The sequence below is a fragment of the Pleurodeles waltl genome, chromosome 1_1 (assembly GCF_031143425.1).
Source record: "Pleurodeles waltl isolate 20211129_DDA chromosome 1_1, aPleWal1.hap1.20221129, whole genome shotgun sequence".
NCBI lineage: Eukaryota > Metazoa > Chordata > Amphibia > Caudata > Salamandridae > Pleurodeles > Pleurodeles waltl.
The window spans coordinates 779,271,074-779,559,431 of NC_090436.1; the positions used below are offsets into that span (position 1 = coordinate 779,271,074).

The 288,358-nt window shown below is 46.8% G+C and overlaps 1 protein-coding gene across 5 annotated transcripts; it reads right to left on the bottom strand.

Annotated features, from left to right (window-relative positions):
* Positions 1 to 39,398: 39,398 nt before the first annotated feature.
* HABP4 (hyaluronan binding protein 4) lies at positions 39,399 to 178,892 on the bottom strand. 5 transcript variants are annotated; one of them, XM_069227806.1, is made up of 8 exons: positions 178,300 to 178,792; positions 165,705 to 165,858; positions 146,651 to 146,812; positions 146,446 to 146,517; positions 140,942 to 141,025; positions 140,700 to 140,865; positions 129,052 to 129,237; positions 39,399 to 39,942 (listed from the first exon to the last, which is right to left on the bottom strand). In XM_069227806.1, exons 1-8 carry the CDS (start codon positions 178,562 to 178,564, stop codon positions 39,874 to 39,876), a joined length of 1,158 nt encoding a protein of 385 aa, XP_069083907.1. In that variant the 5' UTR covers positions 178,565 to 178,792; the 3' UTR covers positions 39,399 to 39,873. The 5 variants fall into 5 exon arrangements, with proteins under 5 accessions (XP_069083907.1, XP_069083915.1, XP_069083924.1 ...); XM_069227814.1 differs by having other exon boundaries at positions 165,705 to 165,855; positions 178,300 to 178,698; XM_069227823.1 differs by lacking the exon at positions 146,446 to 146,517 and having other exon boundaries at positions 178,300 to 178,892.
* Positions 178,893 to 288,358: the final 109,466 nt, after the last annotated feature.

A 288,358-nucleotide genomic window follows, 5' to 3' on the forward strand; every position in this document is an offset into this window, starting at 1 on the left:
TCCTGACGGTACTATTGAATCGATTGCAGATGTAAATGCGTTCGAAAACAATACCGACGGTATGAGAAAGTGAATATAAAGTTTCCGGATCTAAAGTCTTGGAGCGAGAGGGAACACGTCCGAATCAGACGGCAGAAAGAAAACACAGAGGAGTCATTTGAAAAAATACTTCCTCGAAGAAAAACAACTTGTAACTCTCCGAGCCCAACACTAGATGGCAGGATATGCACAGCATGTGAATCTGAAGATTCACATGCTGTGCATTATTCCTGCCATCTAGTGTTGGGGTCGGAATGTTACAAGTTGTTTTTCTTTGAACAAGTGTTTTCGAGTCACGAGATCGAGTGACTCCTCCTCTTCGGTTCCATTGCGCATGGGCATCAACCCAATCTTAGATTGGTTTCCCGCAAAGGGTGAGGTAGGAGTGGTAGAACGAGATTAGTAAAGATGTCCATGCAATGGAATCAATATGTATGTACATAGTTTGTGATAAAGGAATGTTTATTTACATATTACATATATACAATTCTAATTGCAACATAACCCCTTCTGTGCCGCGGACGTAATGGTTACGTCCAGCGGCACAGTGCTCCTGTGCGAGGACGTAACCATTACGTCCTCGGCACAGAGCCCGGAGGGAGCGCTAGCGCTCCCTCCGTGGGGTTGCCCCCCAACCCCCCCAAGGCGGGGATGGAAGGGGAAGACCTTCCCCTTCCACCCCCAACCCCCGTGGACCTCATTACCCACTGCCAGTCGCACTGGAAGCCATTTGCTTCCAGTGCGATCACAGGAGAAACAGGTAAGTTTCTCCTCCGGCGGGTGGGGGGTTTGGGCCAAAGAAGCACCGGGGGAAAGGAAAGGTTTTTAATTTCCCCCGGTGTCTCTTTGAGCATTCCTGCTGCCCGATCGCATTGCGATCGAGCAGCAGGAATGCCCACTAGACACCAGGGATTTTTTATTTTGATTTAAATGTTTGTGTGTGGGAGCAGCCCCTTGGGCAAGGGTCGCTCCCTTTTGGGGGCATGTTTATGTTGGCCATCCAGTAGACCCCAGTTTTTTTTTTTTGTTTTTACAATTTTTAAAATGTTTGTATTTGGGAGCGGCCCCTTGGGCAAGGGACACTCCCTTTTGGGGGCATGTTTATTGTGGCTATTTCTGCCCCCCTTGGGGGCAGATCGGTCTATTTTTAGGCCGATCTGCCCCCAAGGGGGGCAGAATCCACTAGACACCAGGGATTTCTTTTGTTCTAGAAAATGTTTACATGTTTGGGAACAGCCCCTTGGGCAAGGGTCGCTCCCTTTTGGGGGCATGTTTATTGTGGCCATTTCTGCGCCCCTTGGGGGCAAATCAGAATATTATTTTTAGGCTGATCTGCCCCCAAGGGGGGCAGAAGCCACTTAGACACCAGGGATAGTGTGTGTGTTAGTGGAGGGGGGCAACCCCTTGGGCAAGGGTCGGCACGTGTACCAAGGCCATTTCTGCCCCCCTTGGGGATGGATCAGCCTATTATTTTAAGGCTCATCTGCCCCCAAGGGGAGCAGAAACCACTAGAACGCCAGGGATTTTTTATATGTTTATTTATGTGGGGGGGGGGGGGGGCATCCCCTTGGGCAAGGGGCACCCCCCCCAAAGGGGGGTTGGGGGGCATTGAACTGTTGGCCATTTCTGCCCCCTTGTGGGCAGATGGGCCTATTTTTTTTTAGGCCCATCTGCCCCCCAAGGGGGGCAGAAGCCACTTAGACACCAGGGATAGTGCGTGTGTGTGTTAGTGGAGGGGAGATTTTTTCAAATATGTTTATTTATTTGGGGGCGTCCTCTTGGGCAAGGGGGGCATTGAACTGTTGGCCATTTCTGTCCCCCTTGGGGGCAGATGGGCTAGAAGCCACGTAGGCACCAGGGATAGTGTGTGTGTGGTTTGTTTTTTGTTTGGGGTGGGCCATTGGGGACACACCACTAAAGGTATTTTCTGCCCTCCTAGGGGCAGATAGGCCTATTTTTTCAGTAGGCCCATCTGCCCCTATGGCAGAATCCACTTAGGCACCAATTTCTAAATGCTTGATGGTGGGATGTTTGTCAACTGACGAAGTATTTGCATTTGTGATAAAAAAAAATCCTCCTTTTTGTTCTAGTTCAAAGCTTTTGCTTTCTTTGCTGTGGCTCCTTGCGGTTTTGGCGGTGGTTGACCTGCGGTTTGCATAGTTGCATGTTTTAGGTAAGTAAAAACAATTTACTCCAAAGGAGTATTGTTGCCATGCATGAATGACATGTTTGTAGGTTCTGTACTAAATGCAGGTTTGTGTGAAATTGTCCTTAGATTTGTGCACAATGATATTTGTGTTGTCTTATTTCTAATTTGCTTTTCTTTCTTTCTTTTTAGTGGGATATCATTGTTTATTGCTGTGTCTGTGCAGAGTAGTTGCTGGTGATTCAAGCTTTTTCAGGCAAGTGAGCGGTATAGTTTTTGAGTTTATAACTCTTACTAATAAAGCTACACTTTATTACTTATCTTACACAGTGCTGGTTGTTGGTGGTGCATTTGTCCAGTTAATTTTAGTAGGAAAGATCATGGCTAGCCGCAGGATGACCGCTCAGCAGGTGGTTGGTATGCTTTTTGAGTCATTGTCTGATCATGATTATGAGACGGACTCTGCATCTGAGGCAGAGGAGGAAGTGAGGGATTCTGGCAGTGAAGTTTCTGTTGGAGAGGAATCTTCTGATGAGGAAGCCACACTCAGTGCAGATGAAGGGCCTGTTTCAGAGGAGGACACTGATGTGCCATTAGTGCAGCAACCTTGGGCTGAAAGGTTTCCCGTTCGAAGAACTGAACTCTGGGTTGCCCCAAACATGGAGCAGCCAGAGTTGCCTGCCTTTACTGGTCTCCCGGGGTGTAGAGTCAATACTGAGAACTTTTTGCCTGCCAATTTCTTTGAGTTATTTGTGGATGATGTGTTTTTGGAAGAGATTGTTGAGCAGACTAATCTGTATGCGGAGCAGTATTTGAGGGACAACGCTGCTAGACTTAGGCCGCACTCTAGAGCTGCCCAGTGGATTTCCACAAATTTGGAGGAGATGAAAAGGTTTTTAGGGTTGACTCTTTTGATGGGGTTGATAAGGAAGCAGTCACTGGCTTCTTATTGGTCTACTAGTCCCTTGATGGCAACAGCTATATTTCCTGCAACAATGAGTCGTAACCGGTATTTGCTTCTTCTTAGGATGCTGCATTTTATTGACAATGCATTAGCCTTGCCACGAGATCACCCTGATTCTGACCGTCTTTTTAAGATTAGGCCTGTCCTTGATCATTTTGTAGATCGGTTTTCAGAGGTCTATGTTCTAGGCAAAGAAATAGCTGTGGACGAGTCTTTGGTCCTCTTCAAGAGTCATTTGGTTTTTAGGCAGTACATTCCTAGCAAGAGGGCACGATTTGGAATTAAATTGTATATGCTGTCTAAAAGTAGTACAGGATATGTGTATAATTTCCGTGTCTACACTGGTAGGGATTCTACTATTGACCCCCCCCCCCCCCCGGTTCTCCTCCCACTTTTGGAGTTACTGAGAAAATTGTGTAGGAACTCGGTAGACTGTTCAACAAAGGTCACCATTTGTATGTAGATAACTTTTACACTGGAGTGCAGTTCAAGTAATTGTTTAGAGTGGACACTGTTGCTTGTGGCACAATTTGTTGTAACCGGAAAGGCTATCCAAGGGAGCTTGTCTGTAAAAAAAAAAAAAAAAAAAAAAAACTTGAGGGACAGTGCAGTGCCTTGCGGAATGATGAGCTGCTAGCTTTGAAGTTTTCAGACAGGAGGGATGTCTACATGCTAAGTACCATCCATGACGAGAGTACTTCCCCCGTGACTGTTGGGGGCCAGGTTGCTGAAGTGCACAAACCTGTGTACATTTTAGATTATAATAAGCACATGGGAGGTGTAGATAGAGTTGATCAGAGGTTGGAACCTTATACTGCTATTCGTAAGTCTTACGTTTGGTATAACAAGTTAGCAATTCACCTCTTCCACTTAGCAACTTTTAATGCTTTTATTGTGTTTAAGGATAGGTCTCCAGAGTCAAAGATGACATTTGTGAAATTTCAGGAGTCAGTGAGGAGCCTTATTGTGGTGGAACAGGCCAGAGTTCCTAGAGAAGCAGTGGTGGAGGATGTGGCTAGATTGAAAGATCTCCACTTTGCTGAGCACATTCCTCCCACACCCACAAAAGACTTTCCAGCTAAGAAATGTAGAGTGGGTATTCGAAGAGGTATCCGGAGGGAGACTCGAAAGTACTGCCCAGATTGTCCTTCAAAGCCTGGGCTGTGTGTGGGTGGTGGTTTTAAGAATTACCACACCCAGAAGAATTACTGGGAACAACCATGAGTGTAAACTCATGTCTATTTTGTATTTTCATGCGTTCAGTTTCATGGTTAGCATTTCTGTCATGTACTTAGTTAGAGCTTTTGTAGTTTTGTAATTATTTCTAATTAGTTAGGGGTTTCTTTGTTTAAAACAAAAAAAGTGATGCCATTGTGTGTGGAGTGGGGCTTGGCTGAGGGTGTACATATTGTACATATTGACTTGCTGTTGGCTACTGCAACACACTGCCAGCCAAACACCAGTCCACACACTCCCATTAGCAGGTGTGATTGTTGTAGCAGGCATGTGGGCGTATGTAAGTGATGGGCCCTTGAGTGGTGCTGTCTGTCGACGTGAGTGTTGTAATGTGCTGGGCCCGTGGCTGGCGGTGTGAATGGTCTTGTCCGTGTCATGTACGAAAAGTGTGTGAATGGACTGTAAAGCGATTGGTGCCTTGCCGTGGCTTTACAGCTCACGAGCTGTGAGTCATTGGTTCAGTTTTTTGGCCTTTCAGTTATTAACAGTGCATTTCTTTTTTTGTGTGAAATCTCTTGTTAATAAAATTTGATCCACTGAACCATCACTCACCCTCGTGCCAAATCCAACCAGTATGTGTGGTAAAAATGACAAAACCTGCTCCGCTGTAATCCGTCGTCGCAGCACACCTGTGACACGCTAGGTGCCTCGGGTGGGACCACGATGATGAAGCATGCCACCAACTTGGTTGGTGGGTGAGGGGTCTTCTTCACATTACCTAAGTGCGTTTCTTTTCACAATTTTAGTGTTTGGCACATCACAGACGTATGTGGACACATCAAAGTGATATATTACAAAACTACCTGTGTTTGGGGTGGAGGGGGCACCTATGTTTTTGGTCCTGGGTGCGGCCTTTATCTAGTGAAACCTACCAAACCCAGACATTTTTTTAAACTAGACTCCCCAAGGAGTCCAGGGAGGTGTGGCTTGCGTGGATCCCCCAACATTTTCTTACCCAGACTCCTCTGCAAACCTCAAAATTTGCTTAAAAAAGCATCTTTTTCTGACTTTCGTTTGTATGATCACCGCTCCAGCACAAAATTCCTACTCCCCAGCGTTCCCCTCAGTCTCCCAAGTAAAAGGACACCTCACTTGTGTGGGTCCCCAAAGCAGAGTCAGCCTAAAGATGTATAAAAGAAAAGTATGTCCTTATCAACTCGCTGTGCTATCCCCTCTATCTCTACAAGTTTTTGGCCTTATTCTGTTGCAGGCACCTGGCCCACCCACACAAGTGAGGTATCATTTTTACCGGAAGACTTGGGGGAACGCTGGGTGGAAGGAAATTTGTGGCTCCTCTCAGATTCCAGAACTATCTGTCACTGAAATGTGAGGAAAATGTGTTTTTGTAGCCAAAGTTTGAGGTTTGCAAAGGATTCTGGTAACAGAACCCACAAGTCACCCCATCTTGGATTCCCCTAGGTCTCTAGTTTTCAAAAATGCACAGGTTTGGTAGGTTTCCCTAGGTGCCGGCTGAGCTAGAGGCCAAAATCTACAGGTAGGCACTTTGCAAAAAACGCCTCAGTTTTCTGTCAAAAAATGGGATGTGTCCACGTTGTGTTTTGGGGCATTTCCTGTCGCAGGCGCTAGGCCTACCCACACAAGTGAGGTATCATTTTTAATCGGGAGACGTGGGGGAACATATAATAGCAAAACAAGTGTTATTGCCCCTGGTCTTTCTCTACATTTTTTCCTTCCAAATATAAGAGTGTGTAAAAAAGACGTCCATTTGAGAAATGCCCTGTAATTCACATGCTAGTATGGGCACCCCGGAATTGAGATGTGCAAATAACCACTGCTCCTCAACACCTTATCTTGTGCCCATTTTGGAAATACAAAGGTTTTCTTGATAGCTATTTTTTATATTTCAGCAAATGAATTTCTGCATACCCGGTATAGAATGAAAACCCACTGCAGGGTGCAGCTCATTTATTGGCTCTGGGTACCTAGAGTTCTTGATGAACCTACAAGTCCTATATATCCCCCGCAACCAGAAGAGTCCAGCAGACGTAACGGTATATTGCTTTCAAAAATCTGACATTGCAGGAAAAAGTTAGAGTAAAACATGGAGAAAATGTTCAGTTTTTTTCACCGCAATTTTTTTTTGTTTGTTTTTTCAGATGTTATTTTCTGTAGGAAACCCTTGTAGGAGCTACACAAATTACCCCTTGCTGAATTCAGAATTTTGCCTAATTTATAGAAATGTTTCGGTTTCTGGGATCCAGCACTGGTTTCACACCCATTTCTGTCACTGACTGGAAGGAGGCTGAAAGCACAAAATAAAATCGTAAAAATGGGGTATGTCCCAGTAAAATACCAAAATTGTATTGAAAAATTGGGTTTTCTGATTCAAGTCTGCCTGTTCCTGGAAGCTGGTGATTTTAGCACCACAAACCCTTTGTTGATGCCATGTTCAGGGGAAAAAACCACAAGCCTTCTTCTGCAGCCCCTTTTTCCCATTTTTTGGCAAAAAAATGATTTTTTCACTGTATTTTGGCTAATTTCTTGGCCTCATTCTGGGGAACCCACAAAGTCTGGGTACCTCTAGAATCCCTAGGATGTAGGAAAAAAAGGACGCAATTTGGCGTGGGTAGCTTATGTGAACAAAAAGTTACGAGGGCCTAAGCGCGAACTGCCCCAAATAGCCAAAAAAAAGCTCGGCACAGGAGGGGGAAAAGGCCCGGCAGCGCAGGGGTTAAACGGCTAGAGGCTACCGGGGAGGTGGTAGGGTGCATGTGAATCTGCATGCCACAAACAGATGTACACTGGGTAAGTGACATTTTCCGTTCAATGGCATGGGAAGCTGCAGATACACATGCTGTGCATAGACTACAAAGCAGTAATCCTCCCAAAAGCGGTGGTCAGCCTGTAGGAGTTGAAGTTGTTTGAAATAATGTTCTTAGTACAGCCTGTCCTACTGTGACTTGTGTTGCCAACACATCTACACAGTAGTGTTTGGTAAACGTATGAGGTGTAGACCAAGTTGCTGCTTTACAAATCTGTCATTGGTATGTGAAAGGCCATTGTTGCTCCTTTCTTCCAAGTGGAGTGTGCCTTTGGTGTAATGAGTAGCTCGCTTTTAGGAAACAAGTTTGTATGCATTTGACTATCCATCTGGCTATGCCCTGTTTGGATATAGGGTTACCAGCATGGGCTTTTTGGAAAGCGACAAACAATTGCTTAGTTTTACGAAATGGTTTTGTTCGGTCTATATAGTACATTAGTGCTCTTTATGTCTAATGTATGCAGTGCTCTTTCTGCTACGGCGTCTCGCTGTGGGAAGAAGACTGGGAGCTCCACCGTTTGGTTTAAATGAAACGGTGAGATGACTTTTGGCAGAAATGTTGGATTTTTGCGGAGAACTATTTTATTTTTGTGTACTTGTATTAAAGGGTTCTTCAATAGTGAACGCTTATATTTCACTAACTCTTCGTAGTGAAGTGATGGCTACTAGAAATGCTACCTTCCAAATTAAGAATTGGATTTGGCAAGAATGCATGGGTTCAAAAGGTGGACCCATGAGTTGTGCAAGTACAATATTAAGATTCCACGAGGGTACTGGGGTTCTTGGAGGTATGATCCTTTTTAGTCCTTCCATAAAGGCTTTAATAACTGGTATTCTAAATAGTGATTGTGTGTTTAATCTGCAAGCAAGCAGAGATTGCAGTGAGATTAATTTTGATGGAAGAAATGCGAGATTTTCTTTTTGTAGATGTAGTAAATAACCCACAATGTCTTGTATGAAGGCATCTAACGGTGTAATTTTGTTTGCTTGGCAGTAGAAAACAAACCTTTTCCATTTATTAGCATAGCAATGCCTGGTGGTAGGTTTTCTTGCATGTTTAATGACTTCCATACACTCATTTGGAAGATTTAGAACACTTGAAGACTTCAGGAGCCAGATTGCTAGGTTGAGCGTTGCTGGATTGGGGTGCCTGATCTGTTGTTGGTGTTGTGTTAACAGATCTGGTCTGTTTGGGAGTTTGATGTGAGGTACTACAGAAAGGTCCAACAGTGTGGTGTACCACGGTTGGCATGCCCACGTTGGTGCTATGAGTATTAGTTTGAGTTTGTTGACTAGAAAAGGAATGAGTGGGAGAGGGGGAAAAGCGTAAGCAAATATCCCTGACCAATTGATCCATAGAGCATTGCCCTTGGACTGAGGGTCTGGGTACCCGGACGTGAAGTTTTGGCATTTTCTGGCAGACAAATCTATGTCTGGTGTCCCCCACTGGTGAAAATATTCTTGTAGTATCTGGGGATGTATTTCCCACTCGTAAGTTTGCTGGTGATCTCGACTGAGATTGTCCGCTAATTGATTGCGAGTGCCTGGAATATATCGCGCTATTAAGCGAATGTTGTTGTGAATTGCCCAATGCCAAACCTTTTGTGCTAGGAGGCATATCTGTGATGAGTGTGTTCCCCCTTGTTTGTTTAGGTAGTACATTGTTGTTATATTGTCTGTTTTGATGAGAATGTGTTTGTGAGCTAGAAGAGGTTGAAATGCTTTTAGTGCTAGGAAGACTGCTAGCAGCTCTAAGTGATTTATGTGTAGTTGTTTCTGTTGACTGTCCCATTGTCCTTATATATTGTGATTATTGAGGTGTGCTCCCCACCCAATCATTGATGCATCTGTTGTGAGAATGGCGTGAGGCACAGGGTCTTGAAAAGGCTGCCCTTTGTTTAAATTTACAGGGTTCCACCATTGAAGCGAATAGTGTGTTTGGCGGTCTATCAACACTAGATCTTGGAGTTGACCCTGTGCTTGCGTCCATTGTTTTGTAAGGCACTGCTGTAAGGGCCGCATGTGTAGCCGCGCGTTTGGGACAATTGCAATGCATGATGCCATCATGCCTAGGAGTTTCATTACAAATCTGACTGTGTAGTGCTGATTTGGTTGTATCTTTGGTACCATGGTTTGGAATGACTGTACCCTTTGTGGGCTTGGAGTGGCAATAGCTCTTTGAGTGTTGCTCCCAAGTATTGTTGTAGTTGGGATGGTTGCAAGTGTGATTTTTGGTAATTTATAGAGAACCCTAGTGTGTGTAGGGTATCTATTACATACAGCGTGTGATTTTGACACTGCTGTTGAGTGTTGGCTTTTATTAGCCTATCATCGAGATATGGGAACACGTGCATGTGTTGTCTCCTTATGTGGGCCGTTACTACTGCGAGGCATTTTGGAAATACTCTGGGGGCTGTTATCCCAAAAGGTAAAACTTTGAATTGGTAATGTTTTCCCTGTATGACAAACGGAGGCATTTTCTGAGAGATGGATGGATGGGTTTATGAAAATACGCATCTTTTAGATCCAGTGTTGACATGTATTCTTCCTGTTTTAGTAAGGGGACTACATCTTGTAGTGTGACCATGTGAAAGTGTTCTGATTTGATGAATAGGTTGAGAGTCCGGAGATCTAAAATTGGTCTTAGTGTTTTGTCCTTTTTGGGAATAAAGAAATATAGGGAATAAACCCGTTCCTTTTTGTTGGTGAGGTACTAGTTCTATGGCTTGTTTTGTTAATAGTGCCTGCACCTCGGTTTGTAACATTTCTAAATGTTGCGACAACAGTTTGTGCGCTCTTGGGGGAATATCAGGAGGAAAATGTGTGAATTCTATACAGTAACCATGTTGGATAATTGATAAGACCCATGTGTCCGTGGTTATGTCTGACCAAGGTTTGTGGTAAAATCTCAGTCTTCCTCCCACAGGTGATGTGTGTTGGGGGAAGTTGACGGGCAATCACTGCTTGTTATTAGTGGCCTGCTTAATGGGCTGAAATTTCCCCCTTGACCTTGGGAATTGTCCCCTGAAGGACCTGCGAAACCCCCCCCCCCCTCTCTGATGGTGGGCTTGGTAGGTGGGTTTTGTCTGAGAGGTGGATGCTTCTAAAGGCAGTTGTCTGAAGCCCCACCCCACCTATATTGCGGTTTCCTGAATGTCCCTCTAGATTGGGACGAGTAGAGCACGCCCATGGCTTTGGCCGTATCAGGGTCCTTCATTTTTCCTCGATGGCTGTGTCCACTTGTGGTCCAAACAGTTGTTGATTGAATGGAATGTTAAGTACTGCCTGTTGTATCTCTGGTTTGAACCCGGAGGATCTTAGCCAAGCGTGTCGTCTTATTGTGACTGCCGTGTTCACTGTTCTTGCGGCAGTGTCAGCAGAATCTGATGCTGAACATATCCAATTGTTCTATATGGCCTGTCCGTCTACCAATTGGTGAGCCCGTTTTTGGTATTCCTTGGGGAGATGTGGGATATCATCGCTCATCTCGTCCCAATGAGCTTGGTCATATCGTGCGAGGGCTTGAGAATTTGTTATGCGCCACTGATTGGCAGCTTGTGACGCTACTCTTTCCTGCCGCAAACTTTCTACTCCTTATCTGGAGGTGGTGCGTCTCCAGATGACTGCGAGTTGGCTCTCTTTCTCACAGCTCCAACCACTACAGAGTCTGGGGCAACTGCTGTGTAATGAACACTGGGTCTGACGGTGGTGGCTTATATTTCTTTTCGACCCGTGGTGTAATGGCTCTTCCTTTCACAGGCTCCTGGAAGACTTGTTGGGCATGTTGAAGCATTCCTGGAAGCATAGGCAGCATTTGGTAGGAAGCATGCGTGGAGACCAAGGTATTAAAGAGAAAATCGTCCTCTGATGGCTGAGTGCATGCTTAGATTATGGAATGCAGCAGCCCTTGCCAAGACTTGGGTGTATGAGGTGCTATCCTCTGGTGGAGAGGGTTTAGAAGGGTAGCACTCAGGGCTATTGTCCAACACAGGGGGATCACAGAGGTACCAGGGGTCTGCATCCTCTTGCAACTGCAGTGTGTGTGGGTGACTGCAGTGGGCGTGGCAAGAGGTGACACTGTTCTTTGTGGTGAATGTGGAGGAAAAAGTTCTGGTGAAAAATGGCGAGTGGACGATTTTTCCCTGGGCACTTTAGCCTCTGGCTGTTCAGTCTCTGATCGTCCCTGGAAAGCCAGTTTTCTTTTTGAGAGGAGGGGCAGTTTGGATCTTCCCAGTATCCTTATGGATCTGTATCCTTCCCTGTGTTTCGTCAAACTCTTCCATTTGAACTTCCTCCTTGTAGGAAGTTGGCTCTGTATGTGCTATTTCAAAGTAAGGAATAGCATGCACAGAGTCCAAGGGTTCCCCTTAGAGGTAAAATAGTGGTAAAAAGAGATAATACTAATGCTCTATTTTGTGGTAGTGTGGTCGAGCAGTAGGCTTATCCAAGGAGTAGTGTTAAGCATTTGTTGTACATACACAGACAATAAATGAGGTACACACACTCAGAGACAAATCCAGCCAATAGGTTTTGTTATAGAAAAATATCTTTTCTTAGTTTATTTTAAGAACCACAGGTTCAAATTTAACATGTAATATCTTGTTTGAAAGGTATTGCAGGTAAGTACATTAGGAACTTTGAATCATTTCAATTGCATGTATACTTTTCAAGTTATTCACAAATAGTTACTTTAAAAGTGGACACAGTGCAATTTTCACAGTTCCTGGGGGAGGTAAGTTTTTGTTAGTTTTACCAGGTAAGTAAGACACTTACAGGGTTCAGTTCTTGGTCCAAGGTAGCCCACTGTTGGGGGTTCAGAGCAACCCCAAAGTTACCACACCAGCAGGTCAGGGCCGGTCAGGTGCAGAGTTCAAAGTGGTGCCCAAAACGCATAGGCTTCAATGGAGAGAAGGGGGTGCCCCGGTTCCAGTCTGCCAGCAGGTAAGTACCCGCGTCTTCGGAGGGCAGACCAGGGGGGTTTTGTAGGGCACCGGGGGGGACACAAGCCCACACAGAAATTTCACCCTCAGCGGCGCGGGGGCGGCCGGGTGCAGTGTTAGAACAAGCGTCGGGTTCGCAATGGAAGTCAATGAGAGATCAAGGGATCTCTTCAGCGCTGCAGGCAGGCAAGGGGGGGCTTCCTCGGGGAAACCTCCACTTGGGCAAGGGAGAGGGACTCCTGGGGGTCACTTCTGCAGTGAAAGTCCGGTCCTTCAGGTCCTGGGGGCTGCGGGTGCAGGGTCTTTTCCAGGCGTCGGGACTTAGGTTTCAGAGAGTCGCGGTCAGGGGAAGCCTCGGGATTCCCTCTGCAGGCGGCGCTGTGGGGGCTCAGGGGGGACAGGTTTTGGTACTCACAGTCGTAGAGTAGTCCGGGGGTCCTCCCTGAGGTGTTGGTTCTCCACCAGCCGAGTCAGGGTCGCCGGGTGCAGTGTTGCAAGTCTCACGCTTCTTGCGGGGAGATTGCAGGGGTCTTTAAAGCTGCTCCTTTGGATAAAGTTGCAGTCTTTTTGGAGCAGGTCCGCTGTCCTCGGGAGTTTCTTGTCGTCGAAGTAGGGCAGTCCTCAGAGGATTCAGAGGTCGCTGGTCCCTTTGGAAGGCGTCGCTGGAGCAGAGTTCTTTGGAAGGCAGGAGACAGGCCGGTGAGTTTCTGGAGCCAAGGCAGTTGTTGTCTTCTGGTCTTCCTCTGCAGGGGTTTTCAGCTAGGCAGTCCTTCTTCTTGTAGTTGCAGGAATCTAATTTTCTAGGGTTCAGGGTAGCCCTTAAATACTAAATTTAAGGGCGTGTTTAGGTCTGGGGGGTTAGTAGCCAATGGCTACTAGCCCTGAGGGTGGGTACACCCTCTTTGTGTCTCCTCCCAAGGGGAGGGGGTCACAATCCTAACCCTATTGGGGGAATCCTCCATCTGCAAGATGGAGGATTTCTAAAAGTTAGAGTCACCTCAGCTCAGGACACCTTAGGGGCTGTCCTGACTGGCCAGTGACTCCTCCTTGTTATTCTCATTATTTTCTCCGGCCTTGCCGCCAAAAGTGGGGGCCGGGGCCGGAGGGGGCGGGCAACTCCACTAGCTGGAGTGTCCTGCGGTGCTGTGACAAAGGGGTGAGCCTTTGAGGCTCACCGCCAGGTGTTACAGCTCCTGCCTGGGGGAGGTGTTAGCATCTCCACCCAGTGCAGGCTTTGTTACTGGCCTCAGAGTGACAAAGGCACTCTCCCCATGGGGCCAGCAACATGTCTCTAGTGTGGCAGGCTGCAGGAACTAGTCAGCCTACACAGATAGTCGGTTAAGTTTCAGGGGGCACCTCTAAGGTGCCCTCTGGGGTGTATTTTGTAATAAAATGTACACTGGCATCAGTGTGCATTTATTGTGCTGAGAAGTTTGATACCAAACTTCCCAGTTTTCAGTGTAGCCATTATGGTGCTGTGGAGTTCGTGTAAAACAGACTCCCAGACCATATACTCTTATGGCTACCCTGCACTTACAATGTCTAAGGTTTTGCTTAGACACTGTAGGGGTACAGTGCTCATGCACTGGTACCCTCACCTATGGTATAGTGCACCCTGCCTTGGGGCTGTAAGGCCTGCTAGAGGGGTGTCTTACCTATACTGCATAGGCAGTGAGAGGCTGGCATGGCACCCTGAGGGGAGTGCCATGTCCACTTACTCATTTTGTTCTCACTAGCACACACAGGCTTGTAAGCAGGGTGTCTGTGCTGAGTGAGGGGTCTCTAGGGTGGCATAATACATGCTGCAGCCCTTAGAGACCTTCCCTGGCATCAGGGCCCTTGGTACCAGAGGTACCAGTTACAAGGGACTTATCTGGATGCCAGGGTGTGCCAATTGTGGAAACAATGGTACATTTTAGGTGAAAGAACACTGGTGCTGGGGCCTGGTTAGCAGGGTCCCAGCACACTTCTCAGTCAGGTCAGCATCAGTATCAGGCAAAAAGTGGGGGGTAACTGCAACAGGGAGCCATTTCTTTACACTCCTCAAATCTGTGTCTCTCCTTTAGTTGTTTAGATAGTCCATGTTCCTCGTTGTACAAGGCTTTTTTCGGCTCCGAAGCCTTTTTTTTTTTTCGGCACCGAAATGCCCATGCTGATGGAAGGCCACGGCTCCGAAAGACTTTTGAGGCTCCGTCGACTCGACAAGTTGTTGTCGAGTTTGAGGACTGGTTCTCGGCTCGAGTCCAAAGACTTTGGCACGATTGTGGCCTTTTTCAGTGCCAAAGGTGTTGCTTGGTCACCGCTTTGTTTTTTATGGGTGGAGCCATGGCCTTCAGGCAGTGGCGTCCCCGATGCCTTATGCTTCTTGGGCTGACTGTGGGCTTGGCTCGGGGGAGGCGTACTCACATGTTGGCCTCTGTAGGTGGTCGGTCTGTGAAGTCGTCCGAGTCCGAACCTTGGATGGAGATAGCCATCTCCTCTTCTTCGACGTGCTCTTAACTTTGATGCTATTTGCATCCACTCGCCCTCCGATCCCTCGAGGTCTTCTTCGATCAAAAGGACTTGCAGGCCTCGCAAGTATCTTCCCTGTGCTCCGGTGACAAAAACAGATTACAAACCCGATGTTGGTCTGTATAGGGATACTTGGCGTGGAACTGTGGGCAGAAACGGAAGGGGGTCCGGTCCATTAGGCTTTGATGTCTTCGGTGGTCAGGCCGACCAGGCCCCAGCTGGGCGTGGAAGCCCCGAAGGGCCACTGAAGTTGTATCTCTGTGGTGATGCAAGATGTTTCCCGATAGCAAACCATACCAACGCTTTTCAGTGAATTTTAGTCTTTTTCTGATTCGAATAACGGATCGAAGAGGAACACGTCTGAACCCGATGGCGAAAAAAAAAAAAAAACAATCTAAGATGGAGTTGATGCACATGCGCAATGGAGCCGAAAGGGAGTCACCACTCGGTCCTGTGACTCGAAAAGACTTCTTCGAAGAAAAACAACTTGTAACACTCCGAGCCCAACACTAGATGGCAGGAACAGTGCACAGCAAGTGTATCTGCAGCTACAATTGCCATCAAACATTATATGGAAAATGTCACTTACCCAGTGTACATATGTTCGTGGCATGAGACGCTGCAGATTCACATACTGTGCATTATCCTGCCAACTAGTGTTGGGCTCGGAGTGTTACAAGTTGTTTTTCTTCGAAGAAGTCTTTTCGAGTCACGAGACCGAGGGACTCCTCCCTTTCGGCTCCATTGCGCATGGGCGTCGACTCCATCTTAGATTGTTTTCCCCGCAGAGGGTGAGGTAGGAGTTGTGAATATACTGAAAGTGCCCATGCAATCGATTAAGTATGTATGTACATAATGTGTATTAAAATAGTATTTATTTACAAATTTACAATTTTCATTCAACTTATAACGGCTACAGGCTCCCGGGGAGGTGGGAGGGCGCATGTGAATCTGCAGCGTCTCATGCCACGAACAGATGTACACTGGGTAAGTGACATTTTCAGTTCGATGGCATGTGTAGCTGCAGATACACATGCTGTGCATAGACTAATAAGCAGTAATCTCCCCAAAAGCGGTGGCTTAGCCTGTAGGAGTTGAAGTTGTTTAAAATAATGTTCGTAATACAGCCTGTCCTACTGTGGCTTGTTGTGTTGTTAACACATCTACACAGTAATGTTTTATGAATGTATGAGGCGCAGACCATGTGGCTGCCTTACAAATTTCTGTCATAGGTATATTTCCTAGAAAAGCCATTGTGGCGCCTTTTTTCCTAGTGGAATGCACTCTTGGTGTAATAGGTAGATCTCTTTTTGCTTTAATATAGCAAGTTTGAATACATTTAACTATCCATCTGGCGATGCCTTGTTTGGATATAGGATTACCTGCACAAGGTTTTTGGAAGACTGAAAACTATTGTTTTGTTTTACGAAATTGTTTTGTTCTGTCAATGTAATACATTAGTACTCTTTTTATGTCTAATGTATGTCATGCTCTTTCGGCTACTGAGTCTGGTTTCGGAAAGAAGACTGGGAGTTCCACAGTTTGGTTTAGGTGGAATGGTGATATGACTTTTGGTAAGAATTTCGGATTTGTACGGAGAACCACTTTATGTTTATGTATTTGTATAAAGGGTTCTTGAATAGTAAATGCTTGTATCTCACTTACTCTTCTAAGTGATGTGATGGCTACTAGAAAGGCTACTTTCCAAGTCAGATATTGCATTTCACAAGAATGCATGGGTTCAAAGGGTGGGACCATGAGTCATGTTAATACAATATTAAGGTTGCACAAAGGTACTGGTGGTGTCCTTGGGGGTATGATTCTTTTTAGTCCCTCCATAAATGCTTTAATGACTGGGATTCTAAAAAGCGATGTTGTATGAGTAATCTGCAGATATTGCAGTGAGATGTATTTTAATGGAAGAGAATGCTAGATTAGACGTTTGTAAGTGTAATAAGTAACTTACTATGTCCTTTGTGGAGGCATGTAGTGGTTGGATCTGGTTAGTGTGGCAATAGCAAACAAATCTTTTCCATTTGTTTGTGTAACAATGCCTTGCTGTTGGTTTTCTTGCTTGTTTAATGACCTCCATACACTCTTGTGTAAGATTTAAATGTCCGAATTCTAAGACTTCAGGAGCCAGATCGCTAGATTGAGCGATGCTGGATCGTTTGTGTTGTGTTAACAGATCTGGTATATTTGGTAGTTTGATGTGAGGTACTACTGATAAGTGCAACAGTGTTGTGTACCACGGTTGGCGAGCCCAGGTTGGTGCAATGAGTATTAGTTTTAGTTTGTTTTGACTTAGTTTGTTGACCAGATAAGGAATGGGTGGGAGAGGGGGGGAAAGTGTAAGCAAATATCCCTGACCAACTCATCCATAGTGCATTGCCCTTGGATGGAGGGTGTGGGTACCTGGACAAGAAGTTTTGGCACTTTGTATTTTCTTTTGTTGCGAATAGGTCTATGCTTGGTGTTCCCCAGCGGTGGAAGTGATCCTGTAGGATCTGGGGATGAATTTCCCATTCGTGAGTTTGCTGGTGGTCTCAACAGATTGTCGGCTAACTGATTCTGAATGCCTGGTATGTATTGTGCTATGAGGCGAATGTGATTGTGAATTGCCCAATGCCAAATTCTTTGTGCTAAGAGACAGTTGTGACGAGTGTGCGTCCCCTTGTTTGTTGAGAGAATACATTGTCGTCATGTTGTCAGTTTTGACAAGGATGCGTTTGTGGGCTACCAGTGGTTGAAATGCTTTTAATGCTAGAAACACCGCTAGCAGTTCCAAATGATTTATGTGAAGTTGTTTTTGCTGATTGTCCCATTGGCCCTGTATGCTGTGCTTGTTGAGGTGTGCTCCCCACCCTATCATGGAAGCATCTGTTGGGATAACAGCTTGAGGCACTGGGTCTTGGAATGGCCGCCCTTTGTTTAAATTTATAGGGTTCCACCATTGAAGCGAGAAGTGTGTTTGGCGGTCTATCAACACTAGATATTGAAGCTGACCCTGTGCTTGTGTCCATTGTTTTGCTAGGCACTGTTGCAAGGGCCTCATGTGTAACCTTGCATTTAGGACAATAGCTATGCATGAAGACATCATGCCTAGAAGTTTCATTACAAACCTTACTGGGTAGTATTGGTTTGACTGTATGCTTGATGTTACATTTTGGAACGCTTGGACCCTTTGTGGACTTGGAGTGGCAATTGCTCTTTGTGTGCTGAGTGTTGCTCCCAAGTATTGTTGTATTTGGGATGGTTGTGGATTTGATTTCTGGTCATTTATATAGAGAACCCTAATTTGTGTAGAGTTTCTATGACGTATTGCGTGTGAAGAAGACATTGTTGTTGAGTGTTGGTTTTTATTAGCCAGTCGTCCAAATATGGGAATACGTGCATGTGCGGTCTCCTTATGTGAGCGGCTACTACTGCTAGGCATTTTGTGAATAGTCTTGGGGCGGTTGTTTTCCCAAACGGTAGCACTTTGAATTGATAGTGTACGCCTTTTATTACAAACCTTAAGTATTTTCTGTGAGAAGGATGGAGGGGTATGTGGAAATACGCATCCTTGAGATCCAATGTTGACATGTAGTCCTCCTTTTTTAGTAAGGGAACCACGTCTTGAAGTGTTACCATGTGAAAGTGGTCTGATTTGACAAAGAGATTCAGTGTTCTAAGATAGGTCTTAACGTTTTGTCCTTTTTTGGAATTAGGAAATATAGTGAGTAGACGCCTGTTCCTTTCTGATTGCTTGGTTTTGCAATAGTGCTTGGACTTCTATTTGTAATAGGTCTAAGTGTTTGGACAAATTGTGTGCTCTTGGTGGCACATCTGGCGGGAATTTTGTAAATTCTATGCAATAACCATGTTGGATAATTGATTGGACACATTACCACAGACGCATGGGTCCTGTTTTGATAATGTGGTTAGCATCACCAGTGGGGGGAGAAGTGTTGGGGTTTTGTGACAATGAAGTCACTGTTTGGTCTGGCTTGGTTGCCTGGAACTTTCCCCTTCCTCTTGGGAATTGTCCTCTATAGGAACCACGAAACCCTCCCCTTTGATATTGTGCTTAATAGGTGGGTCTGGTTTGAGAGGTGGAAGGCTCTGATGTTTGCTGTTGAAAACCTCCTCTGAATCGTAGATTCCTTAAAGGTGCCTCTGACTTGTGGGGAGTAGAGCTCGCCCATGGCTTAGGCCGTGTCCGTGTCCTTTAACATTTCAATTGTTGTGTCCACTTCCGGCCCAAACAATTGTTCTTGGTTAAATGGCATGTTCAACACCGCTTGTTGGATCTCTGGCTTGAATCCAGAGCTTCTTAACCATGCATGCCTGCGAATGGTTACCGCCGTGTTGACCGTTCGTGCTGCCGTGTCTGCAGAGTCTAGTGCGGACCTTATATGGTTGTTGGGATATGGCCTGTCCTTCCACAACCTGTTGGGCACGTTTCTGGTGTTCTTTGGGCAAGTGCTGTATGATGTGTTGCATCTCGTCCCAGAGTGCCCTGTCGTAGCGAGCAAGTAGGGCTTGCAAATTAGCAATTCACCATTGATTGGCTGCTTGTGCTGCCACTCGTTTGCCCGCTACGTCAAACTTTCTGCTCGGTCAGGCGGTGGAGCGTCTGACGAGAGTTTGCTCTCTTTCTTGCTGCTCCTACAACCACTGAGTCCGGTGTAAGTTGTTGTGTTATGAACACAGGATCCGTTGGGGGAGGCTTGTACTTCTCAACCCTAGGCGTGATAGCCCTTCCTTTAACTGGCTCCTGGAATACTTGTTTTGCGTGTTTGAGCATACCCGGGAGCACTGGCAGACTGATAGGAAGCGTGGGTGGATGCTAAGGTGTTAAACAGGAAATCATCCTCTATTGGCTCTGAATGCATTGCTACGTTTGTGGACCACGTCATGTGGAACGTAGCTGCCCTGGATAGTACCTGCGTATATGCAGTACTGTTCTCTGGAGGTGATGGCTTTGTTGGATAACAATCCGGACTGTTATCCGATACTGGTGCATCATATAAGTCCCATGCATCAGCATCATCCTGTGTCATCCCTGTATATGTGGTGTGTGGGTGACTGCACTGCGGGTCTTCCCACTGAAGACAGTTGTGGAGAGTGCGGTGGGGACGGTTGTAGTGAAAACCTTGGTGGTGGGGGATTTGTCTCTAACCACCTTTGCCTTAAGCTGCATTTCTGTCTCTGGAAATGCAAATTTCCTTTTAGACTTGATTGGAGGTAGAGTTTGTATTTTTCCAGTCTCTTCCGGGATATGCAACCTCCTTTGTGTATGGTCCGGTTCGTCCATACTTAATTCCTGCTCAAATCTATGCCTTTCCTTCATTTGGCTGGAAAGTCCTTGCTCTTCTGTGTAAGAGCTTCTTTTCGGCTGCGAAGTCGCATTTTTTTGGTACAGAGGTTTCAGATAGTCTTTCTTTTCCGATGATATTTTTCCTCACTTTGGGTGAGTCGAACTCTCGGTGTCAAGAGCGTTCAGTGCCGGAATCTCGACCGGAGTCGGAAGTCTTCGGCAAATCCCTGGCCGTTTTCAGTGCCGATGTTTGGTCACCTTCTTTTCGATGGGTTAAGCCATGGCCTGTTGGCGGTGGCGTCCCATTGGCCTTAAAGATCTTTGCGTGAGTTTTGGATGGGGCAGGTTTACTCACTGTTTGCTGCACCGTCGAGGCTCGGTCACTTTCGGATTCGTCAGAGTCCGATCCCTGGATGGAAATGCTTTCCTCTTCTCAGACGACGAGTTGCTCTCGGTGTCGACGCCATTTGCAGTCTCCTTGCTCGTCGATCTCTTGGGGTCTTTTTGGATCGAAACGCTCAACAAGCCTCGCAAGTATCCTCCCTGTGTTCCAGTAATAAACAGATTACAGACCAGGTGCTAGTCTGTATAGGGATACTTTGAACGACACTTCAGACAGAAGTGGAAGGGGGTCCTGTCCATTAGTCTTAGACGACAGGTGTGGTCGGGCCGACCAGGCCCCGTTGAAGAACAGAAGCCCCGAAGGGCCACCGGAGCGCTCTTGATGTCAGTGCCGATACAATAACACAAACCCGGTACCAAACGATAATACCGTTGAATTTGATAATTTAGCTAACTTTCCCGATTCGAAATACGGAGCGAAGAGGAACATGTCCGAACCCAATGGCGGAAAGAAAACAATCTAAGATGGAGTCTACGCCCATGCGCAATGGTGCCGAAAGGGAGGAGTCACTCTGTCTTGTGACTCGAAAAGACTTCTTCGAAGAAAAACAACTTTTAACACGCCGAGCCCAACACTAGATGGCAGGATAATGCACAGCATGTGTATCTGCAGCTACACATGCCACCGAACACACACATATATATATATATATATATATCGATATATGGAAAATGTCACTTACCCAGTGTACATCTGTTCGGGGCATTAGTCGCTGCAGATTCACATGCTGTGCACAGTCCGCCATCTGGTGTTGGGCTCGGAGTGTTACAAGTTGTTTTTCTTCGAAGAAGTCTTTTCGAGTCACGAGACCAAGGGACTCCTCCCATTTCGACTCCATTGCGCATGGGCGTCGACTCCATCTTAGATTGTTTTGCCCGCAGAGGGTGAGGTAGGAGTTGTGTATGCTAGTAATAGTGCCCATGCAATGGAGTGAATGCGTATGTACATAATAAAGTTTTAAGTAATATATTTACAAATGTTTAAGATCTACTTCTAAACGGCTACAGGCTCCCGGGGAGGCGGGTGGGCGCATGTGAATCTGCAGCGACTAATGCCACGAACAGATGTACACTGGGTAAGTGACATTTTCTGTTCGATGGCATGTGTAGCTGCAGATACACATGCTGTGCATAGACTAGTAAGCAGTTATCTCCCCAAAAGCGGTGGTTCAGCCTGTAGGAGTTGAAGTAGTTTGAAATAATGTTCTTAATACAGCTTGACCTACTGTTGCTTGTTGTGCAGTTAGCACATCTACACAGTAGTGCTTGGTAAATGTATGAGGCGTAGACCATGTTGCTGCCTTACATATTTCGTTCATTGGAATATTTCCTAGAAAGGCCATGGTAGCACCTTTCTTTCTGGTTGAGTGTGCCTTTGGTGTAATAGGCAGTTCTCTTTTAGCTTTAAGATAGCAGGTTTGAATGCACTTAACTATCCATCTAGCAATGCCTTGTTTTGAAATTGGATTTCCTGTATGAGGTTTTTGAAAGGCGATAAATAATTGTTTTGTCTTTCGAATTAGTTTTGTTCTGTCAATGTAGTACATTAGTGCTCTTTTGATATCTAATGTATGTAGTGCTCTTTCAGCTACCGAATCAGGCTGTGAGAAGAACACTGGTAATTCTACTGTTTGATTTAGGTGGAACGGTGAGATTACTTTTGGTAAAAATTTAGGATTGGTCCGTAGAACAACTTTATTTTTGTGTATTTGAATAAATGGTTCTTGAATGGTAAATGCTTGAATCTCACTCACTCTTCTTAGAGATGTGATGGCAATTAAAAATGCAACTTTCCACGTTAAGTATTGCATTTCACAAGAGTGCATGGGCTCAAAAGGTGGACCCATGAGTCGTGTTAGGGCAATGTTGAGGTTCCATGAAAGAACTGGTGGTGTTCTTGGTGGTATAATTCTCTTTAGGCCTTCCATAAACGCCTTTATGACTGGTATCCTAAACAATGAAATTGAGTGCGTAATTTGTAGGTAAGCAGAAATTGCCGTAAGATGTATTTTAATGGAAGAGAAAGCTAGGTTAGATTTCTGCAAATGTAGTAAGTATCCTACTATTTCTTTTGCAGATGCGTGTAAAGGTTGAATTTGATTATTATGGCAGTAATAAACAAATCTTTTCCACTTATTTGCATAGCAGTGTCTAGTGGTAGGTTTTCTAGCTTGTTTTATGACCTCCATACATTCCTATGTGAGGTCTAAGTGCCCGAATTCTAGGATTTCAGGAGCCAAATTACTAGATTCAACGATGCTGGATTTGGATGTCGGATCTGTTGTTTGTGTTGTGTTAACAGATCTGGTCTGTTGGGTAGTTTGACATGAGGTACTACTGAAAGGTCTAGTAGTGTTGTGTACCAAGGTTGCCTTGCCCATGTTGGTGCTATTAGTATGAGTTTGTTTTGACTCAACCTGTTTACTAGACATGGAAGGGGAGGGAGAAAAAGCGTACGCAAATATCCCTGACCAGTTCATCCATAGAGCATTGCCTTGGGATTGATCTTGTGGGTACCTGGATGCGAAGTTTTGGCATTTTGAGTTTTTTTTTGTTGAAAATAGATCTATTTGAGGTGTTCCCCAAATTTGAAAGTAATTGTTTAGTATTTGGGGGTGAATTTCCCATTCGTGGGTTTGTTGGTGATCTCGAGAGATTGTCTGCCAACTGGTTCTGAATCCCTGGAATAAATTGTGCTATTAGGCGAATGTTGTTGTGAATCGCCCAATGCCATATTTTTTGTGTTAGGAGGCACAACTGTGTCGAGTGTGTCCCTCCTTGTTTGTTTAGATAATACATTGTCGTCATGTTGTCCCTTTTGACAAGAATGTATTTTTGGGTTATGGGTTGAAATGCTTTCAGCGCTAGAAATACTGCTAACAGTTCTAAGTGATTTATGTGAAACTGCCTCTGATGTATGTCCCATTGTCCTTGGATGCTGTGTTGATTGAGGTGTGCTCCCCACCCTGTCATGGAAGCATCCGTCGTTATGACGTATTGTGGCACTGGGTCTTGGAAAGGCCGCCCTCGGTTTAAATTTGAACTGTTCCACCATAGAAGCGAGAGGTATTTTTGGCAGTCTATCAACACCAGATCTAGAAGTTGACCCTGTGCTTGTGACCATTGTGATGCTAGGCACTGTTGTAAGGGCCGCATGTGCAATCTTGCGTTTGGGACAATGGCTATGCATGAAGACATCATGCCTAGGAGTTTCATTACCATTTTGACTTGTATCTTTTGTGTTGGATACATGGCCTGTATTACCTTGTGAAATGTTTGAACCCTTTGTGGACTTGGAGTGGCAATCCCTTTTGCTGTGTTGATTGTCGCTCCTAAGTATTGCTGTGTTTGACACGGCAAAAGGTGTGACTTCGCGTAATTGATCGAGAAACCTAGCCTGTGAAGGGTCTGTATGATGTAGTTTGTGTGCTGTGAACATTGTCTTAACGTGTTGGTTTTGATTAACGTACGGGAACACATGTATTTGCTGCCTTCTGATATGTGCAGCTACTACTGCCAGGCACTTTGTAAAAACTCTTGGCGCAGTTGTTATTCCGAATGGCAACACTTTGAATTGGTATTTCCTGTGTGAAGGATGTATTGGTATATGGAAATACGCATCTTTTAGGTCTAATGTTGTCATGTAATCTTGCTGTTTGAGCAGTGGGATTGTGTCTTGTAGCGTGACCATGTGAAAGTGGTCTGATTTGATGTAGGTATTTAGTGTTCTGAGATCTAGTATTGGTCTCAGAGTTTTGTCCTTTTTGGGTATTAGAAAGTACAGTGAGTAAACTCATGTGTTCTTTTGTAGATTTGGCACTAATTCTATTGCGTCCTTTTGTAGCAATGCTTGAACTTCTAGTCCTAGAAGATCTATATGTTGTTTTGACATTGTGTGTTTTCGGTGGGATGTTTGGAGGGAATTGGTGAAATTCTATGCAATAACCATGCTGGATAATTGCTAAGACCCAGGTGTCTGTTGTTATTTCCTCCCAAAGTTTGTAAAATTGGCTTAGTATTCCCCCCCACAGGTGTTATGTGATGGGGTTGTGTGACTTGTGAGTCACTGTTTATTTTGAGGAGTTTTGGGGCCTTGGAATTTCTCGATTTCTTGGGAATTGGCCCCCTCTATATTGCCCCCGAAAACCTCCCCTCTGATATTGACCCTGGTAAGTAGGCCTTGTTTGTGAGGTTGTGGTTTCTGTGGGTTGACCTCGAAACCCTCCCCTAAAAGGTGTTTTTCAAAATGTGCCTCTGCTCTGCGGGGAGTAGAGTGCGCCCATGGCTTTGGCTGTATCAGTGTCTTTTTTGAGTTTCTCAATGGCAGTGTCTACCTCCGGACCAAACAATTGCTGTTCATTAAATGGCATATTGAGCACAGCTTGTTGGATTTCCGGCTTGAACCCTGAAGTGCGCAGCCATGCGTGCCTTCGTATCGTGATTGCAGTGTTTATTGTCCTTGCAGCTGTATCTGCTGCATCCATGGAAGACCGTATCTGATTATTTGAGATACTTTGTCCTTCTACCACCTGTTGCGCTCTTTTTTGGAACTCCTTGGGTAAGTGTTCGATGAGATGTTGCATTTCATCCCTGTAAGGAAATGCCTCCTTGGCATGGTTACCCCCTGACTTTTTGCCTTTGCTGATGCTATGTTTTGAATTGAAAGTGTGCTGAGGCCTGCTAACCAGGCCCCAGCACCAGTGTTCTTTCCCTAACCTGTACTTTTGATTCCCCAATTGGCACACCCTGGCATCCAGATAAGTCCCTTGTAAGTGGTACCCCTGGTACCAAGGGCCCTGATGCCAAGGAAGGTCTCGAAGGGCTGCAGCATGTCTTATGCCACCCTGGAGACCCCTCACTCAGCACAGACACACTGCTTGCCAGCTTGTGTGTGCTGGTGAGAACAAAACGAGTAAGTCGACATGGCACTCCCCTCAGGGTGCCATGCCAGCCTCTCACTGCCTATGCAGATATAGATAAGTCACCCCTCTAGTAGGCCTTACAGCCCTAAGGCAGGGTGCACTATACCATAGGTGAGGGCACCAGTGCATGAGCACTGTGCCCCTACAGTGTCTAAGCAATACCTTAGACATTGTAAGTGCAGGGTAGCCATAAGAGTATATGGTCTGGGAGTCTGTTTTACACGAACTCTACAGCACCATAATGGCTACACTGAAAACTGGGAAGTTTGGTATCAAACTTCTCAGCACAATAAATGCACACTGATGCCAGTGTACATTTTATTGTAAACTACACCCCAGAGGGCACCTTAGAGGTGCCCCCTGAAACCTTAACCGACTATCTGTGTAGGCTGACTGGTTCCAGCAGCCTGCCACACTAGAGACATGTTGCTGGCCCCATGGGGAGAGTGCCTTTGTCACTCTGAGGCCAGTAACAAAGCCTGCACTGGGTGGAGATGCTAACACCTCCCCCAGGCAGGAGCTGTAACACCTGGCGGTGAGCCTCAAAGGCTCACACCTTTGTCACAGCACCGCAGGACACTCCAGCTAGTGGAGTTGCCCGTCCCCTCCGGCCACGGCCCCCACTTTTGGCGGCAAGGCCGGAGGAAACAAAGAAAACAAGGAGGAGTCACTGGCCAGTCAGGACAGCCCCTAAGGTGTCCTGAGCTGAGGTGACTAACTTTTAGAAATCCTCCATCTTGCAGATGGAGGATTCCCCCAATAGGATTAGGGATGTGACCCCCTCCCCTTGGGAGGAGGCACAAAGAGGGTGTACCCACCCTCAGGGCTAGTAGCCATTGGCTACTAACCCCCCAGACCTAAACACGCCCTTAAATTTAGTATTTAAGGGCTCCCCTGAACATAAAACTTTAGATTCCTGCAACTTACCTGAAGAAGAAGACTGCTGAGCTGAAAAACCCCTGCAGAGGAAGAACAGAAGACACCAACTGCTTTGGCCCCAGTCCTACCAGCCTGTCTCCTGCCTTCCAAAAGAAACCTGCTCCAGCGACGCTTTCCAAGGGACCAGCGACCTCTGAGGACTGCCCTACTTCAAGAAAGACAAGAAACTCCCGAGGACAGCGGCACTGCTCCAAAAGAACTGCAACTTTGTTTCAAGGAGCAGATTTAAAGACCCCTGCAACTCCCCGCAAGAAGCGTGAGACTTGCAACACTGCACCCGGCGACCCCGACTCGACTGGTGGAGAAACAACGCTTCAGGGAGGTCCCTCCGGCGACTCTACGACTGAGTAACCAAAGTTGTCCCCCCTGAGCCCCCACAGCGACGCCTGCAGAGGGAATCCCGAGGCTCCCCCTGACGGCGACTGCCTGAACTCCATTTCCCGACGGCTGGAAAAGACTCTGCACCCGCAGCCCCCAGCACCTAAAGAAACGGAACTCCTGTGCAGGAGTGACCCCCAGGAGGCCCTCTCCCTTGCCCAGGTGGTGGCTACCCCGAGGAGCCGCCCCCCCCCCCCCTTGCCTGCCTGCAACACTGAAGAGATCCCTTGATCTCTCATTGAAAACCATTACAAACCCGACGCGTGTTTGCACACTGTACCCGGCCGCCTCCGCGCTGCTGAGGGTGTACTTTTTGTGTTGACCTGTGTCCCCCCCCCCCCCCGGTGCCCTACAAAACCCCCCTGGTCTGTCCTCCGAAGACGCAGGTACTTACCTGCTGGTAGACTGGAACCGGGGCACCCCCTTCTCTCCATTGAAGCCTATGCGTTTTGGGCACCTCTTTGACCTCTGCACCTGACCGGCCCCGAGCTGCTGGTGTGGTAACTTTGGGGTTGCTCTGAACCCCCAACGGTGGGCTACCTTGGACCAAAAACTGAAACCTGTAAGTGACTTACTTACCTGTTAAAACTAACATTACTTTACCTCCCCCAGGAACTGTAAAAATTGCACTGTGTCCACTTTTAAAACAGCTTATTGTGTTTTATGTGAAAAGTATACATGCTAATGAAATGATTCAAAGTTCCTAAAGTACTTACCTGCAATACCTTTCAAATGAGATATTACATGTAAAATTTGAACCTGTGGTTCTTAAAATAAACTAAGAAAATATATTTTTCTATAACAAAACCTATTGGCTGGATTTGTCTCCGAGTGTGTGTTCCTCATTTATTGCCTGTGTGTATGTACAACAAATGCTTAACACTACTCCTTTGATAAGCCTACTGCTCGACCACACTACCACAAAATAGAGCATTAGTATTATCTCTTTTTGCCACTATCTTACCTCTAAGGGGAACCTTGGACTCTGTGCAGGCTATTCCTTACTTTGAAATAGCACATACAGAGCCAACTTCCTACAATCCCAATGAGCTCTGTCGTATCTTGCCAAAAGTGCTTGTGAATTGGCAATACGCCATTGATTTGCTGCTTGTGCTGCAACCCTTTTTCCCGCCGCATCAAATTTGCAGCTCTCTTTGTCTGGAGGTGGTGCGTCGCCTGAGGTATGAGAGTTGGCTCTCTTACGAGCTGCCCCGACAACTACTGAGTCTGGTGTTAGTTGTGTTGTAATATAGATTGGATCTGTTGGCAGTGGCTTGTACTTTTTCTCCACCCTTGGAGTTATGGCTCTGCCTTTAACTGGATCCTGAAATATTTGTTTTGAATGTCTTAGCATTCCTGGGAGCATGGGAAGGCTTTGGTACTGGCTATGGGTGGAGGATAGGGTGTTAAACAGAAAGTCATCCTCAATTGGTTCAGAATGTAAGATGACGTTGTGAAATTCGGCTGCCCTTGCGACCACCTGTGTCTAGGATGTACTGTCCTCAGGTGGTGACGGTTTTGTGGGGTAGGAGTCTGGGCTGTTGTCAGACACTGGAGCATCGTAAAGGTCCCATGCATCGGGATCCTCCTGACTCATTGTAGTATGAGCTGGTGAGTGCATCAGTGGTGGAGTTGTTGCTGGTGATGCATGTGTTGATGGTGGTGGAGACAGTGGCGGGGTTGTTTTCCTTGCCACTTTTGCCTGTGGTTGCTTGTCCTTTTGTTGAAAGGCAAGTTTCCTTTTTATTTTGATTGGGGGGGGGGGGGGGGGGAAGAGTGGTTATCTTCCCTGTGTACTCATGAATATGCAGCCTTCTTTGCGTGTAGTCAGGCTCTACAGCTTGAAGCTCCTCTCCAAAACTATGCAATTGGGAGGTTAATCCTTGTTCCTTTGTATAGGAACTCGTTTTCGGCTCCGAGGCTGGATGTTTCGGAACCGAAACCTTTTCGGAAGTCTTTTTAGGCTCCGAAGAAACTTTCTTTGTTTTCAGCGTGGTGTCTCGGTGCCGAAATTCTTCGGTGCCGCTGTCTCTGTGCCGAAGTTTCTCGGAGCCGCTGTCTCGGCTCAGAGGTTGCTGTGTGGCAGTATCTCGACCGGAGTCGGATGACTTAGACACCAGCATGCCCTTTTTCGGTGCCTTGGATCGGTCACCTAGTTTTCGGGTTAAGCCATGGCCTGTTGGCGGTGGCGTCCCCTGGGCTTTTGTGGACTTCTCATGAGTCTTGATTTTCGACGTCTTACTCACGGTTTGGTGTGTTTCTTCGGCGTAGAGTTCTTCAGAATCCGACTCGCGGATGGAGAAAGCTTCTTCTTCCTCCTCGAAACGTTCTTGACCTGTTGGCGTGGACGCCATTTGTAATCTCCTGGCTCTTCGGTCTCTCAGCGTCTTCCTCGACCGAAACGCTCGACAGGCTTCACAAGTATCCTCCTTGTGCTCGGGGGCAAGCACAGGTTACAGACCAGATGCTGATCCGTATACGGATACTTGTTATGGCATGTTGGGCAGAAGCGGAATGGGGTCCGTTCCATCAGCCTTGAAGTCGCACGTGGCCGGGCCGACCAGGCCCCGACGGGAGAATCGAAAACCCCGAAGGGCCACCGGAGCTCTTCAAAATTCGGTGTCGAATTGTTCTAACTAACCCGATACCGAACGCAAACAATAGACGATTTTTCCGAGATTCTAACTAACTTTCCGACCCGAAACACGGAGCGAAAAGGAACACGTCCGAACCCGATGGCAGAAAAAAACCAATCTAAGATGGAGTCGACACCCATGCGCAATGGAGTCGAAATGGGAGAAGTCCCTCGGTCTCGTGACTCGAAAAGACTTCTTCGAAGAAAAACAACTTGTAACACTCCGAGCCCAACACCAGATGGCGGACTGTGCACAGCATGTGTATCTGCAGCTACACATGCCATCGACATATATATATATGAAAAATAATATACACATACATCTATACAACCACATATCCAAGTGCAATCAGAAAGGTGGGTGTGACTGAGGTAATCCACAGGTAGCTTTTGTATCCACCAGAAAAAGGCATTACCGAAGGTAAGTAACTGCTCTTCTGAGGGATACAAACTACCTGTGGATTCCTCACCTTATGAATAGATTCCCAAAGCAGTACTGCACTCGGAGATGGGTGCCCGCCTGATTACACCAAGAAATCCTGCAACACAGATCGTGCAAAATGGCTGTACCTCCGAACTTCAGAGTTCAAGCCGTAAAGCTTTGCGAAAGTATTGAGGGACGCCCAAGTTGCTGCCTTGCAAATATCAACCACTGGAACCCCCCGCAACCCCCCCCCCCTTGCCAGGGCCAAAGTAGCAGACTTAGCCCTAAGGATAACCCACCTGGAGAGAGGTCTTTTATGGACTGCTCTGCCCTTCCTCTGTCCAACGTACCCCACAAACAGCTGATCTTCCAGGCGAAAGTCCTTCGTCGTTTCAATGTAAAAACGAAGCACCCTTTTAGGGTCCAAGCGGTGAAGCCTTTCTTCCTCCTTCGAGGGGTGAGGGGGGGGGGGTAAAAAGATGGATCGTAATAGTCTGCCCTATATGAAAAGGAGTGACAACTTTTGGCAGGAAAGCTGCCCTGGTTTTCAACACCACTTTATCTGGGAAAGACAAGGTAAAAGGGGATTTAACAGGAAGAGCTTGGAGCTCACTAACTCACCTAGCCAAGGTTATGGCAACAAGAAAAACGGTCTTAAGCACTAAAAACCTTAACAGGCAAGAGTGCATGGGCTCAAAAGGGGACCCCATTAAAAAGGTTAAAACAAGATTTAGGTCCCACTGAGGAACATGAAAAGGAGTGGGAGGAATTTTCTTAAGTAAACCCTTAAGAAACCTAACTGCAGTAGGTGATTTAAACAATGAGGGCGGACGGAGTGGCTAAATAACCCTTAACCGTAGCCACTGCACAACCCTTCTTTGCTAAGTCCAAAGCAAATAATAAAATATCAAAAAGGTGGGCCTTCAACGGGTCAATTTGCTTTTCTCCACCTCCAAGCCACGAATTTTGCCCACCTGCCGGCATAAACTGACTTAGTTGAGTGCCGCCTGGCCAACAGAATCACATCCACTACATCTGGTGGCAGAGAAAAGGAACTCCAGTTGCCCCATTCAATCTCCAGGCATGAAGGTGCAGGCTCTGGAGGTGGGGGTGTAGATCCTGCCCCTGCGACAGGAGGTCTGCCCTGAGAGGTAGACGGAGCGGAGGGCACAGCGATAGTTGGAGAAGGTCCGTGTACCGCACCCTTCTCGGCCAATCCGGGGCTATTAAAATAACCTGAGCCTGATCTTGGCACGCATGTTGAGCAACCCGGCCAGATAATTTGCTACAAGCAAATCCAATGATCCTGAAGCCAGGACCAGAGACGCAGAGAAGATACGACCCTACTCCTCCCTGCTTGTTTATATACCACATAGCAGTAGTGTTGTCCGTCAGGACCTGACCTGACGGACCGCGAAGGGATGGGAGGAAGGCCTTGAGACCCAAGCGTATCACCCGCAATTCCAACAGCTTGATATGAAAAGTCCGTTCTACTGGAGACCAACGACCCATGATCTCCAGGTCCCCCCAAATGAGCTCCCCCACCCTAGAGTGGAAGCATCAGTCATGACCGTGGCCACCGGTGGCAGCAGTGAAAACGGCCTTCCTTGCGAAAGTTTGCCGTTCACAGCCCGCTGCAGCGTCTCTGGAGATCGTGATCGACTCAGATCCCCTTTGTGTTGAAACCACAGAGGCACCATTGGCGAGCGCTCATGTGCCAACATGCATGAGTGACCAACAGAATGCAAGATGCGAACAGACCGAGCAGGCGCAAGACCTTGAGGACTGGAACAACCGCTCCATTTTGAAACATTGGAATCAATGCCTGAATATTCTGGATCCGCTGAGGTGGAGGATAGGCCCGATTCAATGTTGTGTCCAGTACTGCCCCTATGAACTGGAGGCAGTGAGGGCTCCAGGTGAAATTTGGGTACATTGATCGAAAAACCCAGCCTGAACAACAACTGAATTGTCATCCTCAAGTGACTCACAAGCGCTGGAGACTTGGCTTTGATCAACCAATCATCCAGGTAAAGGAATACCGATAGCCCTTTCCTTGAGACTTGCTGCCACCACTGCCATCACCTTTGTGAAGACTCGAGTGCTGAAGTAAAACCAAACGGAAGGACTGCAAACTGATAGTGTTGCGACCCCTCCACAAACTGGAGATACTTCCTGTGCGACTTGAGTATAGGGATATGAAAATACGCATCCTGCAAGTCAACAGACCCCATCCAATCCTCTTTAGTGCAGGTACTTCTGGCGTTGAACAGTCACCATTTTGAATTTCTCCTGTATGAGGAACCAATTCAAAATCCTCAGGTCTAGAATCAGTCTCAAAACAATCATCCTTCTTGGGGGATCAGGAAGTATCTTGAACAACCTTGACCCCTTTCCTGCTCTGGAAAGAACTCCACCACACCTTTTGACATTAGGGTCTGAACCTCCTGCTATAACAGGAGATGGTCTTCTGAACAAAACATGGTCCGGGGAGGGATGGGAGGAGGAAACTCCTGAAAATGGAGAGCATATCCTTTTCTTACAATATTTAGAACCCATGAGTCCGATGTAACCAACTTCCACTCGTGGAGAAAAAGACGTAATCTTCCCCCTACAGGAGAAGTATGGTTGATAAAGGGGAGAAAACTAGGGCTGCTTCCCTTGCTGTTGTCCTCCAGAGGAAGGAGGATGACACAGGGTGCTGCTGGGTGATCCCTCGTGTTCTAACCCTCCCCCACCCTCTAAAAGACCGATATGGGAGGCTGTTAGGCTGCTGGACCAAGGACTGGGGTCTCCCTCGATAAACTGCCCCACATCCAAACCCCCTGACCCTCCAAAAGGACTTAAAAGGGGTAGCAGAGGAGGCTTGCAATCCTAAAGACTTCACTGTGGCCCTTCTATCTTTAAAGCGCTCTAGGGCAGAGTCCGCTTTATCTCCAAACTGTTTTCCCCCCCCCATCAAAGGGCAAATCCAACAAGGTGGTCTGTACATCTGAAGAAAACCCAGAGGACCTCAACCAAGCGTGCCTCCTGGTAGCAAAAGATGTACCCATTGCCCTGGCCACAGAGTCCGTAGAGTCCAGGCCAGACTGAATTATTTCGCCGCAGCCTGTGCATCAGACAGGAGATTCCCAAATGGTCTCTGTACATCCTGCGGCAGGTCAGGAACCATGGCCTTCGGAGTCCATGAGGGCGTGGACATATTTACCCAGCACATAGGTAGCATTTGCAGCCTTGAGAGCCATGCTGCAAGACGAAAAGGTCTTTGCGGATTGCTCCATCCGCTTGGATTCCCTGTCAGATGGAATTACAGGGAAGGAGCCCAGAACAGATTGTGTAGATAGAGCAAGAGTCCTGGACCTCTTCGGGGTAGGTAGTCGTGATAAAAACTCCAGATCACCAGGCACCACTATCTCCTTGCCACAGCTCTATTCACAGCAGGCGACAATACAGGCTTCCTCCAAAGTTCTAATATGGGTTCTGTAAGAGCCTCGTTGAATGGAAGCAAAGGGTCTGCAGAAGCCGAAGAAGGATGCAGAGAGTCATTATGGCGCAGTTTATGCTTCTTAGAAGAAGCATGGGAAGAGGATCTTCGATGGCTCCTATGACCCTTCTTCACCTTGGCCAAAAAGTTTAGCCTCCCTTTCCTTTAAAGCCTTAGGATTCATGCTCTGGCAAGACACTCAGACAACATGCGACCCCCCACACTGTGCATGGATTGAAACTGGACTTCCTAGGGGGAGACATTGTAACTACAAAGTGCAACAAGATGAAACCTCCCACAGAAGCGAGAGCTAGGAGAAAATCGTTAGCATCGACGGCACGGAAAAAAGGGAACTAACATCAGCACGCCGGCGAGGACCTCTTATTGGCACGGTGACGTCAGACGAGTCGTATGGAGCCGTGCAACTGTGACATCCTGGTTGACGTGGAGAGCTGGGAAGAAGATTCTCGTTGGATGCTGGTGCAAGGGTGAATTCAGAAGGTGAGGAATCCACAGGGAGTTTGTATCCATCAGAACGGTCATTCTCTATTATTGGAGCTTCTTAACTTCTCTCTGCAGAATGGTCTCATGCCTTTGAGATGGAAGCATGCCATGGTTCTTCCTCAGTTATAAAAGCCCAATCTAGATGCTTCAAATATGACACATTTTCAGCCCATTTCTTTGGTAATTGTCTTCTCCAAAATACTCTGTGGGGGGGGGGGGGGGGGGGGGGGGGGAGGCCAACATCCACCTCATAATACAGTCTGCCCTGTTGGGCGTCAATGAACATACAAGACAACACCTAGATGGTGTCACTGCTGCACCCATTCTACTTGATTTGAGTGCGGCTTTTGACAGGGTATCCCACTTTATCCTGGTAGATAGACTGGAGACTCTTGGCCTGAAAGGTTCAACTTTAAGTTGGCTTATCTAACAGATCGTGTGTTCCAGGTTTTCGACCAACAAAATCTAAACCTTAAGAGTTCCAAGGCTCAGTACTGAGCCCATTAGACTTCAACATCTACGTTCGTCCCTTAGCAGACCTCCGAAGGTCGAGCTCGCAAGTGCTCCGACATGTTGTAATCCGTGGGCTTTTAACTATGCCCACTGCATGCCCATCATTCACTCATTCATAGACTTGCCTTTCAAAAAATCCTTTATGATTGTCATTACAGCGGTGCATGCTCCATGGCCCACCTGTATCTGGTGTTAGTCATTAGGCAGAGGGGCCAATCTTTCTATACATCTTCATGCTAGAAGGTCAGCTTCCCATTGTGGCAAGGTGCATGCCTCAATGTTACGGCATTGGTAGCTATGTTCCCTTAACGTTAGGATTTATTTTCTGCAAGATCGCTCGCCTGCGATCAGAGTAATGTCAGGGCTTAATTCCTGGGCTTGCGCTTCTTGCGCACACAATCTTGCCCTGTGTTCTGCCTAACTATTATATAGGGACTTCAAGCCCCAGCTTCCTTGCGGCAGCCATCTTGGGCAAGACACTACTATTTAAGCGGCCCGCCCAGTTCTCAGTGAGCACTATTTTGGAATCCTTGCAGAGAGCGGGTGCTCAGGTTCTGGGCTCCTTGATTTTGTATGCAAACGTGCGGTTTCTGTTTATGAAGCCGCCTTGTGTTTCGCTAGATTGACATCTAAGGCGGTAAGAAGGATGGTGGTTTTTGGCTTCCACCATCATTTCTCTTGTTATTTTGAAAGCGCTCATTCCAGTTTCTTCATTGCATGTACACCAAACAGTAATTTCTTGTTACATAGTAAGCGCTCATAAGCCAGAGTAAAACTACATAGCTACCATTTATTTCTGTGTTACATGAATCGTTCACAAATTGCAGAACCAAATTTAAGATACATTGTATTAAACCGCTCACTAGTGGCAAAGTGAAAACAAGATACATTGTGCTGCACTCGATTCAAAGTTGTTAGACTCCTTAAGAGGGGGAAAAAAAAAGACCTCTAACAATGATTTTAAATCGGGAGACAGAAAGTGCAAGACATATTGCATAAAGAGATAAAACCTGGCATTCGTGTTCTCTTGTTGGCCATTTGATTCTTGTTTCCACAGGTCTCCCTCTCTGCTGTTCCCTTCCCTTCGTCTGGCCACTCAAACTCTGTCATTATAGCAAGTAGAGTTAGAGGTGACAGGCCTACTGATCACGTGTAAACCCTGAGGATTGGCCTCGCTGACAATCATTGGTAAATACTTTACGTTTGGCCCTCCTTGGGGCAGTTTTGTTACCGCCTTTGCTAGCGACCCTGTTACATGGATAGCTGCACTTTTGCTGATACGTTTGACTGTGAGCGCACGTTTCTCCTTGTGCGTCTCATTCACGCTCATGGCAGCCATAGCACTTTGAGTCTGCTCGCTTATGTCAACTGTTTTACTTTTCATTTTCAATTTGAGTAGAAAAAAGACCAGTTAGGAATTTACAAAGCTAATAGCTCTAACTCGAGCAAATGCAAGCCCAATTGCTTTGCAAATGCTAGTTTCATATACCGATGACACTTAAATTATTTTCTTGCAGTAAGCCCAGAACCATGACCCGTCAATTTAGAACCTTAGCTTGACGAAAAGTTAAAGTTGAATGAATAGAAACTCCCTTAGACTCAATGGGGATAAGACTGTGGTCATGGTTCTGAGTATGAGCCCTGCTCTACGGGGTGCCAGTGGTTGGCTTCTTTAGGGCAGACTTTTCTTGCCACATAAATTGAAAATGAAAAGTAGAACAGGTTCACATATGCAAGCTGATGGCTGCCATGAGCGCAAAGCAGACACAAGAGGAAACAGAAGTTTGCTTGCAGTGAAATGTATCAGCAAAAGTGCAAATACCCATATAACAGGGTGGATGTCATGCAAAGCGGTCGACTACTGCCCAGCGAGATCACCCTCCCTACGAAATGGAGAAAAAAAAAAAGAAGTCCAGATACCATATGTAAAACATCGAGCCTTGTATGCTTCAGAAGTTGGCCGGTGTGCTTGAGGAGTACTAAACACGAGAAAAAGCATGACATAAGTACGCCTTTCACTAATTAAATCAAGCTAATTTTAAAAGGCACGCCCACAAACCAACCAAACCGATGGGCTTGACATAGGCATGTGTAAGGAAATGCCTCCTTGGCATGGTTGCCCCCTGACTTTTTGCCTTTGCTGATGCTAGGTTTACAATTGAAAGTGTGCTGAGGCCTGCTAACCAGGCCCCAGCACCAGTGTTCTTTCCCTAACCTGTACTTTTGTATCCACAATTGGCAGACCCTGGCATCCAGATAAGTCCCTTGTAACTGGTACTTCTAGTACCAAGGGCCCTGATGCCAAGGAAGGTCTCTAAGGGCTGCAGCATGTCTTATGCCACCCTGGAGACCTCTCACTCAGCACAGACACACTGCTTGCCAGCTTGTGTGTGCTAGTGAGAACAAAACGAGTAAGTCGACATGGCACTCCCCTCAGGGTGCCATGCCAGCCTCTCACTGCCTATGCAGTATAGGTAAGACACCCCTCTAGCAGGCCTTACAGCCCTAAGGCAGGGTGCACTATACCATAGGTGAGGGTACCAGTGCATGAGCATGGTACCCCTACAGTGTCTAAACAAAACCTTAGACATTGTAAGTGCAGGGTAGCCATAAGAGTATATGGTCTGGGAGTCTGTCAAACACGAACTCCACAGCACCATAATGGCTACACTGAAAACTGGGAAGTTTGGTATCAAACTTCTCAGCACAATAAATGCACACTGATGCCAGTGTACATTTTATTGCAAAATACACCCCAGAGGGCACCTTAGAGGTGCCCCCTGAAACTTAACCGACTGTCTGTGTAGGCTGACTAGTTCCAGCAGCCTGCCACACTAGAGACATGTTGCTGGCCCCATGGGGAGAGTGCCTTTGTCACTCTGAGGCCAGTAACAAAGCCTGCACTGGGTGGAGATGCTAACACCTCCCCCAGGCAGGAGCTGTGACACCTGGCGGTGAGCCTCAAAGGCTCACCCCTTTGTCACAGCCCAGCAGGGCACTCCAGCTTAGTGGAGTTGCCCGCCCCCTCCGGCCACGGCCCCCACTTTTGGCGGCAAGGCTGGAGGGAACAAAGAAAGCAACAAGGAGGAGTCACTGGCCAGTCAGGACAGCCCCTAAGGTGTCCTGAGCTGAGGTGACTAACTTTTAGAAATCCTCCATCTTGCAGATGGAGGATTCCCCCAATAGGGTTAGGATTGTGACCCCCTCCCCTTGGGAGGAGGCACAAAGAGGGTGTACCCACCCTCAGGGCTAGTAGCCATTGGCTACTAACCCCCCAGACCTAAACACGCCCTTAAATTTAGTATTTAAGGGCTACCCTGAACCCTAGAAAATTAGATTCCTGCAAACTACAAGAAGGACTGCCTAGCTGAAAACCCCTGCAGAGGAAGACCAGAAGACGACAACTGCCTTGGCTCCAGAAACTCACCGGCCTGTCTCCTGCCTTCCAAAGAACTCTGCTCCAGCGACGCCTTCCAAGGGACCAGCGACCTCTGAATCCTCGGAGGACTGCCCTGCTTCGAAAAAGACAAGAAACTCCCGAGGACAGCGGACCTGCTCCAAAAAGACTGCAACTTTGTTTCGAGGAGCAGCTTTAAAGACCCTGCAATCTCCCCGCAAGAAGCGTGAGACTTGCAACACTGCACCCGGCGACCCCGACTCGGCTGGTGGAGAACCAACACCTCAGGGAGGACCCCCGGACTACTCTCCGACTGTGAGTACCAAAACCTGTCCCCCCTGAGCCCCCACAGCGCCGCCTGCAGAGGGAATCCCGAGGCTTCCCCTGACCGCGACTCTCTGAAACCTAAGTCCCGACGCCTGGAAGAGACCCTGCACCCGCAGCCCCCAGGACCGGACTTTCACTGGAGAAGTGACCCCCAGGAGTCCCTCTCCCTTGCCCAAGTGGAGGTTTCCCCGAGGAAGCCCCCCCTTGCCTGCCTGCAGCGCTGAAGAGATCCGTTGATCTCTCAGACTAACATTGCAAACCCGACGCTCGTTTCTACACTGCACCCGGCCGCCCCCGCGCTGCTGAGGGTGAAATTTCTGTGTGGGCTTGTGTCCCCCCCGGTGCCCTACAAAACCCCCCTGGTCTGCCCTCCGAAGACGCGGGTACTTACCTGCAAGCAGACCGGACCCGGGGCACCCCCTTCTCTCCATTGCAGCCTATGCGTTTTGGGCACCACTTTGAACTCTGCACCTGACCGGCCCTGAGCTGCTGGTGTGGTGACTTTGGGGTTGCTCTGAACCCCCAACGGTGGGCTACCTTGGACCAAGAACTGAACCCTGTAAGTGTCTTACTTACCTGGTAAAATTAACAAAAACTTACCTCCCCCAGGAACTGTGAAAATTGCACTAAGTGTCCACTTTTAAAGTAGCTATTTGTGAATAACTTAAAGTATACATGCAATTGAAATGATTCAAAGTTCCTAATGTACTTACCTGCAATACCTTTCAAACAAGATATTACATGTTAAATTTGAACCTGTGGTTCTTAAAATAAACTAAGAAAAGATATTTTTCTATAACAAAACCTATTGGCTGGATTTGTCTGAGTGTGTGTGCCTCATTTATTGTCTATGTGTATGTACAACAAATGCTTAACACTACTCCTTGGATAAGCCTACTGCTCGACCACACTACCAGAAAATAGAGCATTAGTATTATCTATTTTTACCACTATTTTACCTCTAAGGGGAACCCTTGGACTCTGTGCATGCTATTCCTTACTTTGAAATAGCACATACAGAGCCAACTTCCTACAGCATGGTTAAAAGAGATTACATCAGGGACAGAGCGCTTTGTGCTTGACCCTAAAAAATGGACTCGAGATAGTGGACAAGTACTGGTGCACTGGAATACTACCACTCCCCCTCTGGTCAACACACAGGTTAAACTTGCATCAATTAAAGCAAGTGTCAGAGCCAACCACTACATGATAGTGTAACGCACAGCATCTGGAATCTGGTAATGCTGCAAAACCTGCACGGTCTATTGGTCTGGTGCAACTCCTAGACTACTGTACATAACAAAAAAAAAAGAAAATCCAACATTTCAGTATAGATTTAGAGATGTCCCAGACTTGCATGGCACAGATGTCTAGCTTGACCTTACAAAAAAGCCTGACTATACATTTCTGCACTCCAATGTCGTAAAGTACATTGAACAGTTGAAAGTCTTGTATTTGGTACGACATCACAGACAACACTGCGCATGCAAACTATAAAGTCACCCAATCCTTCTCACTTGGCATAGCGTGTGTGGTTATTGAAAAAGGTAAACTTTAAAGCGGTTAGATATGTTTATTTGTTCAATTCTGAATAATGCAGTAGAATTGCATAAAATTCAATGGAACATTGTTGATTTAACAATGAAGCAGGGAACGTTTTGTAACTTTCAGCTTTCTGGTACACTGTCCAAACAGAACAGTAATCTACAGCTTGCATGAATTCCTTGTGGTAAAGTAGAAATCAATAACCTTTATATACATATTGAACCTCTTGCTCTTAACTTTGCTGGAGTAACCACTTAACCCTTTACACACTTGTCCAGACATTGAAACACCTTTAGTGTTCTCAAAATGCACCTTATTATTTAGCCCCAGATCCATGAAAGCACAATCAACTGACATTACAAGGAAAAGTGTACATCATATTTTACTACTTGGTCGCTCCCACTTCTACCACCATAAACATGAACAGTTGACTTAAAGACCAAGCTATTTCCAGATGATGTAGATTAAGGCACTGTTTCCGCTTTAAGCCAAAGCAGGAAAATCCTCTGGGTCATCAGGGTTAGGAGCCAAGCTGAGGACAGGAACTTCCGTCTAAATGGAGGAGAGAGAAAAAAAAAAAAAAAAGTGTTAACCCCTGACTGCATTCAAAGCTCGACTCCGCTCAAACACTCATGTACAAAGAGCTGCATCTAATAAATAAAATTACACTGCAGGGAGGAACAACTCATGCACAGCTAGCCAGCGTGCTGAAACCCATCAGACAGCACAGGTCTGCCTCGAAGAATGGTGTATACACCACTGGAAAATACGCACTTTATGGTCATAAATTACTGTGCTGTGTGAAAAAAGTACCGACTCAAAAAATGTATCATAATTTATGTCCGAGTCATGCTTTGGATTTCTTGGTCAGGGTGCAAATCCGGTCACTTTAATTCAGAAGTTTCACTTCTTTGGGCTTTTTACTGTGACATAGGGTGGATGGGTTCTTAAGTCCTTTCGTCTGAAGCCTTCCCATTAGATCAGGAAGCTGTGCTCTAAACTGTGTATTCTGCTTACAAGTCACATTGCAAGAGAAATGTAAATGCAGGAATTAAAAATGGAGCAATTAGTTTACTTCCACAATTGCTCTCAGACCTCCTTACCAATTAACTCAATTCCACCTGTCAGGATTGAACAGGTTCTAAAGACCTTGTGCAACAATTTTACTATCTAGTACGTAATAGCCTGCTTCAAATCAACCATAACAGTTTCCCAGTAAAAGGGCTGGCAGCGAAAGGAGCTGCAGGCATAGTATTTTAAACATTACCTACCCTTTTTAAATCCCTAGTACAGGGGATGTCATAATTCATATGTGGATATGGATGGTCTCCCGCAGTGGGCTTGCAGTTATTTGGACTAGTAAAGGTCCGCAGAATGTGACAAAAGCAGCCTTGGCTCCACTCAAGTGTGCATAGGTATTTTCAAGATAAAAAAAAAAAAAAAAAAAAATCTTAAGAGTAGCAATACCCATGTACCGCTAAATTATGTCCCTTGTAATGAGACCTGAGAACACCTTGCCTGAATTACTCACTTACTCAAAGTAGGTTGAATAAACGTCCCTGGTCCAAAGTATGCAACAAAAACAAAAAAAAGAAAATTAACAAACGTTACAAAGCAAATCTTTGGCTTGAAAGGGGAGACACTGCAAGAAAACAGGATTTACTCACCAGAACGGAATGGCCTACACGTTCAGGAGGGAGAAAGGGGTATATGGGGGTGGAGGTCTGGTGCACATGTATTTCTTTACAGATCAGATGGACAGGGATTAATCACCTTAAGCAAGGCCAGGGTCTTGTAGAGGTTCTTCCCTTCGATCAAAGTGGGTTCAAGAGAACCAGACCAGCTGTAATCCCAGGTTCCTACACCAGGGGAAGAGGAAACCCATATGTTCAGCCACAGCTCCCATGTTCAGGCCAAACTTGCTCAGTCTGTCATCCACTTACAAGATTCAGTGGTATCAAGATAGTGAGGAGCCCTGGTGGGTAAAAGGATGGGTACATTGAAGATAATGTACTAAACTGAGATCGTTAAGGGATAGTGAAAGGAATTCCTATTCTACTTGTCATAGCACCTGAAAGGGCTTGTTTAGACCTCCCCTCGAAAGATCACCAGTCTGCTGGTTCTGTCCTGACCGTTTTATGCAGATTCCTTGAGATTAATTGCTTCTTTTCACCTACCCAAAGTGGTGATTTTTTAACCTTTATTTTCTCCTTAGTCTTTCTCTCCTGGCTCTGACAGATTCTTCCATCTTGGACGTCTGCATTAAGGGGTGTGATTTTAAGATGTAGACAGTGATGTTTCTGATGAAGAGGAACTGGTCAGCCTTTCAAGACCAAAATCAAGTATTTTAACTAGAAAAGTCCACAATGCAAACTGGCATATCAGGTGTGGCATACCAATGGCAACAGACGGCTCAATCGACTGCAGAGTACTCAAAGGATTAGAGGGGGCTAGGGTTAGGCTCCTGTGTCTGTATTTTTTCAGTAACTTCCCTGTTGAGATTTGGGACATGAATTTGATGAGTGACTTGTTTTACGTCACCTTGGGATATTGCCTAGATTTTAAGACTTCCATTTATATTCAAAACATCACACATAGCCCTCTTTATTTGAACGAGGAAAGCATATTTCATGCAGTGGCATTGGTACAGCACAAATTTTACTAGGAGTCAATCAGCATAGTTAGATGGGCTTTGGAGCCCGCTACGTTGACACTGGGGTAGGTAAACTTTAATCGTGAAGGTTTAGATGCTGGTGCCATGCAGGAGGAATTCTGTGCAGCTAGGCTTCAGATAATACTTACAGAAACGAGAGCAGAGCTGAAATGGGTTTAGTTTGGAGTCAGTCATGAGCTGGAGAAGTGTTGTCTGTATACTGTTGTCATTTATCAAAGAGGGGTCAGGTAGAAATTGCAGATGCAGAAGGGATGAATTTATGTAGTACTCAGCGAAGTGATTGTTTTAGAGAAAGATTCCCGTCTATTTGAGATAATGGCAGTTGGTGAGAAAGAAGAGCCATGGAGGACGGAGCAACCCATGAATGCTTCCAGTGACTAAGCTTAGTAGTCAACTGCGTCAAAGGCAGCAGAGGTCGACCGGTTATCAGCCGGCAGTGGTTTCATGTTGGAGGGTGTCAGCTGAAGGGTGGCAGTCTCCATGCTGCAGGATGACAAGAAGCTAGACTAGTAGCATCATTATTTGTGTTCGGAATCTAATTGAAAAGAGACTGCTTTATCAATGTCCCTTTCCCCAATTAAAGACGGTGACTGGCAAGATCTAGGTAGAGTGCATTGTTTTTCCACAGCAAAACAGACGATCCCCGCTTTGAGTTTGTCTGGAAAGGTCTGACTGAGAAAGGCAATGATGGAGGCAAGATAACAGTTCATGTCTATGGAGAGATTTCACAGGGAATGAAGGCACACACTCTTTTTAGTAGGTGACCTGGACTGTGTCAGATATTAGCATTTACAATGCTTTCAAAGGCTGGCCAATCTAGTCATAATGACTAGGAAGCATAGTGGATGTTTGTTAGGTGCGCATATAGGTTCCGATTTTATGGCATCAGTGAAGTCGTGCATCACTCATCTGAGGGAGTGAGTTGATACAATGCTTAACATCTTTAAGGAATGCCTTGGTTGCGCTAGTTGCTTTGATTGTAGTTAGATATCTAACAGCCTGTGTGCGGAGTGGTTTATTTTGAGCTACAGAAGGTTATTTTGGGACATTGGTATGTCTCCAATTCTTGTCTTCATGTGGAAAAACTCTAGTCATTGGGCTTAGAGATTGAATTACTTTGTGGATCTACATGTGCCACTGAATACAATTCTCCAAACCGTCAAAGTATGTGGTATATGTTAGGGAATACACTGGCATCTGCTGTATGTTGCTCAAGCTGCCCAGCATCACAATAGTACACAGAAAAATATAATTGTCCTCATTGAAAATTATCACAGAAGATTCTTGTTGCAAGGAAACCATTACGGTTTGAAAACCACGACAAATGATAAATTCATACCATTTTCTTGAAACGTCACCATAACAGAACATCCTGGGAGTTGAGGTATAGGTTCTATTGCTGGAATCTATGCTCACGTTTTAGTTCTAATTTAAATAGTTTTCCACAATAAGCTATAAAACTTCTGCTTGAGGGAACTCGGAAAAGAAGGTCTAACCAGAAACAAAATTGTAAGCACACTACAAGTCCAAAAGTAACTATTTAAACCAGTTATACATATGGATTGTTCGCCAGAACATGTGTACAAGGAGGAGAAGACTAAGGAGAAATACACAATTCGTGTTCTAGCTCAAGGACGAAAGGGCTTAACTATACAAGTCTATTGGACACATACTTATGGTAAATATGAGGGTTCACAAAGACATGCTTTAAAATTGAGCCTGTCTTAAAAGGAAGTAACACAGGTTATTGTTCAAGTACCAGCATCTCGGTTTTTAGGAATACGTCCGAACCCGACAGCGGAAAAAAAAATAATCTAAGATGGAGTCGACGCCCATGCGCAATGGAGCCGAAGAGGGAGGAGTCCTTCGGTCCCGTGACCAAAAAAGACTTCTTCGAAGAAAAACAACTTATAATACTCCGAGCCCAACACCAGGCAGCGGACTGTGCCAAACATGTGTATCTGCAGCAACATATGCCATCGAACATATATATATATTTTTTAATTTAAGTGGTATTAAATACAGCTTTAGGACAACTGAAAATTAGAGCGATTTATATCAATGGCTTACTAAAGGTGTGTGCTCTATATTTGGCAGGTTGTTTTACACTTCAAATATTTGAGGACGTAACTCCAGTCTATATATTACATTGTCCTGGATTGAAACTGAAGAACAAAAAGAAAGAAAACAAATAACTTCAGAAAGGAAATTACAAGGAGCTAAATCAGACTCACTGAACTTGAGGCACCCTTCTCTATAGATGTGAAGGGACCGTTGCCTTTTTATAAGATGTGCATTTATAGAACACTAGGTTATGAAAATTATTTTTTTTCTTAACACCCCTGGTGTGCAGTGACCTGCGTGCATTACTGGAATACCATAAAAAATAAAATACAAAAAAATTATGAACTGGTCAATTCCACTGAAAAGTGGAATTATGGGGAAATAGTCAGATTTGTCCTCTCCAAAGCAACACTCTAAATTGGGCAAAGTTGCAAATGAAGAATGCTGGAAAGAGACTGAATTTGCAATATCATTCAAGCCTCACAAGTATATCTGTATGTGTATTTTGATCTTTGTTACTGCTAAGCATTAACATATGCTGCGATGTTGCATCATACGGTGTCCTTCAAACTCAGAGGGATCTTGGTTTCGATAAAGCGCACACTCGCCCAAAAAGTGGATATCTTGGTCCTAGTCTACAGACAGTTGCTAAGACATGAGACCAGAAGTAAGTCAAAAGCAACACAGGAGTTTTGATCAGTTTGCAGGACCTATCCAGCTCAGATGAGGCAAACAGGAAGGAGGAACAGTTCCAGGCTGTGGTTATAGTCAAAGAAAATAGGTAGCCACCTCCTTCGCACGCTCTAGAATCTAGAAGTGACAAGATTACCCAATACAGATTTTAAAGATGGTAGGAAAGAATTTAATTTCTTTATGTGCAAATGAAGATTCGTATACCTCGTCCACACGCAAACAGGACATCTACAGATGGGCATCCAGCATTTTTTTAAGCCAAGATTCGGCAGAAGCGTGGCATTCCTAATGAATGGAATGGTCACAGCAAAGTAACCCACAAAATCATTAAGAACAAGCAGGCGTTAGTCTATAAGCCTTGAAAAAAAAAAAAAAACATTCAAAAGGATGCCAACGTTATATGTTTAAGAGGCTGGAACATGGGCTACAGGTAGATTTTGTCGCCCCCGTCCCCACCCAAAAAAGACCCACCACACCGCAGCTATTATGTTGGCATTTAACTATTAGGAAACTGATTTCATCCAATTATCTAGGACACTCGCACTCCATAATCTGGAGTTGAAAGTAAGAATTTCCCTAAAGGTGCAGCATAAAATGGGTATTGGTCATCATAGGTATAGCCTGAGCATGCCAAGGGTTCAAATTAAGATAACAAAATGTACAATAAAGTAAGATTCTGGTTGGGGGCCCGTGATACCCTGCAAGAAATCTACTTGAAGGTCACACAATATGGATCTGAAACAGTCTGTGCTTGCTAAGATCTGTCTAGATCTTTACGGACAATATTTTCAGTCCAGCACTTTTGAGCGATAACCCAACACTGGTGTTGTGGTTCTGTTTTTCTTTCATTGAACCCATTACACTAACCCTTGAAACAATCTGCTGCCAAAAAACTTCTGAACTGAAGACAGTGCTCATAATGGCTTAGAGTGAGGTATCCACCTTACTGCTCACCTCTATAAAAAGGAAAAAGCAATCTCAAAGGAAGGTAGTTAACCCAATGCTTGCACGACAAACTGCAGAATAGGACTCATCTAATGCCACTGAGATGTCCTACACAATTAAAGCAGCTTCATCACCCGTGTCAAATGACAAACAGTTACAACTATTATTAAAAACAGTTTTGGTGTCAGTGGAAGAAAAAAACCTAGTCTGATACGGGTCGAACATTTTTTGATACCCCTACAAATCTTAAAAACTGAGTTAACGTCTGATTTTGGCTGGTAAGGTTAGTGAGATTGGACTGTAGTTTCGAGATGTTTGGTTCAGCATTGGGGTTTTTCAGTTGGTGAACAAGAGGTTTTTCCCAGAAGAGGAAGCATGAAGAGCTGGAACCAATTTTAGATGGCACACATTCTTTAGAACCTAAAGGGAAAGCGGAAAGTGGAAAGTGAGAGGGCAATTACAACACAGGCATTTTGGCCACTCGAAAGGCTCTTTATGTGCTATTTCAAAGTAAGGAATAGCATGCACAGAGTCCAAGGGTTCCCCTTCTAGGTAAAATAGTGGTAAAAATAGATAATACTAATGCTCTATTTTGTGGTAGTGTGGTCGAGCAGTAGGCTTATCCAAGGAGTAGTGTTAAGCATTTGTTGTACATAGACAATAAATGAGGTACACACACTCGGAGACAAATCCAGCCAATAGGTTTTGAATAGAAAAATCTCTTTTCTTAGTTTATTTTAAGAACCACAGGTTCAAATTTAACATGTAATATCTTGTTTGAAAGGTATTGCAGGTAAGTACATTAGGAACTTTGAATCATTTCAATTGCATGTATACTTTTCAAGTTATTCACAAATAGCTATTTTAAAAGTGGACACAGTGCAATTTTCACAGTTCCTGGGGGAGGTAAGTTTTTGTTAGTTTTACCAGGTAAGTAAGACACTTACAGGGTTCAGTTCTTGGTCCAAGGTAGCCCACCGTTGGGGGTTCAGAGCAACCCCAAAGTTACCACACCAGCAGCTCAGGGCCGGTCAGGTGCAGAGTTCAAAGTGGTGCCCAAAACGCATAGGCTAGAATGGAGAGAAGGGGGTGCCCCGGTTCCGGTCTGCTTGCAGGTAAGTACCCGCGTCTTCGGAGGGCAGACCAGGGGGGTTTTTGTAGGGCACCGGGGGGGGGGGGGGGGGGACACAAGCCCACACAGAAATTTCACCCTCAGCGGCACGGGGCGGCCGGGTGCAGTGTTAGAACAAGCGTCGGGTTCGCAATGTTAGTCAATGAGAGATCAAGGGATCTCTTCAGCGCTGCAGGCAGGCAAGGGGGGGCTTCCTCGGGGAAACCTCCACTTGGGCAAGGGAGAGGGACTCCTGGGGGTCACTTCTGCAGTGAAAGTCCGGTCCTTCAGGTCCTGGGGCTGCGGGTGCAGGGTCTTTTCCAGGCGTCGGGACTTAGGTTTCAGAGAGTCGCGGTCAGGGGAAGCCTCGGGATTCCCTCTGCAGGCGGCGCTGTGGGGGCTCAGGGAGGACAGGTTTTGGTACTCAGTCGTAGAGTAGTCCGGGGGTCCTCCCTGAGGTGTTGGTTCTCCACCAGCCGAGTCGGGGTCGCCGGGTGCAGTGTTGCAAGTCTCACGCTTCTTGCGGGGAGTTGCAGGGTTCTTTAAAGCTGCTTCTTGAAACAAAGTTGCAGTCTTTTTGGAGCAGGTCCGCTGTCCTCGGGAGTTTCTTGTCGTCGTCGAAGCAGGGCAGTCCTCAGAGGTCGCTGGTCCCTTTGGAAGGCGTCGCTGGAGCAGAGTTCTTTGGAAGGCAGGAGACAGGCCGGTGAGTTTCTGGAGCCAAGGCAGTTGTTGTCTTCTGGTCTTCCTCTGCAGGGGTTTTCAGCTGGGCAGTCCTTGTTGTTGCAGGAATCTCATTTTCTAGTGTAAGGAAATGCCTCCTTGGCATGGTTGCCCCCTGACTTTTTGCCTTTGCTGATGCTATGTTTACAATTGAAAGTGTGTTGAGGCCTGCTAACCAGGCCCCAGCACCAGTGTTCTTTCCCTAACCTGTACTTTTGTATCCACAATTGGCAGACCCTGGCACCCAGATAAGTCCCTTGTAACTGGTACTTCTAGTACCAAGGGCCCTGATGCCTGCTAGAGGGGTGACTGACCTATACTTGCATAGGCAGTGAGAGGCTGGCATGGCACCCTGAGGGGAGTGCCATGTCGACTTACTCGTTTTGTTCTCACTAGCACATACAAGCTGGTAAGCAGTGTGTTTGTGCTGAGTGAGAGGTCTCCAGGGTGGCATAAGTCATGCTGCAGCCCTTAGAGACCTTCCTTGGCATCAGGGCCCTTGGTACTAGAAGTACCAGTTACAAGGGACTTATCTGGATGCCAGGGTCTACCAATTGTGGATACAAAAGTACAGGTTAGGGAAAGAACACTGGTGCTGGGGCCTGGTTAGCAGGCCTCAGCACACTTTCAATTGTAAACATAGCATCAGCAAAGGCAAAAAGTCAGGGGGCAACCATGCCAAGGAGGCATTTCCTTACACCAGCTCTAAGGTGAGTGAAATGTTGCGCAAGTTTGGTCTGATTTCTTTCATTCTAAAACTGAAGTCTGAGCAGCCTATATGGGGGGGGGGGGGGGGGGGGGAAGGGGACACAAGCTTCTAAATCTGTAAAGCTACTGAAGGTGGCGAAAAGCTTTGGTAGGCACATGGACAGTTTCTGTCCAGAGTCTGATAACGAGCAATGGCCTGTAAGAGAATTTATAGATGTAAAGATGTAATATAAAAGCATCAGGTTGGGCACAACAGGTAGCAAAGCAATTGTGCTCCAGCTTCTTGAAGCATAGTATTTTATACCAGGATGTTAATCTCGTGTGTTTAGAAGAATGAAAATATTTAAGCAAGCTGATTTAGTTAAGCTGTTCAAATGGGACTACTGAATCAGAAGCCAAATCTATATTGGCATTAGAAATTGGAACTACACAGTCTTCCCTACAAAGCCAAACCTCAATCTAGAGTGAAAAAAAAAAAAAAAGAGATTGTAAAGCTAGGTTCCCAAAAGGAAATAACTGGCGATATGAAAGCCCGTGGAATACTGGCTATATGAAAGGCCTCACTGAATGATATCCAGCCTGCAAGACTAAGTCCCTCAGGGGAAATAGTTTGTTCTCTCGCTCTTTGTAAAGACAAAGCAAAGCTGCAAGTGAATCCCAGGTACACCCCTGCCAAGATTTGAGAGCCATACCTCAAAACAGCCTGATGTGGCTTTGGACTTCGTGGCTGCTTGGTGTCGGACTTTACAGGGAGAAGAAAAAAAAATCCAGTTTGAAGCTCACAAGACCTCACCAACCCACACTTGGGCACATTTGGGATGTCTTCAAACCACAGGGTCAAGGTTACCTTATGAGCCTTTTCGTACTGTAGCCTCATTAAGCCAAAGATTATCCAGATGAGTGAACTGGCTGGTTTTCTAAGACCTTCAATATTTAAATGACGTAATGGGAGTCATTCATGGGTGCCTGCTGTGGAAAAAAGCCTTTTGTGAGCTATACCAGTGACCAAAAGGACTAATGAAGCCATTCCAATGAGTGGTCTTCAGATAATCAAGCCGTCTGATGTTATGGTCTGGTGTTGTTCCACTTGCCAAGTGCCAACAAAGGGTCCAAATCAGGCTCAGATGCTTTTGATTGCTTCATAGATTTCTATCGTAAGGATAGCAAACACGCCAAATGCAAGTCACTGGTCCTTAAAAATTTAGGAAAGGACTGACTCAGCAAGATTTAAATGACACCTGCCTGATCGTGAATCAGTGGGGGTCCGGAGCCTTTGCCAAATGCCTACAGCAAAATCAAGACACTATCTAGGGACTAAGCTCTATTTACCCAGGGGCTAATAAAATAGCACAAATGCTTCTAAAATTGCGCTTTGAGAACAGAAGTGGACAAGGTTGAGACAATCTGCTGTTACACAGCCCATTCAAATCTCAAGCTGCAACGTTTTACTTTTCCACAGAAAACAGGGGCAAGAGAAAATTGATGCAACCGGTATCAAGGAAGTTCCCTCAGAAGATTCCAGACCGAGAAAGTGGCTGCGCTGAAACAAAATTCATCTGCAATCTGTTTGGTACACCAGTAGAGTGAAAGCATTAGAGGTCTTTGACAAAATCTGACCGTTACTCACTCAAGGGGATCCGTCGGACGAGTGCCTAAAATGGGAAATCACTTAGATACACTGAGATGCTGGATTCATTCCAGACAGTACCAAATGCAACACCTAATGCAGAACCTAGAGAGGCAGAGCAGAAAGTGGAGGCGACCTAGACTAAAACACCAAATGCAAAGCCTTTGACGCTAGGTTGCGATCCAATGTCAACTGAATATGCATTAATTGGGAGAGGAAGAACTTCTATGGACCACTACTGCCTTTGTAATAGTCCCCTGTTTGGCGATCAGGCTGCATAGTCATTTGCTTTGCACACGTCAGGTGAGGTGAAGCAAAAGGAAAACAAATGTAAGTGAATGTGCCCCAACAATGTGCCCACCACAACCCTGACTGCTGGGTGCAGACAGTGTTTCATTATGGACTTTAGTAATGAAACAGTCAGATTGAACATTAACTGAAGACACTGTAGAGTTGGGTGTGATTCATCCGCCATTTGAGACTAGTTTCAATTGAGGGAGTCAGCCCAATTGTAGGCTAGCAGGTTTTCCACTATTCAAGAAACTATGTTGATAAGCCTAATGTCAGAACATCTGGGCTTCTGTTGACAAAATACACAATTTTGTCCTTCCCAGTTTATGTAAATCACAAATGATGTATTGTTTGCCTGGTTCCAAAGTGGTGATCCCATGACCCTAGGTAGGAATGATTTCAATCCCTGCATGATGGCTTCAAAATAAACTCCATTTATATGTAGTCTTAACTCTTGTGACCATCTGGAATGTGTGGGCATTCCCAAGGACCCCAGCCTCACAGATTCAGTCAAAACATGCTGTCTTGAAATGAAGACCCATCACTATATTCTCCCTTTGGGTCCACAACGGAATTGCAAAAGCCACATCTCTACTGGACAAACCTGCCCTTTTAAGCTGTGGACGGTACAGTTCCTCTAGAAGTCAGCTCATCCTTCAGTGGAGAAACAAAATGAGGTACAGGAGGACATTATCTCTAGTAAACACGTGCAGGGACAAAATACTGTCACTTGGCCGGTGAGGGAAAGACAGGCACCAAAATGGCACTTAGGAATTGTATACACCTGTGAGGGATAACAGTTTTTTTTCTTCAAAAAGCTAATGTATTAAAGTCGGGAAATACCTGGTAACCGTATCTGAGATAAGCACATGTATGGCTCCATTGGTGGCCTAAAAGTCTAAACTGTGGACTTCGCTTTGGTTATGGCAAATAGCAACTTGAAAGTACTCCACCTTCTTGCAAAGTAATGAAAATGTCACTTACCCAGTGTACATCTGTTCGTGGCATCAGTCGCTGAAGATTCACATGTTGTGCATAGCCCGCCATCTGGTGTTGGGTCGGAGTGTTACAAGTTGTTTTTCTTCGAAGAAGTCTTTCGAGTCACGGGACCGAGGGACTCCTCCTCTTTGTCTCCATTGCACATGGGCGTCGACTCCATCCTCGATTGTTTTCCCCGCAGAGGGTGAGGTAGGAGTTGTTTGTTAGTAATAGTGCCCATGCAATGGAGTGAATAAGTATGTACCTATTTAAGATTTAATATATTTACAAATGTACAAAGTTGAAGCTAACTTCCAAACGGCTACAGGCTCCCGGGGAGGTGGGTGGGCACATGTGAATCTTCAGCGACTGATGCCACGAACCGATGTACACTGGGTAAGTGACATTTTCAGTTCGATGGCATCTGTCGCTGTAGATACACATGTTGTGCATAGACTAGTAAGCAGTTATCTCCCCAAAAGCGGTGGCTCAGCCTGTAGGAGTGGAAGTAGTCTGAAATAAGGTTCTTAGTACGGCTTGACCTACTGTGGCTTGTGCGGATAGCACGTCTACACAGTAGTGCTTGGTAAATGTGTGAGGCGTAGACCATGTGGCTGCCTTACATATTTCGTGCATTGGAATATTCCCTAGGAAGGCCATGGTAGCGCCTTTCTTTCTGGTTGAGTGTGCCCTTGGTGTAATGGGCAGTTGTCTTTTTGCTTTAAGGTAGCAGATTTGGATGCACTTAACTATCCATCTGGCTATACCCTGTTTCGATATTGGGTTTCCTGCGTGAGGTTTTTGAAATGCAATAAACAGTTGTTTAGTTTTTCTGATGTTTTTAGTTCTGTCGATGTAGTACATTAGTGCTCTTTTGACGTCTAATGTATGTAGTGCCCTTTCAGCTATGGAATCTGGCTGTGGGAAGAACACTGGTAGCTCTACTGTTTGATTTAGGTGGAACGGTGAAATAACCTTTGGCAAAAATTTAGGATTGGTCCTTAGGACTACTTTATTTTTGTGTAGTTGGATAAAAGGTTCTTGTATTGTAAACGCCTGAATTTCGCTTACTCTTCTTAGAGATGTGATTGCGAGGAGAAATGCAACTTTCCAGGTTAGGAATTGTATTTCTCAAGAATGCATAGGTTCAAAGGGTGGACCCATGAGTCTTGTTAAGACGATGAAGGAACCGGTGGTGTCCTTGGTGGTATAATTCTTTTGAGGCCTTCCATAAACGCTTTAATGACAGGTATCCTAAATAGTGAAGTTGAATGGGTAATCTGCAGGTATGCAGATATTGCTGCGAGGTGTATTTTAATGGAAGAGAAGGCCAGGTTCGATTTTTGTAAGTGTAGTAAGTAATCCACTACATCCTTTGGAGATGCGTGTAATGGTTGAATTTGATTATGATGGCAGTAGCAAACAAACCTTTTCCATTTGCTTGCATAGCAGTGTCTAGTGGATGGTCTTCTAGCTTGCTTTATGACTTCCATACATTCTTGTGTGAGGTTTAAGTGTCCGAATTCTAGGATTTCAGGAGCCAGATTGCTAGATTCAGCGATGCTGGGTTTGGATGCCTGATCTGTTGTTTGTGTTGCGTTAACAGATCTGGCCTGTTGGGCAACTTGACGTGGGGTACTACTGATAGGTCTAGCAGTGTTGTGTACCATGGTTGCCTTGCCCATGTTGGTGCTATCAGTATGAGTTTGAGTTTGTTTTGACTCAATTTGTTTACTAGATATGGAAGGAGAGGGAGAGGGGGAAAGCGTACGCAAATATCCCTGACCAGTTCATCCATAGGGCATTGCCTTGAGACTGCCTGTGTGGGTATCTGGATGCGAAGTTTTGGCATTTTGCGTTCTCCTTTGTTGCAAATAAGTCTATTTGAGGTGTTCCCCAACGTTTGAAGTAAGTGTTTAGAATTTGGGGGTGAATTTCCCACTCGTGGACCTGTTGGTGATCGAGAGAGATTGTCTGCAAGTTGATTCTGGATCCCAGGAATAAACTGTGCTATTAGGCGAATGTGGTTGTGAATTGCCCATTGCCATATTTTTTGTGCCAGAAGGCACAGCTGTGTCGTGTGTCCCCCCCGTTTGTTTAGATAATACATTGTTGTCATGTTGTCCGTTTTGACAAGAATGTATTTGTGAGTTAGGATTGGTTGAAATGCTTGGTAAACTGCTAGTAGTTAGAGGTGATTTATATGCAGCTTTCTTTGATGTACGTCCCATTGTCCTTGTATGCTGTGTTGATTGAGGTGTGCTCCCCACCCTGTCATGGAAGCATCAGTTATCACGTATTGTGGCACTGGGTCTTGGAAAGGCCACCCTTTGTTTAAATTTATATTGTTCCACCATAGAAGCGAGAGGTATGTTAGGCGGTCTATCAACACCAGATCTAGAAGCTGACCCTGTGCTTGTGACCATTGTGATGCTAGGCACTGTTGTAAGGGCCGCATGTGCAACCTTGCGTTTGGGACAATGGCTATGCATGAGGACATCATGCCTAGGAGTTGTAATATCTTCGCCTGTATTCTTTGTGTTGGCGTTGTATAATCTTTTGGAAATTTTGAACCCTTTGTGGACTTGGAGTGGCTATTCCCCTCGTTGTGTCTATTGTCGCTCCTAGGTATTGTTGTACCTTGCACGGCAGAATGTGTGATTTCGCATAGTTGATGGTGAAACCGAGTTTGTAGAGGGTTTGTATGACCTGATCTGTGTGGTTTGAGCACTTCGTCAGTGAGTCGGTCTTGATTAGCCAGTCGTCTAGATACGGGAATACGTGTATTTGCTGCCTTCTGATGTGTGCAGCCACTACTGCTAGGCATTTTGTGAAGACTCTTGGTGCAGTTGTTAAACCGAACAGCAATACTTTGAATTGGTAATGTATTCCTTTGAATACGAACCTTAGGTATTTTCTGTGCGACGGATGTATTGGTATGTGGAAATACGCGTCTTTGAGATCTAAGGTTGTCATGTAATCTTGTTGCTTTAGCAATGGTAACACTTCCTGTAGCGTGACCATGTGAAAGTGTTCTGAGGTCTAGGATTGGTCTCAGTGTTTTGTCCTTCTTTGGTATTAGAAAGTACAGTGAGTAAACCCCTGTATTTGTTTGTGTATCTGGTACCAGTTCTATTGCGTTCTTTTGCAGTAATGCTTGAACTTCTATTTCTAGGAGGTCCGAATGTTGTTTGGATATATTCTGTGTTTTTGGTGGTATGTTTGGAGGGATTTGTAGAAATTCTATGCAATAACCATGTTGGATAATTGCTAAGACCCAAGTGTCTGTTGTTATTTTCTCCCACGCTTGGTAATACTGACTTATTCTTCCCCCCACTGGTGTTGTGTGGAGGGGATGAGTGACGTGTGAGTCACTGTTTGGTTGTAGGTGTTTTGGGGCCTTGAAATTTTCCCCTGCTTCTAGGGAATCGTCCTCCTCTGTATTGGCCCCGAAAGCCTCCCCTTTGGTACTGTCCCTGGTAGGTGGACGGTGTTGAATGTGAGGTACTGGCTTGTGTGGCTTGACCCCGAAACCCCCCTCTAAAGGTTGTCTTGCGGAAGGTGTTGAAAGGGCCTCTGCGGTGAGCAGAGCGCGCCCATGGCTTTTGCCGTGTCAGTGTCCTTTTTTAGCTTCTCAATTGCCGTGTCCACTTCAGGTCCGAACAATTGTTGCTCATTGAATGGCATATTGAGCACCGCCTGCTGTATCTCTGGTTTAAAACCAGATGTTCGTAGCCACGCGTGCCTTCGTATGGTTACTGCTGTGTTAATTGTTCTTGCTGCTGTGTCCGCTGCGTCCATAGAGGAGCGTATCTGGTTACTGGAGATGTTTTGGCCCTCAACCACGTTTCGCCCTCTTTTGTAGTTCTGTGGGTAGATGCTCAATGAGGTGTTGCATCTCGTCCCAGTGGGCTCTGTCATATCGCGCTAGGAGCGCTTGAGAGTTAGTGATGCGCCACTGGTTTGCAGCCTGTACTGCGACCCTTTTACCGGCTGCATCGAACTTGCGGCTCTCCTTATCTGGGGGTGGTGCATCGCCCGATGTGAGAGTTTGCTCTCTTGAGAGCTGCCCCTACCACAACCGAATCTGGTGGCAGTTGTGAGGTGATGAAAGCTGGGTCTGTGGGAGGTGCTTTATATTTATTTTCCACCCTCGGTGTTATTGCCCTACTCTTGACAGGCTCTTTGAATATGTCCTTTGCGTGCCTTAGCATTCCTGGGAGCATAGGCAGGCTTTGGTAGGTGCTATGTGTGGAAGAGAGGGTGTTGAAGAGGAAGTCATCCGACAGGCTCCGAGTGTAGAGACACGTTGTGGAACTCTGCTGCTCTAGCCACCACTTGTGAATATGCTGTGCTGTCTTCTGGTGGTGAGGGCTTTGTAGGATACGCCTCTGGACTGTTGTCCGACACTGGGGCGTCGTATAAGTCCCAAGCATCTTGGTCCTGGTCACCTTGGCTTAAGGTGGTGTGAGCCGGTGAATGTAACTGAGTCTGTGCCGGTGAATGAAAATGTCACTTACCCAGTGTACATCTGTTCGTGGCATCAGTCGCTGAGATTCACATGGTATGCATGAGCTCGCCATCTGGTGTTGGGTCGGAGTGTTACAAGTTGTTTTTCTTCGAAGAAGTGTTTTCGAGTCACGGGACCGAGTGACTCCACCTTCTGTGCTCATTGCGCATGGGCGTCGACTCCATCTTCGATTGTTTTCCCCGCAGAGGGTGAGGTAGGAGTTGTACTATAGTAATAGTGCCCGCGCAATGAAAAATGTAAGTATGTACCTATTAAAGGATTAGGTAATATATATACAAATGTACAAAATTGAAGGTAACTTCTGAACTGCTACAGGCTTCCGGGGAGGTGGGTGGGTCCATGTGAATCTCAGCGACTGATGCCACGAACAGATGTACACTGGGTAAGTGACATTTTCAGTTCGATGGCATCTGTCGCTGTAGATACACATGGTATGCATAGACTAGTAAGCAGTTAGTTCCCCATAAGCGGTGGTTTAGCCTGTAGGAGTAGAAGTTGTCTGAAATAGAGTTCTTAATACAGCTTGACCTACTGTAGCTTGTTGTGCGGATAGCACATCTATACAGTAGTGTTTGGTGAATGTGTGAGGCGTAGACCAAGTGGCTGCCTTACATATTTCTTGCATTGGGATGTTTCCTAAAAAGGCCATTGAAGCACCTTTTTTCCTTGTTGAATGTGCCCTGGGAGTAATGGGCAGTTGTCTTTTTGCTTTAAGGTAGCAGATTTGGATGCATTTAACTATCCATCTGGCTATACCTTGTTTTGATATTGGGTTACCTGCATGAGGTTTTTGGAATGCAATAAATAGCTGTTTAGTTTTTCTGATGTTCTTCGTTCTGTCAATGTAGTACATTAATGCTCTTTTGACATCTAATGTATGTAGTGCTCTTTCAGCCACAGAATCTGGCTGTGGGAAGAATACTGGTAATTCTACCGTTTGATTTAGATGGAATGGAGAAATAACTTTTGGTAAAAATTTTGGATTAGGTCGTAGGACGACCTTATTTTTATGTATTTGTATAAAAGGCTCTTGTGTTGTGAACGCTTGAATTTCACTTACTCTTCTTAGAGATGTAATGGCGATGAGAAAGGCAACTTTCCAGGTGAGGAATTGTATTCCGCAAGAGTGCATGGGTTCGAAGGGTGGGCCCATGAGTCTTGTTAGAACCACGTTTAGGTTCCATGAAGGAACAGGTGGTGTTCTTGGTGGTATAATTCTTTTAAGCCCTTCTATGAATGCTTTGATAACTGGTATCCTATACAAGGAAGTTGAATATGTAGTTTGCAGGTATGCAGATATTGCTGCAAGGTGTATTTTAATAGAAGAGAAGGCTAGCTTTGCTTTTTGTAAATGGAGCAAGTAATTTACTATATGTTTTGGAGTTGCCTCTAGTGGTTGTATCTGATTATGATGGCAGTACCAAACAAATCTTTTCCACTTACTTGCGTAGCAGTGTCTAGTGGATGGCCTTCTGGCCTGCTTTATGACTTCCATACACTCTTGGCTAAGTTGTAAGTGTCCGAATTCTAGGATTTCAGGAGCCAGATTGCTAGATTCAGCGATGCTGGGTCCGGGTGTCTGATCTGTTGGTTGTGTTGCGTTAACAGATCTGGTTTGTTGGGCAGTTTGATGTGTGGTACTACAGACAGATCTAGCAGTGTTGTGTACCAGGGTTGTCTTGCCCACGTTGGTGCTATTAAAATGAGTTTGAGTTTGTTTTGACTCAATTTGTTTACTAGGTAAGGAAGGAGAGGGAGAGGAGGAAAAGCGTAAGCAAATATTCCTGACCAGTTCATCCATAGGGCATTGCCTTGGGATTGCTTGTGTGGGTATCTGGACGCGAAGTTTTGGCATTTTGCGTTCTCTTTTGTTGCAAATAAGTCTATTTGTGGTGTTCCCCAGAGTGTGAAGTAGGTGTTCAGAATTTGTGGGTGGATTTCCCATTCGTGGACTTGCTGGTGATCTCGAGAGAGATTGTCTGCCAGCTGATTCTGGATCCCCGGAATAAACTGTGCTATTAGACCAATTTGATGGTGGATTGCCCACTTCCATATTTTTTGAGCTAACAAGCTTAACTGCGTTGAATGTGTTCCTCCTTGTTTGTTTAGATAATACATCGTTGTCATGTTGTCTGTTTTGACAAGGATGTATTTGTGGGTTATGATTGGTTGGAAAGCTTTTAGTGCTTGAAAAACTGCTAATAATTCTAGATGATTTATATGCAGTTTTGTTTGATGTATGTTCCATTGTCCTCTTATGTTGTGTTGATTGAGATGTGCTCCCCACCCTGTCATGGAAGCATCTGTTGTTATTACGTACTGTGGCACTGGGTCTTGGAAAGGCCGCCCTATGTTTAAATTTATACTGTTCCACCATAGAAGCGATAGGTAAGTTTGGCGGTCTAGCAACACCAGATCTAGAAGGTGACCCTGTGCTTGAGACCACTGTGAGGCTAGGCACTGTTGTAAGGGCCTCATGTGCAGTCTTGCGTTTGGGACAATGGCTATGCATGAGGACATCATGCCTAGGAGCTGTAGTATTGTTCTTGCTTGTATTGTTTGGTTTGGAGACATGTGTTGAATGACCCTGTTGAAATTGTGGATCCTTTGTGGAGTTGGCGTTGCTACTCCTTTTGTCGTGTCTATTATGGCTCCTAGATATTGCTGTACTTTGCTTGGCAGAATGTTTGATTTTGCAAAGTTGACGGTGAACCCTAAATTGTAGAGGGTTTGTATGACTTGATTTGTGTGGTTTGAGCATTGTGTGAGCGAACTGGTTTTGATTAGCCAGTCGTCTAGATACGGGAACACATGTATTTGCTGCCTTCTGATGTGTGCAGCGACTACTGCTAGGCACTTTGTGAATACTCTTGGAGCGGTTGTTAAACCAAAAGGCAATACTTTGAATTGGTAATGTATTCCTTTGAATACAAACCTTAGATATTTCCTGTGTGATTGATGGATTGGTATATGGAAATATGCGTCCTTGAGGTCTAGGGTTGTCATGTAGTCGTGTTTTCTGAGCAATGGTAACACTTCTTGTAGTGTGACCATGTGAAAGTGGTCTGATTTGATGAATGTGTTTACTACCCTGAGGTCTAGAATTGGTCTCAGTGTTTCGTCCTTTTTTGGTATCAAGAAGTACAGTGAATAAACTCCTGTGTTTATTTGTGTGCTTGGTACTAATTCTATTGCATTTTTTTGCAGTAGTGCTTGAACTTCTATCTCTAGAAGTTGTGAATGGTATTTTGATAAATTTTGTGATTTTGGTGGTATGTCTGGAGGGAATTGCATGAATTCTATGCAATAACCATGTTGGATAATTGCTAGGACCCATGTATCTGTAGTTATTTTGTCCCATGCTTCGTAATATTGATGTATCCTCCCCCCCACTGGTGTTGTGTGGGAGGGGTGAGTGACGTGTGAGTCACTGCTTGTTGGTAGTGGTTTTGGGGCTTTGAAATCTTCCTCTATTCCTAGGAAATTGCCCCCCTCTATACTGGCCCCGAAAACCTCCCCTGTACTGTCCCTGGTAGGTGGGCGGTGCGGACTGTGAGGTGCTAGCTTGTGTGGCCTGACCCCGAAACCCTCCTCTAAAAGGTGTTTTGCGGAAGGTGTTATAAGATCCTCTGCTCTGCGGGGAGTAGAGTGCGCCCATGGCCTTGGCAGTGTCAGTGTCCTTCTTGAGCTTTTCTATAGCTGTGTCGACCTCCGGACCGAACAGAAGTTTCTCGTTTACTGGCATGTTAAGCACTGCCTGCTGAATTTCTGGCTTGAATCCAGACGTTCTGAGCCATGCGTGCCTACGGATGGTAACCGACGTATTAATGGTTCTTGCGGCCGTGTCTGCTGCATCCATGGAGGAGCGTATTTGATTGTTGGAAATGTTTTGACCCTCCTCAACAACCTGTTTTGCTCTTTTTTGCAGATCTTTTGGGAGATGTTCAATGAGATGCTGCATCTCATCCCAGTGGGCTCTGTCGTATCGCGCTAGCAGCGCTTGTGAATTTGCGATGCGCCACTGGTTTGCTGCTTGGACAGCAACCCTCTTCCCGGCTGCATCGAACTTCCTACTTTCTTTATCTGGGGGAGGTGCATCCCCAGAAGTGTGTGAGTTTGCCCGTTTTCTGGCAGCCCCTACCACCACAGAGTCTGGTGGCAGCTGAGAGGTGATGAAGACAGGGTCCGTAGGAGGCGCCTTATACTTTTTGTCCACCCTAGGCGTCACTGCCCTACTTTTAACTGGCTCCTTGAAAATGTCCTTTGCATGGCGTAGCATGCCTGGGAGCATCGGCAGGCTTTGGTAGGAGCTGTGGGTTGAGGAGAGGGTGTTAAATAAAAAATCATCCTCTACTTGTTCCGAGTGTAGTTCCACATTATGGAATAGAGCTGCTCTAGCCACCACTTGTGAGTAGGCTGTGCTGTCTTCCGGTGGTGATGGCCTAGTTGGGTATGTGTCTGGGCTGTTATCAGACACTGGTGCGTCGTACAAGTCCCACGCATCCTGATCTTGGTCGTCGTGGCTCATGGCGGTGTGAGCTGGCGAATGTGACGGGGTGTAAGTTGGCGAAGCCGGAGTTACAGGTGGAGGCGAGGGAGGAGGTGTTACCTTTTGTGTTGTTTCTTGCTGAGGAGTAAACTGAAGCGTTCTCTTTCGTTTGACAGGTGGAAGGGTACTGATCTTCCCAGTCCCCTGCTGAATAAAGATACGCTTTTGCGTGTGATCCACGTCAGTGGATTGCAGTTCTTGTTCAAATCTATGTTTCTTCATTTGAGAAGACATAGAATGCTCTTCGGTATAGGAGCCAGAAACAGGGTCTGATGTCGCTTTTTTCGGCTCCGAAAGCCCTGTCGATTGTTTTTTCGGCTCCGAGGTAACCTTCCTCTTTTTCTGTGCCGAAAATTCTTGGCCTCTATGGTCTTCGGCGCCACTGTCTCGGCGTCGATCGGTGTCGACACCGAACTCTCGGTGTCGATGCTTCTGTTTAGCACTCTCTCGGTCTCGAGGAGGCTGCGTGCCGGTGTCTCGACCGGAGTCGGACGATCTCGACACTGAATGGGCCTTTTTCGGTGCCGATTGTTGGTCACCGAGAATTTGGGTGGAGCCATGGCCGGTTGGCAGTGGCGTCCCCTGGGCCTTCTTTCCTTTTTTAAGGTTTGATCTCGACGTCTTACTCACAGTTCTTGTAGAGTGTAGCTCGTCGGAGTCTGAATCCTGGATGGAAAAGGATTCCTCCTGTTCCTCTTCTGTCTCGAACTGTCGACGCTCTTTTGGCGTGGACGCCATCTGCAGTCTTCTCGCTCGACGGTCGCGCAGAGTTTTTCGGGACCGGAACGCCCGACAGGCCTCACAGGATTCTTCGCTGTGCTCGGGTGACAGGCACAGATTACAGACCGAGTGTAGGTCCGTATAAGGATATTTGTTGTGGCATTCGGGGCAGAATCGAAACGGGGTCCGTTCCATCGGCGTTGTCCTCCACGCGGTCGGGCCGACTAGGCCCCGACGGGGTGCCGAAATCTACCCCGAAGGGCACCGAAGCGCTTCGATGTTCAACGCGTCGTCGTATGTGTCTATCTCTAACCGGATCGCAACGATACCGTCGAAAATCTTCCGTCTTCAGCTATCTTTCCGTTCCGAAACTCGGAGCGACAGGAACACGTCCGAACCCGATGGCGGAAAGAAAACAATCGAAGATGGAGTCGACGCCCATGCGCAATGAGCACAGAAGGTGGAGTCACTCGGTCCCGTGACTCGAAAACACTTCTTCGAAGAAAAACAACTTGTAACACTCCGACCCAACACCAGATGGCGAGCTCATGCATACCATGTGTATCTACAGCGACAGATGCCATCGAACATGTGAGCTACAGGTGGAGGAGAGGGTGGCGGACTTACCTTCACCAGTTTTGTTTGTGGTGCTTGTTCTTGTTTGAATTCAAGTCTCCTCTTCCTCCTAATAGGGGGAAGGGTGCTTATTTTCCCTGTTCCACTCTGTATAAAAATCTGTTTTTGAGTGTGGTCCACCTCGGTGGATTGTAATTCCTCCTCGAATCTATGCTTTCGCATTTGAGAGGACAGTGATTGTTCCTCTGAATAGGAACCGGTAGTTGGCTCGGTTGCGGGTCGTTTTGGCACCGAAACTATGTCCACGCTCTTTTTCGGCTCCGAGGCGACTTCTCTTTTTCGGAGTCGAACCCTCTCGGCGCCGATCCTCCTCGGTGCCGCTGTCTCTGCGTCGAGCAGCTTCGGCTCCGCTATCTCGGCGTCGATCTTTGCCGGCAGCACTCTCGGTCCCGAGATGGCTGGGTGCCTGTGTCTCGACCCGAGTCGGACGATCTCGGCACTATTTCGGCCTTCTTCGGTGCCGATGGACGGTCACCGATTTTATGGGTTGAGCCATGGCCTGATGGCAGTGGCGTCCCCTGGGCCTTGTCAGTTTTCTTATGTGCTATCTTCGACGTCTTACTCACTGTTTCATGGTCGTCGAATTCGTCAGAGTCAGATTCATGGATCGAGAAGGCTTCTACTTCTTGTTCCTCGAATTCTCGGTGTCCTGTCGGCGTGGACGCCATTTGCAGTCTTCTGGCTCGGCGGTCACGGAGCATTTTTCGGGACCGGAACGCACGACAGGCCTCACAAGTTTCTTCCATGTGCTCGGGCGACAGGCACAGGTTACAGACCGAATGTTGGTCTGTATATGGGTATTTGTTGTGGCATTTAGGACAGAATCGGAACGGGGTCCGTTCCATCAGCGTCGATGTCACACGCGGTCGGGCCGACCAGGCCCCGACGGGGGATCGAAAACTACCCCGAAGGGCAACGGAGATGTTATCGTATCGATTCGATGTCAATGCTATCTAATCCGATCCCGAACGCAACAATACCAACGTAATTTTCCGATTTTAAGCTAACTTTCCGTTCCGAAACCCGGAGCGAAAGGAACACGTCCGAACCCGATGGCGGAAAGAAAACAATCGAAGATGGAGTCGACGCCCATGCGCAATGGAGACAAAGAGGAGGAGTCCCTCGGTCCCGTGACTCGAAAGACTTCTTCGAAGAAAAACAACTTGTAACACTCCGACCCAACACCAGATGGCGGGCTATGCACAACATGTGTATCTACAGCGACAGATGCCATCGAACCAGGTAGTTACTAGGTTTGATACACATGTGGCTGTAAGCATCCTGCAGATCCAAATCAATTCCATGAGGAGTTGAAGGTTCCCATGTAGCATACCCATGAGAAACAACTGTTTGAGATATTTGTTCAGGCGACTGTCTAAGTCCAGATGACACTTAATGGAGAATGAAAATGTCACTTACCCAGTGTACATCTGTTCGTGGCATCAGTCGCTGAGATTCACATGGTCTGCATAGCTCGCCATCTGGTGTTGGGTCGGAGTGTTACAAGTTGTTTTTCTTCGAAGAAGTGTTCGAGTCACTGGACCGAGTGGCTCCTCCTTCTGTGCTCATTGCGCATGGGCGTCGACTCCATCTTCGATTGTTTTCCCCGCAGAGGGTGAGGTAGGAGTTGTACTATAGTAATAGTGCCCGCGCAATGAAATGTGTAAGTATGTACCTATTAAAGGTTTAAATAATATATATATACAAATGTACAAAATTGAAGGTAACTTCTGAACTGCTACAGGCTTCCGGGGAAGTGGGTGGGCCCATGTGAATCTCAGCGACTGATGCCACGAACAGATGTACACTGGGTAAGTGACATTTTCAGTTCGATGGCATCTGTCGCTGTAGATACACATGGTCTGCATAGACTAGTAAGCAGTTATTTCCCCATAAGCGGTGGTTTAGCCTGTAGGAGTAGAAGTTGTCTGAAATAGAGTTCTTAATACAGCTTGACCTACTGCAGCTTGTTGTGCGGATAGCACATCTATACAGTAGTGTTTGGTGAATGTGTGAGGCGTAGACCATGTGGCTGCCTTACATATTTCATGCATTGGGATGTTTCCTAAAAAGGCCATTGAAGCACTTTTTCCTTGTTGAATGTGCCCTGGGAGTAATGGGCAGTTGTCTTTTTGCTTTAAGGTAGCAGATTTGGATGCATTTAACAATCCATCTGGCTATACCTTGTTTTGATATTGGGTTACCTGCATGAGGTTTTTGGAATGCAATAAATAGCTGTTTAGTCTTTCTGATGTTCTTTGTTCTGTCAATGTAGTACATTAATGCTCTTTTGACATCTAGTGTATGTAGTGCTCTTTCAGCCACAGAATCTGGCTGTGGGAAAAAAACTGGTAGTTCTACCGTTTGATTTAGATGGAACGGTGAAATAACTTTTGGTAAAAAATTTGGATTAGGTCGTAGGACGACCTTATTTTTATGTATTTGTATAAAAGGTTCCTGTGTTGTGAACGCTTGAATTTCACTTACTCTTCTCAGAGATGTAATGGCGATGAGAAAGGCAACTTTCCAGGTTAGGAATTTTATTCCGCAAGAGTGCATGGGTTCGAAAGGTGGGCCCATGAGTCTTGTTGGGACTACGTTTAGGTTCCATGAAGGAACAGGTGGTGTTCTTGGTGGTATAATTCTTTTAAGACCTTCTATGAATGCTTTGATGACTGGTATCCTATACAAGGAAGTTGAATAGGTAGTCTGCAAGTATGCAGATATTGCTGCAAGGTGTATTTTAATAGAAGAGAAGGCTAGCTTTGCTTTTTGTAAATGGAGCAAGTAATTTACTATATGTTTTGGAGTTGCGTCTAGTGGTTGTATCTGATTATGATGGCAGTAACAAACAAATCTTTTCCACTTACTTGCGTAGCAGTGTCTAGTGGATGGCCTTCTGGCCTGCTTTATGACCTCCATACACTCTTGGCTAAGTTGTAAGTGTCCGAATTCTAGGATTTCAGGAGCCAGATTGCTAGATTCAGCGATGCTGGATCTGGGTGTCTGATCTGTTGGTTGTGTTGCGTTAACAGATCTGGTTTGTTCGGCAGTTTGATGTGGGGTACTACAGAAAGATCTAGCAGTGTTGTGTACCAGGGTTGTCTTGCCCACGTTCGTGCTATTAAAATGAGTTTGAGTTTGTTTTGACTCAATTTGTTTACTAGATAAGGGAGGAGAGGGAGAGGAGGAAAAGCGTAAGCAAATATTCCTGACCAGTTCATCCATAGGGCATTGCCTTGGGATTGCTTGTGAGGGTATCTGGACGCGAAGTTTTGGCATTTTGCGTTCTCTTTTGTTGCAAATAAGTCTATTTGAGGTGTTCCCCAGAGTGTGAAGTAGGTGTTCAGAATTTGTGGGTGGATTTCCCATTCGTGGACTTGCTGGTGATCGAGACAGATTGTCTGCCAGTTGATTCTGGATCCCTGGAATAAACTGTGCTATGAGGCGAATTTGATGGTGGATTGCCCACTTCCATATGTTTTGAGCTAATAAGCTTAACTGCGTTGAATGTGTTCCTCCTTGTTTGTTTAGATAATACATCGTTGTCATGTTGTCTGTTTTGACAAGGATGTATTTGTGGGTTATGATTGGTTGGAAAGCTTTTAGTGCTTGAAAAACTGCTAATAATTCTAGATGATTTATATGCAGTTTTGTTTGATGTATGTTCCATTGTCCTCTTATGTTGTGTTGATTGAGATGTGCTCCCCACCCTGTCATGGAAGCATCTGTTATTACGTACTGATGCACTGGGTCTTGGAAAGGCCGCCCTTTGTTTAAATTTATACTGTTCCACCATAGAAGCGAGAGGTAAGTTTGGCGGTCTATTAACACCAGATCTAGAAGGTGACCCTGTGCTTGAGACCACTGTGAGGCTAGGCACTGTTGTAAGGGCCTCATGTGCAGTCTTGCGTTTGGGACAATGGCTATGCATGAGGACATCATGCCTAGGAGCTGTAGTATTGTTCTTGCTTGTATTGTTTGATTTGGAGACATGTGTTGAATGACTCTGTTGAAATTGTGAATTCTTTGTGGAGTTGGCGTTGCTACTCCTTTTGTCGTGTCTATTATGGCTCCTAGATATTGCTGTACTTTGCTTGGCTGAACGTTGGATTTTGCAAAGTTGACGGTGAACCCTAGTTTGTAGAGGGTTTGTATGACTTGATTTGTGTGGTTTGAGCATTGTGTGAGCGAACTGGTTTTGATTAGCCAGTCGTCTAGATACGGGAATACATGTGTAGGAAGTTGGCTCTGTATGTGCTATTTCAAAGTAAGGAATAGCATGCACAGAGTCCAAGGGTTCCCCTTAGAGGTAAAATAGTGGTAAAAATAGATAATACTAATGCTCTATTTTGTGGTAGTGTGGTCGAGCAGTAGGCTTATCCAAGGAGTAGTGTTAAGCATTTGTTGTACATACACAAGACAATAAATGAGGTACACACACTCAGAGACAAATCCAGCCAATAGGTTTTTGTATAGAAAAATATCTTTTCTTAGTTTATTTTAAGAACCACAGGTTCAAATTCTACATGTAATAGCTCATTCGAAAGGTATTGCAGGTAAGTACTTTAGGAACTTCAAATCATCAAAATTGCATGTATACTTTTCAAGTTATTCACAAATAGCTGTTTTAAAAGTGGACACTTAGTGCAATTTTCACAGTTCCTAGGGGAGGTAAGTATTTGTTAGTTTTACCAGGTAAGTAAGACACTTACAGGGTTCAGTTCTTGGTCCAAGGTAGCCCACCGTTGGGGGTTCAGAGCAACCCCAAAGTCACCACACCAGCAGCTCAGGGCCGGTCAGGTGCAGAGTTCAAAGTGGTGCCCAAAACACATAGGCTAGAATGGAGAGAAGGGGGTGCCCCGGTTCCGGTCGGCTTGCAGGTAAGTACCCGCGTCTTCGGAGGGCAGACCAGGGGGGGTTTTGTAGGGCACCGGGGGGGACACAAGTCCACACAGAAATTTCACCCTCAGCAGCGCGGGGGCAGCCGGGTGCAGTGTAGAAACAAGCGTCGGGTTTGTAATGGAAGTCAATGGGAGATCTAGGGATCTCTTCAGCGCTGCAGGCAGGCAAGGGGGGGGTTCCTCGGGGAAACCTCCACTTGGGCAAGGGAGAGGGACTCCTGGGGGTCACTCCTCCAGTGAAAGTCCGGTCCTTCAGGTCCTGGGGGCTGCGGGTGCAGGGTCTCTCCCAGGCGTCGGGACTTTAGGTTCAAAGAGTCGCGGTCAGGGGAAGCCTCGGGATTCCCTCTGCAGGCGGCGCTGTGGGGGCTCAGGGGGGACAGGTTTTGGTACTCACAGTATCAGAGTAGTCCTGGGGTCCCTCCTGAGGTGTTGGATCGCCACCAGCCGAGTCGGGGTCGCCGGGTGCAGTGTTGCAAGTCTCACGCCTTTTGCGGGGAGCTTGCAGGGTTCTTTAAAGCTGCTGGAAACAAAGTTGCAGCTTTTCTTGGAGCAGGTCCGCTGTCCTCGGGAGTTTCTTGTCTTTTCGAAGCAGGGGCAGTCCTCAGAGGATGTCGAGGTCGCTGGTCCCTTCGGAAGGCGTCGCTGGAGCAGGATCTTTGGAAGGCAGGAGACAGGCCGGTGAGTTTCTGGAGCCAAGGCAGTTGTCGTCTTCTGGTCTTCCGCTGCAGGGGTTTTCAGCTGGGCAGTCCTTCTTCTTGTTGCAGGAATCTAATTTTCTAGGGTTCAGGGTAGCCCTTAAATACTAAATTTAAGGGCGTGTTTAGGTCTGGGGGGTTAGTAGCCAATGGCTACTAGCCCTGAGGGTGGGTACACCCTCTTTGTGCCTCCTCCCAAGGGGAGGGGGTCACAATCCTAACCCTATTGGGGGAATCCTCCATCTGCAAGATGGAGGATTTCTAAAAGTTAGAGTCACCTCAGCTCAGGACACCTTAGGGGCTGTCCTGACTGGCCAGTGACTCCTCCTTGTTATTCTCATTATTTTCTCCGGCCTTGCCGCCAAAAGTGGGGCCTGGCCGGAGGGGGCGGGCAACTCCACTAGCTGGAGTGTCCTGCTGGGCTGGCACAAAGGAGGTGAGCCTTTGAGGCTCACCGCCAGGTGTGACAATTCCTGCCTGGGAGAGGTGTTAGCATCTCCACCCAGTGCAGGCTTTGTTACTGGCCTCAGAGTGACAAAGGCACTCTCCCCATGGGGCCAGCAACATGTCTCGGTTTGTGGCAGGCTGCTAAAACTAGTCAGCCTACACAGATAGTCGGTTAAGTTTCAGGGGGCACCTCTAAGGTGCCCTCTGTGGTGTATTTTACAATAAAATGTACACTGGCATCAGTGTGCATTTATTGTGCTGAGAAGTTTGATACCAAACTTCCCAGTTTTCAGTGTAGCCATTATGGTGCTGTGGAGTTCGTGTTTGACAGGCTCCCAGACCATATACTCTTATGGCCACCCTGCACTTACAATGTCTAAGGTTTTATTTAGACACTGTAGGGGTACCATGCTCATGCACTGGTACCCTCACCTATGGTATAGTGCACCCTGCCTTAGGGCTGTAAGGCCTGCTAGAGGGGTGTCTTACCTATACTGCATAGGCAGTGAGAGGCTGGCATGGCACCCTGAGGGGAGTGCCATGTCGACTTACTCGTTTTGTCCTCACTAGCACACACAAGCTGGCAAGCAGTGTGTCTGTGCAGAGTGAGAGGTCTCCAGGGTGGCATAAGACATGCTGCAGCCCTTAGAGACCTTCCTTGGCATCAGGGCCCTTGGTACTAGAAGTACCAGTTACAAGGGACTTATCTGGATGCCAGGGTCTGCCAATTGTGGATACAAAAGTACAGGTTAGGGAAAGAACACTGGTGCTGGGGCCTGGTTAGCAGGCCTCAGCACACTTTCAATTGTAAACATAGCATCAGCAAAGGCAAAAAGTCAGGGGGCAACCATGCCAAGGAGGCATTTCCTTACACAACCCCCCCCCAAACGAAAGAGGATGAGACTAACCTTTCCCAAGAGAGTCTTCATTTTCTAAGTGGAAGAACCTGGAAAGGCCATCTGCATTGGCATGGGCAGTCCCAGGTCTGTGTTCCACTATAAAGTCCATTCCCTGTAGGGAGATGGACCACCTCAACAGTTTAGGATTTTCACCTTTCATTTGCATCAGCCATTTGAGAGGTCTGTGGTCAGTTTGAACTAGGAAGTGAGTCCCAAAGAGGTATGGTCTCAGCTTCTTCAGGGACCAAACCACAGCAAAGGCCTCCCTCTCAATGGCACTCCAACGCTGCTCCCTGGGGAGTAACCTCCTGCTAATGAAAGCAACAGGCTGGTCAAGGCCATCATCATTTGTTTGGGACAAAACTGCCCCTATCCCATGTTCAGAGGCATCAGTCTGCACAATGAACTGCTTAGAATAATCTGGAGCTTTGAGAACTGGTGCTGAGCACATTGCTTGTTTCAGGGTGTCAAAGGCCTGTTGGCAGTCCACAGTCCAGTTCACTTTCTTGGGCATTTTCTTGGAGGTGAGCTCAGTGAGGGCTGTCACAATGGATCCATATCCCTTCACAAACCTCCTGTAGTACCCAGTCAAGCCAAGGAATGCCCTGACTTGAGTCTGGGTTTTTGGAGCTACCCAGTCCAGAATGGTCTGGATCTTGGGTTGGAGTGGCTGAACTTGGCCTCCACCTACAAGGTGTCCCAAGTAAACCACAGTTCCCTGCCCTATCTGGCATTTGGATGCCTTGATAGAGAGGCCTGCAGATTGCAGAGCCTTCAAAACCTTCCTCAGGTGGACCAGGTGATCCTGCCAGGTGGAGCTAAAGACAGCAATATCATCAAGATAAGCTGTGCTAAAGGACTCCAAGCCAGCAAGGACTTGATTCACCAACCTTTGGAAGGTGGCAGGGGCATTCTTTAAACCAAAGGGCATAACAGTAAACTGATAATGCCCATCAGGTGTGGAGAATGCTGTCTTTTCTTTTGCTCCAGGTGCCATTTTTATTTGCCAGTACCCTGCTGTCAAGTCAAAGGTACTTAGAAATTTGGCAGCACCTAATTTATCAATGAGCTCATCAGCTCTTGGAATTGGATGGGCATCTGTCTTGGTGACAGAGTTGAGCCCTCTGTAGTCCACACAAAACCTCATCTCTTTCTTTCCATCTTTGGTGTGAGGTTTGGGGACTAAGACCACTGGGCTAGCCCAGGGGCTGTCAGAGCGCTCAATCACTCCCAATTCCAGCATCTTGTGGACTTCCATCTTGATGCTTTCCTTAACATGGTCAGACTGTCTGAAGATTTTGTTCTTGACAGGCATGCTGTCTCCTGTGTCCACATCATGGGTACACAGGTGTGTCTGACCAGGGGTTAGGGAGAAAAGCTCAGGAAACTGTTGTAGGACTCTCCTACAATCAGCCTGCTGTTGGCCAGAGAGGGTGTCTGAGTAGATCACTCCATCTACTGTGCCATCTTTTGGGTCTGATGACAGAAGATCAGGGAGAGGTTCACTCTCTGCCTCCTGATCCTCATCTGTTACCATTAACAGATTCACATCAGCCCTGTCATGGAAGAGCTTAAGGCGGTTCACATGGATCACCCTCTTGGGGCTCCTGCTTGTGCCCAGGTCCACCAGGTAGGTGACCTGACTCTTCCTCTCTAGCACTGGGTAAGGGCCACTCCATTTGTCCTGGAGTGCCCTGGGAGCCACAGGCTCCAGAACCCAGACTTTCTGCCCTGGTTGGAACTCAACCAGTGCAGCCTTTTGGTCATACCAAAACTTCTGGAGTTGTTGGCTGGCCTCAAGGTTTTTGGTTGCCTTTTCCATGTACTCTGCCATTCTAGAGCGAAGGCCAAGTACATAGTCCACTATGTCCTGTTTAGGCTCATGGAGAGGTCTCTCCCAGCCTTCTTTAACAAGGGCAAGTGGTCCCCTTACAGGATGACCAAACAGAAGTTCAAAGGGTGAGAACCCTACTCCCTTCTGTGGTACCTCCCTGTAAGCGAAAAGCAGACATGGCAGGAGGACATCCCATCTCCTTTTGAGTTTTTCTGGGAGCCCCATGATCATGCCCTTTAATGTCTTGTTGAATCTCTCAACTAAGCCATTAGTTTGTGGATGGTAAGGTGTAGTGAATTTATAAGTCACTCCACACTCATTCCACATGTGCTTTAGGTATGCTGACATGAAGTTGGTACCTCTGTCAGACACCACCTCCTTAGGGAAACCCACTCTGGTAAAGATACCAATGAGGGCCTTGGCTACTGCAGGGGCAGTAGTCGACCTAAGGGGAATAGCTTCAGGATACCTGGTAGCATGATCCACTACTACCAGGATATACATATTTCCTGAGGCTGTGGGAGGTTCTAGTGGACCAACTATGTCCACACCCACTCTTTCAAAGGGCACCCCCACCACTGGAAGTGGAATGAGGGGGGCCTTTGGATGCCCACCTGTCTTACCACTGGCTTGACAGGTGGGGCAGGAGAGGCAAAACTCCTTAACCATGTTGGACATATTGGGCCAGTAGAAGTGGTTGACTAACCTCTCCCACGTCTTGGTTTGTCCCAAATGTCCAGCAAGGGGAATGTCATGGGCCAATGTTAGGATGAACTCTCTGAACAGCTGAGGCACTACCACTCTCCTAGTGGCACCAGGTTTGGGGTCTCTGGCCTCAGTGTACAGGAGCCCATCTTCCCAATAGACCCTATGTGTTCCATTTTTCTTGCCTTTGGACTCTTCAGCAGCTTGCTGCCTAAGGCCTTCAAGAGAGGGACAGGTTTCTTGTCCCTTACACAGCTCCTCCCTTGAGGGTCCCCCTGGGCCTAAGAGCTCAACCTGATAAGGTTCAAGCTCCAAAGGCTCAGTTCCCTCAGAGGGCAGAACTTCTTCCTGAGAAGAGAGGTTCCCTTTCTTTTGCTGTGTTGCAGTTGGTTTCCCAACTGACTTTCCTGTTCTCTTGGTAGGCTGGGCCATTTTTCCAGACTCCAGCTCTACTTTTTCACCCTGTGCCTTGCATTGTGCTCTTGTTTTCACACACACCAGTTCAGGGATACCCAGCATTGCTGCATGGGTTTTTAGCTCTACCTCAGCCCATGCTGAGGACTCCAGGTCATTTCCAAGCAGACAGTCCACTGGGATATTTGAGGAGACCACCACCTGCTTCAGGCCATTGACCCCTCCCCATTCTAAAGTAACCATTGCCATGGGATGTACTTTTCTCTGATTGTCAGCGTTGGTGACTGTGTAAGTTTTTCCAGTCAGGTATTGGCCAGGGGAAACCAGTTTCTCTGTCACCATGGTGACACTGGCACCTGTATCCCTCAGGCCCTCTACACTTGTCCCATTAATAAAGAGCTGCTGCCTGTATTTTTGCATGTTAGGCGGCCAGGCAGCTAGTGTGGCTAAATCCACCCCACCCTCAGAGACTAGAGTAGCTTCAGTGTGGACCCTGATTTGCTCTGGGCACACTGTTGATCCCACTTGGAGACTAGCCATTCCAGTGTTACCTGGATGGGAGTTTGGAGTGGAACTTTTCTTGGGACAGGCCTTGTCTCCAGTTTGGTGTCCATGCTGTTTACAGCTATGACACCAGGCCTTTTTGGGATCAAAGTTTTTACCCTTGTACCCATTGTTTTGTGAAGAGGCTCTGGGCCCACCCTCCTGTGCAGGTTTTTGGGGGCCTGTAGAAGACTCTTTACTATTTTTAGTTTTGGTTGTCTCATCACCCTTCTGCTGGGGAGTCTTTGTGACCCCTTTCTTTTGGTCACCCCCTGTTGAAGTCTTGGACACCCTTGTCTTGACCCAATGGTCCGCCTTCTTTCCCAATTCTTGGGGAGAAATTGGTCCTAGGTCTACCAGATGCTGATGCAGTTTATCATTGAAACAATTACTTAACAGGTGTTCTTTCACAAATAAATTGTACAGCCCATCATAATTATTTACACCACTGCCTTGAATCCAACCATCTAGTGTTTTCACTGAGTAGTCAACAAAGTCAACCCAGGTCTGGCTCGAGGATTTTTGAGCCCCCCTGAACCTAATCCTGTACTCCTCAGTGGAGAATCCAAAGCCCTCAATCAGGGTACCCTTCATGAGGTCATAAGATTCTGCATCTTTTCCAGAGAGTGTGAGGAGTCTATCCCTACACTTTCCAGTGAACATTTCCCAAAGGAGAGCACCCCAGTGAGATCTGTTCACTTTTCTGGTTACACAAGCCCTCTCAAAAGCTGTGAACCATTTGGTGATGTCATCACCATCTTCATATTTAGTTACAATCCCTTTGGGGATTTTCAACATGTCAGGAGAATCTCTGACCCTATTTATGTTGCTGCCACCATTGATGGGTCCTAGGCCCATCTCTTGTCTTTCCCTCTCTATGGCTAGGATCTGTCTTTCCAAAGCCAATCTTTTGGCCATCCTGGCTAACTGGATGTCCTCTTCACTGGAGTTATCCTCAGTGATTTCAGAGTTGTTGGTCCCTCCTGTGAGGGACCCAGCATCTCTGACTATTATTTGTGGAGTCAGGGCTTGAGAAGCCCTGCTCTCCCTAAGTAGGACTGGAGGGGGGGAATTTCCCTCCAAGTCACTATCTTCATCCTCTGAGTTGCCATCCTCAGAGGGGTTGGCCTTTTCAAACTCTGCCAAAAGCTCCTGGAGCTGTACTTTGGTAGGTTTGGGGCCCATTGCTATTTTCTTTAGTTTACAGAGTGACCTTAGCTCTCTCATCTGTAGATGGAGGTAAGGTGTGGTGTCGAGTTCCACCACATTCACATCTGTGCTAGACATTATGCTTCTAAAAGTTGGAATACTTTTTAAGAAACTAAAACTGGTTCTAGAATCTAATTCAAACTTTTACAAACTTTTAAACTCTAAAAGAAATGCTAAACAGGATCTAACACAAGGCCCTAGCAGGTCTTTTAAGAATTTAGAAAACTTTTCAAATTGCAAAAATCAATTTCTAATGACAATTTTGGAATTTGTCGTGTGATCAGGTATTGGCTGAGTAGTCCAGCAAATGCAAAGTCTTGTACCCCACCGCTGATCCACCAATGTAGGAAGTTGGCTCTGTATGTGCTATTTCAAAGTAAGGAATAGCATGCACAGAGTCCAAGGGTTCCCCTTAGAGGTAAAATAGTGGTAAAAATAGATAATACTAATGCTCTATTTTGTGGTAGTGTGGTCGAGCAGTAGGCTTATCCAAGGAGTAGTGTTAAGCATTTGTTGTACATACACAAGACAATAAATGAGGTACACACACTCAGAGACAAATCCAGCCAATAGGTTTTTGTATAGAAAAATATCTTTTCTTAGTTTATTTTAAGAACCACAGGTTCAAATTCTACATGTAATAGCTCATTCGAAAGGTATTGCAGGTAAGTACTTTAGGAACTTCAAATCATCAAAATTGCATGTATACTTTTCAAGTTATTCACAAATAGCTGTTTTAAAAGTGGACACTTAGTGCAATTTTCACAGTTCCTAGGGGAGGTAAGTATTTGTTAGTTTTACCAGGTAAGTAAGACACTTACAGGGTTCAGTTCTTGGTCCAAGGTAGCCCACCGTTGGGGGTTCAGAGCAACCCCAAAGTCACCACACCAGCAGCTCAGGGCCGGTCAGGTGCAGAGTTCAAAGTGGTGCCCAAAACACATAGGCTAGAATGGAGAGAAGGGGGTGCCCCGGTTCCGGTCGGCTTGCAGGTAAGTACCCGCGTCTTCGGAGGGCAGACCAGGGGGGGTTTTGTAGGGCACCGGGGGGGACACAAGTCCACACAGAAATTTCACCCTCAGCAGCGCGGGGGCGGCCGGGTGCAGTGTAGAAACAAGCGTCGGGTTTGTAATGGAAGTCAATGGGAGATCTAGGGATCTCTTCAGCGCTGCAGGCAGGCAAGGGGGGGGTTCCTCGGGGAAACCTCCACTTGGGCAAGGGAGAGGGACTCCTGGGGGTCACTCCTCCAGTGAAAGTCCGGTCCTTCAGGTCCTGGGGGCTGCGGGTGCAGGGTCTCTCCCAGGCGTCGGGACTTTAGGTTCAAAGAGTCGCGGTCAGGGGAAGCCTCGGGATTCCCTCTGCAGGCGGCGCTGTGGGGGCTCAGGGGGGACAGGTTTTGGTACTCACAGTATCAGAGTAGTCCTGGGGTCCCTCCTGAGGTGTTGGATCGCCACCAGCCGAGTCGGGGTCGCCGGGTGCAGTGTTGCAAGTCTCACGCCTTTTGCGGGGAGCTTGCAGGGTTCTTTAAAGCTGCTGGAAACAAAGTTGCAGCTTTTCTTGGAGCAGGTCCGCTGTCCTCGGGAGTTTCTTGTCTTTTCGAAGCAGGGGCAGTCCTCAGAGGATGTCGAGGTCGCTGGTCCCTTCGGAAGGCGTCGCTGGAGCAGGATCTTTGGAAGGCAGGAGACAGGCCGGTGAGTTTCTGGAGCCAAGGCAGTTGTCGTCTTCTGGTCTTCCGCTGCAGGGGTTTTCAGCTGGGCAGTCCTTCTTCTTGTTGCAGGAATCTAATTTTCTAGGGTTCAGGGTAGCCCTTAAATACTAAATTTAAGGGCGTGTTTAGGTCTGGGGGGTTAGTAGCCAATGGCTACTAGCCCTGAGGGTGGGTACACCCTCTTTGTGCCTCCTCCCAAGGGGAGGGGGTCACAATCCTAACCCTATTGGGGGAATCCTCCATCTGCAAGATGGAGGATTTCTAAAAGTTAGAGTCACCTCAGCTCAGGACACCTTAGGGGCTGTCCTGACTGGCCAGTGACTCCTCCTTGTTATTCTCATTATTTTCTCCGGCCTTGCCGCCAAAAGTGGGGCCTGGCCGGAGGGGGCGGGCAACTCCACTAGCTGGAGTGTCCTGCTGGGCTGGCACAAAGGAGGTGAGCCTTTGAGGCTCACCGCCAGGTGTGACAATTCCTGCCTGGGAGAGGTGTTAGCATCTCCACCCAGTGCAGGCTTTGTTACTGGCCTCAGAGTGACAAAGGCACTCTCCCCATGGGGCCAGCAACATGTCTCGGTTTGTGGCAGGCTGCTAAAACTAGTCAGCCTACACAGATAGTCGGTTAAGTTTCAGGGGGCACCTCTAAGGTGCCCTCTGTGGTGTATTTTACAATAAAATGTACACTGGCATCAGTGTGCATTTATTGTGCTGAGAAGTTTGATACCAAACTTCCCAGTTTTCAGTGTAGCCATTATGGTGCTGTGGAGTTCGTGTTTGACAGGCTCCCAGACCATATACTCTTATGGCCACCCTGCACTTACAATGTCTAAGGTTTTATTTAGACACTGTAGGGGTACCATGCTCATGCACTGGTACCCTCACCTATGGTATAGTGCACCCTGCCTTAGGGCTGTAAGGCCTGCTAGAGGGGTGTCTTACCTATACTGCATAGGCAGTGAGAGGCTGGCATGGCACCCTGAGGGGAGTGCCATGTCGACTTACTCGTTTTGTCCTCACTAGCACACACAAGCTGGCAAGCAGTGTGTCTGTGCAGAGTGAGAGGTCTCCAGGGTGGCATAAGACATGCTGCAGCCCTTAGAGACCTTCCTTGGCATCAGGGCCCTTGGTACTAGAAGTACCAGTTACAAGGGACTTATCTGGATGCCAGGGTCTGCCAATTGTGGATACAAAAGTACAGGTTAGGGAAAGAACACTGGTGCTGGGGCCTGGTTAGCAGGCCTCAGCACACTTTCAATTGTAAACATAGCATCAGCAAAGGCAAAAAGTCAGGGGGCAACCATGCCAAGGAGGCATTTCCTTACAACATGTATATGCTGCCTTCTGATGTGTGCAGCGACTACTGCTAGGCATTTTGTGAATACCCTTGGAGCGGTTGTTAAACCGAAAGGCAATACTTTGAATTGGTAATGTATTCCTTTGAATACAAACCTTAGATATTTTCTGTGTGATTGATGTATTGGTATATGGAAATATGAGTCTTTGAGGTCTAGGGTTGTCATGTAGTTGTGTTTTTTGAGCAATGGTAACACTTCTTGTAGTGTGACCATGTGAAAGTGGTCTGATTTGATGAATGTGTTTACTACTCTGAGGTCTAGAATTGGTCTCAGTGTTTTGTCCTTTTTTGGTATCAAGAAGTACAGTGAATAAACTCCTGTGTTTATTTGTGTGCTTGGTACTAATTCTATTGCATTTTTTTGCAGTAGTGCTTGAACTTCTATCTCTAGAAGCTGTGAATGGTGTTTTGACAAATTTTGCGATTTTGGTGGTATGTCTGGAGGGAATTGCAGGAATTGTATGCAATAACCATGTTGGATAATTGCTAGAACCCATGTGTCTGTAGTTATTTCCTCCCATGCTTCGTAATATTGACTTATCCTTCCCCCCCCCCCCACTGGTGTTGTGTGTGTGTGTGTGTGTGTGTGTGTGAGTGACGTGTGAGTCACTGCTTGTTGGTAGTGGTTTTGGGGCTTTGAAATCTTCCTCTATTCCTAGGGAATTGCCCTCTATACTGGCCCCGAAAACCTCCCCTGTACTGTCCCTGGTAGGTGGACGGTGCGGACTGAGGTACTGGCTTGTGTGGCCTGACCCCGAAACCCTCCTCTAAAAGGTGTTTTGCGGAAGGTGGTATAAGATCCTCTGCTCTGCGGGGAGTAGAGTGCGCCCATGGCCTTGGCAGTGTCAGTGTCCTTTTTGAGCTTTTCTATGGCTGTGTCGACCTCCGGACCGAACAGAAGTTTTTCGTTTACTGGCATGTTAAGTACTGCCTGCTGAATTTCTGGCTTGAATCCAGACGTTCTGAGCCATGCGTGCCTATGGATGGTAACCGACGTATTAATGGTCCTTGCGGCTGTGTCTGCTGCATCCATAGAGGAGCGTATTTGATTGTTGGAAATGTTTTGACCCTCTTCAACAACCTGTTTTGCTCTTTTTTGTAGATCTTTTGGGAGATGTTCAATGAGATGCTGCATCTCATCCCAGTGGGCTCTGTCGTATCGCGCTAGCAGCGCTTGTGAGTTTGCGATGCGCCACTGGTTTGCTGCCTGGACAGCGACCCTCTTCCCGGCTGCATCGAACTTTCTGCTTTCTTTACCCCAGAAGTGTGTGAATTTGCCCGTTTTCTGGCAGCCCTTACCACCTCAGAATCTGGTGGCAGCTGAGAGGTGATGAATACAGGGTCCGTAGGAGGCGCCTTATACTTTTTGTCCACTCTAGACGTTACTGCCCTACTTTTAACTGGCTCCTTGAGGATCTCCTTTGCATGGCGTAGCATGCCTGGGAGCATAGGCAGGCTTTGGTAGGAGCTGTGGGTGGAGGAGAGGGTGTTAAATAAAAAGTCATCCTCTACTTGTTCAGAGTGTAGTTCCACATTATGGAACTGAGCTGCTCTAGCCACCACTTGTGAATAGGCTGTGCTGTCCTCAGGTGGTGATGGCCTAGTTGGGTATGTGTCTGGGCTGTTATCAGACACTGGTGCATCGTACAAGTCCCACGCGTCATGATCTTGGTCGTCGTGGCTCATGGCGGTGTGAGCTGGCGAATGTGACGGGGTGTAAGTTGGCGAAGCCGGAGTTACAGGTGGAGGTGAGGGAGGAGGTGTTACCGTCTTTGCTGTTTGTTGCTGAGGAGCATCTCGTGCTACAAACTGAAGTGTTCTCTTTCTTTTGACAGGTGGAAGGGTACTGATCTTCCCTGTCCCCTGCTGAATAAAGATACGCTTTTGCGTGTGATCCACTTCAGTGGATTGCAGTTCTTGTTCGAATCTGTGTCTTTTCATTTGTGAAGACATAGAAAGTTCTTCAGTATAGGAGCCTGAAACTGGGTCTGTTGGTGCTTTTTTCGGCTCCGAAAACCCTGTTTTGTTTTTTCGGCTCCGAGGTAACCTTCCTCTTCTTTTGTGCCGAAAAATCTTGGCCTCTATGGTCTTCGGCGCCACTGTCTCGGCGTCGATCCGTGTCGACACCGAACTCTCGGTGTCGATGCTTCTGTTTAGCACTCTCTCGGTCCCGAGGAGGCTGCGTGCCGGTGTCTCGACCGGAGTCGGACGATCTCGACACTGAATGGGCCTTTTTCGGTGCCGATTGTTGGTCACCGTGAAGTTGGGTGGAGCCATGGCCGGTTGGCAGTGGCGTCCCCTGGGCCTTATTGCCTTTTTTACATTTCTGACCTCGACGTCTTACTCACAGTTTTTGTATGGTCGAGTTCGTCGGAGTCTGAATTCTGGATGGAAAAGGATTCCTCCTGTTCCTCTTCTGTCTCGAACTGTCGATGCTCCTTTGGCGTGGACGCCATCTGCAGTCTTCTCGCTCGACGGTCGCGCAGAGTTTTTCGGGACCGGAACGCCCGACAGGCCTCACAGGATTCTTCGCTGTGCTCGGGTGACAGGCACAGGTTACAGACTGAGTGTTGGTCCGTATAGGGATATTTGTTGTGGCATTCAGGGCAGAATCGAAATGGGGTCCGTTCCATCGGCGTGGTTCTCCACGCGGTCGGGCCGACTAGGCCCCGACGGTGTGCCGAAATCTACCCCGAAGGGCACCAAAGCGCTTCGATGTTCAATGCGTTGTCGTCTGTGTTTATCTCGAACCGGATCGCAACGATACCGTCGAAAATCTTCCGTTATCAGCTATCTCTCCGTTCCGAAACTCGGAGCGACAGGAACACGTCCGAACCCGATGGCGGAAAGAAAACAATCGAAGATGGAGTCGACGCCCATGCGCAATGAGCACAGAAGGAGGAGCCACTCGGTCCAGTGACTCGAAAACACTTCTTCGAAGAAAAACAACTTGTAACACTCCGACCCAACACCAGATGGCGAGCTATGCAGACCATGTGTATCTACAGCGACAGATGCCATCGAACATATTGATTACATACTCTAGAAATTAAAGCAATACCGATTTAGGACTGATTTTGCATAATGTTAATGCATTGCCCTGCATATGGCTAAACTGCACCAGGGAGAGGACTTATTGATCTGTAGTACTGGAACTTCACACATGAAACAAGGCAAAGATTCCTCTATTCGGGTGGGCAGTAAAAAAAAAAAAAAAAAAAAAAAAAAAAAAAAAGAGTTAGCGGAGTCTTTGTGCAGCAGGCAAGAGTCTACGCTGGGGTACTATTCACAAAAAATATATATTTATTATTAAGGTGCAGTTCCATTGTTGGTGTCTGCACAATTTACATCCACAATAGGAACGACCCTGCACAGCTTGTTTTGGATGTATGAAGTGGTATACAAATAAATATGCCTCCATGCTGGCAACAGGGAATTCAAATGTTCTACTAGGGAGTGGAATCTTGTTAGATTATATAGTAGTGAGATTGCACGTGGCTGAGCTCAAGACATCCGACATCACAACAGTCTCATTCATGACAGACTGCATGCTAAAGAATTGTGGACACTAATCTTTTCTCCCTCATCTGTGTATATCCTTTGTGCAGAGGATCCCCAGGGCATGAGTGGTTGACAAGAGCAACAATGCTATGGAGAAGGTGGTTACTGTGGTGGGAGATTCTGGGGTGTTGGCTGCCCTGAAAATCCGATGTAACGTTCGTTGGAGGTTCTTCACCAAGCTTGGTGCCTGTGGCATGGGTGATCAATGCTATTCCTTCTTATAACCATAGATCAAAACAGTGATGGATGGTGGTATTACAATCCTCACCGCACCCATGTATGGGCTTACACATTTTTTTCAGAAACGACTACTTTGCAAAAATGCTGCAAGCAAAACTTGATTTTATTACTAAGTGTGACTGAGACAAGTAATGATATCCCAACTCACCCATAAAGTATCGAAACACAGCAGTGAATGCTCTTGAATAACTGACTTCTGGTACTCCTGTCTGGGCATCCTTGTCCACAAAAGCAAGTTGCACTTCTGTCTATTTTGCAGCCAAAGACAGAAATTCTGTGCAGGTGGCGAGGTGCAGTCTTTAGTCTGAGGCATGCAGTAGTGTTCAGGTAGTTGAGGATACATGCTGATACCAAGATGTTGCACACCATTCGAGGGCCTGTGTGTCATCCTGTCAAAGACCGCTCAAATATCACAACAGAAGTGCTACTCATACTTCGAAGTACTATATCAGCCCTAGTTTGATAATCATCAAGTAGTGCTATTGTTTAAAGTTTTTCCCTGGAGTCTGGGGCACTACCATGCCATATTCACAAGTGCTGCAATTAATATACGGCCCAAAATGATGCAGACTGTGTCCCGGGGTTAGGATACAGTGATACACGTGTGCCTAAAGATCAGTTCTTTAGAGTATAGCTATGTGTCTTTGAACAGCGTCAAACATAAAACCAGCACTACACGATCATTCCGGGCAGTATACTTGGCATGGGAAATTTAAGATTCCACACAGGTATTTGTTCTGCAGTCGAGCCGTTTGCTACATGAAAGATGTGGCCAGATTTATCAACCTGTCCCCTTCACAGGTCATTGAACACCCGAACAGCAGGAAAAACCTTTCAATATAGGTGCACTAAGATCAGCGAAAGACACGGATCTACAATGCAACATCACTTTACCTGATTGATCATCTTCAAACAGGCTGCTTTGATTTTGAAGCAATTACATTTTCTCCCTGTACGAGTTGTCTGTTCAGCTATAAGTAGAAATCGTGTTAATTCTGATGTCTTCCTATCTCAAATCTATAATTTCTCTATTCACTCTTCCCGCCTCTTTGGTTCTGCTGTTGTCTTACCCACTGCACAGGCAAACAACCAACTGCACAGGCACGCGTCTCCGGCACCAACACATTTTACTGCTCATTCATCGGGACACACCCTGCATACACCCTCCACCCCCCCCCCCCCCCCAAACACAACTGCTCTAACCAGAAACACTTCCTGGATAGATACCCCCACAGCCTCTTGCACAGATACACTGCATGCACATATACTGTATACACCCCATTGCATATACACACTGCCAGCAGACACCCACCTGCCTCCATATACACTCCAAAAGACTAACACCAAACCCTTCTAGACAGAGGGAAACCTCCTCGCAGCAAGATCTACTCAATGCACACTGTTGTCAAGAACAGACTGTTCACATACACCACCTCTATAAACATGCATATCCAGCAGAACAATGTGCAAATTTTTAAGCAGCAAACCAAAGCCTCCAGCAGGCCTAACTTCCAGAAATCAGCCCCCCAGATAATTGAGGTAGTTGCCTTGAGGCAAAATGATGCGGTTCCACAAAGTGCATTTATGAATGTGGACTTGCCTGCCTGAATGTGGATGAAGATATGGGAAAGAGGGGAAGGATCGTTCAGCCCCTCTCTGAAAGGGGTAGACTGACCAACTCAATACAGCAAATGCTGGACGAGCTAGGCAACAACGATTTAGGGTCCCAGCATCTGCCGATTGATGGCAGGCACCTTCCTGGTAGACCGTTTCTGTACGTTTTGTTCTCATTCGTCTTAATCAACATCTTTAAAAAGGTACAACCATTTTTATTAAGATGCACTGAGCTTTAACTCCTCCCTCCCATATACCCTACTGATAAACATCGCTGCCTCACAGATACTTCTACAAATATTTTTCATAGTGTGTACGGATTGGGGGGTGGTTTCTCACCCTGTTCACTCAAAGCACCAGAGCCTGCCACTGCCATTCCATGGTGGGATTTTAAACAGCAGCAGATACAGGTTGTTCAGATTGAGAATCTGAAGATCTGCCAGGCCAGAACTTATGAGCCAAAAAATGGGCAAAATAATTAATGCGTCATTCAGAGCCTAGCACGCATTGACAGTCTGACTCTGAAAGGTCGGCATAACATGTTCCTAATTTGGGAATAACTGGAGCAGAGGCAGCAGCCTGCCAAAAAATCCAGAGAGATTACTAAACAGACAACGACGCATTTTCCAGGCTAAGGAAGGCCATTCAACCAACATAAGAAATCTGCCATCTAAAGAGCTTGCAGAAGTAGAACTGTTGCAAGCTGCTGCAGGAACGTCTAGGACGATTGGTCAGGATCCATACGAGACTCTCAGGATGAACACGGACTATGCAAATGAGTTGTGATTACTTTGCAGGTACATTTATTTTATGTGATGAACACTGAAAATGTGGTACGTAATTGGCCATTCTAGACCTACGTTAGACATACTCGTTAGCTGGGCTGTTTATAGCCCTGTTTTGTAACAGCAATTTTCTACAAATTGTCATTCTTGACTAGTGCAGAGTACTGTTGGAGATGACCGACAACTGTAGCCTTTATACTGCATTTTCAGCACTGTTAAAGATTACCCAAAATGAAGGAAATGAATTGCTACCCATCCCTCCCCCCAAACAAACTTGATTGAGGCCCAAATACATGGACCGTGTAATATTTATCAACCAACCCGAGGATTTTCCAATGTTTTCCCACTAATGGAATAATAGAGGCATAGGTAGTCAGATCTTCTGGGGGTTGCTTCTGGGTCAGTGTGCAGCAGATCTTTATGTAGAGTACTTGCCAATTCAATAGAGTCCTCTTCTACACGGCCTTCCTTTCTTCGCCCCATATAAAGTGGACAGTCAAATCTGTTCTTTGGTACAACCAATGTAAAAGATTAAAGAGCCTTCGGGGTCTAGCCGAGGTAGCTTCTCCCTTTGAGGGAGAAAAGTAAAGAACGAAGGCAGTCACTGATTGCCCAATGCAAGTCACAACTTTTGGCAAGAATGTCATACTCCTGATCACATAAAAAAAAAAACATATATATATATATTTTTTTTATAAATAAACTAAAACAAAAAAGGTGGTGTGACCATTAATGGGGTCACTGCAAGGCCTTGCTGGACACAAAAAATAATAATATCCAACTACTTTGCTTGTAAGGGATCAATCTTGAGCACCACAAACTTGTCCAAGCACGAGAAATAAATTGATTGCATGGAAGGGAGCCTGAAAGAACAGATTGCATTTCACCTGCAGACTGAGTTGGAGGTAGTCAACTGCCATTGCTCAATCTCCATTCGCACAGGTGTAAATGGTGCCAGCTAGGGTAGAGGATCCATATCTATTGCTGCAACAGAAGAGACTACTGAATTGGTAGTCTGATCACAGGACAGATGCTCATGCCAAGCCGTTCCAGGTGACACTCTCCTGAACCAAGGCAGAGCCACTAGGATGACTTGGGAACAGCAGTGTTTTTTAAAAAATCTCTCTCAGAACTATGGCAAGAGGGAGCGGCGTAAGGCATACAAGAGTCCTATGTTCCATTCAAGTTATAATTAATCCAAGTGTTCTTGGGGAACGTCAACTAGCGAAACAGTTAATATTGCATATTAGACTGTGGTGAAAAGATGTAGCTAAGGATACCACTGCTGGAAGCCCTGCAACACCTTTGTATCTAAATTGCACTTGTCTGATCTGGCAGATCCTGCCAGTTCAACTCATCTGTTATGGCATTCTGCCACTGGATCAATTGAGCACTACTTCTGCAGATCGAGAGCAATCTCCTCCTAATTCTGGAGGAGTCATATTTCCTTGGTGCTGGGCTCTGGAACTTAAGATTTAATTGCAAAACTCACTCATGCCACCTGGTATAGCAGACAATGGGAGTGCAGGAGCCTAACAGGATAAGAGGTTCGGGAAGCTCTCGCCATACCCAGGATCTAGGTGGAAATACCTGCATCCTAGTCCAAATTTCCCCAATTACTGTGGTGGACAGAATGTCTGCAACTGCACTGTGTCTAAATACCTCCAATGAAGGAGGTAGGTACAACTGCCTTGTTGATATTGAACCTGAACGATGTCAGGAGGTTTGCAGTCGTCTGTGACGGACTGTGGTAAGCCAGCCTTCAACAAACAGTTGCTGAGGTAAGAGAAGACTGGTATCCTCGACCTCCGAAGACAGCCTGTGGCCACAGTCACCACTTTTGTCAACACCCGAGGGGGACGGATGTCCAAAGAAGGAAGTCCAAACTAAACATGGGGGGAGAATTTGAATGTTCAACAGCAGAAAAAATTAATGTCTCAAAAGGAATGGTTTGACAGCTGTACTGGTGGGGAGCCTGTCTTTTCAGAGGCTTGGTGTAAAAGCACTTATTGAACGGGAGTGTAATATTGCCAGGTGACAGACCCAGGCAGCATGCCATGAGCTCTAGCTTCCTTAAAGCACTCCAAAACAGAATCTGTCTTTTCATCGAAAAGGCAGTCATCCAAAGGGATATTCATGAGAAGCTTGTATTCAGCCAGAAAATCATGTGTACAACATCCAAACATTGGCGAAGTACAACACTGGTGCCAACTGCCCTTCCCAGACAATGTCTAGGGCAGTGCTAATAACATGTTGATACACTGGAATAGAGTGGAAGATTGTACAGTAGTCGGCGTGGGCACTTAAGCAAGTTCCAAGGGGTCAGATGAACCAAGGAAGGATCTGCTTCGGATACCCAGACTGGGGCACTTTCGGTTCCTCGCACTAGAAGGTGCTCCAGAGAGCAAGAAGCACACCAAAAACCTGCAGCATGGCTTCTTTAATGGCATCCGGCTGCTGGAGCATTGCTGATGGCCAAGGGAAGTCTGGGTGTACATTGAGATCAGCTGAGAGACTGCTTCCTGACCAGAGCGGGAGGGTGAACGATACATCAGGACACCCTTGCGCCTTCTCTTGTGTTGGCATGAGTGGCGTACTGGGGTTGAGTTTTGCAATGTTTTGTTTGCGCTTGGACTTACCAGAAGACTGAAGGTGCAGCTGACTAGATGCAGGAACATCCTCTGGAGTGGTAAAGAGTCCAAGTCCATGGCTTAGAATGGGACTTTCAAAGTTGCAACTTCATGTTTTGTGTCAGTGTTGCCTTCCAGTTCTGGATCGCCTTCAGGTGCATAAGGAGCACATTTAACTGTACGACCGAGTTGTGGCCAAAATCCAGAGCCACTATGTAGATGTTTTTCCAACACTAAGACACCTCTTTTTTTAGATCCGTTTTTGGAGGGCGAGGGGGCTGCTAACACTGAGCTGTAAGGGTCAAGCCATTTTCAAAGCCCAAGAGAAAATTATTTGTGTGTGCTATATTCACGGATCTTGTATAATGCCTGATATGGTGTGTAACGTTTTTGGACAATATGTGCTCTTCATTTAATCCTAAAGCGCAGTGGACCAGCAACAGTTTACAAGAATATTTTGTAGTTTATTCAGGGTTCTTGATCAAGAAACTTACCAGAAGGCATCACAAATATCACATTCTAAGATACTGTGGACCTGCATGGATATGGAATTTCGAGTTTTGTTCTTGGAGCAATCTTTTGCATTTTAAAGAACACTGGAACCATTGCACAGACCTCACCCAAAAAAGGCTCAATGACAACTTTGAGGAGGTATCTGCATACCCTGTTCCCAAATCAAGTTTTGCAAAAGTGGTGCTAATTAAGCACATGAGTGTATTTTGTTTATACTATATTTATCACATACACTACCTTTACTACCCTTTAATGTTAGTACAGGAGACAATGCCTGCAGTCTTATGGGGGGTTGGTGCCTTATTTTCAGGCTTTATAATACAGTACAACATGGCTCTACATAAAAATAAAAATACTTACCTGTAACAATGGTTTTGCAGCTTGGAGCTCTTGATGCACATGACGTGCATATTCCACCATCTGGTGATTGGAGCCAGTCTGTCTCTAGACAAAACACACTTTGCAGTAAAGGGCTTCCGATTGAGGAGTGTAAAACGCTGAAGTAGTGTTCCTGGACTGAGGTGATTTGGCATATTATTTGAAGTCAATGGAAATTTGTTGTCAGAAAGACCTGATATTTTAGTTGCAACAGCTTCCCATAAGGAGTAATCATTACTTTAGAATGTAGATATCGATCATACAACTCATTTATTAAATATTATCTTTGCATAGTGAATGTGTGACCTTGTGCACACAAAACTACTGCCGTTTGGTCTTAGATCAGTAAGAAGATAAGGCAGGGCACTTGCTGGTAGAGTATCTCAGTTAGGCAATAGGGTATGAGTGATTATATGGATTGTTTCCCCTTTGTTACAGTAGAGCGAGTTTGATCTTCTGCACTGGTAAACCTTACTGTCACTACTTTATTTTGTTCATTCCTGTGCGTTTGCAACAGAAAAGCAATACAGTTTTTGGCTTTAATTCTGCTGTTTGATAGACTAAACACTGTATGAAGCGAAGTGATCTTTATGTGGAGTATGGTATATTTGGCGTTTCTGAAGAACTGAAGCTTCCTAATGTTCATATGTATTTTAGTGCATTTGTTGGGGATTTATTTTGTAACTATTTATATTTTTAATGATCCCCCTCTTTCACTGTCCTTCACTGGGGAGGTGAGAGGATCACATGTGAATCTAGAAGAGCTTCAGGCTGCAAAACCATTGGTTACAGGTAACTAACTTGTTTCTTTTGCAAAAAACACTCTTCTAGAGTCACATGCTGTGCATAGACTATGTAGTATTATTTACTCATTGGGGAGGACGGAGTGAAGAATAAATAGGGGCAAATAAGTTTTCCATATTAGAACTGTGCTTGTATGTGTATACAATTGTAATTCTAAGTGTATTTATGTAGTGCTTACGACACCGGACAAGGCATTGAAGAGCTTTTATTGCAAAGTACCACACTACTCCAGAACCCAAAATTAGTAGTTAGTACAACAGTTTATGGAACGTGATCAGCGAGGACTAGTAGCTGCTGTGTCACTGACCTAAAGAGGATGTTTGTATATGTACTTAATTAGCATGAAATAAACTTTATATTTAGTTCCATTTCTGTGCTCTCAATAGGCTTTAACTATTTGTAGAAGGACGATTTCACCGTTACCAACCACGCGTATGTTCTATTCCACTTTGGACTGTTTTAGTAAGTAAGAGTTAAAATGGCATTGTACACCTACATGATTTTGAAAGTTGCGTGCTGTGTGTGCGTGTTGGGACAACTATACATTTTGTTATGACTACTTGACAAAAACTGCAGTCGGTCGATCACCACTTATGGGAGTCTTCTGCTGAAGTGGTTAACCTGCACTGGGTGCCATTCTCCCTTGAATAATCATAAGATGGTGCCTTTATAAAGGCCTTCTTGAAGTTTGTCTTGCTGCCTAAGACAAATTAGATGTGGACTGATTCTCAGTCATTTTGTGTAATGTGTCCCTCCAGCTGGAGGTTGTGATGTGGTTCCTAACATACTTGGTCGTCTGATGAGGACGTCTCATAGATTTCTTTTACACAGACTATCATCCTTGTAAATCGAGCTGTGGGGTACTTTCACCTGACATGTATGGCCGCTTTTAGCCACAGTGTTCATCCATAAAGGAGTATCAGTGCGGAGAGACAGGAAGAAAGAAGAAAATAAAAGTCTTAAGTGTTGGCCCATTTTTGCGTTTTAATGCAACCCAGGAGAGGTTGCATTTTGGCTTCATGGCCTGTTACTCTGTTGCCTTGGTGTAGGACTGCTGTGGAGTATACCTCAGCACAGGACACTCTTTGCTGTAAAGGGTTTATTATCTTTGTGAGATAGCAACATTGTTATTTAAGTAGTGTAGGTAACATTCATTTTTTTTATAACTTTGCTCTGATGAGGCCTGATGATGAGCAATTGGTGTATATTTGAACCTTTGAATGTCTGTTATAAATATCCATGTAGGAATGCAACCCCAAGCACTTTTGGGCTTTGCTCTGTCTGGAAGGTACTCTCATCCCTGCTGCGTACAAGCAGAAGTCAGAAAAACAGTGTTAGTGCTGTGCCCTCCCACAAGAGCATAGGGTTGCGACAACACATCCAGGTATGAAAACAGTGTCCCAAGGTTAAAACCTTCAGCAAAATTGTATGTAAACCCTGGAGACCAAAGTTCTATTTTAAACAAAAATTACCACCCCTTCTGTTCTGTTTAGATATAATGAAAGCAATGTAAAGAGGTATCGTGAATAGGTATCGTGAATAGGTATTTCAAGGGGAATGGCGAATAATGCTAGTGAAATATTCTGAAGACGTTAAAAAAAAAAAAAACCCACACAAAATTAGTCTTAAAATTGTGAAATGATGTAGCTGTACGATTTTTCTAATTAACTGCTACAGAAAGAATTGCACTATTGCAGGTTAATGTTGTCAAGGGTCCATGCTGGCGGAGTTTAAAAAAAAAAATTGAACTGCTTTATGACAATGTAGAGATGTGTATGCAGACCCTCCCATTACCTTTTCTGCATGTATAGCACGTTTTAAGCACGGTTGTGTGCTCAAGATTTGGTTTACTATACGGGCCATAAAATTTATCCCGATGCAAGTGCTTGGAGGTTTTATGTAGTGTGACCTCAGCGTCCCCTGAAGGGAAACTTATCCCAGTCGTTTGAAATAACCTCCTACCTTATATTATTTTTATTTGTTTTAATATAAACATTGCAAAATCTCTTTGTAACTCAAACGTTCTGTAGTAATGCAGAACTTCTGACCCACAATTGTGGTTAGCCTTATTTAAGGTTGTGCAAGTCCTCGTCACCTACTTTGACTTTAAGAACTTGATTATTGCTCAAACTGATATTGCTCATTTATAAACACAATGGAGTTAATATTCTGAAGATTAAAGTAGAACTGAGTTGAGGGCTCAGAATGTTTTGTGGAGACTTACTAATTTCTCCGTTTTGCCACTGCCCAAGAGCCCAGGGTGGTGAGTTTTAAGGGCTTTCCTAGCTGGCTCAGAGGTCCCCTCGTCAGACCCAATTTTCTCTTTTTTTAAAGGAAGAAGCGGTGTAACTTTCAGATAAGGAAATGTCTTTGCAGCTTGGATTTCTGTAACCACAAAAGAAGCCTCGCTTCTCCATCTAAGGGTCTTGGAAGAGAAAGCTTAGCATACCTTACAGTCCTTAGGTTTGTGGTCCAGATGGAGGCAGTATAGGCAGCTTTTATATTGATCAGCCACGTGTAGTCTTCTTCCCACAGGTTTTGCAGGATCTGAAGTTTTTTTTTTTTTTTTTTTTTTTTTAGAGTAATAAGCAACATTGATTTTTTTTTTTTTTAAGCTGAAGTACGGAGAACTGAGCAGAGCTCAGGGAGACTCCGTTCACACGACGTGCGGTCGAAAAATCTGGGACTGGAGTTTCTATGTGGAGGGTTCTAGAGGGTGCCGTTGCCAGATTGGCTGGACTTGGGCCCTTTCTAATGATGCAAATATGCTATAAAAGTGAAGGCACTTTAACAATTTCTATGGAAAGTTTCTTTAAACTGCTATTTTAAGGTTCTGTGGGACTCCCACTTCAGAGATAATTCAAACATGTGAATCTATGAAAAATTCAATACTAGAGAATCTGAAGTTATCTAGGGCTTTCACATATCCTTCGGTATCATACAGTTATCTACACCACAGCATGAGATCAGCTTGAAATCAAGCTAGGTTAATCTTTCATACTGTCTCCTACAGCAGTGGTTCCCAATCTTTTGGCTTCTGTGGATCCCACTTCACTGAATTACTGGAACCTGGGCACGCCACTGAATTACTGGAACCTGGGCACGCCACTGAATTACTGGAACCTGGGCACGCCACTGAATTACTGGAACCTGGGCACGCCACTGAATTACTGGAACCTGGGCACGCCACTGAATTACTGGAACCTGGGCACGCCACTGAATTACTGGAACCTGGGCACGCCACTGAATTACTGGAACCTGGGGAATCCCCCACCGAGTCATTACAGGCAGCCAAGGACCCAGGCCTAAACTCGGTTGATGACTTGAACCACAAAACAATACACAAAAAAAATAGACAAACATTCCATCAAACACATACACCTACAAAAACACATTGTTTTGCAAAGAAATGAAAAACAAATTGTAATAGGAAGGATGGAGCTTTCCTAAGTTCAACTGAAGCCACACATTCTATATTCTGTCTGATGTACCTACACTGCTCCCACAATTCAGAGCATACCAATCTAATTTTTTGCGGCCAATTTGGAAATCCTTGACATTCAGTACATTTTAAAAATTTTAACTGTTCATTTGGCCACTTTGCTTAGAAAATTGATATTAACAGATAGTGTATTTAAATAGTCACGGAACCCGAGGAGGCTTAGCCGACCCCAGGTGTCCCTGGATGTAGGAAGTTGGCTCTGTATGTGCTATTTCAAAGTAAGGAATAGCATGCACAGAGTCCAAGGGTTCCCCTTAGAGGTAAAATAGTGGTAAAAATAGATAATACTAATGCTCTATTTTGTGGTAGTGTGGTCGAGCAGTAGGCTTATCCAAGGAGTAGTGTTAAGCATTTGTTGTACATACACATAGACAATAAATGAGGTACACACACTCAGAGACAAATCCAGCCAATAGGTTTTTATATAGAAAAATATCTTTTCTTAGTTTATTTTAAGAACCACAGGTTCAAATTCTACATGTAATATCTCATTCGAAAGGTATTGCAGGTAAGTACTTTAGGAACTTCAAATCATCAAAATTGCATGTATACTTTTCAAGTTATTGACAAATAGCTGTTTTAAAAGTGGACACTTAGTGCAATTTTCACAGTTCCTAGGGGAGGTAAGTTTTGATTAGTTTTACCAGGTAAGTAAGACACTTACAGGGTTCAGTTCTTGGTCCAAGGTAGCCCACCGTTGGGGGTTCAGAGCAACCCCAAAGTCACCACACCAGCAGCTCAGGGCCGGTCAGGTGCAGAGTTCAAAGTGGTGCCCAAAACACATAGGCTAGAATGGAGAGAAGGGGGTGCCCCGGTTCCGGTCTGCTTGCAGGTAAGTACCCGCGTCTTCGGAGGGCAGACCAGGGGGGTTTTGTAGGGCACCGGGGGGGACACGAGTCCACACAGAAATTTCACCCTCAGCGGCGCGGGGGCGGCCGGGTGCAGTGTAGAAACAAGCGTCGGGTTCGCAATGTTAGTCTACGAGAGATCTCGGGATCTCTTCAGCGCTGCAGGCAGGCAAGGGGGGGTTCCTCGGGGAAACCTCCACTTGGGCAAGGGAGAGGGACTCCTGGGGGTCACTTCTCCAGTGAAAGTCCGGTCCTTCAGGTCCTGGGGGCTGCGGGTGCAGGGTCTCTCCCAGGCGTCGGGACTTTAGGTTCAAAGAGTCGCGGTCAGGGGAAGCCTCGGGATTCCCTCTGCAGGCGGCGCTGTGGGGGCTCAGGGGGGACAGGTTTTGGTACTCACAGAATCAGAGTAGTCCTGGGGTCCCTCCTGAGGTGTCGGATCGCCACCAGCCGAGTCGGGGTCGCCGGGTGCAGTGTTGCAAGTCTCACGCTTCTTGCGGGGAGCTTGCAGGGTTCTTTAAAGTTGCTGGAAACAAAGTTGCAGCTTTTCTTGGAGCAGGTCCGCTGTCCTCGGGAGTTTCTTGTCTTTTCGAAGCAGGGGCAGTCCTCAGAGGATGTCGAGGTCGCTGGTCCCTTCGGAAGGCGTCGCTGGAGCAGGATCTTTGGAAGGCAGGAGACAGGCCGGTGAGTTTCTGGAGCCAAGGCAGTTGTCGTCTTCTGGTCTTCCGCTGCAGGGGTTTTCAGCTGGGCAGTCCTTCTTGTTGCAGGAATCTAATCTTCTAGGGTTCAGGGTAGCCCTTAAATACTAAATTTAAGGGCGTGTTTAGGTCTGGGGGGTTAGTAGCCAATGGCTACTAGCCCTGAGGGTGGGTACACCCTCTTTGTGCCTCCTCCCAAGGGGAGGGGGTCACAATCCTAACCCTATTGGGGGAATCCTCCATCTGCAAGATGGAGGATTTCTAAAAGTTAGAGTCACCTCAGCTCAGGACACCTTAGGGGCTGTCCTGACTGGCCAGTGACTCCTTGTTATTCTCATTATTTTCTCCGGCCTTGCCGCCAAAAGTGGGGCCTGGCCGGAGGGGGCGGGCAACTCCACTAGCTGGAGTGTCCTGCTGGGTTGGCACAAAGGAGGTGAGCCTTTGAGGCTCACCGCCAGGTGTGACAATTCCTGCCTGGGAGAGGTGTTAGCATCTCCACCCAGTGCAGGCTTTGTTACTGGCCTCAGAGTGACAAAGGCACTCTCCCCATGGGGCCAGCAACATGTCTCGGTTTGTGGCAGGCTGCTAGAACTAGTCAGCCTACACAGATAGTCGGTTAAGTTTCAGGGGGCACCTCTAAGGTGCCCTCTGTGGTGTATTTTACAATAAAATGTACACTGGCATCAGTGTGCATTTATTGTGCTGAGAAGTTTGATACCAAACTTCCCAGTTTTCAGTGTAGCCATTATGGTGCTGTGGAGTTCGTGTTTGACAGACTCCCAGACCATATACTCTTATGGCTACCCTGCACTTACAATGTCTAAGGTTTTGTTTAGACACTGTAGGGGTACCATGCTCATGCACTGGTACCCTCACCTATGGTATAGTGCACCCTGCCTTAGGGCTGTAAGGCCTGCTAGAGGGGTGTCTTACCTATACTGCATAGGCAGTGAGAGGCTGGCATGGCACCCTGAGGGGAGTGCCATGTCGACTTACTCGTTTTGTCCTCACTAGCACACACAAGCTGGCAAGCAGTGTGTCTGTGCTGAGTGAGAGGTCTCCAGGGTGGCATAAGACATGCTGCATCCCTTAGAGACCTTCCTTGGCATCAGGGCCCTTGGTACTAGAAGTACCAGTTACAAGGGACTTATCTGGATGCCAGGGTCTGCCAATTGTGGATACAAAAGTACAGGTTAGGGAAAGAACACTGGTGCTGGGGCCTGGTTAGCAGGCCTCAGCACACTTTCAATTGTAAACATAGCATCAGCAAAGGCAAAAAGTCAGGGGGCAACCATGCCAAGGAGGCATTTCCTTACACAACCCCCCCCCAAACGAAAGAGGATGAGACTAACCTTTCCCAAGAGAGTCTTCATTTTCTAAGTGGAAGAACCTGGAAAGGCCATCTGCATTGGCATGGGCAGTCCCAGGTCTGTGTTCCACTATAAAGTCCATTCCCTGTAGGGAGATGGACCACCTCAACAGTTTTGGATTTTCACCTTTCATTTGCATCAGCCATTTGAGAGGTCTGTGGTCGGTTTGAACTAGGAAGTGAGTCCCAAAGAGGTATGGTCTCAGCTTCTTCAGGGACCAAACCACAGCAAAGGCCTCCCTCTCAATGGCACTCCAACGCTGCTCCCTGGGGAGTAACCTCCTGCTAATGAAAGCAACAGGCTGGTCAAGGCCATCATCATTTGTTTGGGACAAAACTGCCCCTATCCCATGTTCAGAGGCATCAGTCTGCACAATGAACTGCTTAGAATAATCTGGAGCTTTGAGAACTGGTGCTGAGCACATTGCCTGTTTCAGGGTGTCAAAGGCCTGTTGGCAGTCCACAGTCCAGTTCACTTTCTTGGGCATTTTCTTGGAGGTGAGCTCAGTGAGGGCTGTCACAATGGATCCATATCCCTTCACAAACCTCCTGTAGTACCCAGTCAAGCCAAGGAATGCCCTGACTTGAGTCTGGGTTTTTGGAGCTACCCAGTCCAGAATAGTCTGGATCTTGGGTTGGAGTGGCTGAACTTGGCCTCCACCTACAAGGTGTCCCAAGTAAACCACAGTTCCCTGCCCTATCTGGCATTTGGATGCTTTGATAGAGAGGCCTGCAGATTGCAGAGCCTTCAAAACCTTCCTCAGGTGGACCAGGTGATCCTGCCAGGTGGAGCTAAAGACAGCAATATCATCAAGATAAGCTGTGCTAAAGGACTCCAAGCCAGCAAGGACTTGATTCACCAACCTTTGGAAGGTGGCAGGGGCATTCTTTAAACCAAAGGGCATAACAGTAAACTGATAATGCCCATCAGGTGTGGAGAATGCTGTCTTTTCTTTTGCTCCAGGTGCCATTTTTATTTGCCAGTACCCTGCTGTCAAGTCAAAGGTACTTAGAAATTTGGCAGCACCTAATTTATCAATGAGCTCATCAGCTCTTGGAATTGGATGAGCATCTGTCTTGGTGACAGAATTGAGCCCTCTGTAGTCCACACAAAACCTCATCTCTTTCTTTCCATCTGTGGTGTGAGGTTTGGGGACTAAGACCACTGGGCTAGCCCAGGGGCTGTCAGAGCGCTCAATGACTCCCAATTCCAGCATCTTGTGGACTTCCACCTTGATGCTTTCCTTAACATGGTCAGACTGTCTAAAGATTTTGTTCTTGACAGGCATGCTGTCTCCTGTGTCCACATCATGGGTACACAGGTGTCTGACCAGGGGTTAAGGAGAAGAGTTCAGGAAACTGTTGTAGGACTCTCCTACAATCAGCTTGCTGTTGGCCAGAGAGGGTGTCTGAGTAGATCACTCCATCTACTGTACCATCTTTTGGGTCTGATGACAGAAGATCAGGGAGAGGTTCACTCTCTGCCTCCTGATCCTCATCTGTTACCATCAACAGATTGACATCAGCCCTGTCGTGGAAGAGCTTAAGGCGGTTTACATGGATCACCCTTTTGGGGCTCCTGCTTGTGCCCAGGTCCACCAAGTAGGTGACCTGACTCTTCCTCTCTAGTACTGGGTAAGGGCCACTCCATTTGTCCTGGAGTGCCCTGGGAGCCACAGGCTCCAGAACCCAGACTTTCTGCCCTGGTTGGAACTCAACCAGTGCAGCCTTTTGGTCATACCAAAACTTCTGGAGCTGTTGGCTGGCCTCAAGGTTTTTGGTTGCCTTTTCCATGTACTCTGCCATTCTAGAGCGAAGGCCAAGTACATAGTCCACTATGTCCTGTTTAGGCTCATGGAGAGGTCTCTCCCAGCCTTCTTTAACAAGGGCAAGTGGTCCCCTTACAGGATGACCAAACAGAAGTTCAAAGGGTGAGAACCCTACTCCCTTCTGTGGTACCTCCCTGTAAGCGAAAAGCAGACATGGCAGGAGGACATCCCATCTCCTTTTGAGTTTTTCTGGGAGCCCCATGATCATGCCTTTTAATGTCTTGTTGAATCTCTCAACTAAGCCATTAGTTTGTGGATGGTATGGTGTAGTGAATTTATAAGTCACTCCACACTCATTCCACATGTGCTTTAGGTATGCTGACATGAAGTTGGTACCTCTGTCAGACACCACCTCCTTAGGGAAACCCACTCTGGTAAAGATACCAATGAGGGCCTTGGCTACTGCAGGGGCAGTAGTCGACCTAAGGGGAATAGCTTCAGGATACCTGGTAGCATGATCCACTACTACCAGGATATACATATTTCCTGAGGCTGTGGGAGGTTCCAGTGGACCAACTATGTCCACACCCACTCTTTCAAAGGGCACCCCCACCACTGGAAGTGGAATGAGGGGGGCCTTTGGATGCCCACCTGTCTTACCACTGGCTTGACAGGTGGGGCAGGAGAGGCAAAACTCCTTAACCATGTTGGACATATTGGGCCAGTAGAAGTGGTTGACTAACCTCTCCCACGTCTTGGTTTGTCCCAAATGTCCAGCAAGGGGAATGTCATGGGCCAATGTTAGGATGAACTCTCTGAACAGCTGAGGCACTACCACTCTCCTAGTGGCACCAGGTTTGGGGTCTCTGGCCTCAGTGTACAGGAGCCCATCTTCCCAATAGACCCTATGGGTTCCATTTTTCTTGCCTTTGGACTCTTCAGCAGCTTGCTGCCTAAGGCCTTCAAGAGAGGGACAGGTTTCTTGTCCCTTACACAGCTCTTCCCTTGAGGGTCCCCCTGGGCCTAAGAGCTCAACCTGATAAGGTTCAAGCTCCAAAGGCTCAGTTCCCTCAGAGGGCAGAACTTCTTCCTGAGAAGAGAGGTTCCCTTTCTTTTGCTGTGTTGCAGTTGGTTTCCCAACTGACTTTCCTGTTCTCTTGGTAGGCTGGGCCATTTTTCCAGACTCCAGCTCTACTTTTTCACCCTGTGCCTTGCATTGTGCTCTTGTTTTCACACACACCAGTTCAGGGATACCCAGCATTGCTGCATGGGTTTTTAGCTCTACCTCAGCCCATGCTGAGGACTCCAGGTCATTTCCAAGCAGACAGTCCACTGGGATATTTGAGGAGACCACCACCTGTTTCAGGCCATTGACCCCTCCCCATTCTAAAGTAACCATTGCCATGGGATGTACTTTTCTCTGATTGTCAGCGTTGGTGACTGTGTAAGTTTTTCCAGTCAGGTATTGGCCAGGGGAAACCAGTTTCTCTGTCACCATGGTGACACTGGCACCTGTATCCCTCAGGCCCTCTATTCTAGTCCCATTAATTAAGAGTTGCTGTCTGTATTTTTGCATGTTAGGCGGCCAGACAGCTAGTGTGGCTAAATCCACCCCACCCTCAGAAACTAGAGTAGCTTCAGTGTGGACCCTGATTTGCTCTGGGCACACTGTTGATCCCACTTGGAGACTAGCCATACCAGTGTTACCTGGATGGGAGTTTGGAGTGGAACCTTTCTTGGGACAGGCCTTGTCTCCAGTTTGGTGTCCATGCTGTTTACAGCTATGACACCAGGCCTTTTTGGGATCAAAGTTTTTACCCTTGTACCCATTGTTTTGTGAAGAGGCTCTGGGCCCACCCTCCTGTGCAGGTTTTTGGGGGCCTGTAGAAGACTCTTTACTATTTTTAGTTTTGGTTGTCTCATCACCCTTCTGCTGGGGAGTCTTTGTGACCCCTTTCTTTTGGTCACCCCCTGTTGAAGTCTTGGACACCCTTGTCTTGACCCAATGGTCCGCCTTCTTTCCCAATTCTTGGGGAGAAATTGGTCCTAGGTCTACCAGATGCTGATGCAGTTTATCATTGAAACAATTACTTAACAGGTGTTCTTTCACAAATAAATTGTACAGCCCATCATAATTACTTACACCACTGCCTTGAATCCAACCATCTAGTGTTTTCACTGAGTAGTCAACAAAGTCAACCCAGGTCTGGCTCGAGGATTTTTGAGCCCCCCTGAACCTAATCCTGTACTCCTCAGTGGAGAATCCAAAGCCCTCAATCAGGGTACCCTTCATGAGGTCATAAGATTCTGCGTCTTGTCCAGAGAGTGTGAGGAGTCTATCCCTACACTTTCCTGTGAACATTTCCCAAAGGAGAGCACCCCAGTGAGATCTGTTCACTTTTCTGGTTACACAAGCCCTCTCAAAAGCTGTGAACCATTTGGTGATGTCATCACCATCTTCATATTTAGTTACAATCCCTTTAGGGATTTTCAACATGTCAGGAGAATCTCTGACCCTATTTATGTTGCTGCCACCATTGATGGGTCCTAGGCCCATCTCTTGTCTTTCCCTCTCTATGGCTAGGATCTGTCTTTCCAAAGCCAATCTTTTGGCCATCCTGGCTAACTGGATGTCCTCTTCACTGGAGTTATCCTCAGTGATTTCAGAGTTGTTGGTCCCTCCTGTGAGGGAACCAGCATCTCTGACTATTATTTGTGGAGTCAGGGCTTGAGAAGCCCTGCTCTCCCTAAGTAGGACTGGAGGGGGGGAATTTCCCTCCAAGTCACTATCTTCATCCTCTGAGTTGCCATCCTCAGAGGGGTTGGCCTTTTCAAACTCTGCCAAAAGCTCCTGGAGCTGTACTTTGGTAGGTTTGGGGCCCATTGCTATTTTCTTTAGTTTACAGAGTGACCTTAGCTCTCTCATCTGTAGATGGAGGTAAGGTGTGGTGTCGAGTTCCACCACATTCACATCTGTGCTAGACATTATGCTTCTAAAAGTTGGAATACTTTTTAAGAAACTAAAACTGGTTCTAGAATCTAATTCAAACTTTTACAAACTTTTAAACTCTAAAAGAAATGCTAAACAGGATCTAACACAAGGCCCTAGCAGGTCTTTTAAGAATTTAGAAAACTTTTCAAATTGCAAAAATCAATTTCTAATGACAATTTTGGAATTTGTCGTGTGATCAGGTATTGGCTGAGTAGTCCAGCAAATGCAAAGTCTTGTACCCCACCGCTGATCCACCAATGTAGGAAGTTGGCTCTGTATGTGCTATTTCAAAGTAAGGAATAGCATGCACAGAGTCCAAGGGTTCCCCTTAGAGGTAAAATAGTGGTAAAAATAGATAATACTAATGCTCTATTTTGTGGTAGTGTGGTCGAGCAGTAGGCTTATCCAAGGAGTAGTGTTAAGCATTTGTTGTACATACACATAGACAATAAATGAGGTACACACACTCAGAGACAAATCCAGCCAATAGGTTTTTATATAGAAAAATATCTTTTCTTAGTTTATTTTAAGAACCACAGGTTCAAATTCTACATGTAATATCTCATTCGAAAGGTATTGCAGGTAAGTACTTTAGGAACTTCAAATCATCAAAATTGCATGTATACTTTTCAAGTTATTGACAAATAGCTATTTTAAAAGTGGACACTTAGTGCAATTTTCACAGTTCCTAGGGGAGGTAAGTTTTGATTAGTTTTACCAGGTAAGTAAGACACTTACAGGGTTCAGTTCTTGGTCCAAGGTAGCCCACCGTTGGGGGTTCAGAGCAACCCCAAAGTCACCACACCAGCAGCTCAGGGCCGGTCAGGTGCAGAGTTCAAAGTGGTGCCCAAAACACATAGGCTAGAATGGAGAGAAGGGGGTGCCCCGGTTCCGGTCTGCTTGCAGGTAAGTACCCGCGTCTTCGGAGGGCAGACCAGGGGGGTTTTGTAGGGCACCGGGGGGGACACGAGTCCACACAGAAATTTCACCCTCAGCGGCGCGGGGGCGGCCGGGTGCAGTGTAGAAACAAGCGTCGGGTTCGCAATGTTAGTCTACGAGAGATCTCGGGATCTCTTCAGCGCTGCAGGCAGGCAAGGGGGGGGTTCCTCGGGGAAACCTCCACTTGGGCAAGGGAGAGGGACTCCTGGGGGTCACTTCTCCAGTGAAAGTCCGGTCCTTCAGGTCCTGGGGGCTGCGGGTGCAGGGTCTCTCCCAGGCGTCGGGACTTTAGGTTCAAAGAGTCGCGGTCAGGGGAAGCCTCGGGATTCCCTCTGCAGGCGGCGCTGTGGGGCCTCAGGGGGGACAGGTTTTGGTACTCACAGAATCAGAGTAGTCCTGGGGTCCCTCCTGAGGTGTCGGATCGCCACCAGCCGAGTCGGGGTCGCCGGGTGCAGTGTTGCAAGTCTCACGCTTCTTGCGGGGAGCTTGCAGGGTTCTTTAAAGTTGCTGGAAACAAAGTTGCAGCTTTTCTTGGAGCAGGTCCGCTGTCCTCGGGAGTTTCTTGTCTTTTCGAAGCAGGGGCAGTCCTCAGAGGATGTCGAGGTCGCTGGTCCCTTCGGAAGGCGTCGCTGGAGCAGGATCTTTGGAAGGCAGGAGACAGGCCGGTGAGTTTCTGGAGCCAAGGCAGTTGTCGTCTTCTGGTCTTCCGCTGCAGGGGTTTTCAGCTGGGCAGTCCTTCTTCTTGTTGCAGGAATCTAATCTTCTAGGGTTCAGGGTAGCCCTTAAATACTAAATTTAAGGGCGTGTTTAGGTCTGGGGGGTTAGTAGCCAATGGCTACTAGCCCTGAGGGTGGGTACACCCTCTTTGTGCCTCCTCCCAAGGGGAGGGGGTCACAATCCTAACCCTATTGGGGGAATCCTCCATCTGCAAGATGGAGGATTTCTAAAAGTTAGAGTCACCTCAGCTCAGGACACCTTAGGGGCTGTCCTGACTGGCCAGTGACTCCTTGTTATTCTCATTATTTTCTCCGGCCTTGCCGCCAAAAGTGGGGCCTGGCCGGAGGGGGCGGGCAACTCCACTAGCTGGAGTGTCCTGCTGGGTTGGCACAAAGGAGGTGAGCCTTTGAGGCTCACCGCCAGGTGTGACAATTCCTGCCTGGGAGAGGTGTTAGCATCTCCACCCAGTGCAGGCTTTGTTACTGGCCTCAGAGTGACAAAGGCACTCTCCCCATGGGGCCAGCAACATGTCTCGGTTTGTGGCAGGCTGCTAGAACTAGTCAGCCTACACAGATAGTCGGTTAAGTTTCAGGGGGCACCTCTAAGGTGCCCTCTGTGGTGTATTTTACAATAAAATGTACACTGGCATCAGTGTGCATTTATTGTGCTGAGAAGTTTGATACCAAACTTCCCAGTTTTCAGTGTAGCCATTATGGTGCTGTGGAGTTCGTGTTTGACAGACTCCCAGACCATATACTCTTATGGCTACCCTGCACTTACAATGTCTAAGGTTTTGTTTAGACACTGTAGGGGTACCATGCTCATGCACTGGTACCCTCACCTATGGTATAGTGCACCCTGCCTTAGGGCTGTAAGGCCTGCTAGAGGGGTGTCTTACCTATACTGCATAGGCAGTGAGAGGCTGGCATGGCACCCTGAGGGGAGTGCCATGTCGACTTACTCGTTTTGTCCTCACTAGCACACACAAGCTGGCAAGCAGTGTGTCTGTGCTGAGTGAGAGGTCTCCAGGGTGGCATAAGACATGCTGCATCCCTTAGAGACCTTCCTTGGCATCAGGGCCCTTGGTACTAGAAGTACCAGTTACAAGGGACTTATCTGGATGCCAGGGTCTGCCAATTGTGGATACAAAAGTACAGGTTAGGGAAAGAACACTGGTGCTGGGGCCTGGTTAGCAGGCCTCAGCACACTTTCAATTGTAAACATAGCATCAGCAAAGGCAAAAAGTCAGGGGGCAACCATGCCAAGGAGGCATTTCCTTACACTGGACCACAGGTTGAGAATCACTGTCCTACAGGAACTTAAAACAAAAAATATTATGAAAAACATCTCATTCAAATGGTGGCATGCTGTATCTGGTTGATGGTTAACCCAAATAGCTTATGCATAATGGGGATGCAGGAACCATTTTATTCCAGCTAGGCATCCAATACTTAACTTTTACTGGTGGTGAAAGTTCCCATTGAATAAAGTAGTCGGGTTAACCCTAAACCATCTTTACTCCAATTGGACCTTCAGACTTGTCCAGAAGAACTGGATATGTAAGAGCTCCCAGACACTGTTGAGCACTCCCTTGTGGTACTATCCTACCAAGGAGAGAGACAAAATGCAGATGAATAACATGCCACCATTTGGTTGGTGAGCTGTTTTTATTTATACTACTGTAGGAGACAGTACAAAAGATTACCAGAGCAGGATTTCGGGCTGTTCACATTCAATGGGGTAGAAGAAATAAATTGGGTTATTTTAAGTTGTGAGGGAGGAAAGAGTAAAAGACTGAATGAATTCCCTGCTGAAATGTGTAGGTGGTTTTAGTAAAAGACCAGCAGTACGCTGTATGTATGAGGAGACTAGCCTGATGGGGTGCCGCCTAAGCTATGTATGCTCACGTATGGGCGCAATAATACTGACCTATTAAGAAAGGAAAGCACCGGAGGAACATTCCTTGTATAGGTCATACCCCCCCCAACTAAATACAGAGCTTAACATTTAGGCTAAGGTACCAGCCAACCAGTAAAGTGGACTACTATATCAAGATCAGTCTGAAATTATGCTGCATTAGTCAAAGACACTGCCTGTGTAGATTGCAGTGTTGTCTGGAACGTGCTAAATGAGTCCGGGAACAGTTCTTTTATCGCAGGATGTAAAAAAGGCTGTTGATTCTGTATATGGTACTATGCTCAAAGTTTCTATTGTGGGTGAGACTCCTGTACACTACCTCAAAGGCAAGAATGAAGGTAAACCTACTGTTACTGTCCCCCTTTCCTCTTGTTGTGCAAGATATGACAAGGCTGCCACTTGTCCCAACTGCTACTCGTCAGTTTCAACCACTGCTGTGCTAGGTGAGCAAAGTTCTGCCACTTAGTGGCCTTAGGCAGGCTAGGGATAACAGGATCTGCCTATTTGGGGTTGATTTATAATCATTAGTTGCAGAATCAAATTCATGGATTTGGAGGTTATTTATGCAGTGTTTGGTGGATTCTCAAGGTATAAAAAAAAAAAAAAAAAAAAAAGTTTAAAAGTGGGACCCCTCCCCCATACCAGAGACATGCACGCTCCACATAACCTGGAATGGCGTTGTATAGTAGGGCAACCAGATTACTAATGATGCCATGACCATGTGCTGCAAATAAATTGGTGATCATACAGAGCCGATTTCAGGTGAAAGTGGTCTACTAAAGATTACAGTTCTCGCTTATTATGCACGCTGCTTTGCCTAAAATCATTTCTATACCAATATTTATGGACTGTTCAAAATACCTCAAACTTTGTGGTTGAGTTTTAGACGGTGGGCACACTGCACGTTCTTCACTGCTCTGTGAGAGGCCTGGCTAAAACTTAATGGACCACACTATAAAGGAGCGACACAATGGGGGCACTGCATTTAAAGTAGTTAGAAAATATTACTGGGTATCGCAACTGGTAACAAAGTGGGCATTCCCTCCAAAGTAAGAGGCACCTATGCATTGCTAGACATGAGATGGGTGTTCTAGAGTACAGTGGGAGACCGCCCAATATCCACAGTAGAGGTTCTGTAGGTGCAAAGGAAGGCATGGAAATGCACTGTTTCAGAAGGGGTAATTACTACAGAGGACCCCTCCTGCGATAGTGCTGTGCTTCAGGAGGCAGGGCATTTGTCTTCTTTTCTAAATTTGACCACTATAAATATAGAGGGGATATAGGGGGACAGATGAAATCCTTAGAAACCATGAAAGTGAAGCAGCTTTCTCTACAGAATCCCAACTATACACGTGTGTAATTATATATCTTACCCAGTGTACATCTGTTCGTGGCATGTTCTGCTGCAGATTCACATGCTATGCATATTCTGCCATCTAGTGTTGGGCTCCGAGGGTTACAAGTTGTTTTTCTTCGAAGAAGTAGTCGAGTCACAGGATCAAGTGACTCCTCCTAGGCTCCACTGCGCATGGGCATCGACTCCATTGTTAGATTGTTTGCCCGCAGAGGATAAGATAGGGGGTGATAGAGTATAAAGAAAATAGATGTCCATGCAAATGGAAAATAAATTATATGGAAAATGTCACTTACCCAGTGTACATCTGTTCGTGGCATGAGACGCTGCAGATTCACATGCTGTGCATTATCCTGCCATCTAGTGTTGGGCTCCGAGGGTTACAAGTTGTTTTTCTTCGAAGAAGTCCTTTCGAGTCATGCGATCGAGGGACTCCTCCCCTTTCGGCTCCATTGCGCATGGGCGTCGATTCCATCTTCGATTGTTTTCCCCGCAGAGGGTGAGGTAGGAGTTGTGTATATAGTAATAGTGCCCATGCAATGGAGTAAGTATGTATGTAAATAATGTGTTTAAAAGTGATATATATTTACTAGTTTATTTCTATCAACTTATATTGGCTACAGGCTCCCGGGGAGGTGGGAGGGCACATGTGAATCTGCAGCGTCTCATGTCACGAGCAGATTTACATTGGGTAAGTGACATTTTCTGTTCGATGGCATGTGTAGCTGCAGATACACATGCTGTGCATAGACTACTAAGCAGTTATCTCCCCAAAAGCGGTGGTTTAGCCTGTAGGTGTTGGTTGATTGAAACAATGTCCGTAATACTGCCTGTCCTACTGTGAAATGTTTCGTGAATGTATGAGGCGTAGACCATGTGGCTGCCTTACAGATTTCGGTCATGGGTATATTTCCTAGAAAGGCCATTGTGGTGCCTTTCTTTCTAGTGGAGTGTGCCTTTGGTGTAATAGGCAGGTCTCTTAGCTTTTACATAGCAGGTTTGAATACACTTAACTATCCATCTGGCAATGCCTTGTTTGGATATTGGATTTCCTGCATGAGGTTTTTGAAAAGCTACAAACAATTGTTTTGCGAAATTGTTTGGTTCTTTCAATGTAATACATTAGTGCCCTTTTGATGTCTAATGTATGTAATGCTCTTTCAGCTACAGAGTGATTGTGGAAAAAAAATACTGGGAGTTCCACAATTTGATTTAAGTGGAACAGTGATATAACTTTTGGTAAAAAAATTGCATTTGTGCATAGAACCACTATGTTTGTGTATTTGTATAAAGGGTTTGTAGGAAGTTGGCTCTGTATGTGCTATTTCAAAGTAAGGAATAGCATGCACAGAGTCCAAGGGTTCCCCTTAGAGGTAAAATAGTGGTGAAAAGAGATAATACTAATGCTCTATTTTGTGGTAGTGTGGTCGAGCAGTAGGCTTATCCAAGGAGTAGTGTTAAGCATTTGTTGTACATACACAGACAATAAATGAGGTACACACACTCAGAGACAAATCCAGCCAATAGGTTTTGTTATAGAAAAATCTCTTTTCTTAGTTTATTTTAAGAACCACAGGTTCAAATTTAACATGTAATATCTTGTTTGAAAGGTATTGCAGGTAAGTACATTAGGAACTTTGAATCATTTCAATTGCATGTATACTTTTCAAGTTATTCACAAATAGCCATTTTAAAAGTGGACACTTAGTGCAATTTTCACAGTTCCTGGGGGAGGTAAGTTTTTGTTAGTTTTACCAGGTAAGTAAGACACTTACAGGGTTCAGTTCTTGGTCCAAGGTAGCCCACCGTTGGGGGTTCAGAGCAACCCCAAAGTTACCACACCAGCAGCTCAGGGCCGGTCAGGTGCAGAGTTCAAAGTGGTGCCCAAAACGCATAGGCGCCAATGGAGAGAAGGGGGTGCCCCGGTTCCAGTCTGCCAGCAGGTAAGTACCCGCGTCTTCGGTGGGGCAGACCAGGGGGGGTTTTGTAGGGCACCGGGGGGGGACACAAGCCCACACAGAAATTTCACCCTCAGCGGCGCGGGGGCGGCCGGGTGCAGTGTTAGAACAAGCGCCGGGTTCGCAATGGAAGTCAATGAGAGATCAAGGGATCTCTTCAGCGCTGCAGGCAGGCAAGGGGGGGGTTCCTCGGGGAAACCTCCACTTGGGCAAGGGAGAGGGACTCCTGGGGGTCACTTCTGCAGTGAAAGTCCGGTCCTTCAGGTCCTGGGGGCTGCGGGTGCAGGGTCTTTTCCAGGCGTCGGGACTTAGGTTTCAGAGAGTCGCGGTCAGGGGAAGCCTCGGGATTCCCTCTGCAGGCGGCGCTGTGGGAGCTCAGGGGGGACAGGTTTTGGTACTCACAGTCGTAGAGTAGTCTGGGGGTCCTCCCTGAGGTGTTGGTTCTCCACCAGCCGAGTCGGGGTCGCCGGGTGCAGTGTTGCAAGTCTCACGCTTCTTGCGGGGAGATTGCAGGGTTCTTTAAAGCTGCTCCTTTGGATAAAGTTGCAGTCTTTTTGGAGCAGGTCCGCTGTCCTCGGGAGTTTCTTGTCGTCGTCGAAGCAGGGCAGTCCTCAGAGGAGTCCGAGGTCGCTGGTCCCTTTGGAAGGTGTCGCTGGAGCAGAGTTCTTTGGAAGGCAGGAGACAGGCCGGTGAGTTTCTGGAGCCAAGGCAGTTGTTGTCTTCTGGTCTTCCTCTGCAGGGGTTTTCAGCTAGGCAGTCCTTCTTGTAGTTGCAGGAATCCAGTTTCTAGGTTCAGGGAGAGCCCTTAAATACTAAATTTAAGGGCATGTTTAGGTCTGGGGGGTTAGTAGCCAATGGCTACTAGCCCTGAGGGCGAGTACACCCTCTTTGTGCCTCCTCCCAAGGGGAGGGGGTCACATCCCTAATCCTATTGGGGGAATCCTCCATCTGCAAGATGGAGGATGTAGGAAGTTAGCTCTGTATGTGCTATTTCAAAGTAAGGAATAGCATGCACAGAGTCCAAGGGTTCCCCCTAGAGGTAAAATAGTGGTAAAAATAGATAATACTAATGCTCTATTTTGTGGTAGTGTGGTCGAGCAGTAGGCTTATCCAAGGAGTAGTGTTAAGCATTTGTTGTACATACACATAGACAATAAATGAGGTACACACACTCAGAGACAAATCCAGCCAATAGGTTTTTGTATAGAAAAATATCTTTTCTTAGTTTATTTTAAGAACCACAGGTTCAAATTCTACATGTAATATCTCATTCGAAAGGTATTGCAGGTAAGTACTTTAGGAACTTTAAATCATAAAAATTGCATGTATACTTCAAGTTATTGACAAATAGCGGTTTTAAAAGTGGACACTGAAAATTGCACTCAGTTCCTAGGGGAGGTAAGTATTTGTTAGGTTAACCAGGTAAGTAGGACACTTACAGGGCTTAGTTCTTGGTCCAAAGTAGCCCACCGTTGGGGGTTCAGAGCAACCCCAAAGTTACCACACCAGCAGCTCAGGGCCGGTCAGGTGCAGAGTTCAAAGTGTTGCCCAAAACACATAGGCTAGAATGGAGAGAAGGGGGTGCCCCGGTTCCGGTCTGCTTGCAGGTAAGTACCCACGTCTTCGGAGGGCAGACCAGGGGGGTTTTGTAGGGCACCGGGGGGGGACAAGCCCACACAGAAATTTCACCCTCAGCAGCGCGGGGGCGGCCGGGTGCAGGGTAGAAACAGGCGTCGGGTTCGCAATGTTAGTCTATGAGAGATCTCGGGATCTCTTCAGCGCTGCAGGCAGGCAAGGGGGGGGATTCCTCGGGGAAACCTCCACTTGGGCAAGGGAGAGGGACTCCTGGGGGTCACTTCTCCAGTGAAAGTCCGGTCCTTCAGGTCCTGGGGGCTGCGGGTGCAGGGTCTCTCCCAGGCGTCGGGACTTTGGATTCAAAGAGTCGCGGTCAGGGGGAAGCCTCGGGATTCCCTCTGCAGGCGGCGCTGTGGGGGCTCAGGGGGGACAGGTTTTGGTACTCACAGTATCAGAGTAGTCCTGGGGTCCCTCCTGAGGTGTTGGATCTCCACCAGCCGAGTCGGGGTCGCCGGGTGCAGTGTTGCAAGTCTCACGCTTCTTGCGGGGAGCTTGCAGGGTTCTTTCAAGGCTGCTGGAAACAAAGTTGCAGCCTTTCTTGGAGCAGGTCCGCTGTCCTCGGGAGTTTCTTGTCTTTTCGAAGCAGGGGCAGTCCTCAGAGGATGTCGAGGTCGCTGGTCCCTTTGGAAGGCGTCGCTGGAGCAGGATCTTTGGAAGGCAGGAGACAGGCCGGTGAGTTTCTGGAGCCAAGGCAGTTGTCGTCTTCTGGTCTTCCTCTGCAGGGGTTTTCAGCTAGGCAGTCCTTCTTGTAGTTTGCAGGAATCTAATTTTCTAGGGTTCAGGGTAGCCCTTAAATACTAAATTTAAGGGCGTGTTTAGGTCTGGGGGGTTAGTAGCCAATGGCTACTAGCCCTGAGGGTGGGTACACCCTCTTTGTGCCTCCTCCCAAGGGGAGGGGGTCACAATCCTAACCCTATTGGGGGAATCCTCCATCTGCAAGATGGAGGATTTCTAAAAGTTAGAGTCACCTCAGCTCAGGACACCTTAGGGGCTGTCCTGACTGGCCAGTGACTCCTCCTTGTTGCTTTCTTTGTTCCCTCCAGCCTTGCCGCCAAAAGTGGGGGCCGTGGCCGGAGGGGGCGGGCAACTCCACTAAGCTGGAGTGCCCTGCTGGGCTGTGACAAAGGGGTGAGCCTTTGAGGCTCACCGCCAGGTGTCATAGCTCCTGTCTGGGGGAGGTGTTAGCATCTCCACCCAGTGCAGGCTTTGTTACTGGCCTCAGAGTGACAAAGGCACTCTCCCCATGGGGCCAGCAACATGTCTCTAGTGTGGCAGGCTGCTGGAACCAGTCAGCCTACACAGATAGTTGGTTAAGTTTCAGGGGGCACCTCTAAGGTGCCCTCTGTGGTGTATTTTACAATAAAATGTACACTGGCATCAGTGTGCATTTATTGTGCTGAGAAGTTTGATACCAAACTTCCCAGTTTTCAGTGTAGCCATTATGGTGCTGTGGAGTTCGTGTTTGACAGACTCCCAGACCATATACTCTTATGGCTACCCTGCACTTACAATGTCTAAGGTTTTGCTTAGACACTGTAGGGGCACAGTGCTCATGCACTGGTACCCTCACCTATGGTATAGTGCACCCTGCCTTAGGGCTGTAAGGCCTGCTAGAGGGGTGTCTTACCTATACTGCATAGGCAGTGAGAGGCTGGCATGGCACCCTGAGGGGAGTGCCATGTCGACTTACTCATTTTGTTCTCACTAGCACACACAGGCTTGTAAGCAGTGTGTCTGTGCTGAGTGAGGGGTCTCTAGGGTGGCATAAGACATGCTGCAGCCCTTAGAGACCTTCCTTGGCATCAGGGCCCTTGGTACTAGAAGTACCAGTTACAAGGGACTTATCTGAATGCCAGGGTGTGCCAATTGTGGATACAATGGTACATTTTAGGTGAAGGAACACTGGTGCTGGGGCCTGGTTAGCAGGGTCCCAGCACTCTTCTCAGTCAAGTCAGCATCAGTATCAGGCAAAAAGTGGGGGGTAACTGCAACAGGGAGCCATTTCTTTACAGAGGATTTCTAAAAGTTAGAGTCAACTCAGCTCAGAACACCTTAGGGGCTGTCCTGACTGGCCAGTGACTCCTCCTTGTTGCTTTCTTTGTTCTCTCCAGCCTTGCCGCCAAAAGTGGGGGCCGTGGCCGGAGGGTGCGGGCAACTCCACTAAGCTGGAGTGCCCTGCTGGGCTGTGACAAAGGGGTGAGCCTTTGAGGCTCACCGCCAGGTGTTACAGCTCCTGCCTGGGGGAGGTGTTCGCATCTCCACCCAGTGCAGGCTTTGTTACTGGCCTCAGAGTGACAAAGGCACTCTCCCCATGGGGCCAGCAACATGTCTCTAGTGTGGCAGGCTGCTGGAACCAGTCAGCCTACACAGATAGTCGGTTAGGTTTCAGGGGGCACCTCTAACGTGCCCTCTGAGGTGTATTTTACAATAAAATGTACACTGGCATCAGTGTGCATTTATTGTGCTGAGAAGTTTGATACCAAACTTCCCAGTTTTCAGTGTAGCCATTATGGTGCTGTGGAGTTCGTGTTTGACAGACTCCCAGACCATATACTCTTATGGCTACCCTGCACTTACAAGGTCTAAGGTTTTGCTTAGACACTGTAGGGGCACAGTGCTCATGCACTGGTACCCTCACCTATGGTATAGTGCACCCTGCCTTAGGGCTGTAAGGCCTGCTAGAGGGGTGTCTTACCTATACTGCATAGGCAGTGAGAGGCTGGCATGGAACCCTGAGGGGAGTGCCAATGTCGACTTACTCATTTTGTCCTCACTAGCACACACAAGCTGGTATTAGGGTGTCTGTGCTGAGTGAGGGGTCTCTAGGGTGGCATAATACATGCTGCAGCCCTTAGAGACCTTCCCTGGCATCCGGGCCCTTGGTACCAGAGGTACCAGTTACAAGGGACTTATCTGGATGCCAGGGTGTGCCAATTGTGGAATCAAAAGTACAGGTTAGGGAAAGAACACTGGTGCTGGGGCCTGGTTAGCAGGCCTCAGCACACTTTCAATTCAAAACATAGCATCAGCAAAGGCAAAAAGTCAGGGGGTAACCATGCCAAGGAGGCATTTCCTTACACAACCCCCCCCAAACGAAAGAGGATGAGACTAACCTTTCCCAAGAGAGTCTTCATTTTCTAAGTGGAAGAACCTGGAAAGGCCATCTGCATTGGCATGGGCAGTCCCAGGTCTGTGTTCCACTATAAAGTCCATTCCCTGTAGGGAGATGGACCACCTCAACAGTTTTGGATTTTCACCTTTCATTTGCATCAGCCATCTGAGAGGTCTGTGGTCAGTCTGAACTAGGAAGTGAGTACCAAAGAGGTATGGTCTCAGCTTCTTCAGGGACCAAACCACAGCAAAGGCCTCCCTCTCAATGGCACTCCAACGCTGCTCCCTGGGGAGTAACCTCCTGCTAATGAAAGCAACAGGCTGGTCAAGGCCATCATCATTTGTTTGGGACAAAACTGCCCCTATCCCATGTTCAGAGGCATCTGTTTGCACAATGAACTGCTTGGAGTAATCTGGAGCTTTTAGAACTGGTGCTGTGCACATAGCTTGTTTCAGGGTGTCAAAGGCCTGTTTGCATTCTACAGTCCAGTTTACTTTCTTGGGCATTTTCTTGGAGGTGAGTTCTGTGTGGGCTGTCACAATGGATCCATATCCCTTCACAAACCTCCGGTAGTACCCAGTCAAGCCAAGGAATGCCCTGACTTGAGTCTGGGTTTTTGGAGCTGCCCAGTCCAGAATAGTCTGGATCTTAGGCTGGAGTGGCTGAACTTGGCCTCCACCTACAAGGTGTCCCAAGTAAACCACAGTTCCCTGTCCTATCTGGCATTTGGATGCCTTGATAGAGAGGCCTGCAAATTGCAGAGCCTTCAAAACCTTCTTCAGGTGGACCAGGTGATCCTGCCAGGTGGAGCTGAAGACAGCAATATCATCAAGATAAGCTGCACTAAAGGATTCCAGCCCAGCAAGGACTTGATTCACCAACCTTTGGAAGGAGGCAGGGGCATTCTTTAAACCAAAGGGCATAACAGTGAACTGATAATGCCCATCAGGTGTGGAGAATGCGGTCTTTTCTTTTGCTCCAGGGGCCATTTTGATTTGCCAGTACCCTGCTGTTAAGTCAAAGGTACTTAAGAATTTGGCAGCCCCTAATTTGTCTATTAGCTCATCAGCTCTAGGAATGGGATGAGCATCTGTCTTGGTGACAGAGTTGAGACCTCTGCAGTCCACACAAAACCTCATCTCTCTTTCCTTCTTTGGTGTGAGGTTTGGGGACTAAGACCACTGGGCTAGCCCAGGGGCTGTCAGAGTACTCAATTACTCCCAATTCCAGCATCTTGCGGACTTCCACCTTGATGCTTTCCTTAACTTGGTCAGACTGTCTAAATATTTTGTTTTTGACAGGCATGCTGTCTCCTGTGTCCACATCATGGGTACACAGGTGTGTCTGACCAGGGGTTAGGGAAAAGAGTTCAGCAAACTGCTGCAGGACCTTCCTACAGTCAGACTGCTGTTGGCTAGAGAGGGTGTCTGAGTAGATCACTCCATCTACAGAGCCATCTTTAGGGTCTGATGAGAGGAGATCAGGGAGAGGTTCACTCTCAGCTTCCTGGTCCTCATCTGTCACCATCAACAGATTTACATCAGCCCTGTCATGGAAGAGCTTAAGGCGGTTCACATGGATCACCCTCTTGGGGCTCCTGCTTGTGCCCAGGTCCACCAGGTAGGTGACCCGACTCTTCCTCTCTAGTACTGGGTAAGGGCCACTCCATTTGTCCTGAAGTGCCCTGGGAGCCACAGGCTCCAGAACCCAGACTTTCTGCCCTGGTTGAAATTCAACCAGTGCAGCCTTTTGGTCATACCACAACTTCTGGAGTTGTTGGCTGGCCTCAGGGTTTTTACTTGCCTTTTCCATGTACTCTGCCATTCTTGAGCGAAGGCCAAGTACATAGTCCACTATGTACTGTTTAGGCTCATGAAGAGGTCTCTCACAGCCTTCTTTAACAAGAGCAAGTGGTCCCCTTACAGGGTGGCCAAACAGAAGTTCAAAGGGTGAGAACCCTACTCCCTTCTGAGGCACCTCTCTGTAAGCGAAAAGCAGACATGGCAGGAGGACATCCCATCTCCTTTTGAGTTTTTCTGGGAGCCCCATGATCATGCCCTTTAATGTCTTGTTGAATCTCTCAACAAGGCCATTAGTTTGTGGATGATATGGTGTAGTGAATTTATAAGTCACTCCACACTCATTCCACATGTGTTTTAGGTAAGCTGACATGAAGTTGGTACCTCTGTCAGAAACCACCTCCTTAGGGAAACCCACTCTGGTAAAGATACCAATGAGGGCCTTGGCTACTGCAGGGGCAGTAGTCGACCTAAGGGGAATAGCTTCAGGATACCTAGTAGCATGATCCACTACTACTAGGATGTTCATATTTCCTGAGGCTGTGGGAGGTTCTAGTGGACCAACTATGTCCACACCCACTCTATCAAAGGGGACCCCCACCACTGGAAGTGGAATGAGGGGGGCCTTTGGATGCCCACCTGTCTTACCACTGGCTTGACAGGTGGGGCAGGAGAGGCAAAACGCCTTAACCTTCTGGGCCATATTGGGCCAGTAGAAGTGGTTGACTAACCTCTCCCATGTCTTGGTTTGTCCCAAATGCCCAGCAAGGGGAATATCATGGGCTAAGGTCAGAATAAACTCTCTGAAACCCTGAGGCACTACCACTCTCCTAGTGGCACCAGGTTTGGGATCTCTTGCCTCAGTGTACAGGAGTCCATCTTCCCAATAGACCCTATGTGTTCAATTTTTCTTGCCTTTGGACTCTTCAGCAGCTTGCTGCCTAAGGCCTTCAAGAGAGGGACAGGTTTCTTGTCCCTTACACAACTCTTCCCTTGAGGGTCCCCCTGGGCCCAAGAGCTCAACCTGATAAGGTTCCAGCTCCATAGGCTCAGTTCCCTCAGAGGGCAGAACTTCTTCCTGAGAAGAGAGGTTCTCTTTTTGGTGTTGTGTTGCAGCTGGTTTCCCAGCTGACTTTCCTTGTCTCTTGGTAGGCTGGGCCATTTTTCCAGACTCCAGCTCTACTTTTTCACCCTGTGCCTTGCACTGTGCCCTAGTCTTGACGCACACCAGTTCAGGGATACCCAGCATGGCTGCATGGGTTTTCAGTTCTACCTCAGCCCATGCTGAGGACTCCAGGTCATTTCCAAGCAAACAGTCTACTGGGATATTTGAGGAGACCACCACCTGTTTCAGGCCATTGACCCCTCCCCACTCTAAAGTTACCATAGCCATGGGATGTACTTTAGTTTGATTGTCAGCGTTGGTGACTGGATAAGTTTGTCCAGTCAGGTATTGGCCAGGGGAAACCAGTTTCTCTGTCACCATAGTGACACTGGCACCTGTATCCCTCAGGCCCTCTACACTTGTCCCATTAATTAAGAGCTGCTGCCTGTATTTTTGCATGTTAGGGGGGCCAGGCAGCCAGTGTGGCTAAATCCACCCCACCCTCAGAGACTAATGTAGCTTCAGTGTGACACCCGATTTGCTCTGGGCACACTGTTGATCCCACTTGGAGACTGGCCATTCCAGTTTTAGCTGGATGGGAGTTAGAAGTGGTATCTTTCTTGGGACAGGCCTTGTCTCCAGTTTGGTGTCCAGACTGACTACAGTTTCGACACCAGGCCTTTTTGGGATCAAAGTTTTTACCCTTGTACCCAGGATTGTTTTGTGAAGAGGCTCTGGGCCCACCCTCCTGTGCAGGTTTTTGGGGGCCAGTAGAAGACTCTTTACTATTTTTATTTTTGGCTGTCTCACCACCTTTCCACTGGGGAGGTTTTGTGACCCCTTTCTTTTGGTCACCCCCTGTGGAAGTTTTGGACACCCTAGTCTTGACCCAATGGTCCGCCTTCTCTCCCAATTCTTGGGGAGAAATTGGTCCTAGGTCCACCAGATGCTGATGCAGTTTATCATTGAAACAATTACTTAATAGGTGTTCTTTCACAAATACATTGTACAGCCCATCATAATAATTTACACCATTTCCTTGAATCCAACCATCTAGTGTTTTTACTGAGTAGTCTACTGTAAAGAAATGGCTCCCTGTTGCAGTTACCCCCCCACTTTTTGCCTGATACTGATGCTGACTTGACTGAGAAGTGTGCTGGGACCCTGCTAACCAGGCCCCAGCACCAGTGTTCTTTCACCTAAAATGTACCATTGAGCCCACAATTGGCACACCCTGGCATCCAGATAAGTCCCTTGTAACTGGTACCTCTGGTACCAAGGGCCCTGATGCCAGGGAAGGTCTCTAAGGGCTGCAGCATGTATTATGCCACCCTAGAGACCCCTCACTCAGCACAGACCCACTGCTTACCAGCTTGTGTGTGCTAGTGAGAACAAAACGAGTAAGTCGACATGGCACTCCCCTCAGGGTGCCATGCCAGCCTCTCACTGCCTATGCAAGTATAGGTCAGTCACCCCTCTAGCAGGCCTTACAGCCCTAAGGCAGGGTGCACTATACCATAGGTGAGGGTACCAGTGCATGAGCACTGTGCCCCTACAGTGTCTAAGCAAAACCTTAGACATTGTAAGTGCAGGGTAGCCATAAGAGTATATGGTCTGGGAGTCTGTCAAACACGAACTCCACAGCACCATAATGGCTACACTGAAAACTGAGAAGTTTGGTATCAAACTTCTCAGCACAATAAATGCACACTGATGCCAGTGTACATTTTATTGCAAAATACACCCCAGAGGGCACCTTAGAGGTGCCCCCTGAAACTTAACCGACTATCTGTGTAGGCTGACTAGTTCCAGCAGCCTGCCACACTAGAGACATGTTGCTGGCCCCATGGGGAGAGTGCCTTTGTAACTCTGAGGCCAGTAACAAAGCCTGCACTGGGTGGAGATGCTAACACCTCCCCCAGGCAGGAACTCTAACACCTGGCGGTGAGCCTCAAAGGCTCACCCCTTTGTCACAGCCCAGCAGGGCACTCCAGCTTAGTGGAGTTGCCCGCCCCCTCCGGCCACAGCCCCCACTTTTGGCGGCAAGGCTGGAGGGAACAAAGAAAATAACTAGGAGGAGTCACTGGCCAGTCAGGACAGCCCCTAAGGTGTCCTGAGCTGAGGTGACTAACTTTTAGAAATCCTCCATCTTGCAGATGGAGGATTCCCCCAATAGGATTAGGGATGTGACCCCCTCCCCTTGGGAGGAGGCACAAAGAGGGTGTACTCACCCTCAGGGCTAGTAGCCATTGGCTACTAACCCCCCAGACCTAAACACGCCCTTAAATTTAGTATTTAAGGGCTCTCCCTGAACCTAGAAACTAGATTCCTGCAACAACAAGAAGAAGGACTGCCTAGCTGAAAACCCCTGCAGAGGAAGACCAGAAGACAACAACTGCCTTGGCTCCAGAAACTCACCGGCCTGTCTCCTGCCTTCCAAAGAACTCTGCTCCAGCGACGCCTTCCAAAGGGACCAGCGACCTCTGAATCCTCTGAGGACTGCCCTGCTTCGACGACAAGAAACTCCCGAGGACAGCGGACCTGCTCCAAAAAGACTGCAACTTTATCCAAAGAAGCAGCTTTAAAGAACCCTGCAATCTCCCCGCAAGAAGCGTGAGACTTGCAACACTGCACCCGGCGACCCCGACTCGGCTGGTGGAGAACCAACACCTCAGGGAGGACCCCCGGACTACTCTACGACTGAGTACCAAAACCTGTCCCCCCTGAGCCCCCACAGCGCCGCCTGCAGAGGGAATCCCGAGGCTTCCCCTGACCGCGACTCTCTGAAACCTAAGTCCCGACGCCTGGAAAAGACCTTGCACCCGCAGCCCCCAGGACCTGAAGGACCGGACTTTCACTGCAGAAGTGACCCCCAGGAGTCCCTCTCCCTTGCCCAAGTGGAGGTTTCCCCGAGGAAGCCCCCCCTTGCCTGCAGCGCTGAAGAGATCCCTTGATCTCTCATTGACTTCCATTGCGAACCCGACGCTTGTTCTAACACTGCACCCGGCCGCCCCCGCGCCGCTGAGGGTGAAATTTCTGTGTGGGCTTGTGTCCCCCCTGGTGCCCTACAAAACCCCCCTGGTCTGCCCTCCGAAGACGCGGGTACTTACCTGCAAGCAGACCGGAACCGGGGCACCCCCTTCTCTCCATTGAAGCCTATGCGTTTTGGGCACCACTTTGAACTCTGCACCTGACCGGCCCTGAGCTGCTGGTGTGGTAACTTTGGGGTTGCTCTGAACCCCCAACGGTGGGCTACCTTGGACCAAGAACTGAACCCTGTAAGTGTCGTACTTACCTGGTAAAACTAACAAAAACTTACCTCCCCCAGGAACTGTGAAAATTGCACTAAGTGTCCACTTTTAAAATAGCTATTTGTGAATAACTTGAAGTATACATGCAATTGAAATGATTCAAAGTTCCTAATGTACTTACCTGCAATACCTTTCAAACAAGATATTACATGTTAAATTTGAACCTGTGGTTCTTAAAATAAACTAAGAAAAGATATTTTTCTATAACAAAACCTATTGGCTGGATTTGTCTCCGAGTGTGTGTACCTCATTTATTGTCTATGTGTATGTACAACAAATGCTTAACACTACTCCTCTCCACTGAGGAGTATAGGATTAGATTCAGGGGGGCTCAAAAATCCTCGAGCCAGACCTGGGTTGACTTTGAAATAGCACATACAGAGCCAACTTCTTACATCTACAAAGTAAGGAATAGCATGCACAGAGTCCAAGGGTTCCCCTTAGAGGTAAAATAGTGGTAAAAATAGATAATACTAATGCTCTATTTTGTGGTAGTGTGGTCGAGCAGTAGGCTTATCCAAGGAGTAGTGTTAAGCATTTGTTGTACATACACATAGACAATAAATGAGGTACACACACTCGGAGACAAATCCAGCCAATAGGTTTTGTTATAGAAAAATATCTTTTCTTAGTTTATTTTAAGAACCACAGGTTCAAATTTAACATGTAATATCTTGTTTGAAAGGTATTGCAGGTAAGTACATTAGGAACTTTGAATCATTTCAATTGCATGTATACTTCAAGTTATTCACAAATAGCTATTTTAAAAGTGGACACTTAGTGCAATTTTCACAGTTCCTGGGGGAGGTAAGTTTTTGTTAGTTTTACCAGGTAAGGAAGACACTTACAGGGTTCAGTTCTTGGTCCAAGGTAGCCCACCGTTGGGGGTTCAGAGCAACCCCAAAGTTACCACACCAGCAGCTCAGGGCCGGTCAGGTGCAGAGTTCAAAGTGGTGCCCAAAACGCATAGGCTCCAATGGAGAGAAGGGGGTGCCCCGGTTCCAGTCTGCCAGCAGGTAAGTACCCGCGTCTTCGGGGGGCAGACCAGGGGGGTTTTGTAGGGCAGCGGGGGGGGGGGGGGGGGGGGGACACAAGCCCACACAGAAATTTCACCCACAGCGGCGCGGGGGCGGCCGGATGCAGTGTTAGAACAAGCGTCTGGTTCGCAATGGAAGTCAATGAGAGATCAAGGCATCTCTTCAGCGCTGCAGGCAGGCAAGGGGGGGCTTCCTCGGGGAAACCTCCACTTGGGCAAGGGAGAGGGACTCCTGGGGGTCACTTCTGCAGTGAAAGTCCGGTCCTTCAGGTCCTGGGGGCTGCGGGTGCAGGGTCTTTTCCAGGTGTCGGGACTTAGGTTTCAGAGAGTTGCGGTCAGGGGAAGCCTCGGGATTCCCTCTGCAGGCGGCGCTGTGGGGGCTCAGGGGGGACGGGTTTTGGTACTCACAGTCGTAGAGTAGTCCGGGGGTCCTCCCTGAGGTGTTGGTTCTCCACCAGCCGAGTCGGGGTCGCCGGGTGCAGTGTTGCAAGTCTCACGCTTCTTGCGGGGAGATTGCAGGGTTCTTTAAAGCTGCTCCTTTGGATAAAGTTGCAGTCTTTTTGGAGCAGGTCCGCTGTCCTCGGGAGTTTCTTGTCGTCGTCGAAGCAGGGCAGTCCTCAGAGGAGTCAGAGGTCGCTGGTCCCTTTGGAAGGCGTCGCTGGAGCAGAGTTCTTTGGAAGGCAGGAGACAGGCCGGTGAGTTTCTGGAGCCAAGGCAGTTGTTGTCTTCTGGTCTTCCTCTGCAGGGGTTTTCAGCTAGGCAGTCCTTCTTGTTGCAGGAATCCAGTTTCTAGGTTCAGGGAGAGCCCTTAAATACTAAATTTAAGGGCGTGTTTAGGTCTGGGGGGTTAGTAGCCAATGGCTACTAGCCCTGAGGGTGAGTACACCCTCTTTGTGCCTCCTCCCAAGGGGAGGGGGGTCACATCCCTAATCCTATTGGGGGAATCCTCCATCTGCAAGATGGAGGATTTCTAAAAGTTAGAGTCACCTCAGCTCAGGACACCTTCGGGGCTGTCCTGACTGGCCAGTGACTCCTCCTTGTTGCTTTCTTTGTTCCCTCCAGCCTTGCCGCCAAAAGTGGGGGCCGTGGCCGGAGGGGGCGGGCAACTCCACTAAGCTGGAGTGCCCTGCTGGGCTGTGACAAAGGGGTGAGCCTTTGAGGCTCACCGCCAGGTGTTACAGCTCCTGCCTGGGGGAGGTGTTAGCATCTCCACCCAGTGCAGGCTTTGTTACTGGCCTCAGAGTGACAAAGGCACTCTCCCCATGGGGCCAGCAACATGTCTCTAGTGTGGCAGGCTGCTGGAACCAGTCAGCCTACACAGATAGTCGGTTAAGTTTCAGGGGGCACCTCTAAGGTGCCCTCTGTGGTGTATTTTACAATAAAATGTACACTGGCATCAGTGTGCATTTATTGTGCTGAGAAGTTTGATACCAAACTTCCCAGTTTTCAGTGCAGCCATTATGGTGCTGTGGAGTTCGTGTAAAACAGACTCCCAGACCATATACTCTTATGGCTACCCTGCACTTACAATGTCTAAGGTTTTGCTTAGACACTGTAGGGGCACAGTGCTCATGCACTGGTACCCTCACCTATGGTATAGTGCACCCTGCCTTAGGGCTGTAAGGCCTGCTAGAGGGGTGTCTTACCTATACTGCATAGGCAGTGAGAGGCTGGCATGGCACCCTGAGGGGAGTGCCATGTCGACTTACTCATTTTGTCCTCACTAGCACACACAAGCTGGTAAGCAGGGTGTCTGTGCTGAGTGAGGGGTCTCTAGGGTGGCATAATACATGCTGCAGCCCTTAGACCTTCCCTGGCATCCGGGCCCTTGGTACCAGAGGTACCAGTTACAAGGGACTTATCTGGATGCCAGGGTGTGCCAATTGTGGAATCAAAAGTACAGGTTAGGGAAAGAACACTGGTGCTGGGGCCTGGTTAGCAGGCCTCAGCACACTTTCAATTCAAAACATAGCATCAGCAAAGGCAAAAAGTCAGGGGGTAACCATGCCAAGGAGGCATTTCCTTACAGGGTTCCTGTATGGTAAATGCTTGTATTTCACTTACTCTTATAAGAGATGTGATAGCTATTAGGAAGGCCACTTTCCATGTTAAGTATTGCATCCCACAAGAGTGCATGGGTTCAAATGGTGGACCCATGAGTCGTGTTAATACAATATTGAGATTCCATGAAGGAACTGGTGGTGTTCTTGGAGGAATGATTCTTTTTAGACCCTCCATAAATGCTTTTATGACTGGGATTCATAAGAGTGATGTTGGATGTGTAATCTGCAGATAGGCAGAAATTGCTGAGAGATTTATTTCAATGGATGAAAAAGCTAGCTTGGATTTTTGTAAGTGTAATAAATAGCTTACAATATTTTTTGTTGATGCATGCAGTGGTTGAATTTGATTAGGACAGTAATAAACAAATCTTTTCCATTTATTTGCGTAGCAATGTCTTGTAGTAGGTTTCCTAGCTTGTTTAATGACCTCCATACATTCTTGTGTAAGGTCTAGATGTCCAAATTCTAAGACTTCAGGAGCCAGATTGCTAGATTGAGCGATGCTGGATTCGGGTGTCTGATCTGTTGAGTTAACAGATCTGGTCTGTTTGGTAGCTTGATATGAGGTACTACTGACAGGTCTAGTAGCGTTGTGTACCATGGTTGGCGAGCCCAAGTTGGTGCTACTAGTATTAGTTTGAGTTTGAGTTTTTTTGACTCAATTTGTTTACTAGATACGGAAGGAGTGGTAGAGGCGGAAAAGCGTAAGCAAATATCCCTGACCAACTCATCCATAACGCATTGCCCTTTGAGTGAGGGTGTGGGTACCTGGATGCTAAGTTTTGGCATTTTGTGTTTTCTTTTGTTGCAAATAGGTCTATTTGCAGTGTTCCCCAGTTTTGAAAGTAGGTTTGCAGTATCTGGGGATGAAGTTCCCATTTGTGTATCTGTTGGTGATCGACAGATTTGGATCCAACTGGTTTTGAATTCCTGGGATGTATTGTGCTATTAGGTGAATGTGATTGTGAGTCACCCAATGCCAAATCTTCTGTGCTAAGAGACAGCTCTGATGAGTGTGTCCCTCCCTGTTTGTTTAGTTAATACATTGTCTGTTTTGACAAGAATGTGTTTGTGGGCTATTAACGGTTGAAATGCTTTCAATGCTAGAACTGCTAGTCGTTCTAGTTGATTTATATGAAGTTGTCTTTGTTGAGTGTCCCATTGTCCCTGGATGCTGTGTTGGTTGAGGTGTGCTCCCCACCATACCATGGAAGCATCTGTTGTGATCACGTATTGAGGCACTGGGTCCTGGAAAGGCCGCCCTTGGTTTAAATTTATAGGATTCCACCATTGAAGCGAGGAGTGTGTTTGGCGGTCTATCAACACTAGATCTTTAAGTTGACCCTGTGCTTGTGTCCATTGTGTCGCTTGACACTGTTGTAAGGGCCGCATGTGTAACCTTGCGTTTGGGACAATGGCTATGCATGAAGACATCATGCCTAGAAGTTTCATCACAAACCTTACTTGATACTGTTGATTTGGGTGCATGCTTTGTACTACGTTTTGGAATGCTTGTACCCTTTGTGGACTTTGAGTGGCAATCCCTTTTTTTGTGTTGATTGTCACTCCTAAGTATTGTTGTATTTGACACGGTTGGAAGTGTGATTTTAGGTAGTTTATTGAGAACCCTAGCGTGAAGGGTTTCTATGACGTATTTGGTGTGTTGAAGACACTGTTTGCGAGTGCTGGTTTTGATTAACCAATCGTCTAGGTACGGGAATACGTGTATGTGCTGTTTACGGATATGTGCAGCTACTACGGCAAGGCATTTTGTAAATACCCTTGGTGCTGTTATCCCGAATGGTAACACTTTGAATTGGTAGTGTACTCCTTGGATTACAAACCGTAAGTATTTCCTGTGGGAAGGATGTATGGGTATATGGAAGTAAGCATCCTTGAGGTCTAATGTGGACATGTAGTCGTTGTTGTTTGAGCAAGGGAATCACGTCTTGAAGTGTTACCATGTGAAAATGATCTGATTTGATGTAAAGGTTTAGTGTTCTGAGATCTAAGATGGGTCTCAGTGTTTTGTCCTTTTTTGGTATTAGAAAATACAGGGAATAAACACCTGTTCCTTTCTGATGGTTGGGCACTAGTTCGGTTGCCTCTTTTTGCAATAACGCTTGGACTTCTAGTTGTAATAGATCCAAGTGCTGTTTGGACATGTGTGCTTTTAGAGGCACATTTGGTGGTAATTGTAGGAATTCTATGCAATAACCATGGTGGATAATGGCTAGGACCTACGAGTCTGTAGTTAGGTCTTCCCAATTTTTGTAATAATTTGAGTCTCCCCCCCACTGGTGTTGTGTTGGGGATTTGTGACATTGGAGTCACTGTTTTGTTTGTGGGGTTTTTGGACTTTGGAATTTCCCTCTTGTTTTAGGAAACTGTCCACCCCTATATTGACCCCAAAAACCTCCTCTTTGGTATTGGCCCTGGTATGTGGGTCTGTGAGGTTGAAGGTTGTGCTTTGGGCTTGAAAACCCCCCTCTAAAGGTGTGGCTTCCTAAAGGTGCCTCTGCTCTGTGGGGAGTAAAGCACGCCCATGGCTTTGGCCGTGTCCGTGTCTCTTTAGCTTTTCTATAGCTATATCCACCTCCGGACCAAACAACTGTTGTCCATTAAAAGGCATATTAAGCACAGCCTGCTGTATCTCTTGGCTTAAATCCAGAGTTGCGTAGCCACGCGTGTCTCCGAATAGTGACCGCCGTGTTCACTGTTCTGGTGGCTGTGTCCATAGCCGATCGTATCTGGTTGTTGGAGATACTTTGGCCCTCCTCCACCACTTGTTGTGCACGCTTTTGAAACTCTTTGGGAAGATGTTCAATGAAATGCAGCATTTCGTCCCAATGAGCCCGGTCATATTTTGCCAGTAGAGTTTGGGAATTGGCAATACGCCATTGATTGGCTGCAACCCTTTTTCCTGCTGCATCAAACTTTCGACTTTGTCGGGTGGTGGTGCATCCCCAGAAGAAGTCTGTAAGGAAATGCCTCCTTGCTATGATTACCCCCTGACTTTTTGCCTTTGCTGATGCTAAGTTTTGATTTGAAAGTGTGCTGAGGCCTGCTAACCAGGCCCCAGCACCACTGTTCTTTCCCTAACCTGTACTTTTGTTTCCACAATTGGCACACCCTGGCATCCAAGGGTACCAAGGGCCCTGATGCCAGGGAAGGTCTCTAAGGGCTGCAGCATATCTTATGCCACCCTGGGGACCCCTCACTCAGTACAGACACACTGCTTGTCAGCTTGTGTGTGCTGGTGGGGATAAAAAGACTAAGTCGACATGGCACTCTCCTCAGGGTGCCATGCCAACCTCACACTGCCTACAGGTATAGATAAGTCACCCCTCTAGCAGGCCTTACAGCCCTAAGGCAGGGTGCACTATACCATAGGTGAGGGCATAAGTGCATGAGCACTATGCCCCTATAGTGTCCAAGCCAAACCTTAGACATTGTAAGTGCAGGGTAGCCATAAGAGTATATGGTCTGGGAGTCTGTCAAACACGAACTCCACAGCACCATAATGGCTACACTGAAAACTGGGAAGTTTGGTATCAAACTTCTCAGCACAATAAATGCACACTGATGCCAGTGTACATTTTATTGTAACATACACCCCAGAGGGCACCTTAGAAGTGCCCCCTGAAACCTTAACCGACTACCCGTGTACGCTGACTAGTTTTAGCAGCCTGCCACACTCCAGACATGTTGCTGGCCACATGGCAAGAGTGCCTTTGTCACTGGGTGGAGATGCTTATCACCTCCCCCTACAGGAACTGTAACACCTGGCGGTGAGCCTCAAAGGCTCACCCCCTTTGTTACAGCACCCTCGGGCATTCCAGCTAGTGGAGTTGCCCGCCCCCTCCGGCCACGGCCCCACTTTTGGCGGCAAGGCCGGAGGAGATAATGAGAAAAACAAGGAGAAGTTACTGGCCAGTCAGGACAGCTCCTAAGGCAACCTGAGCTGAGGTGACTGACTTTTCTTGCAGATGGAGGATTCCCCCCCCCAATAGGGATAGGAATGTGCCCCCCTCCCCTCAGGAGGAGGCACAAAAAGGGTGTAGCCACCCTCAGGGCTTGTAGCCATTGGCTACCAGCCCCCAGATCTAAACACCCCTATATTTAGTATTTAGGGGCTCCCCAGAACCTAGGAACTCAGATTCCTGCAACCTAAGAAGAGGACTGCTAAGCTGAAAAACCCTGCAGAGAAGACGGAGACACCAACTGCTTTGGCCCCAGCTCTACCGCCCTGTCTCCCCACTTCTAAAGACACTGCTCCAGTGACGCTTTCCACAGGGACCAGCGACCTCTGAAGCCTCAGAGGACTGCCCTGCATCTAGAAGGACCAAGAACTCCAGAGGACAGCGGCTCTGTTCACCAAAGACTGCAACTTTGAAACAAAGAAGCAACTTTGCAACAACTTGCGTTTCCCGACGGAAGCGTGAGACTTGACACTCTGCACCCGACACCCCCGGCTCGACTTGGAGAACAATCACTTCAGGGAGGACTCCCCAGCGACTGAGAGACCGTGATTAGCCAGAGTTGCCCCCCCCAGGAACACCTGCAGAGGGAATCCCAAGGCTCCCCCTGACCGTGACTGCCTGCTTCTCAGATCCCGACGCCTGGTAAAGACTCTGCACCAGCAGCCCCCAGGACCTGAAGGATCCGAACTCCAGTGCAGGAGTGACCCCCAGGAGGCCCTTTCCCTTGCCCAGGTGGTGGCTACCCCGAGGAGCCCCCCCTCCTTGCATGCATCGCTGAAGAGACCCCTTGGTCTCCCATTGAAACCTATTGAAAACCCGACGCGTCTTTGCACACTGCCGCCCCGCGCTGCTGAGGGTGTACTTTGTGTGGACTTGTGTGTGCCCTACAAAACCCCCCTGGTCTGCCCTCCAAAGACACGGGTACTTACCTGCTGGCAGACTGGAACCGGGGCACCCCCTTCTCCATTGAAGCCTATGCGTTTTGGGCACCACTTTGACCTCTGCACCTGACCGGTCCTGAGCTGCTGGTGTGGTAACTTTGGGGTTGCTCTGAACCCCCAACGGTGGGCTACCTTGGACCAAAACTTGAACCCCGTAGGTGGTTTACTTACCTGCAAAAACAAACTCTTACTCCCCCAGGAACTGTTGAAAATTGCACTAAGTGTCTAGATTTAAAATAGCTATATGTGATTTATGTGAAAAGTATGTATGCTATTTTGATTATTCAAAGTTCCTAAAGTACCTACCTGCAACACCTTTCATTTGAAGTATTACATGTAAAATTTGAACCTGTGGTTCTTAAAATAAACTAAGAAAATATATTTTTCTATACAAAAACCTATTGGCCTGGAATTGTCTAGGAGTGTGTGTTCCTCACTTATTGCTTGTGTATGTACAACAAATGCTTAACACTACTCCTTTGATAAGCCTACTGCTCGACCACACTACCACAAACTAGAGCATTAGTATTATCTCTTTTTGCCACTATCCCACCTCTAAGGGGAACCCTTGGACTCTGTGCATACTATTCCTTACTTTGAAATAGTGCATACAGAGCCAACTTCCTACACACAATCTCTTCTGTAACTACTGACTAACAATATAAAAAACAAATTTTATTCTATAAGTACCACAGATCTTTTAGGACGCCTGAAAAACAGATGGGAAAACGATGCTGGTGCACTGAAAGCTGTGGAATGGGAAGAAGCATGTAAATACCCCCAGAGGTGTTTGGACTGGTCCAATTACAAATCCTGCATCATTTCCAATTTACACATCAAGTACATTCTGCTAGGGTCACACAAGATAAGTGTCTATGGAGCTACAGGTGTGAATGAACCTTCCTACATGCAATATAGGAACAACCTCAGGTGAAGGCATTTCGGAGAAGAGTTGGGGGAATACCCATCTAAGGCGACTGAGAATTCAGTGACCTGAAGGCACAACTGGCATTGGAGGGATCTGGGGTGATAACATTCCACCAAAATATGGAGTAGAAATCCATCAAACATTAAGAAGCAACATTGAGGCTGCAGGGTGCACAGGTAGCACTAGAATTGGATTGTTGTAGTGAAAATATGGGCTGGTCAATGAGGGCCAAAACAGTAGTTTAGGAAAGCAGAGATGCACAAATTTGGGAATGACAGGAAGAAAGCCAGTGACGATAGACAAATGAATAATAAAGCTCACCTTAAGAATAGGTGCACCTGAAATTGTTAGGGCTGACTGAGGAAGTACAGGAAGCAATTAGATGGGAGGCCCCTCAGCATAAGTGACAATGGGATTGATTAAGCTGATAGCAATTTGGTTTCGGATATGTCTGAAATTATAGCTCATGGAAAGCCCTTCAACCCAATGGGCATTGCATGTCAGGCTTCAAGGATCCCCTTTATGAAAGGAAATTTGAAACCTGTGTACACCGAGCAGTTCTACATAGAGGCAGATACAATGACAATAAGGATTGAGACATTCTCAAAGTGCAAGGCAGATGGAATTTCAGAAGGATTTTGACTTTATAGCTCCTGGGCCTCATCCCAGCAAAGACCATTACCAATTTTCCCATAGGAAGGCAGGTCAAGTAATGGCTGACACTGCAAGACTGCTCAAAGAAAGAAACCAGAGAGAAGCAAAGTCAGAGTCCCTCTTCATATCAGACATAAAAGCAGGGTTTGCATTGACCCAGAGAAAGTCACACTGAATTCAAACCACCATTTGAAGGAACACTATCCCACTACTTAGTTACAAAACACTAAAAAAAACAACTGTATATGTAGGGCATTTATAAGGTGAGCACCTTGGTGCAAGGGAATGGAGCGTTGTATGATGGACTCTGGTGAAAGTAGGAAAGGACAGGAAATGGGGCTAGAGTAGATTTATGGTAGAACAGTATTGTAAAGAAATGGCTCCCTGTTGCAGTTACCCCCCACTTTTTGCCTGATACTGATGCTGACTTGACTGAGAAGTGTGCTGGGACCCTGCTAACCAGGCCCCAGCACCAGTGTTCCTTCACCTAAAATGTACCATTGTATCCACAATTGGCACACCCTGGCATTCAGATAAGTCCCTTGTAACTGGTACTTCTAGTACCAAGGGCCCTGATACCAAGGAAGGTCTCTAAGGGCTGCAGCATGTCTTATGCCACCCTAGAGACCCCTCACTCAGCACAGACACACTGCTTACAAGCCTGTGTGTGCTAGTGAGAACAAAATGAGTAAGTCGACATGGCACTCCCCTCAGGGTGCCGTGCCAGCCTCTCACTGCCTATGCAGTATAGGTAAGACACCCCTCTAGCAGGCCTTACAGCCCTAAGGCAGGGTGCACTATACCATAGGTGAGGGTACCAGTGCATGAGCACTGTGCCCCTACAGTGTCTAAACAAAACCTTAGACATTGTAAGTGCAGGGTAGCCATAAGAGTATATGGTCTGGGAGTTTGTCAAACACGAACTCCACAGCACCATAATGGCTACACTGAAAACTGGGAAGTTTGGTATCAAACTTCTCAGCACAATAAATGCACACTGATGCCAGTGTACATTTTATTGTAAAACACACCACAGAGGGCACCTTAGAGGTGCCCCCTGAAACCTAACCGACTATCTGTGTAGGCTGACTAGTTTTAGCAGCCTGCCACAAACCGAGACATGTTGCTGGCCCCATGGGGAGAGTGCCTTTGTCACTCTGAGGCCAGTAACAAAGCCTGCACTGGGTGGAGATGCTAACACCTCTCCCAGGCAGGAATTGTCACACCTGGCGGTGAGCCTCAAAGGCTCACCTCCTTTGTGCCAACCCAGCAGGACACTCCAGCTAGTGGAGTTGCCCGCCCCCTCCGGCCAGGCCCCACTTTTGGCGGCAAGGCCGGAGAAAATAATGAGAATAACAAGGAGGAGTCACTGGCCAGTCAGGACAGCCCCTAAGGTGTCCTGAGCTGAGGTGACTCTAACTTTTAGAAATCCTCCATCTTGCAGATGGAGGATTCCCCCAATAGGGTTAGGATTGTGACCCCCTCCCCTTGGGAGGAGGCACAAAGAGGGTGTACCCACCCTCAGGGCTAGTAGCCATTGGCTACTAACCCCCCAGACCTAAACACGCCCTTAAATTTAGTATTTAAGGGCTACCCTGAACCCTAGAAAATTAGATTCCTGCAACAAGAAGAAGGACTGCCCAGCTGAAAACCCCTGCAGCGGAAGACCAGAAGACGACAACTGCCTTGGCTCCAGAAACTCACCGGCCTGTCTCCTGCCTTCCAAAGATCCTGCTCCAGCGACGCCTTCCAAAGGGACCAGCGACCTCGACATCCTCTGAGGACTGCCCCTGCTTCGAAAAGACAAGAAACTCCCGAGGACAGCGGACCTGCTCCAAGAAAAGCTGCAACTTTGTTTCCAGCAGCTTTAAAGAACCCTGCAAGCTCCCCGCAAGAAGCGTGAGACTTGCAACACTGCACCCGGCGACCCCGACTCGGCTGGTGGAGATCCGACGCCTCAGGAGGGACCCCAGGACTACTCTGATACTGTGAGTACCAAAACCTGTCCCCCCTGAGCCCCCACAGCGCCGCCTGCAGAGGGAATCCCGAGGCTTCCCCTGACCGCGACTCTTTGAACCTAAAGTCCCGACGCCTGGGAGAGACCCTGCACCCGCAGCCCCCAGGACCTGAAGGACCGGACTTTCACTGGAGAAGTGACCCCCAGGAGTCCCTCTCCCTTGCCCAAGTGGAGGTTTCCCCGAGGAACCCCCCCCCTTGCCTGCCGGCAGCGCTGAAGAGATCCCGAGATCTCTCATAGACTAACATTGCGAACCCGACGCTTGTTTCTACACTGCACCCGGCCGCCCCCGCGCCGCTGAGGGTGAAATTTCTGTGTGGACTTGTGTCCCCCCCGGTGCCCTACAAAACCCCCCTGGTCTGCCCTCCGAAGACGCGGGTACTTACCTGCAAGCAGACCGGAACCGGGGCACCCCCTTCTCTCCATTCTAGCCTATGTGTTTTGGGCACCACTTTGAACTCTGCACCTGACCGGCCCTGAGCTGCTGGTGTGGTGACTTTGGGGTTGCTCTGAACCCCCAACGGTGGGCTACCTTGGACCAAGAACTGAACCCTGTAAGTGTCTTACTTACCTGGTAAAACTAATCAAAACTTACCTCCCCTAGGAACTGTCAAAATTGCACTGTGTCCACTTTTAAAACAGCTATTTGTGAATAACTTGAAAAGTATACATGCAATTTTGATGATTTGAAGTTCCTAAAGTACTTACCTGCAATATCTTTCGAATGAGATATTACATGTAGAATTTGAACCTGTGGTTCTTAAAATAAACTAAGAAAAGATATTTTTCTATATAAAAACCTATTGGCTGGATTTGTCTCTGAGTGTGTGTACCTCATTTATTGTCTAGGTGTATGTACAACGAATGCTTAACACTACTCCTTGGATAAGCCTACTGCTCGACCACACTACCACAAAATAGAGCATTAGTATTATCTATTTTTACCACTATTTTACCTCTAAGGGGAACCCTTGGACTCTGTGCATGCTATTCCTTACTTTGAAATAGCACATACAGAGCCAACTTCCTACAAGTATCAAATAAAGGGACTAACATTTCAGAAGCAATATGGATTAAAAAACAAAATGGATTCATAAAAATATGAGAAACAGATGGAAGAGCTGAGCCCTGTGTTTAGGGGATCGCCTAGAGTTTAAAGAACTGAGTTATTGACTTACTTGGCGGCACACGGACTGTCAAATTGCCTGGCTACCTTAAAGCAAGATAGTAGCATTACCCCAGTGATGTAGTAGGTTTTTTAAAAACATTTGTTTTGCCTCAAGCTAAAAGGCAGGGAAAAAGGATGGGAAGCAATACTGCTGTATGCATTTTTAAACCAAGGTTAGCCGAGAATATAGCTAGATTAAGGAACAAATAAATGAGTCTCTTATAGCCATTTATTTTAAACTGACACCTTTACTCTTACAAAATATAACTACTCTGTTAATTAATGAAGTTCATAATGGATTAGGTGAATCTGCCACTTCTGAGCATAGTTTAATAGGTGAGGAGATTACATCCATGCCAATGTAAACTTACATGTATGACTTCAGGTATAAATGCTTCTGGCTTTTTGATACGGCCTCTGCCTCCTCCCCTTGCACCACCTCTATTGCCACGACCAGGACGAGAGAGACTTCCAAAATTTATATCAAGCTGAGAGGTAATGTCGTTAGTAGGCCTACGAAAATAGTGATGTTCGTCATCTTCATCTTCCTTTAGACCCTAAGAAAAAAATATACATACATACCACATTAAAAAGCTTCAAAGGAGCCTTCTTCAAATTTAAAAAAACAACTTAATCTTTGGAACTACACAGTGAACAGGTCATACGTGCAATGTACAGTTTAGTCCAATCGTGAAAAAAATTATTCTGCTCAGCAAGGCACATAATTACCTAGTGTTACTTTCATCCTTTTGCTCATAATCTTGAGGGAAGTGACTTAAATTGAGGCGATTAACCACTTTGCCACTAACATGTTTCCCTCTTGGTGTAGATCCCATTTTTTTAATTTGTGGCAGTTTGTTCTTCAAGCTTCATAACTATCCCAGACATGATAAAATCCAAACATAGCCTCCCTCCTCCAAATACCAATATTTGAGATGATCACGGTACTCAGCAGTTTGATTTTAGAAACATGGAATGAATGTGCTGTGCAAGAACAAGCCACTTTTAGAAAAAAGTGGCAACAAAAAGGTTTGCTGTACCAAGATAATCTTTTTGCCAGCTTTTGAAACCAGCAAAGTAGGACGAAAACCCTCCTTTTACTACACGGTTTCCAATTTTCTAAGTATGTGTCACATGGGGTCAGAAACTCATCTCTCAGCAGCAGGCTGAGACAGACCAGTCAGTCCTGCACTGAACAATTGGGTAAAATACAGGGGCATCTCTAAGATGCCATCTGTGTGCATTTTTTTAATAAATCCAACACTGGCATCAGTGTGGGTTTAATATTCTGAGAAGTTTGATACCAAACTTCCCAGTATTCAGTGTAGCCATTATGGTGCTGTGGAGTTCGTTTTTGACAGACTCCCAGACCATATACTCTTATGGCTACCCTGCACTTACAATGTCTAAGGTTTTGCTTAGACACTTTAGGGGCATAGTGCTCATGCACCTATGCCCTCACCTGTGGTATAGTGCATCCTGCCTTAGGGCTGTAAGGCCTGTTAGAGGGGAGACTTACCTATGACATAGGCAGTGTGAGGCTGGCATGGCACCCTGAGGGGAGTGCCATGTCGACTTAGTCATTTTCTCCCCACCAGCACACACAAGCTGGCCAGCAGTGTCTGTGCTGAGTGAGGGGTCCCTAGGGTGGCATAAGACATGCTGCAGCCCTTAGAGACCTTCCCTGGCATCAGGGCCCTTGGTACCAGGGGTACCAGTTACAAGGGACTTACCTGGGTGCCAGGGTTGTGCCAATTGTGGAAACAATGGTACATTTTAGGTGAAAGAACACTGGTGCTGGGGCCTGGTTAGCAGGGTCCCAGCACACTTCTCAGTCAAGTCAGCATCAGTATCAGGTAAAAAGTGGGGGGTAACTGCAACAGGGAGCCATTTCTTTACACTACCCAAATGCAATTAGTGAGAAAAGGATAAAACCCAGGCGTGAACCCAGAAATGTATAAACGTCGCTAAATTCAGAATATTTCGTTTTCAAAGGGGGCATTTGTATAGATTATGCAAGCTTTTACCCACACAAAAACTGCTCTTAGATATACAAATGTGAAGTTTAGAAAGGGGGGAGAAGAAGTGAGGTGGGAGAAAGGGAAGGTCTGAAACAGTTTTATGTTAATTTTTGCACTGAAGGCAGGCCTATTGCTCACAATGGTTTAGTTTATCACCTTTTCTATACTTCATAATGAACACGTGTGAAGGAAAACTATGCATTTTTTAAATGTACTAAAAAAAATCAGAGCTTAGAAATCTGGGCTATTTACATCATTCTAAATTTTGGATTACATAGTGCCAGAATATTCGGACGGTGTTTTCAAATTTTGTGCACAGTAATTTACGATTGTAAACCACAAATAGAGAAATTCAATATAGAACAAATGTCCCATAATTTGTGAGTGCGCCTGTCTGCCTGGAAAGATCCAGAAAAATAAAAATAAACATTTTTAAAAAAATCTGCTTTGCAGTAACATTTAGTCTTGGATTGTGAGTAGTTACTATTTGGACCTGGAGTTAACTGGTACATCGTGAAGCCTACCAATTTCAGAAATGTCTGAAAACTAGACATGTAGGGAGTCTAGATCCGACTACATTTGCACCCAGAATGTTTACAAATGTTAAACAGTCTAAACACAGAATTCAAATTTGTTAGAAAATTCTGGACCAACAAGTGTCCTACCACTCAGCGTTCCTAATTTTTGTTATGGAAAAACAGTACACTACTTGCGTGGGAGGACCCATCACCCAGGACAAGTAAGGGTCAGAAACAAAATGTGGAAACTTTACTTATTCAATGCTGTTACGTTGATTCATGAGAAGTGGTTAGTTTCAATATTTAAGCTGGTGGTTCGCCAGCATGCATGAATCTGTCACCCCAGACATTTCTGAAAACCCAGACATCTAGGAGACCACAGCAGTGTACCCTGCATGAATCTAAACATGCTTTCTTACTCAGAAAGTCATGCAAAAGTCTATTCAATGCCCCAAAACCCCCACTTTCTTCAGTTTCCACAGGGGACTGCAGCAGTATTTGGGAATGGCCAACTAGTCAGCAACCTACAAACACACCAATCATCGGCTTTACTGAAAAGCAGCAAGGCATGCTCGCCCAAAGTGCTGTGGCTCTCTGGATGTTGTCCTACAACCATATGCCGAATAAATCCCAAATTTGCTCTCACTTTCCAAGGAGGATTGTCAATATTTAGGCATGGTGTCAGCCATCACTCAGGGAAACCTACCGTCCCTCGGCGTTCAGAAATCCAAGTAAACCCAGTTGCCCAAGTGGATCCCACTAGGTTTCCCTACCCAGGAAGGACTTCAAATAGCAACATGTAGCTGGTGGGCTGGGAATAGAAAGAACTAAACTCCCATGACAGAAAACTCCATCACTTCCAGACACCACTAAAAGTCGTACCATCCAGCATTCATTCTGATGAATACCCCACATGTGGGTGATCCGGTTACACCAGAAAGTTTGGGTAAAACTTCACTGTGTAGTGTCAGTGTTGCATTGTGTTGTCATGCACGAAAAATAAAAGAAATAAACAAAAGTTGGTTTTCCCCCCTCCAGAGGTGGGGTATGAAGAAATCCCTCAGAGCACCAGATGAACTACCAGCACCTGGTAGTAGGATGTGCTGGACATGTCCTCTGCACAGAGGTAGTGCGTAGGACAGGCCTAGCACATCCTTGTACCTAAGAGGTTAATAAGTAAGCTTCTTTAGCCAGGTACAAAGAGTATTTGTAGGACCAGTTCAGACCATGTCCAAAATGTAAAAGCACAAATCAAATTATAGCCTTCATGGTCTCTGGTCAATATACATGCTTTTGTCAAAGTCAAAACATAGTGGAGGACCACCTATATCATTAGTAGCAATCAGTCTTATTTAAATCCATTTACACAGTTAATTGAAAGATTAAAGCATGATTAACTGTCTTCAACTTAGTGGAGTCAATTATTAAAATGTGACCTTTAGAAAGGAAGGAAAGGAACAGGTTACTTACCCTGTAAGCATGTTTGTGGCATGTAGTGCAGTAGATTCACAAGCTTTGCATACTCCTACCATCTATAGTGGAGTCCGGATTTGTACAGGTTGTTTTTCTGCGAAGAAAGTCTTTAGAGTCATGAGGTAGTGTGACAGCGCTTTCTTGGTGATACTGTGCATTGGCATAGACCACTGTTAAAACTGTTTTCCAGTAGAAGGGTGTGAACAGTGTTGTGTAAATGAGAAGTCTTTAAGAAAGTACAGTAAACTGCAATGGCCACAGGTGTCCAGGGAGGAGGGTGGCCGCATGTGAATCTACAGCACCACATGCCATAAAGATACTTGCAGGCTAAGCTGTGGGTAACTGGCCATCTATGTAGTGTACCAATGTAAGGTGACACTATGCAGATAGTCCAGGCAACCCTTATTGGTTTACAGGGATTAAATGTAATCACAAATGCTCTCTTGTGGTAGGGTGGGTGAGCAGTTTAGGCTCACAGAATAGTGCATTTGTTGAACACCGTAAATGAGACTCAAGAAGAAACTCAAAACCAATGTTTAGAAAAAATTAATAGAATGTTTCAACACCAGAAACATTTCAAAGCTAAGTACTGTTGCATTGTATAAATTTTTGCATTTAACAAGTTCACTCAAACGCGCTTTTACGGGCAATTACTTTCTATGGACTAATTACTTTTACTGCAAATGGGTCCTTTCAGTCAGTTCTCAGGGGTCCCCTTTAGGTTGCAAGGTGCTAGAGGGGCAAAAATCACTAGTAAACCCAGCAATACAGTTTTACCTGCCCTGGAGCATCCAGGTGCTGAGTTTCTGCATAGGTCCGGTGGCTTGCACGCTGCAAGGTGTGTGGGGTACCCGGAAAAGTCTATAAAGGGCTTGGGGACAAGCCTGGGCACTCTGAATGGGTGTGGGGGCTCCTAAATACTAAATTTAGGGGAGTGTAGAGTAGTAGCCAATGGGCTACTTGCCATACAGGGGTAAGTGGGAGTGGGTATAACCCTGTCCCAGAATTCCTAGCTGCGCTATAACAAGATGGTGGAATCCTTCCCAAGTATCCACTTCAGGTAGCCCACCTTCAGGGTGTGACTAGCCCAAAGGTGGGACACGCCTACTGAATAATCTACCAGTCCTGGAGCCAAATGGGCCTCACAGCAGACAGTAGAAACTCCAAGATCTGGGGAAATCACATGTCAAAGGTGGCAGGGCCTTTTAAATCCCTGGCATGCAGATTCACTAGCCATCCTGCTGGAGTAAGTGATAAAACCTCTCACTGGAGCAGACATTGTTTAACCTCAGAGCGCATGCGCTCACCTCGGAGTCAGAATCGTCTGGTGGCAGGCTGGCCAATAGTTAGCCAGCACACTAAAGGACATGTAGGTTTTAGAGGACACCTCTAATATGCTCTGGGTGCATGTCATAAATCCAAGACTGGCATCAGTCTGGATTTATTATGCTTAAGTGTTTGATACCAAACATTCTCTAGGTTTCAGTAAAGCCATTATGTAGCTGGGTAACTCGCAATGAGTCTCCAGTACATACCATAAGATGGCTTCCCAGTGCACTTGCAAAATTTAAGTAATCAAACTAGACATTACAGGGTCATATCATTACAGGGTATCTGCGTGTACAGAGATATGTCTACACATCAAAAATAATAGCCCCTACCTTAAGGCACCAAGGCCTGCTGTAGGGGTGACTTGTATACTTTAATGCAGTGAGTGGGGCAAGGCACGCAATGTGTGTCTTGTTGTGTTCTCTCATGGCTTACACCATGACAACCATTCCGCAGTGGCAGGCTGTATACGGTTTTAGGGGGTGGGGAGGTGGGTGGTACCTTAGGGTAGCACAATACATGCTGCAGCTCTTAAGGACCCTCTGTAATACCCAGGCCCTAGTGGTACTAGAATGGGTGCCAATTGTACACCATTTTACTTCGTTTTAGGGAAAGAGCACTGGGACTAGGGACTGGTTTAGCAGGAAGCTAGTCCACCTCAATAGAAAAATCCTCAGTAGCAGTGAGCAAAAGTGGGGTGCCCATGATTAAAAAGGGGCACTTTCCTCCCCCCACAAAAAGGGAACAAGACTAACTTTTCCCAAGAGAGTCTTCACTGTAAGTGGAAAAGAAAACGGAAAAGACCATCTGCACTGGCATAGTCAGTCTCATGTCTGTGTTCTACTGTGAAGTCCATAACCTGTAGGGAGATGGACCACCGCAAAAGTTTAGGATTTCCCACCCTTCATTTGCATCAACCATCAAAGGCATGTGGTCAGTTTGAACAATGAAGCGAGTATGAAACAAGTAGGGTCTCAACTGCTTCCAGGACCAGACCACAGCAAAGGCTTCCCTCTCAGTGTAACTCCAACACTGTTCCCTGGGAAGTACACTCCTGCTAATAAGAGCAACAGGTTGGTCCTGGCCATCATGGGTGGTCTGGGATAGGGCTGCTCCTGTCCCATGCTCAGAGGCATATTTCTGCACAATGAACTGCTCTGCATAATCTGGAGCTTTGATAATGGGTGCTGAACACAGTGCATCTTTCAGTGTCAAAAGGCTTTTGGAAACTCACTGTCCAGTTTACATTTTCAGGTTGTTTATTGGAGGAGAGTTCTGCGAGGGGTGCCACAATAGTGCCATACGTCTTCACAAACCTCCTGTAGTACCTAGTCAAGCCAAGGAATGCCCCGACTTAAGTCGGAGTTGTTGGCTCCCAGTCCAAAAGTGTCTGGATCTTGGGTTTTAAGGGTTGCACCTGGCCTCCACCTAGAAGGTGGTGTAAGTACACAACAGTGCCCTGCCCTGTCTGGCACTTGCTTGTCTGGAAAGGGAGGCCTGCCTGCTGCAGAGCATCCAATACCTTTCCAAGGTGGATCAGGTGATCCTGTGAAGTTATAAAGTGCAATAGGCTGCACTAAGACTCCAGCCCAGCAAGGACTTTATCCCTCAACTGTTGGAAGGTGGCAGGAGCATTCTTTAATCCAAATGGCATTACAGTTAATTGGTTATGTCCATCTGAGGTAGAGCATGCATTTTCTTTGGCTCCTGGGGGTCAAAACCAACCAGTACGGAAGGAAAAAGGAAAAAGTACTGAGAAATTTGGCTGCATCCATCCACTGAAACAAGTTAATGAGCCCTTGGAATGAGATGTGCATTTGACTTCGTGACCGCAATGAGCCCCCAAACTCATTCCATGGGAGGTAAACCTTAGCTCTGGTTTACCTTCCATGGAATGAGGTTTGGGGACCAAGACCAATGGGCTAGCCCAGGGACAGAGGGCTGAGTCACCCAAAATTCCAGCAACTTGATGACCTTAACTCTGAAGCTTTCTCTGACTTGAGACCGTAGATTTTGCTTTTGACAGGCACACTGTTTTCAGTGTCCACATCTTGGGTACACCAGGCACCGTGACAAGGGGGTCAAAGAAGAGCTCAGCATACTACCCTAGGACTTGCCAGCAAACTGTTTGCTTTTGGGCAGTGAGGGTGTCTGCAAAGACAACTCCCTCAGACCCATCTGCAGGGTTGTGGGAGAGAAGGTCAGGGAGAGGTTCACTCTTCTTCCTGAACATCAATGACCATCAGCATAGCCACATCAGCCCTGCCACAGTAGGGTTTAAGGTGGTTCACATGGATGACCCTATAAGGCCTCCTGAAGTGCCAAGGTCCACCAGGCAGGTGACCTCCCCTTTTCGTTCAAAGGTAGGGTAGGGTCCCCTCCATTTGTCCTGGATGGCCCTAGGAGCCACAGGCTCCAACAATCATACCTTCTGTCCTGGCTAGTACTCCACCAGTGCAGCCTTCTGGTCAACCCACTGTTTCTGGAGCTCTTGGCTTGCCTCAAGGTTTTTGTTGGCTTTTTCCACGTACTCAGCCATGCACATAGTCCACTAGGTCTTGTTTGGTTTCTTTGAGAGGCATCTCCCAACATTCCCTCACTTGACTCAGTGGTCCCTTAACAGGATGGGGAAACAAAAGTTCAAAAGGACTAAAGCCCACTCCATTTTGGCACCTCCGTAGGCAAAAAGTAGGTATGGCAAAAGGACATCCATACCCTAAGTTTCAAGGAGCCCCATGATCATACCTTTGGTGGTCTTGTTGAGTCTGTTTCAGACCATTTATTTGAGGGTGGTATCTGGTAGTGAACTTCTAAGTCGTAGCACATTCCTTTCCCATGGCTTTTAGGTAAGCAGACATTAAGTCTGTACTTCTGTCTGAAACCACCTACTTAGGTAAGCCCACTCAAGTAAAAATACTGAGGAGTGCCCTGGCAATTGCAGGGGCAGTGGCAGCCCTACAGAGAATTGCCTCAGGGTACCTGGTGGCATGATCCATGGCAATAGTATAAATCTGTTCCCTGATGGGGTCTGAGGGTGAAGGGGACCAACAATGTCAATCCCTACCCTTTCAAAGGGAAACCAGAGTGGAATTAAGGAGGCCTCTGGTTTGCTACCCGTCATGCCACTGGCTGGACGTGTGACACTGAAGCTGCAAAACTCCCTTACCTTCTGGGACATGCCTGGCCAGTAGACGTTGTTGACCAACCTACTTCAGGTTTGTGACTGACCGAGATACCCACCTGGGGGATGTTATGGGCAATGAGAGAAAGAAGTCCCTGTACTGCTGAGGCACTACTACTCTGACCAGGTTTGAGGAATCTGGTCTCAGTGTAAAGGACTCCATTGTTCCAATAGGTCCTGCGGGAACCACCCTTCAGCAAATGCAAAGTCTCCTATCCCACCACTGTAGGAAGCTGGCTACCTATGTAGTGTACTGAATGCAAGGAGACACTATGCAAATAGTGCAGACAACCCTTTAGTTTACAAAGGTAAAGAGTAATAATCCCAAATGCTTCTTGCAATAGTGTGAGCAAGCAGTTCAGGCTTATCAGAGGGTAGTGCTAAACATTTGTTCAACAGAGTCAGTAAATGAGATACACTCTCAGGAAGAAACTTGAAACCGATGTTTAGAAAAATCCCCCTTTTCTTTTACAGAATGGTTTAACACCAGAAAAACTTCAAAGATAAGTCATTTTGCAATATATCCATTTTTGCAAGTAAGAACTTCACTCTAACACGCTTTTACCCATTAAAGGACTTTCTTTGGACAAAGTACTTACTGCAAAGGGGTCCTTGGGAGTCCATTTTGGATTATAGGGTGCTAGAGGAGCAAGATCACTAGAAACACAAGCAATAATTTTTTTGCCTGCCCTGAAGCATAAGAGTGCAGAGGTGCTAGATGAGTCAGGAGCTTTCCGCACTGGACTGTTTGTATATGGGACACGGGGGGTGAACAATACAAAGGGGGATTTTGGGGGCAAATCCGGGGTGCTGCCAACACCATGTGGCGGAATATATGCCTTCAGACGCATGAGCCTTTATTAAAAAAATAAATTAATAAAAAAATTAAAAAAATGTGAGAAGTCCGATCCCTGGCTGCATGACCCATTGGGAATTATCAACTGATACACTCAAAGGAAGAGATGGTTTGTGTTGTGTAAAAGTACTTCATAGTAAGTCAAGGATCAAAAAAGGATTCTCAAACGTGGAATATTTAAAGGATTGATTACCTAGTCAAAACTGGTCTAGGAAAGGGCTATCCCTTAGGTAAGGGACAAACTGCATTGTAAACATTCATTGAAATTAAAGTGATACAATATCCTAGGTAATTCCGCCTTAGTTTAATAAAAAAAATATATATTTTTTTTTTAAAGCGACTTACATTTTTGCTGGTCTAGAAGGATCCGAAGAATTATGTTGAGGGCAAATAGTTTAACATTACATGTTGCACTGGGAGGCGAATAGCAACAGAAATGCAACTTTTATAAGGACAGTGTGCATGATCTCAATCATGTATTTACTTGTACAGGCCTAATCACAGTGTTGTAGGTACCTGTACCCTCCGTTTATGAACTGGACTGTAAAGTTTGAAACTGATGACTACTTTTGTCCTACTGAATTAACATTTTATTGCATTTTCAAATGGCGATTAATGTATGATGACCTATTCTGTATTTGAATTCTTACATAATTGTTTTGCATGCAGATTAAGTTATCAATGAAGTGACTACTAATAAAAAAAAAATTGCATACATGCTGTGTCCTTAAAATTAATTTAAAAAAAAGTGGCAAGGGAGAACACTGTTCAGGTTATTATGTATACTGAATTTGCCATGTTGGGAAAATGAAATATATAGCTTGTTCAAAACTTTTAGGTCTCGCCTACCAGACAGCACAAACAGTCTGGTAGCAAAAGACCCATTGTGGACTTACCAAAAACGTAGTGAGCTTAGAGCCCACACACTGCTTACCAGCAGTTGGCTTTGTCACTCATTTTCTTGTCTTATTTGTTGGCTTGTTTTCCTCTTTCAGTGTACGTCCCCTCCCCAGAAGCATACCTTTTGATTGTCTAAATTGTATCCTTCCACTGTTCACGTTTGGGGAACTAACTTTGTTTAGTTAACTACTCCAGAAGAGTGCATGTGTTTTCAGCTCCCTGTAGTTCCCGCCTGTCCCCCCCCCCCCCCCTCACACTATTGCTCTCTGGTGTGCGGTTTGCTTTTATGCTTCACTCCTGCATGGTGTTGCTCTCAAAATCATGTGCTTCGCCACTTGACCCTGCATTGCTCAAGTGTACGCGTTCCACTTCCTACTCCACCATCCGCTACCCAACCCAGTTTTACTTCTGGCCATTTGCTCCCTCAACCCTGCAGTCATTTCACACTACTTTAATTTCTTTTATTCATCAATCCAACTCTGAGTGTTAAAAAATAAAACAAGCATTTCCAATGCAACAGGTCTCGCGTTTGCTCATGTTAGAGCTGATCGCGTTGTAAACTCCTAACCCGACTTTTCACCTATCGGGCAAAAGTGCATTTATGTACATAACCCGAAAAAGTGAAATTAACTATGTAAAGCGCTAGACTTCTGCCAAGCAAGATCGCGCTCGTAAATTAGAGAAAAAGAAGTCCACGAGCCCGATGGAAAACAGCGAGCCTCGCATGTTTTCTGTACTTGGTTGCTGCGCTCGAGGAGGGCTAGCCACCAGAAAAGGCACTGACGTATGCGTGCCTTCGACTAATGAAAGCAAGCAGATTTTATTAGGCAAGCCCACGAACCAATAAAAAACACTGACGTGAAGTTGACAGGGCTCTGAGCCCTTTTCTAAATACTAAGCGTCTTGCTGCGATACGCATGCAATGCAGGCTCTACCCTAAAAAGGCACTTGCAGTGACTTATCCTCGCATAGGTCATCATGCATGGTGTGCTTACAAAATGACAGCTGTGATTTCGCCCCTTTCTTCTTTTGCCAATGCTGCACAACATCGAAAGGCACTGGCCAAGCCAAAAGTCCCTAAAGCCAAGACTTACTGCCTTTACTGAAGTTTGTTTAAAATTTCTATTTTACATATATGCCAGGACATTCCCAAAGGAATAAAGAGTCACGGCATCCATAAGAATCATGAAACTGTGCAGCATCTTCTCAAAGGGTCACTCTATAAACCTAAGAAGCAATCCAATAACACTAATGCAAAAACAAGGATCCCTACAAGTACAATACAAATACATACAAATAGGGTTGTGCACTCCATACATCTGTATGAGGCTAATAAAGAACTGGATCCTACAAAGTAGGCGTGATCCACATTCTTATTCCACACTTTTTACATTTCTAAGTTTGAATCAGTCTCATTGATCAGCATTAAATAGGCTATATTGCATTAGAATGGTTGCTAATGTGTTACAAATGTGGGTCTTTCGTAGGGAGTTCCTTCTGCCAATTCTAGCATGACTTTACCCCTTCCCACTTTTTGCCAATCACTGCTCTGCTCCCATCCCTCTGGGAAAGGGTCCGAACTGTGTTTTCCACCTCAGATCATTTATTAGTGTTAGCAAGACAACGTCTGTCAGTCCATAACTGACAGCTAAAGGATGGCTGACCACATAAAAGCAGTAATGTAGGACCAATAACTGCAAATACATCAATGGCTTAACAAAACAAATAGAGTCTTACTTACATCCTCTTTGTATTTTGACTTATGAATTACCACAGCTTTGGAAGGAACGGAGGAATCTGGCTTTCGGATGTTGAATTCTGGTTTTGGTCGAACCTGCTCCTGGAGAGATTTCCACTCATCCAATGTCATTTCAGGAGCCGAAACTTCTATAGTTCCTTCAATTACCCTATAGATAGACACACACATTTTACAAACCTAAATTATACAGTAACCAAAATAAAGTGTACAAATTAGGACATTACCTGGCCTCTGTATCACCTTCAACTCCTTCTTGATGCTCTTCAGTCTCTGGGGTTTCTTCCATGGGTGTAGGCTGTTCCATGTCACTACAAACAGAAAAGGTAAACGGCGATCCTAAGTAATATATTGGTTTTGGACCCGGGGGGGGGGGGGGTGTGGGGGGGGGGGGGGGCTGTGTTCAGGAGAAGGAAGAATAATATTAGCCCAACAATGTTGTATGATAGATGTATCTTATCCTTTTCCCAAAATAGTCCACTACAAACCTTCCTGTCAGAGGGTGCCCTGCAGAGCAGAGATGGATTACTAAGTGGTGCCTAGCAGCTTGCATCACAACCAAATTGTAGTTTAGGATGACCGATGAGGCATCAGTTGTCAGGTTCTATATTTTCTGTTCAATCTAGGAACCAGAGCTGAAGCCAATTTCTGCATATTTCCCCACCCTCTTTCCAGGTGCTAATAATCTGGATCGTCTTCACCAAGTCAAGTACTTTTCATGACTTTTGCACTAGTGTGTGCAAACTAACAATATCATCTGGATGCAAGCTGATTTGTAGAAAGATAGGGCCATTTGTTGGGGCGACTCCATCGCACTCAAAAATGGTACCTCGGGGTATTTGAAGATTCCCTCCTTCCTGAACGTCCGCATATGAAGAATCTGTTTTCACAAGCTAAACTGGCTCAGTAGATACGAAATTTGAGGTGGAGGAACTGGTGCTAGAGAACCAAGTTACTGAGAAGCGTGCACAGGGGTGGCTACGCATTAAGGTAGTAAACACAAAGTGTATCATCAACAAGAGTTGTGCCACATGCCCTTAAAAATGTGCCCCAGTGTCAAATGTAGGCATAAATCTACCAAAATAAGGTCCTAAAAGTCTGAGCTTTGCAGTTAATTTAATTGCACTGAATGTTTCATGCAATTTGCAAACTTTAATTAGAACTGGCATGAGGTATATATCTTTATGCAAATTCACACATTTATTCCAGGCTTCCGAGTGCTCAGTGTTAGGAGTCCTGGCCTTTCTGGAAAAACCAGTTAGGCTGCTGCAGCTTCTGACAAAGGAGTGGCTGTTTAGCATCTTTCTCTATCAGGTCAGTCCAGTACAACCAAAGCTCTTCCGGATTCTCAGAGTTTCTCAGCAAATGATTGCTCAAAGAGCTAATACCTTTTACCTCCATGTCATCGCACCACCCATACCCCAGCTTGTTGGTACCACAAAACAGCCAGCCTGAAGCGTTGCAGAAAAAACAAAAAACAAAAACACAAAAAAAACCCTCACCTATGGCAGTCGCTCTGAGAAGATATTAAGCACGAACCTCAAAGACAGAATTCCTCTTTTCCTCCAACTGCTCTACACAACAATTTGTTTCAAACATGGATGACATGAAAGGATTCAACACCTGATGGAAGCGAATAACCCCACTTGTTCGCAAGCTAGACAGAAATCTCTCCTTTAAAGGGCACATATCTTAGAACACACAGCATGGTACCAATGCACCACAGTTAACTTAGTGAAATTCCGCAAATGGTTTTCAGATCAGTCGAAGCACTTACCCATCCCCACAAGTGGATTGTAAATAAACTACTAAAGGTCCTACCATAATCTAAACATGGCTCCTCAAAGGCATTCTTAAACATTGCAGCTCCTCAAGGGACGCAAGATTTTGGCCACATCACTCAAGCACTGGAGGAACTTCACTAATTAGCACTCCACCTTCAAGACCAGTTGCATCACCTACCAGGCCCTCAAACAAAACCCCTGCATACATTGCAGAGAAACTAGCTACCTCAGTCAGACAACTCTCCAAAAGGAGAAGGGCAGCACAAAACTGGAATGAAGAATATGAAAGACCAGAAGATACAAACTTTGAAAGTCTGTGCACCAAAGATTCGGAATAAAACCGCCACAGACATCAGAACTCCTCAAATTGCAACCTGGGAAAAAACATTAAGAATTGTTTACAGAACATTACCACTTCGCCCTTTGGGAACACCAATAAACGTACCTTGGTCGGTCAACTTTCCATTTGGTGCAGTTTCCTAGCTAGGATTCTGCTATAACCACTCCTACACACAGGGCCCATCAATTAATCGTGTGGCTGTATTGAGCTGTATGCAACCCAAACTTCCTGATCACAGCCTCTGTGTCCTCATACATAAATGCCATTTAATGATACTGCAGCATAGATCCCACTGGAGGAAATGAGACCCAACAGTCCATATTTAAGTCACTTACCAGAGTACTGATACACCACAAGCAAGTGAGGTTTCCAGCCAAACTAGAACATCTTCACCAATGATGAATTCAGATAGTAGCTCAGGAACAGACTCTAGGATGGAACTAGTTCAGTAATGGGAACTAAAAGGCTACCTTGGCTCTACAGGTGTAGAACACTCCAACACTCATCTTGGAGGTCAGAATCAAACATTTTCTTTTCCACTGCCGAGTACATATTCATCCCCATACTGTAACCCCTTTCTTTTTTTCTTCCTCCTACCAGGCTCATTCATGATCTGGCTCCAGTCTTCCAGTCTAGGTCTTCAATACTTATCCTGAAATACTTGCCTCATTTTGTATAGCTCAAATAGTCTAGCATTTTGTATAGCTCTAGGGTACCCTAGCACTTTCCTCCAACGCTTTTCTTTAGAACCAGAGCTTAAGAAGGGCTAGATAGTCCTGTACTAGAGGGTCCTGGTGATAGAGGAGATGAGGGGGGTCTCTACTAGGGAGCCACATCTGGTTGAAATGCCAGGATTGTGGCCATTAGCCGAGCTTGAAGAGCTATTTTGTGTTAAGGGGCTCTGCCTACTGGAGAGAATGAGGTTCGGCTAATGCCATATTTCTCAGCTCATAGTCCACCAACTTATGTGCATGTTTAGTCAAGCCTGCCTACATATGTTTTTAGTTCAGCTTATCTAAAAAGACTGGAAACGTTAGCTAACAGTGTCTACTTGGAATGGAAGTCTAGTAATCCCAAAGTTCTGACCAATGTGCAGCCTATTGTTGCTATTACAGGACAGTAAGCTTACTGAGCCACTGAGCTATCTGGCCGAGACCATGGCTGGAAAGGGTCCAAGTTCACCAGATATGTACCTTTAGGTAGATTTAAGGGTAAGGAAAGGGGGAACCCTATTCCAGTCACAGATAGTGAGCAATTCAGCCCTGGGGACACCCAAATTGAAAACTGTACACAAAAGAGTATCTGACCATTATAAGTGACTATCAGTCTTGTCTGACCCTCTTCAGAGATGCAGTTCCACAGTTCATTATCCGCAAAATCCCCTTCACATTACAGAAATCAAAGCCACAACTGAGCTAAATAAAAAGACGTGCATTTAGATCCCCATCAATGGGAAACAAAACCTTCCCATGAGGGACAATGTAGTCGCCCTTCACAAACTCTCGAAAGGCAAGAAGGCTTGAAATCCTCCGTCAAGAAGTTGGCTTCAACCTGTAAGCCCACAAGTAGCATGGGAAAGAGACTGGAAGCATGATGTTTTATTGGCAACTTATCACAGGTAGAGGGAACTGAGCTGCAGAATGAGTTTCCCTTAGAAAGACACTTGAAGGAGCAAGATACAGTTTTTCAAGCAAACACATGATGTGAAGAAAAATGAGATATTAAAGGCAAACCGTTACGTCACCATGCAATTTCAGAAGGTAAGTCAAGCTGCTTGCTTAATCTCTAAGCATAGACCGTGGAGATTTGGTACAAGACCCTCTCTTGGTGCAGAGAAAAGTGGTCCTATCAAAGAGGCATACTGTTTGGGATGATCATCCAAGGAAGCATTGCTTTGGTAATTTCATAGCACAACGTAGGTCTAGACCAGGCAGACGGTGGCTTAGAGTTCTAGATCAGTATCAGGACCAGGTCTGAACAGCCACCAGTGGAGTTTGGGTCATTATTCATTCAGTCTGGACCAGAGAAGCGTCAGATGCTGGAATGGAAGTGTAGGCCTGTGCTGGCAATGAACAAGGAGGAGGCCTAGCAGAGTCAGTCGGTGCTGGGGAAAGACCAGCTGGCTGAAGTGTAAATGGTTGCTTCTGGAGTTCAGAAGGTGCTCCAGAGAGCCAGCATGGACATGAAGCTCTGCAGTAAGATTGACAACGGACCAGGGAACTCTGGGAATTATGTGGCCAGCCTCAAAACAGGTTTGAAGTTTAGACCTCCAATGAGTATAGCCACTGGAATGCAGAATATGTTGCATCTCTTATTCTGGGGTGGTGATGAATCTCAATTGGTTACCTTGCACTTAGAGAAACTTAGACATACCTGAAGACCTGGATAGAGATTGGGACTTGGAGGGGATTGCCATGAGTACCACCTCTTCCCTTGTTATGCAATAGTGTCACTGGCTCACTGATCACCTTCAAAGTAGTGCAACAAATTAACCCTGACGCACCTGAAGTGTCACTGGGACATATGCATCACAAACAGTGGCCATAGATCTGCAAAACATGTTTTCTGCAACACAGTTTAAAAGCCACTATTTGTTTTTTAAGAAGACACTAGCTGATATTTAGCATCACATCATTGACAAAGTTGAGAGCGGAGCACAGAATCTGCAAAGCAATCTGAAAGAAATCAGCTGATTCAACCGCATATGGGTGGTGCCTGTATGCAGCTCAGCACCATGATATCTGGGGCTATGCAAGGCCACTGGACAGCACCATCTGCTGGTGCACTGGGAGTAGTTCCTGTTGGAAATTCAGATAATCTGGCACCTGGGTTTAGTTCAAAGGAGATGAATCCGTCAAAAATGGGGTTAAGGAACAAAGTGGGAGGAAACGCAGAGTAGGGATACACAAGACAAGTGTCAAATCATTATGGGTAAGTAATCTCATACTGCTGTAGTTAAAGGATAGATTCGACCAACAGAAACTAAGAATGCTGCTTTTAAGGAGTTTCAGATGCTGGTATGGGTATTGAAGTTAGGGACCCAATTTATATATGCTGCGCCTAAACAAAAACCTGGAAACCGGTGTAGCAATGAAGGACATTTTAGGATGTTCTATCCCAGTTCTTCTCTCCCCATTCTGTGACTCAGGCAAAAAAGAAACTCAATGAAGGGTTGAAAATGTTTTTCAACTTTGAGGCATCAAAAAGAGCAATGTCTAGTCAATAGAAACCAACATAGCTTCCAGCACTGCCAGTATGGTAAGGGAAACATGGGAACAATGACCATGGTAGACTTTGAAACACCTGGTGGAGATGGCTTTAGTACAAAACCAAGTAAGGTTATTTACTTAACAGAATAAATCACTAGATAGACATAGGAGAGGCAATGATTTCTCTATCTCCAACTGTTAGAGAATAAGAGTTGTCATTAAGTTGGAGGTTCTTCATATTATTGGAAGGGGCTGCATGAACATATAATGCAGGTTACTGTGCTGCGGTTAAAAAAAGGCCAGTATTGGAACACTGGAATAAAACAAGTCCATAAATCTCAGGATGTGCGGTTTCTAGCAACTACGCACATTTATCTACAGACAAGCTTATATTGTACCTCATGTCATCTTTCACTGTGCCCCAGTTGTGAGCTCCACTTCCACCCTTTTTGTCTTCAGCTCTGATCCCTCTAAGGACAGAAAGAACAATTTAGAATCAAAAAGTGTTTTAGTACCCTTGTATAAAACAAATAATTTCAGTAAATGATTCACTATCAACAGAAAATAAAATTCAAGTCCTGCTCAACCTCTAAAATTGCTTACGTTCGGTCACTTCCACTGTGCCTTTCAAATTCTCGTTTTCCTCTTTGGTCCACACCACCATCCCACGTTTTCACAAATCCACCTCTTCCTCTGCCTCGCATTCCTCCCCTTACTCCTCCACGACCTCGCATGGATCTTTCACGGTCTGAACGATCAAATGGTCTAAAGAATGCAAGAAACAAAAAAAAAAAAAAAAAACACAAAACGAAATGAATTGCTTAAAATTATATATATATATATATATATATATATATATATATATATATATATATATATATATATATATATATATATTTTAAAAGCCATTGCCATATACTTACTAAAGAACAAGTGAACACAGTAATATGTTATATGAAAATTCAACAGGCCATCACAGAAATAGCAGGACATGGTTAGAGTACAGCTTTAAGGCACATGTGAAAAGGATTGTGCTTGCATTCATTCAGAAATGCCGGCTGGTTTTGTCCTCACCCTACCCCGTACTACAAAATGATCCATTAGACCCAAGTGGTGGAGCTGGAACAGTACATACCACTACATATCTAGTACAAACTGACTAAGAAGGTTAAAGCTCAGAAAGCCAAGAAAATGTTGCAAATCTCAAAAGAAAATCTGGAAAGTTCCAAAACATTCAGATCTCACTTCTTCAATGTGAGTGTAGTCCATCATTTTCGGAGACTGATCTGTGGGTATGTATGGGCTCTGGACCAACATCACATACTATCAAAGACCATCTCATTTCAAAAGAGGACTAGGTTGTTTTTGATTGCCATACATTAGTCCTCCCAAGGCAACATATACCATACGTTCCACTCCGGGGATCACTGCAAGACACTTCCACCAACAAGTAACGTACTACTATTACTAGGGAAACAAAAAAACAAGTGTTTCTATAGGTGAAGACTATAGTAAACCAAGAACTTTAGGACCAGTACCACGAAAAGCCATGTAGCAAATACATAAGAACTTCAAATAGGATCTATTCTTCACTAGCAAAACGTGACTGGCCAAGACATGCACACATTGATTCCTGGATATATTTACAGTATAAACAATTTTTCTTTTGGATTTATTCTGGTAAACCTTTAGATACTTTTTAGGATACTATTTCCAGTGGTCCTCATTTCGTAATCACTGAAAATGAATTCAAACACAAGCCATTTGTGAGTTCTTAAAAAGGAAATTATATATAGTTTCACATTTATCCAGCTTGCCTGCCTTTACCTTTGAAGACCCTGATAGGCGGTTCCAGATCAGGAAGGTAGCGGACAATCCAGCCAACACAAGAAACGCAACGTCTTAACATATGATCCATTGATGCACTACCATTTAACGGTGATGTTTATGAAGACATGTACCAGCCTCAAATGGATGGCAAGAAGGGCTTAAGCCAGGAAAATGGCTCAAAACTCCAAAAGACTGGTGTGGAGTCTAGATTCTGCTGGCGACCACAAAACTCTGACCACCTCTCCCCGATGACTCAACCCAGCAGAGATGCATCAGTCACCACTGTTGGCGCTGCACAGTGCTTTTTGTTTATTATTTTTGCAAGTTTTCCAGAGAAAAATGTCTTCCCTGTGGACATTATTGAATGTTACTGAAAATTACTAGTTCATTCTCAGTGCAGGTTGGTATATATTGTTTCTTACAAAGAAGGTCACAAGGCCAGGTTCTTCATTAATCTGCTCCTTATTTAATAAGTGCCCTTAAATTAAAAGGCCATGCTAGGACCAAAGGCTAGAATTATTCTTCAGCTCATTTACTGCTACAGACAGGATTCAAAACCAACAATTTCCTCACCACCTAGACTACATGTCCCATGATTTCACACAAAAGGCCGAAGTGCAATTAACACATGTGACCTTCAACGCCATTCAGCGGTCCACTCTAGTACTTCCAGTTCAAGCCTTATCAAACCCTGTGTTTTTGGTAATGTACAGTTAAGTACTTTTTTGGTTTACATTGTGGCTTTTCAATTTACTGAATAAGTGACTGTAAGGTAAAGGAATCGGCCTGGATCTTCCTGTGGAAAATATTTCTGGGTTCAAACACTATCTCCATTGGTTACAAATTCTTAAACATTTCTACACAGCAAAGTTTGTTATTTTTTTTCTTAATGATAGGTGTGGCATCTTGTATCCCGATAGGGAAGAAGCATTGTAGACCCTGTGCAATCCTCAAATCCTTCACAAGTGACATTAACTTCCTGTGCAGAACACCCCCACCCCTCCCCAATTTACATCTGTATTAAACTTGCCTAACCTTAGTCCACAGATGTATTGGCAATTTATGTGCCTGTTGCAGAATTTCCATCCTTCAGTAAAGCCTCTTGAAAAATCTGTTTCACTTGCCAGTGGCCATCACAATTTTGGGGATTTTTTTTGTTTTTTGTTTTTTAATTACTGTAAAAAAAAAAAAAAAAAAAAAAAAAAAAAAAGAAAATAAAGGTACATTCTGCTCGAAGGTACTAATTTAAGAGTACCAACCATGGAAGATGCTCATTAACGAGCTGCTGCCAAATAAGGACTTAACTTTTACAAAACCTGTGTGATACAGTTTTGTAGAGCAATGTAGTTTTGTGAATACTTTCAGTAGTTTCTTCTTTCCTGCGAAAGTTTGAGCTCTCATTCGGGCCTTGTATTTGTTTTTCTAATTCTAATGTGCTATACTGAACTATAAGTCCCAGAAAAACCTTGATTGGAAGAGTTATTCAAACTTGGAACTGTGAAACTTCAGAGCTTTGAAGTATCTTTATCACTTCGTCATGTATGGGATGCACTTACATGTGTTGGAGGGTATACCTAGGGCTACAATTTTAACATTTTAAAAATATTTTGCTGCCAGATGTACCTATCTATGTAATAATAAATGTGTTACACCAGCCATTACAAGCTTTTACTGAATAGCATATTGTATTCTGCGCTTTGTAGTTTTGCTGTGCACAAGGCTTTTATCACTACAAGCATGTACTCAACAATTCTAGTATTCACAGTTCTGCTGGATAAGAAACCAGGACCAACTGCAGTTGTCACACGACATAACCGGTTAAAAAGGCTTTAGCCGGAAAAGTCTGTTGGCTAATTATAATGTCCATAAGCAGTGGGTTTACCTCGACATCCTAATGATTCTACACAGTTTGTTAGCAAGCGTTTAGTAAAACCGGGTGGGATAAGGTGCCAACTACATAAAGTGAAAGCTCATCATATGAACGCACTGCTCTCTCCAAACTATCAGCAGATCAGATTAAATCCACCTTTAACCACCTTAGATGGTTGACTCAAGGACCAACTCCTCTTTAAGCCCGGCACTTTAATATGCAGTTAGCTCTTGTGAATTTAAGTGTGCAGGACTTTGGCTTCTGAATAGCGTAATATGCAGATCCTGACATTTGGCATTAGCAGATCATACAGCCGTATTTTCAACACGTTTAAAGATGGTCTATATGTTGTGGCCAACTGGATGCACCAAAGTGGTCTTAAAAAAAAATAATAATAATAACACACACAAGTTTCACTCTTCCTTTTTTGACAGCAAACCCATAAAATCTATGCAATTCAACAAGTGTTTGGTATCCCTGTCCATCTTTGTGAAAGGACGGAAAACAGCTGTTTGATCTGGACTCATCTTTCCTTTGGATTTGCAGGGTGTTTTAGCACCAGGACACTCGGGACTATGTAGCTGTTTGACCTTTAAGAAAGTTCTTTCGTGGGTTATGCATACTGTACCCCTCAGAATCTCAGTGCTTCACATGGAGGATCTTTTGAGCAGGCTGTGGTGGTTTGGCTGTCCAACTATTTGTAATTCCAAACACTTTGACCCTCTTTCAGAGCCGTTCAGTAGACACTTAAGTACAATCTAGATTTGGGAAGACATGTGAGATGCCTCTGAAGTGGTTAAAGCCTCACAGGTTAGTGCGTCCACGTGTGGAGAATCCCCCTCACCCCCCAATTTGCATGCACAACTAAAGACAGATGAAAGTGCGAAAAAAAGAAGGTTAAGAAACTAGTGAGCTTTATATATGCATACCATATACCGTCTGTGTGTACAAAAAAAGATAGACTCCGTTTTAGTGCAAGCTACGTGTCTTGGAAAGGTTATGCTTATTTTGGTGATTGAGAAGCACACTTGGTTGCGAAAATTCTGCATACTCAATACTAGACCTATTGCTATTCAGTGGCCAAGGACAACACAGTTCCTTCTCGTGCAGTACAACAAAATTGTCTAAAAGTAATTGTCCAGTCATTGGACCAGGTCTTCAGGTAGGTCTATATATTCATCACCACTATTTTAGGGCACCAACATGTTGCTTGATATGGGTTTTCTTCTAGCCTGCATGCCTTAGATAGAAGCCCCTAGGAATTTGGTGGGCTAGAACAATTGCTTGTCACCAATGAGAAAAAGAGCAATTGATTCTTGTCTTTAGGTACACATGCAACTTGTCTTTTTGTATTTACCCTGCGATTACTTTGTCTAGCAAGAGTTACAACTGAACCAGCAGCAGTGAAGGGGACCGAGGACCCACACTGTCTCAGCAACCTTGCAGAGAGAAGAATGTGCTCCAACACATTCACCTTGACAAAACAGGAGGTGGAATGATGGTAGGTTATCTGGTGATATGCACGCAAGTCAACGGTCAATAGCCAAACTACGTATCCCACGGTTCTCATCTTACTGGCCTTATGTAGTACATATTTATCCACAAAGATATTTGTTACACAAATCCACGCATGCATATCTTTCCAAAAGCCTGTGTGCCACCATCTTGGGCGCAAGCCATTTAGAAGCCCAAATCCCTTCATTTGTCAAACTGTTGCTTCAACGCTGACTTTTCACTTGCAGCTACTAGCACTGTGCACAGACTAGTAAAATAGTCAATGCAAATTCCTTTAATAGTACTTTATGGCAGCCCCTTCAGCTGCCCCAATTTCTTACTACTTTCAGTATGTTATCAGTTTCCATATACCACTCCACATCTCTTAAGTTGTACGTCATTTCAGAACTCAGGCCTACAAATTGTCATAATTAAATATTCCTGGCACATTTAAACCTAATGCCCCATAAACAGGCATGTAAAGTTTTCCATGTTACTAGTTTATTTGGAGCACTCTTCCAGTCCTTGTAAACCTTTGATAGTGTCTGTAGGAAGTTGGCTCTGTATGTGCTATTTCAAAGTAAGGAATAGCATGCACAGAGTCCAAGGGTTCCCCTTAGAGGTAAAATAGTGGTAAAAATAGATAATACTAATGCTCTATTTTGTGGTAGTGTGGTCGAGCAGTAGGCTTATCCAAGGAGTAGTGTTAAGCATTTGTTGTACATACACAGACAATAAATGAGGTACACACACTCAGACAAATCCAGCCAATAGGTTTTGTATAGAAAAATCTCTTTTCTTAGTTTATTTTAAGAACCACAGGTTCAAATTCTACATGTAATATCTCATTCGAAAGGTATTGCAGGTAAGTACTTTAGGAACTTTAAATCCTAAAAATTGCATGTATACTTTTCAAGTTATTGACAAATAGCTGTTTTAAAAGTGGACACTTAGTGCAATTTTCACAGTTCCTGGGGGAGGTAAGTTTTTGTTAGTTTTACCAGGTAAGTAAGTCACTTACAGGGTTCAGTTCTTGGTCCAAGGTAGCCCACCGTTGGGGGTTCAGAGCAACCCCAAAGTCACCACACCAGCGGCTCAGGGCCGGTCAGGTGCAGAGTTCAAAGTGGTGCCCAAAACGCATAGGCTAGAATGGAGAGAAGGGGGTGCCCCGGTTCCGGTCTGCTTGCAGGTAAGTACCCGCGTCTTCGGAGGGCAGACCAGGGGGGTTTTGTAGGGCACCGGGGGGGACACAGGCCCACACAGAAATTTCACCCTCAGCAGCGCGGGGGCGGCCGGGTGCAGTGTAGAAACAGGCGTCGGGTTCGCAATGTTAGTCTATGAGAGATCTCGGGATCTCTTCAGCGCTGCAGGCAGGCAAGGGGGGGGGATTCCTCAGGGAAACCTCCACTTGGGTAAGGGAGAGGGACTCCTGGGGGTCACTTCTCCAGTGAAAGTCCGGTCCTTCAGGTCCTGGGGGCTGCGGGTGCAGGGTCTCTCCCAGGCGTCGGGACTTTGGATTCAAAGAGTCGCGGTCAGGGGAAGCCTCGGGATTCCCTCTGCAGGCGGCGCTGTGGGGGCTCAGGGGGGACAGGTTTTGGTACTCACAGTATCAGAGTAGTCCTGGGGTCCCTCCTGAGGTGTTGGATCGCCACCAGCCGAGTCGGGGTCGCCGGGTGCAGTGTTGCAAGTCTCACGCTTCTTGCGGGGAGCTTGCAGGGTTCTTTCAAAGCTGCTGGAAACAAAGTTGCAGCCTTTCTTGGAGCAGGTCCGCGGGAGTTGTCTTTTCGAAGCAGGGGCAGTCCTCAGAGGATGTCGAGGTCGCTGGTCCCTTTGGAAGGCGTCGCTGGAGCAGGATCTTTGGAAGGCAGGAGACAGGCCGGTGAGTTTCTGGAGCCAAGGCAGTTGTCGTCTTCTGGTCTTCCTCTGCAGGGGTTTTCAGCTAGGCAGTCCTTCTTGTAGTTGCAGGAATCTAATTTTCTAGGGTTCAGGGTAGCCCTTAAATACTAAATTTAAGGGCGTGTTTAGGTCTGGGGGGTTAGTAGCCAATGGCTACTAGCCCTGAGGGTGGGTACACCCTCTTTGTGCCTCCTCCCAAGGGGAGGGGGTCACAATCCTAACCCTATTGGGGGAATCCTCCATCTGCAAGATGGAGGATTTCTAAAAGTTAGAGTCACTTCAGCTCAGGACACCTTAGGGGCTGTCCTGACTGGCCAGTGACTCCTCCTTGTTGCTTTCTTTGTACCCTCCAGCCTTGCCGCCAAAAGTGGGGGCCGTGGCCGGAGGGGGCGGGCAACTCCACTAAGCTGGAGTGCCCTGCTGGGCTGTGACAAAGGGGTGAGCCTTTGAGGCTCACCGCCAGGTGTCACAGCTCCTGCCTGGGGGAGGTGTTAGCATCTCCACCCAGTGCAGGCTTTGTTACTGGCCTCAGAGTGACAAAGGCACTCTCCCCATGGGGCCAGCAACATGTCTCTGGTGTGGCAGGCTGCTGGAACTAGTCAGCCTACACAGACAGTCGGTTAAGTTTCAGGGGGCACCTCTAAGGTGCCCTCTGGGGTGTATTTTGCAATAAAATGTACACTGGCATCAGTGTGCATTTATTGTGCTGAGAAGTTTGATACCAAACTTCCCAGTTTTCAGTGTAGCCATTATGGTGCTGTGGAGTTCGTGTTTGACAAACTCCCAGACCATATACTCTTATGGCTACCCTGCACTTACAATGTCTAAGGTTTTGTTTAGACACTGTAGGGGTACCATGCTCATGCACTGGTACCCTCACCTATGGTATAGTGCACCCTGCCTTAGGGCTGTAAGGCCTGCTAGAGGGGTGACTGACCTATACTTGCATAGGCAGTGAGAGGCTGGCATGGCACCCTGAGGGGAGTGCCATGTCGACTTACTCGTTTTGTTCTCACTAGCACACACAAGCTGGCAAGCAGTGTGTCTGTGCTGAGTGAGAGGTCTCCAGGGTGGCATAAGACATGCTGCAGCCCTTAGAGACCTTCCTTGGCATCAGGGCCCTTGGTACTAGAAGTACCAGTTGCAAGGGACTTATCTGGATGCCAGGGTCTGCCAATTGTGGATACAAAAGTACAGGTTAGGGAAAGAACACTGGTGCTGGGGCCTGGTTAGCAGGCCTCAGCACACTTTCAATTGTAAACATAGCATCAGCAAAGGAAAAAAAGTCAGGGGGCAACCATGCCAAGGAGGCATTTCCTTACAGTGTCCCATTCTTTTTTTTCCTGGTAAAGGAAGTGAACATTACCCAATTTGAGGAAATCCAGATTGCCGATTTTTTCATCCCATTAACGCCAGGTTTTCTATGGACCTTAAGTCCTCCCGCACCACACCACTGGTATGTTTAAGCATCAACTAAAGACTTATTTATTCATCATACACACCAATACGTTTATACACCAATTCTTAAAAGCTGAAACGTTTGTCGCTCAGCTCATGTTTGCACTCTGACAATTCATGGCTCAAACAGCATTTACTTTCACCTCAAAATGTTACCAATTTCAGTACAGCTGTCTTGAACTCACCAGGGTTGCCCTATAGCCCCCGCCATTACCCAGAACCTGTACCTAGAAACATTAATGACCCACTCAACAACTGTTCACATTATAAGTCAAATCCACATGAAAGGCTTCCTTCCTATGATCCCCGCTCACAACAGCATTACCCCCCACAACACATTTCTACTCACATGCATTGTTACTGTACGCAGGTCTTCTCCCCTTCCACCACCAAGCCTTCACAGGGTGTGGCTTTTTTTTTTTTTTTTTTTTAAATCGATTGTCCATGGGACAAGTTGCTACTTAAAGCTACTTGTCCTGCAAATAAATCTACTTGTCCCTTTGGTGGCATGTAGTGTGGTGACAAATTATGGCAAAAATCTCAGTATGTAAGAGCTTAGACAATATAGCCTCTCGGTTTAGGCCAGGGATAACTATATAGTAGGGCTTGAAACTGCTGGTGTTAAACACTTGATTACTAGCAATGTCAAGCCCAACTATTGCAATTTCTTTATTTTGCCACCATTCCACAGATCAAAATACTGAGGCTGGAGGATGCCGTAAGCAGTACCTACAGGGCTGAAATGCGTTCAAGTCTGTGCAAACCTACTAACTTGCATGTTAAGGATTTTCACCAGCTCTTCTCTAATATTTTCCCATACTGAGAAAGGTTGGAAATGTACTCCCGACAAGGGCAAAGGTAGAAGTTCTTCCAGGGTTAGGGAAAAAGTGGACGGAGGGAAAGTGAACTTGCAAACACTCAATAGATTTTCACATGAGCAAAACACCACATGTATAGTGGATTGTGCTTAAAAAAAAAAAAAAAAAAAAAAAAAAAAAAATACAAATAAAATATATAGCTCACTAATATTTTCTAGAAGTAAGATTTCCTGGTCTACTTCTGCAAATTCATAAAAGCCACTAAAGCAATGACATACCATGGGTGCCCTTTTGTGACTTTCTTTAAGATTTTGGCCCCTAATTAGGGCTGGTGTTAACCAAGAACATTATTAAAATTCTATTTCTCTATCCATCTATCCTCTGGCTCTGTTAGCGATAGCATTCTGCTCTTCCACAAGGAGCATATTGGCACAATGTTTTTTTCAATACTAGGAACTACTGTGTCAATGTGAGCTATCTGAACCCAAACAAACACTTTTTGCAATGTTTGTTACAATTGGTGCGGGCCTGGCAGCTCCCTCAAAAATAAAGTGTTACAAAAGGAATGTCAAAATAAGACATGCATTGACCAAACTGAAATACTGACAATGTCAGATCGGTTGGCTTTGTCAGTGCTTGTTTACTTTCACATTTCCCTTTATCTTGTTGAAAATGGTTGCACTGATTTTCCATTATGGATATTTTTTTGGAAATACTAGCATGAACACGTTTTAGTAAGTGATGCTTTTTTCTAAACATTATTTTCAAAGCAAAGAATCAAATTTGCTTACAAGCTTCTGCAAACATTTCATCTAATCAAAGAGCACTCTGGGAGCATTATACATAGCCTCATTGTTAAGGTTTTCAAACATGCATACGCTTTTTATTTTACTGGAACCACTGACAGTAGTTCAGTGTGATCTTGCGTTTATTTAGAGCACTCACCCTAATAAAGGCTTAGCATTATTGAACCATAAAAAGTTCAAACAACATTAACATATGGATACAACTATTACCTGAACTGCAGACCGTTCCCTTCCCTGCAAAACTGACAGCCAAGGAGTTTGTGCTGCAGGGTGTTGAGCCTACTTGTCCAAAAGGACAAAATAAACAATATTTGTTGTCCTGGGCATCGGGATACAGGAATTCTGTACCCCTGCCTTCCATTAATTACCACACTACACAATAGTTTAATTAAAATTTAACAATAAGTGTGCCCTCTAATTAGCTAGTTCTACAGCAAGTCTTTTTGGTTACAACACTGAAAACCGCAGATAAGATTCATCTGACTCTCAGATGAAGTGTTAATCACACATGCATTCACATGGCTACTGCTGTGATGTTTGTCAAAAGCGTCACTTTGATTCGATTCCACTGCTTACTGGTGCAGTTTGTTGTAATGAGTAGTATCCCTTCCATTCCTGCTCAGGGCAGCTGCAGCCATGCCCCTGCCTTTTACTTGGCTATACTTCTCTGCTGGCACCATGGACATCTGCCATCAATCTTGATGAGATACTTGCTCTCAGGGTCCTACACAAGCAGGTGAAACGTGGGCACAAACTTGCCAGCACCAAAAGATATTAGCTCTACGTGTGCACACGTACTCTTACTACAACACAGACCTTCCACCACAAGCTAAGGGTTATACATGCACTACTCCAGTCTTGTGCATGCTATTTTTCTGGCCATTATATATACAGACACATCTGCCTCAAGTCCTTGCTTCACTGGGTAGGTGAACATGCCACCGTTTTACTTTCTAAACCACTCTATACACCAGATTGTTCATACCCCTGACACTTCTCGCACCACCAATGTTCCTCGAGCAAACATTTAAATCCATGCAACTTCGCAAGTGCTCCTCCAAATCCAGATAAAAGCATTGGGTTGGTCACTGAAAATCAGAGTACATCAATACTGCCTGACCAACTTGAGGTTACACCTGGTCTATTATAGAAACTGGATTAGGGTCAGCCTTTTAAACCTACACGCCTGTAAAAATAAAATAAAAATTCAGCCTTGGAGTGAACTATATAGCCTGATTCTGTAATAACTGCAAACCAAGACCTGTTTGTGCAGACAATTCAGCTATCAGACTGAGTAAAATGGACCAAAACAAATGAGCTATTAAGTTTGCATTGAGTGAAAAGAAAAAGAAGCTGGTCTGTTGCATACAAAAGAGTCCAACCACAACAAGCATTGGCAAAGCCAATCGGTCTGGCCTTTCACACAGCTACAGTAACACGCAATTAGATATCCTTTGAGTCAGAAGAAACAATGTGAAATCTTTAACAAGACTTCAGTATATTAGACCATAACTAGATGTTCCTCTCAAGTCAGGAGCAAAAGCTTAACAACTGTCATAAAAGATACAATAACCAATGTTACTAAATATCCCTCGAGTAAGATGCAAATGCTTCATATGTCCTCCACAAAGGAGAGGGGGTTTGGATTCAGCATAAAAACAGACATGTTGACTTTAGCTATTCTAATAAGTTGTGCTCGATTTATGAATAGGATACGTAAATATGCTAATGCAAGTGTCTTGATTACTATGGAAGACTTGCAAAAACATAGTATAAATAGGTACTACCAATCAAGTTAAGTCAAGTGCTACCTCCTGAATTGTTGTAAAACAATCTGAGTGGCACTATAGGTCCCAGTAAAATGCCCACTATCTTATGTTGTGGGCAGTGGTAGGAAGAACAAAATGCAAGTCAGTAGATAGAGTCACCTGCTGTTTGGGAAAGAAAGAAAGAAAAAAAACAAAGAAAAAAAAAAACACCTACTAGAGCTAGCTAGTTAGGCCTCACTTTTCCCATAGAAGAAGCATGTTTGGTATTGCTAATAATTTTGGCACAGTTTGATGAATCTTCACAAAATGTTCAAAACTGGTACATGTTAGTTCAGCTGCTGTCTGGAAAGTTCCAGGGTAATCCGTCAAGTGGTGGCCAAAACCCCTTTTGCCTATTCTTGACCATTGGGACTTTGCTATTTTTAGAAAACTGTCACAGCCAGAACGGACTTACACCAGATTTAGCCAAAAAGTGGATCCCTGGTGTAGAAAGAGCACTTTTTAGGTCCGGCCTAAGCAGCAGGTATGTGCTGTCGCTCAACATGCTGTAATCTACTTCTGTGGACTTCATTGGCTATGCAAACGCTTGTTGTAATTGTGTGGATGTGGCTCTTGGCATCAGAGCAAAAACCAAGGCCCTGATGGGTTTCCAGAAAGGAAAGTTGCGCCTGCCGTTTTGTTTGTTGGCTGTGCCACCAGAGAGGAAAATAAAAATCCTATAAGGGGTCAGGATAGAGGTAACCCGACCCCTTATGAAACATGGAGGGGTCTCATTGACAAACAAAATTGCCCAATTTTACTTTTTTGGTCAACCCGCAGATCCCCATGGCACACAGCACAACCCCCAGTGTAAGTCCACAATGGATCGTTGGGTGCAAGTAAGGGGACTGGAGGCAGGGCCTGGCATGCCCAGTCTTGTATGATATTTTTATATTACTTTAAAAAAAAAAAAAGAGAAGGTTACAGGAATTTTATATTGGGGCTCATATTTTAAATGTACAAAACCATATATAAATTCAACAGTTAGAGTTACCTCAAGTAATTGTAACAAGTGCTCTAAGGTAACCTGCGCCGTACACTGCTAATTACTCCACAAATTGTGGCACTTATGACATCTTTGATAACATCATTAATAATATCAACGTAATGTTTGCAGTGCAATTTGACAGTTGGGGCGGGAAACTGTATGGTGGGGCCCAAGTTATAGTTATCTTAGGTCCGAATTATAGTTACTTGAAATAGCCAACTTTAACAGGTGAATTTCTATGGTTTTGTATGTTTATCAATGTGAGCCTATCTATAACATCCCTCTAACCTTTGGTTTTTTCCCCAGTGTATTTCTAGGTTTCTCTTTCAAAAAAAAATTCATGTGCATTACTATAAATTAATCCAGCCACTGCTGTACACAGCCTTCGGCCGTGCGCGGCAGCGGTTGGCTGCAGGGCCTGGCCTCTGGCCCTGCTACAAGGTCCTATAACCACCCAACCCAGTGCTGTACACAGCCCTCAGCTGTGCACAGCAGGGTTTGGCTGCAGGACTGAATCTGCAGCCAGATGAAGATGTCAACTACACTCCCTCCCTCCCTCCCTCCCCCCCCCCCCCCCATCACCCCCACCACCCCCACCACCCCCCCCCCTTTCCACCATCACTAACCACTCAACCCCAGGCTGCACACAGCCTTTGTCTGTGCGTGGCAGGATTTGGCCACAGTCTGAATGGGTGCATGAGGGTTTCAGTGATTCTGAGCAGGTACGTGAGGGTCTGATTGGGTGTGTATGAGAGAAAAGATAGTAATAGGGAGAGATAGTTTTTGATTTTTGGGGGAAATAGACTTTGATGAATGATTTTTAGAACGAAATATTTCTGGACAAACTAAAGAAAAGTATGTCAATTTAAAAAAGTGAGATCACCTTTCAGCTTGAACCTTAATCTTTTGAAGTTTAAAAGAAATTAAAGATGTAAAATGACCACAAGCACACCTGAGTATAACCCTCAACTTTCAGTGTGACAGTCTGACTTTAACCTTTAATTCATAGGTGACTCCTTACCGTGAGTTTCCAAACATATCTAGGACAGTCAACCCACTTATGTGATTGTAAACAAATGTGAATGCTCCATCACTAGGAAGGGACAGTTTGTTTACTGGTGTTTTGACTGCTAACACTGCCAAATGATACTAGGATTTGAACCTTCAGCCTATTAAGGGATAGCACAAAAACCTTGACCATTAGGCCAGAAGTGACCATGTTCTTCTCTGCATCCAAAGGTAACCAACATTCATACTAAGCATTTTGCTAGTCCACCTCTGAAGTCATTGCATGGAGAGACTATTGCAATGACAATCTCTCTCTCGTCCCATTATGGGGCGGAAGTGAGAGTGATAAGACTGCGGGGAACCTTAAAGCCCCTGCGGTCCTACCCAGCTCCCCACATCCTGTGGGAGCCGGCATTCCTCCCGCAAGCAGGGAGGTGCTTTTAATAGCAGCTCCCTGCTTGTGGGATCAATGTTTTCATCTGTCTTTCCTGCTCACATTTGCATGCAGTTAAACAGATAGGAACTCCCCTTTCTGCACTTGCAGAAAGCAGAGGTTGTTTCCTTTTACTTGGTGGGAGCGGTCAGCTTCCACCAAGCAAAAACGAACAGCTATGTCCCGGGGTAGTGGTCCCTAGGGCCATCACTGGCTCCTCAAGGGGGGAAACGCGCCACCTCCCCCTCCAACTGTGAATTTAGCCCCAGGGAGGTGGCGGTCGTCCCCAGGGCTGTGGTCACCTTCCAGCAACTGTGGTGGGGCCAACTCCCTGCAGCGCAAATCCTTTGGCTGTCAGTTTACAGGGAAGGGAAACTGTCTGCAGTAGTTAACATTTGTGTCTATATGATAATACTATCCAAAGTTGTTTTTATAGTTCATTAATGCAAAGCCTTGAATATTAGGGTAAACACTTTAAATGTTTTAAGGTCACAGGGGACAACTGACAATGGCTCCAGAAAAAGAAATGTACACAAACATTTGAAAAGTTGAATAATGAGGCTATGTATAATGCTCCCTGATTAGATGCAAATGTTTGCAGCAGAAGCTTGTAAGCAAGTTTGTTTATTTTCATTCTTTGAAAGCAAAGAATCAAACATTGGCAAGCCAATAGGTCTGACATTGGTGGTCACTTCAGGTCTTTTTACATTACTATTGTTGTGGGATATCCAGGCCTTCATCACGGTAACCAACATGGGCAAAACGCAAAAATGTTTTAGTCTTAAAAAAAATATATAATGTTTCTGGCACTGAACAAAATTACTTTGTGTTGATCTGCTCCTTGTGAAAGAGCAATGGTTATCACTCACAACGAAGGCAGCCAATGGATGGCTAGATAGAGAGATACAAGATGAATAAAAACTAAAAAGTTCCTGGTTAACACCAGACCCAATTAGGGGACAAATTATTAAAGTCATACTGTTCACCCAATTTTATGTATTACACATTTCATGAATTCAGAAGAACTGACTTAAGTAGACCAGGAAATTTTACTCCTAGATAATATTTGTGAACTGTATTTTAGCACAAGCAAATATGCATGTGCAGATTTGCCCATTCCAAAGTATCTTGCGTGTTTACAAGCTCTCTCCCTCCAACCCCCCCCCCCCCCAAACCTTGGAAGAAAGTTTACTTCTGCCCTTGCCAGGAGTAAATATCCAACCTTTCCCAGTATTTGAAAAAAGGATTAGGGAAGAGCCTGTGAAAACCCCAAAAACCATACAAGTTAGTAGGTTTGCACAGACTCAAAAGGTATTTCAACCCTGGAACTTTTGTTTACCGTTACCGCGAGCCCAAGTACTTAGATCTGCAGTAGGGTGGCAGAATTAGGAAATTGCTCAGATTAAAGCCTTTCTACAATATTCGCCCTGACAGATTTATGAAGGAACATGTCATATGGACAAGTAGTTATTTTATTAAAATCCACACCCCTGCCACTCCCAATTGAACCCCCCCCCCCCCCCATCAACTGATAGGCAATATACAAGCTAAGCCAGGTCAAAGCAGACAGGATCTATGGGAACATACCCATAATTTTTGATTTTATACAAACAGTTCCCACTCAAAACGAGCGCTTGAGCAGTAAATGCCAATCTATAGGTTCCTTAGGCTGAAAGTGAAAGAGGGGAGGATGGGGAGCTCCTGTACTGTGAAACAGAGGAGCAGAGACTTAAGGGGGAGATGGTCGTCCTTTTCACCATGCTGCCTGCTATCTGAAGCAAAACTGAGTGTGCAAACCGCTTAATCACCAAATGTAAAGGCTGCTTTGAATCCAGTGTAGGTTTGAACTGACTGAGTCACTTGAAGCTTCATAGTAACAATCATTTTGTCTTTTGGTAAATTAAAGGGTGTTAGCAGCAGAGTTTTGAGTGCAACCTTTTCATGCACATGTCTAAAAATGTTTGCACTTGGCACAGTCAAATTACACATTAAGATATATATTCTGAAAGCACTTGTTTTATCTTAAGGATTAAATCGTTTTGTTGACGACTATTTTATACTGCGATAACTACTTGCATACTATAAAAACTCAAGTCACTCTTCCCCACCACTCCAGTCAAGATTCAATTGTGACTTTCTAGTCATACATCTGCCATGACCTCATGAGGTTTCATAACTTAAGAGTGGATTTCCCACCTATCAGTTTAACTTGCATTTATAGTGTGTTATCTTATATGCAGTTACCTGGAGGTGAAAAGCAAAATTAAGACTATTTTGTTTTTTGGAGCAACTGACCCTGCCCCCACATTCAGACCCTGATCTCCCAATAAACAAGCCTACAATTCCAGACCAGCTTTCTTTACAAGTGCTTGCTAAGACATTTGCACCCTCACACCTTGCAAATACAGCCAGTGACCATCACAGGGTCACACCCAGCAGATTTAAGACCTGTTCTATCTGTAATCTTCCTAGGCAAAGGGTAAAGGCCAACTAAGAATACAAGATGTACCAGTTGCTCAAGAGAATTCGGTTGGGAAACAGTGAAACCCTGTGTAAAGAAATGGCTCCCTGTTGCAGTTACCCCCCACTTTTTGCCTGATGCTGACTTGACTGAGAAGTGTGCTGGGACCCTGCTAACCAGGCCCCAGCACCAGTGATCTTTCACCTAAAATGTACCATTGTATCCACAATTGGCAGACCCTGGCATCCAGATAAGTCCCTTGTAACTGATACTTCTAGTACCAAGGGCCCTGATGCCAAGGAAGGTCTCTAAGGGCTGCAGCATGTCTTATGCCACCCTGGAGACCTCTCACTCAGCACAGACACACTGCTTGCCAGCTTGTGTGTGCTAGTGAGGACAAAACGAGTAAGTCGACATGGCACTCCCCTCAGGGTGCCATGCCAGCCTCTCACTGCCTATGCAGTATAGGTAAGACACCCCTCTAGCAGGCCTTACAGCCCTAAGGCAGGGTGCACTATACCATAGGTGAGGGTACCAGTGCATGAGCATGGTACCCCTACAGTGTCTAAACAAAACCTTAGACATTGTAAGTGCAGGGTAGCCATAAGAGTATATGGTCTGGGAGTCTGTCAAACACTAACTCCACAGCACCATAATGGCTACACTGAAAACTGGGAAGTTTGGTATCAAACTTCTCAGCACAATAAATGCACACTGATGGCAGTGTACATTTTATTGTAAAATACACCACAGAGGGCACCTTAGAGGTGCCCCCTGAAACTTAACCGACTGTCTGTGTAGGCTGACTAGTTCCAGCAGCCTGCCACACCAGAGACATGTTGCTGGCCCCATGGGGAGAGTGCCTTTGTCACTCTGAGGCCAGTAACAAAGCCTGCACTGGGTGGAGATGCTAACACCTCCCCCAGGCAGGAGCTGTGACACCTGGCGGTGAGCCTCAAAGGCTCACCCCTTTGTCACAGCCCAGCAGGGCACTCCAGCTTAGTGGAGTTGCCCGCCCCCTCCGGCCACGGCCCCCACTTTTGGCGGCAAGGCTGGAGGGAACAAAGAAAGCAACAAGGAGGAGTCACTGGCCAGTCAGGACAGCCCCTAAGGTGTCCTGAGCTGAGGTGACTGACTTTTAGAAATCCTCCATCTTGCAGATGGAGGATTCCCCCAATAGGGTTAGGATTGTGACCCCCTCCCCTTGGGAGGAGGCACAAAGAGGGTGTACCCACCCTCAGGGCTAGTAGCCATTGGCTACTAACCCCCCAGACCTAAACACGCCCTTAAATTTAGTATTTAAGGGCTACCCTGAACCCTAGAAAATTAGATTCCTGCAACTACAAGAAGAAGGACTGCCTAGCTGAAAACCCCTGCAGAGGAAGACCAGAAGACGACAACTGCCTTGGCTCCAGAAACTCACCGGCCTGTCTCCTGCCTTCCAAAGATCCTGCTCCAGCGACGCCTTCCAAAGGGACCAGCGACCTCGACATCCTCTGAGGACTGCCCCTGCTTCGAAAAGACAAGAAACTCCCGAGGACAGCGGACCTGCTCCAAGAAAGGCTGCAACTTTGTTTCCAGCAGCCTTGAAAGAACCCTGCAAGCTCCCCGCAAGAAGCGTGAGACTTGCAACACTGCACCCGGCGACCCCGACTCGGCTGGTGGAGATCCAACACCTCAGGAGGGACCCCAGGACTACTCTGATACTGTGAGTACCAAAACCTGTCCCCCCTGAGCCCCGCCTGCAGAGGGAATCCCGAGGCTTCCCCTGACCGCGACTCTTTGAATCCTAAGTCCCGACGCCTGGGAGAGACCCTGCACCCGCAGCCCCCAGGACCGGACTTTCACTGGAGAAGTGACCCCCAGGAGTCCCTCTCCCTTGCCCAAGTGGAGGTTTCCCCGAGGAACCCCCCCCTTGCCTGCCTGCAGCGCTGAAGAGATCCCGAGATCTCTCATAGACTAACATTGCGAACCCGACGCTTGTTTCTACACTGCACCCGGCCGCCCCCGTGCTGCTGAGGGTGAAATTTCTGTGTGGGCTTGTGTCCCCCCCGGTGCCCTACAAAACCCCCCCTGGTCTGCCCTCCGAAGACGCGGGTACTTACCTGCAAGCAGACCGGAACCGGGGCACCCCCTTCTCTCCATTCTAGCCTATGTGTTTTGGGCACCACTTTGAACTCTGCACCTGACCGGCCCTGAGCTGCTGGTGTGGTGTCTTTGGGGTTGCTCTGAACCCCCCAACGGTGGGCTACCTTGGACCAAGAACTAAGCCCTGTAAGTGTCTTACTTACCTGGTTAACCTAACAAATACTTACCTCCCCTAGGAACTGTGAAAAGTGCCCACTTTTAAAACAGCTATTTGTGAATAACTTGAAAAGTATACATGCAATTTTGATGATTTGAAGTTCCTAAAGTACTTACCTGCAATACCTTTCGAATGAGATTACATGTAGAATTTGAACCTGTGGTTCTTAAAATAAACTAAGAAAAGATATTTTTCTATACAAAAACCTATTGGCTGGATTTGTCTCTGAGTGTGTGTACCTCATTTATTGTCTATGGGTATGTACAACAAATGCTTAACACTACTCCTTGGATAAGCCTACTGCTCGACCACACTACCACAAAATAGAGCATTAGTATTATCTATTTTTACCACTATTTTACCTCTAAGGGGAACCCTTGGACTCTGTGCATGCTATTCCTTACTTTGAAATAGCACATACAGAGCCAACTTCCTACACCCGTCTAAAAACAAAAAAAGCCAACGACTGGCAGAGTACTTACTTTTCGACTGCAAATTCCACCGGTCCTTCCATTTCATTGGGTCTGAATTCTCTGAAGGCAGTTCTCCGTTCAGTCCTTTCAACTTTTATCTCGGTTCCCCAGTTTTCATTTTGTCCATCCCAGTCTCCTCTTTTAGGAAAAGGCTTCTGACCTACTGAGAAAAGGGAGGCAATCATATTTTAAACAGTACTTTGATGCTTTCATATCTGAAACATACATCACATTTTTACAACCCATAATTTTTTTTTTTTAAAACAGCATATTATATAAAAGTAGTAAACTAGAAGGCATCCAACACATTACCCAGTTGCAGAGCTACAAAGTAAACATAAAAAGTACAGCAGTGATACTGATTAACAGAAGGGTCCTCACTGCTTAAGCAAATCAAGAATGCTGTCTAGTCCGCAGAGAAGTTGACTGGGCTGCTACTGCTAATCAGAATGGCTATTCTCAGGGATCCTGCAATTATTTCAGATCCATCCACAAAGGCTCCCATAACCTAGAGCAGGTTCTTTCCTATGTTTGACCCCAAGAACTCTATTCAAGAAGGAGATACTAACTAGGCCACTCTCAATGCACCTTGAGATATCCTATCCAGCACCCACAACCCTCCTCAGTATTACACCCTCTTATATAACAACCAGTGCTGGACATAAGACCCAGGACAGGCTGGGCTAAACGACTTATCACAGGGCCCTTTCTTTTTTCCAGATCACCGACTGAGGCTCTCTGGTTCTACAAAATGTGGCAAGTGTGTGCCATGGCAAAGGTAATCTACACATTCAATCAAACATTTGTAAAGCAAGGGGGGGGGGGGGGCTACTACTGCTCGAATAACCAGGTCTTGAGGTGTTCCCTGAAGGTCAGGAGGTCCTGGGGTCTGTCGTAGGTTGGCAGGGACACACTATCATTCAGACTGGCAATTTCATGGGGGGGGGGGGTTTGGTGGAAGAGGGTCAACTAAAGGACTAATGGCCCCACAGCAGTAGGATAACTGATGTCGAGCTCCCAGCCCTACACCCCCGAAATGTTCGGCACACAAATAAGTAAATACACATGCACACACCTACATGTATGCAAATTAATGGGTAAATTCATAATTATACAGCCCCACAAGTATATAGATATGAGTGCACACGTATATCTAAACACGTAAGCAACTGTGCCTCAAACATGAGGAATCTAGAGTGCTGACCCACAATGGTATCAAAGTGCAAATATAGTGCCAGTATTACGAATCTTATAATATGGACCAGATAATATAACAGTGTGGGGAGTACTTAGATATGCCATTAGATTCTGGTATGGTTGAGCATCAATCGTTTTCATGCGTGTTCTGCTATCAGGAGTTATGTTGATGTTCAGAAACAGTGTGTGCCAGGGAGCGGAGTCTAAACAGCTGCGTTGAGAAGCGGGGACAGGTGAGAATACATATGCCCTGCATTCAGTGTGAGAAGAACAAGAATCCTTTCTAGAACAGCAGGACCATCTGCATTTCATCTATGAGTGTTAGGAGTCCTCCATTTCTTTTAATGCACCTAGATTTTTCTTTTTAAAGACACCTTTCTATGCTTATAAGAAACTGGATAAGCTGGAACAAACCACAGCACTTTAAGGGATGAGGTGGGGTGGTGAAGGCAGTGAACAAACAGAGACAAGATTGTGTACATCACTTTGTGGAGCTACACATCTGAATTACAACTTATTTCACATATTAACATGGTCTCATGTCTCAATTTTAGTCCCCCCCCCCCCTTTTCTGTGAGTGTCGACAGCCCCTTTACACTTAGCCCTGTATGCACTAGGGGCTACAGCATAAACCCATCAGTTGAACGCTACAAGTGGACCAATTATATAAATATATACTTTATAGTGACCGATGTTTTCAGACCAAATTCCTGTTCCCGATTTCTGGCTTCAGCATATAACAGAATGCCTATTATAAATCGTATGCTAAAGTAACTTTAGTATACAGTGTCTCTGCTAATGATAATGGCCAATATCAGTGCGCAGCAGGGACTGGATTGTTTCTTAGCACTTAGCTGGACATGAGATCTGTAACTAAAAACCAAAAACATGCGAATGTTACCAATCGCAAACTGACGACGAAAGACTCATGCCACACTGGGAGATTTGAACCAGCAAGTAAACATATACATGGTTGCAGTTCACATACAACCCAATGAGCTGTATTCATCTTCAAAACATTCAATTATGAAGAAAGATTGCAACTGAGCATACATTTCCCTTTGCTCATATTTGAGAATCAGATTTTTTTCAGAAATGAACCACTGTTTATTATGCCTCGTTTCTAGTGGCAATATAGTTTCCATTCAAGAAACTCCTCTTTTCAGTGGCACTGAAAGATCCATGCTGCAAAGCCGACTTCACCAGGTAGAAACTTGGGAGGCAGTTTATGTACCAAAACCCTAGACAGTATGGGGATGGTAGCAGGGCCCTTAGGAACATGTGCATCATTACAAATTGTAATTAAATGGATTCCCCGAGCAATAGTAATGATACTTTAATGAAGTCTTCTACAAGAGCAATCTGTATGAAAGGCAGGCTGCAGATAAAGAATAAAATTATAACATTTGGGATTTGCAGTGTTTAGACCCTGTTTGTGGCACACTGAAGAATGGCTTCCACAGGCAGTCAGTGCTGCCCCTCAGCTAGGATTTACTGTGGCCATAACAGAAGATTACAGTGCTGGCATCACATATTTGTTGCGGTGCATGTTGAAGAGTCTGGCTTTTTTGATTGATAAACAGGGTTAAGATATGTAGTGGGCGTATGTCAAAACTATTCTATTGACACTGCAGTTCCAATTCAGTCAAATGAAATACCAAAAGCATAAAGAGACACACGCCATTCAGTCTTCTACCGCCGGATGGGGTCGGAGCAGGACAGTCAATATTACAAAACGCCTTCCAAAATGTATTGAAGAAAGGAAAGCTGGCACTCTACACTGTTTCAATCCTCAAAATTGTTTATATCCTATTCAGTATCAGCTATTTCATTTCAATTATCAGCTGACATGCTTTAACGTTGCAGCCTTCCTTTTAGCCCAAAAATCAGTAACAATGCCCACCACCCTTAGAAACTATATTTTGCTGTTCTACATAAAAAAATAATAAAAATTAAAAAAAAGTCCAGTATTGAACCAAACACATCATCCATTATTTCAAAATGAAAATAAATTGTTCATACATATGTTTAGATTAAATTAGATTTTGCCCAGTGGCAATTATCTCATCAGGTGGTAGAAGTCATGTGAATTGCAAGAATTCTCGAGTATTCTTTTACCAGATTCCCGCTGCCCCTTGGATTTGGAGCCTTGCTGACTAGACATGGTGAGTGGATTTCACCTGGCATCTTAGGAAACATTGAGTGCGATCAAGTGGATAACAGATGCTGCACTTCAGAAGACCATTTTCAGAAACGAAGGGGCAGGGATTCAGCCTACTTGAAGGTAATTTGTTGGCAGCAGACAATTGATTAATTTTTTTCAGTAGCTGGAGAGCGAAAAGACCCAGATGCACGTTACTCAAATATACGTAATACTATAATTTGAGAAATCAGTGACACGGAATACTGGTTGTGTTTAATGTGAAATACAAGTAACAGCGTTCAGGACTATTTATGCACGAGTTATATTTACAGCACTTGGAGACTGTCAGATATTATAAACATGTGTGAAGTAATCCGTTTGAGATTGGAGGCAGCTCGCAACCTCTGATAAGAACGAGACTGGTTTATCCGTTGCGGTGAATAAGAAGAATGTGGCTACAAACGGAGCTACGAATTTAAAACCGTGGCATCTTGAAAGAATACATTGAGATGTGTTACCACCTATAATTCAGATGACGTGATAAGGACTATAAAAAACAGTAATGGCATTTGATAAGAGAAGACAGAGTGATAGGTCAGTTGGTGAGCTTCTTTCCTAAAAATTACATACAAGAAAAGTAGTTCATTGCAGGACATGCGGGTACACAGCTATACAACTAAAAAGGAGGGTACATTATCTGGAGGTCAGCAGGTATTTTATAGGTGTACCAAGTGCAAGGCCTGTGCATATAGTACCAATCGTGAGACATGACTTCCCCACAGGCAAAGTAGTGAATAATAAAAAATAAAATTATTAATTGTAACTCTGACTTTGTTGCTTATGTTATATCCTGTGCGTGTGGACTCCTGTGGGTAGCAGAATTTTCCCCGTTAAAAAAAAAAACAAAAAAAAAAAACGACATCTTAGAACATATGCGTGCCATCAGAAATTTATTTTAGGCCATTTCTGCCCCCCCCCCCGGGGGCAGATCGGCCCATTAGGCCGATCTAGGCACCAGGGGAAATTTTTTTTGTGTGTTTTTTTTTTTTTTTAGAGATGGGGAGCGTCCCATCAGGCAAGGGTCGCTCCCCTGGGGGGGGCAAATTGTATTTAGGCCATTTCTGCCCCCCTTGGGGGCAGATTGGCCGATTTTAGGTCAATCTGCCCCAAGGGGGCAGAAACCACTAGGCACCTGGGATTTGTTTTTTGGCCCCAATGTCACGCAGGGGGAGCAACCCCGTAGGCAAGGGTCGCTCCCGGGCAGGGGGAGGGGGTCAAATTCGTTTTAGGGCATTTCTGCCCCCCCGCCTCTCCTCCGGGGCCGGCTGAGCTAGAGGCCAAACTCCACAGGTAGGCACTTTGCAAAAAACACCTCTGTTTTCTGTGAGAAAATATGTTGTGTTCACGTTGTGTTTTGGGCCATTTCCTTCCGTGGGCGCTAGGCCTACCCACAGAAGTGAGGTACCATTTTTATCGAGAGACTTAGGAAACGCTGGGTGGAAGGAAATTTGTGGCTCCTCTCAGATTCCAGAACTTTCTGCCACAGAAGTGTGAGGAACATGTGTGTTTTTAACCAAATTGTGAGGTTTGCAAGGGATTCTGGGTAACAGAACATGGTCCGAGTCCCACAAGTCACCCCATCTTGGATTCCCCTAGGTCTCTAGCTTTCAGAAATGCACAGGTTTGGTAGGTTTCCCTAGGTGCTGGCTGAGCTAGAGGCCAGAATCTACAGGTAGGCACTTTGCAAAAAACACCTGTTTTCTGTCAAAAATGGGATGTGTCCACGTTGCGCTTTGGGGCGTTTCCTGTCGCGGGCGCTAGGCCTACCCACACAAGTGAGGTATCATTTTTATCGGGAGACTTGGGGGAACATAGATTAGCAAAACAAGTGTTATTGCCCCTTGTCTTTCTCTACATTTTTTCCTTCCAAATATAGGAGAGTGTGTAAAAAAAGACATCTATTTGAGAAATGCCCTGTAATTCACATGCTAGTATGGTCACCCCGAAATTCAGAGATGTGCAAATAACCACTGCTCCTCAACACCTTATCTTGTGCCCTTTTTGGAAATACAAAGGTTTTCTTGATAGCTATGTTTTACTCTTTATATTTCAGCAAATGAATTGCTGTATACCCGGTATAGAATGAAAACGCACTGCAGGATGCAGCTCATTTATTGGCTCTGGGTTCTTGATGAACCTACAAGTCCTGCAACCAGAGGAGTCCAGCAGACGTAACGGTATATTGCTTTCGATAATCTGACATTGCAGGGAAAAGTTACAGAGTAAAACGTAGAGAAACATTTATGTTTTTTTCACCTCAATTTCAATATTTTTCTTTTTCAGTTATTTTCTGTAGGAATCCCTTGTAGGATCTACACAAATGACCCCCTGCTGAATTCAGAATTTTGTCTACTTTTCAGAAATGTTTAGGTTTCTGGGATCCAGCATTGGTTTCATGCCCATTTCTGTCACTGACTGGAAGGAGGCTGAAAGCACAAAAAATTTGCAAAAATGGGGTATGTCCCAGTAAAATGCCAAAATTGTGTTTTCTGATTCAAGTCTGCCTGTTCCTGAAAGCTGGGAAGCTGCTGAGTTTAGCACCGCAAACCCTTTGATGATGCCACTTTCAGGGGGAAACCACAAGCTTTCTTCTGCAGCCACTTTTTCCAATTTTTTTGAAAAAAACGAAATTCTCCCTGTATTTTGGCCAATTTCTTGGCCTCCTTCAGGGGAACCCACAAAGTCTGGGTACCATTAGAATCCCTAGGATGTTGGGGAAAAAAAGGATGCAAATTTGGCACGGATAGCTTATGTGGACAAAAAGTTATAAAGGCCTAAGCACGAACTACCTCAAATAGCCAAAAAATGGCTCAGCACTGGAGGGGGGGCAGCAGTTAAGAGGTTAAGGGTGGTGGGGCATTGTTATTGAATTTTGAGCTAAGAGGAAGACTGCAACGGTTGAAACGCGTCAGCAACTACTTGAAATGAAATAGCCAGTACTGAATATGAAAAACTATTGAGGTTTGAAATAGTTTGGAGTGAGATAGATCTATATAGTTTGACTTTTCATCCTTGGTGTGGTCTCCCTTAACGTTTTGCCTCTGTTTCCCAGGTTGATGTGTGCTGGACTGTTTTTGAAGCTCTGGGCACTTTACCACTGCTAACCAGTGCTAAAGTGCAAGTGCTCGTATACAAAATATGTATGTAATTGTGTTATCCATGATTGGCATATCTAATTTACTAGTAAGTACCTAGTAAAGTGAACTAGAGGTGCCCAGGGCCTGTAATTCAAATGCTACTAGCGGGCCTGCATCACTGGTTGTGTCACCCACATTAGTAGCTCTGTAAACATGGCTCAGACCTGCCAATGCAGTGTGTGTATGTGCAGTTTTAAACTGTAAATTCGACTTGGCAAGTGTACCCACTTGTTAAGTGTAGACCTTCCCTTTTCTTACATGCAAGACACCCCTAAGGTAGGCCCTAGGTAGCCCCAAGGGCAGGGTGCAGTGTATGGTTAGGGTAGGACATATAAGACACATTACTATATGTCCGGACAGTGAAATATTGTCAAATTAGTTTCACTGTTGCAAGGCCTGTCCCCCTCATAGGTTAACATGGGGACTACCTTTAAATATTAAAGAGTAGATTACCTTTGGGAGGGGATCGAGGTGGAGTTTGGGGTCTCTAAGCTCACAATTTAAAAATACATCTTTTAGTAAAGTTGATTTTAAGATTATGTTTGAAAATGCCACTTTTAGAAAGTGAGCATTTTCTTGCTTAAACCATTCTGCGACTGCCTGTTCGTGGATTCTCTGTCTGGGTCAGTTTGAGAGTTGGGCTGGTTGCACCTCTCATTAGACAGAGACACAAAGGGAGCTAGGGTGTAGTCTCCAATTCCTGATGAACCATCTGTACTAGGGGGGAGGGGCAGAGTGGTCACTCACCTGAAAGGGCGTGCCTGCCCTCACACAATACAGTCTCCAACCCTCTGGTGTGTGTCTGGGGCCTGGCCAAGGCAGGATTTCACAAACATGAGACTTTTCTTTGAAGTAGGCCTACTTCAAAGGGCAAAATGGGTATAAGAAGGGCACTTAAAACCACAGACTTTAGAACACTTCTGGAAACCAAGAGGAACCTCTGCCTGGATAAGAGCTGAGGAAGGCGAGCTGCCCTGCCTGTTCTTTGTGGAGCTAACCTGCAGTTGCTGCTTCTGCCTGTGCTAGAGGACAGAGACTGGACTTTGTGTGCCTTCCTTCTTGTGAAGAAATCTCCGAGGGCTTGAATTAGAGCTTGCCTCCTGTTTGAAGTCTCAGGGACAGAGAAGACTTCTCTGCCAGCACCTGGAGCCTCTGAAGACTCCTACTCTGCCAAGTGGTGCCCATCAGTTCCTGTGGTGCTGAAAGGAGATACTGGCAGGACAAGAGTGAGAAATCCACGCACAGTCTGCTGTGTGGGGAAAAGATCGACAACTCCGCGACATGGCTGAAAAATCAACGCACCGCCGGCTTCATGGCTGAATTAGATGCTCGCCTGTTGTGCGGCTAGAAGATAGACACACGTGGCTGGAGAAACAACGTGCTGTAATCGCTGATGGAGGCTGGTGAGATCGCAACCCATGCGGTGTGGTTTTTCAATGCAAACATTCCTGGGCGTGTAAAAACGACAAGGCCTGCCCGGACCAGAGAGCACTGTTTGGATTGACGCATTGCTCTCCTGCAGAGAGAAAAAAATGACGAACGCTGACCCAACTGAAGGAGAAACTACACAAGGTCTCACTTGTGAGTGAAAAATGCATCGCAAGCCCTTTGAAGCATACTCACCCGTGTCGGGTTATTTTTGACACAGGTATATTTTCACACTAACAGCGTTAGGCTACATGAAGACTCTTTTCTGTTTTTAAATTGATAAATTGACTTGTGGATTTGTTGTTTTGGTTTTGTTTAGATAAATATTTCCTATTTTTCTAAACTTGCGTTGTGTCATTTTGTAGTGTTTTCATTAAGTTACTGTGTGCGTTGGTACAAATACTTTATACCTAGTACTCTGAAGTTACACTTTAATATTTGAAGGCAGCCCCCATGTTAACCCTTGAGAGAGACAGGCCTTGCAACAGTGAGAATTGCATTTGGCAGTATTTCAGTCAGGACATAAAACACGTTAGTATATGTCCTACCTTAAACATACACTGCAGCCTGCCCATGTTGCTACCTAGGTCCTACCTTAGGAGTGTCTTACATGTACAAAAAGGGAAGGTTTAGGCCTGGCAAGTGGGTACACTTGCCAAGTCAAATTGGCAAAACTGCACTCAGACACTGCAGTGGCAGGTCTGAGCCCTGTACTTGGACCTTGCTAATAAATCAAATATGGCAATCATGGGAAGCAAAGTACACATACATTTTACATAGGAGCACTTGCACTTTAGCACTGGATAGCAGTGGTTAAGTGCCCAGAGTAAAAAAAACCAGAGTCCAGCACACATCAACAACCTGGGAAACAGAGGAAAAATGTTAGGAGACCACGCCAAGTCTAACACCCCCCTTTTTCTCAGCCTCCGCTTCACAGATCACCCAAAAAATTAACAGCAGCTGAACTGACCAAAGAAGCATTCAAAATTCTGTGAAGGTTCATCAGGTGGCGCCAAAGTTATTGGCAAACCAAAAAAAATAAAATACTCTTCCTGTAGAAACTAGGACAACTAGAACTACCTGCTGGTTACTGCCATTAGGATAGATCTATTCCAAATGTGTGTTTTTTCCCCATGGGTGGAAAATTGTGACCCAAACACAAATACATATCTACACACACATTAAGGCATAAGTTATAGTTACCGGAAATAACCAACTATAATTGCTGAATTTCTACGGTTTTGTGCCTCTGAAGGTTGAGCCCAACTATAACACCTCTGTAACCTTTGGTTCGTTTTTAGTGAATTTCTAGGGGTTGGTTTTTTAACGTAATTACTTTACGTTAATCCAACCAACTGCAGCCAAACCCCTATAACCACCCAACCCCACGTTACGCGAAGCGCTTCTTTGTTTGGAGGAGATGTGATCATATTCCTGTGCATCAAGAAGTCTCTAAATATCAACGAGTAACATGCTGGGAGGATGGGGGGAGCCTTAAGGCCCCTGTGGTCCCAGCTGTCTCGCCGCCTCCAGCAGAAGCAGACATTGCTCCCACACCGCACAAAGGGAGATGCTGGAAATGCAGCTCCCCAAGCGCTGGAGCAATTCTTTCATCTGTTTCCCTGCCAGCAGACGATGAAAATTCCACTTCTAGCAAGCGGTAGCATTTTGACAGCTCCCGCTTGCTGGAAGCAGTTAGTGCGTGGACCCCAACCTTTATGTTCATTTTAGGCCCAGCGAAGTGACAGTTCCGAGGGCTTCTGAAACACCTAGGAGAGGGGTAGGGGCGTCCCTCTTTCTTTGAAGCTCCGTTGAGGTTGTGGTCCCTAGTCTTAGGATGGGGCAAAAATAAATAGATACACCCCCACCCCCCCTCCAAACCTATATTTTTTTTCCCTGAAACTTTCAAGACAACAACTTAAACGACTGCTGTATTAGTTTGGAAAATTTGTGAAGATTCATTCATTTACCCTAGGTACCTCTAGTGCATTTTACTAGGGACTTACTATGTAAATCAAATATGCCAATCATGGATAAACCAATTACTAATAAATTGTACACGAGAGCACTTGCACTTGAGCACTATATAGCAGTGGTCAAGTGCCCAGGGTATCAAAATCAGCAAGAACAAAAACTACAGCACAGGACCCAAAAACAGGAGGTCACAAGCAAAGGTACAGGGGGAAACCACACCAAGAATTGCCAGGTCTAACAAGTGTATAAGAAAGCTAACATTTTGGAGAACACCCTCTAAATCACACGCTAGTATGGGAACCCACAAATTCAAAGATGTACAAATAACCACTGCTCCTAAACTCCATATCTTGTGCCCAATTCAGAAATACATAGGTTTCCTTGATACCTTTTTTCCCAATCTACCCATTTCACTATATGAACTGCTGTATACAGATGAAAAATCATTGTACGATGCTGCTCAGTAGTTGGCACTGGGTTCTTGAACCTACAAACCCTATATGTCCCCACAACAAGGATCTAGCAGACATATTGGTATATTGCTTTTGTAAGTCAGCCATCAGTACAAAAAAGTTAAATAAAATGTTGTCAAAAATAGTATTTTCCTACTCATTTTGAGTATTTCTTTATTTCTACAGGTATTTTCCTTGGGAAAACCTTGAGGGATCTACACCCAAGATCCCTTGCTGAATTCTGAACACTTTTCAGAAATCTATAGCTTTCCCGGATCACCCATGGTGATCATACTGGTTTCCACCACAAACAGGTATTCGGTTGAGAGCCCTCCCCGCCGCCAGGAATAGAGAGGACCCTGCAATTAAGCTCGAGTTGCTCTGCAGTGAGTAGTAAGCACTAGAGCATATGTATGCTAACAGTCTCAGAGTACTTGCCACTGGTTTCGAGGATGATCTTGAGTGTTTGTTTACGGCACTTAAATAGACTGCATAACTGAGAAGAGAAAAGAAAAAAAAAAGAAAAAAAAAAACACCACTTTGGGGCCAGCACCTGGATACGCAGAGATTCAATTGGAATGGTACGTGGCATGGGAAAGGATCAAGATGTCTACACTGGGAAACATGGATTAGTCATACATTAAATCACATTGATCTTGGTGCAAAACTTAAATTACAAAAATTACAGTTCTTCCACGCATTTGAGAAGTACAAGGAGGCCCTAAACCCTATCACCAACTTTAACCCAGAGAAGCCAAAACAGTCCTTCACATGGCAGGAAAAAAAAAATACATTCTCAATATTGTACAATGCATGGGTGGTCAATTAACAGGCACACTTATTAACATAGGTGTGTTTTAGCAGTCCATCTGTCACCTAAGTTTATTTGCTGGGTGCACTAAGGAGGAGGACTGGATTGAACCCAAAATGGTCGCCAGAGTCTGGCCGTTTAAGCTCGACTAAAACTCAACCAGTTAAAATACTTTCACACAGTCTATTACAGTGATTCCCAAACCTAAGAACCATGACCCAATTTGTTTTTTTGGAACGACGAATGTTTGCGACCCTCACAGCTTTATTAGGCGTGCGGCGAGTGATTTTCTTAGTACGACTAAAGCACTGTATGGGAGTACACTGTCGTTTACACACACACTTTCCATTGAAATCGCCATTTAATTTGTACAGTTCATTTACAATAAGTAGGATTTTATTGTGTTACGAAAATCATTACATCTTACAGTCTTTCCTTTAATACTCCCTTGTCAGAAAACTAGTTTTTCTTAATTGACTGCAAAGTGAAAAGAGCTTGTAAACATCTATCCCTACCTTAAAGTAAACGAAGCAACAATTGTTAGAAGACAGTTATTTGACTACTAGCTTATGTTTCTAGATAATTTAATAACTTAAAGGCATCTTTATGTAGTGCTTGGATTTTTGCATACCACCAAAAATCGGCTCATGCCCCACAGTTGGGGAAACACTGGCCTATTTTCCTGGATATAACAAACAAATGGGATGGGTACAGAATACCTAGCGGCCAAAAACTGTATCGCCAGGCGCTGGCGGACATATATTATTAGCCCCTGAGGTGTCAGAGTGGCTCCATGGCATGGATTATTGTATTGTGCTCTTGCTAAAAGAGAGTCTATAAGAACATGGGTCCCCCCCAAAAAAATATTTTTTGGGGCAATTTAAGGAGAGTGGTTAGACCGCGTCCATGACTCGTTGCCCATAGTAAAACTGTGAATGGTATGATGTGGGGGATTACAATAGGCTGAAAATGATTATCTGACAGAACTTGTAAAACTCCGATTACCCATGTGACAACAAATTGGGTCGATTGGTCTAGTGCCTGTTTTGAAGACAATGAGAAAAAAAAACTAGCAACTCAAGGTTTCACACAGCCCACGCTGAAAGGTCTCCAAACACTGGTTTGCTAAATATATATTATAAAAAATATATAGAAGTACTACAGCGCGATACTTAATACTCAAAGGCATACAGCCGTCACATCGCATTGAACCGTAAAGTGCGGGTCCGGGCGGCATGACATCTAACAGGTGGAGCGCGCACACGTGCTTAAGGCCGCAGGCCTCATCCACATGCGGCAGATCCAGGCACACCGCACACTCAAACAAGAAATGCCTGCAAACTTTACCCCCTTCTAGGTGCTAAACCCCAACCACGGATTCACCGCAAACGGGGAAGCATACCGGGCTGTTGAGGAGCAGCGGGTCCCGGCAGCCTTCGGTCCTTCTGAGTCTCCTTCTTGGGCGGCTGAGGCTGCCGGGCGCCAGGGAGCCCAGGCTTCTTGGCCTCCTCCTTGCGCTTGCGACTGGAGCGCTCTTCCTCTGCTTGCCGCAAGATGTCCAGCGGGTCCGACTCATCGTCCAGCAGCTGCTGGAAGCGATTGGCGACAGCGCAGCCGAAGCCCTCCTGCAGCGCAGCGGAGACCGGGCTGCTCAGAGCGCCCTTCATGGCAGCGGCCGGAGTGCGGAGTGTTGGCGAACCGAACGGCACGCGCTGTTCCAACGGCGGCTGCCGACTGATGCGCGCGGAGAGCAAGGGGCTAAAGGAACACAGCTCCCTGAGAGAAGGGAAGGAACCCAGCCACCCCCCTCGACCCAGATTTTAACACCGCCTCATCCTCTGGAGCCCCGCCCACTTGCTGGATCTGTCATTCTCAACAGCCCGCGCGGCCTCTCTTTGGCCCTCCTCTCAGTGTGTCCTGCCACCAGTGACGGCGTTGTCAATCACGGCTGGCCACGTCCTACCCTACCACTGCGGGTAGTCCAGGCCCCTCCTCGTCTGTGGCGTCACGAATTTCCTCCTACTTTTGGGAGGGCGTGCATCAAGGTCTCACGTGGTATAGACATAAAAGAGAAACATAAGTGTCAAAGCCCGAACATGCACGTGCTTGATAGTCCCTCCCACTCCAACTCCAATACCAATATATGTGTGGCCGTCTGTGAAATAGATCACCACATGTACACATTGTCTCGGCGAGATTTCTGAAACAAGCAATCCTTGTTTTTTATGGTTTTGTGTTTTTTGGCAGCACATTAGGTTGGATCGCGTATTTATTTTATAGTTATAATGCTTCATTTTTCTTGAATACCTTTTGTAATACCAAAATGATTTCACAAAATTGACAAATGTTCAAATAACTTTTAGCATATTAAAGATATTAAAAACTAGTGTCTGTTAAAAAAAGTGGATTTCGAGTGTGTGTCTCACAAATTCGCTGACACAAATAACTAATGGCCGCCGCATTTCATTGCAAGGTTATTAGCGCGAAGGTATTTTTTATGTTGCCGAATTTTAACAAACTTGAAAAAGCCATCACAAAAGAGCATGAATAATGAATGTACAATCGAATCATTAAAGAAAGATTCAAGTTTGCAGCAAGTCAGAAACTCGTTTCAGGATTATCAGAGCGAAGATGATTTTTATGTTGCAGACTTTTAACAAATGTAAAAACCCATCACAAAACAAAGCATAGATAATGTAAACAAGGATAATTAAAAAAACATACAAACTAAAAATAACACTTTGGATTCAAGTTTGCAGAAAGTAAAATCAGAAACTGTTAACAGTCACTGGCTTTGTAATAAGCTCCTTGTAGCACTATTGCCAGAGCTTCTAGGTTTCCAAGGTCCTCGCGTGAATGGCTCAGCCAGTCTTTTTTCTTTGCATTCCCCGATTTGTAGTCCCGATTCAATCGTTGTATAATTAAGACTTCGAATCCCAGAAAGCATTGGAAAAAAAATAACTATATCAGCTAAAAACGAATAGACATGCACTCCCATTACACCTGGGTTATTTGCTGTAGCTTTTGATTGCAAGCTGCAGGTTCTCAGCTAGAAATGGTTTGTAACTTGAGAGCTTTTAATTAAAGTTGTGAAAGTCACATTGTTCACATTCTTTTAGGCTTGAGACCGAAGAGTCAGTTGTCTCACCATGTTTATGCATTGTTGAGTGGAAAAGCTATTAGTCATAGTCGATGTCCCTGTTTTGCAGAAAATACGTCATAACACTGTGTCCGTCAGGCCATTATATGAAGATTTTTCAGCTTTTTCAAATTAGTAGATGATATCATGGGTGTCAGATACTATGAAGTGCATCACCAGGCAAGTAAGGCGCTTTTCATTTTCATACATAGGGGCAGATCGGCCTATTTTTTTTAAGGCCCATCTGCCCTTAATGGGGGCAGAATCCGCTTAGGCACCAGGGATCTTGTGTGTGTGAATGTTTTGTGTGGGGTGCGGCCTCTTTGGCAAGGGTCGCTCCACCAGAGGGGGCACATTACCAATGGCCATTTCTGCCCCCCTTGGGGGTAGATCGGCCTATTTTTTTTGGGATGCCGGTTTTCTTTTTTTCCTTTGTTTTTTTTTTTTTTATTGGGGGGGGGGTCCCATTTGGCAAGGGTCGCCCACCAGAGGGGGCACATTACTGATGGTCATTTCTGTCCCCCTTGGCGGCAGATTGGACTATTTTTTGTAGGCCCATATGTCCCCAAGGGGGGCAGAATCCACTTAGGCACCAGGGAAAATTTCTAAATGCTTGGTGGCGGGTGTTTGTCAACTGGCGAAGTATTTGCATTTGTGATTATAACACTTTTTTCTCCTTTTTGTTCTAGTTCAAAGTTTCTGCTTCCTTTGCTGTGGCTCCTTGCAGTTTTGGCAGTGGTTGACCTGCGGTTTGCATAGTTGCATGTTTTAGGTAAGTAAAACAATTTACTCCAAAGGAGTATTGTTGCCATGCATGAATGACATGTTTGTAGGTGGTGTACTAAATGCAGGTTTGTGTGTGAAATTATCCATAGATTTGTGCACAATGACAATTGTGTTGTCTTATGTCTAATTTGCTGTTCTTTTTTCTTTTTATTGGGGCATCATTGGTGATTGCTGTGTCTGTACAGAGTAGTTGCTGGTGAGTCTAGCTTTTTCAGGCAGATGAGTGGTTTTGTTTTTCAGTACATAGCTCTTCGTGATAAAGCCACACTTTGTTTATTACTTATTTTAGACTTTGCTGGTTGTTGTTGGTACATTTGTCAAGGTACCCTTTTTAGAAAGGATCATGGCTAGCCACAGAGTGACCGCTCAGCAGGTTGTTAGCATGCTTTTTGAGTCGTCTTCTGACCATGATTATGAGACTGACTCTACATTTGAGGCAGAGGAGGAAGTGAGAGATTCTGGCAGTGAGTTTTCTGTCCAAGAGAAATCTTCTGATGAGGAAGCCACTCTGAGTGCAGATGAAGGGCCTGTTTTATAGGAAGACACTGATGTGCCAATAGTGCAGCAGCCTGGGGCTGAAAGGTTTCCCATTGGATGACCTGACACCTGGGTTGCCCCAAACATGGAGCAGCCACAGTTGCCTGCCTTTACTGGTCTCGCAGAGTATAGAGTAAATACGGAAAACGTTTTGCCTGTCAATTTCTTTTAGTTGTTGTAAGGAAATGCCTCCTTGGCATGGTTGCCCCCTGACTTTTTGCCTTTGCTGATGCTATGTTTACAATTGAAAGTGTGCTGAGGCCTGCTAACCAGGCCCCAGCACCAGTGTTCTTTCCCTAACCTGTACTTTTGTATCCACAATTGGCAGACCCTGGCATCCAGATAAGTCCCTTGTAACTGGTACTTCTAGTACCAAGGGCCCTGATGCCAAGGAAGGTCTCTAAGGGCTGCAGCATGTCTTATGCCACCCTGGAGACCTCTCACTCAGCACAGACACACTGCTTGCCAGCTTGTGTGTGCTAGTGAGGACAAAACGAGTAAGTCGACTTGGCACTCCCCTCAGGGTGCCATGCCAGCCTCTCACTGCCTATGCAGTATAGGTAAGCCACCCCTCTAGCAGGCCTTACAGCCCTAAGGCAGGGTGCACTATACCATAGGTGAGGGTACCAGTGCATGAGCATGGTACCCCTACAGTGTCTAAACAAAACCTTAGACATTGTAAGTGCAGGGTAGCCATAAGAGTATATGGTCTGGGAGTCTGTCAAACACGAACTCCACAGCACCATAATGGCTACACTGAAAACTGGGAAGTTTGGTATCAAACTTCTCAGCACAATAAATGCACACTGATGCCAGTGTACATTTTATTGTAAAATACACCCCAGAGGGCACCTTAGAGGTGCCCCCTGAAACTTAACCGACTATCTGTGTAGGCTGACTAGTTTTAGCAGCCTGCCACAAACCGAGACATGTTGCTGGCCCCATGGGGAGAGTGCCTTTGTCACTCTGAGGCCAGTAACAAAGCCTGCACTGGGTGGAGATGCTAACACCTCCCCCAGGCAGGAATTGTCACACCTGGCGGTGAGCCTCAAAGGCTCACCTCCTTTGTGCCAACCCAGCAGGACACTCCAGCTAGTGGAGTTGCCCGCCCCCTCCGGCCAGGCCCCACTTTTGGCGGCAAGGCCGGAGAAAATAATGAGAATAACAAGGAGGAGTCACTGGCCAGTCAGGACAGCCCCTAAGGTGTCCTGAGCTGAGGTGACTCTAACTTTTAGAAATCCTCCATCTTGCAGATGGAGGATTCCCCCAATAGGGTTAGGATTGTGACCCCCTCCCCTTGGGAGGAGGCACAAAGAGGGTGTACCCACCCTCAGGGCTAGTAGCCATTGGCTACTAACCCCCCAGACCTAAACACGCCCTTAAATTTAGTATTTAAGGGCTACCCTGAACCCTAGAAAATTAGATTCCTGCAACTACAAGAAGAAGGACTGCCCAGCTGAAAACCCCTGCAGCGGAAGACCAGAAGACGACAACTGCCTTGGCTCCAGAAACTCACCGGCCTGTCTCCTGCCTTCCAAAGATCCTGCTCCAGCGACGCCTTCCAAAGGGACCAGCGACCTCGACATCCTCTGAGGACTGCCCCTGCTTCGAAAAGACAAGAAACTCCCGAGGACAGCGGACCTGCTCCAAGAAAAGCTGCAACTTTGTTTCCAGCAACTTTAAAGAACCCTGCAAGCTCCCCGCAAGAAGCGTGAGACTTGCAACACTGCACCCGGCGACCCCGACTCGGCTGGTGGCGATCCAACACCTCAGGAGGGACCCCAGGACTACTCTGACACTGTGAGTACCAAAACCTGTCCCCCCTGAGCCCCCACAGCGCCGCCTGCAGAGGGAATCCCGAGGCTTCCCCTGACCGCGACTCTTTGAACCTAAAGTCCCGACGCCTGGGAGAGACCCTGCACCCGCAGCCCCCAGGACCTGAAGGACCGGACTTTCACTGGAGAAGTGACCCCCAGGAGTCCCTCTCCCTTGCCCAAGTGGAGGTTTCCCCGAGGAATCCCCCCCTTGCCTGCCTGCAGCGCTGAAGAGATCCCGAGATCTCTCATAGACTAACATTGAAAACCCGACGCTTGTTTCTACACTGCACCCGGCCGCCCCCGCGCTGCTGAGGGTGAAATTTCTGTGTGGGCTTGTGTCCCCCCCGGTGCCCTACAAAACCCCCCTGGTCTGCCCTCCGAAGACGCGGGTACTTACCTGCAAGCAGACCGGAACCGGGGCACCCCCTTCTCTCCATTCTAGTCTATGTGTTCTGGGCACCACTTTGAACTCTGCACCTGAGCGGCCCTGAGCTGCTGGTGTGGTGACTTTGGGGTTGCTCTGAACCCCCAACGGTGGGCTACCTTGGACCAAGAACTAAGCCCTGTAAGTGTCTTACTTACCTGGTTAACCTAACAAATACTTACCTCCCCTAGGAACTGTGAAAATTGCACTGTGTCCACTTTTAAAACAGCTATTTGTGAATAACTTGAAAAGTATACATGCAATTTTGATGATTTGAAGTTCCTAAAGTACTTACCTGCAATACCTTTCGAATGAGATATTACATGTAGAATTTGAACCTGTGGTTCTTAAAATAAACTAAGAAAAGATATTTTTCTATAACAAAACCTATTGGCTGGATTTGTCTCTGAGTGTGTGTACCTCATTTATTGTCTATGTGTATGTACAACAAATGCTTAACACTACTCCTTGGATAAGCCTATTGCTCGACCACACTACCACAAAATAGAGCATTAGTATTATCTATTTTTACCACTATTTTACCTCTAAGGGGAACCCTTGGACTCTGTGCATGCTATTCCTTACTTTGAAATAGCACATACAGAGCCAACTTCCTACATTGGTGGATCAGCGGTGGGGTACAAGACTTTGCATTTGCTGGACTACTCAGCCAATACCTGATCACACGACAAATTCCAAAATTGTCATTAGAAACTCATTTTTGCAATTTGAAAGTTTTCTAAATTCTTAAAAGTCCTGCTAGGGCCTTGTGTGTTAAGTCCCTGTTTAGCATTGTCTTTTAGAGTTTAAAAGTTTGTTAAAAGTTTGAAATTAGATTCTAGAAACAGTTTTAGATTCTTTAAAAAGTATTCCAACTCTTAGCAGAATAATGTCTGATACAGAGATGCAGGTGGTGGAACTCGACACCACACCTTACCTCCATCTTAAGATGAGGGAGCTAAGGTCTCTCTGTAATATAAAGAAAATAACCATTGGCTCCAGACCTACCAAAATTCAGCTCCAGGAGCTGTTGGCAGAGTTTGAAAAAGCCAACCCCTCTGATGATGACCTCACAGAGGAAGAAATTAGTGACTTGGAGGCCAATGTCCCTCCTCCAGTCCTAAATAGGGAGAACAGGACCCCTCAAGTCCTGTCTCCAACTGTGTTAGTCAGAAATAGTGAGTCCCTCACAGGAGGGTCCCACATTTCTGAAATCACTGAGGATGCTCTCAGTGAAGATGACCTCCTGTTAGCCAGGATGGCCAAAAGATTGGCTTTAGAGAGACAGCTCCTAGCCATAGAAAGGGAAAGACAAGAGATGGGCCTAGGACCCATCAATGGTGGCAGCAATATAAATAGGGTCAGAGATTCTCCTGACATGTTAAAAATCCCCAAAGGGATTGTGACAAAATATGAAGATGGTGATGACATCACCAAATGGTTCACAGCTTTTGAGAGGGCTTGTGTAACCAGAAAAGTGAACAGATCTCACTGGGGTGCTCTCCTTTGGGAAATGTTCACTGGAAAGTGTAGGGATAGACTCCTCACACTCTCTGGAAAAGATGCAGAATCTTATGACCTCATGAAGGGTACCCTGATTGAGGGCTTTGGATTCTCCACTGAGGAGTACAGGATTAGGTTCAGGGGGGCTCAAAAATCCTCGAGCCAGACCTGGGTTGACTTTGTTGACTACTCAGTGAAAACACTAGATGGTTGGATTCAAGGCAGTGGTGTAAGTAATTATGATGGGCTGTACAATTTATTTGTGAAAGAACACCTATTGAGTAATTGTTTCAATGATAAACTGCATCAGCATCTGGTAGACCTAGGACCAATTTCTCCCCAAGAATTGGGAAAGAAGGCGGACCATTGGGTCAAGACAAGGGTGTCCAAGACTTCAACAGGGGGTGACCAAAAGAAAGGGGTCACAAAGACTCCCCAGGGGAAGGGTGATGAGACAGCCAAAACTAAAAATAGTAAAGAGTCTTCTACAGGCCCCCAAAAACCTGCACAGGAGGGTGGGCCCAGAGCCTCTTCACAAAACAATGGGTACAAGGGTAAAAACTTTGATCCCAAAAAGGCCTGGTGTCATAGCTGTAAACAGCATGGACACCAAACTGGAGACAAGGCCTGTCCCAAGAAAGGTTCCACTCCAAACTCCCATCCAGGTAACACTGGTATGGCTAGTCTCCAAGTGGGATCAACAGTGTGCCCAGAGCAAATCAGGGTCCACACTGAAGCTATTCTAGTTTCTGAGGGTGGGGTGGATTTAGCCACACTAGCTGTCTGGCCGCCTAACATGCAAAAATACAGACAGCAACTCTTAATTAATGGGACTAGAATAGAGGGCCTGAGGGATACAGGTGCCAGTGTCACCATGGTGACAGAGAAACTGGTTTCCCCTGGCCAATACCTGACTGGAAAAACTTACACAGTCACCAACGCTGACAATCAGAGAAAAGTACATCCCATGGCAATGGTTACTTTAGAATGGGGAGGGGTCAATGGCCTGAAACAGGTGGTGGTCTCCTCAAATATCCCAGTGGACTGTCTGCTTGGAAATGACCTGGAGTCCTCAGCATGGGCTGAGGTAGAACTAAAAACCCATGCAGCAATGCTGGGTATCCCTGAACTGGTGTGTGTGAAAACAAGAGCACAATGCAAGGCACAGGGTGAACAAGTAGAGCTGGAGTCTGGAAGAATGGCCCAGCCTACCAAGAGAACAGGAAAGTCAGTTGGGAAACCAACTACAACACAGCAAAAGAAAGGGAACCTCTCTTCTCAGGAAGAAGTTCTGCCCTCTGAGGGAACTGAGCCTTTGGAGCTTGAACCTTATCAGGTTGAGCTCTTAGGCCCAGGGGGACCCTCAAGGGAGGAGCTGTGTAAGGGACAAGAAACCTGTCCCTCTCTTGAAGGCCTTAGGCAGCAAGCTGCTGAAGAGTCCAAAGGCAAGAAAAATGGAACGCATAGGGTCTATTGGGAAGATGGACTCCTGTACACTGAGGCCAGAGACCCCAAACCTGGTGCCACTAGGAGAGTGGTAGTGCCTCAGCTGTTCAGGAAGTTCATCCTAACATTGGCCCATGACATTCCCCTTGCTGGACATTTGGGACAAACCAAGACGTGGGAGAGGTTAGTCAACCACTTCTACTGGCCCAATATGTCCAACATGGTTAAGGAGTTTTGCCTCTCCTGCCCCACCTGTCAAGCCAGTGGTAAGACAGGTGGACATCCAAAGACCCCCCTCATTCCACTTCCAGTGGTGGGGGTTCCCTTTGAAAGAGTGGGTGTGGACATAGTTGGTCCACTGGAACCTCCCACAGGCTCAGGAAATATGTATATCCTGGTAGTAGTGGATCATGCTACCAGGTATCCTGAAGCTATTCCCCTTAGGTCGACTACTGCCCCTGCAGTAGCCAAGGCCCTCATTGGTATCTTTACCAGAGTGGGTTTCCCTAAGGAGGTGGTGTCTGACAGAGGTACCAACTTCATGTCAGCATACCTAAAGCACATGTGGAATGAGTGTGGAGTGACTTATAAATTCACTACACCATACCATCCACAAACTAATGGCTTGGTTGAGAGATTCAACAAGACATTAAAAGGCATGATCATGGGGCTCCCAGAAAAACTCAAAAGGAGATGGGATGTCCTCTTGCCATGCCTGCTTTTCGCTTACAGAGAGGTGCCACAGAAGGGAGTAGGATTCTCACCCTTTGAACTTCTGTTTGGTCATCCTGTAAGGGGACCACTTGCCCTTGTTAAAGAAGGCTGGGAGAGACCTCTCCATGAGCCTAAACAGGACATAGTGGACTATGTACTTGGCCTTCGCTCTAGAATGGCAGAGTACATGGAAAAGGCAACCAAAAACCTTGAGGCCAGCCAACAGCTCCAGAAGTTTTGGTATGACCAAAAGGCTGCACTGGTTGAGTTCCAACCAGGGCAGAAAGTCTGGGTTCTGGAGCCTGTGGCTCCCAGGGCACTCCAGGACAAATGGAGTGGCCCTTACCCAGTACTAGAAAGGAAGAGTCAGGTCACCTACCTGGTGGACCTGGGCACAAGCAGGAGCCCCAAGAGGGTGATCCATGTGAACCGCCTTAAGCTCTTCCATGACAGGGCTGATGTGAATCTGTTGATGGTAACAGATGAGGATCAGGAGGCAGAGAGTGAACCTCTCCCTGATCTTCTGTCATCAGACCCAAAAGATGGCACAGTAGATGGAGTGATCTACTCAGACACCCTCTCTGGCCAACAGCAAGCTGATTGTAGGAGAGTCCTACAACAGTTTCCTGAACTCTTCTCCTTAACCCCTGGTCAGACACACCTGTGTACCCATGATGTGGACACAGGAGACAGCATGCCTGTCAAGAACAAAATCTTTAGACAATCTGACCATGTTAAGGAAAGCATCAAGGTGGAAGTCCACAAGATGCTGGAATTGGGAGTAATTGAGCGCTCTGACAGCCCCTGGGCTAGCCCAGTGGTCTTAGTCCCCAAACCTCACACCAAAGATGGCAAGAAAGAGATGAGGTTTTGTGTGGACTACAGAGGGCTCAATTCTGTCACCAAGACAGATGCTCATCCAATTCCAAGAGCTGATGAGCTCATAGATAAATTAGGTGCTGCCAAATTCCTCAGTACCTTTGACTTGACAGCAGGGTACTGGCAAATAAAAATGGCACCTGGAGCAAAAGAGAAAACAGCATTCTCCACACCTGATGGGCATTATCAGTTTACTGTTATGCCCTTTGGTTTAAAGAATGCCCCTGCCACCTTCCAAAGGTTGGTGAATCAAGTCCTTGCTGGCTTGGAGTCCTTTAGCACAGCTTATCTTGATGATATTGCTGTCTTTAGCTCCACCTGGCAGGATCACCTGGTCCACCTGAAGAAGGTTTTGAAGGCTCTGCAATCTGCAGGCCTCTCTATCAAGGCATCCAAATGCCAGATAGGGCAGGGAACTGTGGTTTACTTGGGACACCTTGTAGGTGGAGGCCAAGTTCAGCCACTCCAACCCAAGATCCAGACTATTCTGGACTGGGTAGCTCCAAAAACCCAGACTCAAGTCAGGGCATTCCTTGGCTTGACTGGGTATTACAGGAGGTTTGTGAAGGGATATGGATCCATTGTGACAGCCCTCACTGAACTCACCTCCAAGAAAATGCCCAAGAAAGTGAACTGGACTGTGGAATGCCAACAGGCCTTTGACACCCTGAAACAAGCAATGTGCTCAGCACCAGTTCTAAAAGCTCCGGATTATTCTAAGCAGTTCATTGTGCAGACTGATGCCTCTGAACATGGGATAGGGGCAGTTTTGTCCCAAACAAATGATGATGGCCTTGACCAGCCTGTTGCTTTCATTAGCAGGAGGTTACTCCCCAGGGAGCAGCGTTGGAGTGCCATTGAGAGGGAGGCCTTTGCTGTGGTTTGGTCCCTGAAGAAGCTGAGACCATACCTCTTTGGGACTCACTTCCTAGTTCAAACTGACCACAGACCTCTCAAATGGCTGATGCAAATGAAAGGTGAAAATCCTAAACTGTTGAGGTGGTCCATCTCCCTACAGGGAATGGACTTTATAGTGGAACACAGACCTGGGACTGCCCATGCCAATGCAGATGGCCTTTCCAGGTTCTTCCACTTAGAAAATGAAGACTCTCTTGGGAAAGGTTAGTCTCATCCTCTTTCGTTTGGGGGGGGGTTGTGTAAGGAAATGCCTCCTTGGCATGGTTGCCCCCTGACTTTTTGCCTTTGCTGATGCTATGTTTACAATTGAAAGTGTGCTGAGGCCTGCTAACCAGGCCCCAGCACCAGTGTTCTTTCCCTAACCTGTACTTTTGTATCCACAATTGGCAGACCCTGGCATCCAGATAAGTCCCTTGTAACTGGTACTTCTAGTACCAAGGGCCCTGATGCCAAGGAAGGTCTCTAAGGGCTGCAGCATGTCTTATGCCACCCTGGAGACCTCTCACTCAGCACAGACACACTGCTTGCCAGCTTGTGTGTGCTAGTGAGGACAAAACGAGTAAGTCGACTTGGCACTCCCCTCAGGGTGCCATGCCAGCCTCTCACTGCCTATGCAGTATAGGTAAGCCACCCCTCTAGCAGGCCTTACAGCCCTAAGGCAGGGTGCACTATACCATAGGTGAGGGTACCAGTGCATGAGCATGGTACCCCTACAGTGTCTAAACAAAACCTTAGACATTGTAAGTGCAGGGTAGCCATAAGAGTATATGGTCTGGGAGTCTGTCAAACACGAACTCCACAGCACCATAATGGCTACACTGAAAACTGGGAAGTTTGGTATCAAACTTCTCAGCACAATAAATGCACACTGATGCCAGTGTACATTTTATTGTAAAATACACCCCAGAGGGCACCTTAGAGGTGCCCCCTGAAACTTAACCGACTATCTGTGTAGGCTGACTAGTTTTAGCAGCCTGCCACAAACCGAGACATGTTGCTGGCCCCATGGGGAGAGTGCCTTTGTCACTCTGAGGCCAGTAACAAAGCCTGCACTGGGTGGAGATGCTAACACCTCCCCCAGGCAGGAATTGTCACACCTGGCGGTGAGCCTCAAAGGCTCACCTCCTTTGTGCCAACCCAGCAGGACACTCCAGCTAGTGGAGTTGCCCGCCCCCTCCGGCCAGGCCCCACTTTTGGCGGCAAGGCCGGAGAAAATAATGAGAATAACAAGGAGGAGTCACTGGCCAGTCAGGACAGCCCCTAAGGTGTCCTGAGCTGAGGTGACTCTAACTTTTAGAAATCCTCCATCTTGCAGATGGAGGATTCCCCCAATAGGGTTAGGATTGTGACCCCCTCCCCTTGGGAGGAGGCACAAAGAGGGTGTACCCACCCTCAGGGCTAGTAGCCATTGGCTACTAACCTCCCAGACCTAAACACGCCCTTAAATTTAGTATTTAAGGGCTACCCTGAACCCTAGAAAATTAGATTCCTGCAACTACAAGAAGAAGGACTGCCCAGCTGAAAACCCCTGCAGCGGAAGACCAGAAGACGACAACTGCCTTGGCTCCAGAAACTCACCGGCCTGTCTCCTGCCTTCCAAAGATCCTGCTCCAGCGACGCCTTCCAAAGGGACCAGCGACCTCGACATCCTCTGAGGACTGCCCCTGCTTCGAAAAGACAAGAAACTCCCGAGGACAGCGGACCTGCTCCAAGAAAAGCTGCAACTTTGTTTCCAGCAACTTTAAAGAACCCTGCAAGCTCCCCGCAAGAAGCGTGAGACTTGCAACACTGCACCCGGCGACCCCGACTCGGCTGGTGGCGATCCAACACCTCAGGAGGGACCCCAGGACTACTCTGACACTGTGAGTACCAAAACCTGTCCCCCCTGAGCCCCCACAGCGCCGCCTGCAGAGGGAATCCCGAGGCTTCCCCTGACCGCGACTCTTTGAACCTAAAGTCCCGACGCCTGGGAGAGACCCTGCACCCGCAGCCCCCAGGACCTGAAGGACCGGACTTTCACTGGAGAAGTGACCCCCAGGAGTCCCTCTCCCTTGCCCAAGTGGAGGTTTCCCCGAGGAATCCCCCCCTTGCCTGCCTGCAGCGCTGAAGAGATCCCGAGATCTCTCATAGACTAACATTGAAAACCCGACGCTTGTTTCTACACTGCACCCGGCCGCCCCCGCGCTGCTGAGGGTGAAATTTCTGTGTGGGCTTGTGTCCCCCCCGGTGCCCTACAAAACCCCCCTGGTCTGCCCTCCGAAGACGCGGGTACTTACCTGCAAGCAGACCGGAACCGGGGCACCCCCTTCTCTCCATTCTAGCCTATGTGTTTTGGGCACCACTTTGAACTCTGCACCTGACCGGCCCTGAGCTGCTGGTGTGGTGACTTTGGGGTTGCTCTGAACCCCCAACGGTGGGCTACCTTGGACCAAGAACTAAGCCCTGTAAGTGTCTTACTTACCTGGTTAACCTAACAAATACTTACCTCCCCTAGGAACTGTGAAAATTGCACTGTGTCCACTTTTAAAACAGCTATTTGTGAATAACTTGAAAAGTATACATGCAATTTTGATGATTTGAAGTTCCTAAAGTACTTACCTGCAATACCTTTCGAATGAGATATTACATGTAGAATTTGAACCTGTGGTTCTTAAAATAAACTAAGAAAAGATATTTTTCTATAACAAAACCTATTGGCTGGATTTGTCTCTGAGTGTGTGTACCTCATTTATTGTCTATGTGTATGTACAACAAATGCTTAACACTACTCCTTGGATAAGCCTATTGCTCGACCACACTACCACAAAATAGAGCATTAGTATTATCTATTTTTACCACTATTTTACCTCTAAGGGGAACCCTTGGACTCTGTGCATGCTATTCCTTACTTTGAAATAGCACATACAGAGCCAACTTCCTACAGTTGTTTATGGACAATTTATTTTTGGAAGAGATTGTTGAGCAGACTGATTTGTATGCGGAGCAGTATTTGAGGGTCAACGCTGCCAGACTTAGGCCTCAGTCTAGAGCTACGCAGTGGATTCCCACAAATCTGGGAGAGATGAAAAAGTTCTTGGGTTTGACTTTTTTGATGGGGTTGATAAGGATGCCGTCAGTGGCTTCTTATTGGTCTTCTAGTCCCTTGATGGCAATGGCTATGTTTCCTGCACCCATGACTCGTAATCAGTATTTGCTTCTTCTTCGGTTGCTGCATTCTGTTGACAATGCTTTTGCCTTGCCACACGATCACCCTGATTGTGACCGTCTTTTTAAGATTAGGCCTGTCCTTGATCATTTTGTAGATCGGTTTTTAGAGGTGTATGTTCCAGGCAAATAAATAAGTGTGGACGAGTCTTTGGTCCTGTTCAAGGGGTGTTTGGTTTTTAAGCAGTACATTCCTAGCAAGAGGGCACGATATGGAATTAAGATGTATATGCTGTCTGAAAGTAGTACAGGATACGTGTATTATTTCCGGGTCTATACTGGTAGGGATTCCAGTATTGACCCCCCTAGTTGTCCGCCCACTTTTGGAGTTAGTGAGAAAATTGTGTGGTAACTTGGTAGACGACTGTTTAACAAAGGTCACCATTTGTAAGTAGATAACATCTACACTGGAGTGCAGTTCAAGGAATTGTTCAGAGTGGACACTGTTGCTTGTGGTAGAATCTGTTTTAACCGGAAAGGCTATCCAAGGGAGCTTGTCTGTAAAAAACTTGAGACGGGTCAGTGCAGTGCCTTGCGGAATGATGAGCTGCTAGCTCTGAAATTTTCAGACAGCATGTGTACATGCTAACTACCATCCATGATGAGAGTACTTCCCCTGTGACTGTGTGGGGTCAGGATGCAGAAGTGCGCAAACCTGCGTGCATTTTGGACTACAATAAGCACATGATTGGTGTTGATGGAGTAGATCAGCGGTTGGAACCTTACACTGCTCTTCATAAGTCTTACGTGTGGTATAAAACATTGGCCATCCATTTGTTTCTTTTGGCAACTTTTAATGCGTTTATTGTGTTCAAGGATTGTTCCCGTGGGTCAAGGATGAAATTTGTTAAATTTCAGGAGTCAGTGATAGAGAGCCTTATTGTGGTGGAACAGGCAAGAGTTCCTAGAGTAGCAGTGGTGAAGATGTGGCTAGATTGAAAGATCGCCACTTTCCTGAACTCATTCCTCACACTCCCAAAAAAGACTTGCCCACTAAGAAATGTAGAGTCTGTGCCTGAAGAGGTATCCAGGGGGAGAGCCATATGTACTGCCCAGGCTGTCCTTAAAAGCCTGGACTGTGTGTAGCTGGCTGTTTCAGGAGTTACCACACCCTTTGAATTACTGAGAACTACCGTGAGCATAAACTGCCTGTTTTATATTTTCATATGTTCAGTTTCACGGTTGGCATTTGTGTCATGTATTTAGTTAGAGCTTTTGTGTTTGTAGTTTTGTACTTGTTTCTAATTAGTTAGTGGTTTCTTTGTTGTTTAAAAAATAAAAGTCATGGCGGTGTGCGTGGAGTGGCGCTTGGCTGGCGGTGTGCGTGGAGTGGTGCTTAGCTGGCGGTGTAAATAGTGACTTGCTGTTGGCCTCTGCAACACACTGCCAGCCAATCGCCAGTCCACACACCCCCATCAGCTGGTGAGATTGCTGTATCAGGCATGTGGGCGTATGAAAGTGATGGGCCTTTGAATGGCACTCTCTGTTGATGAGAAAGTTGTAACGTGCTGGGCGTGAATGGTCTTGTGCATGTCATATATGAAAGGTGTGTGAATGGACTGTAAAGCAGTTGGTGCCTTGACGCAGGTTTACAGCTCACAAGCTGTGAGTCATTGGTTCAGTTTTTTGGCCTTTCAGTTATTAACAGTGCATTTCATTTTTGTGAAATCTCTTGTTAATAAAATTTGATCTACTGAACCATCACTCACCCTCGTGCCAAATCCAACAAGTATGTGTGTTAAAAATGACAAAATCTGCTCCGCTGTAATCAGGCGTCACAGCACACCCATGACATGCTAGGTGTCTTGGGTGGGACCCCGATGATGAAGCATGCCACCAACTTGGTTGGTGGGTGAGGGGTCTTTTTAACATAACCTAAGTGCGTTTGTGGGTTGCTTTTCACAATTTTAGTGTTTAGAACATCATAGAAGGATATGGATACATCCAAATGATCTATTACAAAACAACCTCTTTTTCTGGGGGAGGGTGTGGGGGCCTTTTTTGGTCCCCGGTGCGGCGGTCATCTAGGGAAACAAATCAAACCTAGACATTTAAAAAAAAAACAAAGGAGAACTCTGGGAAGTTCCCAATTTTCGGTGGAGAGCCGCTCTAGTAAGGAGCACCCTACAACACCAGCGACATTCTAGATTTGCTCACCTCAAATGTCTGCTTATCTAGCAAAGTTTATAAGCATAGGATTAGTACAGTGCTATCCTCGCCGAGCTAGATAGTGACAAAGGGGGTCATTCCAACCCTGGCGGTCGGTGTTAAAGCGGCGGCCAACCCGCCAACAGGCAGGCGGTAAAAAAAATGGAATTCTGACCCTGGCGGAAACCGCCAACAGAGACCGCCACTTTAACACTCCGACCGCCACGGCGGGACAAACAAACAGCGCGGCAGTCACCGCCAACAGACAGGCGGGAGACAATGTACCGCCCACCCTATCACAACCCACCAATCCGCCACCTTTTCCGGGGCGGTAGCCCCGCCGATAAAAACACGGCGGAAACAGACATTACGAACGGAAAACGCTCACCTCTACACACTCCACGAGGAATCTGGACAGCATGGAACCCGAACTACACATCCTACCAGCTATTGTCTTCCTGCTCCTCTACCAGGAGCACGAACGCCGGCGCAGAAGACAACGGTGAGTACTGCACCTACGACACAGGGGAGGGGGGAGGCAAAAAATTACGGGGACACACATACGCGACACACCCACCCTCACCCTCACCCACAACTACATACACATCAATGCAGATCAACAACTCAGAGTGACACCCCCAAACCCCCCGGAAGAATGCAAAGACAAAAAAAAATGATCATGAAATTTGAAGTATATTGTACGGCTAAGTAAAACAAAATATCAAACATCTATAACTATATATACATATGTAAATTGTCCAGTCCAAATTGGGTATCAGCCATTGTTCGTGGGCCAATGGGCCTAAACACATGGGCAAAGCCCACACAGGATACCCGGCTCCAATGGAGAGAACACTGCAGGGGCATCAGATAGCAAAACTACAGGCACCTCAGGGGGAAGGGAAGGGGGGGCACCTCAGCCAGATGAGTCCACGACACCAGATCCACGAGGGACCTCCATGGCCACTGTTCAATCCTGGGGAGTGCAAAGCCACAGTCTCACAAGTCTCTACAGTGGGTGGATTGCCCACTGTGCCATCCTGGGGAGTGCAAAGCCACAGTCTCACAAGTCTCTACAGTGGGTGGATTGCCCACTGTGCCATCCTGGGGAGTGCAAAGCCACAGTCTCACAAGTGGATTACTGACTCCACTGGTTCTGGAGGAGGCATGGTGCCCAGAATGCTTCGTGCAGCCCTGCCCGACACAGATGCGGGCCTGCCCCTTCTGCCAATGGGCCAGCGGTGCAGAGATGGCGGTGCCCAGCGGAGCGGTGCTTGAGTTGAAGGGCCCAGCGGAGCGGTGCAGCGACGGCGGTGCCCAGCAGAGCGGTGCTTGAGATGAAGGGCCCAGCGGAGCGGTGCAGAGACGGCGGTGCCCAGCGGAGCGGTGCTTGAGATGAAGGGCCCAGCGGAGCGGTGCTTGAGATGAAGGGCCCAGCGGAGCGGTGACTGAGATGAAGGGCCCAGCGAAGCGGTGCTTGAGATGAAGGGCCCAGCGGAGCGGTGACTGAGAGGAAGGGCCCAGCGGAGCGGTGCTTGAGATGAAGGCCCCAGCAGAGCGGTGCAGAGACAGCCGTGCCCAGCGGAGCAGTGCTTGAGTTGAAGGGCCCTGTTCAGCGGTTCTTGAGATGGCGGTGCCCTGTTCAGCGGTTCTTGAGATGGCGGTGCCCTGTTCAGCGGTTCTTGAGATGGCGGTGCCCTGTTCAGCGGTTCTTGAGATGGCGGTGCCCTGTTCAGCGGTTCTTGAGATGGCGGTGCCCGGTTCAGCGGTTCTTGAGGTGGCGGTGCCCTGTTCAGCGGTTCTTGAGATGGCGGTGCCCTGTTCAGCGGTTCTTGAGATGGCGGTGCCCTGTTCAGCGGTTCTTGAGGTGGCGGTGCCCTGTTCAGCGGTTCTTGTCTTGAAGGGCCCTGTTCAGCGGTGCTTGCCTTGGCAGTCCTTGCCATGTTCAGCTTTGCTTGAGTGGGCGCTCCTTCATTGCCCAGCTGGGCTGTGGCTGGCGCTCCTTCATTGCCCAGCTGGGCTGTAGCTGGCGGGGCCCTCCTGTGCAGCTGGGCTGTGGCTGGCGGGGCCCTCCTGTGCAGCTGGGCTGTGGCTGGCGGGGCCCTCCTGGGCAGCTGGGCTGTGGCTGGCGGGGCCCTCCTGGGCAGCTGGGCTGTGGCTGGCGGGGCCCTCCTGGGCAGCTGGGCTGTGGCTGGTGGGGCCCTCCTGGGCAGCTCGCCTGCTGCCGGACTTGTCGGGCGTGCTGCCCTTGCCACCCTTCCCTGCTCGTCTGTGGCCCTTTCCTCCCTTTGCTGGTGTGCCAGGTGGCACCCCACTCCCAGACGGTGCCAGGGTAGTGCTTTTGGAGCCTGCTGTCTTTGGCCTCTCGCGCAGGGCACTGGCTTTCTTGGCTTTTTTTGCAGGGGGTGGGCTGGCCGTCTCTTTACTCCTAGCCGAAGTAGCTGGGCTTGAAGGTGGTGGACTCCAAAATCCTTGGACTATTGTCTTTGTAGGTCCAGGTTTTGTGGTGGCTGAGGTGCTGATTGGAGCCTTATGAGATGGAGGGGGTGGGTCAGTTGATGGAAAGAGGTCAAGGTTGGAAAGGAAAAGCAATTTAGTAAGACAGGGACGGGTAGTTGTAGTGGGTATGGGAGTGGAGGAAGAGAATGTGGTTGTAGGAGAGTGAAGTCTGGTGTCTTTGGGTGCAGGTGCTTGTGCTGGAGGCTGTCGTGAGGTGGATGGCTGTTGGGTGGGTGGCTGCTTGCGTTTGTGTGGTTTGGAAGAGGGGGTGACAGACACACTGGGAGAGGACACAGGGGACGTGTAAATGGTAGTGGGGGTGGTGACTGCATGTGTGCGGAGTGTTCTGGTGGGTGTGCTGGTGATGGACGTAGTGGCTGAAGATGTTGTCAATGCAAGTGTGAGTGGAGACGTCACAGGGAGGGAGGAGGGAGACGAGGAGGAGGGGGACACAGAGGAGGCAGTGGCTGTTGGCATGTCTGCATGTGGATGTTGCTTGTGTGAATGCTTGTGTGATGTGTGGTGCTTATGTCTGGATGAGCTTCCCTTGGGTGTTGAGGTGTGTGCAGGCTGGTCTGATGGTGTGTCTGGGATAGGCTGAGGTACAGGGGAGTGCGACTGGGTTGAGGAAGTTGGAGGAGGGAGGCAGGAGACAGGGACAATGGCTGCCGTCAGTGCTGAGGCCAGAGCGTTGAACGATCGCTGATGGGCAGCCTGACCCGAATGAATGCCCTCCAGGTATGCATTACTCCGGTGCACCTCCCTTTCTACACCCTGGATGGCATTCAAAAGGGTAGACTGCCCAACAATGAGCGTCCTCAGGAGGTCAATGACCTCCTCACTGAGGGCAGCAGGGGTAACTGGGGCAGGGCCTGAGGTGCCTGGGGCGAAGGAGATGCCCACCTTCCTGGGTGAGCGGGCACGGGGCGAAGGCTGAGGGGCTACTGGGAGGGCGGAGCTGGTGCGCTGGGTGGCGGCTGTACCTGTTGTTGCGGTGGGCACGGATGTTGCCGCCACCACAAGGGAGCTCCCTTCCGAGGACGTGTCTGTGTCGCTGGTGCCACCACGTGTCCCCGCTGTGGAGCTCCCCTCGCCCTCCGTCTCACTGGTGAAATCAGAGTCAGTTGCATGGCCCTCCATGGCCATGTGAGATGCAGCTCCCTCGTGCTCCGATGCCACTTCTCCTCCGCCTGATGATGCTAATGCACACATGAACAGGAAGACCACAAAAAAAGGGGGGGGGGGTGGAGAAACAAAGCCATGTTGAGTGCATGCATTGACGACACCGTTGGCGGAGAGGACAGACACAGAAGCCCCCTGCACTACGCCGCGCACTTGGGGTACACTACTCAATCCGTGGGACATGGCTTACAAGCCTATGGACGACAACTCCACACATAGGTGACACAGGGCCATGATTAGCTGTACTAGGCAACCTACAGAGGTGGGGGGCGGGGGTACAGGGCCATGCCTAACGGAGGGGCCTAGCCTACATAAAACACCCTGGCCTAGGGATACCCACAGCCCTCCTCCCCCACCCAGACACCTCCAATGTGCGCAAAATCAGCAGAATGTGCTTGTACTCACCCCCTTGTGTCTGCTGTGATGTCCTCACGCGCCCATCCAAATTGGGGTAGGCCACCGCCAGGATCCGGGACATCAGGGGGGTCAAAGTACGACTGGCACCCCTCCTACGTTGGGAGGCCATCCCCAGCAGAGCCTCCGCGGTCTTCCTGCTCCCGCGGCGGATGTCCTCCCACCTCTTCCGGCAGTGGGTGCCCCGTCTGTTGTGGACCCCGAGGGGCCGGACGTCCTTGGCGATGGCACGCCAAATGTCGATTTTCTGATGGGCGCGGACCTATGTGACATGTGCAGGGGGAGAAAAAAAAAAAACATCACCTTCTGCATGCTCGATGTGAGTGGCCCCCCATCCCCACCCTTGCCATGTGGCACATGCTCTCATCTTTCGTTTGATGCATGCCTCATTCGCTCCCCTCCCCACCATCTTTCATTCACCCCACTCAACCCAGGCATTGGCCACAAAGCATGGTCTCAGTGTACTTACCTGTTGGTCTGGAGGACCGTAGAGTAGCGCATACTGGGGGAGGACCCAATCCACGAGTTTCTCCAATTCTTCAGAAGTGAAGGCAGGGGCCCTTTCCCCGTCGCAGCAGCCATTGTCTCTTCCAGACCGAGGTCACAGCAGCACTTGCAGTATAGGTCGTCTCCTGTGGATGATCAGGTATCGAGTGATTAAGCAGATAGAAAATGGCGGTCACGCCCGCGGCGGTGCGTACTGCGGCGGTGCGTACCGCGGCGGTGCGTACCGCGACCGCCAGCGCACATCCTCATTGGCTCCTGAAACCCATAGGGTTCAATGTTAACCAATGCGGCTTCGCGCCGCGGTCTTCGACCGCCTACCGCCACGGTGTGCCACGCCAGCGCATTGACCTCACGTCCCACTGTCGCACTTCACAGGTCAGGCAGCCGCCATTTCAAGGGCCCCCATATCTTAATTTCTACTGCGTCACACATACCTAGGCCTTGCATCAACACTCATACAAGCCATTCAATGCATTGAGAATCGTGTACTGTGCAAGCTGTGGGAACGTACCTGTGGGTTGATTGACTCTGTGCTCCATGTTGTCCTTCCTAGGCACCGTCCGCTGGGACTTGCGAGGAGATGGAGGAATCTTCCCGTGTACAGACCGCTGGTGGACCTGTCGACAATGGAAGAAAGACATGTCATACTGACATACAGGCTTGACAGAGCCACTATACAGGAACTGTGTGCCCAGCTGGAGCCAGACCTGATGTCACCCATCCGCCAACCCACAGGGATCCCCCTAGTGCAGGTGCTGTCAGTACTCCATTTTTTGGCAAGTGGGTCATTTCAAACAACAGTGGCCATTTCATCAGGGATGTCTCAGCCTATGTTTTCCAAGGTGTTGTCCAGAGTGTTGTCTGCCCTGCTGAAATACATGCGGAGCTACATTGTTTTCCCTGAGGTGGGCGATTTGCCTACAGTGAAGGGTGATTTCTATGCGCTTGGACATATTCCCAACATCATTGGTGCAATTGATGGGACACATGTTGCTTTGGTCCCCCCCAGCACGAGTGAACAGGTGTACAGGAACAGAAAAAGTTATCATTTCATGAATGTCCAGGTGGTCTGTTTGGCTGACCAGTACATCTCCCATGTAAATGCCAAGTTCCCTGGGTCAATGCATGACGCGTACATCATGCGAAATAGCAGCATCCCTTACGTGATGGAACTACTTCAGAGACACCGTGTTTGGCTAATTGGTGACTCTGGTTACCCCAACCTGTCCTGGCTACTGACCCCAGTGAGAAATTCCAGGACAAGGGCAGAGGAACGGTACAATGAGGCCCATGGGCGTACTAGGAGGGTGATCGAGCGGACCTTCAGCCTCCTGAAGGCCAGGTTTAGGTGCCTCCATATGACAGGTGGATCCCTAATGTACTCACCAAAGAAGGTGTGCCATATCATCGTGGCCTGCTGTATGCTTCACAACCTGGCTTTGCGACGCCAGGTGCCTTTCCTGCAGGAGGATGGTCCAGATGGTGGTGTTGTGGCAGCTGTGGAGCCTGCGGAGAGTGAAGAGGAGGAAGACGAAGAGGACGACACAGACAACAGTGACACAGTAATACAGCAGTATTTTCAATGACATACTGTTAGGGTTTGTGCACAGCAAAGAGCATGTCCCCTCTCACTGCACTAGTGGGTTCTGTAATAGCTCCCTTTTAAACTAACTATTGAAAGCCTTTCTTGTTATCTCACTTTCCCCCCCCCCCCCCCCAGGCTTCTGTGTATGTTGTTTAATGTGCTGTTTGGTTTACACATTGGGCCTTGCTTTTACCAAGGCTTCTTTAAAACACTCCTCTCTAGGCCATGTGTTAATTTAACTCATTTGCATAATAACTGAAACTCTGCACACCTTTCAAGAACATGTGCAGCATGTGAGGACCACACCCAGCTCTTCAAACCACACCCAGCTCTGCACACCTTTCAAAAACATGTGCAGCATGTGAGGACCACACCCAGCCCTGTCTATAAAAGGCAGCCCTCGAGCCTCGCCCAGTGCTTGTGCTCGTCTACCTCCCGCTTACCTGAGGACAGATCCCTCGGCGCTGGCACTCCTGCTCTCTACAGACTTTCATTGGCTCCAATGAGCGCAGCTGCTGGCTCTTCCTTCTTCCGGTTTCCGGTTCCTCCTTGCCTCAGCCTCTCTCCTACAAGCAACCTGCAAAAGAGAAAGAAGACAAGGTTAAACTGATCAGTATCTCTTGCCAGCAACAAGTAAGTGCAAAACTTTTATTACCTGAAAGAACTTTGACAACAATTTCTGGATTCGTGTATAGACAATTTGAAACAAGATACCTTCCACGAACATTGTGATTCAAACTCTTTGTTACAACAATACTTTGCGGAACTTTGTGAAGCAAACATTTTTTTATGGAACTTTTAAGAATCGAACCGTGGAAACCATTAACAGCAAGGCAAACAGTAAATCAAGGACTTGCACAAATTACATGCTGTATTTTGACGTAAAAGTACAGTATTTGTTTTATAAAAGATTCTGGAAATATGGGAAAAGTGAGTCTGCTATTGGCAATTTAGGCTTTAGTTATATTAAGATGAATGTTTGATATTGATAATTCTGATAACGGTATTTGTTTAATGTTTTAGAAGCTTTAGAGTAATAGAAAGCACATCCCAGAGCAGTAACACATTCCAAACCTGGAAACTAGAGACCAGGATCCAAGAGGTACTTTTAGAAGAAAATTTCTAATAAATAAAGGGATAGTCAGGAACCCAGTTAGGAATAGGATGTACTTATCTGTTCTTTGTTTATGTTTCATTAGGCACCAGTTTCTACCGAAGTCAGAGAGGGACGCAGATTTGTGCAGCACTTCAACAGTGGAAACGCAAGAACGCTGTTGTCTCTTTATTTTATTTTATCCACTTCCCCCCTTCCCTTGAGCTTCTGTTCTTAGTGCACTGTTTTAAAAACTAGTGTGCTGGAACAAGCAGTTTCAGGGTGGGGTCGGATTGTCTTCAACCTCCATCAGAACTGAACAAGGACTCAGGTGAGCTGGGCTTTGACACATACAGGTAAGAATCAACACCGGCATTTTACATTTACTTAAAGTCTCCTGCCTCTCTACTGTCTGAGTTTCCCCCCAGTGTATGTTGACTGAGTTGTGACTTTCCCTTCCAATTTCAGAGATGTGGGCCCCACTCTGTGACCTCTGCTTTGTATCCCCATGGACTACAGCTGTGTGACAATGGTATGTTGTCATCACAATGTAACTGGACATTTAGGCACGGTTCTGTGTAATACATTTGTTCAAAAATACAGGTAGACTCCAGATTATTTTTGTGCAATAAGTGTGTTTATTAAAGTGCTCAATTTTGGGTAATGGTTGCAATTCGGTGATGGGTGATGGTGGAGGAATGTCCATGGCAGAGTCCAGATTTTCAGTCTCACAGGTGCATTGTCCATATGCCTGTGGAAGGTGGAGCAGGGGCAGTTTAAGGTTGGACAGGGTGACAATGTGGGACAGTGGGATGACAATCAGGGGGTATCCTTTCCTGGCGGGGGTCTTGGCATCCTACTCTGTCTTCTTCCTAGATCTCAGGGCCCGCTTGCGGGGTGGTTCTGCTTCTGCAGGGGGTGGGGTTCTGGTGGCCTGTTGTTCTTGTGTCGGGCCTCCTGTCCACTAGCGCCGGCGGAGGTGGTAGCCTGTTCTTGGTCCATGCTAGTGACAGGGGCCCTTTGTGGTGCCACATAGTCCAGCAATGTGCTGACAATCTGATTGAGAGCCACAACGATGGTGCCCATTGCGGAACTGATGTTTCTGAGTTCTTCCCTGAACCCCATAAACTGTTCCTCCTGCAGTACCTGGATCTCCTGGAACCTGGCCAGGACCGTCGCCATCATCTCCTGGGAGTGGTGGTATGCTCCCATGATGGAGGATAGGGCCTCGTGGAGAGTGGGTTCCCTGGGCCTGTCCCCCCCCTGTCGCACAGTAGCCCTCCCAGTTCCCCTGTTTCCCTGGGCCTCTGTCCCCTGGACCGTGTGCCCACTACCACTGCTCCCAGGTCCCTGTTGTTGTTGGGGTAGTGGGTTAACCTGGGTGCCCTATAGTGGTGGACACACCGCTGCTTGACGTGTCCTGGAGACAGAGGCATGGGCCCGCTGGGTGGGTGCTGTGCTGGTGTTCCCAGAGGGGGGTAGGTCTGCTGTGGCCTGTGGCTGTCTGAGGGGAACCGACTGTCCCGAGGTCCCCGATGGGCCGGGCTGGTCATCTGGGTCCAGGGAGACAGAGCTGCTGTCATCACTGTGGGCCTCTTCTTTTGGCGGGTGGAATGGACATTTCTGGACCCCCCTGGGCGGTGTTGTGGCGTTCGGGTCCTGCAGGGGTATAAGAGTATGGTTATTGCTTCTGTGTGTGCCATAGCGTGCAATGGGTGGGTGCCCGTGTACCCCAGTGCTGGCATTCCCTTGTGGGGGCTGTTGTGACGGTGGTTTGGGGGGGGATGGGTATGTGCAGTGGGCATGCTTAGGTGATGGGTGTCCATGGTTTGTGGTCGCATGCAGGGCTTGGTGTTGGGATGGGTGGGTTGTGATGGTGAGACATTAGCAAGGAGGATGTGTGATGGGGGTGGGGGGTATGATTTGGCATGCCGGTGGGTGGGGGGGCATGAAGTAGTTGAGATTCGACTTACCAGAGTCCATTCCTCCGCCTACTCCTGCGAGGCCCTCAGGATGCAGGATCGCCAAGACCTGTTCCTCCCATGTTGTAAATTCTGGGGGTTGAGGTGGGGGTCCGCCGCCAGTCTTCTGCACTGCGATGTTGTGTCTGGATACCATGGAACGCACCTTCCCCCGTAGGTCGTTCCACCGCTTCCTGATGTCGTCCCGATTTCGTGGATGCTGACCCACAGCGTTGACCCTGTCCACTATTCTTTGCCATAGCCCCATCTTCCTGGCAATGGTGGTGTGCTGCACCTGTGCCCCGAAGAGCTGGGGCTCTACCCGAACTATTTCCTCCACCATGACCCTGAGTTCAGCGTCTGAAAATCTGGGGTGTCTTTGGGGTGCCATGGGGTGGTGTGGATGAGGTGTGGGATGGTGTTTGTGGTGATGAGTGTGGTGAGTGTGGTGGTGTGTGGTGTTTTGTGCGTGGATGTTGTGTGAGTGATGGTGTAATGTGCTTGTGAATGCTCTGTACTAGCTGGTGGTGTCTCTCTCTGGCCTTAGTCAATAAATGGTGGTCGTAGGGGTTTGTGGGTGATGTGGGTGTGTGTTTTATATTGTGTTGGGTGTGTGGGAGTGGTGTTTGTATGTGTATCAGGTGTGTGTGTGTTTCAAAATGACCAATGTGGCAGTGTTTTGGAGCTGTGTGTGTATTTTGACCGCGGTGGTGTGTACCGCCAATGGAATACCGCGGTTGAAAGACCGCCGCGTGGATTCGTGGGTCGGAATGGAATGGGCGTATTTCTGTTGGCGTGACGGTGGAGGTTTGGTCATCGCCAGTTTTTCGCTGGCCGTTGGTGTGGCGGACTTTTGTGGATGTCGGGTTTTTGGCGGTTTGCCTGTTGCGGGTCAGAATGACCGTGGCGGTTTCCCGCGGCTGTGGCGGTGTTATGGCGGTCTTCTGACCGGCGGTAAGCGCCTTTTACCGCCGAGGTCAGAATGACCCCCAAAGTCTTTTGCCATTTGTACAGCAAAGGAGAACTTCCCGGAGTTCTCCTTTGTTTTTTGCATAACTTATGCGTCACTCTAACCCTGAAAGGGCCTTGGTTTGACATTTTTTTAAACTAGACACCTGGAGGAGTCCAGGGAGGTGTGGCTTGTGTGGATCCCCCAACATTTTCTTACCACACTCCTCTGCAAACTTCAAAATTTGTTTAAAAAAACATATTTTCCTCACTTTTCTTTGTAGGATCACCGCGCCGGCACACATTTTCTACCACCCAGCATTCCCTTGAGTCTCCCAAGTAAAATGATATTTCACTAGTGTGGGCCCCCATCAGGGTCAGCCTAAAAATGTATAAAAGACAAAATTGTGATTATCAACTCGCTGTGCTATCCCCTCAATCGCTACACGTTTTTGGCCTTTTCCCGTTGCAGGCACCTTGGCCACCCACACAAGTGAGGTATAATGTTTATCGGCACACTGAGGGGAACAATGGGTGGTAGGAAATTTGTACAGGGACAGTGTTCCTACAAAGAAAAGTGTGGAAAATTTGATTTTTTTTTTGCTATATTTGAGGTTTGCAGAGGAGTCTGGGTAAGAAAATGTTGGGGCATCAACGCAAGCCACACCTTTCTGGACTCCACTGAGTGTCTAGTTTTGAAAGATGTCTGGGTTTGGTAGGTTTCCCTAGATGACCACCGCACCCTGGACCAAAAACTCAGGTACCCCCGTGCAAAGACAGGTAGTTTTGTAATAGATCATTTTGATGTGTCCATGTTGTGTTTTGGGGGTGTTTCCTGTCACAAGCACTAGGCCTACCCACACAAGTGAGGTACCATTTTTATCAGGAGACTTGGGGGAATGCTGGATGGAAGGAAATTTGTGGCTCCTCTTAGACTCCAGAACTTTCCATCACCATAATATGAAGAAAAAGTGTTTTTTTTGTTTGTCAATTTTTGAAGTTGGCAAAGGATTCTGGGTAATAGAGCCTGGTGAGAGCCCCACAAGTCACTCCATTTTGGATTCCCCTAGGTGTCTAGTTTTCAGAAATGTCCAGGTGTGCTAGGTTTTCCTAGGTTCCGGCTGAGCTAGAGGCCAAAATCCACAGCTAGCCACTTAGCAAAAAACAGGTCATTTTTCTTTAGGAAAATGTGATGTGTCCACGTTGACTTTAAGGGCATTTCCTGTTGCGGCACTAGGCCTACCCACACAAGTGGGGTACCATTTATATCAGGAGACTTGAAAGAATGCTGGACTTTCCATCACCAAAATGTGAAGAAAAAGTGGGTTTTTTTTCACATTTTTGAGGTTCGTAAAGGATTCTGGGTAATAAAACCTGGTGAGAGCCCCACAAGTCACCCCATTCTGAATACTCCTAGGAGTCTAGTTTTCAGAAATGTCAAGGTTTGCTAGGTTTTCCTAGGTGCCGGCTGAGCTAGAGGCCAAAATCCAGGGCTAAGTACTTTGCAAAAAACAGGTCAGTTTTCTTTGGGAAAATATGGTGTGTCCATGTTGTGTTTTGGGGCATTTCCTGTCGCGGGCACTAGGCCTAATCACACAAGTGAGGTACTATTTTTATCGGGAGACTTTGGGGAATGCTGGGTAGAAGGAAGTTTGTGGCTCCCCTCAGATCCCAGAACTTTACATCACCGAAATACGAGGAAAAAGTGTTTTGTTTGCCAAATTGTGAGGTTTGCAAAGGATTCTGGGTAATAGAGCCTGGTGAGAGACCCACAAGACACCCCATCCTAGATTCCCCTAGGTGTATATTTTTAAAAAAATAACAGGTTTGGTAGGTTTCCCTAGGTGCCGGCAGAGCCTAAGGCCAAAATCCACAGCTAGGCACTTTGCAAAAAACAGGTTTGTTTTCTTTGAGAAAATGTGATGTGTCCATGTTGTGTTTTGGGACATTTCCTGTCATGGGCACTAGGCTTACCCACACAAGTGAGGTACCATTTTTATCGGGAGACTTGGGGGAACACTGGATAAAAGGAAGTTTGTGGTTCCCCTCAGATTCCAGAGCTTTCCATCACCAAAATGTGAGGAAAAAATGTTTTTTTTGCCAAAGTGTGAGGTTTGCATAGGATTCTGGGTAATAGAACCTGGTGGAAGCCCCACAAGTCACCCCATCCTAGATTCCCCAAGGTACGTAGTTTTAAAAAATGTATAGGTTTGGTAGGTTTCCCTAGGTACCGGCTGAGCTACAGGTCACAATCCACAGCTAGGCACTTTGCAAAAAACAGGTCAGTTTTCTTCAGGAAAATGTGATGTGTCCACTTTCTGTTTTGGGGCATTTCATGTTGCGGGCACTAGGCCTACCCACACAAGCGAGGTACCATTTGTATCAGGAGACTTGGGGGAACACTGGATAGAAGGAAGTTTGTGGTTCCCCTCAAATTCCAGAGCTTTCCATCACCGGAAATGTGAGGAAAAAGTGTTTTTTTTGCCAAATTTTGAGGTTTGCATAGGATTCTGGGTAATAGAACCTGGTGAGGGCCCCACAAGTCACCCCATCCTGGATTTCCTTAGGTGTCTAGTTATCAGAAATGCACAGGTTTTGTAGGTTTCCTTAGGTGCCGGATGAGCTAGCGGCCAAAATCCACAGCTAGGCACTTTGCAAAAAACAGGTTTGTTTTCTTTGAGAAAATGTGATGTGTCCATGTTGTGTTTTGGGGCATTTCCTGTGACGGGCACTAGACCTATCCACACAAGTGAGGTACTACTTTTATCGGGAGACTTGGGGGAATGCTGGGTGGAAGAAAATTTGTGGCTCCTCTTAGATTCCAGAACTTTCCATCACCAAAATGTGAAGAAAAAGTGGGGTTTATTTTGCCTATTTTTGAGGTTCGCAAAGGATTCTGGGTAATAAAACTTGGTGAGAGCCCCACAAGTGACCCCATTCTGAATTTTTCCAGGTGTCTAGTTTTCAGAAATGACAAGATTTGCTAGCTTTTTCCTAGGTGCCAGCTGAGCTAGAGGCCAAAATCCACAGCTAGGCACTTTGCAAAAAACAGGTTTGTTTTCTTTGAGAAAATGTGATGTGTCCATGTTGTGTTATGAGGCATTTCCTGTCACGGGCACCAGACCTACCCACACAAGTGATGTACTATTTTTATAAGGAGACTTGGGGGAACGCTGGGTAGAAGGAAGTTTGTGGCTACCCTCAGATTCCAGAACTTTCCATCACTGAAATGTGAGGAAAATATTTGTTCTGCCAAATTTTGAGGTTTGTAAAGGATCCTGGGTAATAGAACCTGGTGAGAGCCCCACAAGGCACCCCATCTTGGATTCCCTTAGGTGTCTAGTTTAAAAAAATGTATAGGTTTGTAGATTTCCCTAGGTGCCGGCTGAGCTAGAGGCCAAAATCAACAGCTAGGCACTTTGCAAGAAACAGGTCAGTTTTCTTCAGGAAAATGTGATGTGTCCACATTGTGTTTTGGGGCATTTCCTGTCACTGGCACTAGGCCTACCCACACAAGTGAGGCATTATTTCTATCAGGAGACTTGGGGGAGAGCTGGATATAAGGCGGTTTGTGGCTCCCCTCAGATTCCATAACTTTATGGGGAAAAAGTGTTTTTGTTTGCCAAATTCTGAGGTTTGCAAAGGATTCTGGGTAACAGGACCTGGTGAGAGCCATAGAATGGCCCTGGGGACCCCATCCCCCGGGACCAGCTCAGTGATGGTGGAACCCACAGAACACAGTCTGTTCTCTCATCGGGCGGGAGCACAGAAGCTGCTCCTACCCGGTGAGAGAACAAAAAATGTCCCTGCCTGCACTCAGGTTTCCTTAACCCTGCGTGAGCCAAAGAAAACTGCTCCCATGGGTGGGAGCAATGCTGGTGCCCTCTGCACCTGTGATGTGTGCAAGCAGGGGACATTTGGGCTGCAGGGGCCCAGAGCCTCCCCTTGCAGCCCCCAGCAAAGGACTGCAGTGGGGTGCCCCGATTGGATAACAGGGCATTCCAGGAAAAAAAAAAAAAAAAAGAATTGTGGCAAGCCCCGGGTGGGCACTGGGGCACAAATGTAGTTAAAAAATGGAAAGGCTGCTGGGGCTGTAGGGTCCCTGAGAAAAATTTGTAATGGTCTGAGTGGCCCAGGGTAGGCACCACGGCACCCCATAAAAAAAAAAAACAGTGCACAAGTTGTGGCATGCTCCAGGCCAATCAATCAGTAGACTTGTAGAGCTCTACTTGTCACCGGTGAGAGTATCCAGGCACTGGCAGTGTCCAGTTGATTAACTGAATAGCCAGGTTTCCAGGGACGTTCAGAACTCTGGAAGAGATGAAGAGATCAGGAGATGAATGGAGAGCTCATTCCATGTCTTTGCTGCTAGGTAGGAGAAGGAGCAACCTCCGCCTCTGCTACATCGGATGCAGGGGGTTAGGTTTAGAGAAAGGAAAGTGGAGTGGAGGTGTTCAGTGGGCTGATGGAAGTTCAGGAGGTGGTTCAAGTAGTCCGAAGTTGTCTAGGGCATTGTATGTATGGGTCAGTAGCTTGAACTGGATTCTTTTCTGTACAGGGAGCAAGTGGAGTTCCATGAGGAAGGGGTTGATGTGGGATTGTCTAGACAGACTAAGGACAAGTCTGGCTGCAGCATTCTTTATGGTCTGTTGTCATTTAAGGAGGTGAACTGCGATCCCTGCGTAGAGAACATTGCTGTAGTCTAGTCGGCTGGAGATAGTGGCTTGAGTGATGGTGGGTCTGGAGCTTTGGGTTAGGCATTTGAAAATCTTATGAAGCATGGAGAGGATGAAGATGCAGGAGGAGGAGACAGAGTTGACCCGAGTCATCATAGTTAGCTAGTTGTCCAGAATGATTCCTAGGTTTCTAGCATGGCCAGTGGGGGATAGGTGTATGTCTGAGTTCTGAAGGCCACCAGGATAAATCCCATGGGGAGCTTTTGTTTCTGAAAATCAGTACCTCTGCCTTGTCTATGTTGAGCTTCAGGCAGTTGTCCTTCATCTAGTTAGCAACGTCTGTCATGCAGTTGTGGAAGTTGGTGTTAATGGTGTCTTCGGACAAGGAGAGGATGAGTTGTGTATCGCCAGCATAGGATATGATGTTGAGTCCGCGGGCTTTGGCAGTGCTGGCCAAAAGTGTGATATAAAAGCTGAGCAAGTATCCATGGGGTACTCCACACATGATTTCCTTGGGTTCAGCGATAAAGGCGGGAAAGGACTCTTTTGGCACCTTTGCGTTCTTCCAGTGAGGAAAGAGGTGATGCATCTGAGGCTGGCTCCTTCGATGTCTATATCGGCAGCCTTGTGATGAATGTGTGGTGGGAGACCGTATCGAAGAGTGCAGAGAAGTCTAGGAGGATCACATCCGCAGTCTCTCCTCAGTCAAGTAGGGCTTGGATGTCATCAGTAGCTGTAAAGAGGGGTGTCTCGGTGCTGTGGTTGCTGCAGAATCTGGATTGGGAGGAGTCTAGTAGGAGGTTCCATTCCAGATGTGAGGAAAGTTGTTGGTTGATGGCTTTTTCTAATACTTTGGCCGGGAATGGGAGCTGGGAGATCGTCAATAGTTGTTGAGTGTCCTGGGGTCTGCTGATGGTTTCTTTAGTAGGGTGTTGACCTGCATGTTTACAGTCCTCGTGGAAGGTGGCCATGAGAACTGAGGTATTGAACAAGTTGGTGAGTATTTAGCTGAATTTGGTTTTACCTTGGTTGAAGATGTGGTGAGGATATGGGCTAGTTGGGGCCCCTGGACGGACCGAGTTCAAGTTGGAGGCGGTGTCCTGTGGGCAAGCTGGCTCCATTTGGTTAGTCTGATATCTGTGGTGGTAGCAGGGTTGTGTTGCCTGAAGAAGTCGGTGGCCTAGGGCTGGGGTTTGACATTTCTGTAGATGTTGGTGATCTTGTTGTGAAAGAAGTTTGCAAGGTTGTTGCAGAGTTCCTGTGGGGGAGTAATGTTGCTTGTTGCAGCTGAGAGGTTGGAGAATACTTTGACAATGTTGAAGAGTTCTTTGCTGTTACTGAAGCTTTATTCGATGTGTGAGGCTAAGGCCTTTTTCTTCAATCCTCTCAACTGCCTGTGATAAAGATGGAGGGCTATCTTGAAGGCATTCTTGTTGATCGTGTCCTTGCTGATGCGCCATATGCTTTCCAGTTGCTTACAATGTCGTTTAGCGGTTCTGAGGTATTCAGTGTACCACGTAGCCTGCTTGGTGGACCCTCTGTGGTTGTTGTTGCCAATAGGACCCATGCTTTCTGTGAAGTTGGTGATCAAAGTGTTGAAGTTTCTGAAGTTCTGGTCTAGGTTGTTGGAGGAGATAGAGTGGGTGGTGCTGAGGGCCTTGATCCATGTGTCCTTTGAGACTCTGCTTCAGCTGGGATAAGGGTCAGTGGTCAGACTGGGGGCAGAAGTCCATGAGCTGGTGACCTTGAAGTGGACGATGGAGTGGTCACTTCCGGTGAGATCTGTGGTGTGGCTGTACCTGATGCGGTCGCTGGAGGTGAAGATGGGATCTAGCATGTGGCACGAGTGTGCGTGGAGTCGTGGATGAGTTGGGTGAGTTCAATGTTGTTCATGCTGCAGAGGATATTGGTCCTGTTGATGTCATTGTGGTCGTCAAGATGGAAATTGAGGCCAATGTGGAAAATGTAGTTGTTTGAATGTATGTGGAGGGGGTGAAGTTAGTGATGGAGTTGTAAAAGGCTGGACAGGGTCCTGGAGGATGGTAGGCAAGGGTACCCTTGATGGTGGTTTTGCGGTCTGTTTAGAGTAGGAAGTTAAGGTATTCCATGGCTGGGGTGATGTCGTCATTTGTTGTGGTGCATTGGATGGATTCCTTGTGTATGAATGCAATTCTTCCACCAGGCTTGTTGATGCGGTCACCATGGGTGATCTTATATCTTTCGGGTATTGCACTGGCGATGTCGGGCACTTTAGTGGGGTTGAGCGCGGTCTCAGTGAGGAAGAGGACGTTGGGTGTGAGAGTGCAGATGAGGTCCCAAAACTCAGTGGCGTGTTTGCATAGTGATTGTGTGTTGAGTTGGTGTTTTTGTTCAGGTGGTGTGTGCGCTGTGTTTGGGATGTGGCTGGTCGTTAGGCTGGTGTGTGTGCTGTGACAAGTGAAGTGGCAGTGAGTGCAGGTGCAAGGTCCTACCATGGACTGTGGATTGGCACAGTGGCAGTGTTTTCAATGGCGTCCAGGGTCAAGGGTGTAGAGCTCATGCATCTTCGGGGGCGGGAGAGCCAGAGGTCATGGTACTGGGCATGGTCCAGGCACTGACGGGTGCAGACGGGCTTGCCTTTGGCACGCCTCCAACATGACTGCACCACTGCTGCTGCACACCCAGGGGTGGGCATCGGGGCACACCACTATTTAAAAAAAAAATTACAAAAAGAAAGAATATGCTGCTGGGGCTCTCCCTGTGGCCCCTTCTAAAAAAAAAGAAGAGAGTGGGTATCCCGGGTGGCCCCTTCTAAAAAAAAGAAGCGAGTGGTTATCCCAGGTGGGACTAGGATACCATTAAGAAAATAAATACATATAAAAAAGTGAATAATGAATGAGCAGCTGGACCCGCTCATTTATTATTCACTACTCCCTCATGGAGCCCATGATAATGCCCTGTGAGGGCTACGTACCTATATTTTGTTTTGGGGACATCCCTAACATTTTCTTAAATGTTGCGGGGGCTGTAGGGATTTCTGCAGCCTCCCAGTAACACAAAAAAAAAACACATCTGTCTATTGGCTCATTCAAAGCAACACCCCAGGAGAACATATCATACTTTTTAAAAAACATATCCCAGCTCAGGCATTTGCTCTACAGCAGGGATTGAAGTGCCACCTAGTGGTTGGTTGTATGTTAAGTGATACAGTATCTCCCATAAAACACAAGGCCTGTAAACGGTTGTTTTTATTTGTAACATTTTTGAACTTGTAAAATGTTAAGAAGTAAAAGAAAGATTTTTTTAGGGGGCGAAATAATGTATTTAAGACTATTTATTTTCACATTTTCCACCCCAAAAATATAATAGAAAATGTGTAAAGAGAAGTAATCATAGACATACAGTTGAATAAAACTTTATTAAATAATTTTTAAGTAATCAGTACTGACAAACACTGTACTGTGTATACTTTTGAAATATGAATTTGATCAAAGTGATTCCTAATTTTTAGAGAAGGATGGTAGATCTACTTTAAATATAAAAAGTAACATAATGGGGGTCATTACAACATTGGCGGTAAAAGCTGCTTACCGCCGTGCAGAAGACCGCCAATACACCGCAGCGGCGGCGGGAGACCGCCACAGCTATTATGACACACATTACGGAATCCGCCGAAATTCAGACACCCACACAAGTCCGCCACACCAAAGATCAGCGATAAATATGCGGAAACAAATCCTCCACGCCAACAGAAACACGCCCATGCTATTACGACCCACGAATCCACGCAGCGGTCTTTCAACCGCGGTATTCCATTGGCGGTACACACCGCCGCGCTCAAAATACACACACCTCTCCAAAACACCGCCACATAGGACAATTCAAAATACACACACCTGATACACATACAAACACCACTCCCACACATCCAATACAATATAAAACACACACTCACATCACCCACAAACCCCTACGACCACAAATTAGAGAAGAAGGCCAGAGAGAGACAGCACAGAATAGATAACACCATCACACAGAGGCACACTACACCATCACCCACACAACATCCACGCACAAAACACCACATACCACTACACCCACCACACTCATCAACACATACACCACCCCACACATCACACACACCACCCCATGTCACGCCAAAGACACCCCCGCTTCTCCGAGGAGGAGCTCAGGGTCATGGTGGAGGAAATCATCAGGGTAGAGCCACAGCTATTTGGCGCACAGGTACAGTACACATCCATAGCCAGGAAGATGGAGCTATGGCAAAGAATAGTCGACAGGGTCAACGCTGTGGGACAGCACCCAAGAAATAGGGAGGACATCAGGAAAAGGTGGAACGACCTACGGGGGAAGGTGCGTTCAACGGTATCCAGGCACCACGTCGCCTTACAGCGGACTTGCGGCGGACCCCCACCTCCTCCCTCACAACTAACAACATGGGAGGAGCAAGTCTTGTCCATCTTGCATCCTGAGGGCCTCAGAGGAGTCGTCGGAGGAACGGACACTGGTAAGTCTAATCTTCACTATCATATCCCCCACCCTACCTGCATGCTATCACACACCCCCACCCTCACACCCTCCCCTATCACCCTAACTCCTCACTAATCTACCCATAACACCAACCACCCATCCCAACCCCAAGACCTGCATGACACAACTAAGCATGGACACCCATCACTAAAGCATACCCACTGCACAGACCCACAGCACCCCCCAACCATCACCACACAAGCCCCCACACAGGAATGCCTGCATTGGAGTTCACGCACACCCATCCATAGCACACCATGAAACACACACATGCAATAATCATGTTCTCATACCCCTGCAGGAACCCGAAGGACCGTCACCACACCAGAGGGTCCAGACAACACCACTCCACCCCCAGAAGAGGCCCACAGTGACGACAGCAGCTCTGCCCTACTGGATCTTGATGACCAGCCCGGACCATCGTGGGCCTCAGGACAGTCGGTTCCCCTTGCCCAGCCATAGCCCAACACCGAACTGCCACCCTCTGGGAACACCAACACAGCACCCACCCAGCCGACCCATACCTCCCTACCCAGGACAGGTCAATCAGCGGTGTGTCCACCACTACAGGGCACCCAGGCTAACCCACCACCCCAACAACAACAGGGACCTGGGGGCAGTGGTAGTGGGCACACGGTCCAGGGGACGGAGGCACAGGAACACAGGGGAACTGGGAGGGATGATGTGCGACAGAGGGAGGACAGGCCAAGGGAACCCACTCTCCACGAGTCCCTATCCTCCATCATGGGAGCATACCACCACTCCCAGGAGATGATGGCAACGGTCCTGGACAAGTTGCAGGAGACCCTGCGCCTGCAGGAGGAGCAGTATTTGGGGTTCAGGGAGGAGCTCAGGACCATCGGCTCCGCCCTGGGCACCATCGTAGGGGTGCTGACGGACATTCAAAAGACTTTGAGGGACACCGTGGCACTCCAAGGGGCCCCTGACACTAGCCAGGACGACGAACTGTCCACCACTTCCGCCGGCGCTAGTGGACAGGACGCCCTGCCACAGGACCACCACACCAGCACCCCACCCCCTGCAGACGGACAACCACCACGCAAGCGGGCCCTGAGATCCAGGAACAGTACACAGCAAGATGGCAAGACCCCCGCCAGGAAATAAGACTACCTTGATTGTCCCCCCACTGTCCCACTTTGTTACCCTGTCCAGATTGGAACTGCCCCAGCTCCACTTCCAATGGCCAGATGTGCAATGTACCTGTGAGACTAATAGACTGGACTCTGCCATGGACATTATTCCACCATGACCTCTCCCCATTTCACAACCCCCCTACATTTTTATGCACTTCAATAAACACCCTTGAAACCTCAATAATATTGGAGTCAGTCAATGATTGTGAACTTTGTATTGTCAATTACAGTGTTAAAAAAGGTTAGCCATTGGAAGGTCAACATACCAATGTCACACATCACAAGCCTTTCAAGGGTGCAAGCTGTTGATACGTAGGTCAACACATTAGTGAAACTGAAATGGAAGGGGACAACTCAGTTAACAAATAGGGAGTGAAATGTAGGTACAGGATAGAGGTAGACGTGTGAAATGTAATATAATGTGAAACATGAAATTGTACTCACCTGTGTCTCATTGAAAATATTGCTGTATGACTGACTCCCTGTTGTCGTTTTCATCTTCATCAGCTTCCTCCTCATCACTGTCCACAGGCTCCCCAGGCTCCCCCGCTGCAACAACACCGTCATCTGGATCATACTCCTGCAGAAAAGGCACCTGGCGTCGCAATGCCAAGTTATGGAGCATGGAGCAGGCGATGATGATGTCGCACACCTTCTTCGGTGAGTAGAATAGGGACCCACCTGTCATATGGAGGCACCTGAACCTGGCCTTCAGGAGGCTGAAGGTCTGCTCGATTACCCTCCTAGTCCGCCCATGGGCCTCATTGTAGCGTTCCTCTGCCCTGGTCCTGGGATTCCTCACTGGGGTCAGTTGCCAGGACAGGTTGGGGTAACCAGAGTCCCCCAATAGCCATACACTGTGCCTCTGGAGTTTACCCATCATGTCAGGGATGCTGCTATTCCGCAGGATGTAGGCGTCATGCACTGAGCCAGGGAACATAGCATTTACCTGTGAGATGTACTGGTCTGCCAAACAGACCATCTGGACATTCATCGAATGATACCTCTTCCGGTTCCTGTACACCTGTTCATTCCTGTGGGGGGGGGGGGGACCAGAGCTACATGGGTCCCATCAATGGCACCTATGACGTCGGGGATATGTCCGAGGGCATAGAAGTCACCTGTCACTGTAGGCAAATCCGCCACCTCAGGGAAAATGATGTCTCTCCTTACGTGTTTCAGCAGGGCAGCCAACACTGTGGACAAGACGTTGGAAAACATAGGCTGGGACATCCCTGATGCCATGGCCACTGTTGTCTGAAAAGACCCACTTGCTAAGAAATGGAGCACTGACAGCACCTGCACGTCAGGGGGGATTCCAGTCGGATGGCGGATTGGTGACATCAGGTCAGACTCCAACTGGGTACATAGTTCCCGGATTGTGGCACGGTCAAACCGGTAGGTCACGATGACATGTCGCTCTTCCATTGTCAACAGGTCCACCAGCGGTCGGTACACCGGCGGATTCCGCCATCTTCCAATATGTCCCAACTGACGGTGCCTAAGAAGGACAACAGCGAAAAAACTGTCAGCATTCCTCCAGGTATGTACCCACAGTCATACACAAGACTACACCAGACAATTAACCCATCCGGGAAAGGTTTTGAGTGTAGGCCTCGGTATGTGTGACGCAGTAGTAAATGAAGCCATGTGGGCCCCTGAAATGGCGGCTGCCTGACCTCTAAAATGGGACAATGGAATTGTGGGGTAACTGCGCTGGCGTTGCACACCGTCGCGGTAGGCGGTCGTAGAGCGCGGCGCAATGCTGCATTGGTTAACATTGGACCCTATGGGTCCCAGGAGCCAAATGAACAGGTGCGCTGGCGGTGATGATGCGCACCGCCACGGACGTCACCGCCGCGGTCGTCACCACCATTTTCTATCTGTTCAATCACTAGATACCTGACCTTCGACAGGAGAGGACCTACACTGCTAGTGCTGCTGTGACCTCGGTCTGGAAGCGACGATGGCTGCTGCGTCTGGGGAAAGGGCCCCTGCCTTCACTGCACAGGAGTTGGAGAAACTTGTGGATGGGGTCCTCCCCCAGTATACGCTACTCTACGGTCCTCCAGACCAACAGGTTAGTACACAGGGAGCACGTTGTATGGGCTAGGCCTGGGTGGAGAGGGCTGGGTGGATGAGGGAAGGGGGCAGAGTACATAGAACAGTCATGCATGGGGATGAATGGGCCACAGGGATAGAGTTGGGAGGGGGCCAATTACAACGACGGTGCAGTAGGTAATGACTGTTCCTCTTTCCTTGTGCATGTCATGTAGGTCAGCGCCCACCAGAAGAGGGACATTTGGCATGCCATCGCCAAGGAGGTCTGGACCCTGGGGACCCACCAGAGACTGGGCACCCACTGCCGGAAGAGATGGGAGGACATTCGCCGCTGCAGCAAGAAGACGGCGGAGGCTCAGCTGGGGATGGCCTCCCAACGTGGGAGGGGTGCCCGTCGCACCATGACCCCCCTGATGTTCCGGATCCTGGCGGTGGCCTACCCGGAGTTGGATGGGCGCTTAAGGACATCACAGCAGACACAAGGGGGGTGAGTTCAACCTCATGCAATGGACTTTGCGTGCTGTGGAGCTGTCTGGGTGGGGGTGGTGGGCTGTGGGTGTCCCTAGGCGAGAGCGAGTTAGGTAGGCAAGGTCCCTCCGTTACGTAGGCCATGTGGCACTCTACCCCAGCTAACAAAAAAGGCAAATTGATGTATAGTTGCCCCTTTGCCATCCATGTGGGCAGATGTCTACCATTGCCATGTAGGCCATTTCCCAGGAATTGCATGTGCAGAGGGCAGGAGCACGGCGTAAAGCAGGGGGCTGCTGCGTTTGTCTTGTCCGCCAACGGTAGCGGTATGCCATGCACTAAAACTCTCTTTCTTCTGTCTCCACCGTTTTTCTGCTATCCCTGTCCTTCTGTACATCAGCATCATCAGGCGGAGGTACAGTGGCACCGGAGCACGAGGGAGCTGCATCCCACGTGGCCATGGAGGGCCACACCACAGACTCTGATTTCACCAGTGGGACGGAAGGCGAGGGGAGCTTCACGTCGGCCACAGGATCACCAAACAGCGACACGGACTCGTCCGCCGATGGGAGCTCCCCTGTGGTGGCGGCACCATCTGTGCGCCCCACTTCTACAGGTACAGCCGCCACCTCCCCTACCAGCACCGCCCTCCCAGGAGCCCCTCAGCGTTCGCCCCGTGCCCGCTCACCCAGGAGGGTGGGCATCACCTTCGCTCCAGGCACCTCAGGCCCTGCCCCTGTCATCCCTGCTGCCCTCAGTGAGGAGGCCATTGACCTCCTCAGGTCACTCACTGTTGGGCAGTCTACCATTGTGAATGCCATCCAGGGTGTAGAACGAGAGTTGAAACACGGTAATGCATTCCTGGAAGGCATTCATTCTGGTCAGGCTGTCCTTCAGCGAACCCTGCAATCTCTGGCCTCAGCACTGATGGCAGCCATTGTCCCTGTGTCCAGCCTCCCCCTCCCAACTTCCTCCACCCAGACCCAATCCCCTGTACACCAGCCCATCCCAAGCACACCTACAGACCAGCATGCACACAAGTCAACACCCAAAAGTAGCTCAAGCAAACATAGGCACCACACTCACCACAAGCACTCACACAAGCATCAGACCCATACAGACACAGCAACATCCACTGTCTCCACTGTGTCCCCCTCCTCCTCTTCTCCCTCCTCCCTCCCAGTCTCGTCTACACACACACCTGCATGCACCACATCTACAGGCACTAGGACTCGCACCAGGACACCCAGCACCACAAGCCACTCACCTGCACTCACCACCTCCACTGCCATATACACGTCCCCTGTGTCCTCTCCCAGTGTGTCTGTGACGCCCCCTCCCACAGTACACAAACGCCGGCAATCACTCACCCAACATTCATCCACCTCACGACAGCCTCCAGTACCTGCACCTGCACCCAAAACACCTAAAGTGACACCTGCTACAACCACCTCCTCTTCCTCCACTCCCAGAGCCCCTCCAACTATCCACCCCAGTGTACGTCAGAAACTGTCCCTATGTCAAATTGACCTTTTTGCCCCAAACCCCCCCTCCAATTCATCAGTCCCATCGTAGCACCTCAGCCAAAATGCCTCCAGTACCAGTGGTGCGTGTTCCAGGTTTTTGGAGTGCCCCGTCCACCAGGGCAGGCAGTAGGACCCGGAGCCAAGGCACTGTCAGCCCACCCCCTGTGAAGACTCCGAAATTGGAGATTGGACGACGGGACAGTGTCAAGACTCCTGGTGGTACAAACAGTGAAATGGGATCCAAGGCGATTGGTGAGTCATCTGTAACTCAAAAGAAGGTGGGGAAGGTCCTGAGGAAGTCTCCCCAACCTGTTGTGAGTGTCACGGCAGAAAAGTGCGCCATCATTTCCGGCGGTCCAGACACAACCGCCAGCACCCTCGTTACTGGTCTGGAGACCACCGCCAGAGTCATAGCCCAGCAGGGCTCAAGTATCGTTACTGGTCAGGAGACCACCGCAACCGCCAGAGTCATAGCCCAGGAGGGCTCAAGTATCGTCACTGGTCCAGAGACCACCGCCAGAGTCATAGCCCAGGAGGGCTCAAGTATCGTTACTGGTCAGGAGACCACCGCAACCGCCAGAGTCATAGTCCAGGAGGGCTCAAGTATCGTCACTGGTCCAGAGATCACCGCCAAAGTCATAGCCCAGGAGGGCTCAAGTATCGTCACTGGTCCAGAGACCACCGCCAGAGTCATAGCCCAGGAGGGCTCAAGTATCGTTACTGGTCAGGAGACCACCGCCAGAGTCATAGCCCAGGAGGGCTCAAGTATCGTCACTGGTCCAGAGACCACCACCAGAGTCATAGCCCAGGAGGGCTCAAGTATCGTTACTGGTCAGGAGACCACCGCCAGAGTCATAGCCCAGGAGCGCTCAAGTATCGTCACTGGTCCAGAGACCACCGCCAGAGTCATAGCCCAGGAGGGCTCAAGTATTGTTACTGGTCCAGAGACCACCGCCAGAGTCATAGCCCAGGAGGGCTCAAGTATCATTACTGGTCAGGAGACCACCGCCAGAGTCATAGCCCAGGAGGGCTCAAGTATCGTCACTTGTCCAGAGACCACCGCCAGAGTCATAGCCCAGGAGGGCTCAAGTATCGTTACTGGTCAGGAGACCACCGCCAGAGTCATAGCCCAGGAGGGCTCAAGTATCGTCACTGGTCCAGAGACCACCGCCAGAGTCATAGCCCAGGAGGGCTCAAGAATCGTTACTGGTCAGGAGACCACCGCAACCGCCGGAGTCACAGCCCAGGAGGGTCCAGAATATCACAGCCCCGCTGGGCAATGATGGAACATCATGCCACACACCAATGTCCAGTGTGGAGATCGTCATGCCACACACCAATGTCCAGTGTGGAGTTCGTCATGCCACACACCAATGTCAGTATCTGAACCGCCATCTTAGGCTACCGCTGAACAGTCCATAGGCAGCCATGGCAAAGCACCGCTGAACAAGGCCAAGACCGCCATGGTGAAGACCGCTGAACAGGGCAAAGACCGCCATGGCAAAGCACCGCTGAACAGTCCATAGGCAGCCATGGCAAAGCACCGCTGAACAAGGCCAAGACCACCATGGTGAAGACCGCTGAACAGGGCAAAGACCGCCATGGCAAAGCACCGCTGAACAGTCCATAGGCAGCCATGGCAAAGCACCGCTGAACAAGGCCAAGACCACCATGTTGAAGACCGCTGAACAGGGCAAAGACCGCCATGGCAAAGCACCGCTGAACAGTCCATAAGCAGCCATGGTAAAGCACCGCTGAACAAGGCCAAGACCGCCATGGTGAAGACCGCTGAACAGGGCAAAGACCGCCATGGCAAAGCACTGCTAAACAGTCCATAGGCAGCCATGGCAAAGCACCGCTGGCCGTGTGGGTATGAATAGTCCGGCACATCAGGCATCGTTCTCCCATGTGCAGCTGGGACAGTGACAGGACAGGTACTTTCACGGGGAGACTCATCCAGTCTGGGCACCAGTCCCCCTCCAGAACCAGTGGAGACCTGCATCTACCTGAGAGACTGTGGCTTTGCACTCCCCAGGATATGGCAGTGGGCAATCCACCCACTGTAGAGACTTGAGAGACTGTGGCTTTGCACTCCCCAGGATGGCACAGTGGGCAACCCACCCACTGTAGAGACTTGAGAGACTGTGGCTTTGCACTCCCCAGGATGGCACAGTGGGCAACCCACCCACTGTAGAGACTTGAGAGACTGTGGCTTTGCACTCCCCAGGATATGGCAGTGGGCAATCCACCCACTGTAGAGACTTGAGAGACTGTGGCTTTGCACTCCCCAGGATGGCACAGTGGGCAACCCACCCACTGTAGAGACTTGAGAGACTGTGGCTTTGCACTCCCCAGGATGGCACAGTGGGCAACCCACCCACTGTAGAGACTTGAGAGACTGTGGCTTTGCACTCCCCAGGATGGCACAGTGGGCAACCCACCCACTATAGTGACTTGAGAGACTGTGGCTTTGCACTCCCCAGGATGGCACAGTGGGCAACCCACCCACTGTAGTGACTTGAGAGACTGTGGCTTTGCACTCTCCAGGATACATCAATGGGCATGGAGCCCCGTCGTGGATCTGGCTTCGCATTCATGTGGCTGAGGTGCCCCCCCTTCCCTTCCCCCTGAGGTGCCTGTAGTGTTTCTATCTGATGCCCCGGCAGTGTTCTCTCTGATTTTGGTCAGGTATCTATTGTGGGCGTCGCCCATGCATTTTTGGACTGTTGGTGCACGGACATTGTTGTGTACATATCTGCACTACTTCTTGTTTTGTACATTTATTTTTGACAGATTTCGTGATATATATCCGTATATTTTTTAATGAGTAGTATATTGGCTAAATACAAAGTTTGGGCGCTATTCGCTTTGTCATTGCATTCTTCCGGGGGGGTTGTGGGTTGTTACTGTGATTTTTGTGACTGCATTGGTGTGTATGTTGTAATATGCGAGGGTGGGGGTGGGGGTGTTTGGTGAGTGTCCCCGTAACTTTTGCCTCCCCCCTCCCCGGTGTCGTAGGTGCAGTACTCACCGGTATGTTCTGCGCCTACGTTGCTGTTGGTCGTAGATGAGCAGGAATGCAAGGGCAGGTAAGATTTGTAGTTCCGGGTCCATGGAGTCCTCGTTCCTCGTGGGATGTGTTGAGGTGAGCGTTTTCCCATAGCAAAAGCTGTTTCCGCCGTGTTTTTATCCACAGTGAATCCTCCCCGGAAAAGGTGGCGGATTGGTGTGTTGTGATAGTGTGGGCGGTACATTGTCTTCCGCCTGTCTGTTGGCGGTGACCGCCGCGCTGTTCGTCTGTACCGCCCTGGCGGGCAATGTGTTAAAGTGGCTGTCTTTGTTGGCGGTTTCCGCCAGGGTCGTAATTCCATTTTTTTGTTCGCCGGTCTGTTTGCGGTATTACCGCAGCTTTAACACCGTCCGCCAGGGTTGTAATGACCCCCAATGTTTTTTAGAAATTAATGTATATGTAATTATGCTATAGGAGCAGGATGTTGTTTTTTTTTGGAAAAGTGTTGCGGAGGCTATTAATCTCTGTGAATATTAATTTACTTCAGTATTACATTTTACCTAATATATTTAAAAAATGTTTTTTAAATAAAAATGATTTTTAAATGTTAATTTTCAAAATATTTTTACATTTATATTAATGTAGCTATTTTGTAAGTTATGTGTAACTTTTTTAATAAATGTACATTTGTATGTATGTAATGTATTATTTTTGATTGTTTTTTTTATTGTAATGTTTTATGTTTTATAGAATATATTTATTAAAATTGTATATTATTTCAAATTGCAATTGTAATGTAATTACTGTAATTTTTTTACATCTAATCACAAATATTGCTATGGTTTTAATTTATGAATGCATCCATATTTGTAAAATAATTATTTGTGTATAAAATAAGTGACTATTAAATTAAAAAAAAATTTAATTATTAGAATATGCTTTTCATGTACTTAGTTTTTAGGTTTAGTAATATTTTGTATTAAAATACATTTATGTTTAATTATTACAAACAATGCTGAGTTGTATAATTACTTTGTTTTTTATAAATCATATACTTTTTAAAGTTTTACCTCGAGAAAACAAAAAATGTAATTGCTTTAAATTAGGTAATTGTAAAGATAGTTTAAATATTTATGTGCGGAATCAACAATTATTATAAGTTATATATGTATTATAATTAATACATGTTGATTTTAAATATATAGTTTTAAAATTATGTCCGTAATTAGGTAATTTGTTTACTTATTATTAATGTGGCATTTTATGTAGTACTTATAAAATGTTATAATTATTTAGTAATAATATTGAATATAATGTATAATCTATTTAATGTTAACAATTAAGAATAATTATTATTGAGATAATTTGTACTTGTGTTACAAATATGTGTTAGGTAACAGTGGGTTATAAGTTATTTTATTTGTTTATTGTTAAAACACTTATGTCAGATGTTTTACTATGGAATGGGAATAGCATATGTAATCCCTTTATTGCTCAATACCTTCCCCAAAATGATTTAGATTGGAGCGGGAATAGTAAATGTAATGCTTTCAGTGTGCAACACATTCCTCAAAATGGTTTAGTTTGGAGTGGGAATAGTAAATGTTACCCCTTTAGTGTCCAATACCTTCTTCAAAATGGGTTACACTGGAGTGGGAATAGTAAATGTAAGCTCTTTAGTATCTCACCCCTTCTCCAAAATGATTAAATTGGAGTGTGAATTGTAAATGTAACCCATTTATTGTACAACACTTTCCCCAACATGGTTTACAGTGGAGTGAGAATAGCTAATGTAATGCCTTTAGTGTACAAAGTCTTCTCCTAAATGGCTTAGCTAGGAGTTGGTATTGCATTTCTCACATGCGGTATTAGTATTTTTATTTTTTTTAAATATTAAGGATACGTAAAACAGTGTGCAATTTGTATTTAGATTTTTAACATTTAATGTAGATGAATAATTTTTTTTATTACATATACATTTGGACAAAAAGAGAAAAACATTTTCATTGTTATATTTACACAGTGTTTTAGTGCATCTTTAATATTAAGTGAAACAGGAAATGTTTGAACTGTGTTGGACGTTTCCAATTTTTGTTCAAATTTTTTCAACTGTGGTATATTTATTTTTTGATACATATGTACACTTGTTTCTTATAAAGGTTTGTTAACAATTTTTAATTCCTTTTTTACACATATACAAAATAATATAATATAGCTTTTATTTTTATAGTATTTATTTTATACTTTACATATGTGTTTCATATTTTCATTTACCTTTTGACATTTTTTTACATTATCTAAAAAGTTTTACATTTTTTTAATGATTTTCTATTTAAATCCCCGTTGTTTTGTATATGGGGATAGAATTTTTTTAGTTTCATCTAGTGGCCATTTTGTATCACCAACATAACTTTTGTAGTCTATTTGTGTAATTTTTCATTCATTTTCCTTGAAGTCAGTTGCGGGAAGGTGTTACTGTTCGTTGGATCAGGTAAGACCTTTTTAAAGATTTTCTATAAGGTTTTGGTTGGGTTGTAGGGAGTATTACTAAATGGCAGTGTTGCTTTTAATTTATTTGAAACTTTATTTGTAGTTTGTGTTATTTTGTTTACTAGTGTTGTGAGTTAGGCTGCACGATTTACACTGGGCTGACCAGCAGAAACCTCTGATTATGGAGGTTTCCGCTGGTCAGCCCAGTGGAAACCTTGCAATTGGCCCAGAGGGAGACTGCCAGTACTGTGGCGGTCTCCTCTCTATAGGGCTGGCGGGCTGACAGTTGGCCTGCCAGCCTTGTAATGAAGCTCTTAGTTTGTGTTCATTTTGTTGGTAGGATGGACTTTCTTTAAGCAAGTAGTAGTGGTTAGCTACCTTTGTTACAGGGATGTAGGCTAGTGTAATCATTGTTTTTAAATTTCAAAGGTAAATTGTCTGTTTGTTGCATATTCTACACTTAGTGCAAAGTGTTGGTGGTGTCTCCAAATGCTTTGGCTAAAATGATAGTAACAGCTTTGTATGGCCATGTGTGGGTATAGTTTAATGATAGTTTGGATTATGGCTTGTTCTAAATCAATCAATAATTTGTGCCTCATTACGACTTCTGCGATCCTTTCACAGGACCGCCGAAGCCGCTGCAGGCAACAGACCGCCAATAATGGAGGTCTTTTGCCCACCCTATTAGGAGTTTTCAGCTTGGCCAGCGGGCAAAAACAGTGTTTCTGCCCTCTGGCCCAGCAGAAAACTCACCAAAACATTGACGCCGACTCGTAATCAGGCTGGCGGCAATGTTGTGGTGCGTCGGGTGCAACAGCACCCATCACACATTCCACTGCCCGTAATTCGGGCAGTGAAATGTGCAGCTGGGCTGTCCATAGGGGCCCCTGACGCCAGGGCAACGCTGCCCTGGCGGATTGCGTCCACCGAGACCGCCAGGCTGTCGACAGGCGGCAACCTGGCGGTGCTAGCGGTCGGACTGTGGCCTGTCTGCCAAGGTCATATTAGGGTGGTTGGACAGCCATCACGAGTGTAACGGTCTTGAGACCGCCACACTTGTAAGGAGGGCCTTTATGTGGGGAGTAGTTCTTTGTTTTAATTTTAATGTGATTTAGTAGTTCATAATAAGTGCTACTTTGTTTATTATGTAGCTAGGAGTATATGAATTGTACATTAGGGGTTTAATGTATTGTGTAGTTCTGAGTAAATGCTTTGGGGCACATTTTGAATGTCCCATCCATTTGCATGTTTGGCGCTGGCTATTTTTTAATAGGTTATCTGCTGTAGCAAACATTATAATGTGTTTTTCATTCTTAAGGTTATCATGTAAGAGGAAGGGTTCCTCATCATGTGTGATAGTTAAGTGTTCAGGAACTTGGATATCTTGGTATCCTCTAGGGATAGGAGGGGTATCACTGGTGGCATTTTTAGTTTGTATCATGTTTACTAGTAGCATTTCTAGGGCTCCATAGCTGACCAGCAACATGTGCCCTGCTGGTCATGGAAGACATATATGTTGTGGAAAAATGCAATGCCCAGGCGCTGGCAGTAAGTATTGGTTGTGAAGCTTTTATTGGGCCCGCTGTATAAACTGCACAGTTGGCAGATCTTGAGCACCTCCGTTCATACTGTGCAAAGATTTTTTAAACTGTGCATTATGTTGAACTGTGCATTATGTGCATAATGTGTTGATTGACTTACCTTGCTGTTCTTTCTTTAGATATCAACACAACATATGTAGCACACCAGTTTGACTACTGCAACTTTGAGTCCCAGCAACCTTGAGCGGCAGCCATCTCTGGGGCGCTGGTACAAGAAGAGCCCCACCCTTATCCACATGCTCGTTATAGAGGATCCTGCAGCTGTGCCGGTTCTTCCTCGGTGGCCGATCCTGACTCTCTAACACTTCCGGCAGAAACCCCAAACCGAGGCTGACCTCCTGTTGATTCCCAGGCAGTGATTAGAGATCAGCCCAATTTCCACAGTAAGTGCGAGGTATTGTTTTGGTAAAAAGACACATTGGGCCTCATTAGGAGTTTGGCGGTCTTGTGACCGCCATGTTGGCGGTCACACCACCAACAGGCTGGTGGAAAAGACTGCCAAATTAAGACATTGGCGGTGATGCAAACAGAATCCTGTCAAAGCACAGCCAGCACCACGGGTGTGGTCCAACCGTCGTGGTTGATTGGAGCCATCAACAGTCCGACGGAGGCCATGTTTCTGCCGGACTCATTACGAGATTGCACACCTCCAACATTTCCACCATGGTCGGTCTACCATGGAACACCAGGCGGAAACAAATAGTATTAAAGGAGACACTCTCCTCCAGGAAGCTATACCAATCCAGAGCTGCCATGGAACCACAACTAGACGCCATCCCGCCACTCCTGCTTGCAGAAAGACAATGGAACCATCGCCGATGAGGTAAGTAACCATAAGTACACACACTCACCTGTTACATTTGAAAATTGTTAACATTTTGTACAGTTACATAACATACCATGGGGGAGGGGGTGCGAGAGCTGCACTCATACGTAACAGTACAGTGACACACATACTCACATACAGCAACAAACACACCCACACATACACAGTATGCACAATTCACCCAACACACACACACACCACAATTCAATACCACACAGTTACGCACAACAACACAGCACAGGCCCAGCCTCACACAATCCCATATAACATACATACTTGTATCAACAACACCACAACTGCTCAAATATAAACACGTTAAACACTCCCAACCGACACTGGCCAGGGACTAGACAAACATACAACACAATGTACAACAATCTGTAATGGAACACACACAATTACACAATCATACAACCTAGCAATCAACACACACACAGCACAACAAACCTATAATCCCATGGAACATTCAGACTCAGACAGTCAAAACAGACAAAAGCAACACAGCACAATAACAAACACATATTGTAGGAAGTTGGCTCTGTATGTGCTATTTCAAAGTAAGGAATAGCATGCACAGAGTCCAAGAGTTCCCCTTAGAGGTAAAATAGTGGTAAAAATAGATAATACTAATGCTCTATTTTGTGGTAGTGTGGTCGAGCAGTAGGCTTATCCAAGGAGTAGTGTTAAGCATTTGTTGTACATACACATAGACAATAAATGAGGTACACACACTCAGAGACAAATCCAGCCAATAGGTTTTGTATAGAAAATATATCTTTTCTTAGTTTATTTTAAGAACCACAGGTTCAAATTCTACATGTAATATCTCATTCGAAAGGTATTGCAGGTAAGTACTTTAGGAACTTTAAAGCATAAAAAATTGCATGTATACTTTACAAGTTATTGACAAATAGCTGTTTTAAAAGTGGACACTTAGTGCAATTTTCACAGTTCCTAGGGGAGGTAAGTTTTTGTTAGGTTTACCAGGTAAGTAAGACACTTACAGGGTTCAGTTCTTGGTCCAAGGTAGCCCACCGTTGGGGGTTCAGAGCAACCCCAAAGTCACCACACCAGCAGCTCAGGGCCGGTCAGGTGCAGAGTTCAAAGTGGTGCCCAAAACACATAGGCTAGAATGGAGAGAAGGGGGTGCCCCGGTTCCGGTCTGCTTGCAGGTAAGTACCCGCGTCTTCGGAGGGCAGACCAGGGGGGTTTTGTAGGGCACCGGGGGGGACACAAGCCCACACAGAAATTTCACCCTCAGCAGCGCGGGGGCGGCCGGGTGCAGTGTAGAAACAAGCGTCGGGTTCGCAATGTTAGTCTATGAGAGATCTCGCGATCTCTTCAGCGCTGCAGGCAGGCAAGGGGGGGGTTCCTCGGGGAAACCTCCACTTGGGCAAGGGAGAGGGACTCCTGGGGGTCACTTCTCCAGTGAAAGTCCGGCCCTTCAGGTCCTGGGGGCTGCGGGTGCAGGGTCTCTCCCAGGCGTCGGGACTTTAGGTTCAAAGAGTCGCGGTCAGGGGAAGCCTCGGGATTCCCTCTGCAGGCGGCGCTGTGGGGGCTCAGGGGGGACAGGTTTTGGTACTCACAGTATCAGAGTAGTCCTGGGGTCCCTCCTGAGGTGTCGGATCTCCACCAGCCGAGTCGGGGTCGCCGGGTGCAGTGTTGCAAGTCTCACGCTTCTTGCGGGGAGCTTGCAGGGTTCTTTCAAAGTTGCTGGAAACAAAGTTGCAGCCTTTCTTGGAGCAGGTCCGCTGTCCTCGGGAGTTTCTTGTCTTTTCGAAGCAGGGGCAGTCCTCAGAGGATGTCGAGGTCGCTGGTCCCTTTGGAAGATGTCGCTGGAGCAGGATCTTTGGAAGGCAGGAGACAGGCCGGTGAGTTTCTGGAGCCAAGGCAGTAGTCGTCTTCTGGTCTTCCTCTGCAGGGGTTTTCAGCTAGGCAGTCCTTCTTCTTGTAGTTGCAGGAATCTAATTTTCTAGGGTCCAGGGTAGCCCTTAAATACTAAATTTAAGGGCGTGTTTAGGTCTGGGGGGTTAGTAGCCAATGGCTACTAGCCCTAAGGGTGGGTACACCCTCTTTGTGCCTCCTCCCAAGGGGAGGGGGTCACAATCCTAACCCTATTGGGGGAATCCTCCATCTGCAAGATGGAGGATTTCGAAAAGTTAGAGTCACTTCAGCTCAGGACACCTTAGGGGCTGTCCTGACTGGCCAGTGACTCCTCCTTGTTTTTCTCATTATTTTCTCCGGCCTTGCCGCCAAAAGTGGGGCCTGGCCGGAGGGGGCGGGCAACTCCACTAGCTGGAGTGTCCTGCTGGGTTGGCACAAAGGAGGTGAGCCTTTGAGGCTCACCGCCAGGTGTGACAATTCCTGCCTGGGGGAGGTGTTAGCATCTCCACCCAGTGCAGGCTTTGTTACTGGCCTCAGAGTGACAAAGGCACTCTCCCCATGGGGCCAGCAACATGTCTCGGTTTGTGGCAGGCTGCTAAAACTAGTCAGCCTACACAGATAGTCGGTTAAGTTTCAGGGGGCACCTCTAAGGTGCCCTCTGGGGTGTATTTTACAATAAAATGTACACTGGCATCAGTGTGCATTTATTGTGCTGAGAAGTTTGATACCAAACTTCCCAGTTTTCAGTGTAGCCATTATGGTGCTGTGGAGTTCGTGTTTGACAGACTCCCAGACCATATACTCTTATGGCTACCCTGCACTTACAATGTCTAAGGTTTTGTTTAGACACTGTAGGGGTACCATGCTCATGCACTGGTACCCTCACCTATGGTATAGTGCACCCTGCCTTAGGGCTGTAAGGCCTGCTAGAGGGGTGTCTTACCTATACTGCATAGGCAGTGAGAGGCTGGCATGGCACCCTGAGGGGAGTGCCATGTCGACTTACTCGTTTTTGTCCTCACTAGCACACACAAGCTGGCAAGCAGTGTGTCTGTGCTGAGTGAGAGGTCTCCAGGGTGGCATAAGACATGCTGCAGCCCTTAGAGACCTTCCTTGGCATCAGGGCCCTTGGTACTAGAAGTACCAGTTACAAGGGACTTATCTGGATGCCAGGGTCTGCCAATTGTGGATACAAAAGTACAGGTTAGGGAAAGAACACTGGTGCTGGGGCCTGGTTAGCAGGCCTCAGCACACTTTCAATTGTAAACATAGCATCAGCAAAGGCAAAAAGTCAGGGGGCAACCATGCCAAGGAGGCATTTCCTTACACAACCCCCCCCCAAACGAAAGAGGATGAGACTAACCTTTCCCAAGAGAGTCTTCATTTTCTAAGTGGAAGAACCTGGAAAGGCCATCTGCATTGGCATGGGCAGTCCCAGGTCTGTGTTCCACTATAAAGTCCATTCCCTGTAGGGAGATGGACCACCTCAACAGTTTAGGATTTTCACCTTTCATTTGCATCAGCCATTTGAGAGGTCTGTGGTCAGTTTGAACTAGGAAGTGAGTCCCAAAGAGGTATGGTCTCAGCTTCTTCAGGGACCAAACCACAGCAAAGGCCTCCCTCTCAATGGCACTCCAACGCTGCTCCCTGGGGAGTAACCTCCTGCTAATGAAAGCAACAGGCTGGTCAAGGCCATCATCATTTGTTTGGGACAAAACTGCCCCTATCCCATGTTCAGAGGCATCAGTCTGCACAATGAACTGCTTAGAATAATCTGGAGCTTTGAGAACTGGTGCTGAGCACATTGCCTGTTTCAGGGTGTCAAAGGCCTGTTGGCATTCCACAGTCCAGTTCACTTTCTTGGGCATTTTCTTGGAGGTGAGTTCAGTGAGGGCTGTCACAATGGATCCATATCCCTTCACAAACCTCCTGTAATACCCAGTCAAGCCAAGGAATGCCCTGACTTGAGTCTGGGTTTTTGGAGCTACCCAGTCCAGAATAGTCTGGATCTTGGGTTGGAGTGGCTGAACTTGGCCTCCACCTACAAGGTGTCCCAAGTAAACCACAGTTCCCTGCCCTATCTGGCATTTGGATGCCTTGATAGAGAGGCCTGCAGATTGCAGAGCCTTCAAAACCTTCTTCAGGTGGACCAGGTGATCCTGCCAGGTGGAGCTAAAGACAGCAATATCATCAAGATAAGCTGTGCTAAAGGACTCCAAGCCAGCAAGGACTTGATTCACCAACCTTTGGAAGGTGGCAGGGGCATTCTTTAAACCAAAGGGCATAACAGTAAACTGATAATGCCCATCAGGTGTGGAGAATGCTGTTTTCTCTTTTGCTCCAGGTGCCATTTTTATTTGCCAGTACCCTGCTGTCAAGTCAAAGGTACTTAAGAATTTGGCAGCACCTAATTTGTCTATGAGCTCATCAGCTCTTGGAATTGGATGAGCATCTGTCTTGGTGACAGAATTGAGCCCTCTGTAGTCCACACAAAACCTCATCTCTTTCTTTCCATCTTTGGTGTGAGGTTTTGGGACTAAGACCACTGGGCTAGCCCAGGGGCTGTCAGAGCGCTCAATTACTCCCAATTCCAGCATCTTGTGGACTTCCACCTTGATGCTTTCCTTAACATGGTCAGATTGTCTAAAGATTTTGTTCTTGACAGGCATGCTGTCTCCTGTGTCCACATCATGGGTACACAGGTGTGTCTGACCAGGGGTTAAGGAGAAGAGTTCAGGAAACTGTTGTAGGACTCTCCTACAATCAGCTTGCTGTTGGCCAGAGAGGGTGTCTGAGTAGATCACTCCATCTACTGTGCCATCTTTTGGGTCTGATGACAGAAGATCAGGGAGAGGTTCACTCTCTGCCTCCTGATCCTCATCTGTTACCATCAACAGATTCACATCAGCCCTGTCATGGAAGAGCTTAAGGCGGTTCACATGGATCACCCTCTTGGGGCTCCTGCTTGTGCCCAGGTCCACCAGGTAGGTGACCTGACTCTTCCTTTCTAGTACTGGGTAAGGGCCACTCCATTTGTCCTGGAGTGCCCTGGGAGCCACAGGCTCCAGAACCCAGACTTTCTGCCCTGGTTGGAACTCAACCAGTGCAGCCTTTTGGTCATACCAAAACTTCTGGAGCTGTTGGCTGGCCTCAAGGTTTTTGGTTGCCTTTTCCATGTACTCTGCCATTCTAGAGCGAAGGCCAAGTACATAGTCCACTATGTCTTGTTTAGGCTCATGGAGAGGTCTCTCCCAGCATTCTTTAACAAGAGCAAGTGGTCCCCTTACAGGATGACCAAACAGAAGTTCAAAGGGTGAGAATCCTACTCCCTTCTGTGGCACCTCTCTGTAAGCGAAAAGCAGACATGGCAAGAGGACATCCCATCTCCTTTTGAGTTTTTCTGGGAGCCCCATGATCATGCCTTTTAATGTCTTGTTGAATCTCTCAACCAAGCCATTAGTTTGTGGATGGTATGGTGTAGTGAATTTATAAGTCACCCCACACTCATTCCACATGTGCTTTAGGTATGCTGACATGAAGTTGGTACCTCTGTCAGACACCACCTCCTTAGGGAAACCCACTCTGGTAAAGATACCAATGAGGGCCTTGGCTACTGCAGGGGCAGTAGTCGACCTAAGGGGAATAGCTTCAGGATACCTGGTAGCATGATCCACTACTACCAGGATATACATATTTCCTGAGGCTGTGGGAGGTTCTAGTGGACCAACTATGTCCACACCCACTCTTTCAAAGGGAACCCCCACCACTGGAAGTGGAATGAGGGGGGCCTTTGGGTGCCCACCTGTCTTACCACTGGCTTGACAGGTGGGGCAGGAGAGGCAAAACTCCTTAACCATGTTGGACATATTGGGCCAGTAGAAGTGGTTGACTAACCTCTCCCACGTCTTGGTTTGTCCCAAATGTCCAGCAAGGGGAATGTCATGGGCCAATGTTAGGATGAACTCTCTGAACAGCTGAGGCACTACCACTCTCCTAGTGGCACCAGGTTTGGGGTCTCTGGCCTCAGTGTACAGGAGTCCATCTTCCCAATAGACCCTATGTGTTCCATTTTTCTTGCCCTTGGACTCTTCAGCAGCTTGCTGCCTAAGGCCTTCAAGAGAGGGACAGGTTTCTTGTCCCTTACACAGCTCCTCCCTTGAGGGTCCCCCTGGGCCCAAGAGCTCAACCTGATAAGGTTCAAGCTCCAAAGGCTCAGTTCCCTCAGAGGGCAGAACTTCTTCCTGAGAAGAGAGGTTCCCTTTCTTTTGCTGTGTTGCAGTTGGTTTCCCAACTGACTTTCCTGTTCTCTTGGTAGGCTGGGCCATTTTTCCAGACTCCAGCTCTACTTTTTCACCCTGTGCCTTGCATTGTGCTCTTGTTTTCACACACACCAGTTCAGGGATACCCAGCATTGCTGCATGGGTTTTTAGTTCTACCTCAGCCCATGCTGAGGATTCCAGGTAATTTCCAAGCAGACAGTCCACTGGGATATTTGAGGAGACCACCACCTGTTTCAGGCCATTGACCCCTCCCCATTCTAAAGTAACCATTGCCATGGGATGTACTTTTCTCTGATTGTCAGCGTTGGTGACTGTGTAAGTTTTTCCAGTCAGGTATTGGCCAGGGGAAACCAGTTTCTCTGTCACCATGGTGACACTGGCACCTGTATCCCTCAGGCCCTCTATTCTAGTCCCATTAATTAAGAGTTGCTGTCTGTATTTTTGCATGTTAGGCGGCCAGACAGCTAGTGTGGCTAAATCCACCCCACTCTCAGAAACTAGAGTAGCTTCAGTGTGGACCCTGATTTGCTCTGGGCACACTGTTGATCCCACTTGGAGACTAGCCATACCAGTGTTACCTGGATGGGAGTTTGGAGTGGAACCTTTCTTGGGACAGGCCTTGTCTCCAGTTTGGTGTCCATGCTGTTTACAGCTATGACACCAGGCCTTTTTGGGATCAAAGTTTTTACCCTTGTACCCATTGTTTTGTGAAGAGGCTCTGGGCCCACCCTCCTGTGCAGGTTTTTGGGGGCCTGTAGAAGACTCTTTACTATTTTTAGTTTTGGTTGTCTCATCACCCTTCCCCTGGGGAGTCTTTGTGACCCCTTTCTTTTGGTCACCCCCTGTTGAAGTCTTGGACACCCTTGTCTTGACCCAATGGTCCGCCTTCTTTCCCAATTCTTGGGGAGAAATTGGTCCTAGGTCTACCAGATGCTGATGCAGTTTATCATTGAAACAATTACTTAACAGGTGTTCTTTCACAAATAAATTGTACAGCCCATCATAATTACTTACACCACTGCCTTGAATCCAACCATCTAGTGTTTTCACTGAGTAGTCTACAAAGTCAACCCAGGTCTGGCTCGAGGATTTTTGAGCCCCCCTGAATCTAATCCTATACTCCTCAGTGGAGAATCCAAAGCCCTCAATCAGGGTACCCTTCATGAGGTCATAAGATTCTGCATCTTGTCCAGAGAGTGTGAGGAGTCTATCCCTACACTTTCCTGTGAACATTTCCCAAAGGAGAGCACCCCAGTGAGATCTGTTCACTTTTCTGGTTACACAAGCCCTCTCAAAAGCTGTGAACCATTTGGTGATGTCATCACCATCTTCATATTTAGTTACAATCCCTTTAGGGATTTTCAACATGTCAGGAGAATCTCTGACCCTATTTATGTTGCTGCCACCATTGATGGGTCCTAGGCCCATCTCTTGTCTTTCCCTCTCTATGGCTAGGATCTGTCTTTCCAAAGCCAATCTTTTGGCCATCCTGGCTAACTGGATGTCCTCTTCACTGGGGCTATCCTCAGTGATTTCAGAGGTGTTGGTCTCTCCTGTGAGGGAACCAGCATCTCTGACTATTATTTTAGGAGTCAGGGTTTGAGGGACCCTGTTCTCCCTAGATAGGACTGGTAGGGGGGAATTTTCCTCCAAGTCACTATCCTCTTCCTCTGAGTTGCCACCCTCAGAGGGGTTGGCCTTTTCAAACTCTGCCAAAAGCTCCTGGAGCTGTATTTTGGTAGGTTTGGGGCCCATTGTTATTTTCTTTATTTTACAGAGTGACCTTAGCTCCCTCATCTTAAGATGGAGGTAAGGTGTGGTGTCGAGTTCCACCACAGTCACATCGGTGCTAGACATTTTGCTTCTAAAAGTTGGAATACTTTTTAAGAATCTACAACTGGTTCTAGAATCTAATTCAAACTTTTACAAACTTTTAAACTCTAAAAGAAATGCTAAACAGGATCTAACACAAGGCCCTAGCAGGTCTTTTAAGAATTTAGAAAACTTTTCAAATTGCAAAAATCAATTTCTAATGACAATTTTGGAATTTGTCGTGTGATCAGGTATTGGCTGAGTAGTCCAGCAAATGCAAAGTCTTGTACCCCACCGCTGATCCACCAATGTAGGAAGTTGGCTCTGTATGTGCTATTTCAAAGTAAGGAATAGCATGCACAGAGTCCAAGAGTTCCCCTTAGAGGTAAAATAGTGGTAAAAATAGATAATACTAATGCTCTATTTTGTGGTAGTGTGGTCGAGCAGTAGGCTTATCCAAGGAGTAGTGTTAAGCATTTGTTGTACATACACATAGACAATAAATGAGGTAAACACACTCAGAGACAAATCCAGCCAATAGGTTTTGTATAGAAAATATATATTTTCTTAGTTTATTTTAAGAACCACAGGTTCAAATTCTACATGTAATATCTCATTCGAAAGGTATTGCAGGTAAGTACTTTAGGAACTTTAAAGCATAAAAAATTGCATGTATACTTTACAAGTTATTGACAAATAGCTGTTTTAAAAGTGGACACAGTGCAATTTTCACAGTTCCTAGGGGAGGTAAGTTTTTGTTAGGTTTACCAGGTAAGTAAGACACTTACAGGGTTCAGTTCTTGGTCCAAGGTAGCCCACCGTTGGGGGTTCAGAGCAACCCCAAAGTCACCACACCAGCAGCTCAGGGCCGGTCAGGTGCAGAGTTCAAAGTGGTGCCCAAAACACATAGGCTAGAATGGAGAGAAGGGGGTGCCCCGGTTCCGGTCTGCTTGCAGGTAAGTACCCGCGTCTTCGGAGGGCAGACCAGGGGGGTTTTGTAGGGCACCGGGGGGGACACAAGCCCACACAGAAATTTCACCCTCAGCAGCGCGGGGGCGGCCGGGTGCAGTGTAGAAACAAGCGTCGGGTTCGCAATGTTAGTCTATGAGAGATCTCGGGATCTCTTCAGCGCTGCAGGCAGGCAAGGGGGGGGTTCCTCGGGGAAACCTCCACTTGGGCAAGGGAGAGGGACTCCTGGGGGTCACTTCTCCAGTGAAAGTCCGGCCCTTCAGGTCCTGGGGGCTGCGGGTGCAGGGTCTCTCCCAGGCGTCGGGACTTTAGGTTCAAAGAGTCGCGGTCAGGGGAAGCCTCGGGATTCCCTCTGCAGGCGGCGCTGTGGGGGCTCAGGGGGGACAGGTTTTGGTACTCACAGTATCAGAGTAGTCCTGGGGTCCCTCCTGAGGTGTCGGATCTCCACCAGCCGAGTCGGGGTCGCCGGGTGCAGTGTTGCAAGTCTCACGCTTCTTGCGGGGAGCTTGCAGGGTTCTTTCAAAGTTGCTGGAAACAAAGTTGCAGCCTTTCTTGGAGCAGGTCCGCTGTCCTCGGGAGTTTCTTGTCTTTTCGAAGCAGGGGCAGTCCTCAGAGGATGTCGAGGTCGCTGGTCCCTTTGGAAGGCGTCGCTGGAGCAGGATCTTTGGAAGGCAGGAGACAGGCCGGTGAGTTTCTGGAGCCAAGGCAGTAGTCGTCTTCTGGTCTTCCTCTGCAGGGGTTTTCAGCTAGGCAGTCCTTCTTCTTGTAGTTGCAGGAATCTAATTTTCTAGGGTCCAGGGTAGCCCTTAAATACTAAATTTAAGGGCGTGTTTAGGTCTGGGGGGTTAGTAGCCAATGGCTACTAGCCCTAAGGGTGGGTACACCCTCTTTGTGCCTCCTCCCAAGGGGAGGGGGTCACAATCCTAACCCTATTGGGGGAATCCTCCATCTGCAAGATGGAGGATTTCGAAAAGTTAGAGTCACTTCAGCTCAGGACACCTTAGGGGCTGTCCTGACTGGCCAGTGACTCCTTGTTTTTCTCATTATTTTCTCCGGCCTTGCCGCCAAAAGTGGGGCCTGGCCGGAGGGGGCGGGCAACTCCACTAGCTGGAGTGTCCTGCTGGGTTGGCACAAAGGAGGTGAGCCTTTGAGGCTCACCGCCAGGTGTGACAATTCCTGCCTGGGGGAGGTGTTAGCATCTCCACCCAGTGCAGGCTTTGTTACTGGCCTCAGAGTGACAAAGGCACTCTCCCCATGGGGCCAGCAACATGTCTCGGTTTGTGGCAGGCTGCTAAAACTAGTCAGCCTACACAGATAGTCGGTTAAGTTTCAGGGGGCACCTCTAAGGTGCCCTCTGGGGTGTATTTTACAATAAAATGTACACTGGCATCAGTGTGCATTTATTGTGCTGAGAAGTTTGATACCAAACTTCCCAGTTTTCAGTGTAGCCATTATGGTGCTGTGGAGTTCGTGTTTGACAGACTCCCAGACCATATACTCTTATGGCTACCCTGCACCTACAATGTCTAAGGTTTTGTTTAGACACTGTAGGGGTACCATGCTCATGCACTGGTACCCTCACCTATGGTATAGTGCACCCTGCCTTAGGGCTGTAAGGCCTGCTAGAGGGGTGTCTTACCTACACTGCATAGGCAGTGAGAGGCTGGCATGGCACCCTGAGGGGAGTGCCATGTCGACTTACTCGTTTTTGTCCTCACTAGCACACACAAGCTGGCAAGCAGTGTGTCTGTGCTGAGTGAGAGGTCTCCAGGGTGGCATAAGACATGCTGCAGCCCTTAGAGACCTTCCTTGGCATCAGGGCCCTTGGTACTAGAAGTACCAGTTACAAGGGACTTATCTGGATGCCAGGGTCTGCCAATTGTGGATACAAAAGTACAGGTTAGGGAAAGAACACTGGTGCTGGGGCCTGGTTAGCAGGCCTCAGCACACTTTCAATTGTAAACATAGCATCAGCAAAGGCAAAAAGTCAGGGGGCAACCATGCCAAGGAGGCATTTCCTTACACATATCAACACAAACAAAACACAATACCATGACAACAACATTTCAGCTATATACACATGCCCAACACACACTGTATCCCTGGGGAACAAAGGCAAGGCACGCAACCTCACAGACTCCTCACACAATATATGATGCATAAGCAGTACAACAATACTGGCACACAACCAGTGTCAACCAGGAACAACTCACACCTAGGAAAGGAAATCCAGAAACACCAACAACTGGTTGGTTATCATATATTATGAAGTTAAGATACTTTAAAGTCCGAGGCCATTGGCCAGCCCATATATACAAAAGTAATTTTCACCAAAGGCACAATATGGTGCCCCTACTTGACTCCTGACTGCAATGTAACCTCCACAGGTAGGGGCATCAAGGGGACAGGCAGGCACCTCAGGGCTTCTTGAGGGTTTGGGCTTGAGAGGGAGGGTATAGGTTTTGTCCTGTGAGGGGGTTGGACCTTTTTGGGAGGGGTGGACTTCTTTTTGGCGGGGGAGGTGCATGGGTGCTGGCAGAGGGGTAGGGGAGGCCTTGGAGGTGGAAGGGATGGCCTTTAGCGAGGTAAACAGATCTCTTAGGGGTGTCACGGGGGAAGAGTAGGGAAAAGGTCAAACTCCGAAAGGAAACATTTTTTGAAACACGGTGATGGTCAGAAGGAGGTTTTGGTATGAAGGACGAGGGAGTGGTTGTCTGACATTTTAGGTGTGGATGTCTTGGGTGAGTGTTTGTGGTAGGTATGCTTGTGGGTGTCTGTTGGGTGGGTGAGTGAGGGTGGTTATGTGTCTTGGGCTGAGGAGGAGTGGAGGTGCTGAGGGATGTCACTGGCTCTCTGTTGTGGTGGTGACTGCAGGTATGGTGGATGTGCTGCATGTAGGCTGTCGGTAGTTGTGGTGTCTGCGGGTGTGGTGACTTGGGTGGATGTCTGAGGGTCTGCTAGAGAGCTGTCTGCAGGTAGGATAGGTGTGGTGGCTGGATCAGTGAATGTTGGTGTGGTGTCTGCAAGTGTGTCAGGTGTTGTTTTGTGTCTGTGATGCTGGTGGTGGTGGGGGTGTCAGGGCAGGTCGTGACTGTTGCTGTGTCTACTGGTGGATGTTGTTTGTGTGCATGCTGGTGGTGTGTCTTGTGGTGCTTATGTTTGTGTGTGCTTACTTTGTCTGTTGAGGGAGATGCATGCAAGTCTGTTGGTGTGCTTTGGCTGGGTCAGGGAAGGGGGGATTCGGACTGGGAAGAGGAAGGTGGAGGGGGGATGGTAGACAAAGGGTGACTGGTCGCCGTCAGTGTGAAGGCCAGAGCCTGAAATTATCTATGTAGGCCAGACAGTGCACCGTGAATGCCCTTCAGGAATGCATTGCTCTGCTGGATTTGAGTTGCCAGTCCCTGGAAGGCATTCAAAATGACCTCAGAGATTGACCTCAGGAGGTCAATAGCCTCCTCACTGAGAACAGCAGGGCTAACAGGGGCTGGGGCAGAGGTGTCTCCGCCAAAGGAGACACCCACCCTCTTGGATAGACGGGCACGTCCAACTGGGTGGGGAGATAAAAGGAGGGCGGTAATAGAAAGGGGGACAGCAGACAGAGATGGTACTGGAGTGGTCCCAAATGAGTCCACTACCACTAGGGAGTGGCCACTGGAGGAAAATTCTGACGAAAATTTAGTGGATCTGGTCTCCCCCGTGGCACTCCCCTCGCCCTCCGGGCCCCTGAGTCCCTCGCTGTCAGTGGTGTCGTGACTAGAAGTCCCATGGCCAGAAGCTTCCCCACTCAGCTGTGCGCTGTCTACTTTGCCTGCCGGTGCTGATGCTGAACACAGATAGTGAAGCAGGGTCAACACATTCACAAGATAACACTTCCATCATACACTACACATAAGTCTCATTACATCCTGTTCACCAACACCCCCAGGTAGTGCCAGTAAAATGCCAACATCATGTCACAACAAATTATGATGTATGTCCCTCAATATCAACATTGTTATACACCAGCTAAGGTAATTGACATCTACATTACTATGGATTAAGTTGACCAATCACACTGACCATGCCATGACAAGGTGACTTTGCCACATTATACAGATTCCCTAGCCACAACAACATAGGTGGTCATTATGACCAGCAGCGACCCCAGAACCTCGTTTCCGCCCGCCGGCTCACAGAAAGGCTCGGCCAGGACATTGACGATGGCTCCACATGGAGCCGCCGTCAATGCCTCTGTGCGGCAGGTGCAGTTGCACCCGTCGCGCAGATCACTGAAAATCGGGCAGTGACCTGCGCGACGGGGCTCTGAACCAGGGCCCCTGTACTGCCCATGCATTCCCTCGGCCAGCCTTTTCCTGGCAGGATATCCTGCCAGGAACAGGCTGGCGTGAAATGAAACATTATCTGCAGGGTATCGCAGCTACCCTGGCGGATGGTGTTTCAACCCGCCGCCAGGCTGCCTGACGGCGGGAGCCTGGCGGTGGGTGACGGCAGCCGCTGGCGGACGTCACCATGTCTGTTATATGGCGGTTTGGCCCGCCATGCCAGCTGGCGGCTTCAGCCGCCACTGCCGGCATGGCGGGCCAAACCGCCATGATCGTAATGAGGGCCATAGTCAAGCACCAATCAAGCAATAGTTTACAAATGTGAAATTGCTTACCACTAATCAAAAACACACAATCAACACATACAAAGATTGTACCCTGATATCATGTACCAGGCAATGACACATGTTGAAAAGTAAAGGTAAGCAAGCCTTGTGCAAACAAGCCATACTTTCTTAATTTCACATAGTTACTACCATATACTATGGACACATGCCAACATGTGACACCTCAAATTGTCACACATGTCAATTTTAGGTCAAGGAGTCAGAACACATGTCACACACACATGCACCAATAGTGATGTATCAAGGACTGAAAATCCAATGTGGACCATGGCATCCAGGTCATTCGTCTGCTGAAAAGTTTTTTTATCAGTCATGTCACACAACTTGTCAAAATTGTGTACCTTGCAAATGGACTGCTGTACTGTGCAGGAAGGTGACTATCAAACCTGCCTAATCATGCAATTAGTCCATCAATAGGCAACTGACTGAGAAACATCACTGCCCCCACATCAGACATGGCAAGACTTACATCTGTCTGTGGAGGATTCTTAGAGCCAAAGCACATGTGACACTAACATGACCGGTACACCAACCATAATGCAAGCCAAAAGCCTGGATACACGTACAATACTTGTCACATGTGTATGTGAATTACCACACCTGCACCACATAGGTGTCATTATCAACATAATGTCCGCAAACATCCAGGACTCTTTTGACATATCTTTCATGGCAACTGCAGGTAAATATAACTATTTCCAATGTTGATTCATGACTGAACCTTTCAATTGACTCATTATGTTGACAAATATCTGTCATGAATATTACTGTGAATAGGCTACCATTGCCTATGTATTAGGCGTACAACAGTACGCCCGAGGACAATGCTGTGTGGCCGCTTTCCAAAAACAGAACATTGGCATGGTAGTAACATTCCTACCTCTGGCACAAATATGTGTGACCGAACAGAAATGTGACAACAACTTAATGGTATCCAACATGCATCTTGTTAACTCTTATGAAACATCACAAATGTCTATGTACTTCCCTCACTTCCCAAGGGGGATTACCTTGCAAGAGGTGTGGATATATTAACCTTGTATGTCATGTGACATATCAGATGGACATCACAACCTCACATGATGCTGTCACTTCTTAGAAACTCTATGTACACTATTGATGACTTGAATATGTCTGACTCTAGGTTGTACATAGACAGGATTCTTGACACATTGCAGAGGACAGAGAGCAAGGACCTACACACCTTACCATCATGACATTGGGAGGATTGACCATTTGGTGTGAACTAACAATCATCAGGGTAGAAGAAGCTGTATAGTGGTACACATATGACATAGTCATATGCGCACCACTGTGTGCTATTGTACTGACGGGACAACATAGTTGAATAACATATCTCAAAATAATTTTTTTATGTGCACACCTGTGTGCTTTAAATGGCTACTGTACATCAGTGTATTCACAGGAGATCTGTGACACTTTGCACTTACCACAATGTCGGAGCTAACAATCTGTTACATCACTTAATCACCTGTAAAGGGAAAAATGTGAGGTTGGTCTGTACTTGCCGCTTATAGCTGCTGTGCTGCCTTCAAACACCCATCTAACTCAGGGTAGGCCACTGCCAAAATGTGGGCCATTAGGGTGGTCAGGGTCCGACAGGCACCCCGTCCTCGCCCTCGTTGGGAGGACATCCCCAGCTGGGCCTCTGTGGTCTTCCGGGCCCAGCGTTTCAGGTCCTCCCACCTCTTCTGACAGTGGGCACTCTGCTGGCTTTGGATCCCCAGGGTCTGCACTTTCTTGGCAATGGCATGCCAAATCCCCTTTTTCTGATGGGCGTTGACCTGCATGGATGACATAGACAAAAAAAGTCATGTTCACATGTACCACACTAGAACAGGCAGAGTTACTAACAAGTTACTGCAACAAGCCAAACAGGCTGTCTTGAATATCCCCTCCACTGATAGATGAGCATATACAGTGAAGGCATATGTGAAGTGGAAACAGGCAGACAACATGCATCTCCAACACCAGCTGTCATGTCATCACATATGACAAGACAGCAAACACATATAAAGAAATTATTTTTCAGGAGTAGTTTGGACAAACTCCACTAACCCTGTGCAACAGTCACAAGGTAGGTCAGGGTACATACATGAAACACTCTCCATAATGTCTCAGGACTCAAAATCTGTCACCCGACATAAGTACATGCCCATGAACTCACACATTCCACCACAACTTTGGCACCCTACGGACTTTAAGGACACTATTGGAAACATTTCCCATCAGCCTTTGCTTAGTATAACAACACATAGTTGAGCTAATGAAACAGATGTGCACATGGTGCACTTACCTGCTCCTCTGGTGCACCATAGAGCTGTTCATACAGAGGTAGGACCTCCTCCACCAGCTTTTCCAGCTCCTCTGGTGAGAAGGCAGGGGCCCTATCACCTGTAGGACGTGGCATGATTGTTCCCAGAGGCAGTAAGCAGCAGCTAAGATCGTGGAGGTCTTGCTGGTAGCAGTGTCAGGAGTCAAGTGAGAGATGAAGCATGAGATGGCGGTTACATCCGCCACATAAGAGGCCGTTACCACCGGCGGACAATGCCATTGGCCCAAGACACCAAAGACAGCTATGTGTTCCATTGGCAATGTCCACAGCAGTAGTATCTGCCTACTGCCATGATGACTTCTGCCTGCTGACGTAGGTCATTTCCTAAAGTCCAGTACAGTAGGTCAGGCAGCTGCCATTTTAAAGTCCTTAGATGTTCGGAGAAATTAATTTAAAGTTGTGTCACAAGCTGTTAAACATTTCGACACCATAGTCTTTAGTGCTGGCTATCACCAACCATTTATGTATATGCAGATTTGATAGACATGTTGTAATATTGATGATATATAAGTAATGTAGTGGCATAGTCAGCACCCTCATGCCAATTGTATAGATAGTATTTGTGCCTTTTAAATGTGACACATAGTAAGAATGTCAGTATCACAGAGACTTTTAGTCACATGCGTTTCCATTTCCATTTGCAAGTCATATATGAGGAAAGGGGATGAGATTGCAGTAATGAGCCATTATTTCGCTAGGTCTGTGCTGTGTACCATGTTTCTACAATATCATATGGAATGTCCAAGTATTATGTGTGACATATGTATTTTAACACTTATAATGGACACAATGACTGATATACCTACTTTCTTATTTTCTCTAACATAGTTACCCTGGCATGAGAAGGGCCAGAAAATCTCCAGTGTACTGTCCACTAGTGGACCTGCAGACCATGGAGGATCAACATATCATGCAGAGCTACCACCTGGATAGGCATACAATCATGGATCTTTGTTGTCAGTTTGAGCCAGATCTGATGCTTGCCATTTGTCATCCCAATAGCATACCACACATTGTAGAAGTCATGTCAGCCTTGCATTTCCTGGCCACAGCCTCCTTTCAAAATACTGGGGCCCTAACTGCAGGGATGTCACAGCCTATGTTCAGTCTGGTCTTGAAGGATGTACTGTCTGCATTGTTGAAACACCTGGACAGCTACATTTGATTTCTACAACATGAAGATTTGGCCCATGTGAAGGCTGATTTCTATGCTGGGGCACACATCCCACATGTAGTGGGAGCCATTGATGGTACCCGGGTAGCCTTGGTTCTCCCACATGGCAATGAACAGGTATATCGGAATATGAAGATCTTCCACTCCATAAATGTCCAAGTAGTTTGTTTAGTGGACCTGTACATTTCACAAGTATGTGCAAGGTACCCGGGTCCAGTCCATGATGCCTTCATCATTCAGAACAGCAATATCCCACTGCTGATGGCACAACAGTACACAGAGAGGGCATGGCTGGTAGGTAAGTCATATATGTCATGTGTGTCAATATCGTATGTCTGCTGCCAAATTTAAGGATGTCCAGGATTTATGTTTGCACACATGTAATGATTCCTTACAGGGGATTCTGGCTACCCACACCTTCCCTGGTTGTTGACATCAGTGAGGTACCCAACCACAGCAGGGGAAGTTTGCTTCAGTGAGGCCCACGGAAGGGCAAGGTGTGTCATGGAGTGGACTTTTGGGCTCCTGAAGGCAAGATTCCCTAGCTTTGACAAGTCTAGTGGAGCCCTCCTCTACTCACCCACCAGTGTGTGTCAAATCATTGTGGCCTACCGCATGCTCCACAACCTTGCCCTGAGACGTCAGATCTCAAAAATCCCAGATGAGAGGGAGCCAGCAGTTCCACCGGGTGAGGATGCAGAAATGCCAAGTGAGGATGATGGTGATGAGGATGAAGGTGAACACGTCCGTGCAGATCTCATCAACCAGTACTTCAACTGACTGTAAATATGCATTGTTCTGTAAAATGATCGACTCAGGGGGGTAATGAGGGGCTTAGAGATGTTTGAGAAGGGTCTTTGTATGACCATCAGACAGGTCATTAGTTGCTTAGCCATACATACCTCAGGTGTGCATGCAATGTAGTACATGGAGTTGTGAGTATTGTGATGATCTCCTTTGTTAATATTTGTCACAATGCACAATCTGCATTACCATTGTATTTAGGACATGTCTATGTAGGTCTTTATTACCATTACCTGCCTATAACTTTATCTGTATAATTTTACTTTGCAGATTTCTTCATAATGTCATCCTCATGTGGTCATTTCTGAATTGTGTCACTGGCAGGTGGGATTATCAGGTCTGGCATGTGAAGTGCACATGGATTGATCCAGGTAAAGTACAGCATTATATTGGTGGTGTCTGAGTTCCATGTTCAGACTGTCAGGACAGGGGATGGCAGTGTTCTGTTCCACACAATAGACCTGTGTACCATGTTATCTGGGCCCAATGGTGTCATGTGTTGTGGTCTTGTGTCTATGACACGTCATCCTGTGCAATCCATAACTTCAACCTTCTCATTGGTTTGATAATGGTACTATCTTACTTGTATGTGGCTGTCACTGGGTTTCCTCATTGCAGGCCACTGGGCATGTGTGTCAGGACTGACATAAGTGAGTAGCATGTCTACTGATACCTGACCATGGTAAGAGGAAGGTTCCATGACTGGGGACATTTGTACTGACCCCTGTCTGCATCATGTGGTATGGTCATTTGGTATGTATGGTATGGGTATGTAATAAGCCTTTATCTGATCATACATTGAACCAATATGTTTGCCTATTTGGATAGACAATGACTGACATGTCCCTAACTTCAGTAGTCTGTGGGATGTTAGTTATTCACACCTATGCTGAAGGACAAAATTGCAATGATGTACTTCACTGTGTGATCATGGGCATTTTGTCAACCTATACGCAGGAAAGTGCTGTAAATGGGGATTGAAGATTGTCAATTTTTTATCATTGCTTGTAAACTGAACACAGATTCAACAGTACGTGTGAGATGGGATTTAACAGATTTGGTACATTTGTGAATATCATGTGTACGCAAGAAATTTCACTATTCATTGTTCTATGTAGATGTACAATGAGTCTCAAACATAATATGCAGTTTAGTGGTGTTTATTTACAAATGTACAGGAAAAAGAAAGGATTGGGAACAAACCAAAAAGTGCAAATAGTGAAGGGTTCAGTCATGGTGGATGTAATCATCAGTGTGTGTATGAATGTGTAGGAAAGTACCATCTTGCCTGGCATGTTACCCCCATATTTCACTGTATATATGTTGTTTTAGTTGTATGTGTCACTGGGACCCTGCCAGCCAGGGCCCCAGTGCTCATAAGTGTGCCCTGTATGTGTTACCTGTGTTATGACTAACTGTCTCACTGAGGCTCTGCTATCCAGAACCTCAGTGGTTATGCTCTCTCATTTCTTGCCAAATTGTCACTAACAGGCTAGTGACCAATTTCACCAATTTACATTGGCATACTGGAACACCCTTATAATTCCCTAGTATATAGTACTGAGGTACCCAGGGTATTGGGGTTCCAGGAGATCCCTATGGGCTGCAGCATTTCTTTTGCCACCCATAGGGAGCTCTGACAATTCTTACACAGGCCTGCCCTTGCAGCCTGAGTGAAATAACGTCCACGTTATTTCACAGCCATTTACCACTACACTTAAGTAACTTATAAGTCACCTATATGTCTAACCTTTACCTGGTAAAGGTTGGGTGCTAAGTTACTTAGTTTGTGGGCACCCTGGCACTAGCCAAGGTGCCCCCACATTGTTCAGGGCAAATTCCCCGGACTTTGTGAGTGCTGGGACACCATTACACGCGTGCACTATACATATGTCACGACATATGTATAGCGTCACAATGGTAACTCCGAACATGGCCATGTAACATGTCTAAGATCATGGAATTGTCACCCCAATGCCATTCTGGCATTGGGGAGACAATTCCATGATCCCCCGAGTCTCTAGCACAGACCCGGGTACTGCCAAACTACCTTTCCCGGGGTTTCACTGCAGCTACTGCTGCTGCCAACCCCTCAGACAGGTTTCTGCCCTCCTGGGGTCCAGCCAGGCTTAGCCCAGGAAGGCAGAACAAAGGACTTCCTCAGAGAGAGGGTGTTACACCCTCTCCCTTTGGAAAAAGGTGTCAGGGCTGGGGAGGAGTAGCCTCCCCCAGCCTCTGGAAATGCTTTGATGGGCATAGATGGTGCCCATCTCTGCATAAGCCAGTCTACACCGGTTCAGGGATCCCCCAGCCCTGCTCTGGCGCGAAACTGGACAAAGGAAAGGTGAGTGACCACTCCCCTGACCTGCACCTCCCCTGGGAGGTGCCCAGAGCTCCTCCAGTGTGCTCCAGACCTCTGCCATCTTGGAAACAGAGGTGCTGCTGGCACACTGAACTGCTCTGAGTGGCCAGGGCCAGCAGGTGACGTCAGAGACTCCTTCTGATAGGCTCTTACCTGTGTTGCTGGCCTATCCTCCTTCCTAGGTAGCCAAACCTCCTTTTCCGCTTATTTAGGGTCTCTGCTTTGGGGAATTCTTTAGATAACGAATGCAAGAGCTCATCAGAGTTCCTCTGCATCTCTCTCTTCACCTTCTGCCACGGAATCGACCGCTGACTGCTCTGGAAGCCTACAAAACTGCAACAAAGTAGCAAAGACGACTACTGCGGCCTTGTAATGCTGATCCGGCCGCAATCTCGACTGTTTTCCTGGTGGTGCATGCAGTGGGGGTAGTCTGCCTCCTCTCTGCACTAGAAGCTCCGAAGAAATCTCCTGTGGGTCGACGGAATCGTCCCCCTGCAACCGCAGGCACCAAAAAACTGCATCACTGGTCCTCTGGGTCTCCTCTCAGCACGACAAGCGAGGTCCCTTGAACTCAGCAACTCTGTCCAAGTGACTCCCACAGTCCAGTGACTCTTCAGTCCAAGTTTGGTGGAGGTAAGTCCTTGCCTCCCCACGCTAGACTGCATTGCTGGGTACCGCGTGATTTGCAGCTGCTCCGGCTCCTGTGCACTCTTCCAGGATTTCCTTTGTGCACAGCCAAGCCTCGGTCCCCGGCACTCTAACCTGCAGTGCACGACCTCCTGAGTTGTCCTCTGGCATTGTGGGACCTTCCTTTGTGACTTCGGGTGAGCTCCGGTTCACTCCTCTTCGTAGTGCCTGTTCTGGCACTTCTGCGGGTGCTGCTTGCTTCTGAGTGGGCTCTTTGTCTTGCTCGACGCCCCCTCTATTTCCTCACGCAATTGGCGACATCCTGGTCCGTCCTGGGCCACAGCAGCATCCAAAAACCCTAACCGCAACCCTTGCAGCTAGCAAGGCTTGTTTGCAGTCTTTCTGCACGGGAACACCTCTGAAAGCTTCTTCACGACGTGGGACATCCATCCTCCAAAGGGGAAGTTTCTAGCCCTTGTCGTTCTTGCAGAATCCACAGCTTCTACCATCCGGTGGCAGCTTCTTTGCACCCACAGCTGGCATTTCCTGGCCATCTGCCCACTCCCGACTTGATCGTGACTCTTGGACTTGGTCCCCTTGTTCCACAGGTACTCTCGTCAGGAAATCCATAGTTGTTGCATTGCTGGTGTTGGTCTTCCTTGCAGAATTCCCCTATCACGACTTCTGTGCTCTCTGGGGAACTTAGGTGCACTTTGCACCCACATTTCAGGGTCTTGGGGTGGGCTAATTTTCTAACCCTCACTGTTTTCTTACAGTACCAGCGACCCTCTACGAGCTCACATAGGTTTGGGGTCCATTCGTGGTTCGCATTCCACTTCCAGAGTATATGGTTTGTGTTGCCCCTATCCCTATGTGCTCCCATTGCATTCTATTGTGACTATACATTGTTTGCACTGTTTTCTATTGCTATTACTGCATATTTTGGTATTGTGTACATATATCTTGTGTATATTTGCTATCCTCATACTGAGGGTACTCACTGAGATACTTTGGCATATTGTCATAAAAATAAAGTACCTTTATTTTTAGTATTTCTGTGTATTGTGTTTTCTTATGATATTGTGCATATGACACATGTGGTACTGTAGGAGCTTCACTCGTCTCCTAGTTCAGCCTAAGCTGCTCTGCTAAGCTACCTTTTCTATCAGCCTAAGCTGCTAGACACCCCTATACACTAATAAGGGATACCTGGACCTGGTGCAAGTTGTAAGTACCCCTTGGTACTCACTACAAGCCAGGCCAGCCTCCTACATTGGTTGTGCAGCGGTGGGATAAGTACTTGCAACTACTTACCACTTTGTCATTTTGTACTTTTCATAAGAGAAAAATATACAAAACAAGTTCAGTGTATGTACACCTAACCAAAAAGTTTTGCTTTTCTTCTCTTACTCCTTTGCTAAGTACTGAAAAGTACATCTAAAACTTTCAAAAAGTTCTTTAAAAGTTTTAAAAGTTTTTTTTTCTGTTCTTTGAAAAGTTCTGAAACTTTTTCTTTCTTTTTCTGTCCCTTAAACCTTTTCTATAATGTCTGGTACTGGTCAAACTGTTGATCTGACTAAACTTGCTTATGATCACCTTAGGTGGAAAAGAGCATGGAGTCTCTGCATTGAAAGAGGTTTAGGGGTAGGGAAGAATCCCTCAAGAGAATTGTTAGTCAATATGCTCATAGAACAGGATAAGACCTTTGTTGGCACCTCTGGTGAGAGATTTGCTGATGGTTCACACTCTGATTCTGGGGCACACCCAGTAAAGGGGGTAGAAGGAGACCTTCCCAACCTGCCCCTTAGCAGGCCACCTAGCATTGCTGGTACTAATGTGAGTTCTCATCACAGTAGGAGTGTTACTTCTGTAGGCCAGGTTGTTAGAGTGCCATCTGTTAGGGACATGTCTCCCTCTGTTCATTCTCACCATTCTTCTGTGTCAAGGCATGCCCTCCCTGAAGACAGAATGTTAGAAAGGGAACTCAATAGATTGAGAGTGGAAGAATCCAGGCTGAAGCTCAAGAAGCAACAGCTGGATCTAGACAGGGAAGCATTTGACTTAGAAAAAGAAAGACAGAGGTTGGGGTTTGGACCCCATGGTGGCAGCAGCATTATTCCAAATAGTCATCCTGCAAAAGAGCATGATTCTAGGAATCTGCATAAGATAGTTCCCCCTTACAAGGAGGGGGATGACATTAACAAGTGGTTTGCTGCACTTGAAAGGGCCTGTGTTGTACAAGAGGTCCCTCAAACCAAAGGCAGTGGGCTGATATCCTATGGCTATCTTTCAGTGGAAAGGGTAGGGATAGGCTCCTTACTGTTAAGGAAAGTGATGCCAATAATTTTACAGTTCTTAAGAATGCACTCCTAGATGGTTATGGCTTAACCACTGAACAGTACAGGATCAAGTTCAGAGAAACCAAAAAGGAGTCTTCAGAAGACTGGGTAGACTTTGTTGACCATTCAGTGAAGGCCTTGGAGGGGTGATTACATGGCAGTAAAGTTTCTGACTATGAAAGCCTGTATAACTTAATCCTCAGAGAGCATATTCTTAATAATTGTGTGTCTGATTTGTTACACCAGTACCTGGTAGACTCTGATCTGACCTCTCCCCAAGAATTGGGAAAGAAGGCAGACAAATGGGTCAGAACAAGGGTGAACAAAAAAGTTCATACAGGGGGTGACAAGGATGGCAAGAAGAAGGATGGTAACTCTTCTGACAAGGGTGGGGACAAATCTAAAAATGAGTCTTCATCAGGCCCACAAAAACACTCTGGTGGGGGTGGTGGGCCCAAATTCCTCTTCAAATCAAAATAAAGAAAATAAACCATGGTGCTATTTATGTAAAATAAAAGGCCATTGGACAACTGATCCCAGTTGCCCAAAGAAAAGCACCAAGCCTCCTACCACTACAACCCCTGCTGCTACACCTAGTGCCCCTAGTAATAGCAGTGGTGGTGGGAGCAAACCTACTAATAGCCAATCCAAGGGAGTAGCTGGGCTCACTTTTGGTAATTTAGTTGGGGTTGGTCTTGTTAGGGAGACCACAGAGGCTGTGTTAGTCTCTGAGGGGGCCATTGATTTGGCCACCTTGGTTGCTTGTCCCCTTAATATGGATAAGTACAAGCAACTTCCCCTAATAAATGGTGTTGAGGTTCAGGCCTACAGGGACACAGGTGCCAGTGTTACAATGGTAATAGAGAAACGGGTCCACCCTGAACAACACCTACTTGGTCACCAGTACCAAGTGACTGATGCTCATAACAACACTCTTAGCCACCCCATGGCTGTTGTGAATCTCAACTGGGGGGGGGGGGTTACTGGTCCAAAGAAAGTTGTGGTTGCCTCAGATTTACCTGTAGACTGTCTACTAGGGAACGATTTAGAGACATCAGCTTGGGCAGAAGTGGAGTTGGAGGCTCATGCAGCAATGCTGGGCATTCCAGGGCATATTTTTGCTTTGACAAGGGCTCAGGCCAAAAAGCAAAAAGGACAGGGTGACTTGGATCCTGGAAGAATGGACCAAGTGCTCCCTAAAGCTAGGGTTAGTAAAGGTAAATCACTACCTACTATCCCTCCCTCTACAGTGGATTCAACTTCTGAGGAAGAAGAATTTCCACCCTGTGCAGAACCTACACCAGAGGAGCTGGAAGCAGACACTGCAGAGCTTTTGGGTGGAGGGGGCCTGCCATGGAGGAGCTGAGTGTGGCACAGCAGACCTGTCCCACACTAGAGGGTCTAAGACAGCAAGCTGTCAAACAAGCAAATGGGGATGTCAGTGACTCTCACAGAGTTTACTGGGAGGACAACCTCTTGTATACTGAAGCAAGGGATCCAAAACCTGGAGCTGGCAGGAGATTGGTGATTCCTCAGCAATACAGAGAGTTCCTCCTAACTCTAGCCCACGACATTCCCTTGGCTGGACATTTGGGGCAAATGAAAACTTGGGACAGGCTTGTCCCCTTGTTTCATTGGCCTAGAATGTCAGAGGACACAAAGGAATTTTGTAAGTCCTGTGAAACCTGTCAAGCCAGTGGCAAAACAGGTGGCACTCCAAAGGCACCCCTTATTCCACTGCCTGTGGTTGGGGTTCCCTTTGAAAGGGTAGGGGTTGACATAGTTGGCCCCCTTGACCCTCCTACTGCTTCAGGAAATAGGGTTATCTTGGTGGTAGTGTACCATGCCACCAGATATCCTGAAGCAATTCCTCTAAGGACCACTACAGCTCCTGCAGTGGCAAAGGCCCTCCTGGGAATCTTTTCCAGGGTGGGCTTCCCAAAAGAGGTGGTATCAGACAGGGGAAGCAATTTCATGTCTGCTTACTTAAAGGCCATGTGGAAGGAATGTGGTGTGACATACAAATTCACCACACCCTATCATCCACAAACAAATGGACTGGTTGAGAGGTTTAATAAAACTCTCAAAGGAATGATAATGGGACTCCCTGAAAAACTCTGCAGGAGATGGGATGTCCTGTTACCTTGCCTCCTTTTTGCTTACAGGGAGGTACCCCAGAAAGGAGTGGGCTTCAGCCCCTTTGAACTCCTATTTGGACACCCTGTAAGAGAGAGGTCCCCTAACACTTGTGAAGGAGGGTTGGGAACAACCTTTAAAAGCTCCTAAGCAAGACATAGTGGACTATGTACTTGGCCTAAGATCTAGGATGGCTGAGTACATGAAAAAGGCCAGTAAAAACCTTCAGGCCAGCCAAGAGCTCCAAAAGCAATGGCATGACCAGAAGGCTGTTCTGATTCAGTACGAACCAGGGCAGAAAGTGTGGGTCTTGGAGCCTGTGGCCCCAAGAACACTCCAAGACAAATGGAGTGGACCCCACCTTATTGTTGAGAAAAAGGGAGAAGTCACCTACTTGGTTGACTTAGGCACTGCCAGGAGTCCCCTTAGGGTGCTCCATGTCAATCGCCTGAAACCCTACTATGACAGGGCTGATCTCACCCTGCTCATGGCAACAGATGAAGGACAGGAAGAAGAGAGTGACCCTCTCCCTGATCTCTTCTCTTCCACAGAACAAGATGCTCTAGTGGAAGGTGTAGTTTTGGCAGATTGTCTTACTGCTGAGCAGAAAGACCACTGCATAAATCTCCTGGGTCAGTTTTCTGAACTCTTTTCTACTGTGCCAGGCACCACCTCTTGGTGTGAGCACACTATAGATACTGGAGACAGCTTGCCTGTCAAAAGTAAGATCTATAGGCAGCCTAACCATGTCAGAAACTGCATAAAACAAGAGGTTCAGAAAATGCTTGAACTGGGAGTGGTTGAGCACTCTGAAAGTCCATGGGCCTCTCCTGTGGTACTTGTACCAAAGCCTCATTCCAAAGATGGGAAAAGGGAAATGATATTTTGTGTTGACTACAGAGGTCTCAACGAGGTAACTAAAACTGATGCTCACCCTATACCCAGGGCAGATGAGCTAATAGATACACTGGCATCTGTCAAGTATCTAAGCACCTTTGATTTGACTGCAGGGTATTGGCAGATCAAGTTATCAGAGGATGCAAAAGCAAAAACTACATTTTCCACCATTGGAGGGCACTACCAATTCACCGTAATGCCCTTTCGTTTGAAAAATGCACCTGCCACTTTTCAGAGGTTGGTGAATACAGTCCTGCAAGGGCTGGAAGCTTTTAGTGCAGCATATCTAGATGATATAGCTGTCTTTAGCTCCAGCTGGGATGATCACCTGGTCCACCTATGGAAAGTTTTGGAGGCCCTGCAAAAGGCAGGCCTCACTATCTAGGCTTCAAAGTGCCAGATAGGGCAGGGGAAAGTGGTTTATCTGGGACACCTGGTAGGTGGAGAACAGATTGCACCACTTCAGGGGAAAATCCAAACTATCATAGATTGGGTTCCCCCTACAATTCAAACTCAAGTGAGAGCCTTTTTAGGCCTCACTGGGTATTACAGGAGGTTTATAAAGAACTATGGCTCCATTGCAGCCCCTCTTAATGACCTCACATCTAAGAAAATGCCTAAAAAGGTATTATGGACAGCAAACTATCAGAAAGCTTTTGAGGAGCTGAAGCAGGCCATGTGCTCTGCACCTGTCCTGAAAAGCCCTGTTACTCCAAAAAATGAATTGTCCAAACTGATGCATCTGAATTAGGGGTAGGGGCAGTCTTATCACAACTTAATTCTGAGGGCCAGGATCAACCTGTTGCTTTTATCAGCAGGAGGTTGACCCCTAGAGAAAAGCGTTGGTCTGCCATAGAGAGGGAGGCCTTTGCTGTGGTCTGGGCACTGAAGAAGTTGAGGCCATACCTGTTTGGCACTCACTTCATTGTTCAGACAGACCACAAACCTCTACTTTGGCTAAAACAAATGAAAGGTGAAAATCCTAAATTGTTGAGGTGGTCCATATCCTTACAGGGAATGGACTATACAGTGGAACATAGACCTGGGAGTACCCACTCCAATGCAGATGGACTCTCCAGATATTTCCACTTAGACAATGAAGACTCATCAGGTCATGGCTAGTCTTATTGTCCTTCGTTTGGGGGGGGGTGTGTAGGAAAGTACCATGTTACCCCCATATTTCACTGTATATATGTTGTTTTAGTTGTATGTGTCACTGGGACCCTGCCAGCCAGGGCCCAGTGCTCATAAGTGTGCCCTGTATGTGTTACCTGTGTTATGACTAACTGTCTCACTGAAGCTCTGCTATCCAGAACCTCAGTGGTTATGCTCTCTCATTTCTTTCCAAATTGTCACTAACAGGCTAGTGACCAATTTCACCAATTTACATTGGCATACTGGAACACCCTTATAATTCTCTAGTATATGGTACTGAGGTACCCAGGGTATTGGGGGTCCAGGAGATCCCTATGGGCTGCAGCATTTCTTTTGTCACCCATAGGGAGCTCTGACAATTCTTACACAGGCCTGCCCTTGCAGCCTGAGTGAAATAACGTCCACGTTATTTCACAGCCATTTACCACTGCACTTAAGTAACTTATAAGTCACCTATATGTCTAACCTTTACCTGGTAAAGGTTGGGTGCTAAGTTACTTAGGGGGTCATTCTGACCCTGGCGGTCATAGACCGCCAGGGCCAACGACCGCGGGAGCACCGCCAACAGGCTGGCGGTGCTCCCGTGGGCATTCTGACCGCGGCGGTACAGCCGCGGTCAGAAACGGGAAACCGGCGGTGTCCCGCCGGTTTCCCGCTGCCCAAGGGAATCCTCCATGGCGGCGCTGCAAGCAACGCCGCCATGGGGATTCCGACCCCCTTACCGCCAGCCTGGTTCTGGCGGTTTTGACCGCCAGAACCTGGCTGGCGGTAACGGGAGTCGTGGGGCCCCCTAACAGGGCCCCACCAAGATTTTCAGTGTCTGCCAAGAAGACACTGAAAATCGCGACGGGTGCAACTGCACCCGTCGCACCCCTTCCACTCCGCCGGCTCCATTCGGAGCCGGCATCCTCATGGAAGGGGGTTTCCCGCTGGGCTGGCGGGCGGCCTTCTGGCGGTCGCCCGCCAGCCCAGCGGGAAACTCAGAATTACCGCAGCGGTCTTTTGACCGCGCAGCTGTATTCTGCCGGCGGGACTTTGGCGGGCGGCCTCCGCCGCCCGTCAAAGTCAGAATGACCCCCTTAGTGTGTGGGCACCCTGGCACTAGCCAAGGTGCCCCCACATTGTTCAGGGCAAATTTCCCAGACTTTGCGAGTGCGGGGACACCATTACACGTGTTCACTATACATATGTCACGACATATGTATAGCGTCACAATGGTAACTCCGAACATGGCCATGTAACATGTCTAAGATCATGGAATTGTCACCCCAATGCCATTCTGGCATTGGGGAGACAATTCCATGATCCCCCGAGTCTCTAGCAGAGACCCGGGTACTGCCAAACTACCTTTCCCGGGGTTTCACTGCAGCTGCTGCTGCTGCCAACCCCTCAGACAGGTTTCTGCCCTCCTGGGGTCCAGCCAGGCTTGGCCCAGGAAGGCAGAACAAAGGACTTCCTCAGAGAGAGGGTGTTACACCCTCTCCCTTTGGAAAAAGGTGTCAGGGCTCGGGAGGAGTAGCCTCCCCAGCCTCTGGAAATGCTTTGATGGGCACAGATGGTGCCCATCTCTGCATAAGCCAGTCTACACCGGTTCAGGGATCCCCCAGCCCTGCTCTGGCGAGAAACTGGACAAAGGAAAGGGGAGTGACCACTCCCCTGACCTGCACCTCCCCTGGGAGGTGCCCAGAGCTCCTCCAGTGTGCTCCAGACCTCTGCCATCTTGGAAACAGAGGTGCTGCTGGCACACTGGACTGCTCTGAGTGGCCAGGGCCAGCAGGTGACGTCAGAGACTCCTTCTGATAGGCTCTTACCTGTGTTGCTAGCCTATCCTCCTTCCTAGGTAGCCAAACCTCCTTTTCTGGCTATTTAGGGTCTCTGCTTTGGGGAATTCTTTAAATAACGAAAGCAAGAGCTCATCAGAGTTCCTCTGCATCTCTCTCTTCATCTTCTGCCACGGAATCGACCGCTGACTGCTCTGGAAGCCTGCAAAACTGCAACAAAGTAGCAAAGGCGACTACTGTGACCTTGTAACGCTGATCCGGCCGCCTTCTCGACTGTTTTCCTGGTGGTGCATGCTGTGGGGGTAGTCTGCCTCCTCTCTGCACTAGAAGCTCCGAAGAAATCTCCCGTGGGTCGACGGAATCTTCCCCCTGCAACCGCAGGCACCAAAAGACTGCATCACCGGTCCTCTGGGTCTCCTCTCAGCACGACGAGCGAGGTCCCTTGAACTCAGCAACTCTGTCCAAGTGACTCCCACAGTCCAGTGACTCTTCAGTCCAAGTTTGGTGGAGGTAAGTCCTTGCCTCCCCACGCTAGACTGCATTGCTGGGTACGGCGTGATTTGCAGCTGCTCCGGCTCCTGTGCACTCTTCCAGGATTTCCTTTGTGCACAGCCAAGCCTGGGTCCCCGGCACTCTAACCTGCAGTGCACGACCTCCTGAGTTGTCCTCCGGCATCGTGGGACCTTCCTTTGTGACTTCAGGTGAGCTCCAGTTCACTCCTCTTCGTAGTGCCTGTTCCGGCACTTCTTCGGGTGCTGCTTGCTTCTGAGTGGGCTCTTTGTCTTGCTTGACGCCCCCTCTGTCTCCTCACGCAATTGGCGACATCCTGGTCCCTCCTGGGCCACAGCAGCATCCAAAAACCCTAACCGCGACCCTTGCAGCTAGCAAGGCTTGTTTGCGGTCTTTCTGCATGGGAACACCTCTGCAAGCTTCTTCACGACGTGGGACATCCATCCTCCAAAGGGGAAGTTTCTAGCCCTTGTCGTTCTTGCAGAATCCACAGCTTCTACCATCCGGTGGCAGCTTCTTTGCACCCACAGCTGGCATTTCCTGGGCATCTGCCCACTCCGGACTTGATCGTGACTCTTGGACTTGGTCCCCTTGTTCCACAGGTACTCTCGTCAGGAAATCCATCGTTGTTGCATTGCTGGTGTTGGTCTTCCTTGCAGAATTACCCTATCACGACTTCTGTGCTCTCTGGGGAACTTAGGTGCACTTTGCACCCACTTTTCAGGGTCTTGGGGTGGGCTAATTTTCTAACCCTCACTGTTTTCTTACAGCCCCAGTGACCGTCTACGAGCTCACATAGGTTTGGGCTCCATTCGTGGTTCGCATTCCACTTCCAGAGTATATGGTTTGTGTTGCCCCTATCCCTATGTGCTCCCATTGCATTCTATTGTGACTATACATTGTTTGCACTGTTTTCTATTGCTATTACTGCATATATTGGTATTGTGTACATATATCTTGTGTATATTTGCTATCCTCATACTGAGGGTACTCACTGAGATATTTTGGCATATTGTCATAAAAATAAAGTACCTTTATTTTTAGTATATCTGTGTATTGTGTTTTCTTATGATATTGTGCATATGACACTGGTGGTACTGTAGGAGCTTCACTCGGCTCCTAGTTCAGCCTAAGCTGCTCTGCTAAGCTACCTTTTCTATCAGCCTAAGCTGCTAGACACCCCTATACACTAATAAGGGATACCTGGACCTGGTGCAAGGTGTAAGTACCCCTTGGTACTCATTACAAGCCAGGCCAGCCTCCTACAGTATGGAAATGTGAATGCGTGTCTGTGTGTCTGTTTTGATGTGTGTGCAGATGTGTGCGTGAATGGATGAATGGATGCATGTATGTATATATGTGTGGATGAGTGTGTGTCTGCATGTGTGTATGTGTGTGTGAATGGGGGCATGGATGTAGGGAGGGGTGGGGGGTGTTTGGAGAGGTTTGGGGGGAGGGGTCCTCCTATCAGTGACAGGGAAGGAATTGCCTGTCACTGATAGGGCCTACCGCCAGGGTTTTGGTGGTGTTACGAACGCCACGAAAACCATAGTGGTAGGCAGGGTCATAATACCCCCGACGGCACAATGGCGGCCGCCGGGCTGGAGATTCTTATCTCCAGCCCGGCGACTGCTACCACCATGGCAGTCCGAGTGGTATATTGGCAGGTTGGCTTCAGCCAACCCACCAATGTCATAATGTGGTGGTAAGTACCGCCAGCCTGTTAGCGGTACTACCGCCAGATTACCTCCAACCGCCGGGGTCATAATGACCCCCTTAGAGTCTTAAGTCCAGTGTCCTTGTACCATTGGAAAACAGAGAGTGATTGAAAAACTGTCCACAGGCTACATCAGTGGCACACAAGGGGAACCAATCAGTAGAGGATCACTTCCTGGCAGTGGTTGTAGTCTTGGCATCTGCTCCTCCTGGATGTTTTGGTGGACATCTACGTTTGCGGGGGGCATGTCCTTTTCCTGGCAGGGCCTCCATTCTACTGGCTGCCACAGATGATGAAGGGGCTGGTGTTCAATGGCCAATGGAAGGGGTCTGCTGTTGTGGACCTACCCTACTCAGGTGGTGTTAATGTCTCTCAGCACCCCTGTTATGGAGGCCATGTTGGCATTGTGGCCTTCCCGCTGTTGCATAACGTCCTGGCGGTTGTCCCTCTGCAACTGCTTTATCTCCCTCATCATGGCAAGTACCTGACCCATCACACCTTGGGACTGTTGGTAAGCTCCCAAGATGTGAGAGATGGTGTCCTGGCCAGTTGTATCCCTAGCAGCCTCAATCCGCCGGCCCATACCATCCATCCCACGCACCCTATCCCCACGTGCCTGTGCCCTTAGCACAGTTTGCAGACTCCCACTGGTGCCAGGTCATTCATTGTCTGGGTTCTCTAGTGGTGACTTCGGTACCTGTACTGGGGGGCACATGATGGTATTAACTGTCCTTGGGAAACAGGTCTGGGGGGCGAATGGTTGCCTGGGATGTAGAAGCAACAGGCCTGGGAGGAATCAATGTAGGCGGGTGAGACTTACAGTTGTAGACTGACCAGGTATGCCAGATGGGCCACAGTTGTTCTCATTGTTCTCACATCCAAGGGTGTTATCCCCACTGAGGGATTCATCCAGGGGGGAAGTGGCTGTCACAGGTGTCCTCTCCATGGTCCCAGTGGCTAGGTGACCTGTTGAAGTAGTGGAACAGACTGTTACAGATTGTAATGCAACAGATGGTTACAAACTTTGACAGGTAGATATGTTCTGAGCCATATACAGGAAGGCTGTGCTTAATCCCCTGATATGACAGTGACACCTGCTATCAATTCTGGGGAACAGCTATATGGGATACAGAGAATTCCTATAATCATACACGTTGCATGGATGTCAGAGTATCTTGGCAGCTGGATGTCCATTGATAGTCTCATATCTTGTCTGCAGTGTAGGTTTTTATTATTCATGTTACCTCCCAGTTAGCAGTAGTTCATTATTGAGTCACCAGACAGCTGCACAACCTAAAGTGGAAACTGACCTGTCCATCAAATTAGGAGTAACCATTGTAACTGGCCATATGTGTGTGGTTACACCAAGTACAGCACACTGCATATTTGTGTGTTCCCCCAGGCAAGTATATTTCAATAGGTGATGAGAGTTAGTAGGACCAGTTTAGCAGAGGACACAGCTTTTGCTATGTGTTGTTTGTATTGTACTGGCAGATGCCCATAGCATTGCTGTCATTGCCCTATGCTGTACAATTGTGGTTCATTCAGGTGAGTGTAGTCGATTGTTTAGTTGACGTGCAAGGCTATTTTCATTATGGCACACTGTTCTGGTTTTCCTAATGGTACAACAGTGCCTGCTGGGAGTAGTAGTGCTGTTATTCCCTGTACTACCCACACCATACACAGACACTGTGCCCCCAGGTGAGTTTAGTTGATGTAGGGTGCCAGACAGGGGTATTTGGACAGTTAGACAAAGGGTGGTGAGTGGGTTGGCTGGTAAGATGTCAAAAGGTGATCAGTGAGCATGCAAGACAGAACTTTAGAGTGACATTGTTGGTGTAGTGACTTACCTGACTCGTCTCAACTCCCCCAGGTATTCCTGTCAAGCCCTCAGGATGTCCAAGACCTTCTCCTCACATGATGTGAACGTAGAGGGAGGAGGTGGGGGACTACTGCCAGTCTTGAAGACTGGCAGCTGGTGCCTGGCGGCCATGGCACAGACCTTCCCCCTGAGATAGTTCCACCTCTTCCTCATGTCCTCTCTTATACGTGGATAGCTGCCTACAAAATTCACCCCGTCGACTATTCTTTGCCACATCTCCATTTTCCTGGGAATAGAGGTTTTTTGGACCTGTGCTCCAAATAGGTGTGGCTCTACTCTGATGATTTTGTTCACCATGATCCTCAACTCATCATCTGTGAAGCGGGATGTTTTTGTGGGGACATGGTGGTGGTGGACAACCCGTAAGAGAGAAGAAACGGGTGATGAGGTGTGGGTGCTGTGTTGTAAGTGGGTGACTGGTGGTGTGTGATGTGTGAGGGAAAAATAAGTGTGATGTGTACGATGTGCAGGTGTGGGATGAATGTTATTTTGAATATGGAGGGGTGCCTAATGTATGGTTCTGGATTTTTAATTGGTGCTCTGTTTTCTGTGTGTGGTGTTCTGGTTGCAAAGGATTGTGGGGTGTGAAGGGATGTGTTTTATAGTGCAGTTTATAGGATGTGTGGATGTGTGTCAGGTGTGTGGAATTCAAACTATCCAATATGGTGTTGTGTGCTATTGTGGTGACAACCGACCGCCGTGGTTCACACCGCCATTCGTTTGCCGCCATGGAAGAACCGCTACTGTGATGTGTGGGTCATAATAGGTTTGAATGATTTTTGATGGGCTGGTGATGCTGGTGGTGGAACCACCTCTTTCTTGCCCTCCAGAGTCCTGGTGGTGTCGGAGTTTTGGCTGGGTTTTGGCAGTCCTGGCTGTTTAACTCGTAATACGGCTGTCTGTATGATCACCAACATGGCGGCAGCCACTACTGCAGTCTTTCCATAAAATCGCCAAACTCGTAATGAGGCCCATTGTGTCTAATGAGGCCGATCCTGCGAGTGCATTTGGTTAAACTTCTAACGAACAGTACACTTATAATGAACAGTAAAGGAGACAGTGAGGGTCTTAAATCACATGACAGATACAACTGCAAAGAGACATAAACCCTCAGTAAGATGAGAAGATAAACCCATGATCAGTCATTGGATGTATTGCTAACAGGATGATGTTAATCTCTGTTGAAGAGACAAATGAGTGTTCGAGTCTTCATGAAAACGGAGGAATAGCTTGTGGTATGTAATTGTGTGCAAAATCGTTTTAATGCAATTTAATGTTCTCTGATGAGGATTTGTAGAAGAAACTAAACCCAGTCCTTATGTCTCCTGTTTTAAGGCCCATTCTTCCAACTCTGAGCCCTTCCACCTTAGAGTCCATCCTGAACTTGCAGGTAATCACAAGTATTGAGAAGTATAGTACAGTGGTTCATGAGCAGAAAAGGGAAGATAGCTCATGTGAGAGTCATTGTTTATGTGTTATTACAGATCTCCCTCCCAGCTGTTTCTTTCCTCACACCGTTTCCCTCGCCTGGCCCTCCATTAGTCTGTGCCATTACGGTACACAGACTTGGTGATGATACATGGAGGTGGACATCTGAAATCGTTGTACAAGCCCTGCCAAGTATATCTTTTAGTATTGTAGCTGTGGGCTCTTGGGAGCTAGTGCTTGCCTCCCTTTAATCTTGCAGCACATGCCTTAATTTGATTTCAGTGACATTTGGGGGTGGTTGTGTTCTCTTACATTAAAAACAACATCATATTTGTAGTCACCCTCCCACAGCAAGCATTAGAGTAATATTTAGTAAATTTCCAATTGATAGTTTCCATCCTTGTACTTTCATGGCTATAAGTGTAGCCCATGTGACAGCGTAATTGTCTCCCTTTCTGTGTGATGTACCCTGCTCTTTCTGTCATATCTGAAAATAGTGTAATAGTACAACAAATTAAATGTTACAATATTTATATTACATTTGTTATTGGCATACACATGTTTTCTGTTTGGGGGTGCTGTAATGTGGGTCAGGTGGTTCCTTTTCAGTTGGTAGCTAGTGGGGGTTGACAGAATTTAACTAAAGTTTTAGCATGTTATGGTGATTTGGTCTTTAGAAATATATTTTGCTTATTTCTTTTTGTGTGCCTTTTTTCAGGTATGTGATCGCTGTACTTTTTCAGTAGATTAGCAGATTCTCGATGGGGTAGACATTTGTCTGTAGCATCTACAGTTTAAGAGATAAAATAAGCACAGTGTTGTGTCAGTTATTTATTTTAAATTTTTCAATTAATTCATTTATAAGTTAGTTTAAATAAATGTTTTACTTACTTTAGAAGGTAGTTGTGTGTATTCTTCTTCAGATTATATTGTCGTCTTGCATCTTTCGTAGTATTTGGTGTAGTAAGTTATCACATTTTGTGTGCCTTTTATACCATTTGCACAATTGATAATAAAACTGTATTAGTTACGTTGCTTTACTGTTTGATTTTACTGGTTAGCAGTTGTTTAGTTTGATTTTGTTCAATTATTGCCTTTTATGGTGAACACTAATTAGTGTTTGATTCATAATGTTGAATATATATTTCTATTTTTGTGGTATTTTGGATGTATTAATTTAATTTAAGTATATAGTTAAAATTATTTGTATTTAATCTTTAAATGTTAGTACTTATTTTAAAGACATTATTTAAATACTATTTTGATGTACTGAAGTGTATATTTTTGGGTGGGTGATTTAAGTTTATTTTAGTAGTATGAAATTGTTATAAAGTTACAATATTTATATACTTGTTTTAAGTTTATTTTTTAGTTAGCGTAAAATGCTGTTATTTTGATGTTTGGTCATTAAAAAATGTCTTTATTTTTTGTGAAATTAATGTATTGTGTGTTGAGATATTTGTGACAATTTACATGTTTATTGCGAAGGTTACAAGAATTTAGTTTCTGATATTTTTGTTATCAGTATAAGTAAAAGTAGATATTTTTCACTGCAATATTTTGGTTATCGATATTTGTGTTTTTATTTTTTAAGTGTAGGAAGGTGATATTTTTGTGAATTATATTTATTTTCCCATATTTATGAGAATCACTGTAGTTGCTATCAATAATATGTCATTGAGCAGCTGCGATTGCTACTACAAGCAAATTTAGTGCAGGGTAACAAAGTAACACAATTATCTGTGGCTGCAGCAAAGAAGCACCTTAAGTACTGTTCCAGTGTCTAGTTAATCCTCTCTGTCAACCCCTTAGTATGGGGTTGGAATCCTGAGGCTAAACCCTGGGAAATTCCCAGCATAGAACATAAGGCCTTCCAGAATTTGTATATAAGTGTAAGGATTTCCTCCTTATCTTTGTGTGCTGTGGTCCGACTTGGGTGCCACCGCTCCTTTTTTCCCAGGCCACATCCTCGAGCACTATTTTCGCTTCCTCATGTTTCAGATCAGTTGGGCCCTGGGGAATAATTTTTTTGTAAATTCTGTTTATTGATTTGAGTGTCAGTACAATACAACACCACAAAACCGAAAAGAGCATCTTAAGCTGCAATATATTGATCATAATAAAAAAGGGAAAGAGTCTTTCACTTCACATTTTCTTGAATCTCCCCAGAACCCTCCCTAGTCCATTTCTTCCTGAGACAGCAGTACAATCCCTAACTATTAGGTCAATGCCAGGTTCAGTCGTGGCCGCACACAGACTTCCTTTGTTTTCATTCCATTTACCCCACACTTTAGCCCACTTAGGGGAACATCCCCTCCCTTCGTACACCACCCTCTCAGCCAACATGCACCAATCCATATTGGTTTTCCAGTCTTAAACTCGTGGCAGCGACTCTGTCTCGCATAGCTGTACAATATTGCACTTTGTCACCATGAGCCCCAGGGTGACCCAGATATGATCCATGTGGCTCAGATCGAATGCATCCCAAATATAAAGGAGGCAGCTTTTGGCATTGGGTTACATACTTTGTCCACATACAGTATTAATATGGTTAATCACCACAGTCCACAATCGCTGCAGCACGAGGCAGCGTTATAAGATGAGAAAAAAGAAGCCTGGCTGGCCACAGCCTCTACGACACTTATTATTGGTTACTCTGCCCATTCTAACCAACATGGTGCACAAAACGTATGCCCTGTGTAGGATTTTCAGCTGTACTAACTGGAACCTGGACCGTCTGGCCACTTCTAAGTGGGACACCTGTGCTTCCTGCCATTCATCATCTTCTAGGTAGACCAAATCCCACTCCCACTGCACCCTCAAGTAAACCAGTGTATCCAGGGCATTGTTCATTATTTTTTGGTAGGTAAAAGAGATTGCCCTGTGGGGCATGTATGTGTTAAGTAGCCTATCCTCCAGTGGGGATGCCTCATGGAGCACCGCCCCCCTGAAAGGTGCCGTCTGCAGTGCGTGTCATATTTGTAAGTAACAATAGTACATTTAGGGCTAGGTAATAGTCTGTTTTGTAAATCGTGGAAAGGGATAACCCCCTGTTCCCATAGGTCTCCCACCCTGGACAGGCCAATTAGATCCCATTTGGTGAAACATGACGGCTTACCAAGCCTACCCAGGCTGGCTGTGTCCCACAGTGGAGTAGCCTGGGTAATCTTACCAGCCCAACCTAGTGCCCTAAGAGTTGTGTGCCAAACTTTTAGTGTCACTGCAGTGGTTCCCCCAAAGGCTTCAGGGCAGCCCATCGTATATGGTTCACTGATAGGCCCCTAGAAGCATAGCCTGTCTATCCATCTGGTATGCAGGTTAATTTGGTGTAAAGTGCATCCAATAATGGAGTAGGAGTCAGAGAATGAAAAGGGGGTATTATGTAGGGCATACAGAAAGTGAAGGAGAGCCATCATTTTAAAGAGGACCACCCTACCCAGCAGAGAGAGAGGCACTGTTCTCCAGTGTAGGATATCCTGTCTGAGATGTGTGAGCGGCGGAGCTAAATTGTGCACATAGAACTGATTGCTATGTGTAGTGACATAAATGCCTAACCGAAAAACCGTCTCAAACTAGTCGGACCTCACAGTCACGGGGCAGCCGTCGCACATCTCCACAAAGCAGATATATTAAGGATTTCCTCCAATTAATCGCAGCCAGAGTAGGTACCAAATTGAGTGAAAATTTGCATGAGTCTATCCAGGGGAAGCGTTGGGTCATATACATATAGTAAGGTGTCATCTGCATAAAGGGAGACTCTATCCTCCCATTCTTCTGTCCACCAGAATATGCGGACTAAAGGATCTTGTCGGATCAAAGCAGCTAGTGGTTCTAAAATGAGAGCAAACATTAAAGACAAAAGTGATCAGGTGCCACACCAGAGGTGAAATATGGGGGACAGACCCCCATTGAGCATAACTTGTGTTAGAGGGTCTGTGTAGAGGAGCTTCACCCATTTCAGGAATTGCGAGCCAAAGCCCATTTTGTGTAGTACCTCAAGAAGATATGGCCACTCTAATGTATGAAAGGCCATACTAGCATCTAAGGAGACTGCCTAGGCTTCTTCGTGCATGGAGATAGCCCGTCCCAGGACCTCATGAAGGTGTCGTAGATTATGAGCCGTGTCCCTTCTTGGCATAAAGCTGGATTGATGGGGATGAATGAGGGTTGTAATTGCCTGTAGTAGGCGAGTGGCCAGGAGTTTAGCTAATATCTTAATTTCTGCATTTATAATGAGATAGGGCTGTATAAGGCACAATCATCAGGTGGCTTACCCTCTTTATGTATGACTACTATATTGGCCCTTCGTTGTTCCTTGGGGAGTAATTGTGACTTTCCGCTGTACATTGTAAGCAGGGGGGGCAATTTTGGGTGCTGTGAGTTTATGGAGTTCAATGAGAATCCTGTTTGGGCCTGTTGCCTTTCCAGAGTTTAACTCTTGTATTGACTTATCTATTTCCTCCTCTGTTAATTCTGTCTCAAGAAGTGCTCTAAGCTCATTGGACAGTCTCGGGAGTCATATATCAGTCAGTCGCTTGTGCTAGTCTTCTGCTGTACCAGTGGCGACTGGAGAGTATAAACAGGGGAGTAACTGGAAAAGGCCGTCACAACCTCCTTTCTCCCCTGTATCCATTCTCCAGTATCAGTCTGTAACTCCAGTACCCAGCGATTAGCTCTGTCGCATTTGTCCAGCCAGGCTAAGAGCTTCCCAGCTCTGTTAAGCATCTCATAGATACAGTGTTGGGTTGCACGATAACTACTCTTCATGTTTTGTTAAAAAGACTAGTTCTTGACAATAAACTGTGGTCCTCTAACTAAAAGGATGAATCAGGAAATACAGAGGCAGAAAATGTTGTTCATGAAATACTGTGTCATTTCTTTTGTGTTAGATGGTTTTCGTACAATTGAAAAATGGACCATTTTTGAAACAGTGTTCATTATTGCCATTATGGCAGCTTTACCCACTGGAAGATGATAGTTAAACTGTAAAGCAAATAGCAATTGTATGCTATGGTCTGGGAACCAGTGGTGAAGGTTGAAGTAAACCTACAGGCTTCTCTGGGAGTGTCTTTTTTTTTAGCACAAGTTCTTAGTACTTGCCATCATTAGCCAGAATCCTCAAGAAGTTAACTCCAGAGTGTTTATTATTCCGCTATGGCTGAGGCACAAGGGAGTTGTGACAAACTTGTAGCACTGTTTGTAGGGAAAACGTTGAAATAAATAATGCTCTACCATGAAAATTTAGCCCATCCTTCTGAAACGAGGTTTAAGTCTTCTTGATTTCTTGATTTTTTTTCCTGACTGATCGGTTGTACAGCAAAGCATACTTCCTCCAGTAATGATGTTACAATTAAAATAATTTGTGCTGGTGAAACGATAGGTTGAGCTTCACTTTCCTTATCTTCCGGATATCTTCTGTACAGAACATTGGCAATTCAACTCAGAGTTCCAGGAATGAAAGTAATGGTGAAATCATACTGCGAGAAAAATATGCCCCAGCTGCTTCACGACTAATCCTACACTGGATTGTACATACTAATTGTAAATGCCAATGATCAGACCTGAGTTCAAAGGCATAACTGGCGTCCAATAAAAGGTGTCTCTATTATATAAATGCTTCCTTCACCTAGGACTTTGCTCTCCAGCACAGAGTAATAGTGCTCTGCGGGTATGAGTAAACAGGAGTAATAGAAAAGAGAATGTTCTTTCTTATCATCCTCTTGTTTCTGTATTAACACTTTTCGAGGAGCTAAATCTGAAGTATCAGTTACCACCAGGAACTTCCTGGTGGGAGCAGGGCAGTATAAGATTGGGGTATGGGCAAACGTGGCCTTTAGAGCGCTAACAGCACTTTCTTCTTGATTATCTCATGGAATCCAATAAAGGTGTCCATTGCTCATCCCTCAGGTATTAATACAAATCAAAGATATTCACCTTCTTGAGCTCCAATTCAGCATCCCTTTGGCTTGCAAGTTAGTTGGTCATTCCTGAGTCACTGTAAAACTTATTTGATGTATTTTCTATCGCCACACACTGATTTGGAGAAAATCAAAATATCATTAAAATCTACCACAAGAAAAATAAATAACATATCGGAAAATATGTTTTCCATAAATTTCAGCAAATACTGAGGGGGGCATAGTTCAACCAAATGGCATCGATTCTATATTGGCAATTTATTAATCACCATTCCTTATATGCAGCAGATGATAGGCTCCCTTTAAGTCTAGTGTGGTGAAGAAATTACAGCACCACATGGCTTCCCAAATGTCTTTGATGAAAAGGAGGGAATATTGGTCTTTGATGGTTGCTTCATTAGGTCCCCTGTAACGAATACAAAGCCTTAATTCATTAGACTTTTTGGGTACAGGGAATAGTGATGACCCTGCAGATTATGGGGGAACAATTAGCCCTTGTTCCAAATTTTCATCCAGGTTCTGCCTCAGTACCTTGTGTTCTGTTTCGACCAAAGAATGCATCACTCGAAAAGGAATTTTGGCACCTGGCTTCAATTAAATGGTTCAATTGCAAAAATTATGAGGTGGTAATTGCTTGACCTTCGATTGAATAAAAACATCCAAATATTCTTCAAGCTGTTCAGGAATCATATTTTAAGATTCTACGGTTGCAGTAACCTTTCTACCTTTCAGCTGAATGTCCTGAATAGTAATTTCTATAGACTTAAGACAAATTTGATTGATATATATCGAGCTGAGAGATAATGTTTGTCTCATTATAGCGGTTGTGTAGGCACACCCATGGTATTCCCAGGATAACTGAGTGGTTAGCAGAAGCTATCAAATTAAAGCTTACAGTTTCTTGATGGTTATTCATATTAACCATGCGGAACACCGTGCACTCAGTAACTAGTCAATAGGTAATTGGTGTTCCATTTACCACAGGTACTCCTTCAACCTTTTCATTTGCTTGTCTTGGAACTTCACAATTCTCTAACCAAAAATACTCTGGTAGCACCTGAATCAAGCAAGGACATAACTGTGATTTTAATCTTGCTCAGTAGGTGTAAACTGGAACCAAATAAAGGTGATGTCTTTTCTCAAGAACAAATTGGAAAGATGAAACCTGAAGAGTGCATGCGCAATTTCTCCCTCCTGAAAAGAATTGGGCGTAGGTGTTTTCTGAAAAGCTTACTTGGGCGAATTGGACACTGCTGAATAAAATGTTTGTCTTCATCACATTAGAGGAATAGCTTTTTTTTTTTTTAAATCTGTTTATTTTGATCGTTGTTTACATTTAGCTGAGCATATCCCCGCATTGTTACATCAGTTTATCTTTACATTTGTTGTGTCTCTGCAATTTACATGATGTATCAACAGATCGTTCAGTGTATATTCAATTAGAAAATTAGAAAATAGAACAAAGAAGAAAAAAGGAAAAAAGTTAACAATAACAGATGAAGCCATAGGTAAGTTATATTGCTCATATGTGGTACCGGTCTATGTCCAATGATGTGTGGAGAAATAGCCCAGAGGGAGGGAGGGGTGTATCAAGAGAGGGAGGGGGCTGGTATGGGGGGGGGGGGGGGCATGCAGCCCAGGTTCAATTGTAAAGATGAGTCTTCTGTTCTCATGTTATCTAAGCTTCACAGAGAAATGGCGTTCAAGTGTATCTACTCCTAGAGTAGACGTATATCTGGTTCAGGGGGGTCGGGTATCATCTTTTTGTTCCAGCTGTTCTATGATAGAATCCCATATATCTGCCCCCTTGATTACCACCCCACTGTCGCTTAATGTATGTAGTACTTGTGTTTCTGCTTTAGTCCAGTGCAGCATCTCTTGTGTCCAGCGGTGTATGTTTGGTGCGCAGGGGGATTTCCACTGTATAGCGATTAAGTGTTTGAGTAAGACGAACGCAAGGTCAGCACATCTGTGTTTTTGTTTGTCTTCCCCTTTTCGTGTGCGTATCCCTAGTAGGCAGGACTCTGGAGAGGGGAGGAGGGGTACTCTCGACCAGGTGGCTGTTTGTGTCGTTGCTTCCTGCCATGTGCGATTTATCGGTGGACAACTCCACGTCATGTGTAAAAAATCTGCTTCCGGTGTCCCGCATCTCGGGCATTCCGGGTTAGATTGTGGGAACATGCGTTTTATTTTGGCTGGAGTGAGGTAGGTCTGGTGTAAATAATTGAATTGCGTGTATTGGAAACGGGCATTTCGCGATACATCTTTTGTGTTTGTCAGTGCGGTATTCCATTTTTTGGTGGGTAAAGGTGCCAGCACTGCCGTCTCCCATCTGCTTTTTGCTTGTGTTTGGACCTCTTCTGGTTGATTCTGTAGTGTTCGGTATATCCAGGATATATCTGTTTGTATGCCTGCCCCTGTCAGCAAGTCATGAAGTACTGGTGCGGTGTTAGGTTCATTGCTGCCATTTCCCCATGTATTGCGCACCACTTGTTGTAGCGCCCTGTATGTGAGGAATTCGCCCTTACCTAGGTTAAACCTGTCTGTCAGAGCTTCATATGATAAGAAGTGTCCCTCTTTGAATATGTCGCCAATTGTATTAATACCTTTATCAACCCAGTTTGCTAGTTTAAATTGTCGTGTTATGTTGTGTAGTGCTGGGGTAGCTAGTAGTGGGATTCTGGGTGAGTATGGTGGCATGCGCTCTGTCGACATCACATATCGACGCCATATCCAGTCCGCCACTTCCAGCAAGATATTGCCGTTATGCGCTGGTTTGTCCCGGCCAATGAGCCAGTTTATCGCATCCGATTGCCCCAGCAGGGTGTTTACCATTTGCCCCTCCGAGCCATTTGGGTTGCATGACCAGTCCATGACCCAGTGTATTTGTGCCGCTGCATAGTATAATTCGAATTGGGGTGCTCCCATCCCTCCCCTTTCCAGTGGCAGGTAAGTCTTGGCTAGGGCTACTCGGCGGCGACCTGTGTTCCAAGTCAAGTCTGTCAGCAGGCTAGCTAGGGGTGTAAAGTAGCTCTTGGGGAGAATAAGTGGTAATGCCGAGAAGTAGTACAAGATTCGTGGTAGTATGATCATTTTAGCTATTGCTACTCTTTCCATAGGTGAAAGTGGGAGTGAGCACCAAAAGGGCATTGAACTTCATATAGACCTGATCGTTCGATCTAAATTGCCTTCTCTGAGGTCCTTCTCGTCATGATATATTTGTACCCCTAGATATTTGAAAGTGGTATAGCACCATTGTAACTTATGTGTAGGGATTGTTTCTCTTTGGGGGTCTGGTATTAATTGCATCTGGAACAGACATGATTTTGCCCAGTTTACCTGTAGGCCCGATATATCTCCAAATGTATTTAGCAGGTGTAATAGGTCTGACAGGGATTCCGAACGATTGCGCAAATATATCAGCGTGTTCTCCATCAGGAATGCCCCACTTTGGAGCTTCATGTCGCAGTCGTGCTGCAAGTGGCTCAATTGCCAGTGCGAACAGTAGTGGTGACAATGGGCATCCCTGTCTGGTTCCTCTGCCTATTCCAAATCTCTCCGATATAGTTTCTCGTGTCTTCACTCTTGCTTTCGGATCTGCATATAGTGTTTTTATCCATCTTATGAATGTATTGCCGAAGCCCATACTTTTTAGGGATCTCATCAGGTATGGCCAGCCCAGTGTGTCAAATGCCTTTTCTATACCCAGTGAAACCGCCGTCCTTGTATAATCTAATTTTGGGGTTTCGGTTATTAGTCGTAAGAGGCTTCTAATATTTGTGTGTGTACTGCGGCCAGGTATGAAACCGGATTGATCCGGGTGGATTAGTATTGGCATTAGTGGGAGAAGACGGTTTGCCAGTACCTTCCCTAGCAATTTACAGTCAGAGTTTAAAAGGGACAATGGTCGGTAGGATCGGACATCCAGTGGGTCGCGTCCTTTTTTGTGGAGGACCACTATAATTGCCTGACGCTATGATTCTGGGAGGTGACCTTTTTCTAATGCTTCTTGCAGCATTTCTAAATATGGTGCTATTATTTGCATAGCAAATGCCTGATAATACTCTGCTGGGAGTCCATTCCCCCCTGGGGCTTTATTATGCGCCGTTTGTTTCAGCGCCTGTTGGATCTCGTCCAGTGCAATGGGTTTTTCTAGCTCTGACTGCTGTTCTTTCGTCAGCTTGGTTAATTGAGGTGTCTGAAAGAATTAACTTATTTGCTGTTCGGGCGGGGGGGTTGCCTTGTATAGAGTGGCGTAATATTGTTTAAAGGTCTTATTGATTTCTGACTGTGTGTTGACTATGTTGCCTTCATCTGTACGGATGGCGTTTATAGTGGAGTGTTGCTGTTCGCCTCTTAATAGCCAGGACAGCAGCCTACTGGATCGGTCGCCTTCGGCGTGTATTCGCACTGTGTAGTGCCGGTAGTCATATTTTCGTAAGCGCGCATCGGTTTCAGCCCATTGTTTTTTCAGCTCAGTCATATTTCCCTCGCCCTCCCCATTCTGTCCCGCCGTCCTCTCCGCTTCCCTCAGTCCTCTCTCAATGTCACATAACTCCTTGTGTAATGTCTTACGGACTCCGCCTGATGCTGCCACACACAAGCCTCTTATCACGACCTTGTGGCCGTCCCATTCCATTGCCCTTGACGACGCCGTGTTTGTGTTTGTTTTAAAATATGAATCTATTCCCTCTGCTAGCTCTTCTCGGAAAGGGGGGGTCACCTAGTAAGGACGGCTGTAAGCGCCAGGTGGGTGTGCGCATGTGTGCTCTGCCCCAACGCATTGTAGTTACTAAGGGGCAGTGGTCTGATATTGTTTTAGCTAGGTAGATGCCTTGATTAGTGATTGAGTGAGCTCACTTGTGTATAATTGCAGATCTATAAGGGTGTGTAGTTGGTGTACAGGGGAGAAGAAGGAGTCCTCTCTGTCCGTGGGGTGTAAGCTCTGCCATACGTCATGTAGTCTTCTATCTGTCATCCAGTTTCGGAATGTTTGGGATAGTCTTCTACTTGGGGCGCATTCTAATGGGGGGTGGGATCTATCCATGTTAGCATCGGGTACGTAATTGAAATCTCCCCCCCATATGCTAGGTATCAGTGGGTCCCATGTTAGTGATGCATAAGTGGACAGAAGAAAATCCGTCTGTTTAATATTAGGTGCATATATACCTGTGATGCACAATTGTTTCCCGTCCAATTCCCCTCTTAAATGGACATATCTGCCGTCTTTGTCTATTTGTGTGTGCTTCACTGTGTAGGGGCCATTGGGGGCTATCCATATCAGCACACCTCTTGTGTACGTCGATATGTTAGTGCCGTATATCTTTCCTGACCACTTCCTATCTAATTTACTTAGATCTTCTGCTGTGAGGTGTGTCTCCTGCAATATTGCTATATGTATTTTATGTCGCTTAAGGTAATTATAAATTCTATTGCATTTATTTATGTTGGCAATCCCTCTCATGTTCCAGGTTAAGATATTATATGTGGCCATAGAGTTAGTTTTGCTTCACTCAGTGGCTTCACTGCAGTGATTGTAGATCCCCATCGATTCAGCATCCTCCCCTTGAGTCCCCTCCCCCCTGGGCATACTATCTGTGACCCCGGTTGGGATGTGTGTATTGGCGAACTAATACTAACAAAAACCAAAACCATAATAAACTGTGTGGCACAACCGGTGCCATCCTTTACGTTACTTAATCTCGGGTCCATTCGGTGATCCTACTGGATGTGGAGACGTGGTCAAAGAAGATCTGGGTTTACTACTGTCAGTGGCCCATATGGATGATCCTACATCCCTGCACGTCTCGATCGCCTGGTCTTGTATCTACTTCCGACACTTTGAAGCCAGTCTATTCTTGCCTGTCATTCCAAACGATCATCTACTGTTCTCACTTCCGGAAGGGTTTAGCCTGTCCTGTGTATATTGATTCATATTAGTGCCAAGCAGCCCTTGTTCAATTGTGCTTCATGTTGTTCTGCTGTGTCTCTGTTGATGTAGTGTCCTAGTTTTTCTTAGCTTGCCTGCGCGGTTTCATATGTCGTCTGCTGCGCGAGGGGTCTGAGCGGGGCCGAACATGAGCGGCGAAGAAGGGGGGCTTGGGCAACCCCGTGAAGAGTTTGAGTCCGAGTCTTTGTTTTCAGTTCTGGTCAATGATTGCGCCAATGCGAATATAGTTGCCACTTTGAGGATCTGTGCCTGCGCATCTGCAGCCTGAGATTTTGATGGTCGTGTTTTGATCCTGGCGTTGGTTTTCTTCTTTCTTCCGGGGCGTTGTACCAGCCATTCACCATGTCCATCGGGTTCCGTTACTGGGTCTACCAGACCTTTGGCATGTAGCCATGTCCACGTGTCTTCTGCGGATGGGAAGAAAAGAGTCCTGTCGCCATCTATCACTCTCAGTCTAGCCGGGAACAGAAGAGAGTAAGCGATGTTCTTGTCTCGGAGTATCTGTTTCACTCTGATGAAAGTGGCACGTTTGCGCTGGACTTCCATCGTGTAGTCAGGGTATGTTGTTATCTCGGCGTTCTCCATGCGGACAGGGCATTTATTTCAGAAGCTTTGCAACACTGGGTCCCGGTCCCTATAGTTTAGAAACCTTGCTATCAGTGGGCAGGGTGGGGCGCCTGGCCGGTGTGGTCCACTCGGGACCCTATGTGCACATTCTATTACCAGCGTTTGTGGTGTGGCCTGAGGTAGCACTGTGTCTCTGAGCCATCGCTCCAGATAATGTTCAGCATTCGGAAGTTCTGTTCGTTCCCGGACCCCTAGGAACCTTACATTATTCCTGCATGAGCGGCTCTCAGCGTCTTCAGCTCTGCGTTGTAGCGATGTTATATCACTTTCCATTCGTTGGATTTGAGCCTTCATCTCTGCTATTGCCGGCCGGGCCGTTTCGAGTTCCGACTCAGTGATGGTGACTCTCTCTGCCAGTTTCCGTTGGTCGGTGCGGAGGAGATTAACTTCCAGTACCACTGAGTCTATTTTTCCCTCTAGTAAGGTCTTCGTGTATAGTACTGCTTGCAGCACTTTGTCAAATTGTGTTGAGTGAGCGGCCAGGGTTTCAGACATCTTTTGCAGAGCGTCAGTTTGGGTTCCTGTTTCTCCTTCGAGGGAGGTGGTCTCGGCCTCTGTGTTTGAATGTGCCTTCGGAGGTTTTGTTTTGCCCATGGCTGCACTCGTCGTGGTTACGTTGTCTATTGGGTCTTGCCGTGTGTTGTGTTTCGTTTGAGTGTCGTAGCAGATCACTGAGTTCGCTTCAGGGCCTCACACCCCATCTTTTTTCAGCTTCGTCTTGTTTCACTTTTACTCTCCCCTTTTATTTTTTTTCCCTTCCTTCTTCTCCCTTCCCGTTCCACACACGTCCTCTGCTCTGGTGATGTCCTTTACGTGTTGGGCTGTGGTACTGTTGAATGTATGGGGAGAGCCAGGGTGGCTATGTGGTCACGAGTGATCGGCAATTTTTTTTTTACTCTTTTACTTTCTCTTCCTTTCTTCCCTCTCTCTTTTTTTTTCTTGCTTTCGCCTTTCCCTTCTCCTCTGCTCTCCCTTCCACTGCTTTTCTGCTTGACCTCCTCTTTCCTTTTCCTCTCGCCTTTCTTCCTCTTTCTTCTCCTGCTTTCCTTCCTGCACTTTATCTCTACGGTGCTCTTCTCTTCCCCACCTTCTGCTATTGTGGGAACCAGTTCGCCGGTGAAGGAAAGTGCCGAGGGGGCCCTCTTCCGTCTTCTCGCCTCAATGTGTTGTTCGCGGCTTGCAGAAACAGCCGCCTCTTCACTCAAGTGCCCTTCCAATTATCGTGCCCGAAAGACAACACCAGGGCCCGCTTATCCCGGGGGGGACCGCGCTTGTGTTTTTTCGGGGTTACCGCTCCGCCTCGCCCCCTCGCCGCGGTCCATCTTCTCTCCCTGGGGGCCGTGCTTGTAAGTGAAGGGGGATCCTGGGGGGGTCCTCTACTGTCTCACCGCTACGGTGTTTTGCTCACGGCATGAAAACTCGGTTGCCGCACGCCCCCGTTGCCGCCGCGCACGAGGATCACCTCCAGCGCTTCGCGGCCCCCAGGAGGGGGTCATACCTGTATTTGGGGGGGTTGCCACCCCGTCTCGGCACCTCACCGCGGTCCGATGCTGCCTCTCCAGGATCCGGCGTTGTTCTTGTTGTTGGGCCTCGTCAGAGGGGGGAAGGCCTTTCTCCTTTCAACTAGGCTCGCGCGCGGCGCCGTGTTGCCCCCTTTCGAGATGTCCCGATCCTCAATCAGGGTGTCTACCGACGCCTGAGGTCCCAGCGCAGCTGATTCTAGTGTTTGGACGGCTGCAGGGACACCAGAATTTCGCTAATAAATGGTGGGCCGTGAGCGGAGCTCGGATCACACGTCCGCTCCGGCCGCCATGTTGACCACGTCCCCTAGGGAATAGCTTTTTGATGTCTTTTACTTTCTGATAATACTTCTCAGACTGGCCCAATCTGCATGGGTTCTTTCAAAGTTTATGTCTCCTTAGCTTCTTCTTCCAGCAAGGAAAGTCTCCTAAAAGTGATTAAACCTGATTTGATTTTCCCATTTTTTCTCTTTCTTCCGTGCTCAAATTCGATTTTTTCTATGTTTTGTCCAGTGTCTATGGCTTCATTTAAAACGGCTGGACAAGGTACATGTACCAAATAATAGTTCATCTCATCCTGTAAGCCTTGCTGAAACAAGTTTAACAATGTTTGTTCCACCCATTTAGTTTCCGCTGCTAACTCGCTAAATCTGGTAAGTTAAGCCATTAATATTCGTGACTGTTGCTGGATATCGCAGGTGAGCACTCAGCATTTGCTTTGCCAACATCTGTTGAAAACTAAGCATACTCCTTCAGCCATGCTTCCAAAGAGATTACTAGTGCCATGGCCCAGGACAAGGTGTCTCTTCAGAGGCAACTATTCAGATATCCCACTTTGCTCTTATTCAGTAGAAATTAAGTAGGCCAGAATGTGAAGTGAATTGTCCATCCCTTAATTAACTTCTTTAATTTGTCTGTATTTCCAACAAAACAAGGAGCCCCTGCCATTAGAGAAGAAAGGTATGAAGTATTTCAGGTCACCAAACCTTGTTTAAGTGCAGCATTCTCATTCTTTGAGGAATTAATTTCCATAATCATCTGCTGGATGGTTTCACTGGGACCTTTTAAAGGATCCATTATTTCCGGGAACACTGGATGCTGTGGGCGTCAAGAGCAGGTTGTGAAGGTCGCTCTGTTTCCATAAGGCCATGATCCCAGGGAAAGTGCAATTCTTTTCAGAAGCCACTGTACCAATTGCTAACTAAACTAAACATTATCAGTTGATAAGTGTTTCCCAAAAAACAATCACTTCTAGTGGAGGAAAAAGCCAACCGCACAAAAAACCTTTAGATGTCTAGACTTGAAGATCAAGGATGATGAAAAGGACCACATGATCCAGATCAGCTAAGGGTTCAGGACCCTAAATGAGACAATCAATTGGAAACAACAAAATAAGGGCAACGACAAATGAGCACATAACTACTATCCAATATGAAATAGAACAGGAAATGTTGCAATGCCTCATTCCTTTGAATAAACCTACTTAAATATAAAGTAGAAACAGTCCTGGGAAGCAGTAGGGCCATTTTGGCATGGGAAGAAATGCCCACTGAATAAAGAAGGAAGCATCATCTTGGACTGAGCAGAATGACTACAACAAGTCCAGAAGATGGCACCATTTGCTGTCCGTGTTCTCTCTCACCCAGTACAGAAGATGGTCTCATGCCTCCCTGATCTCTTTTCAGAAGTCTGATGCTAAAATCTCTGCATCACTGGCAGCCTCATTTATGATCCCCTCATGGACACCACAACCAAATGGTTCTCATCCAATGAAGTTTGAAGTAAGTTGGCTCTGTTTCGAAACTATGGATTTCACAGGTAGCACGTTTCCTGACAGTCTCAGCTTCTGGTGTTTTAGTCTCCCTTACAAGGATGTTGGAGAGTCTCTTGCAGTCCTATTGCATCCTTTCATTCCCATTTCTTGGAGATGCTTCCCTGAGGCTCACTTCACTATACATTGCAATTGTGCCGAAAAGAAGTAATGTTCCAAATCTGGTGTGCCCTGGCCGACTACTGTTCTTCAGTCTGGCAAGTGCAATCTGGTGTCTACAGATCCCAAAAACTTTGTAGAAGAACAGCATAGGCACTCATACTAGTAGTGTTGTAGACTCCCATTGTAGTGACAAGACTGCTAGATTTTTGGCAGCAGCACCAACGTGTATGATCCCACACCGTGTGGCAACAGTCGGCCTAACCCTTCTGGCTAGCTAGCAACACCTCACAGTACCAAAGGTAGAAATGATTTGTGGCAGTGTATCGCATGACATTCACACTCCTCAAGGAAGTCGTGGTAGAACAGATTGTACCCCTCTCTCAGATATACAAGTCTCATACATGCAAAGACAAACAGAAACAGGATCTTGGTTCAACATGTTTTACTGAAGAAACTGCGTTCTATGTAAAAATGCATAAATTGCGATTATGAAGATAATAAAACAGAACATTATTACAGCGGTGACCAGGAAAGTGGAACACAGGAAGACTCCCACCATATTGTCCCTACCTACACTACTGAGTTTCTACATGAGAGCAACAGGAGTGGTAGCCCTAAGTCAGCCATCTAGTCCCGGGAAGGAAGCTCAATCCACATACCTGTGTTAGAGGTAACGAAGAGGTCACTTAGCCTGCTGCCAGTCCTCCCATGTAGACAAAGAGGAAGCGTGAGGTTTCAGCAGAAACCGCGACAACGTGCAGCACGAGATGGCAGGCTGGCTGGAATGTCCCCTCTACCTAATTTCCGGGTAGCTTTTTCTTTTATAACAAAACATGTTGGTGTCCTGGGAACTGCCCAGATATGATAACACCTCTTGTCTGTGTAAGGTAGACATTGCAGTCTCTGGACCGGCAATGCCTTTTTACATAGATCATAGTTACTTCAATAAAACCTGGTAAACTATCATGTGTCGCCTTGGAGTGAGCACAGGATGGAATGTTGTGCAGAGAATGAATAACAATTCTGCTGGAAGGGTAACAGATATAAAATAATAAAACATCGCCACTAAAAAGAAGCCTTGCTAAAATAATATGAGGAATAAATTGGCAAGTGACTAGGTGAGAGGGCACAGGTCTCAGACCCCACCTAAAACAAATGTGCCTACGTAAAATGCAAAAATAACATCACAACAGTAGATTGGTGAAATATTGAAGGAGGCAGGTTAGCATAACTGTTGAAATGGGGACTTTGGTTGGCAGTCAGGTTACCCCTGCCCAAGCAAAGACCCTCACTCTAGTCAGGGTGAAGGAGAATCAGCCTCAGTTAACCCCCAATGGTAGTTTGGCACAACCAAGCAGGCTTAACTTCAGAAGCAATATGTAAAGTATTTGTACCAACACACACAGTAACCCCGTGAACCCACTACAAAATGACAACACAGGTTTAGAAAAATAGGTAATATTTATCTAAACAAAACAACACCAAAACGATAAAAATCCAACATACACAAGTCAAGTTATGAATTTTAAAAAGAAAAAGTCTTAAATCCTTAGAAAACAGTGAGAACACTGTTATTTCACAAAAGTACCTAGGTAGCATCAAAATAAAGCCGCACAGGCGAGTGTGCATCGGAAAAAGCCAGCAATGCATAGATTTCTCACTCGCAAGCGAGCCTGTGCATTGTTCCTCCTCTGGTCGGGTCGGCGTGCACCGTTTCTTCTCTCCCTCAAGAGAGCGGTGCGTTGATTCCAGACAGGGACCTCGGGTCTGGGCAGGCTTTGCGTTGAATTTCCGCACCCAGAGATGTTGCTTTAAAATCCGGTTGGACGGTGTCAAGAAACCACGCTGCGTGGGGGCTTATGTTAATAACAGCAGCTGCTGCAGGTGTTGCTTGTTGTGTCTCCAGCCGCATTGCATTGATCTCCAAGCCGCGATGCAGGTGGAGCACTGATTTTAGCGGCGAGGCTGGCGGCGCGTCGTTTAGGAGCTGTGAGGCAGGTGGTGCATATAAAGTTTCTCTGCATAGCGGTCTTTGCGTGGATTTCTGTCCTTTTCCACCAGTTGCACCTTTCAAGGGTCCAGAGACAGATTAGGGCACCACTTGGCAGGCAGGACTCTCAGCAGAAAGCCCAAGTGCTGGCAGAGAGAAGTCTTTGTTTTCCCTGAGACTTCAACAACAGGAGGCAAGCTCAGTTCAAGCCCATGGAAATTCTTCACCAGTGGGAAGTCAGACAAAAGTCAGTCTTTGTCCTACTTAGGCCTACTTCAAAGAGAAGTCTCTGTTGTTTTCAAGATCCTGCCTTGCCCAGGCCAGGCCCCAGACACACACCAGGGGCTTGGAGACTGCATTGTGTAAGGGCAGGCACAGCCCTTTCAGGTGTAAGTGACCACTCCTCTCCTCCCTCCTAGCACAGATGGCTCATCAGGATATGCAGGCTACACCTCAGCTCCCTTTGTGTCACTGTCTAGAGGAGAAGTGCAAAGAGCCCAACTGTCAAACTGACCCAGACAGGGAATCCACAGACAGGCAGAGTCACAGAATGGTTTAAGCAAGAAAATGCCTACTTTCTAAAAATGCCATTTTCAAACACACATTCTAAAAACCAACTTCATTAAAAGATGTATTTTTAAACTGTGAGTTCAGAGACCCTAAATTCAATTTTTCTGTCTGCTCCCAAAGAGAATCTGCGCTTTAATGATATTTAAAGGCAGCCCCCATGTTAACCTATGAGAGAGAGGCCTTGCAACAGTGAAAAACGAATTAGGCAGTGTTTCACTGTCAGGATATGTATAACACATAAATACATGTCCCACCTTTAACACACACTGCACCCTGCCCATGGGGCTACCTAGGGCCTGCCTTAGGGGTGCTTCCATGTATAAAAAGGGCAGGTTTAGGCCTGGCAAGTAGGTACACTTGCCAAGTCAAGTTGGCAGTTTAAAACTGCACTCACAGACACTGCAGAGGCAGGTCTGAGCCATGTTTACAGGGATACTAATGTGGGTGGCACAACCAGTGCTGCAGGCCCACTAGCAGCATTTGATTTACAGGCACTGGGAACTTGTAGTGCACTTTACTAGGGACTCACTAGTAAGTCAAATATGCCAATCATGGATTAGCCAATGTACACATATAATTTATACAGGGAACACTTACACTTTAGCACTGGTCAACAGTGGTAAAATGTCCAAGGCAAATAAAACAGCAAAACCAGAGTTTAGCACACAGATGCAACTTGGGAAGTAGAGGCAAAAAGTTAGGGGAGACCATACCAATGATGCCAAGACTAACAATAACCATCTTGGCAAGAGCTATTTTTCCCATTGCTGGTATTTGTAGAGTATTCCCATATCCAAGAAACATATCCCTTTACAAGACAGTAGTGCCCTGTCCTGCTTCCCAGTCACTAGAACAGTCAGAGTGATAAATCTGAATTTAAATAAATCAGGTCCCCGTGTTATGCCTTGGTCTGGCTATTAGGGCAGGCTCTTGTCAGATGTTGGTCCCGCTAGGAAGCTGCAAATATCATTCCAGCTAGCCCAAGTATTGACTGAACTCACTAAGGCTATTGATAGCCTAGGTCAGATCTAGGTTATAATTTCTTATAAAAAGCAATAGGTCTTCTGCATATAGAAACATGGTGTGTACCTCATCCACTAGTTGCAATCCTTTGCTGCTCCGTTACTTTTTGATAATACTAGCAAGGGTTCTATCACCAAAGCAAATAACATAGGGATAGTGGACAGCCCTGACTTGTTCTATATGATATGCTTATGGAAGGCAATATTATTCTATCCGTCCTCACTCTTGTAGCAGCGTTATTAAATAGTAAAGTGATCCAGAACATGAGGTTTCCTGCGAACACTATTGTAGGAGGCTGGCCTGGCTTGTAGTGGGTACCAAGGGGTACTTACACTCTGTACCAGGTCCAGTTATCCCTTATTAGTGTAGAAGAGGTGTTTCTAGCAGCTTAGGCTGATAGAAGGTAGCTATAGCAGAGCAGCTTAGGGTGAACTAGGAGACATGCAAAGCTCCTACTATACCACTGGTGTCATATGCACAATATCATAAGAAAACACAATACACAGATATACTAAAAATAAAGGTACTTTATTTTTATGACAATATGCCAAAAGTATCTCAGTGAGTACCCTCAGTATGAGGATGCCAAATATACACAAGATATATGTACACAATACCAAAAATATGCAGTAATAGCAAAAGGAAGTAATGCAAGCAATGTAGAATTACAGTAGATTGCAATAGGAGCACATAGGTATAGGGGCAACACAAACCATATACTCCAAAAGTGGAATGCGAACCACGAATGGACCCCAAACCTATGTGAGCTTGTAGAGGGTCGCTGGGACTGTAAGAAAACAGTGAGGGTTAGAAAAATAGCCCACCCCAAGAACCTGAAAAGTCGGTGTAAAGTGCACCTATATTCCCCAGAGAGCACAGAAGTCGTGATAGGGGAATTCTGCAAGGAAGACCAACACCAGCAATGCAACCAAAGTGGATTTCCGGACGAGAGTACCTGCGGAACAAGGGGACCAAGTCCAAGAGTCATGACAAAGTCGAGATTGGGCAGATGCCCAGGAAATGCCAGCTGAGGGTGCAAAGAAGCTGCTACCGGATGGTAGAATCTGTGGATTCTGCAAGAACGAAGAGGACTAGGAACTTCCCCTTTGGAGGATGGATGTCCCACGTCGTGAAGAAGCTTGCAGAGGTGTTCCCAAGCAGAAAGACCGCAAACAAGCCTTGCTAGCTGCAAGGGTTGCGGTTAGGTTTTTTGGATGCTGCTGTAGCCCAGGAGGGACCAGGATGTCGCCACTTGGATGAGGAGACAGAGGGGGCGCCCAGCAAGTCAGGGAGCCCTCACAGAAGCAGGCAGCACCCGCAGAAGTACTGGAACAGGCACTTAGAAGAGGAGTGAACAGGAGCTCACCCGAAGACACAAAAGGGAGTCCCATGATGCCGGAGGACAACTCAGGAGGTTGTGCACTGCAGGTTAGAGTGTCGGGGACCCAGGCTTGGCTGTACACGAAGGAAATCCTGGAAGAGTGCACAGGAGCCGGAGCAGCTGCAAATCACGCGGTACCCAGCAATGCAGTCTAGCGTGGGGAGGCAAGGACTTACCTCCACCAAACTTGGACTGAAGAGTCACTGGACTGTGGGAGTCACTTGGACAGAGTTGCTGAGTTCCAGGGACCACGCTCATCGTGCTGAGAGGGGACCCAGAGGACCGGTGATGCAGTCTTTTGTTGCCTGCGGTTGCAGGGGGAAGATTCCGTCGACCCACGGGAGATTTCTTCAGAGCTCCTGGTGCAAGAAGGAGGCAGGCTACCCCCAGAGCATGCACCACCAGGAAAACAGTCGAGAAGGCGGCAGGATCAGCGATACAAGGTTGCAGTAGTCGTCTTTGCTACTTTGTTGCGGTTTTGCAGGCGTCCTGAGCAGTCAGCGGTCGATCCTTTGGCAGAAGGTGAAGAGAGAGATGCAGAGGAACTCGGATGAGCACTTGCATTCGTTATCTAAAGAATTCCCCAAAGCAGAGACCCTAAATAGCCAGAAAAGGAGATTGGCTACCTAGGAAGGAGGATAGGCTAGCAACACAGGTAAGAGCCTATCAGGAGGAGTCTCTGATGTCACCTGCTGGCACTGGCCACTCAGGGCAGTCCAGTGTGCCAGCAGCACCTCTGTTTCCAAGATGGCAGAGGTCTGGAGCACACTGGAGGAGCTCTGGGCACCTCCCCTGGGAGGTGCAGGTCAGGGGAGTGGTCACTCCCCTTTCCTTTGTCCAGTTTCGCACCAGAGCAGGGCTAGGGGATCCCTGAACCGATGTAGACTGGCTTATGCAGAGATGGGCACCATCTGTGCCCATCAAAGCATTTCCAGAGGCTGGGGGAGGCTACTCCTCCCCAGCCCTGACACCTTTTTCCAAAGGGAGAGGGTGTAACACCCTCTCTCTGAGGAGGTCCTTTGTTCTGGCGTCCTGGGCCAAGCCTGGCTGGACCCCAGGAGGGCAGAAATCTGTCTGAGGGGTTGGCAGCAGCAGCAGCTGCAGTGAAACCCCGGGAAAGGTAGTTTGGCAGTACCTTGGTCTATGCTAGAGACTCGGAGGATCATGGAATTGTCTCCCCAGTGCCAGAATGGCATTGAGGTGACAATTCCATGACCTTAGACATGTTACATGGCCATGTTCGGAGTTACCATTGTGACGCTATACATAGGTAGTGACCTATGTATAGTGCACGCGTGAAATGGTGTCCCGCACTCACAAAGTCTGGGGAATTTGCCCTGAACGATGTGGGGGCACCTTGGCTAGTGCCAGGGTGCCCACACACTAAGTAACTTAGCACCCAACCTTCACCAGGTGAAGGATAGACATATAGGTGACTTATAAGTTACTTAAGTGCAGTGGTAAATGGCTGTGAAATAACATGGATGTTATTTCACTCAGGCTGCAAGGGCAGGCCTGTGTAAGAATTGTCAGAGCTCCCTATGGGTGGCAAAAGAAATGCTGCAGCCCATAGGGATCTCCTGGAACCCCAATACCCTGGGTACCTCAGTACCATATATTAGGGAATTATAAGGGTGTTCCAGTATGCCAATGTGAATTGGTGAAATTGGTCACTAGCCTGTTAATGACAATTTGTAAAGAGAGAGCATAGCCACTGGTTTTTACCCACTGTTAGCCGAAAAGTTCCTGCTATCTTGCGATTTTACTGCTCTGTTTGAATCTGAATTGGCACTTATTAATCTAGCTTTTATGGAACTGGAATTTACTGTTTGCTTGTTTTATAAAAATTTATAAAAGTTTTCTTGAACGTCAGAACTTATTTAATGTATTTTAACTTGAAGGTTTGGGATAAGCAACGCCCCTCCTTACCTGAGTAATACCTGATAGAGAAAGGGGTTTTCTTTAATTAATGGTGCTCTGAGACTCCGACCACTCTCTGTGCAGGAAGTTGGGCCGCTTAGAGCCCACTTCCGGTTTCGGGGCCTAACCGCGGTTTGCGGTCTAGTGGTTTGGTCCCATCAAGGGGGGATAAATGTCGGCTCAAACACGGCCGCTTTGGACTGTGGTGAGCGTGTTTTTCGTAATTGCTGCCGTTTTTACCCACTGTTAGCCGAAAAGTTCCTGCTATCTTGCGATTTTACTGCTCTGTTTGAATCTGAATTGGCACTTATTAACCCCTTCCCCGCCATGGACGTAATGGTTACGTCCATGGCAGCGCCCGTGTGACGCCATGGACGTAACCATTACGTCCTGAATGCTGCCCTCGGGAGAAGCGCTAGCGCTCCTCCCGAGGGCCGCCCCCCCACCCCCCTAGGTCAGGGCTGACAGGGGAATCCCTTCCCCTTCAACCCCCGACCCCCCCCCCCCACCCCCCCTGTGACGTCAGCGCGCGAGCGCGCGCTGACAATCACACAACCTCCCCCATCGCGCTGGAAGCAGAGCTTCCAGCGCGATCGAAAGAGAAATGCTCAGCATTTCTCTTTCGATCACGTGGGGGAGGCCCGGAGGGGCTTCAAAGGGAAGGAAATGTATTTCCTTCCCTTTGAAGTCTCTCCGAGGGTTTCAAAAGCCGGATTGCTTGCAATCCGGCTTTTGAAACCCCACTAGACACCAGGGATTTTTTTTTTTTATATGAAATTGACAGAAGGGAGCGACCCCTTGGGCAAGGGTCGCTCCCAGGGGGTCTTTTTTTTTTAAGGCCTTTTCTGCCCCCCCTAGACACCAGGGAGTTTTTTTTGTTTGTTTGTTTTTCACGTAAGGGGAGCGACCCCTTAGGCAAGGGTCGTTCCCTTGGGGGGCAAATTTATTTTAGGCCATTTCTGCCCCCCATGGGGGCAGATCAGCCTATTTTTATTAGGCCGATCTGCCCCCACGGGGGGCAGAAACCACTAGGCACCAGGGATTTTTGTTGTTGTTGTGTTTTACAGATGGGGAGCGTCCCCTTAGGCAAGGGTCGCTCCCCTGGAGGGGCAAATTGTATTTAGGCCATTTCTGCCCGCTTTGGGGGCCGATCGGCCGATTTTAGGTCAATCTGCCCCCAAGGGGGGCAGAAACCACTAGGCACCAGGGATCTTTTTTTTGCGCCGTCACGCAAGGGGAGCGACCTTGTAGGCAAGGGTCGCTCCCCGGGGGGGGGGGGGTGAGTGGGGCAAATTTATTTTAGGCCATTTCTGCCCCCCCTGGGGGCAGATCGGCCTATTAGTATTAGGCCGATCTGCCCACAGGGGGGGGCAGAAACCTCTAGGCGCCTGGGCAAATAGTTTTTTTGTGTTTTTTTTTTGTTTGTTTGTTTTTTTAGAGATGGGGAGCGACGCATTAGGCAAGGGTCGCTCCCCTGGGGGGCAAATTGTAGTTAGACCATTTCTGCCCCCATTGGGGGCAGATTGGCCGATTGTAGGTCAATCTGCCCCCAAGGGGGGCAGAAACCACTGGGCACCAGGGATCTTTTTTTTGCACCGTCACGCAAGGGGAGCGACCTTGTAGGCAAGGGTCGCTCCCCGGGGGGGGGGGTGAGGGGGGCAAATTTATTTTAGGCCATTTCTGCCCCCCCTGGGGGCAGATCGGCCTATTGGTATTAGGCCGATCTGCCCACAGGGGGGGCAGAAACCTCTAGGCGCCTGGGCAAATAGTTTTTTTGTGTTTTTTTTTTTGTTTGTTTGTTTTTTTAGAGATGGGGAGCGACGCATTAGGCAAGGGTCGCTCCCCTGGGGGGCAAATTGTATTTAGACCATTTCTGCCCCCCTTGGGGGCAGATTGGCCGATTGTAGGTCAATCTGCCCCCAAGGGGGGCAGAAACCACTAGGCACCAGGGATCTTTTTTTTGCGCCGTCACGCAAGGGGAGCGACCTTGCAGGCAAGGGTCGCTCCCCGGGGGGGTAAATTTATTTTAGGCCATTTCTCCCCCCCTGGGGGCAGATCGGCCTATTGGTATTAGGCCGATCTGCCCCCCGGGGGGGCAGAAACCTTTAGGCGCCAGGGCAAATTTTTTTTTTTGTGGTTTTTTTTTTGTTTGTTTGTTTTTTTAGAGATGGGGAGCGACGCATTAGGCAAGGGTCGCTCCCCTGGGGGGCAAATTGTATTTAGACCATTTCTGCCCCCCTTGGGGGCAGATTGGCCGATTGTAGGTCAATCTGCCCCCAAGGGGGGCAGAAACCACTAGGCACCAGGGATCTTTTTTTTGCGCAGTCACGCAAGGGGAGCGACCTTGCAGGCAAGGGTCGCTCCCGGGGGGGGGGGGGGTGGGGGGGCAAATGTATTTTAGGCCATTTCTGCCCCCCTGGGGGCAGATCGGCCTATTGGTATTAGGCCGATCTGCCCCCGGGGGGGGCAGAAACCTTTAGGCGCCAGGGCAAATTTTTTTTTGTGTGGGTTTTTTTTTTGTTTGTTTGTTTTTTTAGAGATGGGGAGCGACGCATTAGGCAAGGGTCGCTCCCCTGGGGGGCAAATTGTATTTAGACCATTTCTGCCCCCCTTGGGGGCAGATTGGCCGATTGTAGGTCAATCTGCCCCCAAGGGGGGCAGAAACCACTAGGCACCAGGGATCTTTTTTTTGCGCAGTCACGCAAGGGGAGCGACCTTGCAAGCAAGGGTCGCTCCCCGGGGGGGGTGGGGGGGCAAATTTATTTTAGGCCATTTCTGCCCCCCTGGGGGCAGATCGGCCTATTGGTATTAGGCCGATATGCCCCCGGGGGGGGCAGAAACCTTTAGGCGCCAGGGCAAACATTTTTTTGTGTGGGTTTTTTTTTTGTTTGTTTGTTTTTGGGGAGATGGGGAGCGACGCATTAGGCAAGGGTCGCTCCCCTGGGGGCAAATTGTATTTAGACCATTTCTGCCCCCCTTGGGGGCAGATTGGCCGATTGTAGGTCAATCTGCCCCCAAGGGGGGCAGAAACCACTAGGCACCGGGGATTTTTTTTTTGGCACCAATGTCACGCAAGGGGGGGCGACCCCATAGGCAAGGGTCGCTCCCGAGGGGGCAGGGGGGTTGAGGGGTGGGGGACAAATTTATTTTAGGCCATTTCTGCCCCCCCTAGGCCCGGCTGAGCTAGAGGCCAAAATCCACAGGTAGGCACTGTTTTCTATGAAAAAATTTGATGTGTCCACGTTGTGTTTTGGGCCATTTCCTGTCGCGGGCGCTAGGCCTACCCACACCAGTGAGGTATCATTTTTATCGGGAGACTTGGGGGAACGCTAGGTGGAAGGAAATTTGTGGCTCCTCTCAGATTCCAGAACTTTCTGTCACTGAAATGTGAGGAAAAGATGTTTTTTTAGCCAAATTTTGAGGTTTGCAAAGGATTCTGGGTAACAGAACCTGGTCAGAGCCCCACAATTCACCCCATCTTGGATTCCCCTGGGTTTCTAGTTTTCAAAAATGCGCTGGTTTGCTAGGTTTCCCCAGGTGCCGGCTGAGCTAGAGGCCAAAATCCACAGGTAGGCCCTGTTTTCTATGAAAAAATGTGATGTGTCCAGGTTGTGTTTTGGGCCATTTCCTGTCGTGGGCGCTAGGCCTACCCACACAAGTGAGGTATCATTTTTATCGGGAGACTTGGGGGAACGCTGGGTGGAAGGAAATTTGTGGCTCCTCTTAGATTCCAGAACTTTCTGTCACCGAAATGTGAGGAACATGTGTTTGTTTAGCCAAATTTTGAGGTTTGCAAAGGAT

What these genes read in the sequence shown, in the direction of transcription:
- HABP4 (XM_069227806.1), bottom strand. Translation starts at nt 178,564, where the DNA reads ATGAAGGGCGCTCTGAGCAGCCCGGTCTCCGCTGCGCTGCAGGAGGGC. An exon ending in CGCTGCTCCTCAACAGCCCG is followed by an intron (nt 165,859 to 178,299) that starts GTATGCTTCCCC and finishes CCCTTTTCTCAG; the next exon opens with TAGGTCAGAAGCCTTTTCCT. An exon ending in CACAGTGGAAGTGACCGAAC is followed by an intron (nt 146,518 to 146,650) that starts GTAAGCAATTTT and finishes TTCTGTCCTTAG; the next exon opens with AGGGATCAGAGCTGAAGACA.